This window comes from Mya arenaria, chromosome 2, assembly GCF_026914265.1.
Source record: "Mya arenaria isolate MELC-2E11 chromosome 2, ASM2691426v1".
NCBI classification, from domain to species: Eukaryota; Metazoa; Mollusca; class Bivalvia; order Myida; family Myidae; genus Mya; species Mya arenaria.
In genome coordinates, this window is record NC_069123.1 from 43,238,447 (window position 1) to 43,462,902 (window position 224,456).

The following is a 224,456-nucleotide window of genomic DNA, read 5'->3' on the forward strand; positions in this document are numbered from 1 at the left end:
GTGACGCAACCTGAGGTTTTTAATGATTGACGGAAGATCTTCAGCTTTCATTTTGAGATTCAGTTTTAACTGTTGTTGTTGTTCCTAGTTTTATTAACACTGACCTTGACCATGACCCTAGGGACCCCAAATGCAACCTCCATAAGCACTTTCTACATACCAAGTTTGGTCAACCCTAACTTTAGTGTACCAAACAATAACCTATTATACACTGTCATTTGCAGAATTGTTCATCCGAAACATCGCTATTCCGAAGTAATTTGTTGGGTCCCTACGATTTCGGATTAACGGTGTTCAACTGTATATAGGTGAGTTTGACACCACCTTCAAGCTGACATACATCAGTCTAATAACCAGGTTTCACTTTCACTTAATAAAGAAATAAAAGGAAGTCAATCAAGAGCCATAGTTTGGATTTAGGGTTCATACCGAGTTATGTTACCTAATAGTGTGATTGTATCTCATTGTGATGGCCGTCAACTGTTGTGTGAAGCATTCAGTGAATTGAATGAAGGGTAAAGAAGTAATTTGTGAAAAACTTTCGCCTAAACTTTAACCAGACACAATGGGCCTTAAACTTAAACCTAAGTTCCTAAGTCAATCATGGACAGTTTTTGTATTGAGGATAATATTGAGTTATGAAACATAATTGTCAGATGGTCATCAATAATTGTGGTAAGTTTTAAGTCAACTGAATTTCAATGAAGGGTATTGGTATATTAAGTGAAACTGCCAACTTAATTGCCCCAAAACTTTCTCATGACTCCGAAGATGGGCGAGTGATTAAGCTTCCTTATTCTACGAAAAGTCAAGCTAAAAACAAGATACAGTTATCTTATTTGGATATTTAAGTAGGTTGGATGGTTGATAACCATTGTATAATCTCTCGATGCAAGGCATGAAGTTGTTGCTGAGATAGATGAGTCAAATAATAAAGGCCTATTAGTTGCATTATATTCAAAATGGTGTTATCTAACTTTTCTAATTAAGTTAGTTGGATAGTTGAAAATACATATTTTATGTTTCAATGCAATACATGATGTACTTACTGAGATAATGACTTGAAGGTGCTTACATGTTCATGTGAAACCTAAACCAAAGTGTGACTCCGACAGCAACACCGACGCTATGATGAGTAGTATAGCTCTCCTTATTCTTCAATAGGATTGATAATAACTAAGTTCAAAATCTCAAATAAAATTTAATAGTACCTTAAAATTTTAGCAATTACTTTCTTCTTTTTTTGTGTTTTTATCCCCAAAGGTCTGATTCTCATTTATTAATAAAGCATGTTTTTCAGACTTTACAAGTTTGTCAAAAGATAGTAAGGCATTAAAAAAAGTAAAAAGGGTCTTGGATTTGTTAAACTCAACCTATGTGTTGTACACAGTACTGTTTATATAGTTCGTAAAATAGTTAGCTTCTGCCCCCTGTGCGTTTGTAGAAAGTCGGATACAGAAATTTTATTATAAATCTATGCTTGATAGTTCAGGTAATGGTAAGCCAGATAACAGAGTTGGTAGAAGGGATTTAAGAAAAAAAATTATACATGCCTGTTTGATAGAGTGTCTACATTTTGATGATGGAGTTTCTGGTCAACTTCTTTTAAGTTTTTCTTAGATAGTCATGGCTTGAAGGAATTGCATAAAGGACAACCTAAGGAACATTTCCATGAATCAATTTGAAATCTGGCTAGCGATTTTTGTGGAGAAGATTATGAACCTTTTTTGTATCCTATAGACATATGTGTAATCATGCTTCAAGATTGATGAGCCAGAATTACAATATCATGCTTTTATTAAACTATTGGTCCACCTTCACTTTTGACAAAGTTACACTATCTGGTTGCAATACAGATAAAATTATCCCTTAACGCCTATTAACCAATCCCAAACAACAGCTGCTGCACAAGTTCAGCTTTAAAGAATGACTATGATTCAATAATAATAAAAATAATAATACAACCATTGTGGTAGTCAAGGTAAACAGTTAATTTTGAAGAACAACAGGGCTGGTATTAATTCCTATTATTTTAAAGGGCAAAAATATTCTTATTTGATTGCACGGCCCAAAAAAATATGGCAAGTTAAAAGTGATATTCTTTTACTTAGGAGGTGTTCAGTAAAGTCATGTCTAATATCATTTTTACACTCAAGAATGGTTACTTTTAATCCTCTTTTCTGTGCAAGTAACTACTAAAAATTCATACCAAATGGAAAAAAAACAATTCTGCCTGCAATAAAAATTAATATAATATTAATATAAAATGTTTGAACACTGATTTTTTTTAATAAGGCCAGTGCCGAAAAATGACTAATGCCCCAAATAGGGCCTTGTCAGACATCCATTATTTAAGCACAAGAGATGTATGTAAAACATCTATGCCCCCCTATGGCAGCCAATTAGTAATTCTACATGAATTGTGGATGGTATAATTTTAGGTCATGACCAACCCCTTCACCAAGTTTGAGGAGATCAGTACATGCCTTCCCGCTACATGTATATGGATTTATAAGACTTTTTGTGTTCAAGGTTACTGTTGCCCTGAATTTCCACCTGCTGACCAAAATCAAGAATGGTCATCTGAAGGTCATGACCAAACTACCTATCTAAGTTTCAGGACCGTAGGCCCAAGCATACTCTAATTATTGATCAGACAAGCTTTTTGACTTTAAGTTCACGGGGCCTGTGACCTACTGACTTCAAAATAAATAGGGTCATCATTCTGCTGGTCATAACCAACCTCTCAACTAAGTTTGGGGACCGTAGGACAAAGCATACTCTTGTTATCAATCAGACAAGTTTTTTGTGTCCAATTGACGACTGACCAACTGACTTCAAAATCAATAGGGGTCATCTGCTGGTGATGACCAAGTTTGCTAACAAGTTTGACGACCTTTGACCCAAACTTACTCTGTGTATCAATTTGAAAAGCTTTGGTCTACTACCAACTTAATGGGGGATGAACATGTGCAAATCAATATACCTTCCGTTGCTTGAAAACAGAAACAAAACCCGCTCTTGTCCTGACCAGGAATGTATACACATCAGGAAATGTCAATTAAATAAAATGATCCAAATGGTTTATTTTTTCGGCCTGGTCACTTGTTGAAGGCTGTCTGTGTCAAATTTATCAATTGGAATATTCAGTCATGTGCTAATACTTATTCAAGAAATGAAATCCACTTATTAGTCAATTTGACAGCTGAATGATAACCAGCATTGCGTTAGTTACAAGAGCACCCCCAGCACATCCCAACACTTGTCTGTATGCCTCCAACAAGGGACATTACTTGGCAATTATTTAAACAAGATTTATGAACCTTGCTTCATTTAGGCATACTGTCACTGGTAACATGAATGTGAACAGATTTTCATGTGAATATTTTGAACTGTGTTTTACCTATGGCCCAAGTGCCAGTTTTAAAATCTGTTTAAAAAGCCTACCTTGACATCGGTCATGAGAAAATCAAATGGCAAAAATAGTAGACAAGCTTATTGTTTTCATATTTAATAAGAAAGGCATTTATGGTTGACGTAATCAAGCATTTATAACTGCTTCTATGAAACATTGTTTACAAATAGACATATGGGCTATGCAGGAATTATCGAGTAGACATGCTACAGTTGTAAAATATTATCAGAGAAATACATTCAATGGTATGAAGAAATATTTCAACCAAAACAAACAAAAACAATCTATTTATTTGTTTTAAGCTCACAGCTTTGTTAGTTCTCAAAACTATAATGTAATTCATTTAGAACAAATGTCCTTTTATTTATTGAATTCGTTAGGTTTTATTTAACATAGTAACTATTATGAACACACTTTACAAAACAAAAATGAGGTAAACCATAATAAAATAAGACCTTAGTAAATGTTAAACACTATCCCCTGCAGTTACACTTGATAGAAACTCAATGCCTCAAACAATTTACATCTTTGATCTTCAAAAAGTGAATGAAAAAAATTCTGGAATACCAAGATGAGCCATTTCGTAATAAGTATAAAAGCAACAACTAATAATGAACACTTTTCTTGATACTGTTTCTGAATCATTATGGCAAACAGTGATTAACGCAACAGTAACACAAATGTATAACACTCTACATATATCATGACAACTTTCAAGCTATTTACAATGAGTTATAACGGTGTCTTCGGCACAACCAAATTTCAACTGATCACAGCTTTATTACAATTCAAAGAATAAATACAGCTTACTTTTGTACAAATCTCCGAAACAAGTGTCCAAGTAAAGAATATAACAAAATACTTCAATAATGGTCTTAAAAAATTAGTGCAACTTTTGCTGAATGTCACGACGAGAGATAAATGAAAAAGAAAACGGAAATTCGTGGCTCTGATAAAAGTAAGTCTCACAAAAAATGTGTTAACATGTTCATACGGTTTCCTTCAAGTTAGATATTAATACCATCGGGTCAAGCTGAAAATCAACTTATACCACAAAATTTTAATAGAAGTCGTAAAAAATAAAATAATTCCAAAGATGTCCTACATGTATATTTCTAAAAATGACAAAATAAAGCATCATAGGTTAACCAGTCATTGAAGAGATTTCCAGATCAAGCCCAAAATTTTACATTGCTTATTGCTATTTAAATTGTAACAAGACAAATAGGCACCATTAAACATCCTAGGATAAACAGTTATCCCAATTAGCCTTAAATCAACAAGCCATATATTTTACATTATGGAATTGCTATCGAAATTTTAACTAACCCATGCTTTGTATTTGGAATTCAAATAAGCCTGTCAGAGACTTTACCAGTGTCTGGCTTGCAGGCTAGTGCTTCTTTCCACAACAGGTAAATCTGGACCGCTTTTGTTTGACAGAATGATCTATCACAGTTGTTTATCAAATTAAGATATAGAAACATGATGTACAAAACACTTAACATGTACAATGCTTCCATAATATACATGCCAGCACAAAAAAAAATATATTCCTGCAATAAACCCTGGTTATGTGGTAATTTATTGACACATTTTTTTCACTCAAGAAAAAGTCCAAGCACACAAAATTACATTGCAAAGTAAGGTTGGTTTACACAATGTATACTTTGGAAACAAATTAACAACAGTGTTCAGCGGTAAAAGCAATGTGAATTCTACTTTGTATCTAATGCCCACTTTACATCAAATTACACCAACTAGCATTATGTCAGACTATTGACAAATCACATGTAAATGTATGAATGCCTATACTAAGTCATGTTTTACTGTACATAAATTGTATTTACAAATGAAGTATAGAGCCTACCAGTAATCTTTTTTTTTAATCACAAACTTAACAAACTCAAACTAAGAACCTGTCATTGAAAACAGTACCCATATTCACTATGTTTGACACTCAGACTCAAATCAGCATATTTTATTTTTGGTGAAGAATTGCTCTTACATGAGCAATATTTCTAAATGTTGGTGTGTCTGTTACTAAAACCAGTCCAACAATCAGACACAACTTTTACCAAGAATGCGAGTGAATATTGCCTCAGAGGAAGTGGTTTCTGACTTATTCCTTACTTCTGTATTGTTTTTGAAGGTACAAAAAGAACAGACAATATTCAGTATTTATGACTCTCTTAAACACATGACAAAATGTGTATAACACTATGCTGTACCCAAGTAATTCTTGTAAGTATAAATTTCAATAATCAGTCTTCATTTCCAAAAAATACTTAACATTGTACCTGCCATTTACGAGCCAATGAGCATGGCTTGACTTCTGAAAAGCTCAGCTGCAACCATATAGACACAGACAAGAGGAGTTTCTTTCTCAAGCCTTACTAAGTTTGATCACCTGGTTAACACTTATCTCAAAATAGATATATAAATGTTCACGCAAGATCATCGTATTTCTGTCATTATCTTATTGCAACAACCACAGCATAGTTTCCCTGCAATTACAAACTGTCAACATTATGTGTACACCATAATTCTGTGAATGTACCATTAAGACCACATGCTAGCACATAAGCCACTATGAAGCACTATTTCGGGATTAACGACCTCAAACACAGCAACAGCAGCTTAATTATTCACAATAATTTGCACTAGCTAGTTATGTCTGGGTATTAGTGGAGAAGGATAATGTTGACTCAAGACAGCGAGGGGGGTAAATGTTCAGCCAATCCCGGAGGTACTGCTCTCCAGCTGTTTTAACTTCTTTATCTGAAATTATAAAAAAATGCACTACATTCTAGTTCCAATTTTAAGCAATAGGTCATATATAATTCAAATAAAATTGAACACCACTGACATAAAAATACATAACACCCTTCCAACTATTAATTGATTTAAAATGTGCTTTTACATAAAGCAACCAGATACAAATACCAAAGAAATCACAACAAAAATGTTTATGCCTAAATTATCAGATTAAGGAAAAACATGCTGTACAAGTTAAAACAATTACAGAGTTTCAATATTGGGCCAACCAGAGAATTTGAGTGGAACTGGTTAATTTATAAACTAACGTGTTAATTTCGCAACAACAAAGGCTAAATAATAAAACTTTTGCTTATAAGACACATAATAGTTAAAGGATGTCATTGATAATCTGTGAAAGCAATAAAATTCCGCAATAATTAGCGAGGTGTTGACTGGGCTGTGCCCTAATTATCGGATTTGTTGTCACACCAGCAGATGCACTTGACTTATTACAGTGACAGAATCGATTATCATGCAGGCCTAGTGGGCAATGCTTATGCCATTTGAAGAAACTATTTTTGAAAAATTGTTGTCGCAATAAATTTGCCGAATTTGAAAAGTTGTCACCACTTTTGCGATTTTGTCGCAAATGGCGATTGCCAGCGGGAAACCTAGTTTAAAATATATGCCAAAACAAACAACAAAAAGTCTTGAAAATGAGTTTTCGATGTGGTAAAAGTCTTTTGGGATGTTTTGCAATTGTACAATAAATATACAGTAAATCTAGAATTTAATTTTTTTTGAAAATATGTGTGTTTTTACGAAATGTTACATGCAACTTACCTTGTGTTTTGGACAGAGCAGTGAAAAGTTTTCCTCGTCCAGATAGCAGTCTGAAATATGAGCATAGCATTACTTTAGTTTAAGCCTACCATATTTATATTTTACCACAATTTTTAAACAAATTATTACAACATAACCATGCTTGTTGGCACAATGTTAGGCGATTATGAGGTCTTGTTCTTTTAAGGGGAAATCAAGAGTTCAATGAGACATCTTTCCCAGCTTTGTACCCACCAGCCTAACTTAAGTGTGCTTAGACTGGGACTCAAACCATGAACACTTGAGGAGAAGTTGTGTGCCAACCAGGCAAACATTACATCCGACTGTATTTGTTCAGTATCAGGATTGTTTTTTCAATAGCAATTTTACCTCCTACAAATATGCATGCAATTACCTGCCCTAAGACTTGTTAGCAGTCAGCAGGTAAAATGTATCCAATATTCAAATGTAGCTTTTAAAGCATTCATGATTTTATAACATATAACAATTTAAGTTGCTATTTAATTGAAATAAAGTCAAACCACTGTATCAACTTTGCTCCTTCATTTCTCATATTTGTAGGTACCATACTAGAAATTTTGGGAAAATTAGCAGAAAGTACTATGATTCAAACACTGCAAGAACATGACTTTTACCTGAATCCTGAGCACATGCATGGTGAAATTTCTGCTGGCAGCCTTTGTTAAGGCACCCAATCATGGCACCCTCTTCATTGCACTTCGAACATGGCTAGATATAAAATTAACAAAACATTATTTGGTACCACACACTGGTAAGTCTACATTAGGAAGCTTACAAAAAGAACTAACAAAAATGTCACATTTAACACATGTATACTCATGAACTATGTACCTGAAAGAAACACTTTAAGTCAGAGAACTCAAACGTACAAACACTGTCGTAAGCCACAATAATCACATTTGCCAAAACTCCTAACATCAATTTGCTAACTAACATACATTATGTGATAATTTTATTATTATTAATTTATGTTATGACAATGTTACATTGAGCCCTCAAAATATATTTCCTTGTTATACTTACTTAAAAATAAATAAATCCTTTATCATATTGGAAGTATACTAAACTTCATATTTTTATTTATAATTTTCTACTCACAGTTTGACTTGAAATCCTGACAGCTTCCTGAAGCCCATAAATCTTTGGTCCAATCAGAAAGACACCATCTGAGTACACGGCACAGCTCTCATGGACCCATACCTCCTTCCATTCGCTGGTTTCCCTGGCAACACTGCCTGACCGCCGGCCACTCCGGATGGACTTACTGGTGCTCGCCTGGCTGTCGTCAGATTTGCGTTTCTTCACATTTCCCAAGGTCACCTTTGGACTGAGCTCTAACAGGTCTGTTGACATAGTCTCAACAGTGTAAGGTCCGAATAAGTCCCCGAGGAATTTGTAACTGCTGTGTTTACCACAAAGAGCACACGCCCAATTTTCGCTGTCCAAATTGTCACTGTTGGGAGTGAGTACAGACTTATCAGAGGGCAAGTGCGAGATCTCAATTCTTGTTACATTTTGAGCTACCACCTTAGACCTTTTGGAACCCTTTGAGTCTATCTCATCAAATGGATCATTTATTACAAAACACTTATCAGGAGTTTCTTTACTACCTTCAACAACAATTTTCGGTCCTTTAAAGTTTGCCCATTTGTCTTTTTTCTCTCTTCTTTTTTTTGATTCCACATCATGAGCCTTGATTGACTTAAAATTTTGTTTCTTTGGACCGGTTTCAAAATCAGGATCATCGTCTTCAAATGTGTTTGACTTTTTCTTTGTATATTTTCTTTTCACTTTTGGCTGTTTATTTTTAACACATTTTGCTTTGTTTTCATAATCCTCCGATTTTTTCATCTCAATAACTTTACTGTCTTCCCTAATCTTTTTATCACAATTTTTAGAACTCATTTTAACATCTTCACCTTCAAATTCAAGAATATTTGGATGAAGATCTGTCACACTTTCCTCTACAAGAGTAAATTTAAACTCACAGCTCTCCTGAGTTTCACTTTTGGAATCGTCAGAATCAAGATCAATTACATCTTTTACTGTAATGTCATTAATAGCTACCTTTTTATCAACATTTCCATCACTTGAATCAGAGTCTATTTCAATTACTTCTTCATATTTCATTACCTCTTCTTTCACTAAATTTTTGTCAGCTTTTTTATCATTATCAGAGTCCTCACAAGGCTTGATTACAGCTGGAGACAGACTAGGTCTTACTCCATTTATGTCCTGTGTTTTTGTTTCTCTTGCAGGCTTCGCAGGATGGTTGTGGGCCTTTTCAAGCTCATTTTGTTCCTTTTTGGCCAATTTTCTTGTTTTCACAGAATCTTTCACACAAGCTCTTTTTGTTTCAGGGCTTGATTTACTAGTTTTAACAACTTCAGGTTTAGTTTCTTTATTTTTCTCTTTATCTGAACTATTTTTCTCATCATCAGACACCTCGAGAGACAATTTCTTTTTCTGTTTCTTTAAGTTTGAAACATTATTTGTTTCTTTTGTTAATACTTTAACTGAATCATTTACATGGCTTGACTTAGGTGGGGAAGAATTTCTAGATTTTGCAGGTGAGTTGTTTCTGGACTTTGAAGGGGAATTACTCCTGGAGCTTGATTCCCCACTGTGTTTGCTACTTTGCCTTTTACTGTTTGCCTTTTTCTTACTAGTGCTAGTCTTTAAATGTCCATTTTTCTTCGCATTATGGTTCATATCTGTAGGCAATGTAATATTTTTCACAGCCTTATTTTTTGGTTTTGCAGTTGTCAAATACTCTTCCTCTTCTTCAATGAACACAAAATCTCCCTGAAAGAAAGAAGTATCCTTATACTTGACTGGCATTTTTCTTGGTCTTGAGCGCCCAGAACTGACCATCGTGACTGTTCCATTCCCATTATCCAACCCCACAGGCCCGTCGACCATGTCACCATAAGGGCTTGTGTAACCAAGAGAATCCTGATCTGAATCACACATGCTGTGATCTACTGTAAACCTATTCAAACTTCTTGTTTTTCTACGGTTTGTAAAACACAAGCTTGTCACATTTTCCTTATCTCTGCTGAATGCTCTCCTCCTTCCTTTCGCTGAAAATTTGGACTTTGGCTGCCAGTTTGAGATCACAACAGAGTCAACAATATCTACATTATCATTGTCTGAGATATCTTTACTTTTACCACCATTAACTACACAGTCTTGATCAAGTTCACAGAAACCATCATCAATTGTTTCAACATCATCACAGCCAAGTTGATCATACTCATACTCACTCGTATTTGGACTTTCACTGAGTGATCCTGCACTACCAACTCTTAACCGAACTGAGCTTCTAACTGTATTCATTTTATTGCTTAATGCCCTGTTTGATTCTAAGCCAACAGCCAATTTAGCCTCTGTTTTTTCACAAATGTTTAAAATTGAGATACTGTCATGAGTTTCAGAAAAGGTTTCAGCAGAATTATTAAGTTTGGACTGTACTTCATCACAAGTAACTTCATTGGCCTCACTTTTGCCATAATTAGAAAATGGAACCATATTGTCATTTTCCTTTTCTGTCTGAAACACTTCTTCACCTTCATCTACAAGTTGACTAGGCAAATCAGATTTGTTAACATCAGCATCAGAATTCTGTCCAGTACATTTCGATGTTTCAGTTACAAGTTCGCTGTCTTTGGACACATTTAACTGTGTACAGGCAGAAGTTTCATTCATTTCCATTTCACTGTGACCTTTAAAACTGTCAATCTCCTCACTTTTAGTTCCACAAACAATATCATCAATTCGACCTAAACTTTGATCAGAAGCCTCTTGTTCTGTATCACCTTCAGTAGAGTGCTCATTTTCATAAATCACATTTGTGTCTTTTTCAGATCCATTTTGCTCTTTATCTGTTTGGCAATCGGAAATGTTGTGCTCACTATCTGCTGCAAAGGTGTCATTTCTGGTGTCAGTGTTTGTATTATGTAATGGTATAGAATGATTGTCTACTGCCTGTTCACTGTTACACTCATACCTGGTTTCTGGGTTATGACCTGGATCAGAATTCCACTTTGACTGTTCAAGATCATCTTTAGCTACTCTCATTAAAATCATCTTTTTTGGCTGACAACACATTTCACTATCTTCTAGCTTACGTTTTTTAGATGGACTTGCTTCAACACCTTGACATATAGCAGATTTACTAGATGAGGTAGTTTTCATACTTTCAGGGGTTTCTTTAAATATATTTTCCGGGTTATCCTGTGATGTATTAAAATGATCTAGCGCTTTATTGTCACTTAAAGTATCCATGTTAGATGCTTCATGTTCAGGCATTGTTGTCTGTATGCCAGATGGTTTATCAAATGTCAGATATGCACCAGATGGAGATTTACTAGGACTTGCTTTACCAGCAGTCTGAGTTTTAGATTTCCCAGACTTTTTAGCCTGTTTTACATGTTTTTCAGGCATCTGACAAAACCTTTGTAGTGACTGTAATGGGCCATCAGGGTTGCTGGCTGGTTTAGGGGCAGGCTTTTGTGACAATTCTTGAGTCAACTGTTTGGAAGACATACATGCTGGTTTGTTTGGTGTAGGACTATTGTTTGTACAGTTCTGGTAGGGAATGTTATACACTGGAGAACAATGTTGAGAATATGGTGAAGGATTGCTTCGCTGGCTAGCTGGAGAATGCACTGCACTTGGTGAAAACTGCATGTGAGCTTGAGATTGTGAGCTTGAATACTGTGAACTTGGGTACTGACCATAGCCAACACCAAACTGATTAACAACGTCTCTGCTATAACACTGTACAGGCTGGCTAGGAGATGAGACCGATACTTGAAGCTGGTGGGAGGGAGGAGAAGCAATCATGTTAAGGCCCTGGTGAGCTCTTTGTTGACCCTGGGTGGTAGGGGACGGCACCATGTTATGGCCCTGTTGAGTTCGATGTTGGCCTTGTGTGGTAGGTGAGGGAACCATGTTATGACCCTGGTGAGCTCTATATTGGCCCTGGGTGGGAGGGGAGGGAATAACTTCATGGCGCTGGTGAGCTCTTAGTTGGCCCTGGGTGGGAGGGGATGGCACCATGTCATGTCCCTGTTGAGTTCGATGTTGGCCCTGTGTGGTAGGAGAGGGAACCATGTTATGACCTTGGTGAGCTCTATATTGGCCCTGGGTGGGAGGGGAAGGAACAACGTCATGGCCCTGTTGAGCTCTATGTTGGCCATGGTTTGGTGTGTGGTGCCCAAACATCCCTTGCTGCATGGAGTCCATGGTTTGTTGGTGTGTCTGCATGGACATTCTCCACTGGTCTTGAACCATGTCCGGTATAGGAGACTGAACATTCCCCATCCCTGGGCTGTGCATTGAACATGGGCTTGCACCTTGAATAAACATTAAAAAATGTTACTGTTAAGTTTCCAGAAAATCTCTCCTTTTTTTATAAATGCTGAAGTCAAAAATATTTCTACCAGAGTTTTTTTATATTCAAAAATAAATTGATATGGAATAAAATCTTTCACAACAAGAAATTACTGCATCCCTACCTGTGACACTGTGCGAGCTACGTTGAGAATGTGGACTGTGCATCATTCCTCCTGGAGCAGGGCTCACAGGTGACATGCCAACCTCCCGCTGCATGTGCAAGGACATGCCAAACTCCCGACCCGCCATGTGTGGGGATGTATTGGCGTAAGTGAACTGACCAGAATCACCAGTCATTTGTCTACAGCTATCTTGCTGCTGTTGCTGCATGGAACCGTACTGCGATGAAGGTTGCTGAACGTTATAATGTCCCGACCTTGCCTGGGATAATGGAATTTGCACATTATGGTTTGTTGGATATGATGAGTTTGCCATATGGAGGATATTGTTGGCAACATCCTGAGGATTTTGAACGGAGCTTCTCAGATGAGGATGGGGGTTCCGAACTGAAGAAAGTGACCTTGTTGGTGATCCAGGCACTTGACCAGGGAAGCGGTACTGTGAATTTCCTGTGGCCGCCATTGACCCCATGTTAAACTGTTGACCACCAGGGCCAGGTGTTAGTGCTGAGTAGGAAAAGCCTTGCTGAGGGAAGCCACTGTTGATGTTCTGCTGTTGGCAAAGTCTGTATGGAGACTGTGAACTCATCATAGAAGCCGCTTCATCATGATAGCTGGCATCGGTGTCCGTGTTTCTCTGCAATAAAAGACATAATACAATATTTTTCCCCGAAATATTAAGCAATCAACATCAAAAATTCTATGAAAATATTGTATGTTAATAAAATGCTTTTGTCCTCTATCTGTATCCATTCCATTTTCTAAACATACACATTTTTCATTCCGAAAATGTGTTTAAATTAGGCATGCAAACGAATATTCGATCGCTTGGTATTCGAATGTCAAAATCAGTATTCCAATTTTCGATGTTTTTGTTGAATTAATAAATAAATAAACTTTTTGCCTACTGTGTTCTTCGTCTGTCTTGTTTTTACAATGATTGGCCCCTTATGCCAGAGGTGTGAACTTGATGACACTATACACGCATCATATCGGATATATATCGTCGGGAACTATAAACAGTCCCCGTAATTTTGCATTTACTGGCTGTTAGACAAGAGACATTAATCAAATTCTAATTATTTTGGGTACAATCAAATGACCATGCTAATTAAGGGTTTAAAAGATCGGCCTGTATACCAAAGTGTTGTCTTTACTGCTTATCAAGCTTGGCGATATTGCTCAAATCGCCGTGATGATATGAAGGACATGGGCTAGTTATGTGCTTTAAGCTATTTTCCATGTTTTCGATATAACACTCTTGCCTTGAAAAGTAACTGAATGATTTAGCGTTTAAGAATATAAATTATTTCCTGTATTGTTCTACAATACATAAGTCAAAATCGATGTTAAGCCATGGTGTCGTTTTCTATAAATATATTTCGTAAACATTAATCCCAGAACGAGGCTGCAAGTCCCAGGTTGGCCCATATTGTCCTTTTACCGGTAAAATACGAAATTCCCCGATCTTATTTTGCATTGTTTACAAATATGAACGCACAGGAATTGGAATAATTTGATATTTTTAAAAATGTATCGCTTTTTCTTGGGGCATATTCGGAAATGGGGAAATTCATAGGCTAATTTGTGGAACAATAAGTGTACCGTCGCTTGTACCGGATATGACAAAGAAGGGTAAGCTCCGACCATTACTTCAGTGAATAATATTTTACGACAATTCTAACAGGTTCATTTTGGTATTCGAATATTCGATTGAAAGAATTACCGAATATTCGAATATCAATTTTGCCATTCGTTTGCATCCCTAGTTTAAATGTGTTTAAAGAAATATGACCCACGAATAAGCTAGCTCTCTGATCGCCCTATTAACCATAATGTTAAATTTTGATGCCTGGTGCCGAATACAATTTTAATACTATGTGAAAGTTGTTTGCTTTCTTAATACTTATACATGAAACCAGAGATTTTTGCCCCCTGTTGTCAGGAATATTTGGTGAATTGACTATGAATGGACCAAAATGCCTGCTGATTTCACCTGATGACCTCAAAATTATCTTCTGGTCACACCCACAACCTTCATGACAAGTTTAAGGGCCATGAGTGCTGAAAATGTCATGTTATCACTGGGACAAGCTATTCACGTTCAAGGTTACTGTGACATTGACCTTTGACCTGATGAACTCAAAGAACACTCAGCAACCGTAATGTATGTACCTCTACCTGATGCTGCATGCTTCTGTTAGGATGCTCAATGCCTTGATTTACATGCATCAAGTTGTCACAGGGGCCTTGCTGGTTGTAGGATGATGGCAACTCCTGACATCCACCTGTGTAATGTATAAATATACAGATCATTAAATGGTGCAATGTTTCACAGCACAGGAAAGTATAAACTTATAAATGCATAATCAATTTGGTATTTTTTGTAACATAAGAAAGACCTTACAATTTAATGATACATGTAACAAACAGAGCATTTTTGGAGAAAGTAAAACAAGTCATTCCCCTTTCAAGGCGTTATGACTTTCCTCATTTGTTAAATTTATTAAAACTTTATTTATTTAGACCTGCTGGCACTCAGTTCTCAGGTAATTTACAAACCTCAAATAATATTTGTTTGTCAAAGTGATAGGATTTTCTACAAGTATGCGCACGATATTATTTTAATAATATTTTGAATGGTTTCCGAGTTATGGCCAAGAAACAACAACAATGACCATGAATGACATCTACAACATGAAGACTCTGCTGAAACCATGATTAACTTTTTTTGAACAAGAGACAATCTCATGAAATTACAACTGGTCAATACCAAGAGACTGTCTTAGAAGCTGCACATTGTGAAGAATAACAGGCCAGCTCTTCTGTGGAATGCACATCAACTGGAGGTGATTAGCTTGGAGGTGACAAACCTGAAATGAAAACAAGCCATCAAACTCACCCTGCCTTTAACAGCTTCATGGACAGCAACATTTAACTGGTCATAAGCCGGACATGTTTTCCGCTTGCAAGGATAATATTTGATATACATTAAATTCACTGATGCGCCTTTATACCCACTGAGACAAGCTTTATCAAAACTTTCAACAACATTGCAATTTACAGCTTTGCTGCTCCCATTATAGTTGATTGACAGCCAGAAGGCCTGGGAGTAATATTTCATGACGCATCTTCCAACCACGATCGAGGCTGCAGATCCTAACACCCCCATAATAATCTGACTTTGTAGATGTTAAAACGTTATAATCAGAAACTTCATCTTTCTTATCAATAAAACATGTAAGCAAAAATAGATGAAGCACATAAAGTGATGTATTTGATTGTGTTAGCGCAATCTTTCCAATGTTAACAAATCGGCAGTGACAGTCTGCTTCAAATCAGCAATGTTTAAAATGGCGAGTCTCATCTGTACATTACAATTAACAAGTCTCATCTGTACATTACAATTAACAATCATTGTATAAGGTTTAATAGTGCTTGACAACATTTGCCCCACATCCCTTCGAATTTTCTATCGCATTTTACAAACTTTCGTCATTAAATGAATGTGTTCTCAATGTTGATATTCTGATTGGCTGACATTCAATAGCTCCCCCTCCTGGTGATGTTTCACTATTTGGCACTTCCAAATGATTGGATTAGAAGATGACCGATTATGAATATACAGGTCGTCTGCTCATTACACAAATACACAGTAAGCTGCAATATGGCACAGACAAGGCACTTGGGAAGATGAAAGGGCAGTGCGGCATATTTTAAGCAGTCAATGGGACAGCATGGTGACACCTAGCGGGAACACTTTTATTACAAGTTTTACTTAATTTGTCTCAATTATGACAGCGGATTAAAGGCTGCCAATCTTTCCTGATGATTTCATAAAAAGGGCACTAACGTGATAGTTCATGCTAAAAGAGCATTTGTAAAAAGGGCACATCGCAAAATGGGGGCAGGGTGGGAAAAAAAAGAGGCACAGCCGGAACGCCCTCAAAAAACGGGCTAGTTGGAGCACTGTTTTACAGTAGTTTGTGATCCGTTTTAGATTTTAACAATAAAAACGAAATATTGCAATAATTTATGCTGTAACAGTTGCTAAGCATTATAGAGTATAAACATTGATAACTTCATGAAACATTCCTTAAAAATATCATTACAAAACAATGAAAAGTAAAACAACAGAGAAAAAAATAGCAGATGTGTATGTTGTTTTGTAATACCGATTGAAGTGTTCGAAGTCCGAAATTTCTAAATACGCCTGTAAACTCAGAACACAAAAATGACTCCAGCCATTGTTCGACTTGATCTTGCATTCCTACAGCTTCACAAATTGAGAATAAGGTTATGATTTCTCACAACATTCTACCATAATGGATGTGAGTCACGTGACGTCTAAACTTGTTTTCAACTTAAAAATAATTATTTAATCGATCATAAAATTGACTGTGTAAATCAAGGACTCCGGGATCGGTTTTGTCTTTCCTCACAATCCTTGATAAACACATCTAGTACTATAATGTGCTATATACACACATATACCGGTGTTCAAAGCCGCTAAAAAAATCAATAAAGCCTTTTTGTTCTATGCAATACGCAACTCTCTGACATATTATTTCAATAACACAACATTAGGAACAAAGAGCACAAATCAATACTCAAAGCAAGCTAGGGGTTTGCGCGGGAACATATCAAAGTCTATAACCTCGTTTTATTTTTTTAGGTTGAAAATCACTGTACGTATCATTTTTATCGGTTACAGGGTATTACAGGAATCCAGGGGATTTCAGGTGAAATCAACTGAAAACGTGAAATCCATTTAGAACACATTCATTTTGATTAATAAAGGAAATTGTAACTATATTAAAATAAACCTCATAAAGGGTTTATATTGATTTTTTTATAGAGATTGATAAAAAAAAACGAAGAAGTTAGAGCAATTTTTCGAAAATTGATCCGAAATCGAAGTGAAATCCAGTTTTCGAGAAGTGAAATCCACTCATTACTCCGGCATTCATTTTGTTTAATAAATAAAATTTATTGAAATCATATTGGAGTATGTCTCATAAAAGGTTTATTTTTAAATTAAATGTAATTGGTAAAAAAAACGAAGAAGTTAGAGCAAATCCACTTTTAAGAAATGAAATCCACTCATAACTCATTTATTAAAAAAAAAAATCACTTGTTGTAAATTTAACATGTGTTTTTAAAAAAATAATAATATTGATAACAAATTTGCGCTTGAAATCAAAGACCAAACGGCAACGACAGTAAATATTCGAGTTGTCGCTGTTTTTAGTTTAACACTCATTAAGTTAACACCAAAAGTGAAACAATGTATACCAACATTATATAGATCATTTTCTTTGGCGCGATGTTACTACACAATAGGAGGTCTTGAAATCTGGGGGGAAACTGGGGCAACCAACTTGTCGGACTTTGGTGACCACAAAACAAATTAATCGCACAGGCAGAGAATCGAAATCGGCTCGCCTTCCGGACAACCGGTCGCTGTTGAAACGTAAGTATAAATATTTTTCTTGACATGCGGCGTCATAATTTCGGCTGTAATATTTGCGTTACGACCTTCCTTTTATGTGGGAAGGCCGTCAGAAGGTTTAGTTTAAACATTTTTTTTAACGGTTGTGAAACAAAATATGACAACTTAAATTAATCACTCTTGTTGGCACGATGTTGCGCGAGAGAGTGTGTGATCTTGTGTTGTGGAGGAAAGCGGAGTACCCAGAGAAATCCCACTTGTCCGGCTCGGTGACCACAAACCAGACTCACATGCGCCTTGGTGAGAAGTGAGTGCATTAACCACTGCGTTAACAGGACAACGTTGTGCTTTCTGCAAAAGAGAATCCAATACTTATTGTATAACGTATTGTCCGGCACAAGGCTCACATGAGGTTTTAGATTAAGTATACCTTTAACTTCAGCTTTCATAGCTTGTCACTTTAAAGATGTTCGTCTGTTTCATTTTCCGTGACACATTTAAGTAGAAGTTAAATTGAACGTGTTTTCTCACTTGTATCGCCATTGTACCAATAAGTTAGCAACAGCTGTGTGTACTATTATGATCAGTAATTATATATTAGATGTTAATTTACTTTTCTTTGGATTTCGTTTGTCATACATGTTTTTATAAAATCTGGTTTTAACAATATATGGGATTCACATATGTTTTCCAATCACAAATCGCTGACGTGTAATGTAAAACAGAACGCACAGACTTATTTTTAAATAAATGGTATAGCACCGTTGATACTTCTAGCAAATGTAGTAACTATAGATTGCTTAAGAACGATTTTGGACGTAAGAGTTACTTAAGATATAGCTTCTCTTTACAAATTGTTAAAGATTCGAACTCGAAATCAACGTCTTCCAATCGAGACCGGCAGCTGGACAGGACTAGTATTTTCTAGTGTCCGTTGTATTGTGCAAACTTGCTAACAGAAATATTGGAGACGATAACCATTATCTAATCGGAAGTGCTCATAACAATAGCAGAAAGCGATCAGTTATCTACAATAAATACCATGTAAATCAGCATATACTTGATTTTTAATCCTTAATGTGTTTAGGGAACAACCAACTGTGCAAGTATAGAAAGTTATTTCAGTTTGTAAAGAGATATTAAATGCGTATTAACGCTGCTTAAACATATATACTTACATACGAACACCATATAAGAGTTACTTTAATAAGCAGCGTTGTTAAAAATATGTCGCGCCAATTATCGTTTGCCATGCATATATGTGTATATTGCATTTTCTTTTCCTCTAAAACAGCCTCGTTTCTTTTTGGTCTATCTTTGTCTCATACACTCATGCAGCCCGATATCATGAACTGTCTTTTTTTAAATAAACTTGTAAAAATCTCACTTGACTTGACATCAAACACATGCTCAAGGAACTTATCGCGAAGGCTACTTTAAGCAGCCCACGATTTTATTGCAGTTTATTAATTTAACTCAGTCATATTGTATTGCATTTAATGATTTACATGGATACATACCAAATGAACGACCATGTGAAAATAAAGGCAATAAGGAAATAAATATATTTTAAGATCGATTTTCCGGATTTACATGTACTATATATAGTTAAATACTCAAACGGATAATAACACGCGCACACACATACACACGCACGCACCCACGCAGAGACGCACATAAATAGACACACACACACACACGCACACGCACGCTCACACACACGCACACATACACGCACGCACGCGCGTGCGCACGCGAGCACGCACGCACACACACAAACACACACGCGCGCGCACAAATTATAACTGGGACCAGTAATCCCACTACTAGTCCCAGATTATATGGAACAGTGGTTGAACTTTTATAAAAGAACCTGAATTATTAAAAGTCAAGTAAGAGAAACTTTATTAAAACCCACAACCGATTAAACGGTAATAGCAAGAATACGCTGGACAGTGGTTACCAACGTTAAAGGTACGATGTACGGCCTTGGTTTAAGTACAAATCCTTACCTACCATGACACCCTGACAGATACGCACTTTAAACCAAAACCGGTTTGATCGTTAAAAAGAGTTGGTGAATTAATAAAGCATACCAAAATGCTGGGTATCTTTCAAAAAATAAAGTTGATCGAACTTTTGCTTAATTCATTGTTAATTCTGTAGTGTTTGTCAGATTTTTCATTTCGACAGTTTATTTTATTGTTATATTATATCTTGCACTAAATGCCACTGTACGTGTTGTTGAGTGTGATTAACTAGAATACAGGCTAACGGCTCTGATTTGAAACTGATCAGCTCATCATTTATTTATTAAATTTTAGCCGAAACTTACACTTGTAAAAGTCATCATGGCATTCCTGGATGATAACACATCGTTGGTACGAATGAAAAGGGACTTTGATTCATTTGTATGTGACCACAATGACAGCCGTGGTGTAAAACATTTCCGACTGGACGATGCAGAAAATGACAGTTTGCGTGATCGTTCAGGGGAGCTCGAGGCTCTCTCTGTACAAACACTCCTTGGTAAGGATTATTCTTATGGGATCTTGTGTTATTTATTTAAAGGACAAATTAAAATAAATGAAAACGAAAGAACATTTGTTTCATGTTAATGCAAATTTATTTCTTTGCATTGACATATCAAATTGTAGCCAATATTTAATAATATATATAAAGTAAAATACTTTGATACATAAAACCGTGATGTTTTCGCTCAGGAAGCAAATGGACATTGTGGGTGGCAGAGGTGGTGGGTTTGGAAGGGTGGCTAAGGCCACTACTTTTATATTAATTGGTTTACAAAACCGGCGGGTCTAATTTTCCGAAAAGTACAAAAAAAAATAAAAAATGAATTTCACTTTTTTTTCAAAATTATTTTCCCAACTGTATTGATTTTGGTGCGAAACCAAAGAAAAACGAACAGATAAGAGTACCAATGCAGTAGATCTCGACTGGTTGTTCCGTAGCTGTATTCGCCAATTTATAGTGATAGCATGTGAGCCAGTCAACTGTTATGGCAGCGCTGTTGGCAATGACAGAATTGACGATAGCAGTCATTCTTTGTATGAAATAATTAATTAAAATATGCACGAGTTGTTAAAATAACAATAGCAACAATAGCAAAATACATTAGCAAATTTAACAGCCGACACAAACAACTGTCACGTGATTGTTGTTTTTCCCCGCCAATTTAGGTCATGAAAATATTGTTGTTTATAGATGAAAAATAAAAGTGTCAGCGGCTGCCATCGAATAAGTAGACACCAATATCTGTAAATAATATGTGAGAAAAACGTTTTATAACAGTTTATGGTTAGATATCAAATAACAGTGCACTTAGTGTGAGTGGGGAAATCGAAAGTAACATTTCTAAGTTGACACTGGTGACCTAGTTTCACATGTTCGGTCGGTTGGGTTTATGGATTTTAAACCACAAAATGGTTTTGAAATACTTGTCATTGAGTCAATGTAAAGCTTGTGTTTATTCTAGATTAAATGTTTATTCATGTTTGGGTTAATATTAGAGTAAAAACAATGAAAGAGTTGAACACATGTGTCAATGACATTTACGCATGCCAGGAGTTGTGTGCAAAACATTTAGATAAAACAAACACGGAAAACTATTTTGAATAAATTCATTTTAATTTGTAATGAGCTTGATATTCCACTATAAATGAGATTTGTTGTTGTAACCAAGGAATACTCTTTAAAATGAAATATAAAAAATCATGAAGTATAGATGCCCTGTGAATGCATGATACACAAAATGGCGGAGTTGGGAGAAGATGAAAATATATGATACATAATTATGGATTTCTCTGTTACTATCATTGGTACATAAAGTTAAGTCACATTCTAGATTTATTATTTTTCTATGTGCTTTTTATGTACTGATGTGGTAATTTGCTGCAAGATTTGAATTTGAAATGGATTTGGTGAACATCCCATGGTAAATATCCTGGTCCGAAAATATCCGGACATGGATTGGGTTACACACAACTAAGACCCAGCGTGGAAGAGTTATTTAAACTCAAATCTAGGTCTAGTTTGGTTTTTAGATTTTCAGGAATTGTTTTCACAATATTGAAGCTCAAATGTCTTCATAAAAGGTCCTTCCTTATTTACAAAACTGGAAATTATTTCACTTTATTGACATTTTCCAATATTGAAATAACTGAAACAATGTTTAGAAAATGTAATGTATTGTCTTAATTACAGTGTAATTTTTGTGTATTTTAATGCATAAAATTCGCCTTCCCTTTTTTTTAAATTTAATCATACATGTGATAATTTCTTGGGTCGATTCCGGGACACTCGTCGTAATGTCAACGCACACTAGGGGGGTTCGGGGGCATGCCCCCCCGGAAATTTTTTTAAATGCGGAACGTCTGTGGTGCATTCCATAGCATATCTGGGGCTATTTTAGTCGTTTTTAACGTCGGGAAAATGTACCTATTTTGACTGTCAAGACGTATTTTTTACCTGACATGGTTGTGTTTTTTTTCTGCATTTTCTTGAAAAAATAAAACCAGATATTTTCCCAGGCTTTAAATGAAGTGCTAACCAGGAGGATATGCAGTCTACTTTCGGTTTCATCAAAACAGGAAATAAACAACTATACGGGCACCTGTTTTCCCGCGCTTTTGAGAACATGCGTTACGAAATATTTATTTTTTCATCACATTTAAAACGTTTGCAATTAATGACACACAATATTTTCCAGACGATAAAGAAGATTTTTCAGTCGATGAGCTTTTTTCCGTTTGGAGATGCATATAATTTTGATAGAGACGTGTCAACAATCAGCTGTATAAAGCGATCACGTGACTTACCATGGTCACGTGATTAAAGCACTCTATATAACCGTCTGTAAACCCCATATCGTCAGTTTTATTTCGGCGTAAAAATACACACGATAGTTCGGAAACGGTCAAAACACTAAAATTCCTTGTTTTCCGTGTTTTATTTTTGTTTTTTTACTCATTTTGTCACTTTCTTTGAACTTACCTTCGTGCTCGTTTGTTGGTAAAATGTGTGAAAAATATCAATTCATCAATTAAAAGCTATCATTCATAAGACCAAACAAATCCATATAAAAACAATGAATTAGTATACAAGAACCCTCCCCCACTCGTTAAGCACAACAATAGGCCGATAGATCAATTATCGGGTGATTGACGATGACCTCGACGACACACGTACCAATTAACGGATTAGTGTCAACATGTCCTGTGTTTTACGACCAGTGTCCCGGACAGGCAAAATAGCTGACTTACAATGGTAAAATTAAGATAATCGATTCCGATTCCGAGATTTTTTTTTCGTTTTTTTTTTATGACTTTCCGGGACAAACATGCACCCTCCGTGACTCCGTGACAGAGATACGATTTCCGGGACAATCCCGGACGTCCGGGACGTTATCACATGTATGATTTAATATTGGTCAGTTTTTAAGTGTTCTGCATTCACTTTGCTTTAGTATACCCCTAAAGCTAAACAAATGTCTTGCTGAGTAATATTCAATGTATCTTTGATAAAAAGTGTAGTTTATACATGTAAACATGTTTAATAGTCAATTTCATTGATGTTTTATATGCACAGTATGTAAGATTTAAACTGTGTGTTTAATTAGAACTTTGAAACTTTGAGTGTATTAAAACATGCATGCATTAATAGCAGTTTAAAACTTTAAAATGTCAAGTAAATGATATAAATTTTCAATGTTTTTATGTTGTTCTCTGATTTTAACCATTTAAGAGTATGTTTTGTGACTTTTTTATTTTTATATTTTTTTTTCGACCACCCGGTGGACATTTTTTCCAAAAATTATTGTAAACCAAAAAATAAAAAAGGAGTGGCCTAAGGAAAATTTTGGGGTTACCAATTCAAAAACTGGTCCTTTCTGGTTTAGTATAAAATAATAGACGTGTTATACGGGATTCTTCCAATCCCTAAGGAAGGATTTGCCATATCAAAAATCTAAAAAAAATCTGTCAACGTACAATTATTTGGACTATTTCTGGTTAAGCTCAGAGACCACTAAATAAATTTCCTAAACATTATAAATTATGGTCAATTCACTAATTTGCATGCGAAACAACACTGATTTCTAGTGATTTTTGACCCCAAACTATATATTTGAGAAAACTTACAATTGTGAAATAAACAATCTTATGTAAGTAAATTAAATTGGTTGAACTGTGTATTTGATACAGTCATCAAATCTGGTGTAAGGTACCGGTAGAAACAATGCGTTGAAAATGTTATCAAAGAAGATCCACATGGTTGGCCTGTTTTTGAAGTCACAAATCATTCAGCCTCAAAACCTATAAAGATGGAAAGAAGCAAATGGTCTGAGAGATGGTATTACTTTCATACATGCCATATCCCCCGACAGGGGGAAAAGTCCCCCAGAATTTCAACCCATCCCCTGGTACCCCGCCGGGGGATCCATATCCCCTGGAATTTAATTTTTTTATTTTTTATATTTTTTTAAAAAAAATTGCTTAAAGTTGACAGTGGAAGGCATCCATAATCTTATTAGTGTGAAATTCCATGAAGGACAATGATGACTAAGTCCAAAAATTATTGTAATTAGAGTGTATAAATTTCTGTATTTATTCTTATATTATAAATGCAAATATTGCTCAAAATTTTGCCGCGTAAAAATCCGCTGGTGTAATATCAAAATCCCCTGGAATTCAGACCAAAATCCCCTGGGAAGCCTCTCAGAAATGTGGCATGTATGTACTATGCTTCGATTCACTCTCATGATTGTGAAAATATTAAACATAAATGAAGGAATGTAACAATGGAGTAGGTACTTCCGAATTTGTGTAATTTGCCCTTAATTCTAAGAACAACAAGTCTAAAAAAATTGGCTGAAATGTAACACATTTTATTTACATTGAAAATTCATTGAATTCAGGAACCAACAACATGGTCATTAATGGTATATATATTCATAAAAATCCAAGCATGGGTTAAAAGCTGTACTTATAGTTCAAGTTTTGCTTTAAAAGCTGACACAACCACACTTGTAAACTTAACAAAAACAAAAGTGGATTGGCATGTTTCCTTCCATCCAACAAACCTGTTCTGGATTCTCTCTACTTAAGGATGGCTATGTAAATTTTAAATAGCTTGGTGTAGCCATGTATACATAGTAAACAAATGTGAAAAAGATACTTAAAATCATCTTTCTTCAAAACATAGTGTGCATTTTCATATCTTGAATTTACCTCCTATTATCTATGTCTTTTAAGCAGGTAAATGATTTCCAGTTTGTCAGTACTGGTAATTTGCCAACAATTTATATGTTGGTCGACACCTTCATGTACCGTACCTCAATGCTCCAGCTGGAAATACAAGACCCGATATGACTGTCATAACCAAGGCAACACATCCTTCAATAAGAGGTCAAATCGATGAAGGAAATTGAGTTTAAAAGCGATTTAATGTAATTAATATTATTTCAATAAAAATTCACAACAAAAAACATTAATTTTGCTGATTAATTCTTTGGCTTGCCGCAATATTTAGGCTGCAGCCCCAGCTTCGTTGCCTCTATCAATGCTATTTTTCTTTCAGCGAAAGAGAAGCAGTACAAGTACAAAGAAGCTGAATACATCCATGCTAAGAGTGAGATCATTCGTCTGAAGGCGACCATCTCCAACCTGGAGACAGCCAATCAGAAGGCTCGTATTCTGTTTGAACAGCAGCTAGAAAAGGCCATGGCAGAAAAAATGGTTAGAGATGTTATAAGTAGGGATTGAAAACAAAACCATAATTAATGATTATAAATAATTGCAATGGTTATTAAATTATCAATTTCATAATCACATCTGACATGAACAAGAAGGAGAAGTTGCCCAAAATGTATTCCTAACGGATGTTTATAAAAAATAGTTAGTGCTACTTATTCAATCAGAAATCTTACCTTTGCTCTGAAAGTTACACTTGTCAGTTCCGCCTCAAAGAGCAACAATGGGCTAATATACTTGATTTTCTTAAAAAACAAACTCATGAAATATTATCATGTTTAAGTTTTTGTATAATATGATTTACTCGTAGAGATTATTGTCTTTTAAGAATTTATTTACCCGGTATTCTGAGTATGGGCTTTTTTAAGCAACAATCAATGTCATAGTTTTATGAAGGTGTATTTTCTTTTTTTACCTTATTGTCTTTGATTGATACCTCTGAATTTATATTTGAATTATGTGAATGATGTGGATAAAACTTGAATCTTTATCAAAAGTGTGAGTTCAGTATCAACTGTTGTACACTGTAGGTGGAGGAACTATTTGAAATTTATTTTTCTATGATGCTCTTTGAAATTATCTTATATGACTGAATTGAAGGTATTGGTGCCCAAATCAGCCAATTCTGAGACTACTTATTTTAAAACAGTCAAAACTGACCATCTGTGAGAGTACAGCTTTGAAATCATCCTTATTTTACTGTTTACATGTAAAATCTGTGTCAAATCTTCTTGATTTTGAATGACTTGTATTCTCTTTAGTGTTATTTCTGTCTATTTAAGCGCGAAAATTCACGTGTTGGTGAACTTATGACCCAGCTCAAATATCTGGAACAGAGAGAATCATTGGGACGTGAAAAGTTGTCAGATGCTCAGTCTGCACTGGACAAGCAGCGGAAATCATTCGAAGAGCAAATTCTCACTCTGCAGAAAGAAAGACTGCAGCTCTCAGATAACTTAGAACAGGTCAGGCAATATAAGATATTAGTAAGACTTTATTTTATAAATGCTGTTTTGTCTGAACTATGTGTGGTTAAAGTGATTGCGAGTCAGACGCATCCAAAAAAAATCCTCAAAAATGAAAGAAAATTACATCCTTGATAAAGTTTTCTATCCCTCTTATATTTTGAATATTTACACAGATTTAGTGTTAATTTCATGTTGGCTTCCTTATGCCCGAAGTAATACTTAAGCCCAAAAGCTTAGCCTGACATATGTAATAAAAAGATGCTTTGAAATTTAAGTCCCATTGCTTTTGTTTGTTACAAATACTAATTCATCTCAACTCAACAAAAATTAATATTAGTCTGAAGGTGTTCTTGTGAATGGTCAGTTTTATTTATCTATTCAGACATGCCTGTAATTGATAAGCATGTGTTAATATTTCGGATGTAAAATAAGAGATACAAAATATAGCGAAGGTACAATCTGTGCAACTATTTGAACTGCTCTGCTGCAAAATGAGTGATTCTTTATTGACAGGGAATATCCTTCAATGCCTCTCAGGGGATTATTTCCCTCTGTATTAATTAACTTTGCTGTCTAATTACTTCAAAGAGAAGTGGACAGCGCTTCAACACGCTTTTACTTGCGAATGTCAATAATCGAGTTGTCAGCAGTAACTATCAGCCTATTAAAATAAATAAATTCAAACTTGTGTTCTTCATGTTACTTTTTTCCCCTTCAAATCAGGAAAAGGAGAGTAACTGGGAGAAGATGACAGAGCTCCGGAGTGAGATGCGGAGGAAAGACAGCGAGCTAAGCATTGTAATGCTTGAGCTTGATGAAACTAAAGTTCAGCTCAAACTGCAGCTCAAGTAAGCTTAAACATCCCAATAGATATAAGCTTGCATGTTATTTATTTTTTTAAATATAGCTATAGACTGTTTTGATTTCACTATTTTTATACTCCTGTTTATAGAATGGTATGTATATTATAGTTTTGCCCTTGGCATGAAGGTGGGCAAGCATCAAAAATTATGTTGTTAGACCAATAATATTTAAAAGCATCTGTTCAGTCATCCCCAAATTTGTTCATAATGTGGATGGCCACAAGTTTGAATAATGGGCCCCAATTTCTCGAAACTTCTTAAGTCCCTTATAACAGGATTAAGCTAAGCTCAATATTTTTGGTTTTAAATAAATTGCATAATGTCGACTTCTTTAAGATATTATATACTTAAGATAGGACTTATTTTCATGATAATCAGAATAAACCAGGTTTCATTCATCAAAATTCAATATAAGTATGTAATTTGGCTTATTAAAATAAGCTTAAGCCTGTTAAGCTTAAGAAGTTTCGAGAAAATGGGGTCAGTTGTATGGCTTTAGTCACTTCCTCTAATTTTAGCTATTACCTAAAATCAGTCTTGTCTGATCAATAACATTTAAAGCTTTTGTCTTAACATCATCAAATTTAGAAATATGTTTATGGTGAGATTCAATACCCAACCACATCGTCTTTGTCACTCTAGAGTTATGACCCTTGATATATCAAAAATTGTATTAACAGTCTGTTCTTTAAATTTGGCTGTCCAAAAAATAGGACAGGCAGATTTGGTGACTGTTGGTGCTATTGAAAATTGATCAATGCTAATGTGTAAAATGTAGGGAAATGGTTTCAGTCATTCATATAGAGCAATGTTATGCAGTGTGGATATTGATGACCATGTAAATAGTTAACTGATAGGTGAATGTCAGTATACATTTAAATGTTTATTACAGGCGGTGGTCGGATGTGACTAGCCAAATGCAAGAGGGTGAAGAGGTGAAATTAAAGGCAGCACAGGCAGAGCAGAAGGTCAAGGTGAAGAAATGACCCAAATGTAGAAATCTACATCACAGTTGCATGATAATGATTTTTTTATTCACACTTGTATGAATTGTTTTATATACTATGACAATAAGTATATGTGTGTACATGTCAAACAAGTCCCATCACTCTAGCTAAGATTGGTGTATTAATTGTTTTTAAAAACAGAAGAGAAATGGTCAACGCCTTAGTGACTGCATCATCGGTGTCATTGTTCAAAAACTCTAACCTCTATGACTCAAAAACCTCTCAAGTCATGCAGATTAAACTTAGTACACATGTTGCCAGAGACAATAGGCACATGTACAGCAAGGCCAATAACCTTGTCTTTAATTATTGTAGAGTTATGCTCCTTTTTGATGGACCAAAACAGATGCGCATTGCTCGGCTCCACTTTTGTTTAAGTTATAAAAGGATTGTGGCACTTTAGTTCAAGATATTCAAATAAATATGTTTTAAGGACCTCGAGCAACAGATAGTTAGAATGGAGGAAGACAAGGTGATCTCCACCGCCATGAAGTCACAGTTGGCATCATTCCAGGAGATGGAAAAACAGAACAGGAAACTCTCCGATGACAACACATACCTCAGGTTGGTGTGAGAGTTGAGTAGCTAAATCTGGTTTCTCTAGTAGACACAAGTCTAAGGCTTTGGGCATGCAAAAATTGACCCTTAACTTAAGATTTTTTGTTTTAGAGGTTAAATAGAAACATATTGTCATAGCCATAGTGTTTTGAAACTGACTTTAACCAACATAAGGTTCATGTTGCAAAGGAGTTAATGTTTGCAAAACCAATATGATGAAATACATTTTTCAGTTTTCTATACACATAACAGTGAGATCCAATGTCTCTGACCAAACAATTACAGAAGAAATTTCCCTTGGTGAACATGAAAGCATCAGTGAGATATTGACATACGCTTGAATTAGAAATTGTCGTGATGCTGTTGTCATTGTTGTTGTTGTTCAAACAAACTTTTATACAAACTACCTACCTTGACCATCACTCAAAAACTGTACACAATATAACAGACAAGCGTTGATGTTCACGACAAGTGTTGATGTTAATTCCACAGGGCTCTTCACTCTGCACATAACAAACTTAGTCTATCACTCTGGCTAAAATATTTTACCCCTTGGTGAGCATGAAAAAAATCAGTGATTGATTCACAGTATTCTCTTGAGGTGCCACTGTTCTAGTCTATGTTTCTTTCATATCTAGAGGTATTTACGAGAATAACCTGTTCTAGTCTTTGTTTCTTTTATATCTAGAGGGATTTACAAGCTTACCTGTTCTATTCTTTGTTTCATTCATCTAGAGACATTCAGGAGAAGGGCCTGTTCTTGTCTTTGTTTCTTTTATATCTAGAGGTATTTACAAGAATTACCTGTTCTAGTCTTTCTTTCTTTCATATCTAGAGGTATTCAGGAGAAGGACCTGTTCTAGTCTTTGTTTCTTTCATGTCTAGAGGTATTCAGGAGAAGGACCTGTTCTAGTCTTTGTTTCTTTTATATCTAGAGGTATTCAGGAGAAGGACCTGTTCTAGTCTTTGTTTCTTTTATATCTAGAGGTATTCAGGAGAAGGACCTGTTCTAGTCTTTCTTTCTTTCATATCTAGAGGTATTCAGGAGAAGGACCTGTTCTAGTCTTTGTTTCTTTCATGTCTAGAGGTATTCAGGAGAAGGACCTGTTCTAGTCTTTCTTTCTTTCATATCTAGAGGTATTCAGGAGAAGGACCTGTTCTAGTCTTTGTTTCTTTCATGTCTAGAGGTATTCAGGAGAAGGACCTGTTCTAGTCTTTGTTTCTTTTATATCTAGAGGTATTCAAGAGTTGAGCCTGTTCTATTCTAGGTTTCTTTCATATCAAGAGGTATTCTGGAGAAGGATCCGTTCTAATCTATGTTTCTTTTATATCTAGAGGTATTCAGGAGAACAACTTGCTGTTAAAGGAGCAGCATGATAACATGCAGAACAAGGTGGAGAGACTGGAAAATAAACTGGCCAACTACCATGCTCTGGTGGCGGAAAATGAGGTAAATTATGCAGAAAGGATAGTGGTAATTAACACGCCAATTGTTGCCTTGGTTGCATAAATCCTTGGACCAATAACAATTCTACTCCCAGATAAAGCTTTTGTTGTGAAAAGGATTATTTTAGCTGGAGATAATATTATATTGAAGGAATAAAAAGGGGTTGTTGCAGTTACTGGTTTGTCTTCATATCATTGTGACACATATTTTTTAGCTAACACTCATGAGATGTAAATGTACACTTCAGGGACAAGCCCAATTATAGTCAAATATCTGAAGAAGATCCTGCTAAATAGCATAAGGCTTAGGCCTAGCAGACACTTAACATGAGACACTCAATGTTCAAAACAAAGCAGCCATACCACATATATATGCTTATTTTATACCTTAATTAATGAATTTTGGGGTTACTGGCTTGGAGCATCCTGGGAAAAACTGCTGTTCATTTCAGGAGTTGAAACAGAAGCTTGAACAATGGGAGAAACCTGATCCCACTGGATTAACAGTTAAGTGAGTGATTTTGAACTGCTATAATGAAAAGGTGTGGAGTTTAATTTATTTAAGGATTTTTTATTTCAAAATATGTGTCAGTTTTATTTCTTTAAACTTGAGTAGTTTTTGATGATAATTGATAAACGTGGAGATCAAAAACTTTAAGGAAACAATCTTTTTCATATTCATTCAATATTTACATATTAAATGACATATACACAAAGCAATGGTTAAGGATGATTTACCTCTTGCTTAAGAACCTGCACAATTTTTTTAAACTCACCATGGGGAAAAATATATTACGGATTTTCAACTCACTTACACACTAAAGAATGATGAAGCTTAGACAGTGTATATGACCATGTGGTTCCAGGTCGCCTGCCAACCTGAGCAAGAGAGTGACGGAGCTACAAAGTGGCGAAGCTCTGATGCTGTCAAAGCAAGGGGAACTTCAGACTCAGTAAGTCTTCTTTTTATCTGTCATCTGTCTTCCCTTTTGATGCATACTTTGATGTACTGTGTGTTGAGATTTAAAAAAATAAATGGGGCAATATAAAAAGATTTAAAAAAAAATGGGGCAATATAAAATTGAATTTCAATTTAATACCATGAGAGTGTCAGAAATTAACTAAATCTTTAAATTGAATCTTTTAAATCTTGATAAGCCTTGAGTCATATTATTTTTGAAATCATGATTATATCCAAAAATAAAGGGATTGAATAATCGAGCATACGATACACATGTTGATAGGATAGCCCTAGTGTATAAAATCATACAGTGTTTGTGTATACATTGAAATATGGTTTTCAGCCTGCACCAGAAGGAGATGACGCTGCGTAACCTCCAGGAGCACCAGAGCCAAATGCAACAACAAGTGACCAATGAGAAAACCAAGTCTGCTCAGCAGGCCGACCTCATCAAACGCTTACAGAGGAAACTGCTGCTCGTAACCAAGGTAAGGAAGGGTACTGAGGCGGTATACATAAAGCATCTTGGTGAAAAGTGACTTCTAAATGGAAAATTGTTTCAAGTTGAATTTAATGAAATTTAATGAAAACTTAGTAATACAATGTTTGTACACCAAAAATATGTAAATAAGCAAGGAAATGAATGTAACAATACCCCTGGGTGTTTGCATACGACTTTATTTTTAATGAAAAGAAAAGGGTTTTAAAATAATTGTAAAAATTTTGAAAATTTTACTAGGAGTTTTATGTATATGGCCCCTGGACTGTTCTCCGGCAAAAGTATAAGGGCATGTCACTGGAAATTGTCATCAAGTTTGATACTCGCTTATCTTGTGCTGCAGGCAATTATCAAATAAATTGAATTGGGGTTTTATTATGATAAAAGGTAGGTTTGACACAGATTTATTCATTTGTCTGTACAGTATCATTAATAATAGTGATTACTGGGGGATAAGCCAATTAAAATTTCATTTGGATTGAAACCATATTAAAAAAAATGGTAAAAGCTTGCAAAAAAAGATAATATCTACTGACTATTGAAATAAGTGTTCACAATAAGGTAAGGGAAAATAACAGTTAAATTAGTAAAACATATGGAAACCTTACTCACTGTGATGGTTGTGAACAGATCATAGACGCATATGGCTTTAAAAAGTTTTGGGGATAACTTAATTACATAATTTATTACAGTATATGCAATAAAAACAAATAAGGAGCATATGAAAAATACAATGACAAGTGTATATATATCTTATTGTTAGGAACGTGATGGTTACAAGCGGATCATAGATTCATACGAGAGTGAGGTGACCGTCAGCCTCGACCCGAGCTCCCAGGCATCAATTAATCGTGTGGCCCTGCTCGAGGACAGTGTGCAGGGATACAAGCGACAGACAGAGAATCTGGAGGCCGAGCTTAACAAAGTGGGCGGCGATCTCGCGTCTGCACGCCAGAATATAAGACAGGTTGGTACCAATGTAGGCATTTTTATTGGCGGGTGTTCTGGTTATCGATGCGAGAACATACATGTAGTTTACAATGTTTTTTTGGCTTTTAAGAGGGCAAGTGTTCAGTTGAAACAAATATGTGTATCAATATGGTATATTTGGAAGTATTAATTTAGTAGTTACATTAATTTTTGTCATTAGAAGACACTGTTTTGATTTAGCTGGATTTCATGCTGTGAAGATGAAAGTTACAATTTTAAAGGGTTGATTTTCAGCTTGAGTTGACATTGTCTGACCTGCATCGTAAGGCAAACTACGACGTACATGACTGCAGGTCGGAGGCAGACCAGAAAACAATAAACAGTCTACGGGAGAAAGTTGCCAGTCTGGAGCGTGCCCTGGAAACATGCGAGCAAGAAAAAAATACATTAGAGTGCAGGATTGAACAGAGGCACCTACAGGTAAACAGTGTTCTTTATGGTTATATTTATTTGCTACAAGCTGTTTTAAATGTTCTTATTTTTTCATTCCTGTATTATACCTTTTCAGTATTAGAGTTGCTGTGTCAAGTGTCTAGCTTGATTCCAATAACTTCTTGGCAAAATATTTATACCCCCACAAACGAAGTTTGAGGGGGTATATAGGAGGGAGCTTGTCGGTCGGTCGGTCTGTCGGTTTTCATGGTTTCCGGACGATAACTCATGAAAGGCTAGACAGGTTTGAAAAATTTTTGGTACACAGGTGTAACATCAGAAGATACAGGTCAAGTTCGATATTGGGGCTGGTGGGGCCAAGGTCAAGGTCACTGTTACTAAAAATAGAAAAACGGTTTCCGGACGATAACTCATGAAAGGCTTGACAGATTTGAACAATTTTTGGTACACAGGTGTAACATCAGAAGATACAGGTCAAGTTCGATATTGGGGCTGGTGGGGCCAAGGTCAAGGTCACTGTTACTAAAAATAGAAAAACGGTTTCCAGACGATAACTCATGAAAGGCTTGACAGATTTGAACAATTTTTGGTACACAGGTGTAACATCAGAAGATACAGGTCAAGTTCGATATTGGGGCTGGTGGGGTCAAGGTCACTGTTACTAAAAATAGAAAATCGGTTTCCGGACGATAACTCATGAAAGGCTAGACAGATTTGAACAATTTTTGGTACATAGGTGTAACATCAGAAGATACAGGTCAAGTTCGATATTGGGGCTGGTGGGGCCAAGGTCAAGGTCATTGTTACTAAAAATAGAAAAACGGTTTCCGGACAATAACTCATGAAAGGCTTGACAGATTTGAACAATTTTTGGTACACAGGTGTAACATCAGAAGATACAGGTCAAGTTCGATATTGGGGCTGGTGGGGTCAAGGTCACTGTTACTAAAAATAGAAAAACGGTTTCCGGACGATAACTCATGAAAGGCTAGACAGATTTGAACAATTTTTGGTACACAGGTGTAACATCAGAAGATACAGGTCAAGTTCGATATTGGGGCTGGTGGGTCCAAGGTCAAGGTCACTGTTACTAAAAATTGAAAAACGGTTTCCGGACTATAACTCATGAAAGGCTTGACAGATTTGAACAATTTTTGGTACACAGGTGTAACATCAGAAGATACAGTTTGGTTCACAGGTGTAACATCAGAAGATATAGGTCAAGTTCGATATTGTGGCTGGTGGGGCCAAGGTCAAGGTCACTGTTACTAAAAATAGAAAAACGGTTTCTGGACGATAACTCATGAAAGGCTTGACAGATTTGAACAATTTTTGGTACACAGGTGTAACATCAGAAGATACAGGTCAAGTTCGATATTGGGGCTGGTGGGGCCAAGGTCAAGGTCACTGTTACTAAAAATAGAAAAACGGTTTCCGGACGATAAATCATGAAAGGCTTGACAGATTTGAACAATTTTTGGTACACAGGTGTTACATCAGAAGATACAGGTCAAGTTCGATATTGGGGCTGGTGGGGCCAAGGTCAAGGTCACTGTTACTAAAAATAGAAAAACGGTTTCCGGACGATAACTCATGAAAGGCTAGACAGATTTGAACAATTTTTGGTACACAGGTGTAACATCAGAAGATACAGGTCAAGTTCGATATTGGGGCTGGTGGGGCCAAGGTCAAGGTCACTGTTACTAAAAGTAGAAAAAACGGTTTCCGGACGATAACTCATGAAAGGCTAGTTTTTCTTGTCAGCAGTGTAACTTCTAAATTACTCAACAGATTTAAATAAAACAATACATGCATGATAAAAGAAGATGCAGTGTGCAGTAACCTTGGAGTTATGGCTTCTTTTCAAAGGAATGGTTTGCCATTCCTGTGTCCAGGCGGCATTTGGGGGTATTCATCACTCCTGTGACAGCTCTAGTTTTAATTCAAAGGTTTCACTTTTTTTCTAAATGTTATTCTAGTAAATAAGTGGGCATGTTTTATTTATCATTTCAAGAATATATCTTTTTAAGGATTAAGAAATGAGGACCTTTTAATATTTCAGGGCGACTATGATCCAACAAAACTGAAAGTTCTACACTTCAAAATGAACCCGGTAGACTCAGATATCGATCGCCGTCGGGAAGAGATGACAAAGCTTCGTGAGGAGAATGCGCGGCTGCGGCAGCGTATACAGCTGCTTGAGGAACATGATGGGAAAATTGAGGACCTTACTGTGGCTGTTGAGCAAAAAATCAAGGAACCAGGATCCAGCAAGGATATTGAAGGTTAGGAGAGCTTATATAAGAGAGTGGAAATCTAACATAGGTATTGAAGACTTATATATTGGTATCCCATTTTACTGTTTCAAACATTGAAAATTTCAGTTTGATATTGACACACTTGAAAATTAGCTTTTGGTGCTCACTGAGTGAAAGATATTATATCTTACACACTGAAACAAACAGATATCCTCTATTTGTATTTTTTTTTATTATTATTGTATTTTGGAGGCAGTCTTGTAAGATATATCAAGGTTTACCTTACAGAAAGTATTATTACCTATGATTGAGATAAGGCTGTAAAAAGATGTGTTTTTTTGTCCTCAGAGATGCGTTCCCAGCTTACATTGGCAGAACTGAAGAACAAGCGTCTGATGGAGGCATTTAAAAAGACATCTCAGGAAGTGCGTGAGGTCTGCTACCAGCTGACCGGCTATAAGATCGATATCCCGACCTCTAACCAGTATCGCATCACCAGCATGTATGCCGAGTCACCTACAGACTACCTCCTCTTTCAGGTGCGTGTTAACCTCTTGGTTAAGGGGAGTGTAAGCAGAAGTTTACTCTACATTCTTTGATTTTGTTTTTTGAACATTGAGATGCACTGTAATTGGTCAAATATGTCAAAAATAGAGATTTAAACTGACAAAATATACATACTGGTAAAACTTAAATGTTTGCAATGTGCAAGATGTTAACACAAACTATGTGTATCTTTGTGATCATTTATATTATATTTTCTGTGACTCTGTTCCTTGTATTTTTTGCAGCAAAACTCACGAGGCAATATCGAGATGTTGGGAACAAGTTTTTCCTCTACTCTCCAAGACCTGATGGACATGTACCTCATACAGCGAGACAGCATTCCCGCCTTCCTCAGTAGCGTCACCTTAGATCTCTTCTCACGACAAACCATGAACTTTGGATGAAAGAGTTGCTGTAAACTTCTACTGAATTTGCTTGTGTTGACTGTGTCCAAGTCTTGCAGTACACTAGTTTCATTAGACTACCTTATAGGTACAAGACAAGTGATTCATTACACTTCGCATGCGGAGTCCTATAATTAATGTTTTGCATGAGGACCCATCTTTCTGAAAGATGTAGATCGATGAGTTGTTGTCTTTAAGGATGTTTTGCGTAAAACTATGCTTGGCACTTGGCATTTTTATTATTGTAAGATAGGCTGGTTTGAAAAATTATCACTGAGGTTTTACATCGTCATAAAATAAGATCATGCTTATATCCCCATTACTGACATGAATATTACCATGATCTCTGTTGAAATCCACATCTGTGGACATGGTTATGTAATCATTTTTTCTCTATGTTACCACACTCATTTGAGATCATGTGTTCAACAAACCTGGTGAAAGAATCTGTCTTCAAGAATGCAAGTCATTCTTTTGAACTGGCATGAAGTATTAGAAATATGTCAAGGAAATGAAGGAGAGAGAGACTACATATCCAATCATTGTACTATAATGAAGTAATGTTGAGTGCTCTTGTGTTATTATGTCCTGTTATAGAGGATGTTCAATGCATATATTTCATTTCTGTATTTTGTACACTGTAAAATATATTTATGTACAGCTTAATACAAACTGTTTTATTTTCTAGAGTTTTGAAGTGAAAATGTTTTTATGCTATTTATGGTTGAAGAAATAGTGATTCTTTTGAAAGATAAGTAACAGGTATTCCATGCTATGTACCAGAAATCTAAAACCTCTAAGGTATTTATGAGAACAATTGAGGAATAGCGATCAGAACAGTATGGCTTATCACTGTCATATTAAGCTACAATGAACGATGAGTAATGTAAGTTGATTTAATTTGAGAAGTGAAAAAAACTTTGGTCTCTCGTCAAAAGTGGAAGTTTGTAACTGAGATATGACAATGGGACCTTAGTGGTCCTTTTTGAGATCAACAGCTTAATATTAATCATATGTTTCATTTTGACAAACATTCTGAATATAGAACAAGTTTCATCAAGGTAGGGGCCTTAAATGTGGCACAAAGTTTTACTACTTGACCTAGTAACCATGCTTTCACCCAATATGATCCAAAATGAAACTTAGAGCAATACTAACATTCTGACCAAGTTTCAAGATTGAGACTAAAGTGCTTACAAGAATTAATATTCAAGATGGGTCTTAAATGGATTTAAAAAATGACGGAGAGTGTGTTTTATTAATAACAGATCAAATAACATACGATGTAGTCAAGGTCACTGCACATCGTCTCAATGAGGACAACATTTGTACCAAGTAATATGGTAATCCATCAATGCATAAGTAAGTTATAGGGCGGTCATGAGCATGTGCACTCTGACCTTTAAATGCCTCGGGAGACCTTGACCTTTGAAGTATGGACCCGGGTCAAGGTCACTGCACATTGTCTCAATAAGGACAACATTTTTACCAAGTAATATGGTAATCCAGCCATGCATTAGTAAGTTATAGCCCAGACAGGAAATGTTGAAGCCAGACGGACTGACAGACGGACGAAGTGCATTCCTATAATTCCCTTCCCTCTCCGTGGCGGGGGATTAAAAAGTAGGTCAAAAGAGGTGGGGCCAGCCCAAGGGGCATAATTTCAAATGTTTTGCTAGAAAGTCATCATATGATGCTCCACAACAAATATCAAAGGTATGGGCCTTGTGGTTTGAAACAAGAAAAGTTTGAAAATATTTCGTAAATAAGTCTCTAGGAAACTTGTGACCCCCTGGGCAGTGCCAGTTTTGACCCAAGGGGCATAATTTGAACAAACATGGTAGTGGACCACTTAATTAAGCCTTGTTCAAAATAGCAAGGATCTGCATAGCTGTTTCAGACAAAAAGGTTTTTAACATTTCCCAATTTAAGTATACCAAACCTGTGAACCAGGGGGCGTGGCCAGTAATGACCCCAGGGGCATAATTTGAACAAAAATTCACAAGCAATTGTGACTTTACATGTAAACTTGGCTAAAAATAGACTTCGTTTATGTAGACTTGGCTAAAAATAGACTTAGCTTAAAATAGCATTTTTTTACACTATCAAGGCCTATAATCTAGGCATGCATGGGCGGATCTGGCTGGTTTTCGAAAGGAACCAAGCTCTAATGGATATCTAGATACTGTACAAGTTTCATCGAGATACAATCAAAACTGAAGACTGTAGTGTGTTCACAAGCAATTGTTTACAGACGCACTGATTTTTTATACTTTCAAGGCCCATAACAGGTATGATAACAGAGCCAAGGTGCCAATCCTGAAAATGTCTGCGTGGGGTTCAGGGGGCCGTTCAATGCCCCCGATGGGTCCAGGGCAAAGCCCTGGTGGGAGGGCGAAGCCCCCCGAAGCTTTCTGTATTTCAGGGTTTCTAATACCTTTTTTGCCTTAGAATAGTGTTCAAGGGGTACACCTTTCGGTTTGGTAGATATAATTATGTTCAACACGAGACATCCACAATCAGAACAATTATCAGGAATCTTAGCAGTGAAGTTTAACACCTTTGTCTTTAAACAGTTAAATTTACTCTTTTTACCTGAAGTCACAGGCATTAGACCTGACATTTTGGTTTAGTTGTCCACTTCCCATAAAACTCAACTGGCTATGATCAAATGCATGTGTATTAACAGTCTACACTGTGGGATGTTTGATTTATAATAATGAACAACATATCAATTATCATGCTTGCAATTGTTTATTGTAAAAGTGTTATTTATTCAATTTTTATGTATCATAAGAGTATTTTTTTCCATTTTCTGCACATTTGATGAGAATATAATGTTATTAATTATTATATATATTATTCCAAGTAATATCCAAACGGGACTAAAATGCTTTGGCAGCGTAGCCATTGTGGACTTTGACGTATTCTGGTCCCCAAGCCAGATTGTTTCCCCTCATGGTGTTACATGAGTCCAGTAGCACACAAACTAGATTGTCCCACGGCAGTTCAAGTCTCTCAAACAGGCTTTCAAATTCTATGAAAATTGATTCAGAATCAGCCCTTGTGATTTTTAAGGAGGCCAAATGTCTCAACACTATTTCTTTCTCTATAGCAGAAAAATAGCTGCAACAGTTTTCTCATTGTTTGTGTTTGTTGACTTGTCTAAGTTGAAACAAAACTGAGTTTCACGTAACTCCTCCACATGTTTATCATTGAAATGGCTAGCCACTCCGTAAGTCATCTTGTATGATGCGGTACACCTTTGAAGTTTTAATTTGCTGAGAGCTTTTGTATCTTTGGCAAGTGTCTTAACTTCTCTTAAGTAAGACTCACTACTGTGGTGCCAGGGAGCATGTTCAGCCATAAATCCAAGTATCGTGGCCTCTGCATTGAATTGTCAGTCATTGACAGGAACAACTGGATGCACTGGCTGAGGTGTCTGTTCATCCCTGACTTTTGGAACCATCACCATACCTGGAAATACAAATTACAACTATAGAATTTAAATCTCACTGAAACTGGGTCCTCAAGAAGTTTTGTTTAACTGTCTCAAATGACTGCTCCTACGTAATATATATTACTACTACAAAATATTTATTCATTTTTTTGTTTAATTTGAACCAACCCAATTTTCATTTGAACCTCCCATTATGGTCAACAGCCACTTCTTATTAAGAACAATGCTTAACTGATTTAACTGCCGATCTATTCGAACTTCACAGTTTTATGGAAAATATAACGTCATACTGAGCACTCATATTCAAGTATTTATTAACAAATTAAAAACTAATGAGTGAATAATTAAAAAAAATATGTTTAAATCATGGTCCGTAAATTTCTAAATCTGGTCCGTAAATTTCTAAATCTGGTCCGTAATGTCCCTAAATCTGGTCCGTAATGTCCCTAAATCTGGTCCGTAGTGTCTGGTCCGTAATGTCCATGGTCCGTAGTGTCCGTAATTCATCCGAATCGGGATGTCCGAAATAATGATACATGCGCAAAATTCATTCTCTGTTTGATCATATTCTATTAACTTAAAAAGAAACGTTTCGGGAATTTCTCTTAAAAATAAATGCCAAATATACCCTTAAAATCGACGAATCGATGTTTTTAGAAGTTGGTGGTGGTCGTTTTTTTTTCAATTTTCCAATACTCGTTTTTCGTCTTCGTCGTCTGTCATATCCGGATACCGGATACTGTCTTCTAGTCCCATCGGTAATTTCCGTAATCACCGGATGCTATCTTAACCAATCATATAGCTTGATTGCCAAGACGTAAATAGGTTCGTTAATATCCGGCTTTACACTTCCGGAAAACTCACCTTTTGTACCCATATCGTTCGAACTGAGCTCGAATCGCTCCCTGTACCCCTCCCCCCCTAAAAAAAAACTCAACGGATTTACATTAATCTCAAAATCGATCCGTGAGGCCTTAAATCCGGAATTTTATCATCCCTGCCATAATCTAGGCATGTATGGGCAGATCTGGCTGGTTTTTGAAAGGAACCGAGCTCTAATGGATATCTAAATACTGTACAAGTTTCAACGAGATACAATCAAAACTGAAGACTGTATCGTGTTCACAAGCAATTTTTTACGGACGCACGGACGCACATACTACGTACACATTACCATCACATAAGCTCTTCTAGCCTTTGGCCAGTGGAGGTAAAATTGAATGTTGAACCCTGCATTCCTGTGTTCCAGGCAGCATTCAGAGGTATTTGTAAATCCTGTGACAGCTCTAGTATCCAATTGGTTGACCATTGGTCAAAAGCAACTCAAGTTACAGCATGAACAGCATAAAAATGTATCCTCTTGTGTGTATATAAGGTGAGTCAAACAGCGCCCCCAATTATTGAACAATAGTCTCCAGGAGAGGACATTTTGAAAAAGAACACAACAATGTACTTCCACAGGTCTTTATTCACAAACTGATCGTAACATTTTCGTGATTTCCATATTTTGATGGTAAAAGTTTAAATAAAAATTTGCAACTTGCAAAGGAAAATAAATTGCGTAATTATTATGCTGTTTTAAAATAATTATATTGCACTTAAATTTTGAACAAATAAGAACATTAATGTCACTGAAACTTTATAAGAAGGTTCCTGTCCTTTTTTTCATGATGTATGAAACAATATGAGTTATCTTGAACTTAAAACACAACAGTTCCTAAAAAGCTATTCTGAGGGCATGATCATTTTTTTTTTGTTGAATAGCCTCAACATTCAAACATAGAAGATGATAGATTTCTAAACTTTTCAAAAAAAACACAACCTATTATGTCACTGCTATAGCATTTCAAAAAGAATACGGGAGAATATTTGTACTGTAAATCAAGTAACACACGTCCTGTTTATGAGGATGAACAAATATCGAGGTAATATTAAGTTTACCTTCAAATACCAGACCAAGAGGGTTAGATTTTGAGGTTATGTCTATCAGAGGGATGAAAAATATTAAATGAAATGAAACTTTTAGTTGAGGTTGAGATTTTTGTTTTATTTATTTTCTAACATATTAAGAAAAATGAAAACAAAAATCAGACAGATAGTACTCAAGTCACATTCAAGTTTTTGGCCTTTTTTCCAATGTTTCCATAATTTGTCAAAAAATAAATATGTTGCATGAAGGGTTTCCAAAAAACAAACATTTTTCTATGGCCTGTAAAACTGTATTTGAAGGTTTAAATAGCCATGAATGATGTTGGCACAGGCTGAAAGGGAAGGGAAATGTTCAAGTTTAATGGGGAAGAGGTATGTGATGATTTCAACAAACAATCTACAATACAACATTAATACATAACTATAAGTATGTACCTCAGATTGATTCATTTTCAGTTAATAATCAGTTCAATATAAAGAAAACTTAAACAATATTAAATTGGATTTCTGTAGTTAGATGTATGTAGAAACGAAACTGATTAAACGGCAGTATTTCATTAAAAAAATATAGCATGATGGATTTACCGTATACATCTTTAATCTGATTTCTTATGAAGTATGGTTAGCTGATTAAAATATTGACAATGTTTTATACATGTAACAAAACCAATGCTGAGGTATGTAATTGGTTTAAAACATTTTTTTTCTTCACTTTTTTTTTATAAACATATTTACAACAGGCATCCAACGATGAAACAGATAAAGCAATAATAGACATGGCGACATTCTTTTTCAGTTTTGGTCAATTTATATACTTAGTCTGTCAAAAAGCTTAGTGAATTAAACAGGAACAAATGTTAAAAATTAGGCATTTTACAGAAGAACAAAATCACATTTTTTTTCAAAAAGAATTTTCATACACCACTTAAAGGTATTCTTACAGATATCATAGATTTTTTTAATTGTACAGCAGAGTGAACTACTGTCAGAAGCCTGAGTCTTTGTTGCATATCGGTGGGTAGCTCGTTTGTGATCCTAACAAAGTTTTGATATAAGCCTACAAGAAAATTTACATGACATACAATCATACTGGCATATTGAGAACTGTACTAAATGTATTTTTTAGGTCAATCCTTTCTGAAAGATGCTATACCAGAAAGTACATTCAAAGAATATAATTAAATTAACACCCTAGTGTTCAAATCTGAATTATGGTCGTAATTGCAAACAATTTGGCCCCAATTTCTCAAAAAATCTTAAGCAGAACTCACTTAAGACTTATTAAAGTATCTTATTTCATTATGCAAAATTACTAAGTTAAATATGATTTTGTAAGACAAAAAGTAGTTTATCTTATTTTTTTCAGATTTTTTTTCTTTAAAGGCCCCAAAAGCCTTAACAAAGAGAATATTCCACAATTCATACCAATCAAAAATAATGTGCTGTGATTGATCCTGTTATAAAGGGCTTAAGATTGTGGGAGAAAATGGGGCCCGGTAAACCCATTTCAATTACATTTTGTGCCAATATATCTATTTCAAGTAAAGTAATATGTTCACTGTTAATAATGACCATCTTTGTAGTATATGAATAATAAACATGATCAAAAAGACATTACAAACTATGTTTAAGTATGATCTCTTATGTAAACTTCCATTCACAACCTTTCATCAACAATAACTAATAAATATATAAATTTCTGATCAACAATTAACAAAAATAACAATATATCTAGATGGACAGTCAATCATTTTATCATGCTGGACTTTTTAAAACAATCTATTATGCATGTCATGTTCCTGTACAAAATTTGAACAACTGTTAATCTAGATATATATATAAAAAATATTGCACAAAAGGATAAGTAAACGCCTGAATCTGGTCCCATATATATCTGAACAATACTGCAATAAATCTGCATATAAAACAGAACTGTTAATGGAACATTTGTAAATGTTACCCAATTTTACTGATGGAATGCATATAATTGGAATGATTAACGAAAAATCATATGATTGGATTTTATTGATTTTTGGATTTCAAACTGTAACATTGTAAAAATATTGCAGATACAAATGTAGTGAAGTAAGATGTCAAGAAATAACAAAATAAGAATATTTCTTTGAGATTCTTAATACATGTATGACACTATTTAAGTACATGGACCCAAAAACAAAACAAAACAAAATATTTCCTTTGAATAAATAATTAATATTATGATGATTGAGTACAACTTTGAATATCTGAAAACGACCAGGAAAAATACTTAATAGAGAACGTAGAGAAATAAACCTAAGTTATATAAATGTATTCCAGCGCAAAAACTAAAGATTGCACTACTAAGAAAAGAATTAGTCACTAATAACAATGTCCAAGCTTAAAATAATTTAAATTTCAAAAGTGTTTCAAAACCTTTGGCAAAATAAAGCATTTTCTATTTCATATTTTAAATAATTATTACAACAGACCTATAAGTTTTATCATAACAAGATGAGACCTTTCACACTTTTCAGACCTATCATGTTTTATGTCTGACCGTAATTAATGTAAGTAAGTCCCTTTAAACCAAATCTTAATGTTTCAAATGTGTCATTTAAGTTACATCAAGGATCTTTTTTAATGAAAGTACTTGTTTTACTTTGTTTAGTTTTCAAAGGAAGAGAGTTGATCCGGCGGTTTTAGTACACATTGTATTTGGAGTCATACGTGTTGCGGGGGGCGGCGTAGTTTCGCAGGAACCACATTAGATCATAGTACTGCCTTAGCTGGTCTTCATCGTAACTATCCTGGTACTGAAATAAAGAAACATACAAAGGTGAGGCTTATGAAAGGTTTAAGTTCATAAATCCGCCTAAATTCCATTTCCCACTACTCATGAAATGAGAATGCCTTAAACACATCAGTACTTACTATTAGGGGGGAAAAAATCCCACAAATCTGTGGAAGATTCTCACCCTGATTACTACATCCTACTGCTTTTCCTGTACACAAACCAAGATCTCAAACTGTGACAAAGGAAATGTTCTTGCTATATTATATATAAGGCTTTATATGTTCTCTGTCATGATGAACTGGCATGTCTTTTCAAACACTATGAAAATAACAGACCCAACAGAACATAAGGATTGTCGATCATCGGGATGATCCAACAAAGCCTGGGCAGAACAGATTTAACAATGTGAACCACCTATCAGACATCAACCTACCTCATTTTTACAGGATTCATCAATATATGGCTCATCAAGCTGAGTGAAGTCAAAGTTCACAACCTGAGCAGACTTAGAATACAGCTGGTTATCAACTTGCACACACTTGGACCTGACAATCTTCTGCTCGTTATCATTCCTGTCCATGAAGTGGATGGTAGCATTCACATTGTACAACCCATTCTCAAGAAGTCGGTAATAGTCTCCACTTTCAGCTGAAAACACCCAAAATTTGTAATTGACGTAAAACGTTCTGCATGTTTTGCTCCCACCTTTCTACTGTTTCTGCTTAAAATTAGTCAATTCCACAAACATGAACAGCGGGGGTCAACATTTACTACATTTGCCAGGGATTCTAAAGGGACACCAACAGTTGAAATCTAGTGTCGGACTGTCCCTTTCTTAAGTTGGGTTCTATGTGTAAGAAGGGGTTTTTTAAGCGGTCATTTCTTGTTCCACAAAGAATTTCACATGATGTATGGTGTGAATTAGCTCTGAAATTCTTTGGTTTGATATTTTTTAAGTTTGTATACAGAAATAAAGAAGTTCACAAAGTCCTAATCATATGTATGAAATGCTATGATCTCTGTTTTTGATCGGTTAACATCTAGTGTATGCAGATTGCTATAATCCAAAATACAAATGATTAATTACAAAGGAATAGAATACAATAAATTTTGTCTATGAAAAATTTAAAACCAAACATTGTCTTGCAAGACCAACAATGTGCAATATATTACTACCTATGCCATATAAACTGCAAATAAAATCATTTTTTTATTTGAACTCAAATCTAATTTCTTTTCCTATGTCACTTTCTGTTAAATAAGTATGGTGTCCTGTTGGAACTCTTGATTTTGAGACTCTGGTGTCTCTCCATGAAAATTGGCTGATCAGGATCAGGGACAATATGCACAGCATTCTTAACATGTAGATCTATTATTCTTAGTGGTAAAAAAAATATGCCATAAAAAAATGGCTAAAAGTACATGGACTATTGTATATTTCAGCTACTCACTTGAGAGAATGTCGTGGTCAATGGGTTTTGGTTCTCCGACTTTCTGGACTCGGATTGCGGCAATGGCCGAGCCAGGACGGATACCCTCCGGCAGCTGAATCTCGCCCTTGATGCCAATGTGGGCCTGAAATAAGATTATACTAATATAGTTTCATTTTCTAATACATGTAGTAAACAAAACATAAACAAAGCTAAGTATTTAAACTGATCTTTCTATCTTTCACTTCCAGAATGAAAAAAACAGCAAGATCTTCTAAAGATAAACAATCATCAAAGAACAAATAAATGTCTCATAAACAACTTAAACTCTATATGATTTAATGCATACAATTATATATTGTATATAATATTTAAAACATGATTACCCTTTGTTGTCAGATCTCCCCATACAAGACTTTAGTGGGTGATTTAAAACAATGTGAATTCATTAACTTTAACCATGTCTTACAGAGAGTTTATACATGAAATCATTGCTTAAAATGTTTTGGACAAAACAAATATTTTCAATATGTCTGAAGGCATAGCATGTAAGGACATCATTCATACCTGATACATGAAGCTGAAAAGGGAGTTGATATTTTGCTCCCAGATCTTGGGCAGTTCTGACGCTGGTGGAAATTTGTCACATCCCAACTCCAGTGTGATCTCAAAACAGTTTGTGCTCAGGTAGTTGTAGTCCTGCATACCTATAGGATATTGGAAGGATTGATCACATATTTCCGTGAGATTATGCTGTACCAACACAGGAGGGGACGAGGGCGAATTAGCTGATAATTGTAATATTTTACACCATGAGTTCAATAACCTCACGCTGATTCATACATTTTGCAAAATTGAAATAAACAATGAAGTTAATACTCTATGTGGGTAATACAATATGAACGTCTAGTTTTCTCTACACAAAAAATAGGCGAATGTAAATATATTCATTAATTTTTTTATCTTGAAGGTATTATAAATAAAGTAGGTACTGCAGGCCCTAGCTTGTATAATATTACGCTGGAATGAAGTAATATTCTGTGGGGAAAGCTTTACAACGTTGAGAAAACCTGCTAACAAAGTTTCTGTTCTGCAGGCAATACCTCAATTTACTAACTTAATATGTACTCTAAATTATGATCTAATATCTTTTTCTGGTACACAAAAACATAGTCTAAAGGATGAGGTCGTCTGGTGTGGTATAATGTTATGCTCACGTTCCACACTTAAGGGTTCTTGGTTCAATTGACCAGTGGCCAGACAATCATTTGATCAATAAAATGATTGTATTTTACGATCAAATAATAGCTCATAGTTAAATGCGTTAGCAGAAAAACCTTGCAAAATGTCCTAGACAAGTTCCAATTTTTCTTTTGGTCATTGATCAATTCCTATGCCATTCCAAATTGGACACTCAAGTTTCAATTTACAAACTGTTTTGAACTATGGTTACATGAGCTACTAGCTATGTAAGGTTAACTTGTTTAAGCTACACCCATGGCCTCAGCTCCTGGTACAGAGTAATATGACAAAATAAGCTCAAAGCTAACGTGAAGTTAAAAGTAATTTGCTACACCCATGGCCTCATCTCCCAGTACAGAGTACCATGGCTACATAAGCTACAAGTTAAATGGTATTAGCTACACCCATGGTCTCACCTCCCAGCACAGAGAACCATGGCTACATAAGCTACAAGTTACCGGGGGTAAATGGTATAAGTTACACCCATGGCCTTACCTCCTGGAACAGAGTACCATGCAGCTCCATTAGTTGTTCCCTCAGTCTTGCTGAAGTCATTTGTGTCACAGGGCTTGTGAGGCTTGGCCATGTCGGCATGCTGTAGGGAGTAGGCCTCCGCCATCTCACTTTAAACAAAGATAAGTAATTAAACTCACTATTTTCTGACAAGATCAGGAATATAACTTTTTATAAAATTATATGCATGTTTTATATGAATGTATATTGAAGATCAACTGCTAACAAAACCAAAACACATTTGAAAATCCAGGCATCATTGCTTGCAGTATGTTACATTGGAGTGGACCAATGATATGATGCAATATGTAGAAACAAATGTGAAGAACATGATTTGAAGTGATTCAACCCCACAAATGCAGAGTAACCTGAAGTTCTAGGGTTTAAGCTTAAGAGTTATGGGTGGATGCTGCAACACCTTATATTTTTTGTAGCACCTTTTTTCTTAAACCAGCATGACCTTGTAAACCCTTCTGCCCTCATTAAATGCCTAAGACTGGCAAATAGTTATATTCTTTCCATTATAACTTGAAATACGATAATAAATACATGTACATACAGGGCTTTTTTCTGCCCATTTTGGGAAAAAGACCCTAGACATTTTTGGAAATTTTGTGTCGTGAAAATGCCAAAATTGGGAAATTTTACAGTTAAAAGAAAAAGCTGTCTAGTCTCCTGTGAATTAGGAAATGATTAAATATTAGTTTATTTTCCCTTCAAAAGACCCACAATGGCTGAAATATCAATCCTTGGGGTGTAAATATCTATTGCAATAAATCATGACAGATAATTTTCATATTTCAGATCTCTGAAAGTGATGAAAATCAATGATTTCTGAGTTCCATTACCAAAAAAAACTTCACATAACATAATTTATAAGGATGTTGAAAATGAACCAGTACAGGTTAATAGAATTTCTAAAAAAAACAAAAAAAAAACATTTTTTTTTTTTTTGGATTGGGATTTTTTTCTGAATATTGGGAAAAATATCTTATATTTTGCTTTGGGAATGGGTCCGAAAGTCGGACCTGTGGGTACTATAGCAAAAGGCCTGACATATATATATTACAAACTTTACACACTTGGCAGTGAAAGCTAAGACTATGAAATCGTTTATATTTGTAGGCTGAAATTATGGGCTTTTCAAAATTGGACAGTTTCGTGGGTACTTAAATATGTGGATTGTCATTGTTAAAAAAATCAAAAACTGAAAATGTCATTCAAAATCGTATGCAAATTCACCATGCGCACATCTCGTTCTATCTATCATCTACGCCATGCAGTTAATGACACTACCCAAGAAATCTATGAAAAATAATGTCCAACAATATTTATGACATAATTTAACACAATTTCTTCATTTTCTGTCAATTTCTAACATTCAAATTCTTCACAGCCCGATTCAATGAGCATTCTGTCCATTTTCTGCAATATCCTGTGCTTATTAGAACTTAGCTAAAAACCCTTTATACCGTATAATAAAATAATAAATATCAAGGGGTGCTTACAAGACTGTATCAACTACATAGGACATACAACAGTCTTGCAAGCAACTCTCGACATGAAAAATAACCACACCTTTTCTTCTAAAACCTGATTAAATAATCAGAACTCACAAAAACGTGCTATTATCTGGGCATTTTGCGGGACTGTGAGAGCTGCCGTCCCTTGTCTTGTCAAATGGGTAGTTGGCGACAAGGTCCCCATTGTGCATGTTGGCCGAGGCCACGAACGGTATGGAGTGAAGCCAACTCATGATCATCTTAGTTTCTGGCTCCAGCTAAATCAATAAATCTCATGTTTATGAGCAGTTTGCTAATATTTTGCATAAAATCTCCACATTTTCAAATACAGTACAAACTACAATAATTATCTTAACACTTAAATCAATTATGACAATAGTTAAGATTATGAGTTAGTCCTAAAAAACCGTTGTTAATTATATGTAATTTGTATCGTTCCTAATTTGGCAAATCAGAAGTTATTACATGGCTTAATACAATTCTTTATAGTCTCTAACATATATATGAAATCAACTTTGAATATGCCAAGCAGTAAATAGACTATCAGTAATTAGAATATGTTTTTTTTTAGTTAAAAAAGCCTTAGCAGTAGCTAGTGACAATGAAATAACAAAGAATAACTTAAACAAATATATTGCTAAAGCATTTGCAGTAGATAATGAAAATAACACATTTTACTGCTACATTAATTCCTAGAGTCTTAGCAGTAGGTAGTGAGAATGAAAAATTATCTGAAATAAATGCATTTTCAAAGCATTCGCAATAGTTCGACAAACGGACAACAACAAAGTATACATTGTTGTTGCCTTAGTATTTGTACGCTAAAACTACAAAATTCCTACAACATTAATTTGGTTCTAGCGTACATACCTCACTGGAGAGGTTTTTGAGGACCTGCCTCACTCTGTCGAGGTGGTTGTTCCTATGACCTGGCTTGGCCTCAAGGTTGTAGTAAAGGTTATCCAGGTCAGGAAAGTTTCGATTAAGGTCCTTGCCATTGGCATTCGCACGCCCAACAGTCCACTTGTCAGAGCCCAGGACACCATTTTGATAGTTGTCTACGCTTTCCTGAAATTGATTGTTGATGAGTTAATTTAGTTTTATACACCATTTCTATAGCTCAACCCTCAACATGAAGGCAAGGATGTGTATGTTTCCAATTTTCAACAAAGAGGTTAAGGGTTTGACATTGTGGCCCACCAGGGATACTATCTTATGACTTCGCAAAGCAGACACCTGTACATCTTTCTAACCAAGAAACAGACTCAAGCATGATTTTTATAGACCAGCATATAGCTGTCTTAACACTTTCGCTTCACTGATCATTTTCATACACAAATCTGGCTACATTTTTTTTTTAATATTCACTCTTACGCAAAGTGGTCAAAAAAGGCTTAGGGAGAGCAATATTTGAGAACTTTCTACATTTCGTACCCTGTGCATAGGAGTGTATTCAGGTATAAACAATTGAAAACTGTCACACTTTCTCAGTTTTCAGAGAAATATTACTAACACAGTTTAGTTTACTTGTTGTTACTATTGTGTTATATCATTTCACACATATGGTCAAATCTAATATGAATCATGTTTCAGTCAAGAAAAAAATCATTATTTCTGACAGTTGACTGTTGTAGTCTTTTAGGCTGTCTCGTTATTGGCAGAAACTGAATCTAATTAAATATAACAACACAGACCACAGTATAATAGGCTTAGCAGGGGACGTCGCTATTTCCTAGAACTTCTGAGACAATATCTCGTGGGTGGTTCTTTGGCAATACCGGATTATGTTAAGCCATGAACAATTTTTAATAATTTTCACGGAAAAACAACAATGCATGCACCGTTACAATACAATTTCTATACTTAAATATCCTGCTGTATGGAATTACGGAACAATGTTGTCTTTATACTTGGATTACCTTGCACGCAATTCACAAACCATGTGCCATTTTGTTTGGCTGTTGTTATATAAAAGGGCCTTAACTACGAACAAGCGTGACAGAGTCTTAAAAGCTTACACTAATTAAATTGTAATTGACATAAAAGATAAATAGAGAAAAAGTAAAGTAAATCATGATATTAAATTGAAGTTTGTTGAATTTTTAAAAATGTAAGAGTAGTAAAGATCATGAGACTCTGAAAATAATTTTGTTTTTATATTTTCAAACAACTGTTTTTCCCTACTTTTGTTTGTAGTTCCTTTTAACCATGTTACATGTTGCTTACATTTCACTGAAAGGCCAGCACTATTATTTCGCAAAACAAGAGTTCTTTATAAAACCTTTTTACTTATTACATCAGATTTGAAATGATAAAGGGTTGTGTTTAGTCCTTACTGATTTTTTACATTTTTTTTATCAATTTGCAAGATTTGTGCTTTCATTTTACAAAATTTCTGTTACAATAAGCCTTCAAGTTTTGAAAAACATTTCTTCACCGAGTGTTCATGCATCGTATTATGTACTTTTTCTGTTTTCTATCATCTGCATGTTGAAATAGGTATCGGAAACCTTTGTTTATTTGAGGTATGTGTATTTCATTATCACTATGTATCTCTTTGATAATGGATGGAAGGTTAATTGCTGTTAAATATAGCCTCTTTATGGGAGCATGGCTAGGCCTTGACATTGGTCAAAAGTTATTTGTAGGAGGTGGTCAAAGCTATCCATTTGATTATACAACCATGGGATATGATTATTCTATGATAAATTATAATCTCATTTCTGTACAATGGAATGGTTGAATGAGAGAGGCCTGCGCCACCTTAATTGAATGAACACGCTTTATCAGATAAAAATAACTATCAATTTGTCACGATTTTGAAGAACAAAAAAATGTATTTTTGGAGACATTCATTGAGATGATCACTATTTATGTATACATTGAACATATCAAATTACATGAAATTTAAAAGAGACTTTTAAACAAATACACGATTTTAACTATACTTTTCTTTTCATCTGTACATAACAGATTGTAAATCAAACACAGGAACAAAAAAAATGCATTCAATTGTCTTTGGGACATAAGTTCAAGTGTGAAACCTGAATTACAAATGTAAACATATCAATTCCAAAAAAAAATTGTATTTACATAATGATTATTATTAAAATCTATTATAATAACTACTTTTGACTTGATATTGTTTGGATCACGCTCTTTGTCTTATTGTTGAACGAATTTGCTTTATTAAAAAGAAAAAGCGAAACACTTAGATAATCAGTATCCATCTTTAATGCGTATCTTTTCTGCATAAATATGAATTATTGAAGTCTTCTCCCTCCAGGGAGGTGACTTCTTTTTTTCAGAACAGGGAGAAATCATTTCGCTCTTAAATTTATGGGATAGGATGCGGCCTTTTCATGGAAAGATGAATTCATTTCCATACATATACATCTTATTACCAATAAAACAGAACAGCAATATATATTGTTAAATTTGTGCAATAAAGCTTAAGTTCAATAAACATCTTTTTAGGGTTTCAGCTAAAGAGTTATGGAAGGGTATTGCCCCCTGATTATTTTCGTAGCCTCCTTCTGCTGTCATGGAGACCATCACAGGAATCTTTCTGCCTTCATACATTGAAATACTTCAGACTGTGAAATATATCTTCTGACTTTTGTGTTGATTAAAACATGTATTATGATTATAAATATATACAAACAAAACATATTTGACAGCCGAAACCTTATATTACACAATTCCTAACATTTTCTGCTAGACTCATAAGGTTCAAATTATTCACTGCACTTTACAATGTGCCCTTTTCTCCCTCATCACCAATGTCCCTATTCTTCAGCACTCTGTCCATTTCAAAACCTGGCTCATACCCAAACTGTGAATTATATCTACAAAACAAAGGAAAAAACAATCCTCTACTCTCGTCTTCCTGATTCCCATGGTGATGAACTGAGAACAATATCATGGACGACACATTAACACCTGCCAAGTTTTAATGCGATGCTGCTGATTTTGTTATGGAATTGTCTGGGTTTCTAGGAGAAAAACTCTGTCAAGCACTGGTTGTCAATTACTGGCTGAACGAAAATTACAACCTTTTACAGCCTGGGGTATACGAGAAATCGTTTTCTAGTCTGATTTACTTTAAACAAGAGCTGTCACAGAGTGAGCATGCACCACTATTCCGCTGTTTTGATGTAACATACATGGATCACTGTAGTGTTAAATTAATTGCAAAACTTAACTAGAATTTCTTATTAAAACAATATGTATTGTATGATATATTGACTTAAATGTGGTTACATGAGAAACCTCAACCAGAATTTCTTAGTCAAGTAATAAAAGCCCATAATTTGCAATTCTTTTTCAAAATAGTGTTATCTTATTTCACTCATTAAGTAGATTGGATAGTTGTGAGTTTGATACAATACATGATGTTTTTGCTAAGATAATGTCTTGAAGGTGCTTACATGCAAAACACATTAACCAAGGTGTGACGCCAACTGCGATGCTAGTGTGAGTAGAATACTCTTCTTATTCTTCGAATAGTTGAGCTAATAAAAAAAGTCTTAACATCCTCCATTCCAGACTACAACAACCAAAAATACTTGTATAGAGACTCGGGGCTTTCAATTTTTATTTTTAACAAACTAAAACATGATACTGATTTAAGAGAATTATTGAAATAGGAAACCTTAGTTATGTAGATGCCCTCTTTCTAAGCTGGAGATGAGAAGGGGTGACAGAGGTAAGGCTGCCATGCTTACATTTTTTGTGAATCTGTACACAGGACAAAAAAATAAACATGAAGCTGTTTATTAAAGTAACACTCTTATTCAAACTCACTACATACACATGTATACCAAACAACAATTTTGACTGATAAACCCATAACTACATACTAAATAATGCATTTATTGAAAATATTAATTACTGATAACAAGATTGTAACCATGTATTCAATAGCAGAAAGCGCAAAAATATTAAATGATATGCTTAAAAGATTTACTGTAGTCTTCTAAAGTCTCATAATGTAGACATACCGTATTTTATGCATTTTTCTTTCAAATTCAACTTGGTATCCTTCATAAGAACCATTGCTTTCGAAATTTAATCATCTTTTCGGAATATTATAACAATATTAATAATTGTGGTAAATTTTATTTTGGGAATAAGAGTGCATCTTTAAAAGCCATAGCCTGAAGCCCTAACATGAAAAACTATCTGCAAATTTGTAAACGTTTACTTCCAAAGAATTGCACAACTCTGTCCACACATGTAAATGTTGGGGCTTTAGACAGAATATAACTGGCATATTAATTTCTATTTTCGTTATTATATATATATATATATATATGTGTAAGAGAAGTATAATTAATGGTCTCTTCAGCCCCACTCACACCTACATTGTGATTGCGTTGATAAAATAGAGGTCTCTGAAATACTTCACCAAGGGAGCCTCAAACTTTCACAGCCAATTGCGAAACCAAATCAGTCGCATCAAAACATTGCTGATTCAGATTAGGTGGTCTGGAACATTTTGACAAAAGATATTTATCTTGTTGACAAGACTTCTCCAAAAAAATGCTGTTAAACTTTTTCTCATGTTTTTTTTCAAGAGTTATTTACATTTCCTCTTTTTCATTATCTGAAATGAATTTACTATTCAGACACCAGATTTTTTATTTATGGCCATTTGTAGAGTCTGTGATATTTCACTTTTGTATTGTTCTAATTTGAAAGTGATTAACTTTCTATATCTTCATGTATTTAAAACCATTATCTCTGGAAAAATTAATCTCAGTTTACTGCATTTCTTTATAAAAAAATCTTAGAAATTTTCTATTTTTGACATTGTAATACCCAGAAAACATAAAATAGCATTGAATTATGGAAGCATTAGGACTGTTTGTTATATGCACCATCCATACTGTGAATTTTATAGATGTTTGAGAAAATAAACTCAAATAAAAGAACCAATCAGAAAGCTGTGTGGCGGACATCTCACGCGTCACAGAGTTTCCATCAAGGTTAATGCAACAGCATTGTGACTATCAGAAACAGACGAATTTCAAACTTGAAGCAGGATGAATATTTTAAGAAGTTCTTCTTCAAAACCGCAAAGATTTTTTTTGGATGAACTAGTTGATTCATATGTTATGTATGAATATGTTGATATGGCGTCTTGGACAAGACAACCTATAGTAATGTTTAAACAAGATGGTTATAGTTATCTTGTACCCACAATCTATATAAATTTTCCCTTTGCACAAACTTTTAAATGCTATGTTAAGTGCAAAAAAGTAGTAAAAATCATGATTTTTATATTGTAACTGATCTTTTAGAGTTTTTGACAAAAAAAAGTAGAAAATGTATTTTAAACCTATGCCTCCACTTTTTGTTAATTGTTTCTTAACCAAACACCGGATTATCAAATTTATAATATTACTATCAAAATTTGAAATAGAATGATAGAAATTTATGAGATTTTCAGTGTTTCAGTAGATATTCACAATCCATCATTTTGGCTAGATTTAGAATGAAGCAGTAGCAGTATTTAAGATTTCCTCCATACAATGCTATACATTTTTATGCCATGTTTTATAATTACCAGTATAGTACCCGGTACAAATAAAAACCATGTGTGACATGTTTTAGTGAATTTTTCTCAGGACATGTAAAAATATACATTTGTGACAATTTGAATAATTGAAGTTTGTTCATTTTAGTGCAATGGCTTGATTGTATGATTTACTGGGTTGCCTTACATAAATTATACTTATTATCTATTTGTCACAACTTTCTAGCCATCAGTTTTCCCATACCCAATACCACAGGTAGACATGAACATAACTGACTGAGGAGGACTTACTGATGCAATCTGCCATCCGTCAGGGTTCATAGAGGGGAGGATGTGTATCCGGGTGTTGTCAATGAGATCTTTGATGTGTTTCATATCAAAGTTGCCCTCTATTTCTGTCGTCTCTCCCAGGTAGACATCGCACATGTATGTCATAAGTCGCAACAACAGCTCCTTGCCAGTCACCTCATTACCATGCATGTTGCCAATGTATTTGAACTCCGGAATGCCTGAAAGATCAATGATTTTTTCCATAAAGTTTTTAGAGGAAACAAATGCAGCAGGTTCTATGAGAAAAGTTGAAAATCAATGGAAAAGGTACACTTCTGCTTAAAACCTTAACAAATAACCTGTTTCCAAAACAACCTGATGTTAACCTGATCATTTACATCTTTTTTTAGTTTTTAGATTTATACACAATTATGAATATGAACTATCTGGTGTTCTATTATGTCTGTTTGTAGCTATACTGACACATTATTTTACCAGCTGTGCTTTTATGAAAACAAAATTTGCATTACCAAGATTACATATTAAGCATTGATTAAAGTTGTCTTTTATGAAGCAACCAATGTTTACAGTTTATCAAATTACCAGTGAGGCCAAACTCAAGATCATATGCGTTGAGTTTGAAAGAACAAAGGTCTCAGACTTGACTGGAGTCTTATGAGAGACGATGAGTCTAAGAAGTTTGAACTACAGTATATATAAGCAGATCAAAATTAATGGTCATGGTTTTCATTATTATCAAGCAGTAACCAGCGTTTTCTGGGAGCTCTGCAATATTAAGCAAGCCAATACAAGGTCACTATGTATGAATAAAATAACATTTTACATTTATTTATCTTATTTTAGCTAAAGAATTAATCTTATTTATGTTTCTCTTTCAAAGACAAAGTTTACAACAAATCCCCCAACCATTAGTATGTTCTGTTGGATGTTTTCCAAACACCAGGACCTTTAGTTTTCTTCCGTTAACAGTCGTTGAAGGAATATCCTCAAATGTTCCAGTTGGTAGTTCATACAAGTGTGTTATCTTGTTGCATTTTTCGTGAACATTATTCATGACCGCTTCCATAGCTTCATAATCATGATGTTGTGTAGGGTTAAAACCTGTTGTTGCTAAAATGACTGGCAATAAAAACGTTAAGATAAAGACAGTATCCATTGTGTCCAAACGGTTTGTCAGGAAATGTTTACAACGAACCAAGCAGGCAACTGCTAACACCAGGGTAGCTCCTCAATATGTTTCTAACTTCAGATTCTTAAGAAATTTCCAATAATCATCTAGTTCTTCAACATATCGTATGTGTATGGCGTCATCAATATGTGTGTATTGACATCGGATGTAGGGATGATTTGTTAATGCTTTAAAAAATGTAAACATAATTAAAACAAATTTGAAATGTCCGTATCATCGTAGACGTCACTGTTTGATAAATCTACCATAGAAACTATGTATCACTTGAGCTTATATCCATGTGTGCTTATATTGATATGTTAACAAGCGATATGCTCATATAGTTAGAATAGTTGCTGGTCCCTGTATTATTTAAATCGGTGATCAATACGCCCACGCCAGTCAGCCATTGGCTACACCAGCTGCATGTTTTCGTTGATTGGCTTCGTTCATTTTGCCACCTAATGAATATGCTACGCGCCTTTTCGTTGGAGTACATGTATGTACGGGTGTAAGCTGTACTACGTGTATGATGTTTGGCATCCTCGGCACCCCAGCGTGTCATGAATTATGGTTATTTCGTAGCCTTTCCATTTCATAACCGCTCAATGTTGTTTATTTCGTAACCATTGTGTTAGTCATTTCGTAACCGTCAAGAAATCAATTGGTCATATCGTAACCGTACTGTAGGCTTATAAGCGTTTGCCGAGTTTTACTTTAACACAGTTCTGACCACTCGGCCAAACATCACATACATTATATATAATAACGTTTGTAGTTTAAGAGTGACCCAAGTTTTGTTCACATTCCCCTTGTCTGCAAGACTAACATTCTTTTAAGATACTGGTTTAATTCTCAAGTTGCGGTTTTAAAATATTTAAATTAGAAAATCTATTTTCCAACAATGAATTTTGTTTTAAGTTTTGGGCTGAAACTCAAGCCTATTAGTAATACTGCGATGGAGGCAACGGGTATACTATTGTTCTCAAACCACCAAGTCATCTGTGGAGATCACTCCTACACGCTTATAATTCTGAAACATATACGCCAATACATTATATTTCCTTAATACAACCAGGGTCCTGTATTTGTTAAGTTCACGGGCTGTCGTAATAAACAACGAAAAACTACTGTTACAAAACCAGGAGCCGTGATTTCGAACAGTCTCAGGTCTTTTTGAACCTGGGTCTGAGTTTGTGAGTCGACCACACGGCTGTCTCACAACTGTCATGCAGAAAGACAACTCGACCGATATAACCGGTACCGTCGCTTTCGGTTACCTCCTCGGCCGCGGGTGTGAAACAGACAATTATAAGTGCTTGATACTGTGAGCATTAGAGAGGAATACAGATTCTATCCAGAATCCATATTATTGTCAGATGACATCGAGGAACCCACCGTCGGTTCAGCATCGATGAGGACCAACCCTTTCCCTCCTCTCCTGACGATATTTTGCTGCCTTCCTTTTTGCGACCGGGACCCCACCACATCATTGTTGCCCAGGAACATGGGGTTGGAAATTTAAAGTGTCAAGTGCCACTGGATTTGGTTATTTCATTTGTGATGTACTTATTTACTGGTATGGCTAAACACCGTAAAGCACAAACGAACACCTCGGCCAGTTGTCTATGTTGAAGCTTGCCGGAGATGGCCGAGTTGTTACGATTGAACTCGGCTCTGTCCGGCAAGCTTAGAAATAGTCCTTGATTGATTTTTTTTTCATTTTTTTTATTTCTTTTGACAGGCATAATTTTATATCCTTACCCAGGTTTTCACAAAGGGAAAAGTATTAATATGACTTGCGTCGTTGTGTGGGGAGGCTGGTGGGAGGACAGCATCAGTCACCTTATGTATCAAATTATTTTAGCTAGGTTTGACATATATTGACCAAACTTGGTATATAGGAAGATTTTATGAAGACCTTTCATGGGATTGTGTTTGAGGCCCCTAGGATCAAGGTCAAAGTTACTATTTCAATAAAAATGGTTACTATTGAAGTACTTAGGCAATGGTCGACATATTGCGACCAAACTTAGCGGTATATATGAAGATTTTTCCAGAGACCTTTCATGAGATATCTGGTCACACTATGTCAACCATCAGTACGAACCATTATTCCATTTTTAGCAACAGCGACCTTGAACTTGACCATAACTCTTGGGGCCCAACACATTATCTCATGAAGTATTTACATGTAAAGGGTGATTTATAATTATCTTGAATATAAGTCAACATAACTGCAAGACCTCAAAGATGCACATGCGCCCTCTGACGTCATTCCCTTATGTGCTACATTTTCATCTTTCAGCTAATTAACATTGTATGGCATTTTTAGGAAAATACACAACAATATGAAACTTCGCAAAAATGACCAAGGCATGCTCCTGTATTGATCAAACGCGTGTTTTAGCAGGTGTTCGGGATTTGTGCCCGGAAATGTACCGTCAACCAGTAGTGTTTAAACAGAATTGAAATAAGATACTTCAAAGCTTCTCATAAACCTTTTTCTATTATTACAACTTCTTGAGACAACTTGAAAATAAGCTTCCTAAATCTGAACTTTAAGTATGTCATAATCATTTATTTCCTTATATTATAACAGTTCATAGTGTATTTAAGTATCTATTCAATAATATTTCTCAAACAGATCTTATTACTATTGTTGGGACCTTTACCAAAGTGAGGATCTGTTATTTGAGTTAATACTTATTATCAATAATTTTTTGTTCATTTAAAGAGAAATTCCCAATATTTCAGTCAACATGACGCATTTTTTCCCAATCACCACGAACCCGGTCGAATTCCCAAAAGGCTGATTATGAGCTGATGAGACTGAGGCTCAGCCTCAGGATTCAGACTCTGGGAGTGAGAGTGAGACATCCGGCTCCGAGTATCTGTAAAAACTAAGTAAAAAGTAAATAAAATACTCACGCCAGCGTTCAACTACTAATGTGTTATCTTCGTTTTAACGGTTTCTCTATTGCCGTAGACTGCAGTTGAATTTATTAACTGTCATACATTATACAAAAAAAAAAAACAGCGAAAATAGCCGTTTCAACAAGACCCGGAAGTTATCTAAAACTTGTAATAACCGTGCAAATCCCGTTTTGGTTACGAATTGACTAACATAATGGTTACGAAATATCCAAGATTCAGCGGTTACGAAATGGAAAGGTTACGAAATGACCAGATCCCCGTATCATAACCTATCTGATAATATAGGTTATTTATCATACAGGTTATGATTCGCTGGGTGCCGAGGATCGATATTTGGAAGAATATGAGAAGCTTCAATGACCGTCCCCACGGCAATTTTGTCTCTCTATACATCGGTTAATAAAACGGGACGCCGTGCTATAGTTTCACCTTCGGTTTACGGGCGAGCGGGCGCCGCCCAGAAGCATTTGTCCAAACATCACCAACTTCGGTTAGAATGTGTATGGTCATAATATCTCAGATCAGTTCTTAAAGCAGTTATCTCGACCGAGTTCATCGACAATTATCACCTTTAATTATAGAAATTACTTAAAATCGATCCTATAAATAACTAAAGAAACCTTTGGCCGAATCATCTAAAAAATATTTGATATCAGAAAGTATTAAGTGAGCAACTAGCTGTCGGCATATTTTAGTAATATTTTTCAGAACTTTTTATGTGCTTTTAGAAAGAAACATGGTTGCCAAACTACATTGTTAAGATTCGTTGGGGACTGAAATTTTGCTTTAGAAAGTAATGATCTTCGATCATGGATGAATGAGGACTATGACTTCAGAAACGTTCAAAATTGAAAAATTACTAAAATTACTAAATTACTGCGATAGCTGCCAACCTAGTGTAATATACTACTTAATGATATATCATTATACCTAGTGAGTACTTGGCCTTTTTAGTCTGAACTCTTTTTGTAATAATTGTAATTACACCTTTTACATTATTTTTTTTTTCGTTTTTATTGACATCTTGGTGTGGCACTTATCATTCATGATACTCTTATCTTATTTTATCACCAAATTTGGACAAAATGTGTTTGGGAGCAATATCGTTTGAATCACTCGAGTGTTATCGCCCTTTAACTATATAAATTAGCTAAAATCGGTATTGTACTTTCAACAACTTCAGAGGCCTTCAATCACTGCATTTAGTTAGAATGTGTATGGACAAAATATCTCGAACAATCGATAACCAGCCATATTGTTCGAGGACCTAATGATTATCGCCCTTTATATAAAATGGTTTAAATCGGTTTTGATCCATCAATGACTTTCGAAGTTTGTCCAATCATTACCTTTAGCTGGGACCAATCAACCATAGCATTTAGTCAGAATATGTATAGGCAGAGTATCTCTGCCAGTTTTGATAACCGCCCTTGTCACTCCAGTCACTCAAGAGTTATGACCCTTGAATTGCAAAAGCTGATTTTCCCCTTGCCTTGCACCTAAGTTACTACTTATTTCATCACTGACCTTATTATTGCTTTTAACTCTTGATCTAACATCTATATACATATTGGTTAACAATATCATAAATTTTTCCTCTCAATCCTAGTTTGATAAGCTTGCAAAAAAGTGTTTGCCTTCCAATATAATCAAAGGCTTTTGTAAAATCTATAAAGGCAGCAAACACGTATTTTTTTAACATATGCTGAAAGAGTCCATGGACAACAAAACTATTACCCACAGTACTCATATTCCGTCTAAAGCCAGCCCGTGCTTCAACATATGCATTATATGTATATACCTCTATCTTTGTTTAAGATATATTTGTTTCTTTGTTTTTCTGTTGTTGTTTTTTTCTCCTCATTTAACCTTTTGTCATATTATATAAATGCCATGTATCACTGTGACCGCATTAACTTATTGTTTTATCTATACATGTATATATTTTTGATACCTTGAATGCCGTTTTAGTTTACGACAATATACACTTCTGCCTGTCTGTTATTCGCGATTATCTAAATATACCATCCAGTTGGTAGTTAGGGATTCAGATCATAACGTGTTCTCTAGTCGAGAGGTGCAGTTTGGGATTCAGATCATAACCTGTTCTCTAGTCGAGAAGTGGAGTTTGGGATTCAGATCATGACGCGTTCTCTAGCCGAGAGGTGTAGTTGGGGATTCAAATCATAACGTGTCACGTCTCCAGTCGAGAGGTGTAGTTGGGGATTCAGATTATAACGTGTTCTCTAGTCGAGAGATGGAGCTCGGGATTCAGATCATAACCGGTGTTCTCTAGTCGAGAGGTGCAGTTGGGGGTTCAGATCATAACCGGTGTTCTCTAGTCGAGAGGTGCAGTTGGGGGTTCAGATCATAACCGGTGTACTCTAGTCGAGAGGTGCAGTTGGGGGTTCAGATCATAACCGGTGTTCTCTAGTCGAGAGGTGCAGTTGGGGATTCAGATCATAACGTGTTCTCTAGTCGAGGGGTGCAGTTGAGTATTCAGATCATAACCGGTGTTCTCTAGTCGAGAGGTGCAGTTGGGGAAGAAGATCATAACCGATGTTCTCTAATCGAGAGGTGTAGTTGAGGATTCAGATCATGACATGTTCTTTAATCGAGAGGTGTAGTTGAGGATTCAGATCATAACCGGTGTTCTCTAGTCGATAGGTGTAGTTTGGGATTCAGATCATAACCGGTGTTCTCTAGTCGAGAGGTGTAGTTGAGGATTCAGATCATAACGTGTTCCCTAGTCGAGAGGTGTAGTTGGGGATTCAGATCATAACCGGTGTTCTCTAGTCGAGAGGTGCAGTTGGGGATTCAGATCATAACATGTTCTCTAGTCGAGAGGTGAAGTTGAGGATTCATATCATAACGTGTTCTTTAAACGAGAAGTGTTGTTGAGGATTCAGATCATAACGTGTTCTCTATTCGAGAGGTGTAGTTGGGGATTCAGATCATAACGTGTTCTCTATCAGATCATAACGTGTTCTCTAGTCGAGAGGTGTAGTTGAGGATTCAGATCATAACGTGTTCTCTAGTCGAGAGGTGTAGTTGAGGATTCAGTAGTCGAGAGGTGCAGTTGGGGAATAATATCATAACGTGTCCTCTAGTCGAGAGGTGCAGTTTGGGATTCAGATCATAACCGGTGTTATCTAGTCGAGAGGTGCAGTTAGGGATTCAGATCATGACATGTTCTTTAATCGAGAGGTGTAGTTGAGGATTCATATCATAAAAGGTGTTCAGATCATAACCGGTGTTCTCTAGTCGAGAGGTGTAGTTGAGGATTCAGATCATAACGTGTTCTCTAGTCGAAAGGTGAAGTTGGGGATTCAGATCATAACGTGTTTTCTAGTCGAGAGGTGCAGTTGGGGATTCAGATCATAACGTGTTCTCTAGGCGAGAGGTGTAGTTGGGGATTCAGATCATAACGTGTTCTCTAGTCGAGATGTGTAGTTGGGGATTCAGATCATAACGTGTTCTCTAGTCGAGAGGTGCAGTTGGGGATTCAGATCATAACGTGTTCTCTAGTCGAGAGGTGTAGTTGAGGATTCAGATCATAACGTGTTCTCTAGTCGAGAGGTGCAGTTGGGGATTCAGATCATAACGTGTTATCTAGTCGAGAGGTGCAGTTGGGGATTCAGATCATAACGTGTTATCTAGTCGAGAGGTGCAGTTGGGGATTCAGATCATAACGTGTTCTCTAGTCGAGAGGTGTAGTTAGGGATTCAGATCATAACGTGTTCTCTAGTCGAGATGTGTAGTTGGGGATTCAGATCATAACGTGTTCTCTAGTCGAGAGGTGCAGTTGGGGATTCAGATCATAACGTGTTCTCTAGTCGAGAGGTGTAGTTTAGGATTAAGATCATAACGTGTTTTCATGTCGAGAGGTGTAGTTGAGGATTCAGTAGTCGAGAGGTGCAGTTGGAGAATAATATCATAACGTGTTCTCTAGTCGAGAGATGCAGTTTGGGATTCAGATCATAACGTGTTCTCTAGTCGAGAGGTGTAGTTTGGGATTCAGATCATAACGTGTTCTCTAGTCGAGAGGTGCAGTTGGGGATTCAGATCATAACGTGTTCTCTAGTCGAGAGGTGTAGTTTGGGATTCAGATCATAACGTGTTCTCTAGTCGAGAGGTGCAGTTGGGGATTCAGATCATAACGTGTTCTCTAGTCGAGAGGTGCAGTTGGGGATTCAGATCATCACGTGTTCTCTAGTCGAGAGGTGCAGTTTGGGATTCAGATCATAACGTGTTCTCTAGTCGGAGGTGTAGTTTGGGATTCAGATCATAACGTGTTCTCTAGTCGAGAGGTGTAGTTAGGGATTCAGATCATTGGTTGTTATAGTTCACACAAATGCACTCACACGGACGCACGTATACGCCCACATACTCGTAGATGCACGCACGCCCATACACACGCACACACACTATGATAAAATATATGTTCCAAATGGCTCAAATGATGATCTTAAAGTTAATGTTTTTAGTGCAGTAAGATGTTTAATTTTGTTAATCAATGCATTGTTTGTTTTCATCCATAACGAGTTATTTTGTTTTCCTGACTTTACCACGCAATCAAAGCTTCTCGTGCGTACAAGCAACTTCATGAGACAACTTTCGGCGATGCATTCAATGCCAATGATACAGAAGCCAACATAGCTACCTAATCCCGCATTCAATGTCCCTGCCGTGCGTACAATGGCTGTACGTGCGTGCGTGCGTGTGCGTGTGTGTGTGTATGCGCGCGAGCGTGTGTGCATACATGCCTGCGTGTGATAGCGTACATGTGCGTGAGAGCGTGTGTGTAAGAGCGTGTGTGTGCGTGTGTACGCGTGCTTGAGTGTGGGATGATGTGTGGGGTGCGTTTTTAAAAGTGCTTGCGTACGTGACTTTATTGTACGTTTTGTGCGTGTGTTTGTGTGTAAGCTATAACAACCCTTAACAAAATGAGCTTACAGTAACTATTTAAAAATGCACACTTACTCTCCCATCTCAACTCAACTCAATATCTTAATTTTCCTCATGGCTGGACATATTCATAATATATCCAAACATTGATAGACGTAGAACATAAATAAGATTATATACAATAGTAGTACAGTTTAAAATTATAGCATATTGGTGTCAAAATATTTATATAGGTAGGATATAGCTATATATAAGTATAAATAAAAAGCTTATATTCATCATGCAAATAAAATAAGTATTTTTGACTTCAGTGATAGTAAGGTCGTGTGTGGTCTGACGCTTGGTTGCAGAAAACTGGTCGAAAACAAAGGTTCTTATGAGAAATACCGAGTTGACTTGAAAAAATGAGCATAAAACATGGTAGTTTTTCATTACGAGATTAGAGTAGACACAGTAAATATTTTAGCATTCACCAATAATTTAATGTTTTTGCGCATTCTGTTATTAAACACGCGGTTAAAATCTTGTAACCAGTAATTTATATTTTCAATAAATGCATAATTGAGTAAGAAGTTAAAGTTTTATTAGACAAAATTGATCTTGTTATACATGTTTATGCATGGATTTTGGATAAGCATGTCACTTTAACTATAGTTCAATTATAATCACTGCTTTAATGATTTAATAACGTTAACTATTGGGAATTCAACAGAAGAAAACAATGTTGAATTATCAATTTAACTAAAATCAACAACAACTGTTAAATGTTATTGATCAGTGGTTTATTCGAAATAATAGTTCGATTTACGTCATGCTAAACGTTTTATAACAATACGCAATGAAAAAGAGCATGTATAGGGGTTAGATTATTTGATACTGCGCAAAAACGAACTCGGTGAGGTACCCTTTTTTGATATCAGACGATTTGTAATAAAACATTGAATACATGTTTTTAAAAAAAAAATCAAAAAATAAACGAGCAGTTTTTTCAAGAATTAAAGAAAGGCGCACTTTTTTTCAGCGAAACACGACGCCGTTTTTGTCGCGAAAAATGACGTTAAAGACGAATTTTAAATAAATAACGTAAAACAACAGAACGAAAAATATATGTGCGTGAACGTTTTCACAAAACGCACTTGAGGTTTAAATTTCTTAGCGGTAAACGAAGAATTGGTGAAACTATCGGTTATTGTAGCCTGAACGCAAAAATATGAGAGACGTCTCAAAATTGACGTCAGTGGTATATTTTGAGGAGTCATAGTTTCAAAACTGTTCCGAATATTGAAAATGTAAAAACAGTCCCTAATTGGACATATGCTCTTCTATTCGTATACCAATTTTCAGCCGCCTTACTCCTGATTCTTCGAAAAGTCGCGCTTAAAAGTTTTGTAAATGTCATGTGTCAATGATATGTAAAGAAAAAACTCACCTAACGACGCGAGCCTACTATGTTAATTGATCAATGTCAAATAGAAAAGGTTTATACAACTGTATGTAAGGGAAGTTATTGCGGGATGGGGGAGGCACGTAGGCTTTTCTTCCCTCCCTTTAATCGCTTACCGGCTTCATAAGTATGTTTAAAATCATAAAATTCCATTATGTGGGTTTTATGGCTCTGTCGTCTTGGAAAATATACATAAGAAATTAAACCAAGGTTTCAGAGGCAAAAGGGCTACAGTTGTAATGCATAACATTGCATTACGAGTAGTCACTCTAAAATGCCGTCCAGGTTACCCATCGTTAAAAAAAGCCTGGACGGCATTTTAGAATGACTACATTACGAGTTGATAGTTCTTGAACCTTTTATACTGCGGCGTAATTACATTCAATTGCAAGAGCCATTGAAAAAACTACACATGCATAAACATATGTGACCTTTTAAACCATATAAACAGACATAATTTGGATCCCCAATTGCCGACTGGTTGGTAGTTGAATATTCGCGAATAATCGACTGGAATCGGTCGAAAATCCGACTGGTGAATCACGGTACGAAAAATAGTGATTTAAAACAGTGTGTGTCACAAAGATACATATGTGTACATGAATAAAAACACAACTGTTTGATTTCCTAACATGTGTACCTTTTAACCATAAATAAGTCTAAATCTCCAACATTATTCACTATCATCAGTGTTCGTACATCCGCCGAGTCGGATATTCGACCATTTCCAGTCGATTATTCGCGAATATTCAACTACAAACCAGTTGGTCGCTGGAGATTTAAACTTATTTATGGTTAAAATGTACACATGTTAGGAAATCAAACAGTTCTTGTGTTTTATTCATGTAATAATTGTGTGTGAGAGCGTGTGTGTTCGTGTGTATGGGCGTGCGAATGATCGTTTGTGTATGTGTGTATGTGTGTGCACGCGCGCGCGCGTGCGCGCACGTGTGCGTGCGCGTGTGCGTGCGCGTGTGCGTGTGTGCGTGTGTGTGTGTGAATGTAATTACACCGCAGTATAAAAGGTTCAAGCACTATCAACTTTTATTAATGTGCACATATGTATCTTTGTGTCAAACACTGGTTTTATTCACTGAAAGATACATATGTGTACATAAATAAAAACACAAGAACTGTTTAATTTCCTAACATGTGTACCTTTTAACCATAAAGAAATTTAAAAAAATCTGAATCCCCAACTAACAACTGGTTTGTAGTTGAACATTCGCGAATAACCCACTGGAATGTACGAATTAAGGTGATTTTTACGAAGATACATCTGTGTACATGCATAAAAATGCATTTTGAGTTCGAGTTCTTAAGATATGTACCTTATAACTATAAACAAGACAACATCTGAATCCCCAACTACCAACTGGTTGTTAGTTGGATATTTCGGGCGCGAATAGGCAACTGGAAATAGTCGAGTAGCTTAATATGAACATCAACATTTAACTCTGATTTTTCGATTCCCCAACTGGCAACTAGCAGGTTATTGAAAATTCGAATTTCCAACTGGCAACTAGTAGATAGTTGAATATTGGAATCCCCAACTTATACTCACTACCAACTGCCTTCCAACTTTACTATCATCGATGGGGATTGTCGAATGGATTCTGAATTGACAACTAAGACGGCATTTAAACACTACACGTGACTGCAAGCCAGATGCATGCATCTTTGAGTTTTGTATATCTCAAAATATTTTCCCATTGTTCACTATTCAAGAAACGCAACTCTGGCCCCAATATCGCAATAACACATAACCGCATAGTTTGATTATTGTTCTTATATGTTTTTTAAGCACACTTCAATATATTATAATGGGATAAAATGTTTAGTTAATAGTTTATAGCAATATAGTTCAAGAGCAATAAATGAACTTTTGTACAATTTATTATTTTCTAGCTATTACGCAAGTTGATTTTGTGCTCTAGAAATGATTTCCATTTGAGTATCGAACACGATGTTTATCAACATAATGCCCGAGAGAATGCCCTTGCAAGAGTAAACATCATCATTTTGAATAGTGTCATGGTGGAATTGGAATGTATTTGTAATCTGTTTGTGGCTATGTGGTCAATTGAGTTAGTAAATGTTCGTATAATTGGAGCATGGTCTCTTGGTGCAAAGTTCCGTGGTAAGCAATTTATAGATACAATTGTTAAACGGCTGCAGTTGTTTTTTACTTGTTAATGTGTGAAATTAGAATACGCTTTACCAAAATAAATTTGACAAAATGGTAAAGAACAACAAGGGCCACAACTCTGTGCTCATTGCGTTTAGAATGTCAACCGAAATTCGGCGGAATAGATTATATTATATTTAAATTAATCATTTTATTATATACGTGCTGAACATTTCTTAGGTTGTATATGGAATGCTTTTGAAATTGTGCCACATGATTTGAACTTCGTGAATGCATTTGATTAATCAAGGGCCATAACTCTGATGGAAACATGCAATTTAAAAATGATACCACAGTTACGTCACTACGATATAATACGTATGACGAAAGATGAGTATCATGTAAACGAGTACGTGAAAGGAAACTCTTTATGTCATTATGCAGGCTTTATTTTTTAAAAGGGTTCGTAAACTATGTTGGTAATTAACTCTCCAAAACGGAAACTCATCACACAGTGACGTTAATCAGCGCAGCGGCTAGTCTATGATCTGTAGATCAGAGGGCGGTGCGATGCTTTGATTGGCACTGCCGAAATCACTCCAGGCCAGGAGTAGTAGAATCTGCAACAGACGTGTTGTGTACTTGATAAAGGTGTGTTGTGTGTGGATTTACTTTCTGTTTGAGACCGAATAAACAACCCGGCAAGATGGCCTTAGCTCTAGATAATTCGGGTCTCTACCCCAACATACAGAATGTCAACTGGTTTTACATGACGGACGGACAGTCGCAGAACCCCTCCATGTACACCAGCAGTATGAGTGACCCCTGGTCGTCTACGATAAATGTGAACCAGCAAGTGAATTCTAACGGGATTTCGTCGATGTTCAAGTACCCCAGACAGCCCGACCCTTGGGGCAACAGTGCCGTGAACACTATGGGAACACTGCCGGTAACTTAACAATATTAATCATTCTCAAAACATTTCTGTTTTGAAAGAAGAGTACATGTATAAACAATCTCGAAAAAAAACTGATTGTAAAAACACATCCACTTGTTTTCATGTTCGCCCTCAAATGTTTCGTTTTTGTTTATATCAGTATGTTGTTTGTAAAGGATATAGGATAATTTGTTTTTACTCTTATAACATGTTTCTGTTTGAATTTTGGAATGTTTCTTTGTTAGCACACAGAGCCAATTATATCTTAATAAACTGGCTTGTTATGATGTTAATAGGGTTAATTCTTATATTACTGCTTGCATCAAACTTAAACAGTGCTGGTGCTGAATTCTCTTCCGAAGCCTCTTAGCAATTCCTTGTGATGGTGTTAACCACGTATTTATACATTAAAGTTAACGAAACTTTTAAATGAGGGTTTTAAGAAAATAATTTGTTGGTGTTTTGGGTTAAAATAATGCAACAAAAATTACGTTTAGGGTGGACAAAGTAGGATACTTCAGATTTATATATCAAAAGTTGCTTTGAAAACTACTTGCTTTAAAGAAAAAGAAAATATCGTTTTAGCAAAACAAAAAAAATAAATTATGAACAGAACAGAACAGAACTTTTATTTTTTACTTGAACATATATAGTTCATCGTTATAGCAATAACATAACACATGACGTGGCAATAATTGATAAATACGAGAGTGCATATACATAATATAAATTATCGATGATTTCAACATGCTAAAAGCATTAAAGTTGAGCATTATTATTAAAAGCATCATATCTTAGCTTAAAAGCATGTTTGCAATACAAAGCTAGTTTTCGTAGACATGCAGTATTTTACGAGTTTAATAATTGAATAAATTTAAACATGCATGCTATTAACTTTTAAAAAACGAACATGTACATGTTTGTAAACAGCTCTTAGAAATAACAGCAAACAAAAACACATTAGCCTGATTGCATACACATTACACACAGGGACATGATTCTTAATTGAAACCATTACGGTAGGTGATGCCGAGCTAATTGGTCACAGGGGGTCGGGTTTCTGAAAGATAGCAGTACGATAAAATACCGTGACCCCACGTTCCTCTAAGCGAGACCAGATGTGTCACCACCCCGTCCGCCACCACGGGGAGGATTGTTTCTGCTATGGTTGATGGTTGCTCAAGTCTGATCAAACGAAATTATTAAAATATTATCGAATTTGAGAGTCTGCATTCTAAAATAATTTAAATGGGGGGGGGGGGGGGGATACGTTCATTCAAACTTCCTTAAATGAATTTTTCGCCATCCTTTTTCTTATTAGTGCTTGCGAACTTTCTTCAGATTTGCGTCGATAATCAAACTGTTGTTTGTTAGACATTAACACTGTTGAATGGACATACATATTATTTATATATTGTATATATATTTATGTATGCGAGGTTTGTGCATTCGAAATGAGCTGTGACTGCATCTGTATATCGTGTACATATGAATCAGAGAAAATTGTGCTCTTGAAGATAAAAATAAATTTCAGTCTCGAAATCAGATGGAAAAGAATGTGAAAATCTCATGTCTATTGCACTGTGCGAGTTTACTGATAAGCCCCGTGCGTTGATTATTGTAGGCACATGTGTTTCATATCATGTACGTTTTAGAATAGGTAATTTATCAAGTGCTTGATAAATACACAAGGGAACGATCGTGTTTTTTTCTGGTGTTTAAAATTGTATTTGTCAATGCAGAATTCTAAAAGTTAAGAGCGACATCTTAAACCTTGTCGCAATGAAACTATGTACAGACTAGTATCGGTACTGCACTAAATAACGGCCAGCGTGCACAGCAAATTAATAGCTCATGCCCCTATAATGGCTATATACTATAGGGTCAATGTTAACATGCATGTATAGCATGACCTGTGGGGTGACGCGTGTGTATCTCTTGCGAGCACGTCGGGGCTGGTTGGCCAATTTTAACAATCATATAAAATACGGTTAATATCTAACCTGTGACCCCCTCTTTTACAGAACGTGTTCTCTTGAAGAATGGTAAAGCCAGTTGATCGCAAAACGACCGCAATATGTGTTACGGACCTATAAGTCCTACATGATTTATAGCTCCGTGTCCCTGCATAGTTTGGGTACAATGTTCAGCGGACTGTCTGTCATTACAAAAACAACAACTGGACGTCAAGCATTTTCTTATATAAAATGTAATCCCTCTTTTAAAGACCTTGGAGCATAGCGGAGCTGGCGGACTAGTTCAGCGACCTGTGCCCGTCCTTTATTAATCTTCCTCATAGAAAGTGTGGCCACTCTCGCCTTAGCATGATGGAGCTCCAACGGTGAACTAGTTTTGCGACCTTGGTCTGTCCTTGCTTTGTGAAGCGCACAATAATCATCATATATCATTCATGTCATTAAGTGTGGAACGTCCCTCCTTGGCATTATGAAGCTGGCGACGTTTTGCCTGTCCTAAGTTTGTTCGTTGCGATCAACAATCCTCATATAGTGTGGTACCCTCTCCCCTTACAGACGAGTTTCAAGGGAGCAAGGCGAAGCTGACATGACATGTATCCTTATTTTATAAAATGCTATTAGTATGGCTCATATAAGGTGTTATTTTTCTTTGCTTTAAACAGAGCAGGTTTCCAGTTAGCATGCGGAAGGAGTTTACCAGTGTAACGACCTGTGTTTGTCCTTTCTTTATACAATGTTATAGATACTCCTCATATAATGTGTCACATTCTCTCCTTACAGAAAGGGTAACCGGGGATCATGGTGGAGCTGAAATACCAGTTTATAGATCTAACTTTATAAATATAAAATGATATCACTATTCTCCATATAAGATGTTACCTTTCTTTTCTTACAAAAAAGGACCCAATGAGCATAACGGACCTGAAATACAAGTTTAGCACTGTGTCCTTACTTTATAAAACTGCTATACTTTATTCCTTTAATATATAAAATGTGACATCCTCTCTTCTTACAGAACGGGTTCCCGGGGGGCATGGCTGAGTTGGCGGACCAGTTTAGCGACCTGTGTCTGTCTATGCCCAAGCCGAGCAAGAGACCGCCCTCCACCTATCTGTGCCACCTCTGTTTCACCAAGGGACACTACATCAAGGACTGTCCTCAGGTATAACGTTCAGAACCTTAATGTCCCAGAAAATAGCAGTCTGCCTTGTCTAAGCTGTAACTTGATACATTGTATTACTACGGAACTTGATCAAACGTCACAGTAATATGCTCAGCAGTATAGCATCCTTTTCTAGCCTCAAAGGTAAAGGCCAATTGGCAATCACCCTGACAGTGCCAACTCCTGGACATTTGCTTTTACACCGCTTGTCTACAATTTTTTTATTTATATTTTTTAAGTTGGCGTACATTGACTGAATGTATGCATTTGATCTGGAACTCTGAAGTGGTTTGGCCAGACATACAATCGTTCATTCAGTGCGCAGGACACACGAGCTATGAACATGTTGTTAAAGCAGAACTTTTTTATATAAAGCAAGGTAAATATCGCTTCTCGAAGCGGGGTACCATATCATAGCGTTTGAGGTTTTTCATCAAACATAACCTATGTTGCATACGCATTGTAAACACTGATCGTCTGACGTAGTACTAAGCGCTTGGCCTACTTTTTTTGAAAACACAAGTTGACATTGAACTTTATCTAGATATAATGGAGAACGTTCTTTTTTATCCAAAATGATAAGTGATATTGACCTAGTTTCGACAGAGAAAAGAACGTTCTGGCAACATTTCGTGAAAATTGTGATAAGGTGAGCGAAAACAAAAAACAAGTTCGATTTAATTGACGATATGCCGTTCGGCGCAATTTTTCTTTTTACATTTGATGTTTTATTTCAGGCCCGCCCAAAAGGGGAGGGGCTGACCCCTTATCAGGGGAAGAAGAGGTGTTTCGGGGAGTACAAGTGTCCCAAATGTAAGCGGAAGTGGATGTCGGGAAACAGCTGGGCCAATATGGGTCAGGAATGCATCAAGTGCCACATCAACGTATACCCCCATAAACAGGTAGGGCGACGGAACTGACGTCTTACATACGGCATAGATACACGTCATTTCATTGCATGCGGTTTAAAAGAAACTATTATAATGAGCTAAGTAACATTAGATCACTCGTGATTCTGTGTATAAATTTGTTCAGCGCAATGTGGATTTCGAAAGGCTTTGTTAAGCTAGCACGCATGGGCCTTCCGTAGAGAGATTGGACCCTAATGAGTCCATAGTGATATTAAACGCAATGTTTAATACATATATCATATTATTATTTCAGCGCCCCCTTGAAAAACCTGACGGTCTTGATGTTAGTGACCAGAGCAAAGTTCACCCCCAACACCTTTGTGGAAAGTGCAAAATGTTGGGATATTACTGCCGTCGTATGGATTAAATGAGGGGTCTCGTATTGCCGCCAATTGAAACAATGTCTTGGTGGAAAACAAGGGGCGCAACTACATCGCTTTCGAACTTTCTGGTTACACACAACCATTACACAACACGTCTTGTTGGTTATACAGAAGGCTCTGTAAGTCTTCTATTTAGATGTAGGGCCATGTTTCGATGCATTTTGAAATGGAACTAAACTGTATTGGTGCATTTTGAACTTGCCTTAAACGATTTACCATATACAACGAATACATACAACGCAGTTTCGAGTAAAAAAGTGTACTTTATTAACGCATGTTTATGAAAGTATTGAGCATTTACAAATATTTGTTAAAACTTACTATGAGCAGATACAATTGAAAAACGAAGGTTTAAATGCACATCTGTTGTTTCTATGTGCATGGTATTATCAGGATGGGTTAATAAAAGACATTAGTGTTTGGCTGAGCTTATCAACAGCATTTTTCAATGATTCATGCCAGCAAGGATAACATCTGTACAATTTCTCTTGGCCCAAATGTTAGGTTTTAGAAACTGTCTATAAATTAAGTTGGGCAAGAAAGATTTCTAACATAAACATGTTTTAATGACTTGCATCTTATTGTATGGTTATATGAGTTTACCACCTTGGAACTATAAATTGACTGTAAAAAAGAGATTTAAAGTTTAACACATTCATCCCATTAGAGAAGCAATGGTATCACACTTCTACAGAAATTAGAAGATTTAATATTAAAGGGACTTCATCACATTTGATTGGACAAGGAAAATAATTCCATGTTTAACATGAACAAATTGTTTGTCTAAATGATAAACGCATCAAAGGGTCAAATTAGATTGTTGATATTTTGTCAAAAAGTTACAGAAAACAACCTATTTAGCAGATAATCATTAGAAATACTAATAGAAATTAATTTGATAAGGCTTACAATTTTCTCTTCAAAAAGTACCTGCCAGTTTGTTCATAAAATTCTCCAACTCTAATTCAATTTCAGCAAAGTTATTAAAAAGAACGTTGCCAAAATTAAACCTGTGAACGAGTCCCTTTAACTTGTGTATCCCTTTGAAAAACGAAATTAAAAAAGTAGGACCACAACATTATTATCAGAATTATGTTTCATTAAAAGAAACAGCATATTTAAGCACATCATTATTGCCAGGATTATTATTTTTTATTTTATGTCTTTTTTATTGGTATTATTGTATGGAAAGTTATAATTTGATACAAGTGATTTCATTGGTATTTAATACTGAACATATATTAAGATGGACTATGTCCTAACAAATGTGCTATTTGACCAAAAGTAGACATATGATTTGTAAATATTTGGGTTGTACGTTTGATGGTAAAGACCATGGCTGTAAGAAATCGAAATACTCTCACATTCTGATATCTTTACAATTATAATGTAAAATGAAGAGAAAGAATAGTCCTTTTTTACGAAATCATGAAATGTATATATACGCCTTTAATATGCTAGATGGAAATAATATACAAAGATTCCACTTTATTACTGCTGCATTTTATGACTATTTGTTTGTATATATTTTGCACTGAAGTGGTGTTTTGTTTGTGTAAAGCATTTTTTTTATATAAATTATGTAGTAAAATTTATGTGATGTTAATAAAATGTTGATAAAGCATTTATTACTTTGCAAAGTTTACATGTATATTAATATAATGGCAGTATTTGGAATTTACATTTGAACTTTACTTTTAATTTACTGCTAGCAAATTGTTGTGGCAGATATTTGGCAGATGAAAGATTTGTTTTTGTTAAAAAAGGTCATATGACATTTACAAATCACAATTTTATTCCATTAACCCATTTCAAAGTCTGAGAGTACAAGAATGGTTAAATTAAATTCACATATATTATACATGTCTGTATATATGTTGATTTTGTTTGTAGTATATTGGGTTTTCTTTTATTTAATCTTTGTACTTAACTATTTATTATTTGTTTGTCTTAAGCCAAGCAAGGCTGACAGTTCCCAAAGTTGCCAAATCATAAACCAGCGCTGAGAAATTCACTTGAATTTATTGTTTTATTGCAAAGGAAAGGCTATTATAATTCTGATAAAAAAAAACACAAATAGTAAAAACAGCATATATAAAACTAGTATGCAATTAGCAAACTTCTATTTCATAAGACTTTATTTCTCAATTGTTCCTGTAACATTCTACAAAGAGAGAAAAAAATGGCTTCAGAAATATATCTATACATAATTTATAAAAAATTTTTATATAATAGGTCTTACTTTCCATTATAAAAAAATCTAAATTCACTTGAAAATCCAGTTAGCAGTTTGTTGTAAATTTCTCATCAACTGTAGAGTTGTTTTAATTTTTATTCATTTCATTATTTTTATAATATATAATTTAGTGTTAGCTATTATGTTTTGTTTTTCTTTGCTCTATTTTGTCATGTTTTATACTTTAAGAAAATGTAATTGTTATTGGAATTTAGGAAAACTATTGTTATTGGAGATTAATTTTGTTTTAAGTGTGTTTTTATCTGCCTTTTAATTGAATGCTGATTTGATTGAGACTGAATAATTGAAAATAATAAAGTTAGCTTCGCATCCTAAACTGATCTTGTGTTTTTATATTCAGTGAATCTGTTCAGCTGCATATCAAAAAATAAATGGCCGAACAAGTTCATATTTAACATAGAAATGAACTAAACTATGAATTAAAAGTCTGCACATTTCTTTCCTTCAAGAAGAGCATTAACATGGATGTCTTTGATTCATATGATGGTGACCACAGCTTATTCTTAAAGCGACTGATGTTATACACATCTAAATCATTCTCATTCATCAGAGGTTTGATAATGATAAATCTCTGGTACACATAGCATCATCTCTCTGGTGAACGAGAATGATCACCAATGGTGTCAGTCCAAATTTTTAATTGCATGTGAAGGTGAAAAAAATGCTTGCTTCAAAGATAAAATATTACCACAGTTCAAATTTTAGCTCAATTGTTGATATTATTAAAAAACGTGATAAGGAAATTCTCTACTTTTCCTAAAGCATTGGTAGCGCTTTTGAAAATGGAATAATTTTGGACTTGGTTTTACTAAATTCTGTTAAAATGACTATTTTGCCAGTAGCTGTTTGGTGTTTGTTTATGAAAGTAAGTAAGTATAAAAAGTCAATCCTATAAAACAGAGAAATCTAACATGCATGTAAAATCTGAGTACTTTCAAAGTTGATCAAAACATGATGATAACATTTGACACAAAGATCAATTGTTTTTATAGTCACGGCCAACGTTTAAAAAGTTATCACAAGACGACTATGAAACTGATGACAACAACAAGGCTATGAACTTTCAAAGATTATGTTTTCTTTGATAAGCAATCCAATGACCTCTTTCAGTGCAAAGTAATTATAAGTACATTCTATATTATCCTACGACGCAATAATATGACGTCAACCAAATTCTAGGCTGTCACATGTTTGTGATTATGTCAATGAAAAGGTTGATTTAATATAAAAATAGAAATTATTTTACAATCCAAAGGGCTCGGATGATGCCCCCAGCTGTTGCAATTTTGCAACTTTCGAATCCAAAAGTGCTAAAAGTTGTGCCGATTACGCAGTTGAAAAAACAATCAGCTTTCTCATACAATACAGAAACAAGAACATGTGTTCATAAGTTTTATTGCTTTTTTCTTGCATAATTTTTTGTACTGTATACGTAGTGTTTAGTGTTTGGCACAAACAGAATTGCACTATACTGAAATACTGATGTTTTAAAAAACGTGTCCTTTTTTTCAGACATACAACGATATGTAGACATACAGTGGGGAAACAATTATACAACTTCCAAGTATCCATTGAGCAAAGTGACAAAATTCATGCATAACATAGCAACTGATTATTGTGTACTGTAAAAAAGTGCAATTATTCCCTTCATTATTAAAAAAAAATCATAGGTATATTATCATACTTGTACCATATTGGAGTGTGTCTTTTTGTTGTGATTTAGGAAACAGGATGCATATAAGCCATTGCCTTTAGGAATTAGGCTCCTTATAAGCCTTTGACTTCCTCATCATTTAAATTTAGTATATTTGTAAAAGGTCTGACATCTTTAAAATAAATATCGGTACTGTTTAAACCAACTGTGCAATAACTATTGTGTGGATAAATTACAATGCTATTCACTTATACACATGCCAGTTATTGAACACATGGTACAAAGCACCAACTTCACCTACTTCCCTCATGATTGAAATCATATTATCATGCAGAAGCGCTTTTACAAAGCTCAGGTATAATTTCGATAACAAGGGTTATGTAGTAACTATTACTCATTTAAATTCTGTATTGTTTCAAATGTCATTTTGCAGCATTTATCATGAAAAGTATTGTTTTTACAAAAACCCACATCTACAGCATATAAATAAACTTAGCTACATTTTGAACAATAAACATTAAGGTTGGACAGCCTTTAAACTTAAATGGATGGGTATCATTGACAAAAATGTACAGTTTACAGCAGAATGATACAAAGCAATAAAATAAGAAATTGTCGAGACTGGTGACAAGACTAGCATACATATTCAATGAATACAAATAGTAATAATAATAAATGACACCTTTTAAATGGTTCTCAAATTTTCAATTTTCTCATTCTTACACATTACAGATTTGAATATGAATTTGAGAGAATGAAATAAATACATGTATGACAAATAATGTTAAGTGGGTCAGCAAAATGTTGGTCGACTCAGACGGTTCCTCTTCTAAATGGCAAGCTAACCTTGATTTGGTAAGGATATCTGAAATGGCAAAACATCAGCCATGATAACACCACTATGTACTGTAACAAATGTAATGATTTTTAAACAAACAATAATACATACAAGATTTGCTCACAGACATAATTTATACACTTGCAAAATCAAGTTCCAAATGTTTATTAGATTTGAAGAAATGAGCTTAAAAGTAAACTGCCATGTTTGATGCATACATTTTAATTGAAGTATGATTTCTCCTGCAAATTCTATTGCACATCACATAATGAAACATGTATAAAATACACTCTTTCACTATCCTGAAAGTTTACAATAATACATAATCTACAAAAAAACATGAAACATGGGTACTAAAGTCATTTCTGAGAAACTCAGATGTTTCTAAGCAATTGCATGAATGTGTTTCCATGGTTACTCATGTCTCATTTTCCCACAGCTGTTGATTTGAAGGACAGACAAATGGCTTATCAGATAGACCAGCTACAAGGGCAGGAATTCTGATTGATGTTAGATCTAGATATTTTACATACATATTTCATACAAACATTGAGAACCCTCAAGGGTTCTTTACAATTATACTTCACAGATTTTTTAATCATCAGAAAAAATAATTCACCAAATAAACTAAAATAAAGTCCAGGGAATGAAAAATTGATAACAATTTAAAATACCATTTAAAATTTTGATATTGTGCAATGTTATGTACAATTAACAGATGGAGACATACATTTTAGCTACAAACTATATACACAATTAAAGACAACTTGCTCCCTGATAATCTGATGAAGAGCCCATTAATGTTATCAGCCACATTCTCTGGTCAACTTGCCAGAGATAAACACACCAGATAAACAATCTCTAGTAAGTTTCCCACCCAAATTGTAAATGAAAGAATATTGGGAGGGAAGGCTGCAGCCATCCTGGGCCCAATGGAACTGTATTTGCCACCCTATCCTGTCCTATCTAACATATTTTCAAATATTTTGAAATCATCAGATAGTGTGTATAATATACAATTAATATAGATGGACCATACTCATCATAATGTCAACTTATCAAAACACAAGCATCTTAATACATGAACTCATGTTCGATAATTCTGTAAATGTTTTAGGCCAGTGAGCTCCAAATGTTAAAACAAAAGGACAAGACAACACCAAGCATAAACTATTTAACTTGACCCAGCCATCTGCTTGACCATGGCAGCACCCTAATAATAATTGGTCAGTTATAAGTCCCAGCAGGGTCATAATGGATTCATCCCCTGGCACAGTCCTTATCTTAAGTTCTGTTATTTATTTGGAATGTGTGATGTTATCAGTATAAGGTGTTAACAATCTGCAGGATCCTACGAACTCAATATGTTGCAGGGTCTTTGAAATCAAGACACTGTTACAAATAAGTAAAAAGCATGATGTGGCACAATTGTTTTTTAGTTTATTGCAGTATGATGCACCACAAATGCCAAAAGTGTTTTTTTCCGGCTGTCAGACTTTTCAACCCCAAGACTTTTCAACCCCTTTGTGATTTGTGAAATCAAAGACTTTTCAACCCCTTTGTCATTTCAACCCATAAAGTGCTAAGACTTTTCAACCCCCCTCAAAACAAAGACTTTTCAACCCCTAATAAACAAAGACTTTTCAACGCCTTAAATTCTCACCTTTTTTTATACTACCTACAACAATAAGCAATTTATTTTGATTTTTTTTTTAAAATCAAGAATATAGTTAGAATAAAAATGCAACAATTAGTTCAAAGAAAATACATAACAAATATGAAATACATATAAAATATACATAAGAACACATGCTAATACAATAATTCATAAAATAATACATGGAAATAAATATAAAAAAGAATGACTGTTCATTAAAAGCTGTTTAGTCGCTTAGCAATAAATCTTCTATCTCCCTGAGGAAATCCTCACACATTATATCATGTGCATGGTACTGCTCCCACAATTAATTGAAACAGAATATTTATTTTTTTTCTTTTAGTTTGTCCAAAATACATAGAATTAATAAACATTTTTTAAAGCATATTTTTTCATCAATAAAAAATACACCTAAATGTGTTGAACTTCAAATAAAATTCTTCACAATTTTTCAAAATATCTATATTTAGCAGAAATACAAAAGTATATATTGAGTTTCAAATGCTTTCAAATTACAAATAGAATAACATAGAATAATAATTATATCAAACCTAGATGAAACAGTTTTAAACAGTGAATAAACAACATTATGGCCGAAAGAATAAAAGGGGTTTTATCACTGCTTTTAAAATGTGTTGATAAAATGTTACAAACATATACCAGTGTGCCATAAGATTGTATTAATGTTTTTTTCTCAGATTAAAAAAATCATTCTATTATTAAAGCTGTACTCTCACATATTGAACGTTTTGACAACTAATCTATTTTTTGCCTTGGAACGAGCCAATTTTAGCGAAAATCGATGGCAACTAGTGATACAAGACTGCTGACAAAAAAAAAGATCCAAAATTGATATTTTATGCATTTTTCTTAAACCGTTAGTAACGGCTTATGCCATAAAACATTAATTTTCGAACGGAAATTTGTAAATCTGCGATCTGATCTTTTTTCAGCAATCTTTTATTATTGGTTTGTAGATATTTACGCAAAAATTTGCTCTTTCCAAGACAAAAATTAAAAAAAGTTGTGAAAATGGTATATCTGTGAGAGTGCAGCTTAAATTGGCTTCATATTTTAATATATATATATGTAAAAAAATGCTATAAGCATTGTATTGTTTTATGCAATTAAAGAATTGGATGAAGGTCGCACATCCGTTAATGGGCAGCAAGTGCGACATGGTCATAAATTCTTAAGGGATTAAGGGGCTTCATGACACCTTTTTATTTAGGTTATAGTGACTTGAAAATGACAGTTCAAATTAAGGTTGTAATACCCTGATGGCCATCATTTTAAACTTTGAGCAGCTTGTTAAATTTTATGTATGATTTTCGGATTTAAAAACTGAACAAAAATACTGAACAAAAATAATTTAACTTATTTACCCTACCCCCCAGTGCTCAGAGTTTATTGATTTCATTATCAGCAACTAAAATTGAACTGTACTGAAATAGCAATATGGTACTACAACAAAATGTTTCGACCGCTGACCTTTTTTAAAAGTAATAAAAGTTTAACAAATTTTCAAGTAGGGGTTTTTATGGGTGTTCTACAAGCAAATGGAGATTGCTCCGTAAATCCTTCTTTGCATTTATTTTCTTTTGCAGTTTTTTTTCAATTCTGGTATTTAAATTTATACTCACATCATCATGTGAGGTATTGCAACTAATGGCTAGATGCCAGCTAGAGCACATTTTGAGTAATATATATTCTAGTTAAGCAAATCCACTGTTTAAAAAAATCATATATTTAATCAAAGGTATTATTTGCCTTCATCAAACAAGTGATTAGTAAATCAATGCAACACCTTTGTCTAAATTTTATCCAATACTTTGTAGTAAAAAGTAACAAATAACACTAACAAATCTTTAATTGTATTTCAAAAACAATTTGTGAAATTTGTTAAGTTTCTTGCCAAAAAAAATAAAATAATAAAGACAACACCTGGCTGACAAAAAATAATAGGGGTTGAAAAGTCTTTGATATAGGGGTTGAAAAGTCTTCAATATTGCTATTAAAATATGTCAACTAGGGGTTGAAAAGTCTTTGATATAGGGGTCGAAAAGTCCAAACAGGTAGGGGTTGAAAAGTCTTTGAAATAGGGGTTGAAAAGTCTAAGGGTTGAAAAGTCTTCGTTTTGAGAAGGGGTTGAAAAGTCTTGGGGTTGAAAAGTCCTGCTCCCTTTTTTTCCTTCATTGAACCAACGTTTTTTACATCCATTTAATTTAATTGAAAATTGTACTAGCGAATACCCAAACAATCACTACTTCAAAGGATAATGATTTTGAAAAGTGAAAATAAATTTATACACTCAGTTGACAAAGGGGCATTTCGTACAAGTTTGAAACAAATGGAACAAGAGATACAGTTTTTGAAGCAGACATTTGGCATTTCAAGGGCCGTAAATCTGAGGTGTAAGGAGTGATCATGCTGGTAAGAGGACCTCAACTTCTCTGTTATGCTCACAAACATCATTACTCAGTTTTGTTATCATTGGCTACTGGTTGCCAAGTTAAAGAGTGAAGGTGAAAGCTGTTAATTTGTGGATCATATCTCGTTGGATCATGTATGCTGCAATACGTTTGCTTAATTGAATAAATACAATGCGATACAATAAATATTCTAACCAAGTTTGGTGATCATAGGCTACAGGCTACAGGCTGTTCATGTTAAACTGTCGACAAAGAAATTTAGTTAATTTTTTACAAATAGGGCCGTAACTCCTGAGCGACTCGAGTGATATGGCAAAAACTATAAAGTTATAAACATTGTTATCTTATAAATAACCTGCTTAAGTCAGAAACCTGAAACATCTAAATGGTCAAACAAAAACGAAGCCGACTTACCACAGATTACTTGTCGACTAGTAATGCTTTGCATTCATCTGAATTTTTCGGGCTAAGGAAGTAAGAGAGTCCATCTATATGAGATACACGTCGTAAAGTGGACTTGTATTTTCTGTCAAACTTTGTCGCTTTTTCAAACTTGTTGAAAGTATGCCTATAATAAGAAATAATGTTGTTTTTCATTTGCAACAAATTGGTCACTAGAACTAGTTTCATGACAAATATGGATTTCCAAATTTTAGGAAATATTTTAACAAATCAACAAAATTTCTTCAAAACTAGAGAAATTTGAACAAATTGAAATTGTATAAGATTTAACCTGTTCTTTTAAAACAACTATAAATAGTGACAAGTATCAGTGTGTGTATACCATGTGCTAAATTACGTCATAAAAGCTACATCAGAAGGCAACATTTTGCTTAAAATGAAGACTTAAAACATAAATAACTTTTCTCTTACTACACCATTTAAATGAAACAAAGGGCAGTCTATGCTGCTTAAGGAGCACCACCTTCGTTTAATTAGATGATTAGCTTCATCAAACACCTCGACAAACCTGTTTCCAAAGTTATGTTTTGACAGTGCTCCGTCACATGGCCGTTTTGTGAAAAGGTTTGTTGAAGTGTTTAAACAAACTAAACTATTAATCAAACTCTGGTAAAAGACCGAAGGCGGGTCTCTGTCAGCTGTGTAGACTGCGCTATATTTCATTTAAAATATTGAAGAAATACTGATGTTATCTTTATTTGAAGTCTTCATTCGAAACAAATTGTTGGCCTCCGACGTAGCATTTATGACGCATTTTATCACGTGGTATACATACACTGAGTATGTCAAACTTATTTACTCAATGAATGAAATAGCAAAAAATATATATTTTGGATAATTCTCATTTTTTATAGACTGGTATGAATATATGTATTAATGATAAAAATAAAAACAAAATTTTACTTACTTGAAAGATGTTTTTGGACGTTTCATCTGCATGCACATTTTAAATGGAGTGTTGTAAAAATCGACATCGGTTTCAAAATCGATATATGATTCTCCCTCAGCTGTGAAAACAGCGCCTGCTTGCCCCATCTCTGAGTCCAGCTTCATTGTCCCTTCAATTACCATTGCACCACTGAAAGTTATGCAAACATTTATTTTTTCACTTCTCAAACAACTAAAACTCAAACTACTTACCTAATATTTAAACATTCTGTACTGAACCAGTTTTAAGCATTAAAGGGGCTGTACTCTGTATGATGAAATAGCGAAAAAAAAGAAAATTGTCGATAACTGACATAAGCTTGGTATTGATGTGTACAATGCATTGAATCTTACTAACTGAAGTACCACATAGTTTACAATTAATTTATTTTTCACTGTTTCTTCGTATTTTTCCATTAAAAAATATTACTAGGTATATCTACCTAGTAGAATTCATTCCTAATGCGTGATTGGCTAGTCAATGTTATCACGTGATATAACCAAGTTAGGTATATAGCTTAAATGTTCCAACTGTTTGTGGTAAGCCTTCATAGTGGATATAACACTGTACTGCAATTTTGGCGACACTGGTTCGAACCCTGTCTCCGACTCGATTATTTTTGACATTTTGATATTTTTTTTTACAATTATGATATCAAAGAGTAACACATTTCATTAAATAATTGTCTTGAGATTCGTTACAGAAAAAAACTTTTTTTAGTGCCAATCTGGTGTACAGTCCCTTTAAAGCAAATGTAGTACTAGGCAATTAAATTCTGCACAAAATGTTATCTGAACGACACTATAATAGATATTGATCCTTTTGTAATAGATATTTTATGTCCGAATACAGTTCCAGTTCATGTAATATCAATTTGTAGATTGAAACCAGGCGAGTGTTGGTTTACTTATGTACCTGTTTCTAATTAGAGATTGCGAGTTCCTGTTCCAGAGAGATATTGAAACAGCTCCTGTGAGGTCGATTGATACTGCCCCAAGCACAGTCAGCTCTACAACGAGCCCATTACCCAGGTGGAACCGCTCACTGTGGTCCTGAAGCAGCATCGTCACCTACAACATGTGCAATATCGAACTGATTTATTTAACTATTAACATTTCATGATAGATATGTAACATCTTAATGGGAAAAACACAACTAAAAGTTGAAATATTACAAGCCAAAGCCTTGAGTCTTTACATTAAAGAAAACAACCAATCTACAACAATCCATGAAATATGAGTCTATTTCTTAATCTATAGAGCGCACATCTAAAATTGTTTCAAATAATATCAATATTTGTAAAAATAATCTTCATGGTAAGCCCCTCTCATTTGTTTAGCAAGTATGTTACCTGAAGGGCTGAGACAGGCTCTGTAGGTGCGTTCCACACTGCGGACATGAGGCCCCCAGAGCCCCTGAAAAATTCTACAGGTGGCAACAAGACGTCAAGGATTTTGAGCCCAAGCCCGGCGGTAGCCTCTTCCTCCCCCTCCTCTGGGTCTGGCGTCTCGCCAACCAGAGACTCCAAGCCAGATGCATAGATACCAAACTGTAATGAAACAGTGAAATGTTGAGTCTTAAACTCTTCACTCCATGCATGAAACTGAAGACCACACTTCCAATGAACAATTAAAATTCACCAAAGAATAACAACATTATCTATGAAAAGATTATACTTTAGGTCCCTAGATGTAGGAACTTTTGAATCCAACAAAATGGAGAACTACAACTGAAATTACACATGCATGTAAGTGTGTTCCAAACTATGAACCGGCCTACATGTACACTAACTCTGAAGAAGTTAATTTTGTTGTACAAAATTTTGAAACGCAGAGTTGACACAAATTAGGAAAATGAATATGAGGTACTTACACTAAGAAGTCTCTGAACAGAGTCTTTATTCACAATGTTGACGTCCATGGCACTTTTCTTCATGACCCCAGACCTCGCCATCTCCATGTAAAGCCCGTACGTTGCATTGGCATCAGCTGTCTCTGGAAAGTTTTTAAATATTGTCATCATAATTGGTTATGTAATACAACAAGATTTGTCCATACATGTACTATCTAAACTTATAATCAGGCTAAAAATATCAGGCTAAAAATTAATGAAGTTAAACAAGTGAGGAGGACTCATCATCTTGATTTTTGATAGATGGTGTAAAACCTGTGTTTAAAAGCATGTACAATATTTCTGTACAAACATTAGGACATATAAATCCAAGACAGCAAATAAACAATGACACCCTAGGCTTTTTCGCTTTCAATATTTTATTTGCACTGAACTAGGCTGCTTCCCAATTACCAAACTTTTCCAATTTGCTACATGGAATTTCCCAAACTTTAGCAATTTTGTGACCCAAAAGGTAATAAAATAGCATTAGATTTCAGGATGTAACCATTGCTAAAATTAAAAGATAAATTAAGAACAAAAGGAGATCAGCAATGAAGTTAACAACCCATAACTTTTTCTTCTCTGGTCACTTTCAGTTTTATTGTCAGAACTTTTTCCCCCAACTTTATGATGCAAGTGTTAAAATTTCCCAAAACAGAAAGGCTAGCCCTTTTGCAATTTTTGCTGAAAAAAAAATACCAATAAAACAACTTTTCTTTTTCTCCCCATAATATTAATGCTAAAAATCTAACGTTTAAATGCTCGAAAGATGGGTACCTGTGAGTAAGCTGCTGAATGCGGAAGATTTTCCCCTCTGCGCCCAGATATTGTAGTTGTTTATGGATGGATCATTTAATAAATTTAACAATATATCCCTGAAAATAAACAAAAGGATCATGATAAACCTAATTCATTTGCACCTGGGAACCTTTTTGGGGGTGGGGGTTGGGGGGGATTCTACCTAAGGCCACTCTTAATAATGGATTTTTGCTGAGAATAAATGGAGCAAGAGGGCTATTCCCTTAAAAAAAACAATTTGTTTAAGGACTAGAGTTGCGGAGTTCTATTAAGTAAAGTGAAGTTTTTAGTGAATTATTTTATGCAACAGAAAGGGCTGTTAGACATTTATCATTTTATTGGTGAAAGTTGGAAGTGTGAATCCAAACATAAACTTATTTTACAAGAGTAAATTTCAAACTTTCCATTTTAAACAGACACATTCAATAGATTGCTTGAATTTGCAAATTATGTTTTATATGTTTGATCTATCAATATCAGTGTTGCCATGAAACCATTAATTTGAATAAATATGCATGTAATTGATAGATGAATTGCCTGGCCTACCTTAATTGCTTATCATATCTAGCTAAATCCACAATCTTCCTGAGTATAAAGGTGGATAACTCATGCTGTTTCTGGTCATGCATGGCTGACAGCAGAATGTTGATGACGGTGGACTTTGATGTGTTCTGTCCAAGCAACAGTTCCGCTGCAGACGCGCGGACAGAACTATCATAGGTGCGCTCAGTTTGGTGGAAGATCTTTAATAAAACCTGTTGTTCCTGAAATTATGATCAATGAAACTCAAAAATATGTTATGATCATTATTTTCAGGTCTCCTGATGCAAAAAAAAAAAATAACTGAAGAGATAAGGAGTCAAATCCTGACCCACTAATTTTTTTTAATGAATTAAAATTCAAAATATACAGTTTTGACTAAAGCTTAGTTAAACCATTTACCAATTCTCCAATATATTGGCCAGGAATCCTCCGTAATGCTTGTACAGCAGTAAATCCCATCATTGAGCTCCCCGACTTGTCTCTGATCGCCTCGAATATTGTGTCTGTAAACTGTGGCAGGCCTGAGTTACCCATTGAGCGGATGTACAACAGACGACACTCCTCGCTACTGCAGGCTTTGTACTGCTCCAGAATGAGGCTCTCATATTCTTTTACAACCTGCAGGTGAATTTGTCACACAATTATAACCTTTTATTAGAATTTTTCTAATGGATAGAATTAAAATTACAGTAACCAATACCAATTCAGAGGGGTCAGAAGGTATTTTGTATTGGGGAGGCGAGGAGGGGATAATCCCCCCTCCCCTGTTGTGCGGATTTTTTTTTTAAATCAATGCTAAAAACTGAATAAAATGGTTTTCAGGACTCACATCAATCCTTTCACTCAGCTTTAAAATAATAAAAATCTGCAGCTATACCAATTATTTCAACTAGTTTGAATATAATTATTTTGACAACATCAAAACATACATATACAAACAATTTTAACCATTTCATCGATACGTAAAACAATGTTAACATCAGCGCTTGAATAAATGTTGATATCATGACCTACATACATATAAACAAGAGGCCCAAAAGGGCCTATGCTCTACTGGCATGGCTTTTGTGGTCATATCAATCTACAGCATGTATGTATGGGTAAAAGGCAACAGACATATAGTTTATGTTTTGTGTTTGGGTTACCTGAAAACGTAGCACGTTCAACATCTGAGCCCAGAAAGTATTGTAAGCAGATTAGTTGCATGAACTATTTTAATATGTGCCAAGTAAAAGTCATCTGACAAAAAAAAAATGCTTTCAAAACTGTACTCATAGTAAAAATTTCTGTAGTTTTAAAAGTTAAAAAAAGTTGGTCAAAAGGTCAAAGTCAAGGGCATCCTAGGACAACATTGATCAATTTGAACAAACATTCACAATCAATTGTGCTGAGATGGATGCACGAACACACAAAAAGATTTTCAAACCTTTCCAGATTTATGTTTACCAAAACTGTGAACCCTGGGTGTGGCCAGTAATGACACCAGGTGCATAACTTAAACATTCACAACCAATTTTGTTAAGATGAATGCGCAAACTACAGAACTTAAAGCTAAAAAATAGCCTTTGGGCTTTCAACAAGAACAAGGCAGAGTTATTCACAAAATCAACTGCAGAAGCAAAAAGCAAATTGTCTCTCAAAATCCTAGGCTTGCAAATTGTCTCCCTTAACTCTAGACTTGAATTTACATGTACATGTAAACTTGGCTAAAAATAGAATTCGCTCATGCAGACCTGGCTAAAAATAGAAAGCATTTCTTTAAAACTTTCATGGCCCATAATCTAGGCATTTATGGGCGGATCTGGCTGGTTTTCGAAAGGAACCGAGCTCTAATGGATATCTAGATACTGTACAAGTTTCATCGAGATACAATCAAAAGACTGTATCGTGTTCACAACCAATTGTTTACAGACGCACGAACGCACGACCGCACGGATGCGCATACTACGTACACATTACCATCGCATAAGCTCTTCTGGCCTTTGGCCAGTAGAGCTAAAAAAATGAATATCAGTATTCATACACAAACTCATTTGGTATAACTTGTACATGCTATCACATTTCTATATATTCATTCTCAGTACATTGTTTTTACACTGTATTGTGAATTTGTTACAACAGTCAAAACTTTCCAAAGACTCTACCAGACACAAAACACATGAGCCACTGAAAGCAAGTCGATGAACATGCAAGAGCATCAAATGAATTATTTTAACTTAACCATCAGGAATTTAGTTAAATTCAGTAAATTAACATTTAGTTTGATTTCTATATACACTGTTTATATGTAAATATATTTATTTCTCATCAGTGCAGTCGAGATTGTAATTTGAACCACTGAGCATTGAACGAACTTAACTCAGGGTCCTTTTTTCCACTTTGGAACATTATAACTCTTAAGGTTGATTTTGCTTTGACATGTTTATCAAAAGAAAATATGATAAATAATTGCTTCTGTTGCAACTTATTTTTGTGTAAACAAATTGTTCTTTCTGATCTTATCTTAAAGTGACACTCACATTATTTTTATCATAAAAGTATATGGCAATGAAAAACAACGAGTTTAAGTACTTTCTAGACCCATGTGCAAAGTATTTACAAGTATTTGAGAACACCCCGAATGTAACCCTACCCACCTCATTCTGACACTGTTCCGGTACCCTACAATAGCTGTAGATGACGGCTCCCAGCGCTAGAGCCATACCCTCCTTAATCTCCCTGCTTGGGGGACGATTACGCAACATAGCCTGTTAAAACATGAGAAAATGCAAAAAAAATATAATTTGTTATTAAAACACATGTACAAAATAAAATTGTAACTTGTAGCTAAAACACTTTTACTGAAAAGACAAATTCAAAAATATGAATCATGAAGATGAGAAAGTCTTGGGATAAAGATTATATGTCTGCCTTTCATCAAGATATCAGGGATTTAATTCCACCTTTCTAGGCACATTCTTAATAAAATGTCTTACGTAAAAAAACTGCTTAACTATAATTATATATGCTTTACTGCTTCAAGATTCAAGTGAAGCACAGCACAACAGAATACAAGACCAATGCCTGAACCAGGGTAATAGCCAATAAGTTTTAGGAGGGTGCATCCTGTCCTTTTTTGGTAGAACCCCACTGCCCTAATATAGACCAGCATATATGCAAACTTCTGCTTTCTAAATATTGACTGCTTAAGAAGATCAAATATTTCTTTTGTTTTGTTTTAAAAAACTTATTTTATGATTTTAACACTTAGCACCACTTCTGCAACACCCTTATAAAATATGTGTCCACCTCTCACCCAAGAGATTGTTAGTTCAATCCCCACGGGGGTACTTTCTCACGGCCTCTCAAAATGGACACCAGTTATGGTTTCTACCCAGGAAACATGACAAATCCTTAACTGATTTTCTGCCAAAAAACAACAACAGACGAGGTAATAACATACAAGAAGATCTTTAATGAGGTAATCCCCAGGGTGTGTGGTGTAGGCGGTGGCCAGGAGGTAGCGGAGGGGGTATATGAGATTCTTCTGTTCTTCGAAGTTGAGAAGCTCCATGAGAGCCCGCTGAGCCCCGGGCGTTTGCGTCGCAACACCAACGTCCAGTAGCTGGCTCCTGCACGGGAGAAGGGTGAGAAATGTTTATGTGAATCTGTATCAAAAATCATCAAAAGAGCACAGGACAATGCTGTTTAAATTGTTGAAAAGTTGAAGCATTTTGGCAAGTGCATGTATTATATCTTTGTAGCTTGTTTTGTGCTTCAAAATAAACTGCATACAAAGAAAAAAAGCAAAACAGTAAAATGCAAGTTAATTTATAATTAAAACAGATGAAATAGATATAGAGATCAAAATTCCGAAAAAAAATAATTCTCACTTCTTTAACTTCATATACAAATACAGAAACAATACTTGTATTACATAACATACACAATGTAAGAACTATCATGTGATGTGAGTGTCTCAGAGATTGCCTCCTTGCCAGAGTTCCTGAATGCCTTGAGCATTTTGAGGAAGGCACACGCAGATTCCGCTGATCCAACCTTCTCACTAACTAGGCTTTCCTTCACCTTGCCAACCAGGTCTTGGGGCTACATAAAAACCATTTCATTAGACATGGTTGCACTAGGGCCAAGAACATGTACATTTATAGAAGCTCATTTAGTATCAAACTTAAATAAGGTTTTAAAAAAACAATTTGTTCACTAAGGTTATATAAGTATCACTCATGTGAAAAAATTACAAGATCATGACATAGGCATACAAAACCAATACATAAAACATTTTTAGCTCTGTATTTATAATGCCTGGGGATATGTGTGTTCGATCATCAATTATGAATAATTTAATTGCTTCAATTCTTTGTAATTTAAAATGACTCAGTTGTTACCTTTGTGCATGTGTTTGGGGTGCATGTCTGTACCTCTGGGGCACTTGGTAATAGCATGTCAAGCAGCGGGTAGTTGGAACCTGCATAGAAAAAATAAATCTTGTTTACATACCAAAACTTTTTCAGAAAAAACTACTTCTTTATTTACTTATATACATTCAGAGAGCATTAATAATTCAAAATGAATAATTTAATTTAATAATATCTTTAAAAGCAATTTTTGTTCATACCATCCTTAATAAGTTGAACTGCCGCTTCAAAGTCAGACACTGGGAGCTTTTCGGCATCATTCATTGGCTCGGTACTCAACAGAGTTAACTTCTGCCTGTTATATGGACAAAACAACTTGTGATAATGTACCAGTAATTTATATTTGCATGCATCAAGCTATTCATTCAAAGATAACAGTAAGTAACTGAACACATATGATTTTGTCAGCAAAATGATTAAAAGTAGGCATCAAATATTTTTTCAAGGAAGATAATCATAATGCATGTTTTAATTCTTAAAATAGGGTCTATTCTATTTCTTCAAAATATAAAAGCTTGTCTTATTCTATGAACTGAATTGTATGATTATTCTTCTACAAAAGCATACTTTAAAATGATTATAACTACTATTAAATTTACTTTTTAATCATTTAAATATTTCACATCAAAGAAAACAGCCTGACATCCATGTGGCCATGTGGTAGACATTACTAAAGAAAATGCTTTTTATCTTTCTTTTTTTCAAAGCCGAATATTTTTTCGCCAATGCTCGAAGTTTGGAAACATTTTTTTTATTATGCTTATGAAGTTTGATGTTTAGTAAACAAGAGGCCCATGGAGACCTGAGCTCTACAGGCTAGACTTTTTCATTCATATTGAATCCAGAGCATGTATGGTAATAGACAACATAGTGCAAGTTCACTAGTTTAAGCTACCTGAAAATGCAATTGCTTATGGATGCACAGGCGAACGGACATGGAACTATTGCATAGGCTCTTCTGGCCTTTGGCCAGTTTAGTAAACATCACGTTATAAATGGAGTACTCATCAATATTCAATCAACCCTCCAAGACAAGGGAGAACTGCACTCTCTGAGTACCGGTTGTCTCTCTTAGACTGTAATTTTTCACTAGGCTACAAGAGCAATTTTGATAATTTCAAGAGCCATAATCCAGTCATGCATGGGTGGTTCTTGCTAATTAAGAAAGGAAATGAGCTCTTATAGATATCTAAGTACAGTATAAAATTTGATTAAGATACAATAAAAACTGAAGACTTTATTTCATTCACAAGCAATTGTTTGACGCACAAACAAAACTTAAAAAAAAAAATCATCATACACAGCAAGGACCATGGAGTTCAGTGTACTGCGGATGTTGAGAGCAGCGACATGTCGGTCTGACCCCATCACACTGTGGATGACGCTGTTCTCCAGTTGATATGTCCAAGTTGAACTGCTCCGCGTGCTGATACCAAAAACCTGCAGAAACCAATGATTTTAAAGTTAATTCAACAAGTTAATTTAATAAATATATACTAAAGTCTGCAAAGTTCCAAGTTCCAAATGTTAGTTCATCTGGCCTTAGTATCACAAAACCCCTGAAGTCAAACCTCAATCTAAACCAATTTTACCGCATGACATCAAATGTTATTAAAAACTGTGTATGTTTTTCACATGTTTAAGAAGCACATTCTCTCAAAGATGTTTAAAAACTTCTGCTCTAAATATATTAATACAGTGAGTCCAAAATATATCATATTGTTGAACATAAATTGTAAATAAACTCTTTAATATGATTTGAATGTGTCGTATACCTCATTTTTATTAGAGTGCAGTCCGGCAATCTCCATGTTATCACACTCCAGTTTCTGCTTCACAATGGTAGGACCAGATATTTTGTACATGCTCTTGCACTCTCCTGATATATCCAACTGTAATACATAACACTTATTTCATGTAAAGTAAGTAACCTTTCACAAAACAAAACATTTTTTAAATTTTTAATCTAACCAACTACTTCGTTCAGCCAGTGACTGCACTATCTAATTTGAATGTTTCACTCGAAACGGATAGCGTACTTTTTTTGTATAACATAAAAAATGTAGCACTGCTATTCTACCAGCATATGCATCATACAGCATAAACACAAAGAGTTATTCCATAATTTATCATGTCAGTTCTTAGAAGTTGACATAGTCACAGTCAGATTTTTGCAAACTAATATGTTTTTAAACACACGATTCAGATAAAAACTTAACCCTAAATCATACCTCAGTCCTCTCCCCTGCAGTTGCCTGTAGCTGGAAAAGGGAGACAATCCCCTTCTTGATGTTGGTACAGAAAACAGAGTCACCCTCGATGGCCCAGACGCGCCCGACCTCCCCGTCCTGGTATTCAAAGTAGAGAGGTAGTTTCACCATGTCCAGCAGCTGACCCTCCATACCACCACGGTGCATACTTGTCAAGGTAGCCTGAGACACCTGAAAAAGGTTGCCAAGCAGTATTTACCACTTACCAAATTTACTCTTAGCTTAAACAGCTATTGGAACTTATTGCTTCATACAGAGATTACAAAATGTCATGATGGGTAATGACACTATTTTTTTTCCTAGAAAGAAATGACAAATGCACATGTTCTAAAGTGTATCAATTTTCTTTTGCTTTAATGTAACCCAATATCATAAGTATATATTTTTCCCATCCTAGGACTAAATAGGTGACATATCATACTACATATTTAGCTCAAAAGCCTTAAATTTGACAGTTCTCTTTATTTGTTTTAAGAGGGGCAGTCATCGAAAATTAGATAAGCATACTTTAATGATTGGCTTTCAAATTGGTGAAAAGGTCTGGTCATGTTACGGTAAATTTTAATTTTGAACAAGTCAATCAAGCCTTTACCAGTGCCAAACTTGTGTTAATTTAAAGCACTACTGACTGCATACCTGAAGTCTAACAAGCTGGGAACCATCTCCTTCAAAAAGTGGGGTGAAGTCAAACTCCAGTCTGATCCGCAGCCCCACATCCTGCTGGGCCCGGGACTCCTTCTGCCCAGATTCCTCATTAAAAAGGATTTTTGTATCGTATGTGTACTTGTAAGTCTTGCCAAACTCATAATGTACTGATTCTCCTGTGTAAAACAAGCAAGAGAATGAAACATCCGATCAGTATTAAAAAAAGATGATTTAAGAGTACAATGCCAAAAACAAAGTATCACATAGGTACATCATGGAAACAAAATATCACATTGGTACATCATGAAAACAAAATGTCACATGGGTACAACAATTCGAACATGGAAACAAAATATCACATGGGTTCAACAAGGAAACAAAATATCACATGGGTACAACTGTCAACAAGGAAACAAAATATCACAAATACAATAACTTAAATTGTTGACTACATTTAAATCAGATAACTTTTAGTTTCAATATGGAAACAAAATATCACAAATACAATTCACTCTAATAACCCTCAGACTGGTGGAAATTTCAGACCTGTCCTGTCATAAACATCTGTGAGTCAAAGGATTTACCGGTTTATGATTATCATTTTGTGCTAAATTTTTAAGTATGACATTATCTGTTTAAAAATAAACAACATCCCTGAAGTGTCAGAACTACAGATATGTTTTCACTAAACGTGTATTATTCGCCCCGATGACATTTTATAAAGTGAAATGTACACCTTGGTTTCATTTGATAAAGTGTAATGGACATATTAAAGACTTCAGTGCATTGAAGTGCAAACATGAATATTTTACATATACGATAGAATTGATACCAAAAGCAGAACAAATAATCCCAATAGAATGTGAACCATCATGCTAGGAGGATCTGGGTGTTATGCCCCACACACCCCTTTATATTCCGAGCACTTCATTTCCTGCGTTCTGGGCCATTCTGAACAAACTTCAGAACATATTTATAAGTAAACTTTTGTGTTGAGTATTGACAGTTCAAATGTGCTAGTCAAATCATTCAGATGGTTGCATCTATCTGATTATGGCCTTTTAACTCAAATCAGACCGCCTATATGATTCATGTTTCAAATGGATTTGGTGATTGAAATTAAAACATTATTGCATAAATAAAACTAGTCCTTGACTGCACACTGGGATGCGAAAAGGTACCATAATTAGCGAGAAAAGATGATTTAAAAAAAAAATAAATGCAAATTTGAATAGGCCCTAAAGCCATTTGAACCATCCATTTCTGCCAGACGCTAATTCTAATGAATACCCTGAATCCCTTCAGTGAAGTTGAAGTGGTTCGACACCGCCTAAGCCGTATCTTATGTTCGGTCAAAACGGTTGTCCCGAAACAGTCGCAAATTGAACATAGTAATGGTTCAACCTTATATTAATTTGCCTTCATGCTGATACAAACAGATGCATATATCATAATTTGAGCACTTATCTATACCTCCAAGTGTGCTACATAACGAATTGTAACATTTACAAGGACAAATTTATGAAGATAGGCATGATGATCATAGTAACAAAAACTTAACATTTTGAACAGAAATTCAGAATTTTACAGAAATTCAGAAGTTTATTAAATGCAATGTTTGGGTATTTAGAAATCATGGTTATTCTGTTCCTAAAATCCATTCTGTTAACATTCCGCCATTCACCCATATTAGTTTCATCCCTCACCATATGATGAGAAGTTCCTTTTTTTCTTTTCCTTTGATAAAATTTAATAAATCTCACCTCTATTTATGGGAATACCATGTGCTGTAAATTGTGTAATCTAATTGTGAGGCAGCAAACAAACAAACAAACATTAAGTCTTTTTTCTTTGGGATTAAATATGAAAATTAAAATACCTTGGACCTTTAACCCTACACTGTTTATGTGGAAATACATAAAAGTACATGTATATAAAGGGTAAGTGATGCTTAAAAACATCAAAATGCAAAAATAACCATGTCATATAAACTTCTTTTTTTTTACTTCAAAGCAAACATTATGAAGCATTGCAAAGAAATATTTTTTTTTAATAAATTCAGTACATACCTTGGATTGCTAAAATAGCAACCAAAAAGTAGATGTAAATAATATAGTTATATTCTGCTGCCATGATTCACAATAGTCCACTATGGTGCGAGTGTGTTGGTAAAAACACAATCCACACTGTTAACCACTTGATAACTGACGTTGAAGTTAAAGTCCAATGTTCAGACTCCCACTTGTGAAAATTGCAATGATAGTAAAGTTTGTATGATGTGTCCTTTATCACTGGATACACTCCTAGCAAGTGCAACTGTCAATCTCAAATCTTACATATTTTTGGACACATTTCCCACCAAAACACGTGTACAATGTTTACATGCATGTGATATTTATAGACGCCTGGCATATTTTCTCAGACTCATAGTCAAGCGCATTGCTTTAATTAAATGCATGCTTAAGAAAGATGATGTTTGATATATTATGCATACTTCCTCTATGATGTAAGATTATGGCAATTTCGATTCATGTTATGTAAGATAATATTTATACTGACCATAATCACTTCATTGAGCTGCATTTGACAAGTGGAGGGGAAAAGCGCGTGCTAAGTTTGCAGACGACATCTCGCGAGAGTGTGTGTGAAAACACGGGATTGAATATGTCTGCGCCCATGATCCATGAGTGACAGGTGATTGCGTTGAGAAATTTACAGAGAAACAGAGAAATGTTGGTACCAAATGAAAAGTTTTACGGATTTCTTATTTTTTTGTCCAACACAACGAAATTCGAAGCTGGCAATTATTAAGAAGTTTTTTTAAAATCTTTCTAATAGATTGTGTTCACTTACAAACGGATTACAGATAGTTTCTTTTTCAAAATCGACTATTTTTCTGTTATATTGTAGCATTAGATTTGATTATCAATATAGTATGACTATGTTTGACAAATTGTCATTTTGAAACTGAAATGTGTTGTTTTAGATCATTTGTTAATATTGTGGCCCAAATTTTTCATCAGTTGAATTACAGACTGTAAGTGTAAGCCAGCCTGATGTCTGGCTCGAACCTGCAGTGCTGTAAACTATCTTGGGGTTACTGACAGGTGTCTGGTTCGTCCTCTCTGTGTACCACTTTTTTTAGAAACAATATGATTACCATGACCTTTTCAATCCTGGATGAAACTCTAATCTCACTATAAAATTTCAAGCTCTGGTTGTGTTTGCATATGAGTTCACTTAATCTCCCATCTCAAATTGTTTGTAAGTAACCTTCTAGGTCTTCCCTATGCTAGCTCTGCACTTATGTTTGGCAAAGGGCATCAACAAATTTCAGCTCAAATGCTTACATATGTGCTTGGCATAATGAATTGTCAAAAAGCCCTGCTATATAAAATTCAAAATTTAAGCAAGCCCAAAAAGTATTTTACCAATGCAGGCTTGTGTTAATTTTGACCACTTGGAGCATTTTGTAGAGCCACTGTAGGAGAGCAAGGGACATCTACTAACTGCATATTCATTTATGCTTGCAGTGATTTGACAATAATGGCATCAAACATTGAAGAAGAAAGACAAGAGATGGAAGAAAGAGAAGATGGTTCGCCTGTAAAAGGGGAGGAGAAGGATGTTGAGAAACAATTAACAACAGAGGGTGATCTTCCCGTGACACTTTCAAAATCCCAGTTGAAGAAGATTAAAAAGAAGGAAAAATGGGCACAAGTTAAAGCTTCCAAAAGGTAGAATAATTGGGGAAAATACATATAATCATATTTAACCTCAAATCATTCCTTTGTAAAAATTCATTTTCAGTAGTAAGGTTCTACTTTAGGTACTTTTGTATTTTTTTCCAGTGAAACAATGATAACTTTAACTAAACACAATTATGCTGCAGATTTTTGAGCAGCAACATTTGTGCTGGAATAATAAACCTTTTATATCATGTTCTTGTTCTTCACTAGGCAATGCAGAACCTTAATTCCTGGATTCAGACATAACATTGTTTTCTAAATTATATTTCAGGAAAGCAGAGAAAGAGCGCTGGAAGGCACGGAAACGAGAGTGCCGTGAACGAGGGGAGGAGTTGGGACCTACGAGAAAACAGCTGAAACATAACACTATGGCCAAGTCCAACTGTAAAATACCTGTGGTCATTGACTGTGACTTTGATCAGTATATGGCCGAGAAGGTTAAAAAATAGATAGGCTTATTGAACTTATTCTTTAAATTGTATTAATTAAAGATATGTAGTTTCCTTGACATATATTTACAGAGGTGTAGCATCCTATAGGCTATGTAGGCCACAACCTAATCTGGGGGATGAGAAGGTGGCTGTGAAAATGAATCTTAATTTTAGATTTTTGTTAACTGTAGTTATAAGAGATATTTTTTAAGGTAAAATGATGGTCTGACAGGAGCTTGCTCCCAGGCCCTACAAAAGCTCAGCCTGCACACCATTTTCACTCGAGCTACGCCCCTGATCCATTATGAATTATATATCTTAAAATACATATATGCTTCCAAAATGTTTTCGGTTTAAAGTAACTGTGTTATGATGGTTGAAGTATTTCAATTTAAACATTGCTTGAAAATTAGATTGAATATTATATTGGTTTTAGGATATCAAAATGTTGGTGAAGCAGATCCAGTTTAGCTACTCGGCCAACAGAAGGTCTGATAATCCAATGCAGGTTTGAAGTTTTGTTTTATCAGGTTACCTCCCTTGAGGCGAAATTACTAATTGATTACTAAGACTGTACAATGTTTTGCGCATGCGGTGAATAAGTAATATTACTTATTCGCGCATATGACCAACAATATATTGCTTATTATGAAACATAAGTGACTCAAACCAGCATCAAATTTCATAACGCAACTGAGCTCATTTACTGCACAAATTCCCTTTCTATGTGACAAACAAATGTCAGCAAAATGCAAGACTTCAGCACTTGCTTGGTCTAGTAAGACTACCTCCACCTGCATTCTCATCCCCTTCACCCACACTTCATTCATCTCCACCCCCACTCCAATTCAATTTCCTTTTTCATACATTTTCAGCTGCATTGCTGTGGTGTAAGTGGGAAAACTCAAGAACGACTGCAGAGTCTCGGCGACTACAGAGGCTGGGATGTAAGTACCAAAGAGATTGAGAGAGTGGTTAGTGCATTTACCTGGATGGAGTGGGAGGTCACAAGTTCAAGTATGTTCAAGTTCTGATATGGTAGGTTGCCGACAAGCAGTTAGTTGAATGAAAGGGTACTGAATGCTTTCCTGCCAAGTGCTCTTCATATAGGATAGGATTGGGAGTAAATACGTTCTTCAGTCAAGGTGATTCAGATGTCCCTGGGGCTGGCCTTTAACTGAGAGGGTTGACACTATATTTATAACTTAACAAACTCTTAACTTACTTACTTTATATGTTTATCTTTGTTTCTTTATGAAACAGACTTATTAGCTGGTCTGATTCTTAAAGACTCATCATCATAGCTTGATTTGTTTGTCTGTGTTACTGTGTACATGCAAAAAATCCCAACTTAGCCATGACTCAAAAGTCTCAAGAATTCAAATGAACTTTAATACATCTGAAATTACCCATATGTTTGGTGAGACCAATATCTCTAGATTTAACAATTGTTGAGTGTATGTCCCTTGGTCAACAATTGAACTGAGAAAAGAGTCAGTGTCCACTTGGAGTGTTGATGATTAAACCATGTATCCCATTGCTGCTGCAGGTATATTTCCACACATATATTTCTCTCTTGATCTAATGAGTCATCTTTCAGAGATATTATTTATAAAGTAATACATGTTTAACCACATCCAACAGGTACATTTTCACACAGCTCCATACCGGTCCATGTTTGAGAAGCCATCTCTGGTGTATCTGTCAAGTGAGTCTCCAAATGTTCTTCAGACCCTTGAGGAGGACAAGGTGTACGTTATCGGAGGACTCGTCGACCACAACCATCATAAGGTGACTATCAGCCTTGAATTTCCTTTTTTTGTTTTAGTGATGTCTTATAGTTGGCTTTGTCTTGTTAAAACAGAAAGACAACTGAACAAACTAGATGACTGAACAAATTTTTTCCATGCTATGCTTTGTACTGGGAAACAGACTGTATTCAATTTCTATCACTCTGGTGTGAATAAAAAATAATGTTATTGAGTTATGCCCCTTTCTCAAATTTATGACATGTACCAATGTTAGACTAGATGTTTCAAGTGACAACCAGTCATGGTAGCATTGTTGTTACTAATGTTTTGTTTTGAGAAAAACAGTAAGATACACATTCTGACATCGCTTAAAGATGCATTCTTTCTCTGAAATAAGATGTACAACAATAAAGTGTTTAATTTGAAAGAAATGTGAAGAAAACACCGTATTTCTACCTTATGAGACGAATCCACGATGTTGATCACTTTAAATCTTTTAGGACCCACCATTCATTTAATATTTGTGTGTTTTCAGCTATTCATACAAGGTTACACTTTTGTCATTTGTCTTGTCAATTTTTTCCATAAATGTATTATTTGGTAAGTAGGAAATTGATTTTAAGTATGAGTATCAACATTCATCTTTCATTCTTTGTCCTGACCATGTCAATAACAGATACTGAAACATTGAAAAAATAATGCCTAAGGTGAGAAAGTGTGGTGTAATTAACTTATGTGTGTCCTGCTCATGTCCTCTCAACTGTTTTACTAGGAAACAAATCCGGCATGCTTTTATAGAGCATATATTTGTTTATCAGCTGATGTCACAATCAAGCTAAACGAGTAACTAGCATGTTGTATTATCAGGGTCTATGTCATCGTCTGGCTGAGGAAAAAGGGATAACACATGCTCAGCTGCCTATCTCTGACTACATCGACATGAAGACTAGGAAGGTTCTCACCATCAACCATGGTATGAGTGCATGGTTTAACTACAATTTCAGAAACCTTTAGCATCGAAAAACAGTGTACACAAGGAATTATGTAACCTTAATCTAGCCATGAGTATATTGTATAATTCTAAGCGGGTGATGAACACACCATCAGTCGAATACATATCTGGTGTTTGATATTCTAGTTTTAGCTTTAATATTTTAGTTTGACTGTTTTTTGAAAAAAATTAATTACTGTACACACTAACAGTATTGATGTGAAGCTTCATAAGAGTCTTTACTGATTGCAGACAATCAAGCAACAAAACTTTTTCATTGAAATCAATTTATCACTCCTGTTTAACTAATTTGGTTGAATATGCAGAAATAATTGACTCAATGGCACACTGGTTTTGTTTTAATCTAGAAGAAACTCTCTAATAAATTATATTATTTTTCACACATGTTCATGAAAACTGGGTCAGAAAAGTTGTTTTTCAGTTAACTAATCTACATTTCCATTCCATATCAGTGTTTGAGATCCTGCTACGTTACACAGAAACTAAGGACTGGCAGAAGGCCTTCTACACCGTGCTGCCACCAAGGAAAGGGGCCAAACCAAAGGACAACTTGAATAAGGGAGCACTCACTACCAAGGAGGACTCATCCCCAGAAAATCTAACCCAATCAGCTGATGGACAACGCAACAAGTCAGCTGTGACTCAGGATTTGAAAAGTGACTCTGCAAAACTTTCTGTCTCAAATTCTCTGCTGGCAGATTGTGTGTCTGCAGAAGAGGTTGATCATTCCAAAGACACGTCTGATATGGGTAGTGTTAGCGACAATATTAGCAATGTTTCAGATTGTGTAGAAGACGATAATATAGCAACAGATTCATTGAATGCCGAAAAAGGCTCTAAACATTTGACTTCAGAATCCAATGAAAATGTGGAACCTAGTAATGAAACACATAGGAACAAAGATACATGATGATGATGATGAAGTATGTCTGAAAGGATGATAATGAATCAAGAGCAGTTGAGCTGCAATTGTTGCTTATCTTAATAAATTAAGTCAAACAGAATAAATCTTAGTAGTGATTCTGAGAAGTTAAATGGGTGAAATAAGAACAAGCCCACAAGCCCTGCATTTTTTTTTCTGGGCTTGCTCAAATACCTAGTTTTATATAGCAGACCTGTTGAATAAAAATTGATGGCAAGCACTAGTATAAGGATTCAGGCTTATTCATCCAGAGGTATAATTTCAATGACTGGAAATATTAGTGGTGTTCAACCACTCTTACCATTAATTGCGAAGGACTTTTTCAAGTTTTTGTCTTATAGCTGTATTTACAACAGTAGCTGCACTGAAGTCTGTAAATGTTTGCCAATCCGATTTATATGTCAACTAGAGGTGGCTAACTCATGAAATGTTTGTATTGGAATTACTGATTCCAAACAAGTCATGAATAGGTACTGTTGAGTTTAAAAGTTTAGGTAAACAGTATTGATTTAGAGGGCCCTTTCTTTGATATATTAGTAGTGTATTTGTCAACATTTGCACAGCCATTAAAATGTTTCCTGCCACCTTGTGTTTGTTTAACATTAAATAGAAAGTACTTACATTTAAAAATTAAAGATTTGTGATGTTGATCCAAGTCTGACTTTGATGGGTGAAACATGCACACAGTGTAAGACACTATTTTTTTTTGCTCAGGAATCCATCGCCTACCCTCTTATTCTTAAATACCATGCCAAAGTCAAAGAGTCCAGCGAAAAAAGGTTTTTTTTCAAAGAAAAAAGAAGAGCATTTAAACCTCGTAAGCTTCAAACAGTACTTGTAAGAAAGTTTTAAACTCACTACCAAACTTATTGATCCAGAATAGCATTAATTTTTATGGTCTGGGAAAATTTAGGAATCTTTGGCAAAAATTATTCTCATTCTCCCTTTAGTGTCGAACCCTGAGCGCATTACACTTGTGTTTCCAGTATATGGTACTGTGGCAACTTGTTGCTTCTAAATGTCATGGCAGAGTAGTATTTGAGTAAATACAATTAGGACAAAACAATACATGATAACAATGATGCCAATTCAATATCCAGTTTTTCTTAATTATGAAGAAAGAATATTTCTTTCTAATGAAAATCTTGGTTGTTATGTTCTTGAAAACAAAATAAGAAAAATAACAAGTACATGTATTTGTATAGTTTGCATAACTGAGTTTTTAATTAATGATTTATGTATTCTACTGCCAAGCCATGCTTGAAAGTTTGTAAGAGCGTATGATTTTGAAGTTCATATTACAAATATGACAATTTTTGATAGTTATTAGTAATAATTAGCTGATCACTAAGTAAATAATCTCTTTTTCTTTCCACCTTTTAAAATATTCTTGTTTGTTCAACATAAATTGAAATGGCATTAGTATCAGCTTTTATATTTCAAAATTGACCTAGAAGATTATACTCCGTACATGATCAAAGAAAAAATCAAAGGTCTTAAATTGCATGTTTTATGTTTATTGACAGTTCCATTATGTACGTTAACAGAGACAAACAGAAGATACAAAAGAAAAATCACAAACTTTTATCACAGAACAAAAACACACAAAATTTATCACAATTTTGTAGTACAAATTGACATAGTTTTACATGTGCATCTTATGAGAACAAATGTTTTGAAAACTTGCAAGTGTTTAAGTTTAGAAACCACTTTGAAAATGTATCTGCTTATTTTTTGCACAATTATGAGAAGTATTGATGTAATGTATGTTATGTAATATTATCATACCATTGAAATGATTACTAAAATGTTCGAAAATGAAATACTAGTATTGTGACAATGGCAATGTCGTAACCTAGTGCTAATATAAGCCTGAATAAAATATTTATATGTATATTAACAAGCAAACTATATTAACATACTATGTGAATACTATTTCACAATCAGAAGAAAGTATAATGATTGTTGTTTTTCATATTTTGAAACACATTTTTCAAGATTTAATTCATCAAGAAACATAGCTTCTGTTATGGGCCTAATTCTCATAGATAATTGCTGTATTTAATATAGTATGCGAAGGGCACTCGCTCATTGGTTCAGACATATGAGGATTCTCATCTTTCCGTATTTGAATTCTGCATGTATTAGTAATGGATATTTTATATGTAAAAATTTACCCTTGTATTCATTGACACAAAATCTGAAATATTTTCTAATTTGCAGACAAAAAGAAATAGAAAATAAAACTATAGTTTAGACTTTTTCTGATCAGTGGAAATACATATACCTATAGTCAACACATACCTTGAATTTAAAGGGAATGCATTTATTTACTTCTCGTTGAATGAGACCCTTTTCCCAAGTAATTAAATTTTTTAACTAATACTCCTATAAACAAGAAACAAAACAAAAACATAATAAAAGGTTCACCAAAGCAACTTAACAACTTGTATAAACTAACAAAACAAAAAACTATGGTACAGGTTAATACTGAATTTTGATATTTTTTCACAGGTTCATTCACGTACATACATTGCACGTAAGGAGGCCCATCTTATCAATACCTGTACGAATAAAATATCGCAAAGATCATGAGTTTGATACCATATCAGTGTTATAAATTTGATTTTATGTTTTGCTTGCCAAATCAATTAAAAAAGAATGTTTTATTTGATTAAAACCACTAGTACTTTCAAGATGGATATTATTTCTTAACAAAAATATTGAATAAAAAAACTGATCATTGATAAGATGGGTCCAATATGTATATCCACATATCTCTGGACGCACTCACATAAAACCACTCAACACTCACGCGAGGCAAGATATAAAGTCAATAAAGGCATATCGGAACAAGATATGTATATATATATATATTAGTGCCACTGAAGGCGTTGAAAAGATCGTGTATACTAACACTCTCATACAGACATGATGCTCCCTTCATATACATGAAGTGATTATCCAACCAGCAATGATTAAATGACTCGATGAGTATTTATGACAGTTTAAATCCTAACTACTTATATAACAAGTTTAGAATAATTAAAAGAGGACATGATATGGAGTAATTAAACAGTAAAATAATTGGCTTAAAAAACAATCAACTAATGTTAATCAAAGTTTGACACATCAATAAATACTTGCTCAGATAATGCAGGTAGTGTGAGGGATAAACAATGTTTTAAATATTGAAAATGTGCATCTATACTATATATTGAGTAATCACATTATTTTTGCCCGAAATAATTTATCAGACTATAGTACAAGGGGTTTTAAGTGTTCGTATATTCTTTACAAATAATAAAATATTTGGATCTGCAATACGGACGCTTTTGTAGAGGTTTTATTTAAGCCCAAATTGTTTTATAAATTAAAATAAACAGGAAATACAACTTATAACTTAAACACATAATCCTTGAAAAGTTCCCTCTTTGCATTGCTAACACCCAAGATTTTGTTCAAAATGCAGCTGTCCTTGAATTTTATAAGAATGTACAATTTTTATTAGCCATCAGTCATCAGCCTAAAAATATGCTTATAACTTGATAACAACGTTCATAAATTTCCTATATTTAATCTAGTCTTAAAATGTGTTTTGACTCTGTTCTTCCACTGTTACTGGGGCGACAGGTTCAGGTTGTGCGGGTGTTCTATTTCCATGGGCGGAGCTGGTCATGCGAAGAACAGGCTTATCAGCTGCAAGCTGAGGGGTTTTAGGGGCTGCTTTAGGGGTCGGTGCACGTCCATTCTGCTGACTTCTGGGACGTCCAGTTGGTTTTCTAAATGCATCAGAGGTTGGAGGTCGAATAGCTCCTGTGAATGAATTCAATTGATCAATAAATGTTCTGAGGCTGTAACTGTTTAGGATTTAACAAAATTACAAGAGCAAAATCTGAGTATTATTAGAACGAAATTGAATATGGTCCCAGACTTTGTCAGGATTGATTACTAAAATTTGGAACAACTAGAAGTTGTGTCAGCCAAATACATTGTGTATAGAAAATCATGCCATATCATAAATATCATTGTATTTTCCTAGAACTTGATATCTATCCTATTCAAATTGTTAGAAAAATTTATGTAAGGATTAATATTTATTTTATATTGTGATAAGTATGCTGACAAAACCATACTCGAAAAATGTGTTTGAATTTGGTACAGGCGAATATAAAGCTTGTGCATAGCCACACAGAGCAAAGGACACCCTTGGATTATACAGCACAGGAAAAACACAAAATACATATTCAGAATTAGAATGGCGTAGCCTGCATGGGAAAAACACGGTTGCACATTTATACCAGTTAAAAGTCGGGAAAGCATGTAAAGTCCACTGGGTCTGTAACGTTCAAGGCAAAAATTAAAACCCAGGCCTATACATGATTGATACACTAACAACAGTTAATTGGGAAGGGTATTGACTTTTAACATAAACAAGAAAAATTTTTGTTTTAAAATGAAGTTGTAGTGCTTCTAATAATACACCATTTCTACCATCAAAGAAAATTGTATTGAACTTCATTTGTACCAGCTTTTCAAAACATTTTTTAAAATATTTTTATGTCAAAATTCTGCAAACATCTCAAGCATATAAACATAACCTGTAAACTTTCAAACCGTCATGGCAAAAAATACCCAAGTTGTAAACTTTTAAGCCATCATGGCAAAAAATACCCAAGTTGTAAACTCTCAAGCCATCATGGCAAAAAATACCCAAGTTGTAAACTTTCAAGCCATCATGGCAAAAAATACCCAAGTTGTAAACTTTCAAGCCATCATGGCAAAAAATACCCAAGCCCACTTTTGATGCATACGAAAGTTAATAAAAAAACTGTACTTTTTTGTCAAGGAAAAAGTTAACCCTAGACCTTAATATTAGGGATGTACTGCAAATGAATATATTCTTAATGCTTACTTTTAAAAACAAGATATAATTCCTGAAATTTTCAATACTTATCTATCATGTACAGTAATTTGGACCGGGGTAAACAGTAGACTCTTTTTATGTCGCTGTAACATTAGCCTATATGTAGCCTAATGGGTAATAGATTGATTTAAAATACCCACAACAAATAACCATTGCACCCTGAATAATTTGAACTAAATATATGATATATCAATAACCCATTTTCAAATGGTCAAAAATCTGTGATATAACACAATTTATGAAATGTTTCTTGTCATAGAATCTGTTATCCGCCCCACTGCCCCTCCCCCACTTGTGGTAACCCTATACCTACCATTCTGGTCAGGTGCAGCTGTTGACTGCTGTTGGGACCAAGTGGCGCCAACTGCAGGCTGTTTCCATGACTCCATGTGCTCACTGCCATCCTCTTCCACAGTCAGTCTGGAATGGGGAGACATCAAAAGTTCACATTAAAGTCACAGTCACATCTCTTTTTAAACATAATGCATATAGAATGAGAGGTAGTGTGTTTTTCGGAACATATATATCATGAAAACAAAGATACATTAACAGATAGGGATTGACCCTGGGAAAGGTCAAATGAAAAGACAAGGTCATATTGAGATTCAATTACAGTAGTCTGTTAATTTATTTTCTACTCTGATCCTTATGAAAGGATGATATTTCTTTATAAAAGAAGAGCTATGCACAATTTTACCTGTTGACCATCTTGGGTTTCCCATCATTTGTCTCTCCTATAGGGGGAAGTTTGGTGACATTATTGTCATTATCAATGTACTCGGGTTTGATGTCACGCTGGTAATAATCCTCCTTGGAGCCGATAGCAGTCCTGATCATGTCCATCACCATGGCCTTTTCTGGAGTAAGGGTGAAAATAGTTAGTTTTTGCAACAACTTAAGTAATTTAATGAAAATAAAAGATATTTTCTTACAAAAATTTGGGAACTTCAATAAATCGTAGTGCTGAACTGAGCTAAACCATAAGAATGAGTGTGTGTTACACTGAACCCAAGAAAATGAAGAGTACTTTATGCCAACGCGCTAATACTTAACACTGAGTTAAAGCACTATAGCTCATCACTGAGCCAAATCCCTAAAGCTCTACATTGAGCTCAATATACTAAATATCTACGCCACAGACCTATATACCAGATAGTGCCACTGAATCTTAGCTCTACTCACAGCCCAAACACTTGAGCTCTACACAAAGCCAAAGCAATATCTCCTCAATGCCAATGCACTAGTGCATTACACTGGGTAAAAGGACTAGAGCTTTACACTGAGCCAACAAACCATCATTCCTTGTCAAATTAACTTAAGCTCTATCCTTAGCAAAAACAATTCAGCAAGTCAAAGCAATAAAGCTTTAAACTGAGTCAAAGTACTAGGGATTTACACAGAGTCAACAAACTAATATTTCCCTATCAAAATTGCTTAAGCTCTATTCTTAGCAAAACCGATACACCAATCAACACAATAAAGCTTTACCCTTTACCAAAATATTGAGCTCTACACTCAACCAAAAGTGATCTACATTGAGCCAATATATTAGTGCTGTTCATTGAGCCAAAATACAAGAGCTCTTAAGTGAGTGAAAAAAAATCTGCACTGAGCCAACACAAAATATCTCATACACCAAAACAGCCAAAACACTAGAGCTTAATGATGAGCTAAGACACTACAGCTTTACACTGAACCAAAAACACTAGATTTTAATGATGAGCTAAGACACTACAGCTTTACACTGAACCAAAAACACTAGATTTTAATGATGAGCTAAGACACTACAGCTTTACACTGAAACAAAACACTAGATTTTAATGATGAGCTAAGACACTACAGCTTTACACTGAACCAAAACACTAGATTTTAATGATGAGCTAAGACACTACAGCTTTACACTGAACCAAAACACTAGATTTTAATGATGAGCTAAGACACTACAGCTTTACACTGAACCAAAACATTAGATTTTAATGATGAGCTAAGACACTACAGCTTTACACTGAACCAAAAACACTAGATTTTAATGATGAGCTAAGACACTACAGCTTTACACTGAACCAAAAACACTAGATTTTAACGATGAGCTAAGACACTACAGCTTTACACTGAACCAAAACAACAGAGTTTAACGATGAGCTAAAATGCTAGAGCTTAACGATTAGCTCAAACACTAGAGTTTAACGATGAGCTAAAATACTAGAGCTTAACGATTAGCTCAAACGCTAGAGTTTAACGATGAGCTAAAATGCCAGAGTTTAACGATGAGCTCGAACGCTAGAGTTTAACGATGAGCTCGAACGCCAGTGCTTAACGATGAGTTAAAACGCTAGTGCTTAACGATTAGCTCAAACGCTAGTGCTTAAGGATGAGCTCAAACGCCAGTGCTTAACGATGAGCTCAAACGCTAGAGTTTAACAATGAGCTAAAACGCTAGAGTCTAACGATTAGCTAAAACGCTAGAGTTTAAAGATGAGCTAAAACGCCATTGGGTGCGATTGTGAATCTTTTAACACCGTCTATTGCCCATTATCACATCTTGCTTCAGTAATAAAGTATACACTATCGCCATATGAGTGCGTGTTTAACGATGAGCTAAAACACTAGAATTTAACGATGAGCTCAAACACTAGAGTTTAAGGATGAGCTTAAACACTAGAGTTTAACGATGAGCTCGAACGCCAGTGCTTAACGATTAGCTCAAATGCAAGTGCTTAACAATGAGCTCAAACGCCAGTGCTTAACGATTAGCTCAAACGCAAGTGCTTAACGATGAGTTAAAACACTAGAGTTTAACGATGAGCTAAATTGTTAGAGTTTAACGATGAGCTCAAACGCTAGAGTTTAAGGATGAGCTAAAACACTACAGTTTAACGATGAGCTCGAACGCCAGTGCTTAACGATTAGCTCAAATGCAAGTGCTTAACAATGAGCTCAAACGCCAGTGCTTAACGATGAGCTCAAACGCTAGTGCTTAACGATGAGTTAAAACACTAGAATTTAACGATGAGCTAAATTGCTAGAGTTTAACGATGTGCTCAAACGCTAGAGTTTAACGATGAGCTAAAACGCTAGAGTTTAACGATGAGCTCAACCGCTAGAGTCTAACGATGAGCTCAAACACTAGAGTTTAACGATGAGCTCAAACGCTAGAGTTTAACGATGAGCTAAAATGCTAGAGTTTAACGATGAGCTCAACCGCTAGAGTCTAACGATGAGCTCAACCGCTAGAGTTTAACGATGAGCTCAACCGCTAGAGTCTAACGATGAGCTCAAACGCTAGAGTTTAACAATGAGCTAAAACGCTAGAGTTCAACAATGAGCTCAACTGCTAGAGTCTAACGATGAGCTCAACCGCTAGAGTCTAACGATGAGCTCAAATGCCAGAGTTTAACGATGAGCTCAAACGATAGTGCTTAACGATGAGCTCAAACGCTAGTGCTTAACAATGAGCTCAAATGCTAGAGTTTAACGATGAGCTCAAACGCTAGTGCTTAACGATGAGCTCAAACGTTAGTGCTTAACGATGAGCTCAAACTCTTGTGCTTAACGATGAGCTAAAACGCTAATGCTTAATGATAAGCTCAAATGCCAGAGTTTAATGATGAGCTCAAACGTTAGAGTCAAACGATGAGCTAAAACGCTAGAGTTTAATGATGAGCTCAAACGCTAGAGTCTAACGATGAGCTAAAACGCTAGAGTTTAACGATGAGCTCAAACGCTAGTGCTTAACGATGAGCTCAAACGCTAGTGCTTAATGATGAGCTCAAACGCTAGAGTCTAACGATGAGCTCAAACGCTAGAGTCTAACGATGAGCTAAAACACTAGAGTTTAACGATGAGCTCAAACGCTAGAGTCTAACGATGAGCTCAAACGCTAAAGTTTAACGATGAGCTCAAATGCATCAGCTTTTCACTTAGCCAAAACATTAGAGCTTAACACTAAACCAAAACATTAGAGCTTTATGATGAACATAACCCTGGAGCTCTACATTGATACAATGCGCTAGATCTTTACATTAAGTCAAACCATTCGACCTCCACACTAAATAAGTTTGTTCTTTGGCATTTACGTACCTCTCTCGCCAGAAGAACACAGCCAGGCTTTGACGGCGTTTATATCTTCTGTCTGCAAGATCTGGCACAGCATCACCATCACCTAATGAGAAACAAACCATTCATCAGTAATGTGCTATTATCAGTATACATGCAAGTAATTGTTTATATGTATGGTTAAATGGTGTCATTTCTTCGTAAATTGCATGTACATGTTTGATAAGATGTATGGATTTCGTTGACTGATCAATGAAAACCATTTCGATTAAAAAAAATAATCAACATCTCTTAATCCTCAAATAATTGACCATACGACGACGCCGATGCTCGGGCATTACCTCAACAACCTCTGATTTTATGATATATAACACAACAGTTAAGCAGATTAGCTAATATAATGCATAAATGCATGAAGACAATCACTTCCCTTGAGATTCAATAGTATGTGTTTGCCACCTCCACCCCACCCCGACGGCCTACCAAACACACACCTGAGACTCCATATCCGGGTCCTCCATAATGTGCTCCATGTTACGCTGGAATGGGTCCCTGCCGCCCTGCCGCGACCCCATCCGCGACCCCTGGCGAGACATCCCACGTGACATCGCCCGTGACGGAGGTGGGATTAAGCGCCCCGTCGTCTCCGAATACTGGGTCTTTGGACGCTCGGGCATTTTGGGCTCTTCCATTTGTTGTTCAAATTTTGTCTCCTTGATGGCGTCTGTGAGCGCCTTCAGTTCGTCCCGCCATGATTCAGTAACTGGCACTGTAGTTGCGAATTAAAATATTTATATGTGTGGGCATTTAGTTAACTAATATACCGATAAATCGAAATGTTAACAGTTGTGTTTTCTGCTTGGTATAATTAAAGAAAATATTTCTGCTTCAGACTACAACAGCCAATTGTAATCACGTTGGATACATTTTTCACATGCTATCTTTAGTATAGTATGCACATTTAAATGATATGATTGGTTAGTAATAATTAAGGAGAAAACCATGATTGACCAAATCAATCATTGAAACATCTTGGCTAGCTTTAAACAAACTAAAAGCCACTCAAGAAGTCACCCTTTTGACACTTTTGGGGCGAAATTCATCAAACCTGTACACTATGCATTTCACGTGTAAATCTACTTAAGAAATAACTTACCCATGCCGACTTTCGGAACAGCCCTTTCTCTGAACGGGTAGTTTGTGAGGCCCGTGAAATATTGGAGGCCCGTCACGGTGTTGATGGGATGCATCTGGGAATTGACGTTGATTGCGTTAACGGGAATACGTTGAAGTTTCTTCTGGTTGAAATAATTTGGCGGGAACTGTAGGGAGTAACGCGGGTTGGAGAAATAGCCGTCATCGTTCACGGCGCAGATGGGAACGTCAAGCAGACCTAGAAAACGTAACGTGATAAAGAAACATGAACAAACAACGTAACTTTCAACTGCCGTCTATAGAACCAGAAAATGTATAAAACGTGACGTTAGAAATTATATTATGAGAAATGATCTTACTGCGAAAAACACAACTGAAGGTTGGACACATCAACGTAAAACGTCATTAAATTCGGGACAATACGAAGACCGGTTGCACACGACTGTACACATTCAACTGGATGAACACCTTTGAGAGTATAATTTGTACGACTTTGTTAAATATGAAACGGCTTGAAAACTTAATAGCTTGAAAAAAAGTAATTGATATCCAGTCATTCAGACAGACAAAAGTCCAACTAAATATAACCAAAGAAAATGAAAGGTATCGAAGAAGTCATACAATAGAAATAGCGTCATGTGTTTGGTATAGTTTATGTCGAATTCCTCTAGGTTACTACTAGCGAAGCTGTGATCATACATGAACTGTCTTAACTAATATTTGAACCATACTTTCAAGTTAGGATTAACAAACGAAAAACAAGATTTTTAGATTAAAACAGGCATATTTATGAAAATAACATTTTATTAAAGAGATAATACACTCGAATCCGCCCTAGCTACACGGGAAATCCTTTCCGTGCAAATCGGCGTTCCCAAGTGTTCGAAATCGATTAAACCGCCCTTATTTGATTAAGTTTGTAAAATATGTCCACGGTTTACATATCCTTATCATTTCCGCAGATAAATATTGGCACGTGGGACCATTAAAAATGACAAATGTTGGTATGTTTAATGATTTTGTTTGTCATTTTCGTATACCTTTCAGACTAACATCGACCTTACTTTAGGTAAAAGTTTGCTAAATACAGGTGTTCAGATTCAAGTGATGTTTGCCCAGTTTTAAGAATACAAAAATACTACAATCTATATACCAACAAAAAAGCCACCCGACAATGAACGACGCTGAAATACACGGTATCTTGCTATTGGCGGTAGTCTTACAAGAGAAGTAATATAATATATAACTATACTGTCGTTAGGCAATGAAAAAACAATCTTTATTTTCAAAGGCACATTTTGAAGAAGAAAAGATAGAGCGAGCGTGGAATTTTGTTTTATTTCAACAAATATTTGTATGTAACAACTGAGTTATTTAAGCAATTAAACTATGAAAAGGGACACATATTAAAATGTTGAACTAAATTATAAATAGTGTTTACGTTATTCAACATGTTTGCAATTGAGCTATAAAAAGGAATCATATTTATTCAGTGGTATAAAAAATGCAGCAAATTAAAAATTGAAGCGTCCTTCATTTTTTTTATTTACATCCCTATAAGCTTAAAATAAATGAATGCACTAGGTACCGCGCACCTTTCAGATGTCGTACTCTGACTGGGTGGGGGTTGTGTCTCGTGAAGAATGAGTTCTGGCTGAGCTGACCAAACCTGTAGCCGCCCTGAGTGGAGGGCCGCGACCCTGTGGCGGTTGCCGGCTTCTTGTACGAGTCCACCGGCTGAGGGGCACCCTCGTTGAGCGGGCCCCGTGTAATCAGGGACCCGTTGGAGGGCACGAACACGTCAGTCATCCTGGAAGCAAATGCACGTATACTTTACGAGGGTTAAAAGCCAACAAGTGTTATATGGCATTAACTTAAGGAGCAGGCGGAACCTTTTAACCTTCGCCCCTCGATACTTATAACCGCTTTCTGTATAATTAAAGTTGAGGTTCCTCTATGATTTTTATCGTTTATTCACAATTACGAATATTAACCGTCGGAGCTTGCTTATTTTAAACCATTTAACGGAACCCATTTCTTTTGGAGTGAATGGTCGACCTTTTTGACGGTCCGTTCATACGACTTCACGGAGCTATCATGACCCATAATACCATATAAAGTCAATAACAACGCAAAGCATCATCATTTCCAAAACGACATAATTGAATAATAATCGCAATGAAACTAGAAAACTTTACATATAACATTACTTTAACAATACTATTTGTCAATCTGCCCGGGTCACAAAATCAGTTATAGGTAATAAGACTGGGTTTCATCAGAACTTCATTGTGAATTGATATGCCATTGGGTGCGATTGTGAATCTTTTAACACCGTCTATTGCCAATTATCACATCTTGCTTCAGTAATACCGTATACAATATCGCCATAAGACCGTTTTGAGCCCAAACATGAATACCGGGTATGGATGGATTGATAATAGTATTTACATAGATAAACTAAAGTTAAGTCCGTCTTATGAATCTTAAGGAAAGTCTGGGTGTGTTATTTACATATGTTCTTATACATTCACTGCACTGGTTACGTTGGGTTTAAAAGCAGAAGCAAATTAGCCTCAAATTAATTAAAATTTCATTTAGGTAATGGAGTGCGTGTCAACGTGAAATTGATTAGCGCGACCCTGCAGTGACGTCTTTGTTGAAGTCTGATTCTTCGGAAATGCAAACAACTTGAAACCAACACACTATAAAACTGTAACAATATGGAACCGTGTTTGTATTGTATTCGTGGCATTAATTGTCCGTGTTCTTGCTGGGTTAGAGCTATTTAAGAACCTTCAATATTCACAAGTATTCTGTGCAAACATGAGAAAAAATACATAGTTTGAATTACTTTAGTCTCCTCGTTTATGTTGCAGAATGTTTCGTTGTGGAAGTTTTTTTTCCATTTATACCGTGATTTCGAAATGCGTCATATTTGGTATGAAACCAGAGCAATCCATGTCAATTATAATCGAGTTTTTATATTAGAATTACAGGTATTGATGAATTGCTTTAATGGTCTAAATTCATTTCAGTATCGTTCAATTCGTTGGGGGCATATTCCATCTTTAATATTATGTTCTGAAGACCAACAAATGATATATTTAGTTTCAATACGGTTTACAATTTTAAAATTGCTTTTTAACCTTTAAGCGTGACCTTGACTTTGAGCAAGCATGATTAAATCATATGTAAATCATGAATACATATATAATACGATTCAAATAAGTAAGCCAACATAAAATATGTCAGACAAAATTATCAAACAAAACCCGGTCATATAAAAAGGAATTCTGCACAGAGCAAATATTGACCGTATCTTAACGAGGTTCCTCTGATGTAACTCAATATATAAAATTGGAGGGCGTTTAAACCACATAACCTTGATTTAACCATTTTTTAACATTTTAAATATACCCACACAAAGAAATAATCAAGAATCGATCAGACGTTTAATTACCAAATTAAATTCTACAGCGATCTAAGACGAAAAAATACAATCGTGTTACAACGCTTACGTTGAATCAGGACTAGTTAATATAGCCGAGGAGGTTTTTCCATTTGTATAAAATGGTTTGAACCTGTTTCATATCATCTTTTAGTATTATATTATCATTCGGAAGAGTTTATTTACATGTATTATAGAAAAGTAATGTGCTAAAGTTGTACTGAAACTATTGTAGTACACAGGGTTTTTGCCGGACCTCAAAAATGCAAAATAGTACGATTTCAGTTAAAATAAAAAGCAAAAAATGAAAGTTCAATGACTTTATATACAATGCATTTTCTTTTAAATTTACCAAAATTGTCAATAGTCACCAGACATAAGAAGACCAAAATATAAGTTGCCATATTAATGTGAGATGAACTTTGATTTTGAAGTAAACGGGAATCAAAGAAAATATTTCTGATCAAAGTGAATATCATATTCTAAATGATGAAGTAGATTAACAAAACCTCTACAATACTCCCAAAGAGCGCTACGTCTTTTAAATATTTCAATAGGAAAAGAGTGTGTTTAATCATTAAAATCAAAACAATGTACTCAAAATGAATGGAAGTGCACTTGGAAACCCCAACATTTCATTGATCTAAGTTGAAAACATCAAATTGATTGGATATACATACTTTAAAAAGCACCAGACTCTCATTAAAATGGCAATAATTCAAATCAATAGTAACAAAGCCCGTATCCAATATCTAACAATACACTGACAAAGTGTTTACGTGAGGATTTAATATGGTAATTAAAAACGACATCTGTAATCAATGGCAATAATTATTGATTTTTGAACACATGGGTTCGATGTTCAGCATAAACAAAACCATTATAAGTTGAAATAAGTACTGTTGAAATATTGAAAAAACAACATTGATTAAAGGTAAATGGAAATCGCCCTTCACTTATAGCGTCAAAATACTATACTGGGGGTTCTTGCGAAAACGATTGCATTCGTCGGCCTAATATAATCAGAATCATCAAAGCGTGCATTCGTCGGCATAATGTAATCAATATATACAAAGAGTGCTTTCGTCGGCCTAATGTAATTAATATCAACAAAGCGTGCATTCGTCGGCATAATGTAATCAATATCAAGTTATCAACAAAGAAGGCATTCGTCGGCATACTGTAATCAATGTCAACAAAGAATGCATTCGTTGGCATAATGTAATCAATATCAAGTTATCAACAAAGAATGCATTCGTCGGCATAATGTAATCAATATCAAGTTATCAACAAAGAATGCATTCGTCGGCATAATGTAATCAATATCAACAAAGAGTGCATTCGTCGGCATAATGTAATCAATATCAACAAAGAGTGCATTCGTCGGCATAATGTAATCAATATCAAGTTATCAACAAAGCGTGCATTCGTCGGCATAATGTCATCAATATCAAGTTATCAACAAAGAATGCATTCGTCGGCATAATGTAATCAATATCAACAAAGAGTGCATTCGTCGGCATAATGTAATCAATATCAACAAAGAGTGCATTCGTCGGCATAATGTAATCAATATCAAGTTATCAACAAAGCGTGCATTCGTCGGCATAATGTAATCAATATCAAGTTATCAACAAAGAATGCATTCGTCGGCATAATGTTATCAATATCAACAAAGAGTGCATTTGTCGGCATAATGTAATCAATATCAACAAAGAGTGCATTCGTCGGCATAATGTAATCAATATCAACAAAGAGTGCATTCGTCGGCATAATGTAATCAATATCAAGTTATCAACAAAGAATGCATTCGTCGGCATAATATGATCAGAATCATGATCAACAAAGAGTGCCTTGATTGCCATACTGTAATAAATTATTACTAATAATGATCAACAAAGAGTGCCCTAGTTGACATACTGTAATCAGGATCAACAAAGAGTGCCCTAGTTGACATACTGTAATCAGGATCAACAAAGAGCGCCCTAGTTACCATACTGTATTCAGAATCAAGAAAGAGTGCACTCGTTTTGGCAACTCTAGTACCGTACTGTGGGTCTTCTAATACAAATGGCACATCCATTTCTTGACAACTCTGATAACAATAATTGAAAATAGTGCATCCGATTTGGACACTCTAGTACGATATAGGGACAAAGTGCATTCGTTTTGGCAAGTCCAGTTCCATCTTTGGACAGAGAACATCCGTTTTTGCAAGTCCATTACCATCTTTGGACTTAGTACATCCGTTTTGGCAAGTCCAGTACCATCTTTGGACAGAGTACATCCGTTTTGGCAACTCCAGTACCATCTTTGGACAGAGTACATCCGTTTTGGCAAGTCCAGTACCATCTTTGGACAGAGAACATCCGTTTTGGCAAGTCCAGTACCATCTATGGACGGAGTACATCCGTTTCGGCAAGTCTAGTACAATCTTTGGACAGAGCACATCCGTTTCGGCATCTCCAGTACCATCTTTGGCCAGAGTACATCCGTTTTGGCAAGTCCAGTACCATCTTTGGACAGAGTACATCCGTTTCGGCAACTCCAGTACCATCGTTGGACAGAGTACATTCGTTTTGGCAACTCTATCTTTGGGCAGAGTACATCCGTTTTGGCAAGTCCAGTACCATCTTTGGACAGAGTACATCCGTTTTGGCAACTCTATCTTTGGGCAGAGTACATCCGTTTTGGCAAATCCAGTACCATCTTTGGACAGAGTACATCCGTTTCGGCAAGTCCAGTACTATCTTTGGACAGAGTACATCCGTTTTGGCAACTCTATCATTGGACAGAGTACATCCGTTTTGGCAAGTCCAGTACCATCTATGGGCAGAGTACATCCTTTTCGGCAAGTCTAGTATCATCTTTGGACAGAGCACATCCGTTTCGGCAAGTCTAGTACCATCTTTGGACAGACTACATCCGTTTCGGCAAGTCTAGTACCATCTTTGGACAGACTACATCCGTTTCGGCAAGTCTAGTACCATCTTTGGACAGACTACATCCGTTTCGGCAAGTCTAGTATCATCTTTGGACAGACTACATCCGTTTCGGCAAGTCTAGTACCATCTTTGGACGGACTACATCCGTTTCGGCAAGTCTAGTACCATCTTTGGACAGACTACATCCGTTTCGGCAAGTCTAGTACCATATTTAGAAATACATAAGTAGTGTATTCGTTTTGGCGACTCTAGTACCATACTGAGTGAATATAGTCTAGTACCATACTGAGTGAATATAGTCTAGTACCATACTGAGTGAATATAGTCTAGTACCATACTGAGTGAATATAGCCAGAGAGCGCATTTTGTATGTGTATCCAATGAATTGAACCTTTTTCAAAATATGTTCACCTATTAGGCTCTAGTGTATCATACTTAGAGAGATTCGTGTTGGCAACTCTAATATATGTACACTACTAAGAAAGAGTGCATACCGGCCTGGGCAACAGTAGTCCCTTACTGAGATAGTGTACATCCGAGTCAGCATTTCATATATCATACATGGAGAGTGCACCCGTTTTGGCAACTCTTGTACCATACTGGGAAAGAAAGTGTGCATTGTGACAACCGTAGTACACTCGTGGGAAAGAGTGCATCTGTTATGGCAACTCTAGTACTACACTGGAAAAGAGAGCGTTCGTTTCGCCATCTCTAGTATCCGTTTTGGCAACTCTTGTACCATACTGGGAAAGAAAGTGTGCATTGTGAAAACCGTAGTACACTCGTGGGAAAGAGTGCATCTGTTATGGCAACTCTAGTACTACACTGGAAAAGAGAGCGTTCGTTTCGCCATCTATAGTATCCGTTTTGGCAACTCAGAAAGTGTGCATTGTGACAACCGTAGTACACTCGTGGGAAAGAGTGCATCTGTTATGGCAACTCTAGTACTACACTGGAAAAGAGAGCGTTCGTTTCGCCATCTCTAGTATCCGTTTTGGCAACAGTAGTACCACACTGGGAAAGAAAATGGGCATTGTGGCAACTTTGGTACCATACTCGGAAAGTGTGCATCAATTATGGCAACGCATATATCGGGTTTTTTCATGCTCCAAAGAGTTCATTTAAATTGGCAAATCGGGTTCTATAATTTGTATTTTGATACAGAGAGAGTTTTCGAACAGCACTAGAACAACTATAGAACCATATCGGGATTGTGTGCATTCGCTTTAGTAACTCTTAAACACGTTATCTTGGTCCTAATTGCTACAGTGTATTCAAATAGGCAATTCGAGTAAAATATTTTGGGTTTTGCTGCAAAAAGAGTATTCGTATTTTCAACTCTGGTACTATTATATGTTTTTGCGACAAAAGAGTGCGTTCGGTTTGGTTGTTCTAGTACGATAACGGAGCTCTTATGGCTACAGACAGGGCATTCGTATGGGAAACTATAGATCTAACGTTGGGTTGTTTTTTTTCGCTTCAAAGACCGCATTCGGAAATTCTGGTAGCATACTGAGGGTTATCTTGCTGCAAATCACCTATTTTTTAACTCTTCTTGTAACTAAGAGAGCATTCGTTTTGGCATCTCTAGTACAGAACCGGCGTTCTTCTTGCTATGGTAAGGTGCATTCGTTTCGGCAATTCTGTTACTCAGGTACTATACTGGGTCCTTCTGACTACAAAAAGAAACATTCGTGTTGGCAATTCTGGTACAATACTTGGATTTTTCTTGCTTCAGTGAATTTCGTTGTATCTTGTTACAAAGAGTGAACTCTAGTACCATTCTGGCGTTCGTCTAGTTCGTCTAGTAACCATCATATTTGGTAACTCTGGGTCAATAGACGATTATTATTTCTACAATGAGTGCAATTGTTGCGATTTCAAGAATTATACTAGGAGTTTTCTTGTTTATAGATAGAGTGTGCTCGTTAAGCATCCATTAAAACTGCCAATGTCAAAAAGCTTTGTTTTAGATTTGAAATTAACAATAACTCCATACCGAACCACATCTTTAACTTTGTCTCTATGTTTCAACATGACGAAAAAAGTAGATCCGAGTCAATGTACGGAGTTTGACATATGCCTATGAATGATTGCCCCCCAACAGCTGATTATTTTCTTTCCATATTGAATAACAGTTCATAATTCAAACATTTTCATAAATCATATATATTGATCCTTACTTCATGAAAAACACATTATTCCATGTAAAAGAGTGCCAGTTTTGTTAAGTTTAATGAAAATACAAATATATGATTAAATGTTTGCTACAGTGAATTTGTCGACAGTAAACAGTATTTCAAATATATACAATAATTAATACGCATAGAAACTAAATTTTTATTTACTCTCTAACAAATTGAATCAATATTGAATAATCGAGATATAATCAGTTTCTGAATTACAAATCAACTTTTGTGTGTATTTGAATAGGCACCGCCGAGGTAATAGAAACACATGCCTTTTCCGACTCAAAAAAGTTGACGGCAGCCATTCATCAAATTAGCTTATCTCCAAGCCTTTCAATGAGCTGGGTTTCATTCCAAACGATTTTCATTTAATAAAATATTTCAATACTATGGTTGCATTTTGTCGATTAAAGTGTTTTATGTAACAGCACTAAAGCGTTACTTGTATCTTAAACAGGAGATTAAACATGGAAAGTGGAAATGTCAAACCATTCCAGATGAAAAAAGTTGGATTTGAATTATTTATCGTCGATTAGCGTTTAAGATAAGAATAAACTGATGCTATCACTAAAGTTATTACTACCCCCACGCCCCGCTTTGACAAGTTAGATAGGAATAGTTATAAAATGCACCTAGTTTTATAACTATGAGTGTTCGTATTTATAGAAACGTTTGCACCACGTAAAATCATACACACCTAGCATTGCTAAAAAAGCAGGTTTATGGTACCAACTCTACATTTATGCCAACTACGTCTTAACAGAATACATTCTAGTCACTTACGTCTTGTCAAAACAACGTTATAACCATTCAAACGTAAAAATGATAAGAACACACTATAAATCTGAAACAAACAAAAAAACATTTATCTATATAGTTAGCATCAGTACATTTTAGTATTCATAGCGAAGTCTATTCAAACAAAAAGAGGTATCCTCCGTTTGACCTTTGAACACCAGCATATCATACACACACCAACAGAAAAGAATTCATATTTTGCTTCGATCTGGAAGAAGAATATACACGCGTTTATTTAAGTCGAGTTGATTGCTTGCATCCCCAAAGCTCACAACCCTTAACAAGAGCACAAAAACCGTATACATACTAACGATCGTCCGTTTTCCTCAGTAGATCAAGGATCATTATTCGACAAATATTTTAGCCAGAATGATTTTACTTGCGAATGAATACATCAATCACTTATGAACTGTTGCTTTGTGTACGACAAAAATAACTCAGCAGCAAACGAGGACGACATTAACACAGAGCCTATGGTAATACAAATGTACCTCGAACTTGTTTACTTAAAAGGTTTAAATGGATCTGTGAAAATACATACACAATTACAAAACGGAGAAAAATAATAGACCATTAAACAGTTCGATTTCACTGTTAAGAACAATGAATAATTAAAGCAAAATGTAATCACCCAGACGACATCAATTAAAACCAAGACATGAATGACCATTTACCGGCATGTGGGTCCAGTAGAGGGCTGGATAATGGTGATATATGTACATTATATTTCAATTTCAAAGCCGTGATTGCCTTTTCATGTATAATACGAAACACAAAACATAAGCGGGAAAAAATGTCCATTTAGTCAAATATGAACAGCTAGCCATTATAACAATTGTTTATCAAACACTCCAGGCCTTCTATCTAACATCGATCTCAAACACGCATTTCAATAGCTCTTAAAATCATTAGATTGCTCTGATTTTTTCCTTCAAATGGCTACTTCAAATTGATAGGCGCTTGCATGCCTCTGTAGTAAAGGGAAGGGACGTTAAAGCACATACATCACTCTGGGACAACAATCACAAACTGTCACGCGTACAGCACTGTGGCTAAGATGTGCATTTTGTTTTTTTAATGATCTTGGTATAGAATGGCGTGGCCACGACCTACTATCTCATTCCCACGACTAAGTGTGTCGTTGCTACGACTAAGATATAACCAAGTATATAAACGTGATATTAAGTCGTGGCCGCGACATAATTAAGTCGTTACAGGGAGATAATTGAGTCGTAGGAACGAAACAAGTCGTGGTCAAGAGATAAGGTGAAAAGCAGTCGTGCCACCTGTATGCCACCGTACACACGACCTAACGCAAATAAAGCGTTTAAGTACACACGACCATTACGCCAATGAAACGTTTAAGTACACACGACCATTATGCCAATGAAACGTTTAAGTACACACGACCTAACGCCAATGAAACGTTTAAGTACACACGACCATAACGCCAATGAAACGTTTAAGTACACACGACCTAACGCCAACGAAACGTTTAAGTACACACGACCACTACGCCAATGAAACGTTTAAGTACACCCGACCATTACGCCAATGAAACGTTTAAGTACACACGACCATAACGCCAATGAAACGTTTAAGTACACACGACCATTACGCCAATGAAACGTTTAAGTACACACGACCATTACGCCAATGAAACGTTTAAGTACACACGACCATTACGCCAATGAAACGTTTAAGTACACACGACCATTACGCCAATGAAACGTTTAAGTACACACGACCATAACACCAATGAAACGTTTAAGTACACACGACCATTACGCCAATGAAACGTTTAAGTACACACGACCATTACGCCAATGAAACGTTTAAGTACACACGACCATAACACCAATGAAACGTTTAAGTACACACGACCATTACGCCAATGAAACGTTTAAGTACACACGACCATTACGCCAATGAAACGTTTAAGTACACACGACCATAACGCCAATGAAACGTTTAAGTACACACGACCATTACGCCAATAAAGCGTTTAAGTACACCCGACCATTACGCCAATGAAACGTTTTAACGTTTTCATACAACGTATTTTTTTATTCCAACGTATATCTTCTCTTCTTATAAAATGTAATTCTTACACCCAGAACTGCACTTAAGTGTTCTTGTTCCATGGAAACTTTGAAGTCTTCCAAGATGAAAGAATTACTTGTTCCTCTTTTTACATTTTCGTAAAATAAAAAGAAAATTATTACTAGTTATACGCGCTCCCTCGAGTCTTTTCAGACACATAACAAAAACTGTATATAAGTGTGAGTGTCTGGTTTCAAACATTTCAAAGAGTCAGTAAAACACTTATGATTTATTATGCCCTTGTTACTTTAAATAGAGCATTTTTGTAATATTTGGAGACCAATCTAACCACAAAACACACAGGTGGTGGCATACACAATTTATTAATCAAGTCTGGTATAAAATTCTGACATGAAAAGGAGAACCCCGCAACGATTTATAAAAAATACAGCAAACCTTTATTTAGATAAAATACATGGTTGTGGCAATATATCATAGCTACACGGTGCCTTGGCCCTGCTTGGTATACATATATGCATTTGCGCATAGCTTTTTTACATGATTTGCTCGCAAGGTTTCAGCATTACTGCTTTCATATCCGATTTGTTTTTTCCATTAGTCTCTGAATGGGCTGTTTACCCAACTAATCAAATAAAATAAAAGTTGCTTTACAAAAACATAATCAAGAAAAGGAGGTTAAATATTTACTTAACAAGAAAGAAGCTAAGATCTTAGACTGTGGAATACTTCCGACAGTTGTAAGAAAAGTCATGACAGGCCGCCTTTTAACAACATCTCTAAAACTGTGATCATCAAACTCCAAGAATGACTGAAAGTTTTGCAAACTTATACTTAAACCTTGCAGATTTGCGCTATTGGCGAGCTTCAAATTTGGAGTTATGCGCTAGTTGGTGGTGGCTTATATTTCGCTACAGGTTTAAATCCTATAGTCGATAGTATGTACATTGTAGATATTAAATAGATAATCCAAACTATTGTATCTCCAATACGACAATTGACTATTTTGATAAAATAACGATATGGTCGTATGAATACAGAACAGAAGGAAATGTTATACCCCCCTATTTTGATAAGACATATAACACTCCATTCATTGTATGGTGCATTTTGAATGACTAAAATAAAAATATTCACTACAAAACGATTTTATTTTAGGTATGAAATTATGCCCATTTTTTTTTACTACCAATTTAACAAAATGAAATTATGTCACAGTGTCACCCCGCATTAAATCATGTTTAATTACGTCCAAATATCGCTTAAGACTAAGAAATGAGTATTACATGACCAAGTTTAAAACGTATGTTTAATCGTTTATGATATTCATCTGAATAGAAATGTTTATTTACCTTAAAGAAAAAAATGGCTTAATATCTCAATCTGGATTTAAAGCAGTGTTTGCCTTATTAAATTTAAGTTATTGATATGACAAATGAATTTATCAGTGAATCCATCTACCAACATTTAACAATAAAATCAAACTCATAGATTATGGAATACAAACAAACGAAATAATGGAAAGGTCTTACCTTTAATAAAATCCAAGATTTTGTGGATTTGAACTAAATTTTTCCCGTCACAAACGGATAAAAGACACGAAACAGATAGTTAAAACGAATCCGTTATAAACTAACACAACTTGCTACCCGTTAACGAATCGTTAATACGGCTGGTTACTAGGGACGCTTTTCAAGGTTTTAAGTCTCGAAGACTAGAGCGATTAATTTAACCTGGACCTACCGATATTACTGCTTTGGTGGATTATGCTTTAATCCTACATGCAGTTTGGTAATTCTCCTATTAAAAGGAAATTATATCATGGCCTGAAAGTAAATAGAGAGGTGTTTTATAAAATAAAATAAATAACATGAGACCGCAAGCGGGGGTGCTAACGCTCCTCCGTTTTTTTCCCGTTGGTTTATGCCTGTATATTGTACTAATTAATTTGATGAGGTAATAGACTTACTACATGTATTACCAATCTCATTGTGTGTATATATACCAAGTTTCATGTTACTGTATCAACAGCTTTCCCGGAACATCAGTTTTTGAACGAGGTAAATGACCGCGCCCTCACATTACCCACGAACATGCGCATTTACCAAAAAACTACTATTTGTCTCGAAATTATGTTGTTGAACGAACCTCTAATAACATAGACGCAGGCATCATCGCACGTACCGATGGGCATATAGTAGGTATTTTTTCCTCCATTCCGTATAGGAACTGAATTTGTTATGAAGTTCTTGTTAGGTTAGGGTAAGGTTTTGTATAATGGGGAGTTATGGAAAAATACCCAACAAAGGCCCAATATGACTACACGTGAACTTAGGCCTTCTAACGATATGTGCCACTTTGGACCTTCTAACTTCATATGACGACTTAATTAGTCCTTTAAACTACACGTGACAACGTATGCCTTCTAACAATATGTGACAAATGTTGCCTTCTAACTACATTTGCAACATTTGACCTTCGAACTTCATGTGACAATTAAGGCCTTCAAACTACACTTAAGAACTTATGCCTTCAAACTACACGTGACAACTTATGCCTTCTTACTACACGTGACAACTTATGCCGTCTTACTAAACGTGACATCTTAGGCATTTAAACTACACGTGCCAACTCAGGCCTTCAATCTACACTTGACAACTTAGGCCTTCAAACCACACGTGGCAATTTAGGCCTTTAAACTACACGTGACAACATAGGCCTTCAAAATACCATGACGACTTGGGCCTTTAAACTACACGCGACAACTTAGGCCTTCAAACTACACGTGACAACTTAGGCCTTTAAACTACACGTGACAACTTAGACCTTCAAACTACACGTGACAACTTAGACCTTCAAACTACACGTGGAAACTAAGGCCTTCAAACTACACGTGGAAACTAAGTCCTTCTAACTACACGTGGAAACTAAGGCCTTCAAACTACACGTGGAAACTAAGGCCTTCTAACTACACGTGGAAACTAAGGCCTTCTAACTACACGTGGAAACTAAGGCCTTCAAACTACACGTGGAAACTAAGGCCTTCTAACTACACGTGGAAACTAAGGCCTTCAAACTACACGTGACAACTTAGACCTTCAAACTACACGTGACAACTTAGACCTTCAAACTACACGTGACAACTTAGACCTTCAAACTACACGTGACAACTTAGACCTTCAAACTACACGTGACAACTTAGGCCTTCAAACTACACGTGGAAACTAAGGCCTTCAAACTACACGTGGAAACTAAGGCCTTCTAACTACACGTGGAAACTAAGGCCTTCAAACTACACGTGGAAACTAAGGCCTTCTAACTACACGTGGAAACTAAGGCCTTCTAACTACACGTGGAAACTAAGGCCTTCAAACTACACGTGGAAACTAAGGCCTTCTAACTACACGTGGAAACTAAGGCCTTCAAACTACACGTGGAAACTAAGGCCTTCTAACTACACGTGGAAACTAAGGCCTTCAAACTACACGTGGAAACTAAGGCCTTCAAACTACACGTGGAAACTAAGGCATTCTAACTACACGTGGAAACTAAGGCCTTCAATCTACACGTGGAAACTAAGGCCTTCTAACTCACGTGGAAACTAAGGCCTTCAATCTACACTTGGCAACTTAGGCCGTCTTCTAACTACACGGGGCAACTTAGGCCTTCTTACTACACGTGAGCCCTGACCATGTTGCCATTAGTTTATGGACACAGCATATACAGCTTTTACAGAATAGCCTGACATTCATACATAAATTACAACTATAGAATTTTAATCCGATTTATGATATGAAGCTTTAAAATACAAACAAACAGAAACATTGATATCGACCGGTAATTGAAGACATTTATTGTTGTTGGTATGAATTGATGGTTCCTATAATGAAAATATTTCCCTTTTTACAATACAATGTGGACAATTAAATCTTTTCAGTCTATCACGCTTGGGAACTTTATATGGGGTATTCGATTTGGGCCGCGAAACCATGCAGTATCTAACCGACTGTCTCAACCGGTTCTGGACGTGTTATTTGAACAGTGTTATTAGAACACTCTGGAATAGGAACATGTTCTTAACAATGCTATATTATTTTCGATTGGAAATATTATATAAGATAGCGTTAAATCTGTTTCCATCCCGGGACACAAGCGAACACTTATATGTGATTACAAATCAGTTTATATTGATTTTTATGAACGCAAAACTAATTATGACAAACAAAACATGTAGTGAAATGAAGGCATGTCATAGTTGTGTCTAATCAATGACGTCACTGTGCCACCTATGGATAACGTCTCCCATAATGTCTGTAGTGATTTATAGTATGGTCCAACTATAATATAGTTTTATATATGCTGAATGAGTTCAAAAGATCATTACTCATGATCAGTCTTAGACTCGACTGGAGCCTTATAAACCAGTAAGAATCTTAGACGCTTGGACTACAGGGAATCGTAGCCCCGCTACCGCTGCAGGACGCGGCTAAATCACCACGACCCTTCGCCGCTAAATTAAATCCATGGGAACACAACTCGGTCAGATTTTTGTGGCAAATCACATGTAACATCAAACAATGATTTGAAAAGCGACATAGCATAATTAAAGTAACGCAGTTTGTATGGTTAATGACTGTATAAGTACATGTATACCGTAGCCATTTCGACAAGTGGTTGTAATCCTGACATCTCGGCCACCAGCATCACGTCACCAAAACATCAACACAGCCTACCAGCATCACGGCACGCCAGGTCATTCAGGCATAATGATACAGCGTACAATGATTTTCTGGAAATTATATGCATTTTATGTAACCGATCAGTTTTGAAAGTAAGGGAACATGGATAAGGATCCATATATAAACGATCGGACTAAGCAATGCAGTGGGTGGGGTGTTTTTTTTAAAGAGTAAAATACTATAATTTATTATAAATATTACTTAATATATAGAAAAAAAGACAGGAGAAATAATCGATAAACTGATTTCGGTGGGATAGACAACATTGCCGCCTAACGTTTCGCACGACGAACGTCAAGAGAAAAAAAACCTCACTTAACCCCCGAGTTTCCAAGGCTATAGTTTCTAAGTTCTTGGTCCACAAATGCATTGGATATGTATAGATTTTCAAAAGTCATGCATGTATTTCAGATTTTAGCATGTTTTGATAAGTGTCTATGGAGTATTTCCAAGTATCCCACATATTTGTATAGGATGTCAGGGCATCACGGACCATGGACATTACGGACCATATTTTGGGACCATATAATGATCCCATAGAGTAGAAAAGCGGGGACAATTTCATTGCCGCGTTGATTGGCTTTTTCTTTAAATAGTACTTCCCAAGCAAGTGTTCATTATTATCAACAGTACTATATGCTTTTAACGAGTTGTATTGTGATTAATATCATTTTCATCATCATGACTATCATCACATACCTATTAATTAACTAGTTTGTAGTTTCTTGTTATCATTAATATAAATAATTAAATTATGTTATCTTTATTATTATTCTAACTATTGTTATTCTAATTATTATTAATTATATTATTTTTTATTCTTATTACTATTCTAATTATTATAATTGGTATCATAATTATAATTATTTTAATATTTTTATAGCTGTAAGGCAGACAACTCTTTCAGGCATATCTTGCTATTTTTCGTTTAAAGAATTCTACTTCTGAGTTCAACCAGGATGGATCGTCCTGGAAGAAAAAACAAAATGGCGGTGTGAACGTGGTTATTATCTAAGCAAAAATATCGCACGTATTCCATCGATATGTCATCGAAACTGAAAGCTCGTGCGGGAAGAAAGGGGCCGGTAGATTTAAATTGGGTGTTAAAGTACTTAAAAGATGGCTTGTATCCCCCTGGCCTTAATTTTTCTGAGAAACGTATGGTTCGCAAACGAGCGGAACGATTTTGCTTTTTGAAGGAAAAACTTTATTATGTGGGAACACCAAGTGATCAAAATTTAGGTAAACAAACGAGACTTGTTCTTCTTACTGAGGAAGAAAGATGGAATGCCGTTGCAAACGCCCATGTTGACCCTGAAGGTATATTCTGTACCGGTTTGTTTACAATTTTAATTTGTTGGGAAAGAAAATGACCCCGCACCGAAAGGGCGGTGACCTAGTTAATATTACCCTGACATAAAAAGTAAAATCGGGATCAAAATTTGGTTTCACCACATTCATTGATCATTGTGTATGATCTGATTTTTTAAAAGATAATGAATAATGAATGTAAACAAAATACAATTGTAAGACCTTACCATTGAATTTGATGCTAATAAATATTTAGTGTTGTAACACTAATAGTGTTTATTATTAGACTTATAAATGTCTGTATGAAAGATATCTGATTAAAGTATTATAAGTATAGGCGAAGTCTGGATACATCCTGTCAGACAATACAACCCAGATTCACTGATAAAGAAAATACGGCCAAGATTAAAATAAGCATGCAACCATGCAAACCCAAACTGCTAGACCTACTGCTCATAATGCCCCAGTCAATTGTAACCACGCCCCCCCCCCTCCAGGTCCGGGGAATAGCAGGGACTTTGACTTTCGGTCCAGCCAACCCCGGCTGAAATCCTCGCCTTGCGGGGACAAACAGATGGTAAAATCCCCTCCAAATGCCTCGCACCCCAGGGACCCTAGGTTAGGCCCATCCCCTGCTATATTTAAAGTGAAGACAAAACCACTGCATTCACCCGGCACTGCAGGGCCACCTGAAAGGTAAAAACACGGCCCATTTTCCCGGCTATCCCCGGTATATCCCCAGACGTTGGGGGGGGCATGGTTACAATTGACTAGTGCATAAGTATGATCCTCATGAGTAGACCATACACCTTAGAAATGTAGAGGGTAGTTCGGTCATAAAATCTGGGCCATTTCGTCTGCTTATCTAAGTTGTATCATCTTTCAATCTCAGTCAATCTGTTCTGTTTTGTCTTACTAATTTTGACGTTTAGCCGTATCGCCTTCTATCAAATTAATGTGAATCTGAATGCTATTCAGATGCTTATATGCATCATTAATTGGTTATTTCAGGCACGCATCGTGGTTTGGAGCGCACAGTAGAAGCCATCTCAGCACAATACCACTGGAACGCAATTTACAGTTTCATTAAGGACTACATCCGACAATGCCCTGTGTGTATCGAGCGTCACCCCAACATGCTGGCTCCGAGTGGGCGTACAAGTCAGGAAACAATTACGGGGGAGGTAGACAGCAATGGGATGGTCGAAGAGATTGTTGTACAATATGTGGAGGAGGTCGGATCAAGTGCAGCCAACATCCGGGAGCAAATACCACCTGATCTGGTAATTTTTCTTTAAGGACCCCTATAAGGCCATTATCTTAAAGTGACACTCTTATTCAAAATCAATACATACACATGTATAACAAACATAAATTTTGAGTGATAAGCCTTTAACCACTTACTAAATAATGCTTTATGGAAAATATCAATTACTGATAACAAGATTGTAACCGTTTATTTAATAGCTGAAAACGAAAAAATATTAAATGATTGGTGAATGCTAAAAGATTTACTGTGATCTTCTATCATTTAATAAGGTAGAAATACCATGTTTTCTGCACTTGTGATTCAAATTAAACTCAGTATCCTTCCTAAGAACCATTGTGTCCAACATTTATTCAGCCTTTTTGATATATTAAAACAATTGTTTTAATTGTGTATGTGATAGTATATGAATTATGATTCATTGTGTAAATTTATTTTTGAAACGTAATTTGCACACTGGGTTCAGAGACGCATCTTAAGATAACATTTGGCATTTAACATTTCTGTTTGCCAGAAACAAACTAAACTGTCCTGCAGTACTTCAGGCTTTCTTTTTATATGGAAATAAAACTCACAAAGATTATTTCATATATAATACATAAAATATAGATTATAAATTCCATTACATAATCACACCATGTTTAAAGTCACTTTGTTACAAAAGCATTTCATTTGAGAGATGTCCTTTCTTATCTTATATCTTTCAGGTTGATTTGAGTCTGTTTGGCCCATTTGACCACAGTGGGTCACAGAAGTTTGTTCTTGTAGGGTCCGGGAGCCAGACAGCCTGGCTCGAGGCATTTGTCCTGGAGGAAGTCACAACAGAGGTTCTAATACAACACATACAGGATATGATTGTCAAGTATGCTATTCATATATTTCAAAATGTAGTCTTGTATAACTCATTTTTCCATGGGCTATTAAAAATTAACTTTGAGATACAAGTATTTGATGAAATTAAGTTCGGAGCATGGTTTCAATAGCAACATGACAGGTTTTCTCACTCCTATGCAGGTATGGTGAAATCAAACAGGTGTCAGCTAGTGAAGGGAACAAGACGCTACTGCCCGTGCTGCTGTCTGCATTATGGGCACTGAAGGAAGAATCTGGCTTGGATATCAACCTCATGAAGATAGACCATACAGAATGTGAGTATGCTTTAATGATGCACACTGGAAAAGAGAAGACTACCATGAAATATTGACTCAGAAATCGTCAACTAAACACTTGGAAAATGCTGGTTCAGACCATTTAAAAACTGCTTTTCAGGAGCTTCTGGGGGGCTTGGCCCACCTGGGCCCCAAACACCAGCTAAATTTTCGCTTTTACCCATGCCAATCTAAAAACTTTTAAATCTTGCTGAAAGTTACTTAATTGAGTTTGTCCACCAGGGCCCACCCATTTCCCAAAAGGTGTATGTTTTGATCAACACATGGAAAGATCAGAAAATGATTTGGTACAAGTGTTGAACATAGCTGAACAGTTATATTGCATGAAATCTTTACAGTTCCACTTTAAAGGCCAAAGGTTACAAAAATGCAGTTATTCGTTTTAGACAATCAGGATGAATATTTTGAAACAATTGTTCTGCAAAGTGTTAAACAGTATGTGATCCCTTTAAAGCACTAGCAAAGATTTAAGGGATTTGGCCAGGTTTTATAAAGCACAATGAGCTGCAGGGAGGAAAAGCGCTCGTATAAGACTGTAAAGAACTAGTGCATTAATATGAATTTGACAGAACTGTTAGAAATTGTGTTTAATTAAAGTTATATAAGGTTTCAACTGCCATATCTGCAAAGTTTGTACATGTATGTACCTATTAAAAGTCTTATTGTATATTTTAATAAAAATGAAATACATTTTTGACAGTCTAAAGCATTTCAATCTATGAAGGAAAGACGGTGCACATGCTGGTCTCTATGAGGGCAGAAGTCTGCTACCAAAAAAAACCCAGGGTGCAGCACTTTTCCAAACTCTTTAGCTAAAACCCTACATTGAATCAATATTTTGAAGACTTGAAATTCAATATTTTCCTTTAAGAAGTTTTTTTCTCAATTGTTTTTCAGTCAAAAGTAGAATATTATCTTTATTCACGATTTATATTTTCAGCCAAGTTATTAAATGAAGCAAAGAGTTTTATAGAGGCGTTCATCCGAAAGAATCCAGACTTATGGCCGGACAAAATTGATTTCTGTCTTCTTCCCTTACGACTTGCCCAGCAACATCCAAGGTAGGCAAGTTGTGGTCTTACCAAACTTATTCAAGGTCAGTTCAAATTAATAGACCAAGCCAATGATCTTGATATTCTATGTCACTAAAATGGATGTAAGATTGGAGTTTTATTCCATTTTATTATTTTATTTTATTCCTAATTAGTATTCTCAATTTTTCAAAATTAGATGTTAGATCATTGAGAATGAAGGACTATGTTACTTCAAAACCTGCTTTGTAAAATTCATACTTACAACAAAAGTAGCAAGCTTTTTCAGGTGCTGAGCTTACTGGCTTTTGCTTACAAGTAATTTCAAGCGGTGTAATCTAGGATTTCAGAACACCTAATATTGATACAATTTTTACAATTTCCTGTTCAGCGCCAGCAGTTTGGCCAATAAGAAGACTGAGAGGGAATCTGATGAGGGAAAGGCTGCAGAGGCGCTTATGTCAGTCCGGAGAGCTGCCATGTCTTCTGCTGCAGAGTTGACCCCACCCACCAAGGTCTCCACAGTCACCACTCCAACATACACTGGTTCTGGTAGGTTTTTCTTAGTAGATATAGAAGCCACATAGTTATAGTAAACACATATATCCGTTGGTCTTGATATGGGCTGAACAAAATGTCTTTGACTTCGAAGAAATTGGTAATGCTGATATATGTGCTTTTCAAAACTCAGTCTTTATAGTTTGTTGTCTATTCTCTATGCATAGTTGGCTGTTATCACAATTTTGGAGAGCCATTTTCAAAGTAAATATCACAGTAGTGTTATAAAGAGCTAGAATTTTGGTTTTCAATTTTGGTTCAAACATAATACTGTATCCCCAAAGTTTTATCTGTTTTGATCAGAGAATCATTAGACAGTGATTAGATTAAAATCAAAATGTGTATGTGTTGTCTTTGATGCGCAACTAACTACCTGTACATCTTAATTACTGTTCTAACATTTTGCTACTGGTTTTCAGGAATTATTACCAGAGGTAGGAGGGGCATAACAAAGCCTAAAACTTTGGATCATGACAGTTACGAAACTCCTGCCAAGCGAAGAATGGGAGGTCCCCCAAGCACTGACAACTCTGCAAGAAAACAGGCCAGAGTTGAGGTGGTAACACTTGACTCTACCACTATCAGCCAGGACACACCTAGTAACCAGGCCAGTACTTATGAAGAAGAAAGCAGTGATACAGACACTTCAGCCATGAATGTGCAAATAGAGTCAACTGGAAAAACTGTAAGATTTTGATGCAGTCTTTTGATTACCTTGTTTGTCTTTAGAAGATGGTCTTGTTTTGTAAGAAGGTATCGTCATAGCTTTGGTGTTGTTTTTGGCTTCAATGTGCAACTGCCAGTAAAAAAGAACAGACAAGCACTGGCTTTTGTTGCATCGGCTCTCATTTTAAATGCCAGAACATAAAACATGTACACTGTATTCAAAATAATGTTCAACTCAAGTGTAATATCTATAATTCTCTTTTGGAAAAATACACATATAGAAACTTGTGGTGCGAGCCTCAACTTATAAATTTACATTACCCACGCAAAAATGAATCAATGAAATCACACCAGTAATGACTTTTTAAGGTTGACCTTGACACTTACTATGAAGCCATCAAACTGTACATAGACAGTAACAGTTACCCGAAAGGCTCCTCCCGAAACTTCAAACGACTGATACGAGACCAGGCCAAGAACTACAGCTCACATAATGACAACCTGTATCATAAAATTGGGGGTCGTGGACAACAGAAGAAGATCATTATGAAGAAGGAAGATAGGCATCAGTTACTAAGGGATGCTCATTTAAAAATGGGTATGATTTATTATTGTTTGAAAAATTATACATAAATTTACATAGAATGATTTTAATTTTAAGATATATTGCAAATCAGGTTGGTTTTATTTTAGAACAAATCTTAAGCATAATTGAATAAAAAAACAATAACTTTAATTTAGACTATCAATAGCTAAAAAAGAGCTCATCTTTTTATGGTATGGCTATTGAATTAAAATAGATGTGTTCACTTTATATGTACACTAGTACACTACAGTCTGCACAATGAGACACTGTCATGTGTGTTTCAGGTAAGGCTACAATGGCGTCACAGTTGGAGTCTGTGCATTGGAAGGGTAAGATGTTGGATTGTGAGGCATTCGTGCTCGCCTGTCCCCACTGTGACAAACACCCTGCTAGCATTGTTCGAGATGCCAGTCTAAGGAACCTCCTAGATGCTACGGTTTGTTGTTCAATTATAAATCTTGATGGTGGTTGTCGCAAAATATTTTGTATTACATTATGTAAATGATGTTTTGTTTTCAGAATTTTTGTCAGATGTCTGTTTGATCAATTAGCAATATTAGTATTTTGAGCAATTTACCTCTTCTTTTCATAATGCATTGAAGATATTTTGCCAATTATGGTCACATTTAGAAGCATAAGTCTGGGAGTTAGAATTTTTTTTTAGTATAATGAAAAAAATAAGCAATTAAACACTGCCTAAATAAAGTAGTTTGTCACTGTCACTAAAACTTCTTGCATGAAAAACATTCCATGTTTTTGAAATTATTATTTGTGCTGAAAGTGATTTAACTGTATTTTTTAGTATTATCACACACAGAAGCAGCTGCAGCTGGATCGAGAGGACAACTATACAGAAATCAGCAATCATCTGATATACGAGGTTTTTTCTGACGAGTCGGTCGCTTTGAGGCTTGAACCAATCAAACGACAGCTGAAGAATTTCCGCATTCAAGATGGAGAGCTATGGCACTGTCTGGGGAATAAACTACAGCATGTGCTACAAACGTCAGCAGAGAGAATGAGTGCTATTGCCGAGGCCCATGTTAGGAAAGGTTGGTGGGTTCATGCTTTTGTTTTCTAGGTTTATCAGTATTAAGTAGTCATCTATGAAGAACTGAGCTGCGAAGCTGGAATAAAATGTTTGAGCGTCATTGTGTTATCATTTTCTATTTATAGTGTTTAACACTGTAAAATGTCAGTCATCGGCAATCAATGTGACCATCATTGTGTTAGTGAGGTTGCTTATGGCATCAAAGAAATTCATGGTTGTGTAATTTAATAACATCTTTACATGATGATTTCTACAAAACACAATTTGAACTTTTAAAGATATATAGGGGATACTATTTCATGACTCCTTTCTGACGTCCTTTATCGGGAGAAGGAAATTGATAATGAAATACTGTATCAAATGATGATTGAAAAAAATATACAGATGTTTTGTATAGTCATGCAATAATACAGATGAAAGGTCTGACGACTCCTGGATGTTTAAACAACTTTGCAGGCACTCATTCTGATTTCAACGCCACTTACCACCATCTGTCACACATGTTCTGGTTTGGTATGAAACTGGACGTGAAAGTCTACACGTCCCTCTGCTGTGTGAATGAGAACCGACAGTTGCTGGAGCGATACTTTAACTTCAGGGAATACCACATGAATAATGTAAGTTTTAGCATATATTATATTGTCTTTTAATTTGACGAAAATGGCATAATTATATTTTTCGAGGTCAGAAATAGTCAGCTTAAACTAGAATATACTCTGGTACAGGTAATGGAATAATGTATTTCTATGCTTTCATGAAGTTTTCAATGATTTCCAGGGGAAAGAAATGATTTTTTGTTATCTATAATACATGTTTTGTCATTGACATAATTGTGTAAAAACTTGTTGATCTCATCTTCAAAATAGGTTTGGAGATATTTACTTCTTAGTACAGTAAAAAAACACTTTGTTTAAATGAAATTATTAAGCATACATGTTCTTATCCTCTAAAGCCACCAGAAGATAATGTGGAGCCTCAAGCCCAGGAGGCTTTGTCCTCAAGCGAACAACATGGTAGCTTGGAAAGCACATTGCCAGCCCAACATTCCCCAGGGGATGAACCCAGTATGGAAGAGACAACAGTTGAGGAAGTCTCTGCACAGGAGTTGGTCGATATTGTCGCTGACGGCACACAGGGTGAGATGAGTTTGTTGACTTGTAATTAACAGATTCTCTTAATGCTCTCTAAAGCTATTTGCTGATCATTTCAGAGTTGCAGCCTGGATATCATTGTATGTGTCTTGCATCTATTGATAGACATGTTTATGTCAGGTTTAGTATCTACCATAGCATTGAACTACAGCAAATTTCTATGTACATATTATGAAAATCTGAAACTATTTTGTTTCTTGAGCTCCTTGTTTCTGGTGAAGAAATACTGTAAATTTTAATAATTTATGTTTGGGGTATAATGCAGTTTAAAAAGGACAGGGTGCTGCAGAAAAGGGACAGGGTGCTGCAGAAAAGGGACAGTGTGCTAAGGGAAAAAAGGGCACATCGTCTCGGGCTGTGAGGAACTTGAACATTGTGAATTTGACAGAAAATGTTAGGAATTGTTTTTAATTTTAAGTAATATACGGTTATAACTGCTAAATATGTGAAGTTTGTATGTATGTACATGTGTATAATCATTATGTAAGTTTAAATAAAATCAAACAAAATATTTTACAATCTTGAGCATTTTATTCTATGAAGGGTATCCATGTTGGTCTTCATTAGGGAAAAAGGTTGCTACCAGAAAAGGACAGGATGCACCTTTTCCATTACTATTAAGCTAAAACCCTTATGTATGTTTCTTAGTTAAAATGTGAATTTCCATATAGTTTCAGCTGTGCAAGATAGAATGCAATTCCAAGCTTCTGCAATCAACACCACTGTGGTATCATCTTCAATAGAAATGGACACGGCCACTAGCCAGCAGCTGAACTCCGGCATGGTTTCCATGGAAACAGAGTCAAGTGGAGAGATAATGGGGCCAAACCATGGTGAGACGATGTCAATGACCTCTGTTGTCACGGAGACAGGAGATGCTGGTGGTGGTTACATGGAAACAGGGGAGGCTACTGTAGAAGTGAACACCTCTGAAATGCCAAAGGTAGATATAGTATATCTTTGTAACAGGGCAAAATTTTATATTGTTTGCTGCTGATTAAACTAAAGTTTTTAAAGTTTTAAGCTGGAACATACCATAATTCACACTGTTAGAAATAGAGCTTTAATAAAGAAAACAGTAGTAGTGACCACTTTAATCTTTTGGATGTTTTTAAGCTGCACTCTCAAAGATTTTTTTGTCTTGGAAAGAGCAAATTTTTGCGTAAGTGACTGCAAACCAATGCTAAAAGATTGCTGACACAGGATCACATCGCAGATTTTCATATTTCCGTTTGTTTTTATGGCTTAAATTGTTACTAACAGTTTAAGAAAAATGCATAAAACATCAATTTTTGAACTTAAATATAAAAATCTGCAATCTAGTGTTTTGTCAGCAGTCTTATATAACTGGTTTCCATGGATTTTCGCAAAAATTGGCTTGTTCCAAGACAAAAAATGAAAAAGTTGTAAAATCGTTCAATCTGTGAGAGTGCAGCTTTAAGGAATTTATTGATAATCATAAAATATTTTTGTGCTGAAAAGAAGAATTTAAGAAGAAAGATTCAAATTAGGGACTAGTTGTAATATGAGTTCAAAAAGAGAGGATGAATATAATCTGTATATTGACAGTTGACCCAGAAGCCAAGCTGTGTGGTAGTGCGACTAACACCAGATGGTCACACGGTGATCGTGAACGAGGATGGAACAGAGACAGTGGCTCGCCAGGCGGGACAGATGATAAGCACCAATCCATCCACCTCGAACAGTGACAGTGTCACTCTCGCTGCGGTCAAATCCATACTTCAGGATGCTGGTACGTACATGTGGAATTGGGCTTGAATAATGCAGAACATTTTGCCCAGGGTGGGATTTAAACTTGGTGTAACTGGATCAAAGAATGATGTTGTTAATCGGATTGAATAGTACCAATTATGGACCTATACAGTTTCGAAGTCAATGATTAAACTTTTTAAACTGCTAACCCAGGGCTGAATGTTGAGACTCGCAAAATTGGTCAAAAACATTTTGCTATAAAAAAGATTTGGTTGCGTTTTGCAGTTAATTAAATAAGAATAAAGCTATATTACTTCAGAGATGATTTGTATTATGTTTAACAGGAGCACTGGAAAGTCATGAGTATGTAGTGGACACGTCCACAATATCCATGTCCACTCAAATACCGTCAACTGACCCTCAGGCAGACCACATGGGTATGTACAGTGTTATTATTGCTTTTGAACTTAATTGTGCAGAAATATAGAAATATACAGAATTATGCTCAGTCCCTTTTTTCTGTTACAAACATGAAGTGATGTCTGTTTTGAGATGGGTTTTGAGAGTCTATGAGAAAGTGCCACAAATGGGGCTTGAATCTGCAACCTCTTAGGTAAGTGGCTGACAGCTTTTCCACTAGACCTTTCTTCTGCCCTGTTTCACTGGTTATTCAGTATAACTTTGTAATGTTAAACTGCATGGTTTCGGAGGAAAAAAGTGCCCTGATATTGCCATGGATGAATTTTAGAATATATCGCCACGGGAGCTACACAGACAGAGGACGGTGAGGAAAGTGATGAATGGATTTACGACACAGATGAGGACGAGGAATTGGAGGGGGAAACAGGGTACGAAGATTACAGCGTAACTGGTGGGGCTGAGGATGGAGACAGATCCCCGGAAAAGAAGATCGTCACGCCCAGACAACATTTCAAGTGTAGCCAGTGTAACAAGATCTTCTATGGACCACTCAAGTTTAAAAGTGAGTTGTTGAATAAGCAGAAATATGGCAATGTGTTTAAAACTAAGTAAGTTTCAAACTGAATATCTAAAGGTTCAGTTTTCCTCATGTGTAACTAATGATAAATGAAAAAAAAAATTATTGTCGAAACATTTCAAATTGTATTGCCAGACCCTGTTTAGACTGATTTTGCAAGATAATTTTTAAAAGACAGCTACAAGGAACTGTATTTCACACTTTCTATAAATACCATTTTTTGTGATTTGTTAGATAAAATATTGGCACACAGAGATTTGAAAAGGTTCAGAGTGGATATGTAATACTTCTCTTTGTCCTGTTTTCAGTGCACATGTACAAGCACACAGGCCAGAAACCGTTCCCATGTAACCAGTGTCACAAGAAATATACAAACAAGAAATCTCTTGTCATCCACCAGCGATCACACACTGGGGAACTGCCATACCTGTGAGATGTTTTCTTTATCCTTTGCAATCCTTGTTTGCATTTAATTCTATCCAGTCCTGATAATTTACCAAATTTCCTTTTTATCATATGACATTTCTTGTTTTAAGTGTAGGACAACCATTTCTTATTTTCTTATAGTACACTAGTGTATTATATTGATGTCATGGCGCTGTAATAATTTGTTCCAAAGATACATTACAAATTTAAGTTCAAATAATAAAGAAGAATTGTTGGTCCTTCTTAAGAATTGAGAAAATTATAATTTGAATTTCTACTAAAAGATATTTTTAACAATGAAATAAGCAGAAAAAAGTATTTCTTCATAATTGTGAATGATTGGTTTTATTTTAATTTTCACAAAAATGTAATTATCACAGTTTTTCTCAAAAAGAATGGCTAGGGCTTTCCCAAATACTGTAAAGACTACTGAACCAATATTTACTGATATACTTTATCTTTTCAGGTGTAGTCTGTGTGGTCGTCGCTGCCCGAGCAAGGTAGCCCTGAAATCCCACTTGAAGTGTCATGATGGACAGGGTGGGGGATTCCCAGCCGAGTGTGACATCTGTCACCGTATGTTCTCCCGGAAACACCTCATGGAGCGACATCGTCTACACAAACACCTCAACCAGCAGACAGAGTTCAAGTGTACAGAATGCTCGAAGGTGTTTGGCCATCAAAGTAAGACAGGTTTCTTGTCTTGTCTGATTTTTGATAAAAAGAAGTTGATGTAGTGTTCTTTGCCTTTATTTCATCAACAGCATCATTTTTGCACCAGACTAATTGTTTTTTTAAAAACTCAAGATACATATATTTGCAGGAATATTAGTAACTATGAGAAGAAACAAAGCTATTGTTGTGTAGTAAATTTGATTAACTGAGAAAACAGACAATGTACGACCATGCTTGTATTGTTTGTAATTAATTGACCAGGAACTTGAATTTGTAACTCATGAAATAAATCTCCTTTACAGGAAGTCTCAGACGTCACTTCATGTCAGCCCACCTAAACGTTAAGAACCATGTATGTGGTTTGTGCGGGAAGTCGTTCTATCGTAAGGAGTACCTGACAGGCCACCTTATCCAGCATGGCGGGGCGGTTGCAGAGGGCCTGGCAAATCGGAAGTCACGCACATGTTATAAGCCCCGCCCGTCTGTGTTTAACCAGGACTCTGTGGTGCTCGCACAGAAAGGGGACGGGGATAGCAGTGAGAACCAGGAGGGTCACGGGGATCTCCTCGAACACCAACAGGTAACTCAACTTACACAAATGTACCAACATTCCTGTCAGATACTGACTGATCTTGTTTTAGTGTGGTTTACATGCAAATAAAGCTTGTTAATCAGTGGTTTTAGAAACAAATAAAACTGCGGATGGTTTTGGGGTTGATATGGTTAAACAAAAATTGTTGATGGTTCTAGGTGCAGAGGATCATTCTTCATCAAGATGAAAACGGGCAGTTACGGGTGGTTGACATGGCAACAGAACAGGAAGTGACGAGAATGCTGGATGCTCAGGGAATCCGGGAGGGCAAGGCCGGGGAAACAATGGTTGTCAAGGTACACACAGTCATTGCATTTAGTTTTCCGGCTAGTTTTAAACCATCTGTTGTGGGTTTAGATATGTCAAAGCTTGGTGACCACATTGTTTAATTATTACATACATATGGCAAGTTCAAACACTTTGACCTAAATTATTTCCGAGTTTTTGCCCATAGATCCTCCATTACTTTTACCTCGGTGTTAAAGTGAAATTATCTTACAGTCATTATTTCATTAAGTTGATATTTACTTTGATAATAATTTATAGATCCTTTATTTACAAGAGGCAATGAGCCTGACAGTGGCAGCATTGATGTCACAACATAGTTTTATAGTAAGTTGGGCAGTATGCAAGAAGATGTCTTAATGTCAGTCTATTATATTATCAACGGTGAATTCATTTTGTGTATATAGATTGAGGAACCTCGGGGAGAGCCACAGGTGGTTCATGTACAGAAAGTTGGTGGGGAGCTTATAGAAGTCCCGGTGGAATACCAGCCCATTGACACAGACTCTATCTCTGGACAGAATACAGGTACGCTGGCAGAATACAGGTACGCTGGCAGTATACAGGTACGCTGGCATTGTGTTGGACTCTTAAGATCAGTAATAAAAAAAGTGTTTTATTTGACTTAAAAATTAATTAGCCAAAAGACTGAATGAAACTATTGAGACCTGGCCGTTGAAAAGTAGTACAGAATATAGGTACTGGTTTAAATACCAATAAAAGTATACATATCTTTGAAAAGATGCATATTCTTGGATTTCAATGGTTTCAGTTTTTGTATCTAGAATCTTAAACAGTACATGAATACAAATACAATTTTATTTATTTTGTTTATCAGATGTGAGTGAGCATTACATCTACACGTCCACTCCAAGCGGTGAGCTATCAGTCCACACCAGCATCGGGGACGTCACATCCCTCCCCATGGGGCCCGAGGATCCTGGGGATGGGGGCCAGGAGCTTGTGTATGGTCAGCCTGCTGTCCAGTATGAGGTCGAGTGTGTCGGGGATGTTGGTGATGAGGAAGCCCTGTCGGCAATCAACCTGCTGGCACAAGCATCAGCTCAACAGTATGAGAATGTCATATCACAGATATAGAGCCTAGAAGAACCACTAACTGATGGATTTAAGCTTTGTCTTCTTTAAACTACTGGCACAAATATCAGCACAACAATATGAAAATGGCATCTCACCTGTCTCGAGGACTTGGCCTTACTGTAAATGTTTTGTCTGCTATAAGCCTGCTGGCACAAGTGACTGCAAAACAGTATGAGAATGTCATCTCACAGACATTGATCCTAGAAGAACCACTTTAACAGGGGGATAAAAGCTGTTTGATTTAAGCCTTTACACAATGGTATACGAATGTCAGATCACAGATTAAAAGGAACCAGTTGGCAAACATTAAAAAGAACTCATGTGAACCTACATGTGTCTGATCATTGTGACGTCTAATTGAGAATATCATCTCATAGATTCCATCATCCATCTTGTCAGTATTCTGCAAGTTTATTTTGTTATTCGTAATAGTATACTAGTACTTCAAAGGCAGATGTTTTTATTATATGTCCCTTGTTTGTTTGGACAGACTTGTATCTAATCATGTTATGAAGTCAAGGAATTCATAATGTTAATACATTTGTACTAACATTTTAGTGTACATTTGTTTATTGATAAGCTAGCTTGTATATATTATTATGTTATGATGTTAAAGTTACAAAAAATAAACTGATCATTTAAATGAACATTCAATATGTTTGTTTTCCTTTGTTGTCCAACCCTAAGTATAGATGTCTAGCCATCTAGTGTTATTCAGCCATCTTTGGGTGATCTAAACATACCGGTAGTTCTCAGGCCTTACAGTTTCCCAGGCTGTGTTTTGGGTCATGCATGAATCCAAACTTGGCACATTGGTTCATAATTGGAATAATGTCAAGTCGTTTAAGGTACAGGTTCATAGGGCACTATTACCATTAAATGACTTTCCAGGCTGTAACTTGGTCAAACCTGAAAGTATTTTCAACTCACCTGGGCTATTGTAATTAGAGACTGTCTGACATTAACATTTTTCTTCTAATATCTTCTCCTTAACCACTAGACCAATCACATCCCAATTTCACAGAAATGTTCCTTGTATGATGAATGATTCCATATAAAACTCTAGTACGAGACCAGTAGTAAGATTTTTTTTAAATCTCAAAAACTGCTGGCGCTATTTCAAAATAATTTCACAGAAATGGTCCCAAGGTGGTCCTTTATCAAATTCCTTCAAGTTATGTTGATTCGTTGAAAACTTTTCCAGCAGGGGGCAGAGCTGGTTTTCAATATATAACTTTATTCTAAATGCTGCAGTTTGACTAAGAAATACAACTCTGATATGAAGTCAGTTGATTTATCAGGCAAAATCACCCTTAAAAATCTCTGAAAAACCATGGTGCATACCTGTAATATTTGGTATGTAGCATTATATAGTGGTACTTTCCAAGATTTTTCAAATTGTGGCAATGGGGTCAAAGCTGGCCCCGCCCCAGGTGACTCAGGTTTTCTATATACTTAATCTAAAATCTTTGAACATCTTTTTCTTTGAAATCGCAGTGCACAGACCTTTGATAATGGTATGTGGCCTAATGTAATGGTCCTTATCCTGATTCATTCATATTGTGCCCCGGGGTCAAAGCTTGCCCCACCTCGGAGGTCACAGGTTTTCTTTAGACTTGTATAGTAAAATCCTCATGAAAACTGCAAGGCTCAAACCTTTGTTACATTTGTTATGTAGCCTCATGTAGTGCTTAGTAACTACCTACATCCATAGCAACCAATGACAGCCTAAGCAACCAATTACTTCCTTATCAACTACTTACTGTCGAAGCAAGCAATGATTTTCTCAGCAAACAATGACTTCCTTAGCGACTGCCATTATCCTATGCAACTTCTTTTGTTACAAATGACAACCTTAGCAACTACCTACACACATACATAGCAACCAATGACTTACTAAGCACTATATGACCTCCTTAGTATCCATTGATTTCTTTAGCAACCAAAGACTTTCTTACAAACTGCCTTCACCCAAAACATCCTAGGCCTTCCATAGTAATTGACGACTTCCTAAGCAAAATATGTCTTCTTAGCAACCAATGAATACTTTTGCCATTACCTGCATCCATTGCAACCAATTACCTTTCTTTCACCCAATGATTTTCTTTTATCTTTTAACTTCCCTAGTCACTTTGACTTCCTTAGCAGCCATTGACTTCATGGCAAGAGTCGGCTTCCATCGCCATCACATCGTTTAACGGGAACAACAAGCTGACAATGTCTTGGCTTCCCTAGAAATACTCTTGATTTCCCTTTACAAGGATCAACCATCAAATTACTCGACCACTTACTACCTGGTTGGTCAATTTAATCAAGTGAGTGATATAGAGACATTCTCCATTCTTCAGAAAGGAGTACCGTACTAGTTTCTACTCAGAAGACACACTTGGTGATTTATTTCAGCTAAAATCTGTCTTCACAAAGGAGCTATAATTCCCAATGCAACGTAAGGCTTGGTTCCAATCATTGTGGGTTCATCAAATCTAGCCAGGAATTGTATAGACCCGAGTACATCAAGCACTATGTATACACATGGGCCAAGACTAAGTAGTTGGTATCAGAGGAGTGAAAATGGATTTGAATGTCTATGACAAAGTATCAAATACCACATGTTTTTTTTTCTCATTTTATTTTCCTTTAAATAAAACACTAATCTGCTACAAAATCACAATTGATAAAATTATTGATTAATGACACAAGAAAAACAGTATTCCAATGAGAATATTTTGTGTGGTTCGACCATACATGTAATTAACCAGTCCCAGATACGATTTTTATCTGACAGCTCCTTTTTGCAAATTTTGTTTTTCAATAAATCACTCTGATTTTCTATGGTGTACCATCGTTTATTAATGGATTTTAATTTTATGATACTTTTAAGGGTCAACATACTGTTCACTTGATGCCTGGCGACTGGTCAATTATATAAAACAAATTCATGATATTGCACAATTTGAATATAAAGAATATAACAGTTATGCTACCAAGCACGCACTGTGGTAGTAAAAGTATCAACATTAGCAAACATCCAACAAAAACAAGTCTAAGCGATATAATAATTTGACATGGAAACTTCACTTGTGAAATGCTAATACAGTCAAAACTCGCTATATAGAATTCTGTTATCTCGATGTTCTCGTTAGGTCAAACATTTAGGGAGTTGGACTAAGTTAGACGCTTCTTGAATTTCGTTTAAATGGGATGTTGGTTATCTTATAGTATTACCCATTGTCTCAACAATTCGATATAGCAAGTTTTGACTGTATTTTGTAAAATGTTATTAGTTTGTGAAATGTTATTAGTTTGAAATGTTTTTGTTTGTGAAATGTTATGACAAGAAATAAAAATGACAAAGTAATCAATATAAACACCATTTTGACTGTAAATTCTACAATGTACATGTGCAACTCCTTATTTCACATATAAGTATTCTTCCATATTCTGTTTACATGTCATTATGCCTCCCAAAACACATGCCATTATTCTACCACATACACACAGTCAAACAAAATCATTCTTCCATATATATTTATGTTTGTAATTTTATTCTTCCAAAAACACTTACCATCTTCAACATAACACATGTTAACATTTACCCACATACACATATATAGTTAAAGCATTAATCTGCGTGACCTATACCCCATTTAAAACTTGAGGTTTCCAATACTGGGCAGATCTGGCAGTTTCATGTCCTTGATCTTCTGTGGAATGTTCATGTCCTTCATGGCAGACATGGCCCGGGCTGGCGCTGCTGCAATGCCCGCCTGAAAACACAAGCCCATCATGCTGGATTACTACATGTTATAGAGGTTACGGGTAGGAACAACTTTTTGTAAAAATTAAGACTGTAAGGCTTGTAAAAAAGTATAAGTTTCATCATACCTTTAGGTCTAAGAAACATTTAATATAAAAATGTCACTTACACTCAATTTTATTTTCTTCCATAAAAAATATTCAAAACTAAATAGACATAAAAATATTTAAAAAAAAAACTATGTGGAAAGTTAGTGAAAAACATGACCAAGAATTGTTTTTAGCATTTTCTTTCGACATATCAAATTTGATTACAGGTTACTGCCAAATGCTTCAAATAGTTACATATAATGAAGTAAATGGAACTTGTATACAAAGTACAGCATTATTATATGAATAACATATAATTATCACAGAGTCAGTCAATATGAGGAACTGTAGCTGTCCGATAAAGTGATGCAATACACAAACACCAAAGTAACAAGCAAAGAATGCAAACCAACTGGAAAAAAGAAGCTCAACTCTTTTTGAAATGTGTACATAATCATGTAGCCTAATGGAAAAATAATGAAGTCTTTAGATGTTTAGAAAGAACCTTAATTTCACACCTGAAAACCAAAAATTGTACCGGTACATTATTTAATAACTCTTCAATTTTAAGATACTTTATTTATCATCATACAAAAAGAAATTAATGATCAACATAATAATTTGTCCTATGAGATGGCATTATTAATTTAAATATATTTATTTCAGTAAATCAGTAGTCAGCCATTTTGATTAAAATCAGGTGAGGCAGTAGATATAAAGAGTGGCTTGCCTAATTAGAGGGTAGTTTACAAAATATTATATAGACCACTAAGAAGTTAAAGGTTGTTAGCATGTACGTACACAAAATAAACGGTTAAAGGATCGCATCAAACCATTTATTTATGTTGGTACATACTGACAATCTATCACCATTATTTAGTCTACAACATTATACAATGTTACATTACCAAATCTTTGTTATCATACTATCAGCATTTATTCATCATAAATTGACAAAAACAACGTACTAAAGATTAATATACTTATAAATATTTGAAGATGTTATCAATTAGTGTTTATCCGCACCAAATCAATTGCATTCAGATTACAGGCACAAAAAAGACATTGTTGTTAGGTAATCAATAATCTTGCAGAGTTCGGAATTGAAGGTAGTTACTAGTTAGTACAAGACTAGCTAAGAAAAGCCATTCCGGACATGGCCAATGATTTCTGCACACATTACTTACTACATCTTCTTAATTTTCTCGCTCAAAGTCTTAATTATAGAAAGATCTATCAGCTCCTGAAATAACCATACAAACACATGCAAAGGTAAGTTTGCATAGTAAAGAAAATTTGTACCTCCTCAAACAATGCACCATGAAAAACCAAATGTCACCAAATGTCTTTGGTTGACAATGCACCATGAAAAACCAAATGTCACCAAATGTCTTTGGTTGACAATGCACCATGAAAAACCAAATGTCACCAAATGTCTTTGGTTGACAATGCACCATGAGAAACCAAATGTCACCAAATGTCTTTGGTTGACAATGCACCATGAAAAACCAAATGTCTTTGGTTGACCAACAGAGATCAAGCCTACTGATCTTTGAATAAGATTTAAGTGTTTTAAGCGTTTGATTTCAAATTTTAATAGCCGTTCCTATACAGACATTTGCTTGATAAGATTTTACAATAACCCAACGACAAACATTTTTTTCATGTCTTAGATTTTTAAGCAAGCCTATAATGCAGAATTTTTTCCAATCGGTATCTCAATTTAAAGTACACAAAAGTAAAAAGGAGAATTGTAAATATAGAGTTTAAATGTTAATAAATCTGCAATTATAATATTAGAATGCATTAGATGCAAGCTTGTCGATTTTTGAAACAAATGCTTCCAAATTTTTTATTATACAAGATAAATCATAAACACAAGAACTTCTGAGTCAAACTTAAAAGTATGATAATGGAAGTTCAAGGAGTATTTGTTACAATCAGAACATTTAGATCCAAGGCAGAGTAAATACGGCATTATATTGAAGAACACAGATCAGACGTGTGCTTTTCGAGCCTTCCTACTTACTACATATAATTCCCCTACCAATAAATCACGTTTTTTCTGACAAATAAAGATTAGAAAGCATTTTTTTTAAAACAAATCAGAAGACAGATCTTAGTGCTACATGAACTGCAACTCAACATCTACATATAAAGAGGAAAATAATGAATAATCAACAGTAAAACACATTTTAAACAAGAGATGTTTGTCAAACATTATGCCCCCTGAGCGCCAAGTTGCCAGAAATATTTGGACAATTGAATGAAATATGCATGGACTGAAATGACAGCTGATTTGTCATTGGATGCATATGAGGCAGGTCATCTACTGGTCATACCTAATCTTCATGTCAAGTTTGATGACCATAGGTCCGGGAATTGTTGAGTTATCACTCGGACAAGCTTTGGTCTTCCAACAGACCGACCGACATGTGCAAAGCAATTATATAACCCCTCTGCTTCGAAGGGGGGCATAATTAAACTAGATGTTCACTGAAAACTGATACTTCAACTCATGCATTTAGTGACATATAAATTTCTACTGTCTACTATATAAGAAAATAAAATATGGACAATCAGAAAACCTTTTTTCAGCTTACAGTCACACTGACCTTGACCTTTGACCCACTGACCTCAAAATCAATAGGGTTCATCTGCTGGTCATGACCAATAAGCCTACCTAGTATGAGGTCCCTGGGTCAAAGCGTTCTCAAGTTATTGATCGGAAACCGTTTTTCATGTTAAGGTCACACTGACCTTGACCTTTGACCTCAAAATCAATAGGGTTCATCTGCTGGTCATGACCAATACACCTACCAAGTATGAGGTTCCTGGGTCAAAGCGTTCTCAAGTTATTGATCGGAAACCGTTTTTCATGTAAAGGTCACACTGACCTTGACCTTTGACCCACTGACCTCAAAATCAATAGGGTTCATCTGCTGGTCATGACCAATAAGCCTACCTAGTATGAGGTCCCTGGGTCAAAGCGTTCTCAAGTTATTGATCGGAAACCGTTTTTCATGTTAAGGTCACACTGACCTTGACCTTTGACCCACTGACCTCAAAATCAATAGGGTTCATCTGCTGGTCATGACCAATACACCTACCAAGTATGAGGTTCCTGGGTCAAAGCGTTCTCAAGTTATTGATCGGAAACCGTTTTTCATGTAAAGGTCACACTGACCTTGACCTTTGACCCACTGACCTCAAAATCAATAGGGTTCATCTGCTGGTGATGACCAATACACATACCAAGTATGAGGTCCCTCGGTCAAAGCGTTCTCAAGTTATTGATCGGAAACCATTTGGTATTCCGACCGACCGACCGACAGACAGACAGACCGACCGACCGACCGACATGTGCAAAACAATATACCCCACTTTTTTCAAAAGGGGGCATAAATATAAATGAAGGTCTTTTACCGGGTACTTTACTAAAGGTTGCAGTTACATTTGCTATTTCCTGCGCTGATGCACAACATATGTGTTAATTGTGAGTTTATTTAATCTTTTCTACATGTGCAAATACAGCACAAGATGTTTGCATGTTTATTTCTATTATTCTCTGTTAAATCAATGTTTGGTGACCTTGAGCCTCTAACAATGCCATTTTTCCGTTGTGGCAATTATTCTTATGATTCGCTTAAAACCTGATGACGTCCAAATGTTAATACAATGATGTCCGTACCCAGTACGAATTTAAAGCATATTCTGTTGTATTGAAACCCACGCTCATTTGTGTGTCATAAAATTATCATTAATTATGCGACATTAAAAACAATATTTGCTCCAAAGTTGCAACTGCGCTGCACACTCTCACACATGGATACATAAACATGCACTATTCATTTATTGTTCTTAATTTGTTTTCACATCTCATCAATGCATGTGCCTCTAGTAGATAATGACATTAAGCCACAAAACAGTACTATGGTATTTGATAAATAGGTGGCCATATTGGACAAAGAAGTGATTAATATCCAAATTTCATGTACATGAACATATATCAAAAAGTTGTACTTTTGAGCATACAAGTTCAGTATTAAGGATTTAGTAAGTAAGTCTTTATTTTTTCACCTACTAAGGCACATCCAAAATGAGACTGACCCAAAATAAAAGCAAAATGCCCCAACATGTAAGTCACTCGACAAGCAAAGCTGAAAGTATGTGTGTTTGACACAATGACCAATATACCCGTACAACACGTAACATCTGTGGGTATGACTTACCTCTGACTTCTCCAGTTTGTTCTGTTCCTCTATGCGGGTGATGATCTCCGTCATGTTCGTCTCCAGCACCATTCCCCCCATTACCAGCTCGGCCAAGATGTAGTGAACCTGGAATACACAAATTACATGCAATAAACGCAGCACTGCAGTACAATTCCATACAATTACCTGAAATATGCCAGAGTTTTTATTTTAGCTCGTGCAACTAACAGACATTTTTTCCTGAAATTCATAGTAATTAACAGAAAAAAATTATAGAGACTATTTTATTTTACAGAATTTTGTCCTGAAATTTATTAAAGATCACTCTGGTCCAATAACTGATGTAAATATCCCTGGATATCATTGGATAATTATAATTATGTTTACATGTATATTCACAGGGTGTTTTGTCTGTACTTTTCACATAATACAGTACATTATTTTGACAAATTAATAATTACCTAAATTAACCAATAACCAGAAACATTATACAAAATGTAGGTGGAATATACCTTCAACATTACTTGTTCATTGTTCCACATCAATCAGCCTAAGTCTTCTATTAATATTCCCACATGTCTTACATGTATACCAAAGTACAAAGGCACAAAACAAGACAAACTCACAGGCAAAATACAATCTTCAGAAGCCTAAATTGTCATTCAGGCAAACTTCTTACAAGAAGTTACATTTTGCCTTAAGACGTTGAGTGCTGCAATGTATATTCACATACCTTGTCTACATGGAAGATAAGATCAAGCTCACAAACATTCTCAAAACACTTGTCCAGGGTCTCCACAAACACCTGTAAAGCATAGAAAACAAGAGATGTTAGTGAAACATTTATGCCCCCTTGGGAGCCAAATTGTTAGTAGGATTTGGACACTTAAATAAAATATGGACAATTTTTTCAGCTTACAGTCACACTGACCTTGACCTTTGACCCACTGACCTCAAAATCAATAGGGTTCATCTGCTGGTCATGACCAATAAGCCTACCTAGTATGAGGTCCCTGGGTCAAAGCGTTCTCAAGTTATTGATCGGAAACCGTTTTTCATGTTAAGGTCACACTGACCTTGACCTTTGACCCACTGACCTCAAAATCAATAGGGTTCATCTGCTGGTCATGACCAATACACCTACCAAGTATGAGGTCCCTGGGTCAAAGCGTTCTCAAGTTATTGATCGGAAACCGTTTTTCATGTAAAGGTCACACTGACCTTGACCTTTGACCCACTGACCTCAAAATCAATAGGGTTCATGTGCTGGTCATGACCAATAAGCCTACCTAGTATGAGGTCCCTGGGTCAAAGCGTTCTCAAGTTATTGATCGGAAACCGTTTTTCATGTTAAGGTCACACTGACCTTGACCTTTGACCCACTGACCTCAAAATCAATAGGGTTCATCTGCTGGTCATGACCAATACACCTACCAAGTATGAGGTTTCTGGGTCAAAGCGTTCTCAAGTTATTGATCGGAAACCGTTTTTCATGTAAAGGTCACACTGACCTTGACCTTTGACCCACTGACCTCAAAATCAATAGGGTTCATCTGCTGGTCATGACCAATAAGCCTACCTAGTATGAGGTCCCTGGGTCAAAGCGTTCTCAAGTTATTGATCGGAAACCGTTTTTCATGTTAAGGTCACACTGACCTTGACCTTTGACCCACTGACCTCAAAATCAATAGGGTTCATCTGCTGGTCATGACCAATACACCTACCAAGTATGAGGTCCCTGGGTCAAAGCGTTCTCAAGTTATTGATCGGAAACCGTTTTTCATGTAAAGGTCACACTGACCTTGACCTTTGACCCACTGACCTCAAAATCAATAGGGTTCATCTGCTGGCCATGACCAATACACCTACCAAGTATGAGGTCCCTGGGTCAAAGCGTTCTCAAGTTATTGATCGGAAACCGTTTTTCATGTAAAGGTCACACTGACCTTGACCTTTGACCCACTGACCTCAAAATCAATAGGGTTCATCTGCTGGTCATGACCAATACACCTACCAAGTATGAGGTCCCTAGGTCAAAGCGCTCTCAAGTTATTGATCGGAAACCATTTGGTATTCCGACCGACCGACAGACAGACAGACAGACAGACAGACCGACCGACATGTGCAAAACAATATACCCCACTTTTTTCAAAAGGGGGCATAAATATGGACAATCAGAAAACCTTTTTTCAGCTTACAGTCACACTGACCTTGACCTTTGACCCACTGACCTCAAAATCAATAGGGTTCATCTGCTGGTCATGACCAATAAGCCTACCTAGTATGAGGTCAGTGGGTCAAAGCGTTCTCAAGTTATTGATCGGAAACCGTTTTTCATGTTAAGGTCACACTGACCTTGACCTTTGACCCACTGACCTCAAAATCAATAGGGTTCATCTGCTGGTCATGACCAATAAGCCTACCTAGTATGAGGTCCCTGGGTCAAAGCGTTCTCAAGTTATTGATCGGAAACCGTTTTTCATGTTAAGGTCACACTGACCTTGACCTTTGACCCACTGACCTCAAAATCAATAGGGTTCATCTGCTGGTCATGACCAATACACCTACCAAGTATGAGGTTCCTGGGTCAAAGCGTTCTCAAGTTATTGATCGGAAACCGTTTTTCATGTAAAGGTCACACTGACCTTGACCTTTGACCCACTGACCTCAAAATCAATAGGGTTCATCTGCTGGTGATAACCAATACACATACCAAGTATGAGGTCCCTCGGTCAAAGCGTTCTCAAGTTATTGATCGGAAACCATTTGGTATTCCGACCGACCGACAGACAGACAGACAGACCGACCGACATGTGCAAAACAATATACCCCACTTTTTTCAAAAGGGGGCATAATAATTGTGCACAGCTATACATGTACCAATTTTAACTATTAATTAAATTAATAAATTTAATTAAAGCCATTTTAAATATTCTAAATCATTAATTTCATTTTTATAATTAACTTGCTGAAAGTTTGCAAAAATGCTGTTTTAGCTGATACAACAGCTTTTAAATCAAATATCAATATCAAAATGATCTTTTTTGTTGTTACATGTAGTTATTTCCTACCAATGGATACTCCTACAAGCATTCTAAACCAAAAGGTGGACACATTTCAAGCCTGTCAAATCCTCTTTGCCACTTTTCAAACTACATGTTTGGGTCTCAATCTTATAAAAGTTTTGACTGTTTGAAATGTTTTTGTAGTCTTTTTGTTGTATCTTTTATTTCTTTGCGAAAAGAATATCAGAATATCAAAGAACTATGAAATTTATTCATATTTGTAAATTTTACCAATACTTTGGTAATGAAAAATCCATTTGGAAATGTGAAGGGTCCCATTTTCAGCCACAAATTAAGTATTAAACTAGAAATGTGTCCATAGGACACGGATGCCCCCACTTCGATTTTTTGTCACAGAAAATAAGCCATAATGATTATTCAGGATAATCTGCACAAGGGCAAATCCTTTTCAAAAATTAGATCGGATAAGATATTTTTTAAGTATTGTTGGGAAATAAAGGGCCCTAACTCCTAAATGATTAAAGCGATTTCCATGGCTATCGAACTTGATCAAGGTATTATGGTCACAAACATGTGTTAAAAGTTTGGTGAGGATTGGACAAACAGTTTTCAAGAATTAGATCGGAAACAATCTTCGGGACGTATTTTTCAAGTCTTTTTTTGCAAATAAAGGGCCGTAACTCCTAAATGACAAAAGCGATTTCCATGGCTATCGAACTTGATCAAGATATTATGGTCACAATCATGTATGTAAAGTTTGGTGAGGATTGGACACATACTTTTCAAGAATTAGATTGGAAACATATATTTTTGAAGCATTTTTGGCAAAAAAGGGCCGTAACTCCTAAATGACTAAAGCGATTTCCATGACTATCGAACTTGATCAAGATATTATGGTCACAAACATGTGTTTAAAGTTTGGTGAGGATTGGACAAACGGTTTTCAAGAATTAGATCGGAAACAATCTTCGGGACGTACGTACGTACAGACAGACAGACGTACGTACGGACAAGGGCAACCCTATATGCCGCCACTTTGTGGGGGCATAAAAACACTGAACAATCTTAAACTCTTTAGCTCCAAGTACATGCAGAAAATATGAAGTAATCATTGCCTTATTTATCAGACACTATAACAAGAGTGGCAGACCTGTATGAGGTCCAGGATCCCCAGCTCACTCTCGGAGGAATCCACACAAAACACGAAGTACAGCGTGGCGTAGTGCCTGTAGATGATCTTGAAGTCTGAGCCACCGATCAGCCTGTAACATGGAGTGTATAATGCTAGATAATTTATTTATATAATATTTAACATTCACATTGCCAAACCAGTTGTTTTTGTACAACAAAAAGTTGCAGATAAAAAGAGACTGCATTTTTAACACTTTTGAGTATGACTGGTGCAATATTCAATTAAGTTTTAAAAAGAAATACACAACTAAAACAGTTCATGTTTTTTACAACATAAATATTAACATTTTTTGTTTTTATAGCCGCTGTTTAACTGTCCTCCCAAAGTATATAGTTATCTGAATTTGAATGTAAGGTGGAAATTCCCAATAAATAAATTTAAATTGGCAGTAAGTTGTAGACAATTTTTCGAATTTTTAACCTTTACATGCACAAATATGTAGAGTACTGGTCTTCTTCCCAAAAAAGCAAACACAAAATCCCTACACTGTCATGTTAAGGCTTACAACATCTTAAAAAAACATTTTCGAACATGCCACTCATTTAATTCAAGCTAAATGGATTTAATAGCATGAATGTGAAACGTTTAACATACGTTCCACCCTCCAGGAAATTGCACACATTGTCGTCTCTCTTGGATACTAGGTGGAAAGTTTCACGGACTATCTGCTGCTGCATATCCTCGGGCTGAAAAATTGTGAAAATTTTAATACAAGGTTTAAAAACAGTAGTTGTTTCCATATTGCAAAACAAGCACTTCCCAAATAGGCTAACTAGAACTAAACATGTGGTTCTGTGACAGTGTATCACTAATAGACTAATGGCAATTTGGTTCCAAACTGATGAGTTTTCTGGATTCAGGGTGTAATTGGAGGAAGGCCTAAAGATCCCAAACGTTAAACTCAGACATGCACCTACCATAGTTAATAAAAAGCCCACACTGCTCATTGCAGATTGTAAGAAGAACTCCTGATTCAATTGATGTGCTGTACCACAAACCTCAGTTTATTATCCCATTCACATTGATTACATTTCCTAGATCGAATATTCATAACAAAATAATGTGTCTATTTTGTGTTAGCAATATAAGTTAAATGTCTTAAATCTCCTTTTTAGCAATGTAATATTACTTTTCAGTTACATTGTTTTTTCTCGTAAAAAGCATCTAAAAAACAAAGACACCAATACATTAAAAACAATCAAAATTGTCATGGTACATGTATATTGTAGTCCAAATAATTGGACGTTGACGGATTTTTATTTTATTTTTGATATGGCAAATCCTTCACGTACAAATTGTTTAGTATCAAAAGTGGGTAGTTGTTCCGATCAGGATTCCAGGTTAAAGCATATAGCGTCAATAAAATATCATAAAAACAAGAAATATTACCAGATAATGTTATTTTTATTAGTTCCGTACACAAAAAATAAATATCCAACTTAAAATAATGAGTTTGACGGCTTTTCTTCATTTCATTCTGTCAAAACATAACGATATACACATGAAGGGCACCTGCAAGGCTTCAGGGCACAGTTTTAAATCGCTCCGAACATTTCGACCATGGCCGAGTTGTTACGATTGTAGAACAAGGTCTATCTCGATGCTTTGTCGGAGGCCGCCGAGTTATTACGATTGTATCGAGTTGTTCCCCTTCGCATAATTGTTGTCTGTGTCAGTCAACTTACGTTTTATTGGCAAGGTAAACAACTTGTTTTAATGCATTAAATGCTTGTTTAGTGCAAAATAATATTTCACTTACATGGTGAAATATGAATATAACTCTATATGATCAATTTCAACCATAAAATACTTCACTTTAAACAATTTCATTAAAACACCCCCGTTTTTTGCACATTCCCGTTTAGATGTTAGGGATTGGAAGAATCCCGTATAACACGTCTATTATTTTAGACTAATGTATATTGATGACAAAACTGAAAATCTATGACAAAATAGCATATTCATGAATGGCACTTTATTGCTACATTAGCTAAATCTTAAGAGGTCAATGCCCCTCAAGAAAATAATAATAAAGGGGATTTTATTACTTGGGTAAGGGAAATATATATATATATATATATATATATATATATATATATATATTCAGGCTAAAACGACATTGTCTGCTCATTAAACAAATACACAAGAAGCTGTCAAATGATAATGAAAAGGCTCTGGGGAAGATAAAATGGCAGCACAGCGCTTTTTTGGCAGACAAAAGGTCAGGTGTGCTAAATTAAAAAACAATAATGGGTCTGACCTACATATGATAAACAACTTGACATTAATCCCCGCAATCCAAAAATTTGTACCTGATTCTCAGAAAACAAGTGCTAAGAATTATACTTGGAATAGGTGGAGCTGTCTAACAGTGTTGTCACGGTGCCACATAAGTCGTTACTTTACACATTATTACAGCCTCAGTAATGTATTAAGAAGTTAAAGACTCGAACTCCGGACCCTTTCATTCAAGTCATAGGCACTTGCAAAATAGCAATCGGCTCGGATTACTCATCTGACCTGTGCAAATAAAACAGTTTCGTGACATTAAATATAGCCTATCCGAAAAATACTGTCCGAAGATAACATGCATGTTTTATTTAAAAGAATATACGTACATAATACTGATAGAACCTCGACATTCGTGGCTTTCCATGATTATTGAATACTAAAATTGCCTTAATCATGGTTAATTATTTTGTAGACACTTGATTTATCTAAAAATGGAAAAGAAATGTTATCTTTGTACTCGCCATTTGTTGAAATGTTATAATGTTGTAAAATTAGCGAAATCTACTATAGAACGGTCTCCGGTCTCCAGTTCTTGGTAATAATAGGTTTTCAGTGCCCCGCTAAGGATTTGAAAAGGGCATGGATGAGGCTATTGCAAGGGTCAATGCTTAATTCAAACTGTGCACGTGGTGTAACTACTTTCAAATCTAAAAGTTTGTGATGAATACCTTAGCGTCTAGGCTTTATTTAAGTGACACAATTGTGTATATTTTTATACTTATTTCTGAAAAATGACTTAACGATATGTCTAATAAATATTGAATATACTGCATAATCAACAAAGGCAGCACAAGAAAACAAAAGGGCACAGTGGGGCATAGTTAAAAGGCAGCAAGGTGCTGGGAAAGGTCAACCCTCCGACCCCCGGCCCCCCATCCGACATTGTTATTTAGGCCTAGCTGGAGCACAACCGTTTGGTAGTTTTAATAATTTAAATCGCACACACCCTATATTCTACGCGATATCATGGATCTATAAACCATATAGACCTGGTTTATAGGTCCGTGGCGATATACAATATTACTAAAATGAGAAGCACTATGTACAAAATAAAGCAAGAAATTCATTATCATGTTTTATAACCGGTTAGTCCAAGCTTCTTAGTGACTCCCCTTTATGGAACGCAAAATCCGAACATAAACTAAAATATTGGAAGAAGTTTTCAAATAACTTTATAACTCTGTAAGTTAAAGAGCGCTCCAATCGAATTAATGATAAAACTAGTTGAAAGCTATGCATGAACAAATCATTTCATGAAAAATACACGTTATTTCGATAATTGTATTATTTCATATACCCATGCCAAGAAATACCAGCCATTTTTTCCACTTTTCATTTCTAACAGATGTTAATGAAAATGGTATGCTTAAACAACGTTTTATTTGGAATGTAAATGTAACCTATATAGCAGTATATATGAATCTGGCCGTTTCATAGGTGGAATTATATTTCGGGGTATGCTTAACTAAGCATGTGATTATTGATTTTACAATGTCAGATTTATTGATTCCGCATTTATAACAAATTATTAATTTTTGTTTTTCACTGTAAAAGTATTGAATTCGTAAGTATACACAATGAAAAATACAAACGAAACTTGAAAAAAATACATCATATTGGCGAAACTAAATCTTCGAATGTTGATTTTACTTCAATTTTGGTCACATCATCATGAACACATTCAGAGGCGTTTTAAATGCATTTTCGTATAACAGCTTGCGATTTGTTTTTGCAAATGTTTCAATTAAGAAAATTACTCAGTTTTGTGTTCAGTTGGCATTGTCTTCATTCCGTGAACGGGGAAAGAACATAGTATGCAGCGCCCTTATAGTCCCCCCCCCCCCCAATAATATTATGATGACTCCCCACTATCGTTACTGTAAATATAACCCCACCGAACAGAACCGACTCTGTGATGTTGTTGTTTAAATAAATATATTTATTTATGTCAACATGTTTGGTCAATTAATATATAGTAATGCCGCAGCTATTGCTGTTAATACTGCCACTTCTGCTATTGCTATTGTCACTGTCACTGCAGGCATACAGGGTTTTCCAACAACAACAACAATTACCTTTATTTGTCATGGTAACATTTGTTACAACAGAATAAAAAATTCAATAAAGCATCGGTAATCAAAGATGGTATCGAAGTGAAATTATTACGAAGTATTATAATGTTAACATGTACAACTGAAATAAAGCTCCTTCTTAATCGAAAATTGTATAGGATTTCTTGGCATGAATCGGCCATCTATTTGTGTTCTATGCATATTAAAATTTTCCACTCCGAATGGTCAGTATAATGGTACCAGTTCTTTATTTGCTCACATGTTGTAATAAAATGTATGCTCTTTTTTGTTTTGTTCCAACATGCTCAATTATTTCGCCCAAAACGTGGAGCTATTGTTCTCTTTTAACTGTGTTTTGTAAAACCGAAATTCAACAATGTCACCACTGCATGATAACCGCTATGTCCGTCTCTCTGCCCCGGTTCAGTGTTTCTTCCCTCCTGTCCGCTCAATATAACATTTTCAACCGCTGAGAGGATTGCAAATACCAGTAACTAATTGCCACAACTGTTCCGAACACATTTTCAAATCACAGGGACGAGCATAGTGTTCCAGCCATGTCACAACAACGTCAATGTCAAAATATAAGACACAAATATTCACCCGCGACACCAGGACGACATGCACTGCGCATTACACAGCTATTTTGCTTCGATAACACCCTAGTTACTTTTCAGAGTCAAAGGTCAGCATGATCGCCATTTTTATGAGTCAACTCTGTAACCCTGGGATACTTGGTACTTGAGTTCAATATATCAAGACCACGAAAGAGTGCCGAGAGCTTACGCTTTCTTAAAGCCACGTCCGGTACATACTGCCTTTTTATGTTACATTTATTAGTCATTCTTGTGTCCTTCAACCGATTCGGAAGTAAGTATTTTAAAATAACTTGACACAAATGCTAACCGCATTTTTAAATAATTTGGAAGGCGATCACTCAATTACGAAAGTCTATAAGGACGTCTGAAAAACAACAACAACTAAACTAGTAATAATGCCAAAAAGCGTATTTCTAAAATGTTTTATAATGCTAAATGGTTATTATTTCACTAAAAGGCTTTTTAACGTGTATGACAAGGCTTTATTATGTGAAAAGGCGTTATTACCACTTTAAAAATGCTTTATTACGAGTTTTAAATGACGTTTTTATGCCAATTAAATACAGGCGTTCGTTGTCTGTGTCCGCTTCGGTGGGTTGACTTTAGGGAACTTGGCGCAAATATTCAGCAGATTGAGACTTCAAGGTCTATGTCAAACTTCGAGAAAAAAAGGCCATGTTTCTTGTCTTGTCCAAAACTGTAGGTCATTCGTCAGGACAAAAGATACTTTGAATGGTTACTGAGTATTTTTCAAAATATCCATAGATGCTGGTGCTGCTGCTGGTGCTGCTGCTACTGATGATCATCGTCATGATCATGATGATTTGACCGAGATTTGGGCCAAGAAAAGGCGACCTTACTGAGCTGTTCATGTACGTGAAATGACTACAAGTTCATTCGTTTTAAAAGCATTTCTGTAACGTATTATGAATACTTGTAGCATTTTTTTCATAATCAGCTCGAATGAAATCATTCAGGACTGTGACTGGACATATTGAATATACTATTTACCCGATTTCATAATGAATAAAATACCAGCGGTTATGCATAAATAGAAACTGCATATATATGTATATACATGTACATACTTATATATTACGTTTTTACTTGGTTAAACCGGCGCATTTATTATACAAGTGCACACAAACAAATTTTGTACAGCGAACAGTTTTATTTTTCAAAAGACACACTTATTTATTATTATTAGTTTTAAACGAAAACATTAACAAAAGCATTATCATAAGTATTAGTACAACAAATATAAATTTCCATGGAGATACAGCATAACAATAGTCATTATAAATGAACATGTACAATAAAAACAAAATAGCGTAAAACTTCTAATTTTACACATTTTCTTTTCACAATTCTTTCTCATTTGCTTAATCTGACTGTTTTAATTAATGAATTAATCAAGTATAGCACATTTCTGATACAATAAATCCCCGCTTCTATATATGAGAATCTTTGATATATATTTTTGTAATGCTTTAGCGAGATTCGTTCCGAAACTAGGTTGTTACTGAGCTCTCGCATCAACACATATTATCTTTAGAACACACTATACTTTTTGTCCATTCAAGATGCAAGTTGAAACGTATAGATCATAAATGTATCTTTTTAATTAAATTTCAAATAAACAGATCATAAAAGTAAATATAGAGTCGTTTCATTTGTATTTCTTCTAACAAGTGCGCGGCATGATATTCCCCATGCTCATCCGCTGTGTGGTTTTCGCGCCCACCGTGCTGTCCGCATGATCCCTGATTATCTGCGTGACATTGGAGCCTGCGAGCACCCCGACCCTGCGCTTCCGGCAGCAAAGGAGGTACTTGGTGAACTTTTCTCGAAACTTCTTGTTCATGAATGTGTAGATAACGGGGTTGATACAGCAGCTGGCCATGCCCAGGCATTGGAAGTAGAGTTTCAGGTACACCATGACGGTCTGGTCGAGCTCCGCGCTGTCAAGCATCTTCTCGACAGAGTTGAGCACCATGATGGGACTCCAACAGACTATAAATGCCAGCATGACAATTACCAGCATCTTGATGACGCTCTTCTTCATGTCGGCGTTCCGTAGTGAATTGCGGCGGCTCCCACCTATGGACTTCCGAATCCACAGATGGTAGCCGATCAGCCCGTAGGTGGTAGACATTATGACGAGGGGAATGAAAAACAGCACCACAAGTGTAAGCCACAGTTCCAAAGGAAGTTTGTACACATTATCTGGCCACACGCACATAAATAAGTCCTCTCCTTTTTCCGATTTGCGGCATTCGATTTTTTTCAGTGTATAGAACACGGCGTTAGGGACGCTGCAGATAAATGATACTACCCAAATTAGGACGAGGAATATTGTAGCTGGAGCAGGCTTCTGTAGACACTTTAGTTTGTGCGGATGGACAATCGCGAAGTAGCGATCCAGTGCGATTGAACAAAGAGTCAGTGAACTAAAGGCTACAGAAAATGTCATGAAAAACGGAACCAGCTTACAGGCAAACCCTCCAAATAACCAATGCGAGGCGAATGCAGAGCCAAGGTTGATAGGCACGCACGTTAACGTGACCATAAGATCCGCCACCGCCAGGGACAGTATAAACACGTTAGTGACGGAGCGCATGTGTTTGTCAAACGCGAAGGTGATGATGACGAGGGAATTGCCGACGAGAGACATGATGACGATGATGCTATACAGGATGACGAGGACGCTCTTTGACCCCGTGCTAATGGCGTCCAGTTCGTGCTGGGTCTTCAAGTACAAAGCCGGAAACTTCTTGGCGCAGATGCCTCCAGGGTCCGGATGGGAACAAATGATATTCGCGCAAATCACCTTGTAAAGGCGATCCATATCCAACGATTTTACTGTTGTTGACATCATCAAATTTCGTTTCTGTTGTTGTACACAAATATCGTTTAGACGTTATCGTTAGTACACGTTTAATATTTATTTCAGCTGCTTACGCTACGTCATTGAATCCAATTTTAAATATCCATAATTTGAAAATCTTAATTATTGTCTTTCAGATGAAAGCACAATGTTGTTGTTGTATCTCCTGTATATCAATTTTAGTATTACGAGTTATGAACAGTATGCCAAAAGATTGTTGCTTTCGGTCAACGAAGAATGAACGTTCTCGGAATCGTTTTTCCAAGTGGCCTTTTCAACAAGGAGCATATGATTATCAATTCCATATCAATTTCATATCACACATATCAGTGGCATTTGGAAAACAATTCAACTTTCTGTCAAGTTCATTGACACTGTTCTCAGAGAACACTTGAAATTTCCATATGTGCACGACATAAACCAATGATATTGAATACTTCACTTGACTGAGTATGAGGTCTCTATTTTTAGACCTTTGTTTCTGATGTCTGTTGGGTACCGACTGGTAGCGTGGCTTCCAGTTGTGACGTAGTTTTCCGGCTTTCCGTGGACATGCGCATTGCGTTATTGCGCACGAGCATCACTGGATAGACCTTGCCCTTTTTGCAAGTGACCAGGGTCCGGAAGGCGACTCGGAACTTCTCGTTCATGAAGGCGTACACAAGCGGGTTCCAACAAGTGCTACTAAGGGCCAAACATTGCAGAAATGCTCGAAGAGTGATGTTCGCCTGTGTAAGTTGCAGATGGTTTGTCTCAGAGGCGGCATTGAAGAGCAGAAGGGGACTCTCGCAGACGACAAATATTAACACAACCATTATCAACATTTTTATCACTTTTTGCTTCAGTTTTAATCTTCCGTCGAATGTTTTTCGAGAGGCTCCGATCGGTCTTTGCATCCATAATTGGTAGCAGATTATGGTGTAAATTACTGACATGAACAGGAAAGGGCCGAAAAATAGTACGGGCAGGGTCACCCAAGTGTCCATAACCTTTCTGAACATTTTGAGGTCCGCAGCTTTACAAACAACTTTGCTTTCTTCCCCGAACTCATGACAGGCGGATATGTCGTCCGTCTCGTAAAAGAAAATGTACGGTATGCTTGTAGCGGCGGAAGTCACCCAAACGAAAACCTGCAAAATAGTGGCGCGCTTTGTCGTCTGCCACAGTTTTAATTTTAGCGGATGCACGATGGCGTAATAACGGTCAAACGCAATGCAACATAGCGTTAGAGAGCTACAGGTTACTGAAAACTGGGTGACGCAAGGCATCATCTTGCAACCGAAGTCCCCAAATACCCAGACGACCCGGAGAACGGTGCCCATATTGACGGGGATGCACGTGAAAGTTACCATGAGGTCACTGATGGCAAGCGACAGGATGAACACGTTCGTTACGGAGCGCATGTGCTTATTATAGATGAAAGTAAGCACGACGAGAGAGTTTCCGGACACTGACAGGATCATGACAGCCACAAGTAGGAAAGATAACACCGCCTTGCTTGTTGATGACAGCGTTTGGGAATACGCCCGGTCCAACTCGATCTCGGAGTAAAAGTCCGGAAAGGCGTGTTTGCACGGCAAGTATAGCGGATGGTGTACCCGGTTCTCGCACATGGTGTAATGGCACAGTCGAATCTTCTCCTTGTTGCTAATCGACAAAAGTAATTCCATCCACTTCAGAGTATGTCCCGATGTTGTGTCCAAACTAGCGTTTGTGGAGCATTCGCTCGGCATGCCACTTGAAGTATTTAGGAATGATATCGTAGTATTCATTTTCGCACCGCTTGTTTAACTATATGTTCATTTATTGTAAAAAATGTTTGGCCAAAGAGAGCACCCACTGCAAGTATGTTATCCCGCTTCTGAAGCAGTTGTGATAGCTCAATGTTGCACGATATGTTGTTGAATCTTGAAACTAAGTTATGTCAAGAAACATAATTACAAATTGACAAATGTACTAGAAACATTTTTCAATTTCTCGGTAAACAGAAAAAGCTGAGGTCTTAATCTTGTCATATTAGAAATCAGGTTTGTGCAGGCTTATCTTGATGCTAAAGTCAACAGATCCAGGAATGTCGCTCCTTTCGGAAGCACGGGCCGTATGGCTGCTGTTTACACGTGCGATGGCACTATCTTCCGGTGCTTAGATAACGATCTCCTGTGACGACAACGGGACAGATGGACAGAGGCGGGCCTACTCGCCTGGCAGCCCACAGAAAAGCCGCTATTAGAATGCGATCACGGTAAACAATATAACTTATTAACAGAATCATAGCATATTTGTTGTTTTTCCTTAACGCTTAAGCACACACGTTTCACGCTTCTTTTTAATACTGTGGCGATTCTTAAAGTACTACATATCTTGAAATGACAGTTAAATAATAAAACATAAAGTTTTCGCTTAGCTTGGGAGGGGGGGGGGGTTGAGTTTTGAGACAAATGCACAAATGGACTCTCGGTAAGCCTCTTAGTTTTAAAAGTAGCTCTACGGTAATGTTTAGTTGTCCAGGTCTGTAGAGATAGAATGTTTATTAAGTTATTACACATGAAGTACGAATGCACTAAGTGACCGAAAAAGACCTAATTTAAAACTACAATGCAAGTTTACTCGAACTATCATGTAAGTAAAACACTAAAAAGACACAAAAAATAATGTAAGAAAACACTAAACACTAATAAGATCCCAACTATCATTTAAAATACGCAACTATTATGTTTATGACACCAACTACTATGTAAAATACCCAACTACTATGTAAGACCCCAACTACTATGTAAGATACCCAACTACTATGTAAGATACTCAACTACTATGTAAGATACCCAACTACTGTGTAAGATACTCAACTACTATGTAAAATACCCAACTACTATGTAAGACCCCAACTACTATGTAAGATACCCAACTACTATGTAAGCTACTCAACTACTGTGTAAGATACCAAACTGCTATGTAAACTACCCAACTGCTATGTAAGATACCCAACTACTATGTAAGATACCCAACTTCTGTGTAAGATACTCAACTACTTTGTAAGATACCAAACTGCTATGTAAGTTACCCAACTGCTATGTAAGATACCCAACTACTGTGTAAGATACCCAACTTCTGTGTAAGATACTCAACTACTTTGTAAGAAACCAAACTGCTATGTAAGTTACCCAACTGCTATGTAAGATACCCAACTACTGTGTAAGATACCCAACTACTGTGTAAGATACCCAACTACTGTGTAAGATACCAAACTGCTATGTAAGCTACCCAACTGCTATGTAAACTACCCAACTGCTATGTAAGATACCCAACTACTATGTAAGATACCCAACTACTGTGTAAGATACTCAACTACTGTGTAAGATACCAAACTGCTATGTAAACTACCCAACTGCTATGTAAGATACCCAACTACTGTGTAAGATACCCAACTGCTATGTAAGATACCCAACTACTGTGTAAGATACCCAACTACTGTGTAAGATACTCAACTACTGTGTAAGATACCAAACTGCTATGTAAACTACCCAACTGCTATGTAAGATACCCAACTACTATGTAAGATACCCAACTTCTGTGTAAGATACTCAACTACTATGTAAGATACCCAACTGCTATGTAAGATACCCAACTACTATGTAAGATACCCAACTACTGTGTAAGATACTCAATTACTATGTAAGATACCCAACTACTATGTAAGATACCCAACTACTGTGTAAGATACTCAATTACTATGTAAGATACCAAACTGCTATGTAAACTACCCAACTGCTATGTAAGATACCCAACTATTGTGTAAGATACCCAACTTCTGTGTAAGATACTCAACTACTGTGTAAGATACCAAACTGCTATGTAAACTACCCAACTGCTTTGTAAGATACCCAACTACTATGTAAGATACCCAACTTCTGTGTAAGATACTCAACTACTATGTAACTCAACTACTATGTAAGATACCCAACTTCTATGTAAGATACCCAACTACTATGTAAGATACCCAACTACTGTGTAAGATACCCAACTTCTGTGTAAGATACCAAACTGCTATGTAAACTACCCAACTGCTATGTAAGATACCCAACTACTATGTAAGATACCCAACTACTGTGTAAGATACCAAACTGCTATGTAAACTACCCAACTGCTATGTAAGAAACCAACTACTATGTAAGATACCCAACTTCTGTGTAAGATACTCAACTACTTTGTAAGATACCAAACTGCTATGTAAGTTACCCAACTGCTATGTAAGATACCCAACTACTGTGTAAGATACCCAACTTCTGTGTAAGATACTCAACTACTTTGTAAGATACCAAACTGCTATGTAAGTTACCCAACTGCTATGTAAGATACCCAACTACTGTGTAAGATACCCAACTGCTATGTAAGCTACCCAACTGCTATGTAAGATACTCAATTACTGTGTAAGATACCAAACTGTTATGTAAGCTACACAACTGCTATGTAAGATATCCAACTACTGTGTAAGATACCCAACTATTGTGTAAGATACTCAACTACTGTGTAAGATACCAAACTGCTATGTAAACTACCCAACTGCTATGTAAGATACCCAACTACTATGTAAGATACCCAACTTCTGTGTAAGATACTCAACTACTATGTAAGATACCAAACTGCTATGTAAGATACCCAACTACTATGTAAGATACCCAACTACTGTGTAAGATACTCAATTACTATGTAAGATACCCAACTACTATGTAAGATACCCAACTACTGTGTAAGATACTCAATTACTATGTAAGATACCAAACTGCTATGTAAACTACCCAACTGCTATGTAAGATACCCAACTACTATGTAAGATACCCAACTGCTATGTAAGATACCCAACTACTGTGTAAGATACCAAACTGCTATGTAAGATACCCAACTACTATGTAAGATACCCAACTGCTATGTAAGATACCCAACTACTGTGTAAGATACCAAACTGCTATGTAAACTACCCAACTGCTATGTAAGATACCCAACTACTATGTAAGATACCCAACTTCTGTGTAAGATACTCAACTACTTTGTAAGATACCAAACTGCTATGTAAACTACCCAACTGCTATGTAAGAAACCAACTACTATGTAAGATACCCAACTTCTGTGTAAGATACTCAACTACTTTGTAAGAAACCAAACTGCTATGTAAGTTACCCAACTGCTATGTAAACTACCCAACTGCTATGTAAGATACCCAACTACTATGTAAGATACCAAACTACTGTGTAAGATACCAAACTGCTATGTAAACTACCCAACTGCTATGTAAGAAACCAACTACTATGTAAGATACCCAACTTCTGTGTAAGATACTCAACTACTTTGTAAGATACCAAACTGCTATGTAAGTTACCCAACTGCTATGTAAGATACCCAACTACTGTGTAAGATACCCAACTTCTGTGTAAGATACTCAACTACTTTGTAAGATACCAAACTGCTATGTAAGTTACCCAACTGCTATGTAAGATACCCAACTACTGTGTAAGATACCCAACTGCTATGTAAGCTACCCAACTGCTATGTAAGATACTCAATTACTGTGTAAGATACCAAACTGTTATGTAAGCTACACAACTGCTATGTAAGATATCCAACTACTGTGTAAGATACCCAACTATTGTGTAAGATACTCAACTACTGTGTAAGATACCAAACTGCTATGTAAGCTACCCAACTACTATGTAAAATACCCAACTATAATGTAAGATAACCAATAATTATGTAAGATACCCAATTACTATGTAAGATACCCAACTACTATGTAAGATACCCAACTACTGTGTAAGACCCCAACTACTATGTAAGATACCCAACTACTGTGTAAGACCCCAACTTTAATGTAAGATACCCAACTGCTATGTAAGATACTCAACTACTGTGTAAGATACCAAACTGCTATATAAGCTACCCAACTGCTATGTAAGATACACAACTACTGTGTAAGATACCCAACTTCTGTGTAAGATACTCAACTACTTTGTAAGATACCAAACTGCTATGTAAGCTACCCAACTGCTATGTAAGATACCCAACTACTGTGTAAGATACCCAACTGCTATGTAAGCTACCCAACTACTATGTAAGATAACCAACTACTATGTAAGCTACCCGATATCTATATGTAAGATACCCAATTACTAAGTAAGATACACAATTACTGTGTAAGATACCCAATTACTCTGTAAGATATCCAACTACTATGTAAGATACCCAACTACTATGTAAGACCCCAACTGCTATGTAAGATACCCAACTACTGTGTAAGACCCCAACTATTGTGTAAGATATCCAACTACTATGTAAGACCCCAACTGCTATGTGAGATACCCAACTACCATGTAAGACCCCAACTATTGTGTACGATACCCAACTACTATGTAAGACCCCAACTGATATGTAAGATACCCAACTGCTATGTAAGGCCACAACTATTGTGTAAGATACCCAACTACTATGTAAGCTGCCCAACTGCTATGTAAGATACCAAACTGCTATGTAAGATACCTAACTACTATGTAAGATATCCAACTACTATGTAAGATACTCAACAACTATGTAAGATACTAAACTACTATGTAAGATACCCAACTACTATGTAAGATACTCAACTACTATGTAAGACCCCAACTACTATGTAAGATATCCAACTACTATGTAAGATACTCAACAACTATGTAAGATACTAAACTACTATGTAAGATACTCAACTACTATGTAAGACCCCAACTACTATGTAATACACCCAACTACTATGTAAGACACCCAAATACTATGTAAGATACCCAACTACTATGTAAGATACTCAACTACTATGTAAGATACCCAACTACTATGTAATACACCCAACTGCTATGTAAGATACCAAACTGCTATGTAAGATACCTAACTACTATGTAAGATATCCAACTACTATGTAAGATACTCAACTACTATGTAAGACCCCAACTACTATGTAATACACCCAACTGCTATGTAAGATACCAAACTGCTATGTAAGATACCTAACTACTATGTAAGATATCCAACTACTATGTAAGATACTCAACAACTATGTAAGATACTAAACTACTATGTAAGATACCCAACTACTATGTAAGATACTCAACTACTATGTAAGACCCCAACTACTATGTAAGACACCCAAATACTATGTAAGATACCCAACTACTATGTAAGATACTCAACTACTATGTAAGATACCCAACTACTATGTAAGACCCCAACTACTATGTAAGACACCCAAATACTATGTAAGATACCCCACTACTATGTAAGATACCAAACTACTATGTAAGATACTCAACTACTATGTAAGATACCCAACTACTATGTAAGACACCCAAATACTATGTAAAATACCCAACTACTATGTAAGATACTCAACTACTATGTAAGACCCCAACTACTATGTAAGATACCCAACTACTATGTAAGATAACCAACTACTATGTAAGATACCCAACTACTATATATGGTACCCAACTACTATGTAAGATACTAAACTACTATGTAAGATACCCAACTACTATGTAAGATACTCAACTACTATGTAAGACCCCAACTACTATGTAAGATACTCAACTACTATGTAAAATACCCAACTACTATGTAAGATACTCAACTACTATGTAAGACCCCAACTACTATGTAAGATACCCAACTACTATGTAAGATACTCAACTACTATGTAAGATACCCAACTACTATGTAAGATACTCAACTACTATGTAAGACCCCAACTATAATGTAAGATAACCAACTACTATGTAAAATACCCAACTACTATGTAAGATACTCAACTACTATGTAAGACCCCAACTACTATGTAAGATACTCAACTACTATGTAAGATACCAAACTACTATGTAAGATACTCAACTACTATGTAAGACCCCAACTACTATGTAAGATACCCAACTACTATGTAAGATACTCAACTACTATGTAAGACCCCAACTACTATGTAAGATACTCAACTACTATGTAAGATACCCAACTACTATGTAAGATACTCAACTACTATGTAAGACCCCAACTACTATGTAAGATACCAAACTACTATGTAAACTACCCAACTGCTTTGTAAGATACCCAACTACTATGTAAGATACCCAACTTCTGTGTAAGATACTCAACTACTATGTAAGATACCCAACTTCTATGTAAGATACCCAACTACTATGTAAGATACCCAACTACTGTGTAAGATACTCAATTACTATGTAAGATACCAAACTGCTATGTAAACTACCCAACTGCTATGTAAGATACCCAACTTCTGTGTAAGATACCAAACTGCTATGTAAGATACCCAACTACTATGTAAGATACCAAACTGCTATGTAAGATACCCAACTACTGTGTAAGATACTCAACTACTTTGTAAGATACCAAACTGCTATGTAAGATACCCAACTACTATGTAAGATACCCAACTGCTATGTAAGATACCCAACTACTGTGTAAGATACCAAACTGCTATGTAAACTACCCAACTGCTATGTAAGATACCCAACTACTATGTAAGATACCCAACTTCTGTGTAAGATACCAAACTGCTATGTAAACTACCCAACTGCTATGTAAGATACCCAACTACTATGTAAGATACCCAACTACTGTGTAAGATACCAAACTGCTATGTAAACTACCCAACTGCTATGTAAGAAACCAACTACTATGTAAGATACCCAACTTCTGTGTAAGATACTCAACTACTTTGTAAGATACCAAACTGCTATGTAAGTTACCCAACTGCTATGTAAGATACCCAACTACTGTGTAAGATACCCAACTTCTGTGTAAGATACTCAACTACTTTGTAAGATACCAAACTGCTATGTAAGTTACCCAACTGCTATGTAAGATACCCAACTACTGTGTAAGATACCCAACTGCTATGTAAGCTACCCAACTGCTATGTAAGATACTCAATTACTGTGTAAGATACCAAACTGTTATGTAAGCTACACAACTGCTATGTTAGATATCCAACTACTGTGTAAGATACCCAACTATTGTGTAAGATACTCAACTACTGTGTAAGATACCAAACTGCTATGTAAGCTACCCAACTACTATGTAAAATACCCAACTATAATGTAAGATAACCAATAATTATGTAAGATACCCAATTACTATGTAAGATACCCAACTACTGTGTAAGACCCCAACTACTATGTAAGATACCCAACTACTGTGTAAGACCCCAACTTTAATGTAAGATACCCAACTGCTATGTAAGATACTCAACTACTGTGTAAGATACCAAACTGCTATATAAGCTACCCAACTGCTATGTAAGATACACAGCTACTGTGTAAGATACCCAACTTCTGTGTAAGATACTCAACTACTTTGTAAGATACCAAACTGCTATGTAAGCTACCCAACTGCTATGTAAGATACCCAACTACTGTGTAAGATACCCAACTGCTATGTAAGCTACCCAACTACTATGTAAGATAACCAACTACTATGTAAGCTACCCGATATCTATATGTAAGATACCCAATTACTAAGTAAGATACACAATTACTGTGTAAGATACCCAATTACTCTGTAAGATATCCAACTACTATGTAAGATACCCAACTACTATGTAAGACCCCAACTGCTATGTAAGATACCCAACTACTGTGTAAGACCCCAACTATTGTGTAAGATATCCAACTACTATGTAAGACCCCAACTGCTATGTGAGATACCCAACTACCATGTAAGACCCCAACTATTGTGTACGATACCCAACTACTATGTAAGACCCCAACTGATATGTAAGATACCCAACTGCTATGTAAGGCCACAACTATTGTGTAAGATACCCAACTACTATGTAAGCTGCCCAACTGCTATGTAAGATACCAAACTGCTATGTAAGATACCTAACTACTATGTAAGATATCCAACTACTATGTAAGATACTCAACAACTATGTAAGATACTAAACTACTATGTAAGATACCCAACTACTATGTAAGATACTCAACTACTATGTAAGACCCCAACTACTATGTAAGATATCCAACTACTATGTAAGATACTCAACAACTATGTAAGATACTAAACTACTATGTAAGATACTCAACTACTATGTAAGACCCCAACTACTATGTAAAACACCCAAATACTATGTAAGATACTCAACTACTATGTAAGACCCCAACTACTGTGTAAGATACCCAAATACTATGTAAGATACCCAACTACTATGTAAGATACTCAACTACTATGTAAGATACCCAACTACTATGTAAGACCCCAACTACTATGTAAGATACCCAACTACTATGTAAGATACCCAACTACTATGTAAGACCCCAACTACTATGTAAGATACTCAACAACTATGTAAGACCCCAACTACTATGTAAGATACCAAACTACTATGTAAGACCCCAACTACTATGTAAGATACTCAACTACTATGTAAGATACCCAACTACTATGTAAGATACTCAACTACTATGTAAGACCCCAACTACTATGTAAGATACTCAACTACTATGTAAGATACCCAACTACTATGTAAGACCCCAACTACTATGTAAGATACTCAACTACTATGTAAGATACCCAACTACTATGTAAGACCCCAACTACTATGTAAAATACCCAACTACTATGTAAGATACCAAACTACTATGTAAGACCCCAAATACTATGTAAGATACCCCACTACTATGTAAGATACCAAACTACTATGTAAGATACTCAACTACTATGTAAGATACCAAACTACTATGTAAGATACCCAACTACTATGTAAGATACCCCACTACTATGTAAGATACCAAACTACTATGTAAGATACTCAACTACTATGTAAGATACCCAACTACTATGTACGACCCCAACTACTATGTAAGATACTCAACTACTATGTAAGATATTCAACTACTATGTACGATACTCAACTGCTATGTAAGATACCCAACTACTATGTAAGATACTCAACTACTATGTAAGACCCCAACTACTATGTAAGATACTCAACTACTGTGTAAGATACCCAACTGCTATGTAAGATACTAAACTACTATGTACGATACTCAACTAATATGTAAAATATACAACTTCTATGTAAGATACCCAACTACTATTTAAGATACCCAACTACTGTGTAAGATACCCAACTACTATGAAAGATACCCAACTACTGTGTAAGATACCCAACTACTGTGTAAGATACCCAACTACTGTGTAATACCCCAAATACTACGCAAAATACCCAACAACTATGTAAGACCCCAACCTCTATGTAAGACCCCAACTACTATGCAATATACCCAACTAAAATGTAAGACCCCAACTACTATGCAATATACCCAATTAAAATGTAAGATACCCAACTGCTATGTTATAAACACAACTACTATATAAGACCCAACTACTGTGTAAGATACCCAACTACTTTGTAAGATACCCAACTGATATGTAAGATACCCAACTGCTATGTAAGATACTCAACTACTATGTAAGAACCAACTACTGTGTATAATACCCAACTACTGTGTAAGATACCAAACTGCTATGTAAGATACCCAACTGCTATGTAAGATACCCAACTGCTATGTAAGATACCCAACTACTATGTAAGATACCCAACTGATATGTAAGATACCCAACTGCTATGTAAGATACTCAACTACTATGTAAGAACCAACTACTGTGTATAATACCCAACTACTGTGTAAGATACCAAACTGTTATGTAAGATACTCAACTACTATCTAAGATTCCCAACTGCTGTGTAAGATACCCAACTATTATGTAAGATTCCCAACTGCTATATAAGATACCCAACTGCTATGTAAGATACTCAACTACTATGTAAGACCCAAACTACTTTGTAAGATACCCAACTACTATGTAAGATACCCAACTACTATGTATGGTACCCAACTGCTATGTAAGATACTCAACTACTGTGTAAGATACCCAACTACTATGTAAGATACCCAACTACTATGTATGGTACCCAACTGCTATGTAAGATACTCAACTACTATGTAAGACCCAAACTACTTTGTAAGATACCCAACTACTATGTAAGATACCCAACTACTATGTATGGTACCCAACTACTATGTAAGATACTCAACTAATATGTAAGATACCCAACAACTATGTAAGATACCCAACTGCTATGTAAGATACCCAACTGCTATGTAAGATACCCAACTTCTATGTAAGATACCCACTTTCTATGTAAGATACCCAACTGCTATGTAAGATACCCAACTCTTATGTAAGATACCCGACTTCTATGTAAGATACCCATCTATTATGCAAGATACCTTACTATTATCTAAGAGACCCAACTATTATCTTAGAGACCCAACTGTCATTAAAGATAATTGATATACCAATAGAAGAAAGGATTATTCCAGAAATGTCAGTATATCATATTTAGAAAGATGTTTCAATGCCTGCTTCTAAGAGAGTGGATTACAAGGAACTACTTCTGCAGCCGTTGTACATCTTGGGGATATGTCATGTTTCAAGACTTATTATAGCTATTAGTGTAGAGGAGTCTTTTTTTAATTGCCAAGAGTAGTTACTAACACACTTGTTACATTTGACATTAAAGGTAGCTTACATTGCCGAGAGTAAAATAAAGGTTCTTCCCAACCCGAGCGTAGGGTGTTTTTCGGAAACGAGAATAAACGAGTTTCTGCAGAACACCCCGTGCGAGTTCATGTATCTATCTAACACGAGTAGCCATTGTAGATGCTTTTTCTCCAACCCAACAAAATGTAGTAAAAACATATTTTTTTTTACATACGTGTACTTTTTGCTATCTTTGCCCATAAGCAAGATTATAAGTATCTTCCATGGCCGAGAGTGTACGATAGGTTCATCCCGATCCGAGCGTAGGGTGTTTTGCGGAAACGAGGTTTACCGAGTTTCCGCAAAACACCCTGCGCGAGGGTCGGGATGAACCTATCTTACACGAGCGGCTATGGTAAATGCTTTTTCTCCCACCTCAGTTAAACAAAGTTAAGTAAAAATGTATTTTTTGCTGGAACTCTTTTGTGCTTAATGAAAATAATTGCGCATGGATATGCGATAATTCGTGGTTGTCACGGATATGCGCGCAATGATTCAGATGATGTTTATAGTCAAATCGGTCTTTAAATAGTTCTAAAGGGAGTGAAGCATTATTTCTTGAAAGGTGCGTGAAAACTGTTTTATGGTGACATTTGAAGCAAGAAATAATTAATAAGCGTTCTAAATATTGCCACAAGAAAATGTTTCCATGATGCTACAGACGACAGTCTTTAACAAGGGAGGTAATTACAATGTGGTGACCATTGAAACGAAGTTCCATACGGGCATTTTATCTTTATACGTGGGCAAGATAAGAATTTCTAGCATGGTTAAATTATTGGATCTACTTATCTGAGGTGGGAGAAAAGAATTTCCAGCATGGTCAAACATTTGAATCAACTGATTTGGTGTGGGAAAAAAGGATTTTCCTCAGTGTGAATGTTGACCACTGTATAAAAATTACAAAAATCACGGTTTATTACTGAGTCGATCATTTTCCCTTCTACTAGTATATCATGGTTGCCTAAATGACAGAAATGTAACATCAGCTTGAGCACATCTGTGTACAAAAAATATTCGCATTTAGTCTTCTCTTCAATTTACATTCAATAATACTTTCAATTTTGCAAATGCACGTAGTCAATGACAACCAATACAGCAACTCACATATTATAATGTTCCAGTCTTTGTGTGGGCCATTGACAACTGATGATTGTTGAAATTTTCGGTTCAGTCATTTTACGTAGATCGATTCTGCACCAAAATACACCAAATAAGTTGAGTCCTATTTTGACGAGCGTCAGAAAATAGAGCGAGCTACCACGGCCCGCAGAATAGGACGGGCTACCACGGCCTATGGAATAGAGCGGGCTACCACGGCCTGCGGAATAGAGCGAGCTACCACGGCCTGCGGAATAGAATGGGCTACCACGGCCTGCGGAATAGGACGGGCTACCACGGCTTGCGGAATAGAACGGGCTACCACGGCCTGCGGAATAGAATGGGCTACCATGGCTTGCGGAATAGAATGGGCTACCACGGCCTGCGGGATAGAACGGGCTACCATGGCCTGCGGAATAGGACGGGCTACCACGGCCTGCGGAATAGAACGGGCTACCACGGCCTGCGGAATACAGCGAGCTACCATGGCTTGCGGAATATAACGGGCTACCACGGCCTGCGGAATAGAACGGGCTACCACGGCCTGCGGAATACAGCGAGCTACCATGGCTTGCGGAATAGAACGGGCTACCACGGCCTACGGAATAGGACGGGCTACCACGGCCTGCGGAATAGGACGGGCTACCACGGCCTGTGAAATAGAACGGGATAACACGGCCTGCGGAATAGATCGAGCTACCACGGCCTGCGGAATAGAGCGAGTTACCACGGCCTGCGGATTAGAATGGGCTACCACGGCCTGCAGAATATAACGGGCTACCACGGCCTACGGAATATAACGGGCTACCACGGCCTGCGGAATAGGACGGGCTACCACGGCCTGCGGAATAGTACGGGCTACCACGGCCTGTGAAATAGAACGGGATAACACGATCTGCGGAATAGAACGGGCTACCACGGCCTGCGGAATACAGCGAGCTACCATGGCCTACGGAATATAACGGGCTACCACGGCCTGCGGAATAGGACGGGCTACCACGGCCTGCGGAATAGGACGGGCTACCACGGCCTGTGAAATAGAACGGGATAACACGGCCTGCGGAATAGATCGAGCTACCACGGCCTGCGGAATAGAGCGAGTTACCACGGCCTGCGGATTAGAATGGGCTACCACGGCCTGCAGAATATAACGGGCTACCACGGCCTACGGAATATAACGGGCTACCACGGCCTGCGGAATAGGACGGGCTACAACGGCCTGCGGAATAGTACGGGCTACCACGGCCTGTGAAATAGAACGGGATAACACGATCTGCAGAATATAACGGGTTACCACGGCCTGCGGAATACAGCGAGCAACCACGGCCTGCGGAATAGAACGGGCTTCCACGGCCTGTAGAATATAGCGGGCTACCACGGCCTGCGGCTGGTCGCCAAAATTGAACTCTTAAGTCTGACGGTTTGAGACTAAAAAACTCGAATTTTAAATTAAACAAAGGTAAACTAGACATTTTTTTATTACTAATACTTTGTTGTTCTTATTCTACAAGATATTCACAATATGCAGGGTCTTGAGTCACTTATCTCAAACTTTTGACTCAAGTAAATTATGGGCTCTGAATAAAGAATTTCTCATGTCGTTACTCAGATTTCATGGACTAACTTTGATATGGTAGTCGGTCTTAAATGACGCACAACGCCGTCCTCGTTTATGAGAGCACTTCAACTGTTAAGAAGTATATTAGTAGATAATATATGTTTAGAATAGCTGTATCAACAGTTAGATGACAGGAAGTAAAAGCTTAATGATAAAGAATGGGCATTGGCTGACACATTGTCAACGCAAAATCTGACATAGGGATTGTGCATGGGATGTGAGGCAGTAGGCGGACCTTTAAACACCCGTAGAACTTAAATTTCTAAATGATTAAGCTTAGTGCTTGATGATCTGCAATTTCATTGATTGAAAATGTAGGTTGTATTCTAATTTTATCTAGCATGATTGCACGTAACGATGTTCTTGTCATTGAACGTCCCCAATCCCCAGTGTCTCGTCTAGAACCCTGACATGTACCCGCCATAAAATAACAGAAAAAAACGGAACATCATAGAGCATACTAGAAATATAACATTTTATTTCATTGGAAATTCATACACATTTCATAAGTACAAATCATTAAATGTAGGAGTTGTATAATATAACATGTACAGTACACTGGATTTCTAAACAGTGAGACCTTTGATATAACGTTTATAAACACATTACACATAATAAATGTAGTACATGTAAGTACATTTTGAAATATTGAAAGTAAATATCTAAATTCGTCTTTATACCACCAGGGTAACTACTTAGTGTACAAATGGTAGGTGACTACTTCCTTACATATATGTACCAAGAACCACATCATATAATTCTCTAGGCGAACTAAAGAATGTTTGTTTCTTTGTTTCCCGACCGATACTAAATTTATGCATACGACAATATTTTGAACTGACATCGGACATACTTTTGACTTCTGTTTTGTGTTTCTTTCCCATAGTTCCATGTGACGACATCAGGCGTAAAGTACTGTTTATACATCCTCGGCACCCCAGTTTATACAGCGTCTAGTTGATATGGACTAAACAAAATGGCGGCGGTTTTACAGTGGAAATATCAATAAAACATAGCTGATTTTAAACAAATAATCCCGCCCTATGATTTGGTATTGAAATAGGAAACAAACGTTGTTTAGGCCATAATATTATGATATATATTGAACTGCCTCACAGTGTCATGCGACGGAACGAACAGCCTAACAGCACAAAAAGACTGTAATCGGAACACATTCGGCCATTATCCAAAGAAATACAAATAATCTATCCTCCAAGCTTGCCGGAGATCGCCGAGATGTTGCGAATGAATGAGATTGTGTGTTTCCGAATAATCACAACAGATTGTTTTACTATAATTGTAACTTGCATAATTAAAATATTGTACACACTGTCATCACAAGGAGTACAGGTCTGAGAAAAAACAAATAAAATGGTTTTGTACATAATAATCACACAGTACCCTGTTGTCCGTATGTGTTGTTCAAATACACACAATGAATAACATATCACTTCCGTCCAGAAAATAAATAAAATAGACCAACTCCTACCTAATATATTGCAAACAAAGAGTCAATGATGCTTTTGACGAAGCTCTGAATATAATTTGAAAAAGATGCATCATGAACGATATTCAAGGGGCATTTTATATTTACTTTTAGCAACTTGTCGTCAATGTCGGAAAGTTGCATTGCACAAAATGCTTGGACAAACCTTCAGTTCAAATTACCTAACATTAATGATCATGTTGAACCGGAAGTATGACCTCGTGTTCAATGCCACGTGAGAACATGTCGTTTTGTCCCATGTGCCACTACCCTTTTTCAGTGCCAAGTACTAAGCCGTTGTTTTTGAATAGCGTAATTACTGTTTCTTTTTAATTACTTTCACCTTGAACTTTACTGTATGGTCAATATTTAGAACTCATATTCAGCATGTTGCCTTTTTTAAAATGCAGATGAAGTCTAAAGGGCATTCATTTGTGTCATAATTTAATAGGTTTGTTTCATTGTCTTTAGTGAGTATGACCATACACTTCATGGTCAACCAACCAGCGGCGACATCCACTCGATATAAGCGATTGACTTGGCAATAACACAATGTTCGAGATGGAAATCCCGAATTTATAGAAGTCATCATCTTGGCTGTGTGTAAAATAGACAGTCAAACCGACGGACCACAATTACACCTCAGATATATTATTATTAACTTACTGCAAATCAAAGTTCAGAATTGCTATCTTTGACTAGAAAAAATCATCAATGATGACGTCAGTATATGGGTTATCCTGCATGCAGTCATGTATAGTTGAAAGAACCCGGATAACGCGACGATCAAGTGCCCGTATGTGACTTTCCGTGAGGATTGGCTGGATTGGATCACGTGCCATTGAGGTCCGCATGAGTACACTGAGGGGCTCTGGTCCCAGATATAGTTTTACAAATTTAAGAAAAGTGGAGTATCTGATCATACAACACTGGTACAGCGGGGCCAGGATAGAGATCTCGTCATGGCCGGAGCGCCCGAACCTGAAAACACATATTGGCCTCTTGAAATATTTATCACTTTAATCCACACATATTCTGGATGTGGACAATAGGACCTTATCATCAACAGTGACCATCAAACTGAACTACTTGTGTCAATAATGTGTCGTTAAAGACAATGCCGTTGTTGTTATTATTTTCTTGAATTTCCTTCCTTCTTGAAGGGAAAGCTCATAGCTCGTTTTGGCTTAAACATTCTAAAACCTTAAATCAAGTGATGATATGATACCAAATAATTACAGATTATTAAACACGTATAATTACAGATCATTATCTGTGCAGCACCGCGGGTTTGTAAAGTTTAAACAAGCACTAGTGCATATACTCACGCTCGGCCATTGTCAAGATGAAGAAGGAATGTTTCGTTACCGAAGTCGGTAAAAGTTTCATAGTGGTGTCTGTCCATGTTTCCTGAAATTAAAAAAGAGGTCCGTAGAAGTTTCGTAGTGGTGTATGTCCATGTTGCCATAATTTGACTGAAAAAATCGATACAATTTAATCGATACAATTTAACTGTCCATGTTTCATGGAATTAGAAAAGACGTCCGCACATTTGCAGTAGTGGTGTATGTCCATGTTTTTACTGGAATATGAAAACAGTCGGTAAAAGTTTCTTTTCGGCTTCTGTTCATGTTGCCTGTAATCAGAAAAGTGGTCGGTAAAAGTTTCGTAGTGTTGTCTGTCCCTTTTTCCTGGAATTCGAAAAGTTGGTAAATGTTTCGCAGGGATGTCTGCCCAGTTGCCTTAAATAAAAAAGGAATCCGATATCAGATTCGTAGTCGTGTCTATCAATGTTGCCTGAACCTAGATAAGTAATAATTACATTATTTTGTAAGATTCAAAAGAAGAGAATACCCATCCCCTCCCGCACGTACCTGTGAGGAAATCAAACACGTGCATGTCTATGAGGTCGAGGAGGCGGCGGCCGCTCGTGTACGGCTCCTTTTCCTGCACGCGCCCACACAGGTCATCGAACGACTCCCAGTACGCCTTTCGGTGCTTACTGAAACAACCAGAAACATATGCAGAGACCATCGGACAAAGAACTGTACACATGTGAAAGTGAAAACTAGTTTCTTCAGAAAGGTCAAGGTCGAAAAGCGCTGTATCTTTATCACTGTTAATGGCAGTTTTTGACAATCTAAAAGTAATATTTCATTGTTTTTTTAACCAAATTGTCTTACACTAGCATTAATGCACATTTACTTCGCCCAGTAGTTGGTAGTTGCGGGTCATATAAGCAAACTCTAAATCTTTTTTTTTTAAATACCATAAATCTAGAAGTTTAAACCTCTACATTTCCTGGACACACTTCGCTCGTTTCAATGGAAACTGTAGAAATGATATTGCAATTAAAAGGTGTGTTGCATCCACAATACACTGACCTATAAGAGCGTTTCCATGGATTCCGCCAGGTCTTGCGAGGCGCAATTCTCTCGGGCGGCAGGAAGGTTGCTAGGGACGCCTCTAGCGTTGCTGGGCGACCGCACACCGCGTGACTTGTATCACAGTAGTAAGAGCACGTGCCATGGAAGCAGACGTTGTTTGCTGAAGATGACAACGTTTGATCGTAATTTATATTCAATTAAAATATTCCTGTAATTTGTTCTTCTTTACGCTATTCCAAACCTTGGTGCGTCTACTTATAGTAATGAAACAGTACCACAGAATACGTTTAATTGTATTTTCCAATAAATACAATGTACTGTAACAGTAGCTAATTAAAAATGTGCGAGTACCGCTAACAGATGCCAACTCGAGAACCGTCTAGGTTTTTTTCTCAGTTGATCAAAAGGCATTATTCTCATTTTCAGAGTAATTGGCCATGCTATTCAGACGTGAGTTGTCATTGTAAACAACATGACTAATGCTTTTGAGTATTTAGCTTAACAGTTTCCAAGGGTTAGGGTTAATCTGACACTGCTGACACCAAAAGTGTCAATATCTCAAATATTTCTATGAAAAAAACACAACAGATCTTAAATATTATTGCGGAAACTCAATAGCAGTATTGAAGGGACCAACCTGGTGATATGAAGAATGTCTTTTTAAGGCTTGGCTCAGCCAGCCGCTTGATTTCATGGGTCAGATTCACCTCTCGTCCGACCGTCGGCGGCACACGGTAAAAGCCAAGGATCCTGAAATGGAAATGCCCTCTAAAATGAAATCTTTGCTAGGAGTATTTTAACATATATAGAAGACTGGAAGTTTATAAGAAATATGCCCAAATCTGAACTTTGTGAGATCTTATACAAATTGATGACAGGACATGATCATTTTGACTTTCGACAACCATATTATTTTGAGCTGAGTTAGGTATTCCTACAGGTAGACAAACATTCCTGTGATGAATCATGTAATAATTATGGCTATAGGCTGATTGATATGTGTAAAGCATTTGATATTCATATTGTTAATGGAAGATGCGGTAATAAACTGTACAACGGTTCATTCACGACTTTGGGTATAGCCTTATTGACTTTGTGCTTTGTACACTAGAGTTATAAACATTTGTTCGTTCATTTGTTGCTCCTGGTTCAGATCCAGTGTTGTCAGATAATTATATGTATTAAATGCTGCTAGAAGTATATCGAGTGTCTAGGAATATTTGATTTCTTTCAGTGAAAGTAACAGTGTGTAACCTTCGTTTAATAATGAGTGTAAAATACACGTTTATAGTATAAATGCAACCAAACATAGCGATGAAAGATGTCATTCAAATATAGAGTTTGAGAATGAGGCAAAAGATGAAATATGAAAAACAACAAGAATCAACTTAAAATTTTATACTTGTTATACATATATGAACAATAAATTTCGGAATGTGAGATATTTGATACCGTCAGTCATAATGTTGTTGTTTAAGGTGCATAATTTATGATGCAAAAATACGGCTTTTAATTTTAATGCATTATTATGTTAAACTTATTTGACTTTTATGATCAAAACAAAAAAGGATATGCTTTGTGCACAGGTAAAAATAATATAAGCGATATTTTGGGGTCTTTTAAAAACTGAAGATTTTGTGGCTATTTATTAAAAAGTAATATTATAAAGGCTAATCTGTTTTGAAATGAACAAAGATCATATGTTTTTGTTTTGTTTAAATCATTTAAGCATAATATTGCATTAAATGTAGTAATAAAATCTTCACTTAATTTTGCCATCAACCATTATTTTGTCCCTTCAAATAAATCTTCAGGAATGAAGGGTAAAGCTGCGTCACAATCAGTATTCATACTATTTTTATGAATATGCAAAGACATGTGTTAAAGGGACTGTACACCAGATTGGCACCAAAAAAAGTTTTTTTTCTGTAACGAATCTCAGGACAATATAATGTGTAACGCTTTGATATCATAATTGTAAAAAAGTACCAAAATGTAAAAAATAAAATGTGTCGGAGACCGGGTTTGAACCCGTGTCGCCAAAATTGCAGTCCAGCATTGTATCCACTGTGCTACGAGAGCTTACGAAACGAGTGGTATATTTAAGCTATATACCTAACTTGGTAATATCACGTGATAACATCGACTAGCCAATCACGCATTAGGAATGAATTCTACTAGGTAGACATAACCAGTAAACTTTTTTAATGGAAAAATACGAAATAACTGCTAAACTTCAATAATTTGCAAACTATGTGGTACTTCAATTAGTAAGTTTCAATGCATTGTACACATTGATACCAAGTTTATATCAGTTTTCGGCAATTTTCTTTTTTTCCTTGCAAATTGATCATCTGGTGTACAGTTGCTTTAAAAGTAATACCAAATTGTCTGATTTCTTTCTGGTTGAACTGGTGTTCGTCAAGGAGACAGTGTATCGTCTCTTAAGTTTTCCGGTTTCCATAGTGACTTCGTATTACATAGTATAATTGTCTGAGACCTTTCAAAGCATTTTAATGGTGACACAATTGAAGCTGATCTGGAATTGCTGTTGTATGCCGACGATACAGTTATTTTCTCTGAATCAGCCACTGATTTTAAGTGTGCACTTGTACAATGTATTCTTCTTTTAATCTATGGAAACCACAAGTTATTGCTAATAAAACAAAAAATGTTATATTTTCTTAAGAAAATGAAGGAACCTATCTGATTTTTATTACAATAACAATAAACTAGAGGTTGAAGATAAGTATAGCTACTTGGGAATTAATTTCAATTATAACATTAATCCAAAAATATTGTCTGTGATCAAGATCGCAATGCCATCTACTCGATTTAAAATAAATAAATAATAGTTTCTTTGTGTTATAGATCAACTGTTTCATTTAGTTGATGCTAAAGTATCACCATTTTTAGGCCGATTTTTCAACGGGGCAGGCGAGCTTGGCAAATATCGTTAATACTTTTTCGTTTAAGTTTTATTCTGTGTCATTTATTCAAAAGTTTGTATCTAATTCTTATGAAACTTGACCAGAATACTTGTTTGCATGTTGTCTTAAGCAAATATGAATATGGGTCACCTCAGGTCAACAACTAGGTTACTAGGTAAAATCTTTGAAAAAACGACATAAATAAAATTAAGTTTTTTACCAATTGTTATAAAACTTGGTCAAAATAATTGTATGCACGTTGTCTTGAACAATTATAAATATGGGTTATGTCTTAGGAAAAAGAATTTCCGTCATAAATGCAATATTTTTATCCAGTTCTTATAAAATGGGTCAAAATACTTGTCTGCATGTATTCTTGAACATTTATGAATATGTGTCACCTCAAGTAAAAAAAGTCACTAGGTCAAATCTTATGAAAAAAGTCCCCATCATAAATTCAATCGTTTTAAAACAATAATTATGAAACTTAGTCAAAATACTTGTCTGCATGTTTTCTTGAACAATTATGAACAAAAGTCCCCTCAGATAAAAAAAAAATATGTCACTAGATCAAATCGTAGAGAAAATAATCCCCGTCATCAATTCGACATTTTAAACAATATTTTCATAAAACGTGTCAACAACTAAATCGCTTGCTATTCTTTAAATAGTTCAACAGAAACCCCAATGTTGAATTCATTATTTTCTTTCATAAGTTCAATCTTCCAATCCTTCTCATCATGATTTTTGGTCAGAATATTTGAATCCAAGACATTTTTTTACCTGTACTTCTGCTCCAAACTACAATAAATGGTAGTAAAAGCAAATCTGAATAACTGTCCACTAACTATAAATCCTTTTGAAAAAGAAACAACGCCATTGTCAAGGTAAAGTTCCGGCTACAATGCGGCGTCCGGCTACAATGAGGCGTACCGCACTGCCCCTTGTTTTTATATGGTTCTGAAGTTTGGGGATAAGAGCACAGTTCTACTAATGTTAAATTTCAGCTCCATTTTTGAAGCATATTTTGAATGTTAAGGAACGCCTCTAAATGATTGGGATTGATCAAGCTATATTTTCAACATCAGGACATTCAATAATGCAATGAGTTAATATACACTCTCCAAGTAAATGTATAACCTTTAGAATTTCAAAAGTGAAATCAAGTTTGAAAACAACTTGAAATATATGCCTGGGGATCTAACTTAATATTTTTCATTATAGATGTTGTTATAAATTGAAAAAGGTAGACTTAATGATTCTTGACGATATGATAAAATAGGTCAAATATGTTCTAAACATTTATTAGGTGATGAGTTTCACTATGCATTTAGTATCCGCAGTGAGTACATGTAATGTGTTGTGTTTATGGGTTTTATTAATGATTCAAGTTGATTCAACCGGACTATGTATCCGATTATCATTGAATAACTACTGTATTGTAATAATCATGGTTCTTTGTGTTCATGTTTTTTCCCCGTTTTTTAAGTAAATCTGGTGCCTCTAGGGAACTAGTTTTAGATAAAAAAAAAGAATTGAAAGCTTCCCCGCCCATGGCGGTCGATATTTTTATTTGAACACCTTTGACGGAGTATCAGTCAAACGTTTGGCGGAAAAAAGTGTTTGTTTTCACTAGCCCGACCCTATTTTTTCCCTCAAAGTGTGGACTTTTTCGAAATTTCCTTAAAAACGTGCATTTTAAGTTAACATGCTAAAATTTGACCAATTCGTGCTTAAAATGTCGACAAAAGTGATATACGTGAACCATTATATAGGTCGATTTGGTACAGAATCCCGGTTCTCAAAAAAAAAAAAGTACCTACATACCCTATTTTGGGGCGATGTTAGTGTAAACAAGAGTGTTTTTATCCTTAGCATAAAATAATAACCATAATTAATTCTTTGTCATATGTTACATTATTTATGCTACTGTAAATTGAAATCTTCAGTGGTATTTCGTATTCTCATCGAATTCACATCTTTCGTTTATTTTACAAAGGCTCGAACTCAGCGAAAGAAGCTGCCTCGAAGTCCGGTTTGCTCGAATTTTAACAGTGGATATGCGTGGCGAGGTTGATTCATCGAGATTCGACTTAAATATTTCAAAACGGATGTAGATGGTTATACCTGTCTAGATGAAAGGCGGCAATCTCTGCGTTGTGTCTTTCAAAATCCACGAAGTAGAAGTGGTTGGGCAGTGTTTCCTGGTCCCGGGGGTGCCTGAAGCATGTAGCAGAAAATTGGGCACATGAGAAGAAAAAAAACACATACAAAATACATGTTTGTCGTTTAAAAATTAAAGATATATTCGTAATGGGCGTGTGTTTGGATGTTCCTTCCCCCTTTTTTATTCATCAATTGATACAACAACAACAACAACAACAACTACAACAACAATTATTGTTGTTGTATCAATTGATACAAATGTAAATATGAGATTATATTATTAGCCACTACGAACGAATATGTACATGTTTAACTCGGATTTATCGTCGCTTTAATTGTGGGTTTAACTAGCACGCAGTCGGGGCCTTACAGTAGACTAATCCTGACATCCTTGACCCCGGTCGCGCCTCATTTCACCGTTTCAAACGGTACACTTGACACGCAGAACATCATCAACGATACACGTCTTCATTTTAGAAATCTTAAACCAAGTTAGCAACGAGTAGGGGCTTAGCTTTGAGGTCTTTGGTCGGGACGCTCTATCATAAAAAGTGCATGCGTTATTTGAAACATTGCATCAATATAACTCAACAAAATTTAAGGTTCTTAATTAGATTCATTATTCCCTCGATAACTTAAGCCCTTCTCTTTGAGGCTGCGTTCGATGTTATTTCTGATAGCAGGATTTTAAACGGCGGAGATAAACTGGCTGTAGACTCATAGGGTTGGAAGCAAGTGCCCGCGGCGAATTCAAGAACATGAAAATAAATAGAAAGATAAATAGGAAACCGGAGAACGCTTTGAAGTGAGAATTGAGCTTGGTTTGATATTCAAGAAATGTCTGAGAGCGAACGGCTTTCTGTGGTACCACGAACTGTATGTCTCTATAACTTGTTAACTGGTGATATAAGTGTCGAAATAAAGATAAATTGTAGGTTGCAATTCATGTAACATTTAACAAGCTAATAATTTTGATAAATTTATATTGCAAAACTGTGGTTGTTTTAGTTGTTGTTTTTACTCTAAGACAAATCAGCATTAAATGTTTTGTTAACAAGAAAATATCTTAAACAAGGAACTCTTTTGGAAACAGGTCGTGGCGCTTAGGTTAAACTAGTTTAACATTTATTATTACTTTTGAGATACCAACGAACGCTCCAACAAAATACCTCTTATGCGTGCGGCGTACATCTATACCACTGTCATTTGTCAAAAGGTCTTTAAACCTCGACCGACCCGTTCATTCATACTTTATCTGCACGAGAGAACAAACGGTCAACTACGGTCGCAAACATACGTACCTCATAGGTTTGAAGAGCGCCTGACCCTCGTCCGAAAAGGTGACGATCAGCTTCAACTGGGTACCGCCCTCCTTCTGCTCTGTAATGGTTTCACAAGGAAGATCATATTTACATATCTTGCCAAGTGCACATTTCAGTCTTTAAACGGAGCACCTGATACTTTTACCGAACCATAGTAAGGTAAATCACTACGTTTGACAGACTATGGTCAACACGATCCATTTCAAGCTAGAACGGTCAATATAAGGACAGTACTATTCCAATCAAGATAGCCCGGTCCATGTCTAGACTCGATATGAAGACAGAAAAATCCGTATATAAACAGTCTGATCTATATCAAGTCGATAAGGACCGACTAAATACAATCCGGTCCATATCAAAACTGTAATAAAATATAAGGACAATCCTGTCAATATAAATGTAAATATAAATACAATGGAAAACCCAGAACGGTTCATATAAAGACAATCCTAAATCAAAATAGACCAGTCCATATCAAAATAGACCAGTCCATATCAAAATAGACCTGTCCATATCAAAATAGTCCGGTCCGTATCAAAATAGTCCGGTCCTTCAAGTATATAAGTTTCATATTGCTATTTTGAATATATTATGTAAACTTACTATACCAGATGACATCTGTACCAGTATATTATTATTATTATTATACTTTGTTGTTAATTCTGCTATGCTATGGATCTTGTCAGATTTGTTTGCATAATAAAGTCTTCTTCTTCTATCAAAATAGTTCGGTCCATATTGAAACAGTCCGACCCAAATCAAAACATTCCAGTCCATACCGAAACAGTGTAATCCATTTCAAAACAGTGCAGACAATACGAAAACAGTCAATTCCATGTCAAAACAGTGCAGACCATACCCAAACAGTTCAGTCCAAAGCAAATCAGTGCGGTCCATACTCAAACAGTGCAGACCATACCCAAACAGTCCAGTCCAAAGCAAATCAGTCCAGTCCATACTCAAACAGTCCAGTCCATACCAAAACAGTCCAGTCCATACTCAAACAGTCCAGTCCATACCAAAACAGTCCAGTCCATACTCAAACAGTCCAGTCCATACTCAAACAGTCCAGTCCATACTCAAACAGTCCAGTCCATACCAAAACAGTCCAGTCCAAAGCAAAACAGTGCGGTCCATACTCAAACAGTCCAGTCCAAAGCAAAACAGTGCGGTCCATACTCAAACAGTCCAGTCCAAAGCAAAACAGTGCGGTCCGTACCCAAACAGTCCAGTCCAAAGCAAAACAGTGCGGTCCATACTCAAACAGTCCAGTCCATACCAAAACAGTCCAGTCCAAAGCAAAACAGTGCGGTCCATACTCAAACAGTGCGGTCCGTACCCAAACAGTCCAGTCCAAAGCAAAACAGTGCGGTCCATACTCAAACAGTCCAGTCCAGATGATACCAAAACAGTCCAGTCCATACCAAAACAGTCCAGTCCAAAGCAATACAGCTATATAAAAAAGTACGTTCAATACCAAAACAGAATGTTCCATATAGAAATAGTCCAGTCCATATTGAAATAGTGCAGACAATATCAAACCAGAATAATTCATATAAAACATTACGGTCCGTATAAGATCAGTCCGATCCATATCAAAACATTACGGTCCATATCAAAATAGTCCTCGGTGATGCCTGTATGCATTTACAAGAAGTTTTGGTCAATTTTAAGTCAATACGATTCATATAAATACATACCTATGTCGACGATCTGTTGGTTGGCCATGTCATCCATAATGCCGTTGACGGCTGGATCGTCGCCGTCATAGAGCCCGAACTGGTGGATACCCTTGTGGAAGCGCTCCCAGTTGGCTAACACGGGTCTGTGGTTTGAAAACAAAACAAAACGTCAAGACATTATAACTCTGACAGATAGACACCGTCAATATAAAAACAAAAACGTATTTCAGATTGTATCACCAACAAAAGGAACAGCAATTTATCACTGCATTTTTTTTTCTTTGAAGTCCTTCATGTTATAACTCTCGGGATTAAAGACAAAAAAGTCTACATGCTTTTATCTTAAACGGCAGCTCTAGGCTTTGAGAAATTCGTTTGTTTTTATTCAGGAACCAGGCCTCTCGGACGCATTTTATTACCCAACTATACTGGTAACAAAAAACGGCCAAACATTATAGCTCTGTTTTCAATTGTGTTCAAATCACCTAAACCCCAAAAAGCATTCAAATATTGTCAAATCCTGCTGTACATTATCATGACATTTTATCCAAATGCTATAGAACAGTGGACAAGGTGACTCACTGCAGACTCATTGGCATAGAGTTTGAATCCTGCTTACATCGACCACTTCTTTTTTTATATTATATATAGCGAGACGGGATATTTGTTTATTTCAGTGTAAGATCGTATTTTATTTCACGAGTGGCATAAAACACAACATATTTTCACGAGTGGCGAAGCCAGGACTGAAAAAATATTTTTTTATGATCACCAGTTCATATTATCACTCCTTATTTTGCAGTGAAAGTATTAGATTTATATTTGCACTGTTGTTATTTCACTGATAAAACATTATATTTCATCGTTTGCTGTTATTTCACTGATTAAACTTCATATTTCATCGTTAAGCATAAAAGAAATATATTTATTTCCTTTAAAAATCTTTATAAATCTTTCAACTGTCTTACCTCTAAATGTGGGTGTGTTTTTCAAATTATAAATGATATTTATCACCGGAGGTTTTCATACTTATTCGCCTTAGCCACTCGAACTGCTACGGAGTAAATTGGTCATATCATGTTATATTACAGTGTTAATACATTTATAGCTTATATTATTTCATAATGGCATTCTACATGGCAGAAAGTACACCATAAAAAGTGATGAACTGTGTTCCTCTATACACTTAATTTGATCCAATAAACCACATAGAGAACATGTGTCGCAAAATCAACGCTTGTTGCCATAAACTATTTGCTGCACACCCTCTGTGTATAACTTCAAAAGAATGACACAGACAGAAAACAAAGGTTACTTGCACTTTGCATTTCAGAGCCAGGGGAGCATGACGTTTTCAATGTAGCAAAATATTTCCTATGACTAATAACGACTTTTATCATAGGTGAGTACTTTTAATTGCTTTTGTGGAGCGACTTGATCAATTAGTAATTAATCAGAGCAAAGTTTGCATATACACCAAGAGCTAGGGAACTTGTGCACTGGTTATACATAACTCGTTTATTAATAATACAACCTAATGTTACAACAATATTTTTCTCATTGCCAATGTTTATACTCGGATAATGATACTTATTGTATCGTATATACATGTATACATGTATAGTTCTTAGCTTTACAGCATGACTTTTAGTTTTGGATATTATGAATATCTGTTAAGACACGTGACAAAAATAGTTTTAACAAAATGTCTGTCTGTCCGCCAATCTTTCGGCTAGTTCGCACATTGAAACTACTTTTTTGGTTGAACAGAACAGAACAGTACTGTTCTGTTTATTGGGTAATGGTATGTTTTTGTCCAATCAATAACCAATTAGCTTAACTTTGATGAAAACATGTGAACAACTTTTGAACAATTGGCTGAATTTTTTTTTTAAAGGTTCCCGCCTCTCACTGGAATTGTGGGTTTGAGCCCGGGCTTATCAGGGATGCGCTCTCTTCGTAAAGGACACCAGTACTGGTGTCAACCCGCTAAACAGAATCTGTGGTTCATACAATTACAGCTTTCTTCTAAAACCGGTACGGTTTGTTACATATGGAACATCAGGAAAAAGGTTCCATGTACATGTATAGGAAGATAGTTAACAATTTTTTATGTGGAAAAATGCAATTATGTGTGGAGTGAACATGACTAACAAAATAATAAAGAACATTTTGTAACTCAGAACAAATGGTGAATCGGCTTGCATAAATGATTGAAGACCATGGCTCAGATGTTCAAAGACCTTATCTTTGTGAATGTTCATTAATTAGTTACAATTATTTGCCATTTTCATATTTCATGTACCCAAAGACACCTGCGCTGCACTACTGCGTCTGCGTAGTGTGCAGTTGTTGCCGACAATTTAGGTAGTAACCGCGGGGAACTATTAACATCAAAGTTGTACTTGTCGAATTAACGATCTGTTAGGCAATTAAAGGTATTAATGAGCAATTTTCACAACATTTGTGCTGCAACATATCCATTTTCTTCAAAGAATATTTCGTCTGAAATGAGCAAGATCTAAAGCGTCTGCCAAGTTTTGTAGCTGCTATACATGTGTGATGAAAACATGGAGTTTCTTTTGTTTCACACTGAAAAAGAGCAAAGCGCTGCTAGGTCACAATTTTAACCAAAAAAACCCCAGTCGTTTCACATGGTTTACGATTGACGGAAAATGCTATTTCACATTGGTGAAATGTGTGATCACGTAACTTTTCACAGTTTTGGTGAAATGATCTACTCAAACCTCGGATTTTAACATAAATTTCACAATCGTGAAATTAAATAAATATGTTTCACAAAAAAGTATTGTGTGGTACACTAAAGCTGTACTCATTTTTCACGATGCTATAAACCAGTTATAAATAGGTTATACGAAGTATAATAATACAGTTTGAATGCCTGAACGAATAAATAAATAAATGATTTAATATCACAATTCGCTTGGTACCCTTTATTAAACACTCGCAAAACCCAGCATTCTTGAAATTCTTCCTTGTATGCACTTGGCCTTTTCCAAAAAACTTCTTAGTTTATGACAAGGAATAAAATCGAAGACATGCTTTGATTCTTTAGAACATCACATTTTTTTGAGAAATATACGGAGTTTTTATTGACGATTTTTGCTTTGATTTCCATAAAATTCAACTTCTGATACTGAACTATAAAATAAATTCCAGAAACTTGCATTTACATGATGCAAATGCACTCAAATGCACGCTATATCTTCGTCATTAATATTGTTTATTCAAATTTCGACACGAACGGTTTTTAACATAGCACAGAATAAAAAATAATCCCTTACTTCGCTTCATTGCAATGAATTTCTACTTGTTTTCATCGACGAATGAAAGGCGTATATACACACTGAATTACATTCATACGATGTTTAACTGCCAAATTAGATTTACCACGATTGATAATATTGTTTTAATATTCCAAAAAGTTCAATGGGAAAGAAATAAAACACAGTATTTCTACCTTATGGGACTATTATAGTCCACAGTAAATCTTTTAGCACTCACCAATCATTTAATATTTTTTGCGCCTTCAGCTATCAAATACACGGTTACAATCTTGTTATCAGTAATCAATTTTTTCCATAAACGCATTATTTAGTAAGTAGGTAAAGGTTTATCAATCAAAAATGATGTTTGTTATACATGTGTGTGTATTGATTTTGAATAAGAGTGTAACATTAAACAATTTGATCTTCCTACCACGACTTACACGTGTAAGTGCCCATGTGGCCCAAATAAAACATAAACCCATAAGGAGCCATATGCTTTATTTTGCAAAATTGCCTTAACATAACGATATAACGCTTTGAAAAATAATGCTTAACTTTATTTAGTTTTGACATGTGTGCAACTTTTTGATTTCCATTGATGTTAATTGCACTCTCGCATGTAACAGTTATTGTCATGCCATATGTTTTTTGTTATTGTAACAGCGATAAACTATATAGGTGCAAATTAACAATACAATTTCCTGCTCTGTTCTGTTCTGTTCTGCCCTATTCTGTTCTGGGGCCATGAATACGAACAGTGTCAAGTCCAAGTCTAGACTCAGACTCCTGGGGCCATGATTACGAACAGTGTCAAGTCCAAGTCTAGACTCAGACTCCTGGGGCCATGATTACGAACAGTGTCAAGTCCAAGTCTAGACTCAGACTCTTGGGGCCATGAATACGAACAGTGTCAAGTCCAAGTCTAGACTTAGACTCCTGGGGCCATGATTACGAACAGTGTCAAGTCCAAGTCTAGACTCAGACTCCTGGGGCCATGAATACGAACAGTGTCAAGTCCAAGTCTAGACTCAGACTCCTGGGGCCATGATTACGAACAGTGTCAAGTCCAAGTCTAGACTCAGACTCCTGGGGCCATGATTACGAACAGTGTCAAGTCCAAGTCTAGACTCAGACTCCTGGGGCCATGATTACGAACAGTGTCAAGTCCAAGTCTAGACTCAGACACAGAAAAGCACTTTTATTAAATCACAAAGAATCATATTTATTTCATTCGTTTTTATTTAGGTAATCGTTAAGATAAATTTGAATAATTGTACAATTTCGAATTGTTATATAATCCAGCAAATTTGATCAACAAAACTCGTCTAGAATGAAAGTTACAGTGAAATTAAGGTTTGCAGTTTTGCCAATTGAGTCTGAACTCAGACTTGAGACTGTTTATAATCATGGACCCAGTTCATCAACACATTGAGTCTGAACTCAGACTTGAGACTGTTATTAATCATGGACCCAGTTCATCAACACATTGAGTCTGAACTCAGACTTGAGACTGTTCCTAATCCTGGACCCAGTTCATGAACGCATTGAGTCTGAGATTGAGTCTGAACTCAGACTTGAGACTGTTCCTAATCCTGGACCCAGTTCATGAACGCATTGAGTCTGAGATTGAGTCTGAACTCAGACTTGAGACTGTTATTAATCATGGACCCAGTTCATCAACACATTGAGTCTGAGATTGAGTCTGAACTCAAACTTGAGACTGTTCCTTATCCTTGACCCAGTTTATCAACGCATTGAGTCTGAGATTGGGGCTTAAGACCCGGAACTAATATGTTTAATATCAATGCAAATGGCTATGAGAAGATCAGTGATGGCGGATGGTGAAAAATGTTGAATACTTCACGAACATAACGCTTAACAGCTGTTTACACTTTTTATCAAAACAAATAAATAATTAATTTATATTTCGATACATTAAAGAATCTGCTGAGTCTTTAACTAAGACTTAATGTGTAAATGAATAGAGACTTCTTTTTTACTTAGACCGAGCCATTTTTCTTTCCTTATGTCTGTTACCAAATATTTGTAGATAGAGATAAATCTTGAAGTCGTTAAACTATGCAGAATTATCAAAGACACCGGTACGCTTCTACCCCTATGTGCTGGTGATAATGGACCTTCACTCTCGGGCAACATTCATGGACTCACTGGACCCAATTTCTCAAACTATTTAAAGTATAACAGGTTTAAGAAGCTTATTTCAATAAGTCAAAAATACATACTTAAATATAATTTTAATAAATGAAAAATGGTTTATTGTTATAAGCATTACGATAATCCAATTTAAAGTCGAACATTCCTAAAGAAGTAGATGTCACGCAAATTATAGAAGAACAAAAACAGTGAACTTAGCTAATCCTATTAAAATGGACTTAAGAAGTTTAGATAAATCGGGGTCTAGTGTCAGTTATGTTACATAACCGGTGCCCGTTTCAGTAAAGGATCTTAACTGCTTAAATAATCAAAAATCTGTATAAACAAGAAATATAGCAACAGGCTGATGTTTTCATTTTCTTAAATTAACTGTCTGCGATTCTGGCCCAAACATCTCTTAATTTTAAAAGCTTAACAGGCTTAAGTAGCTTATTTCAGTCAGCCAACATATATACTTAAATTTAATTTTAATACATGAAAACTCATTTATTGTGATTATTTTACAGATAATTCCTATTAAAAGTCTTAAAACTCATATCAGAGTAAATAGTACAAAATTATAGAAAATATAAAAAGTTAGCTTAGTTTAATATCTTAGTACAAAATTATAGAAAACATAAAGAAGTTACATTAGCTTAATCCTGTTATAAGGGAGTTAGGGAAATTAGGGCGCGGATGCAGTTCGATTCACACACATTGGTAGCAAAATAAGAAGATTATGACCGAAAATATCTTTTCAATTTACGACTTCGGTTTGTTATTACTTTTGAACAGAACAGATTTGTATTCACGCAACTACATAGTTTCTTGTGACATATAAGTACATTTAAACAAATCAAACTAAAAGACATAATGTTATAACACATAGGATGGATCTTATAAGGAATATATAAGTTTAAACCATTTCACATTGTAAAGGATATAAAGCATGTTCACTTTACATTATTTGAAAATAGTGTTTAGTTCAAAACAAAGTGAATAGTATAATGAGAAAAGTGGTAAAATCTTAGATACAATATCTCATTGCATTAAATGTACTGAACGTGCCTTTAATGCAATGAGATATTGTATCTTAAGATTGTTACCACTATTCTCGTTACTAAAGACAGGCCCGGATCGGTATGTAAAATATATTTAGAAAACTAGCTTAACTATGCTCACCCTCCATTGTAGTTCTCATAGATTGGAAGGCCCATTCCCCGTCGGCGGATCCGTTTACTTTGCAGCTTCAGAAAGTTTCTATATGGCACATTGCGGGTTTTCTCAAAGTTAAACTTTAACCCGTTTGATGTTTGTAACTTGTTTAACATCCTATCTACAAGTTCGCTTGTTAAATTTAACTGGGAGTTCTTTACATAAGAACCGACTAGATTAGGTCTTTGGTTTCTTAGATTTGTGTCGTTTAAATTATCATTATTAAAGCTGTCGCTCTGATATTTCAAATCCTCGTTTGTGTCATTAGCTTTGACTTCCATGGCGCGTTTAGCCATTTCGGGACTAATGTTATCACTTGAGTAGTTACTTTTGTTAAGTCTCTTCCGGAAAGTGAAAATATGGGCGAATTCACCGGAATCCACAGAAAACGTTCGTTTGACGTCATGTCCGTTTGGAAGGAACGGCCGTCGACGTTCATGGGCGATTGGTAGACGGGAGAACGTAAGACAGATTGCGCAGAATGACAGAGCCCCGCAGACGACAAGGACGCCGCGCAAGCGCAGTTTCATAGTCCCCTCCCACATGTATATATACTCCACATGACTTAATGCACCCCGTGCATCACAATTTCACACTTTCACGTTTTGAAACTTCAAAGGGTGGTCTATTGTATCCATTTCATCAATAAACTAACTTCTTTTTAGTACCAAATGCCTCCATGAAGTGGTGTTTGTAAACGTCTGTTTTCGTCCACTAAATTCTTCCAAATTCATCCACAGTTACCAGAGTGTCCTTCACACACTGAAAATATAAAGAACAGCTCGATTAACAAAACTCTAAACAGCAAAAGTACATGGTAGTTTACTATAAACGTTTCTTTTTACAATAAGTCTGCATTTACATAAGTGTGAATTCATCCGATCAGACACAACACATTAGTCAGCTATGCTTGTATCACTTTCATCATCAATATGCAGTAAAGTGCGCAACCGTCTCGTCATGCGCGGGTAGAAGCAATCTGCCAATGGCGAGAGTGTGCACGTGCATTCATTGGCCCAATCCCGCTGTCCTATAGCACACTGGTAAAGCATATCTGTGCTCGACCAGTAGAAATGTAGCCTACCTTAAACCAAATTCAAGACAATAAAAACATAATTATTAAGTGGCTTATTTAAAAATTATATTTTTTTTATTATTACAAACATATTTTTGTTTCCATTAAAATGAAAAGTGGAAAATGAATAAAAAGTAATTGCAATTTTAGACAATCATTTATAAACAAAAATAAGTAACCATTTTCCCTGAACATATTAAACGTACATCTTATGACCTTTAGGGTTGTAGAACATGTTACAGAACGCAGTTAAATAATTAATTAGGCGACGCGGTACGGAATAAACACGGAATTTAGACTAAAAATGACGCGGGAGCAAGTTGTCATGGCGGGCAGATGTGACAACAGAACAAGCTGTTCTCATGATGTGTCCTTGTTGAACTTGTATTTCATCGACATTGCGGTTAAGTCGAATACATACAATTTCGTATGTTGAGTGTAAATGTTAAAACTCCTGGTCCCAATTGGTCACGAAACTTCTTAAGTTTAACCGAAGCTTAAGCAGCTTTTTCAATTCACCAAATAACACAATACATTTGATTTTGATATATGAAAAAGGGTTTTATTGTGATGATCATTAAGTTAATTCCCATCCAAAGTCTTAAAAAATCTAAGGAAGAAAATATAATGCGAATCATAGAAAAACGATAATGGTGACCGTAGTTTAATCCTGTTGTAAGGGAAAATGGCCCTTGCGACATATAGTTAATATAGTAACGTGCGAGTCAAACAAACACCAACAGATCCCTTCAGGGAAAAGCATGCTCGATCCTGAAGCATGTTGAACTGGTCTTTATATACACTAACTTCTCTATTCTTACAGATCCCGGGCTTTGCTAATTTGCATATTACCAAGTTAACATACGTACTACGAACGTACTTCCGTTTTATACGGAATATTATGATCGCACATCCGCCTACAGCGGACCGTTACAATATTATTAAATCACAATATATATGTTCATTTTTATAATTATTTATTTACTAATAATAAATCTAAAATTGTAAAAAGCGGCTGGCAATGCTGTTAAATGCCGATTGCTCGACTACAAGATTTATTATTTTAAATATACGTAGACTAATATTATTCTCAGTCATTCCTCTCACACACAACTAAATAAAGCATTGAAAGAGCGTCACCGCGAATAACTTATAATGCAGAGAAAGCATTTTAAATCGTCTCAAATAACTTAATAAATCAGGAAAAACGAGCACTCGGATCTTCATACCTTAAGTCATAAAATTCAAAACTTAATTCGCACGTTCAGGCACTACACACGATGAACATTCAATCTATCTCCGACCCCCACCCCGCCTCTCTCTAAGGAATACCCACACCCCTTCACCCATTCATTAATGGGTTAGGGTTACTACGTCTTTGTCTGACTGTGAGGCGAGCGATAATGTCACATGCTTCACATGCAGCAACCTTTTAATATCGAGTTGATATAATTGCAGCGTTTACGATATCAAAGTGTATACACAGCTTTTGTAAATGCGGTTGCAACAATATATTAATTATTAATTGCTGCTGTCTTCTTTTCATCATAAAGCCTTTTTTCGTTCATTATATATAAAGCAATTCATTGCACCGTGTTTTCGTCTGCACATGCCCTGCCATATGGGAACGGGAACAAGAAGAATGGGCGTAACCGTTCTATAACTACCGTTCAGATAAATTAAGACACGGTTTACTTAAACCGCACACAATTTATTGAACAGTTACGTCATCCGCAACCCTCGTGATTGAAATAATACTCTCATGCTAAAGCGTTTGATAACTCGGGTGTATCTTTTAATTAAAGCATTGTTAAATTCAATTTTAGCATGAATTCAACAATGTATGTTCGCGTTGATAGTTTATATAAACAAGAACTCACAATTACAATAACATATAATTGTACTATAAATATACATACATAATATTAACCACAAATATCAACTTTCTTTTATGACACTTTACTTGGTTAATTCTTTTTTAAGCATAACACCTTAATACTTTGGTATTCAAAAATAATTAGTGATGATAAATATGTTTCATTTCTAATAAGCATGCCTTTAATATCACACGTAACCAGCTTCATTTGAGTTCAAATTGTTCCGTTTCCATGCGGGCTTGACCGATGTCAAATATCCAACTAAACGTGGGCGCAAACACGCAGACCAACGTATTCTGAAAAGACCTTAATATACAGCGTATTTACTTAACCGCAGGATATATCTCTTTCTTAAAACGTTTCTATGGGAACGTAAAATAAACTCGAAAAAAAATCATCTGTAGTGAACGAATTTATTTAAATATGAGTATAGTAATACTTCCTACATGGATGAAAGATATATCTTTAAGACGGTCTAAACCTTACTTTCCGAAGAAATACATCCACACATATACACCTGCACTTAGGAGAAGCACTCCCAGACTGGAATTGAAACATCCGAACCTCAGATGTTATTTTCACTGAATTTTCTTAAAAGGGTAATAGTGTTAGAAAGTTGTTTCCATGGTGAAAATTTCCTTTTTATTGATAATATTACAAGAAAGGTTACGCAGCATTTGTTCCACGCACGAACAATGAATCACGCGAGAAGACAGACGAGACAGCTACTTTTTTAATGCTGAAATGCAGATAAATTCACAATTAATGAAACTACGTTATTTGCTGTACAGATCAATGCTTCGGTATAAGATATGAAATAACGACATCCATGTATATAAGCGTAATATTTGATTTTAGATATTTGCTTACATGTATATCTTATGACTTCTTTTTTTTAAAAATGCCATTATGTTCCGTTTGTTTTGACCAAGTTTGTTAGGGGAAGATTTTGTTTCACCCGTATATGTGAATAATATGTAAGACTAATTAACAATTAATCAATTATTTGAAGTCAGTAAATTTTTATTTACTTTGCAAACATGGTGTTTTCTTATCGATTGACTGACACTTTTTTACCTAAAAAACTTGAAATATATGTAAAATTGCACCGTCGGTGAATGAATTACTACAAAAGGGAGGGGATACCCATCCCTGACCCATCCCGTTCAGTCCGACATCCCTTAAAGTGACACTCTTATTCAAAATCAATACATACACATTTTGCATGTATAACAAACATAATTCTTGAGTGATAAACTTTTAACTACTTACTTAATAATGCATTTATGGAAAATGATAATTACTGATTATAATACAAGATTGTATTTATTCAATAGCTGAAAACGAAAAAAAAAATGGTGAGTGCTAAAAGATTTACTGTGTCTATAGTCTCATAGGGAAGAAATACCGTGTTGTCTGCACATTTCTTTCAAATTAAACTCGGTATCCTTCATAAGAACCATTGTTTAAGATGTTTATTCATCCTTTTTGGTAAATTAAAACAATTGTATTAATTGTGGTAAGTCTTATTTTGGAGTAAGAGTGCATATTTAAATAAATATGGTTGTCAATGGTTCGGTGAAATAAATTAATTGTACATCGTAACATTCCAGTAAAGGGGGCGACTCGAGAGTAGTAGTAGTGAAGTAGATTAGACAACACTAAAAGATAAGACAGACATTTCCATTCTGAATTTAAAGAACGTCCCCATCCTCAGGGACAGTTCGCGCCGAAGTGTTATTAACCGTGATTGAGGCGTTCCGGAAATGGAGACAATTCTCTGAAATGGCTACTTGATGAGGTTTCCTGAGGACACCTCCTTGGCCCTAATGTAATCAATTACTTTTTCAATTACATACATACGAAAAATAATACATAATCCTAACGAAATTAGTGGCGGACGGCTCCTAACACAGATTGTCTACAACGAAATCTGTACCTATCTAAAAATGAGTTGTATGTAGCAAAATATTGTGTACGTCAGCGAGTGCCTTTTTTGCTAAACGATTTACGTATTAAGTATAATTCTGAATATTTCTTTTTAATATATTAAATGTGGTTATTGTGTTGATTCTAAAAACAACTCAGAAATCAATTAATTGTTATGAAAAAGAAAAAAAAGAAGTGAATGAATTGAGCCCGTAATTTAATAACGCAAATCTGTTCCTCCCTTACAAGTATTTAAGTGTTTAATAGTAACCTTATTTTTTATTAATTTTGTATCCCTTTAAGATTTTTACCCTGGATTCCTTACGATTCAGAAATACTTGTTCATTTTGATACTAAAACCTGATGAATCTCCGGGCTAGAGACCTTACAAAAAAGGATTCTGGGGAGAGAGAGAGAGAGGGAGTGAAAAAATCTCTCTGTAATTAGAATCCATCAAATATAAATAAATCCTATCGTTTTACAGAGAATTTCTCGGAGTTCAAGCTACGCTAAGCTATGATGGACTTCCGAGACGCTAATTCAAAGGCAATAAAATTACTGAGCCCTTCGGACACATTAACGCTTTTTTATCTCGAAAAAGAGATTTTTTGGTAATAAAACAAATATGAGAACATGGAAAGTAATTTGTTGGAACACGTTTGTACGTACCTCGTTATTTCCAAGGAAACCGCACATTATTCCAAACTATCAATGGAAGTGTTTGAACGAGCAATTGTAAGAGTTTATATATTCTACGAGGCGAGCTCAACTGGAAAATGAATTAGCATATTGCACATCTGTAATATTTTGACAAAATTTCTGTCGTTCACTTTAATCCGTTTTAGCTATGTTATATTCACTATTACACATGGTGAAAGTATTATTCATTTGTTTGAAATAATTGTGAATGTTACTTAAGACGTTTTGTTAACTATGTTACCCTTGTATTCAGGTCAGAACCAGTCAAACTGATTACAAATATATATGCTGTTATTCAATCCCACACCAGCGCATTTAACATCCTCTTATCGCTACTCCGCGGCTCATAATGTAATGTCCATTCCTTATTAACCAAGCATCTGTTCGCCGTGTTTCTGAATTAAAGGGATTTATTCACAGAGTGTATGTTGGCAACGAGTTTTATTCAGCTGGCTGTGTTGAAAATTAGTTATTTTACTTACTTTTATGTGCAAACACCAATAACAGTCGCGATAAGCAGACTCTCGTTGCAATGATTTTAATAAGTCCAAGCCGAAAAAAGTATTATTTTAAAAACGTTATTAACGCTTTTCAGCAAAATAGAGCATTTTCATTATTTCTGATGATGTCTGACCATATTAAACGTGAGCGAGTACCTTTAAATGTGAGGTATGGCATTTTAAGTGGTTTAAAATGCAACAAAATACATACAAAAAGTGTTCACAGGTGTTCCTCGTCAATTCTTCAAGCAAATAAGATACTTGCAATAATAATAATAATCAAGACCGCACAATATAGGTAACCATTTTTACCTCGGCATAAAAAAAAATATTTGTCTAAACAATGGGCGATCAAAACCCGTTTTATTTATGATTGTCAAATATGAAAACAATTAACTTTTACAACAATTAAGATATACGCGTTTGTGTCTATTAATGAATTAATTAATGTCACTGAATAGGAAATATTGTCAAAGTCTGGGTGTCTCCGTGTAACGATTCACGTCAAAACAATTACTGATAACTGTTGTTTCTTATAGTTTACATTCGGTGATAACTTGTCATTCTCGATGATTGTGGTAAATAAATATATAACGATTTCATGGCGTGTGCCTTGACGTTGACGGTAATTGTTTTGGACAGTCGTATACAATTAACAAATGTATCGCTGACAGTTGGGCTTATTTCAAGCAATGACCATGGAGATATATCGAAGGGTAGCATGCGTTTGATATTTGTGACTGTGTGCATGTTTCTTTTTTTCTGAAGGGTTCCTTTGAAACTATCTTTAAAGTGCTGAACAGTGCTAAACTGTGGACGATTTTGAGTTGCCGTACTTCTTTTATATAATTATACATATATTTATATATGTATCATGGCTTTTGGGGTAAATGTGCTTTTTGCATTTCAGCCAGCTAAAATTTACGTACACATAAAGATCTCGTCTAGCTCTAGTACAAAGTGTACACACATTTCTGTGCTGTACTGTGCTGTAATGTTCTGCACCGTTCTTAACTGTACTAAACTGTACTGCACTGTATTGTACTTTCGTGAAGTGTACTGCTTTGTGCTATTTTGTACGATACTACTCTGCACTGTATTGCTCTGTACTGCACTGCTTTGTGCTATTTTGTACGATACTACTCTGCACTGTATTGCTCTGTACTGCACTGCTTTGTGATATTTTGTATTATACGGGTCTGTAGGCTGTACGCTCTGTACTACACTGTATTGGATTTTGAGAATGTACTGCATTGTGTTTTTTTGTATTATACGGGTCTGCAGGCTGTACTGATCTGTACTGCACTGTATTGGATTTTAGTGAACTGTACTGCTTTGTGATATATTGTATTATACGGGTATGTAAGCTGTACTGCTCTGTACTACACTGTATTGGATTTTGAGAATGTACTGCATTGTGCTATTTTGTATTATACGGGTCTGTAGGCTGTACTGCTCTGTACTGCTGCCTGCACTGTATTGGAGTTTAGTGAACTGTACTGCTTTGTGCTATATTGTATTATACGGGTCTGCTGGCTGCACTGCTCTGTACTGCACTGTATTGGATTTAAGTGAGCTGTACTGCTTTGTGCTATATTGTATTATACGGGTCTGCAGGCTGCACTGCTCTGTACTGCACTGTATTGGATTTTAGTGAGCTGTACTGCTTTGAGCTATATTGTATTATACGGGTATGTAAGCTGTACTGCTTTGTACTACACTGTATTGGATTTTGAGAATGTACTGCATTGTGCTATTTTGTATTATACGGGTCTGTAGGCTGTACTGCTCTGTACTGCTACCTGCATTGTATTGGAGTTTAGTGAACTGTACTGTTTTGTGCTACTTTTTACGATACTATTCTGAACTGCAACGCTATGTACTGCACTGCACTTTATATGGTAAATGTTAAAGATTAGTTATGCTGGCAGTCAAACAGAAACGTTTATACATATTAGGCATGTTTGCATGAATTTAATAATGCATTTGAACGTGACTCGGTGTTTCATCTAGAATATGATATGCGGCTTTAAGCTGATGTTTAGAATATGATATGCGGCTTTAAGCTGATGTTTAGAATCAACCCTTCAATTTAACTGCAATTAAACATCATACCGATTGTTATATATAGAATGCACCTCAGATAAAACTTCATACGAGTACTTGAGGTACTTGTATCCTCCAATGAGGGAAAAATCAACAATTAAGATCAAAGAAAGTTGGTGGAACATATGTTTTTATTGTTTTCAGGCGCGTTTTGTCTTCGTATCTCTTCATCATTTCATTACTTTTTATTTTTTATTATTTAACATTAAGTAATAGTTTAATATCATACTTGCACTTTAAACCACAATTCTCCGGGTTGTCAGATCAATTTTTTTTTTAATATATATTCACGCACGCTGATTAGAACAGAAATAACAGTTTGGATTTAAGCGTTTTGAACTGTATTTTATCAAATGTACTTTACAACCTGAAACTGAGCATTGTCAACAAAGATGATATTTATGTTAGAAAACATTTTTTGATATCCCATAAAGAAAAATAACACACACAATTAATCATCCAAAAATTGACAACATTCGTCGATGTCGTCAACTTGAAGTATATTATATATATAAGAAGAATGTACCTTCCCTCAAATCCAGAGGCTGAGAAGAATATTGCACAATGCAAACTGGCCATGATTTATGTGGACTGGATGTCTCAATAAATATCTGTGAAAACAGATATCCAATACTAAATACTCGGTCAATAATCAAGTCCTTTAAAATATAATAAAATGCCACACACATAAAATCCCTTAATATACCACATGTTGATGCGCTTTTCAAACTGCTCTCGTCGGTCGATCGTAATCGCGCAGCCGTGCAATCGAAAATCAAAGGCGTTTTAGGGATCTTTTAGTTTTCCCGGCCCTAAAGCTGTGTTCTTGTATTGATAGCTCGGGTAAATCGGGTGCATCAGCTGTCTCTAAGATACGCTCGACTTCCGCCGGTGAAATAGTAATTATTTCTGCTCATGAAAATAGCTCATTCCCCTACGGCAATTCGCAAAGTATGTTCGCATTACTCTGAATTGCATACATGTTAATAATTATTGCAAGATATCTTCAATCCCATCAAAGACGATTATGCATCGTGTTTTATGACAAGTTCTGTACTTAAGGAAATTAATAAGCAAACGCGTGCGAAAATAATGCATACATGCATTTGAAATATCCACTCATTTTGTAGAACATTTTTTGAAATAGATACCACATTTGAGAAATTATTTTACCACTTGTAACTTGTTTACACTTTTCGTGAGCGCACACCACTGCCATGCCGCAAAAGCTGTTGATCTACGGTGTTCAGTTAGAGCCAGCGTGTCTTCGGCATTTTCGCGAAGGAGCGAAGACACAAACATACGTCGGGGAAGACACGAAAGTACAAACGCGAATGAGTGAATGGACGCAAAGGCAAAGGCACGAAAGCGAAGACACGCAGGCTACTTCGCTCATTCACACTCGTTCTTTCGTGCTTTCGCGCGTTCGCCTTCGTGTCTTCGTGTCTTTGCCGTCGTCCCTTCGCTCATTCGCGTAGGGGCAAAGACAAGATGACCCGCAAAGACAAGATGACCCTAACGGAACTCCGTAGTGGGTTGTACTTGCACGAGGTATAGTATTCAACTGTACAGTCATAAGCAGATACAAGTGTTTTAACCTAGTATATGTTAAAGGCCCATAAGCCGCGGGATTGAGGTAGACACATTTAAAACGTTTTTCGAACAACAAAAATAAAATACATATACTAGCATAGACGTTAGAATAAACTAAATTAAAAAAACACGCTAAAGTAACAACCAAAAATAGGGAGAGTAAATAAAAACAAAACAAAACAATATATTTCGGCAGCAGGATTTGTCCCCAGAACCCCTGGTTTGCATGACGAGGTCATGGCTTATTCGCTTGACCACTAAGGCATCATAACGTGAAAGTTTTTAGGTAACCTCATGACTTTACAGGAGGGTGTCAGCATTGAAGCAATAGTTGTCAACATCTATTTAACTGTCTTGAGTTTATATCTACAGATTATAGTCCGACTTCGTCCCCTAAGCTGTGGCCCTTTGGACGAGTCCACTGTAAATTCCATCAAAGGTAAAGTGTGTTATTTTAGATTTATCTGTTTTGAGTTACTTACCTTATAGAGTATATCTATTCAGCTGCTTAACGCAGAGTAGGTAACGTGAAGGTCTGTAATAAAAAAAATGCGACTTCAAATCCGTAGAGGGTTAACTACAGTTTTATTATTATTTTCTTGGTATTATCTATGCATTTCATTATTTCATGTAATTTCATGAGAAATGTTTTTTATTCAAAATATATATTTAATTTTTATTTGCATTAATTTTTCCATGTACATTTATTTATATTACAATGTAAGTTCGAAAAATTAAAACAACCAATATAACCTAGGATTGTCACATCTTGTCAGCTTTTTGACGCTTTTGTTGGCTTTTCTGGGAAGAGGTCTGGGGTTTTACTTATTCGTAAGAAATAAAGGGAATTCATTTACGATTTTGAAAAAGATTATTAAGCGTCTAGTACTAACCATGCCTGTGTATACGGGGGATAAGGCAGATACACGTTCTATTTGAATAAGAGTCATACATAATTATATTAAAATATTGATACAAGATTGTTACCACTGATAATAGTATTATCAAAACATGATATAACCAAGTTGTGTACTTGCACTATAGGTTGTCGCAATTGAGTATATAATATTAAAAATATGTAGGATTATTTAGGTTTTAGTCACGCCTTTGATAATGTTTTCAATATTGATGTCCATGTCTTCATTGAAGCTTTCAAATGCCAATTATACGATACTTTCAAACAAGATTGGTTCAGAACAGTAGAAAACAGGAGCGTATATAGGGCTCTGTAAGACCCTATTTTTCCAAGATTATATTCTTCCCGCCTGGGAAAAATAGGATCCTATTCTTCACAGCTGGGAAAAATAAGATCTCATTTGTCAAAAATTCCGAACATATATGTCACAGCTTCTGGGAAATTTGTGATCGAAGTCGGTTATTTATGTATCATGAAATCACATTCCTCACAGGTCAAAAATTGCATCATTTTTTTTAACAAAAAAAGAGTAAATTTTACAACTGAGTCACATTTGTCCCAGATTGCTATTTCCAGTATTGCAGATATATTTTGTTGATATACATGTATGCAAACATATTTTAGTCATAAAGAATCGTTGATTATGTTGTTGCCGTTTCTGTTGTTGTTGTTGTTGTTGTTGTTGTTGTTGCTGCTGCTGCTGTAAGTTGGCTGTAGTTGGAGACGCAGTGGCGGTGGTTGTAGAGATAGTTGTTTTATTTTTTTTATTGTTGCTGTACGGGTATTAGTGGTATAAGAAGGAATATGATTGGTTCTTGTTGGCACCGTAATAGTTGGTGTATGCCTAGTAAAGGTAGATGGCATTGTGTTTGTTGAAGTGAGTTGTGTTGGCATAGACATATGTACTGGAAAAAGTATTTCCAACACATTCAACGCCTAAATTTCGGACAAGCAGTGAATACCGCAATGCAAGAAGAGCTTTGGTTTAAAGAACGTTCTGTTTCGAGCTTGCCTGTTATGGTCGAGCATTTACGATTGTGTAACAATTCACCCTCGGGGACACAAACCGACCGAGATAAATATAGAGAAAATTTTAATTTAAGAATTGGTGGTGGTGTTGTTGTTATTGTTGTTGTAAGAATATGTTTTATTGTTTTTGTATAAGGCGTAGTTTTAAGAATATGTGTTGTTCTTGTTGTTTGTTTGTTTCAATGGCGTAGAAGTCGTTATAGTAGGCGTTCGGCGTTGGGGGACATATTATATAAACTTCGGAGCTTGCCAAAAATATAACATATAACAAATCTAAGACTTTCGTTAAGCCAAATAACTCGTTACATTAAGTATGCCCCTTTCAAAGAAGTAGTTTTATATTGTTTTGTACATATCAGTCGGTCGGTAGGTCGTCCCGATTGATAACTAAAGAACGCTTGGGCATATGATGCTTAAACTTGGCATGGTTTGGGGTCACCAGGTGAAAGGTCAATGTCACACCGACCGTATACAGTAAAAGTTTGTATGATGATAACTAGTGAATGCTTGGATCTTGCTATTTTTATTATTATTTTATTTTTATTATTTTTTATTTCTTTTTATTATTACATTTTTAATATCAAATTAATCAAACAGCAATGTCATCGACGAAATCAGTGAAGAATATGATTCTCTTGCTTACCACCATTTCGGTCAATCATATATGTCACAGTTTGAGTGAAGAATACGATACTATTTTTCCCAGACCTGTGAAGAATATGATCTGGGAATAATAAGATCCTACAGGGCTCAAATTTATTGCAAATGCTGTAATGCTTTGGATATCGAAGATGAGTTTCACCTTACATGTATCTGTTCTTATTTGGATGCTCTTAGAAAGATATCTAAAGAAAACAAACAAGTTTGTAAAACCGTCAGTGTTTGAATATGTCCAGTTATTTAATTCAACTAACAGATAAAAATCAAGGTTACTGAATGTCACTACTTGATTACATTTATAAGAACCTGTTTACCTGTTCATTTGTTCATTTATTTTTTTCTACACATGTGTATTGTGTCATATGTATATAATATTGTTTGTTATTATCATTGCTCATACACGTTCGCAAATTGTAATAACTTTATGTATATTGTGTTGTGACTATGTACAATGTGTAAACCAATAAATTGTCTGTCTATCTGCTTGCCATAGTTAAAGCACCAAAGATACAGCTGTTACATTTTATGTTCTTCTCTCTTTTAAGACTTCTTTTAGACACCTAGTGTCACGATTAAATGACTCAACCTACTTTTTAGTGTGTTATTGTGTCTAAGTATACAATGATATATAATGTATTCATATGTGTTGTTTAAAGCAGTTTGCACACTGCGAAATGTTATGTAAAAGTTTTATAGTCTCTTGTAATTCTATAATAGAATGGCATCATATATATCCTGTTTTGTACATACTATGTTTTAACTGATTTGTATATATGTGGATGAGACTTTAATAAATAAATAAATAAATATAGTTTGTCTAGCTTCACCATGATGCGCTATGATAGCATTAAGTTAATTACCCATTATATGGAATTGACCCAAATATCTATAAATATAAAAGTACATTCATGACTTTATGCGTGAGATCCGACTATTTCTTACAACATACATTTGTTTCAAGTTGCTGAATGCAAATATGTTTATAAAGTAAACTGTTGTTGTCATATTAATTGACAAAATTGATCACGTGATATGACAAACATTTCTTAGAAAGGTAAATAAATAAAGAAAATAAAGTATATAAGCGAAGAGAAACAATAATAAAGTATATAAGCGAAGAGAAACAATAATAAAGTATATAAGCGAAGAGAAACAATAATAAAGTATATAAGCGAAGAGAAACAATAATAAAGTATATAAGCGAAGAGAAACAATAATAAAGTATATAATAATCATAAACTGATGCAACATTTTGAACAAAGTTATCTTTGTTTGTTTACTTTTTGCGCCATCAGACAGTTGGTTATTAAAGGAGCGCACGAGTAATTTGATTGTTTGTTACTTCCTCAATATATTAATGAAATGTTATATCCACTCAACAAAGTGCAACAATACATAATGGTCGTTTGATGCATGCTAGATGGATCTAAAGCTAAGAATTTAAATAGAAGAACTAATAGAATTTTATAATGACGAATTAGAGACCCACAAACAAGTACTTGATATCTGATATGACTAATTACAAACGACATGAGTAGATAAACAAATGAAAGTAAACATCCTATGTAGAAAATAAATGAAAACCCTCCGAACATTTTGAGTTTTCATTCATAATATGGAGTAGGATTTATTATTGGTCCCAGTTCACAGATATAAACACATGCACTGACCGAAGCCGAGACAGTGGCAATAGAACCTCAAATTAAAGAGAAATTACAAATGAATTCTTTATTTACGTTAAGTGGTCTTCTGACGCCAGAATGTATTCACTGGAAACAGACAGTAATTGTGTTTCCTTTATTTAATAGAAAGAAAAAGAAAAAAACTAGCCTACCTTCCTTTGAAATATCCACTTATGCAACATGGGTAGGTAAAAGAAACTGTTTTATAAATGATAGAAACAAATTATTCACACGCAAAGAACAGCACTTCTCTTGTTAGAACCAAACCCTTGAACACACAGGCAAACATCTTTTGATTGAGCTTAAGGCTAAACTTCTAAGGAAGTTTTACGAGGGTTGGGGTATTTTTATGGCAGCGCAACTTGTTTGTAATATGCATATCAATTACACAATGATTTTATTCTACATTAAAAGACTGTTGAGGACTAGCGAATCGTAAACGTCTGTGAAAAAAAGAAAAAAAAATCTTTTGAGTTGCTCGCGAAAGATAGAATCTTGAGTAATAAATAACTAGTAATTCATATTTGAACAACTATCGCATGGGCATACCTCAGAAAATGGAGCAATAAAGCACTAGGTCTGTACAGGCAAATTTGTTTCCAGCCCTTTATATTAATCTTTGAGGATATTTTACCGCAGTTATAAGTAACCGTTTCATCTGGGAAATTTCGGTGTACGGGATTGGAATAAATCGTCTGTACCAAAAAGTAATATTTTTTATATATATTATTTGATATTCATATATCGGGTTTAGTTTGTCCATCAGTCGAACAGATGTTTCATTTAGTTTAAACGAGTTGCTTGAACAGCGAATATAAACACATTTTTATCCTTCCTAAGTTCGTTCATATTTATTTAATGGCAAAGTTCCCCACGTAATAAATGACATCAAAGAAGCGTATTGCGGTTTCACCACTTAACTTATTTTGTAATATAATGTTAAATGGCATTAATTCCGATTGATTTATATGAATGCACTTTTATTTTCCCTCTCAGTAGAAGCAGGTTCAAATGCGCGGAAGTCTTACCATTGGTATAAAGAAAGTATACATATTACAGTGTAAATACCGTCATGTAGCTATTATACCATCGCCAAGAGACCAGCGCTCATCTAGAAATGGAAAAGTGTCCCTGGGGTTAGTCACCACGTCATCTCGTTTACACATGTTTTATCAAGAAAATACCACCTATCATGCAATATATTACTTTGGAAACCAGTAGACACTAAATCTTCTAAAGTCTCCAAAAGTAGTATAAGACTTCACTGTCAATTACGCATATTCATACCAAACAAGATTCGACATGAAAGACCTAGGTCGGATACTTCTGCATCAAAGCCACCGATGACACCGTCTCTCAAAAAAGCTTTGACCAGATTAAGCCAGCATATACCAAGGTGAGCCGCGAAGTAAAGGGTTTATACGTGAAGAAAAAGTGATTATGTTAACGTAAACGAACAGTTTAATATCGAGAAAATACCCTGAACGCAACCACCAGCTAAAGAACGACACCTGCTACAAATTCAGACGGATATATAACAGTTACTAGTAAATTTAGGATATGGTGACAATAGACAGAAGTCTAAAGAAAGAGTTCGCCTTTATCAAAGGCAAGCGATGCAATAGAATACTGGAGTGGCAGCACTGATGAGTGTTGGCATCGTTTGCAATGACCCCACTAAGAAAGCATTCAGTTAAAACGACCAGTCCAGCCGAGTCGTTACAGAAGACGAACAACTATTACAGATGACCCACATCTGGACATGAATCATGAGTTTGGTTTGTGGTCACCAAGCCGGACAAGTGGGTTTCCTCCAGGTACCCCATGTTTTCCCCACAAAACAAGACCACACACTCGCGTAACATCGTGTCAACGAGAATGATTAATATCATGTTGTAATAACTTGTTTCACAATCGTTGTAATATTAATAAGTTTAAATTAAACTAATACTTTCTGAAATGCAGCATGGATTCAGGACGAAAAGTTTCATCCGAATTCTAGATAATCCTTGCCCTACAATACCTCACTGCAAGACTCTATCCAAGAAAAAAATGCAATATTTTTTAACTTCATCCAGGTGTTCGCCTAGTCTTGCACGAACTACTTTTCCTGAAATTCATACCTACGTGCTCACATGTACAGTGTTAAGCAGTATTCCAAGCTTTCTAAAAGACAGAACTGATTGAAATATAAGGTCAAGTATCTTCTGCACCCGTAACATGTTAAATCCCTCCCCCTATTGTACCAACGCCCTACCCAATTTTGCTAAATCTCGCATAATCGCAGACGAATGTCTCCCTTACAGATAATTCAAAAATGAAAAGGACACATTGTTGAACAAAGCAAATATCAACAACCTGAAATAGTGGGAGAAAAGACTGGCCGATGAATTTTGAAGAGCGAGGTATTTAACACATCTTTTACCGGATCGGAGAACCCTAGAACTTTATAAAATCTGAAAGATATATTGGTGTAACACGACCTCTTCATGAATAACCAAGTGAGCATTAAGTTTAAAGACAAGAAACAGCTTGGCGTTGATAAGGTCGACCTATTTAGCTGCCAAAACGGGATCATGAAGACGTGGAACAACCTGGGCCGTCCAAACACAGACCAAATAGGGAAATTCATTCAAAATTAAACAGTTATGTTTATTTTTTATTTTTATTTTTTTCTCATTTAAAAGGTCAAGTGGAGTGTTCGACGAATTAGATGCTGAACAGGATTAAGCTTAACCACTTCCCGACTTGAACCATGAAAAAGGCGTAAGATATGCAGCTTAACAATGTAGAAGAGTCAATTTAAGCAGTCTGGCAAGAATAAGTTCACATATTCAACACAATACCTTCTAGTTTATTCAAGGATTACTCTAGAAGAAACGGATCTGATAGACAACACAACGAGATAAAATGACGTGAAAGTTATCATCGTTGAACAAGAAGGATGCAATAAAAATTAGACAGAACACATAGAATACATCGCCAACGTCTTTTATACGCTCATTGTTGAAAAGGTACCAACAGAAGAGATTACACTAATATATTTCCAAAACTGCCACAAGTTTGTTTCATCATATGAAGATTACATTGCCGAGCCCAAAGCTGATGAAGAACTTGACACAACTGTAGATTTAAAGAGAAGAACGACCAAGAACACCTTTTAAAGTATGACACGTGTTAGAATCTTGAGTACCATTTCTGTTAAGGAATACAAAATTAAACAAAAACTATGATGGTATTGATATCAAAAACTTTACAAGGAATGCAAAGGAAAATCATTGCAAGAGAAGTAGAATACATATCTAGAGTATGCTGCACTGCCCCGACATTTGCAAGAACACTGAACGCAATCCAAAACATATATCAAACCGAATCTGAAACAGGCTACCCTTTGAAATATGTCCAAATGAAAGGCAATCCGGCTTACAAAATCTCATTCCAACAGTGCATAACTGTAAAAAGTACTTACCTTCAAACAAATAAAATACCACATGGCAATTCTGGGACTAAAACAAGCCTTTGGCTCTCCTTACAAACATCAACTGCCTGCTTTTCTGGTAAAAGGTAAGCATCGGCACTGCATCATACAACAGTCATTTCTTTAACATTAAAACTGCCGGAAGCGCTTTACAAAGAATGCGTGCAGTCTCCAAACCACTCATTGAGCCGGATACAAATATTGATAACATGCAGTTACCTCCCCTGATGGCTTCGCGGAAGCGGGTTTAGCTGATGCAGCAGTCAACAACGGGCGCCAAGATCCGCGCCTTACATTAGCAAGTATGATGCACAGGTAACATAACATATTATTTCAGATAATATTAGGCTGTTTTAATTTAACTACGTTGTACATGTACAAGTATGTAGTTAATTTACATGCTGCAATGCTATCTCATCTTATTGAACACGCGTATTGTGCATCAAGTATTTTGAAATTTAAGCGTCCTTTCCAGGTGCCGATTTACTGACCGGAGCTTGCCGCCTGTTTATTAAAGCACCAGCCCCTCTAAGATTGGTGACCACCATTGTGCAAGTTGAAACTTGTTTACATTTGGATTTGTGGAGTTGTTGATGTTTTACCTCGTTTTTTTCTTGTAATAATTTTATCTATGGGGCCAACATTGATGGCGGTTTACAAATGTACCGAGATCATGTTATTGCGGCGACATTTTAAAGAACTTAACTTCTGTTGATAACTATAAATTTAAAACGGACTCGGTTCAGTAATTTACAATAAGTATTACATAATTCATGTAATGCTACCAGCTTTCACTTAGTCTAACATGATTATGTTCATTTTAACACTAGATGTATTCACCTAATCTAACAGGCTTGTGTTCATTTTAATGATAGCAGTTTATACTAAGTTAAACAGGATTGTGACCATGCTAATGCTTGCAGGTTTCACTTAGTTTAACGGGAGTGTGTTCATGTGAATGCTAGCATTTTCTCACAGAATTGTATTTATATTAATGATAGCAGTTTTCACTTGTTCTAACAGGAGTGTGTTCATGTAAATGCTAACAGTTTTCACTTGGTCTTATATGAGTATGTTTATGTTCATGCTAGCAGTTTCCACTTAGTATGATAAGAGTGTGTTCGATCATGTTCATGCTAGCAGTTTCCACTTACACTAGCAGGAGCGTGTTCATGTTTATGCTGACAGTTTCCACTTACACTAGCATGAGTATGTTCATGTTCATGTTAGCAGTTTCCACTTAGTCTGGAAGGAGTGTGTTCATGTTCATGCTAACAGTTTCCACTTACACTAACATGGGTGTGTTTATGTTCATGCTAACAGTTTCCACTTACACTAGCATGAGTTTGTTCATGTTCATGCTAGCAGTTTCCATTAACACTAACATGGATGTGTTCATGTTCATGCTAGCAGTTTCCACTTAATGTAGCATGAGTAAGTTCATGTTCATGCTAACAATTTCCGCTTACACTAACATGAGTATGTTCATTTTCATGCTAGCAAATTCCACTTACACTAGCAGGAGTGTGTTCATGTTCATGTTTTCATATGGCCTAACGGGAGTGTGTTAATGATATTGCTAGATGTGTTCACTTGGTTTATTGGTATACCAAGAGTGCTTGTTGTTCTTACTTGGTATAGGAATAGTGGTAATGTTATTGCTTGAAGTCTTCACTCGCTCTAACAAGAGTGTGTTAATGTTATTGCTATAAGTTTTCACTTAGTATAACAAAAGTGTGTTAATGGTATTGCTATTGGTTTTCACTTGGAATAACACGAAGGTGCTTATGCTATTGCTATAAGTTTTTTTACTTGGTATAACAAGAACGTATTCATGTTATTGCTAGAGCTTTTCACTTTGTATAACAAAATTGTGTTCATGTTATTATTATTTATTTTTCACTTGTTATAACAGGAATGTGTTCATGTTATTGCTAGATGTTTTCACCTGGTATAAAAAGAGTGTGTTAATGTTATTGCTAGATGTTTTCACTTGGTATAACAAGAATGTGTAAATGTGTTTGCTAGATGTTTTCACTCGACCTAACAGGAGTGTGTTCATGTTACTGCCAGAGGTTTTCACTTGGTCTAACAAAATTGTGCCCATTGTAATATTTGAAGTTTTCACTTGGTCTAACAGGAGTGTGCCCATGTTAATACTAGAGGTTTTCACTTGGTCTAACAAGAGTGTGCCCATGTTAATACTAGAGGTTTTCACTTGGTCTAACAGGAGTGTGCCCATGTTAATACTAGAGGTTTTCACTTGGTCTAACAAGAGTGTGCCCATGTTAATACTAGAGGTTTTCACTTGTTCTAACAAGAGTGTGCCCATGTTAATACTAGAGGTTTTCACTTGTTCTAACAAGAGTGTGCCCATGTTAATACTAGAGGTTTTCACTTGTTCTAACAAGAGTGTGCCCATGTTAATACTAGAGGTTTTCACTTGGTCTAACAAGAGTGTGCCCATGTTAATACTAGAGGTTTTCACTTGTTCTAACAAGAGTGTGCCCATGTTAATACTAGAGGTTTTCACTTGTTCTAACAAGAGTGTGCCCATGTTAATATTTGAAGTTTTCACTTGGTCTAACAAGAGTTTGCCCATGTTAATGCTAGAGGTTTTCACTTGGTCTAACAAGAGTGTGCCCATGTTAATATTTAAAGTTTTCACTTGGTCTAACAAGAGTGTGCCCATGTTAATATTTGAAGTTTTCACTTGGTCTAACAAGAGTGTGCCCGTGTTAATATTTGAAGTCTTCACTTGGTCTAACAAGAGTGTGCCCATGTTAATATTTAAAGTTTTCACTTGGTCTAACAAGAGTGTGTCCATGTTAATATTTGAAGTTTTCACTTGGTCTAACAAGAGTGTGCCCATGTTAATATTTGAAGTTTGCACTTGGTCTAACAAGAGTGTGCCCATGTTAATATTTGAAGTTTTCACTTGGTCTAACAAGAGTGTGCCCGTGTTAATATTTGAAGTTTTCACTTGGTCTAACAAGAGTGTGCCCATGTTAATATTTAAAGTTTTCACTTGGTCTAACAAGAGTGTGCCCATGTTAATACTAGAGGTTTTCACTTGGTCTAACAAGAGTGTGCCCATGTTAATACTAGAGGTTTTCACTTGTTCTAACAAGAGTGTGCCCATGTTAATACTAGAGGTTTTCACTTGTTCTAACAAGAGTGTGCCCATGTTAATATTTGAAGTTTTCACTTGGTCTAACAAGAGTGTGCCCATGTTAATACTAGAGGTTTTCACTTGGTCTAACAAGAGTGTGCCCATGTTAATACTAGAGGTTTTCACTTGTTCTAACAAGAGTGTGCCCATGTTAATGCTAGAGGTTTTCACTTGGTCTAACAAGAGTGTGCCCATGTTAATATTTGAAGTTTTCACTTGGTCTAACAAGAGTTTGCCCATGTTAATGTTAGAGGTTTTCACTTGGTCTAACAAGAGTGTGTCCATGTTAATATTTAAAGTTTTCACTTGGTCTAACAAGAGTGTGCACATGTTAATATTTGAAGTATTCACTTGGTCTAACAAGAGTGAGCCCATGTTAATATTTGAAGTTTTCACTTGGTCTAACAAGAGTTTGCCCATGTTAATGTTAGAGGTTTTCACTTGGTCTCACAAGAGTGTGCCCATGTTAATATTTGAAGTTTTCACTTGGTCTAACAAGAGTGTGCCCATGTTAATATTTGAAGTTTTCACTTGGTCTAACAAGAGTGTGTCCATGTTAATATTTAAAGTTTTCACTTGGTCTAACAAGAGTGTGCCCATGTTAATATTTGAAGTTTTCACTTGGTCTAACAAGAGTGTGCCCGTGTTAATATTTGAAGTTTTCACTTGGTCTAACAAGAGTGTGCCCATGTTAATATTTAAAGTTTTCACTTGGTCTAACAAGAGTGTGTCCATGTTAATATTTGAAGTTTTCACTTGGTCTAACAAGAGTGTGCCCATGTTAATATTTGAAGTTTTCACTTGGTCTAACAAGAGTGTGCCCGTGTTAATATTTGAAGTTTTCACTTGGTCTAACAAGAGTGTGCCCATGTTAATATTTAAAGTTTTCACTTGGTCTAACAAGAGTGTGTCCATGTTAATATTTGAAGTTTTCACTTGGTCTAACAAGAGTGTGCCCATGTTAATATTTGAAGTTTTCACTTGGTCTAACAAGAGTTCGCACTTGGTCTAACAAGAGTGTGCCCATGTTTATATTGGTCTAACAGGAGTTTTTTTCTTGTTAATGCTAGCAATTTACTAAGTCTAGTCTTTCCGTATCGCTTTCACTATGCTGATGGCGATATGATTGTAATTGTGTTTGCGTTGGCGATGACAAAACACAAATTGTATTGGGTATATGTTCTTTACGAACTTAAGAACATGGTTACCATGCATCCAGTCGATAATCATGATAGTGTCTGACTAATTAATTGAAAAATACTAAGTAAATTGTTCATTTACAGAAAAACAGTGCGTTTGCATGTCAGTGAGTAAAAATGTGCAATGCGAAATAAAACTCAGTTACACAAACACAATAGTGGATAAGTGTTATATATGCATATGCAATAATGAAGTTATACCCTAGATCCAATAGCTGGTTGAAACAATATTTCTTATAAAATTAACATCGATCAAGACACTAACCTTCTTTTGTTGTAGAGTTTCCAAAAATCTATCGCTTCCCCTCGAACTACAGCACATACATCACGTATTGATACATATAACACTCTTGCCCGATCCCCTCGCAGACTCGATCAGCGCCAATAACTCATTTTACGACATCAGTATTGGATGACGGACGTCAAATGCTTGCATAATTATCCCTGACGCCTTATACTTCTGAGAGAGAGGCGAACAGGCTTGATATATTGGGTTGTTATGTGCCCATCAACTGTTTATTGAATTTGGGACGGGACGTCAAATATAGATTTCGGTGATAAGAAATGGGAAACAAATATCTTTCCTCACATGTAGGAATCGTGCCTAACAGCTTCATCTAAAGCTCTATCATCAAATGATTCGCATGTCTTGTTCGGTTTAATGTACAAATGTAAGTTTTAATGACTGTTTCGCTCGCTGCAGATTATTTTTGTCTGGAAGATTCCATATGTGTTTTATTGAAATCGGAGAAAATATGCATCTCTAAAAGGTTTTTAACTGAATTGTCTAAACCCACCACAAAGGTTTAGATGAAATGTCCCTAATTTACTCATGAAATCATGATTGATTAGACTAATCACGTCTCCAGCAGAATAATGCCAAGATCTAAAGAGCAAATTCGAGTGATATGAACACTTTTAAAAATAAGATGTCGTCGAATCAATGCAAACGATGGCTCGAATTAGAGTTACTTTAAATAAATTTGCAGCGCGCTAGTGTGAGCACGTTTTTGATACCAAAGCTTTGGGTACGTGTTTTATATATATACATTTGTTATCAAAACTTCATGTTGAAATAATTAATATATCTCAATTAATAATCAGATTATAATTTATAGGCTCCAAACTCTCGTGAAATAAATCAACCTCCTAGGTGGTATAGTATGTTTTGCAATGCGCCATGTAATTTCACCATCAAATTCTGGTGCACTATCATGATGCGTGACTAATGGGTCCTGCAGGAACGCATTTATAATTACTTTAACATACTAGTGTAAGATTTTTGTGAACATTCTGATTGTAATAGCACGGTAAATCATACTCAAAAATGCCCCATTTGCAGTATTTAGAGTGGTGGTACACGCAACGATATAGCCATTTACAAACAGTGCAGTTTTCATTTAGGCTCAACAAGCCACAGACATTTCTTGGCATGGGTATTTACCGATTCGATTTATTAGCTTCTTTTCGATTGATCTCTTCCGAAGAACAAAACATCCTGATAGATTGAGTAATATTGAAATGCAACGGTAAGCATTAAATGCAATAGATATACAGATACGTCAATTCATTCAAAATGTGTCTTCTTTGTAGACATGGAATGAAATTTCGCCATTGTTAGTTCACGCACACAGTATAGCAAATGCTTGTCTGACCGGGAAAGATAGTCGTTTTGTTGTTTGTTGTTGTTGTCGTTGTTGTCGTTATAATGATGTTGTTTAAGATGCTGATACTGATGCTGCTGACGATGATGATGTTAATGATAATGATGTGGGTGGTGGTGGTGGTGAAAATGCTGCTGCTGCTGCTGCTGCATCTGCTTCTGCTGCTGCTGCTGCTGCTGCTGCTGATGATGATGATAAGGAGGAGGAGGGAGAAGAAGATGATGCTGATGCTTAAAGTTCTGCTGCTGATAGTGCTGCTGCTGCTGATAGTGCTGTTGCTGCTGCTGCTAGTGATGATGATTATTATTATTATTATTATGCTGCTACTGCTGCTGTTGATCCTGACGATGATGATGATAACAACGACGACGACGACGACGATGATGACGACGATGATGATGATGGTGATGATGATGATGATGATGATGATGATCACTAGCATTTATTCATCGAACTTATTTTAACATATAAGAACGACAACTGGTAGCATTTCCAACATAGCTGCATACTGGTTATCCTTCCCTTCGAGGGGAACAGGCGCTTTTTACGACATACTTCAAGTCAAACAGATATGCTGGACACATACGTGCTTATTTAAAACACATCGTGCAAACTTAAATATTACTCAAGCAATGGTAACCACGAGATAGCAGAGGTATACTTCTAAATACAGATATACCCCTCTAGCAGTTGTAACCACGAGATAGCAGAGGTATACATCTAGATATAGATATGTCCCTTTAGCAATTGTATTCAGGAGATAGAGGTGCACCTCTTAGTATAGATATGCCTCTCACGCAATTGCATTCAGGAGATAGAGGTATACCTGTTAGTATAGATATGCCTCTCACGCAATTGTATTCAGGAGATAGAGGTGTACCTCTAAATATAGATATGCCCCTTACGCAGTTGTATTCAGGAGATGGAGGTGTACCTCTAAGTATAGATATGCACCTCACGCAATTGTATTCAGGAGATAGAGGTGTACCTCTTAGTATAGATATGCCTCTCACGCAATTGTATTCAGGAGATAGAGGTGTACCTCTTAGTATAGATATGCCTCTCACTCAATTGTATTCAGGAGATAGAGGTGTACCTCTAAATATAGATATGCCCCTCACGCAATTGCATTCAGGGGATAGAGGTGTACCTCTAAATATAGATATGCCCCTCACGCAATTGTATTCAGGAGATAGAGGTGTACCTCTAAATATAGATATGCCCCTCACGCAATTGTATTCAGGAGGAAGAGGTGTACCTCTTAGTATAGATTTGCCCCTCACGCAATTGTATTCAGGAGAAAGAGGTGTACCTCTAAATATAGATATGCCCCTCACGCAATTGTATTCAGGAGATAGAGGTGTACCTCTTAGTATAGATTTGCCCCTCACGCAATTGTATTCAGGAGATAGAGGTGTACCTCTAAATATAGATATGCCCCTCACGCAATTGTATTCAGGAGATAGAGGTGTACCTCTAAGAGGTGTACTTCTTAGTATAGATATGCCTCTCACGCAATTGTATTCAGGAGAAACAGGTGTACCTCTAAATATAGATATGCCCCTCACGCAATTGTATTCAGGAAATAGAGGTGTACCTCTAAATATAGATATGCCCCTCACGCAATTGTATTCAGAAGAAAGAGATGTACCTCTTAGTATAGATATGCCCCTCACGCAATTGTATTCAGGAGATAGAGGTGTACCTCTAAGTACAGATAAGAGCCTCTAGCATTTGCAATCATGAGATAAAGGTGTATCTCTAAATATAGATTATAAGTATCTTCCATGGCCGAGAGTGTAAGATAGGTTCATTCCGACCCGAGCGTAGGGTGTTCCACAAAACACCCTGCGCGAGGGTCGGGATGAAACTATCTGACACGAGCGGCTATGGTAGATGCTTTTTCTCCCATCTCAGTTCAACAAAATTAATTAAAAATGCATTTTTTTGCTGGAACACTTTTGTGTTTAGTGAAAATAATTGCGTATGGATATGCGATAGCACGTGGTTGTCATGGATACGCGCGCAGTGATCCAGTTAATGTTAATAGTCAAATCGGTCTTTTTAAATAGAAACAAATGTTAATAGTCAAATCGGTCTTTTTAAATAGTTCTAAGGAAAATGAAGCATTATTTCTTGAATGGTGCGTGAAAACTGTTTTATGGTGACATTTGAAGCGAGAAAAAAATTAACTAACGTTCTAAATATTACCATAAGACAAGGTTTCCTTGATGCTACTGACAACAGTCTTCAACATGGGAGGTTATTATAATGTGGTGACCGTTAAAAAGGAGTTTCATACTGGCATTTTATCTTCGCCCGTGGGCAAGATAAGAATATCTAGCATGGTTAAATTATTGGATCTACTTATCTGAGGTGGGAGAAATGCACTTCTAGCAGCTGTAATCATAAGGTGTGCATCTTACTATATCAAAACATTGAGTTTAATATTTATAAAAAAATAACAACAACAACCGTGATTATTTAAACATCTAAATGTTTGACAATTTATTTTTATGAAATAAAAAATGCCTTTATTGGATTTTCTATGTCTATATTATTTACATGAAAGGTTAAAATCAATCATAATTATTCTCTATCTATAAATCAACATTGAAACATCTTCTTTAACTACGCACATCATGCTAAGTTTCGGTGTAAAGACAGCATTAGATATAGACTGCAGAAGCCTATTCTGGTCAGCCCATTGTAGGTCAGCACCTTTATTTTTAGTATTGCCCTTGTCTTACCCTAGTGCACTATGTAGTGCACTCCAAGTGGACTCATAGTGCACTCGAAGTGAACAAACTGTCAAATTTGTCGTAAGAGCGCTGTACAAATGCACCTCAAGCAATCATGAAATCGAGATGAACCTCAAAA

The 224,456-nt window shown here is 35.9% G+C and overlaps 12 protein-coding genes across 28 annotated transcripts; 4 read left to right on the forward strand and 8 right to left on the reverse strand.

The window, feature by feature from the left end:
* Positions 1 to 3,495: 3,495 nt before the first annotated feature.
* On the reverse strand, positions 3,496 to 16,892 carry LOC128208043 (uncharacterized). Of its 2 annotated transcripts, none has more exons than XM_052911362.1 (8): positions 16,734 to 16,892; positions 15,332 to 15,431; positions 14,740 to 14,846; positions 12,562 to 13,195; positions 8,138 to 12,399; positions 7,654 to 7,747; positions 7,019 to 7,068; positions 3,496 to 6,196 (listed from the first exon to the last, which is right to left on the reverse strand). In XM_052911362.1, the coding sequence occupies exons 1-8, from the start codon at positions 16,824 to 16,826 to the stop codon at positions 6,149 to 6,151; spliced, it is 5,388 nt and encodes a 1,795-aa protein (XP_052767322.1). In that variant the 5' UTR covers positions 16,827 to 16,892; the 3' UTR covers positions 3,496 to 6,148. The 2 variants fall into 2 exon arrangements, with proteins under 2 accessions (XP_052767322.1, XP_052767314.1); XM_052911354.1 differs by having other exon boundaries at positions 14,734 to 14,846.
* A 3,200-nt stretch (positions 16,893 to 20,092) lies between these two features.
* On the forward strand, positions 20,093 to 37,356 carry LOC128241898 (mitotic spindle assembly checkpoint protein MAD1-like). The gene is made up of 15 exons (XM_052959022.1): positions 20,093 to 20,539; positions 25,607 to 25,764; positions 26,562 to 26,744; positions 27,471 to 27,595; positions 28,503 to 28,584; positions 29,051 to 29,181; positions 30,511 to 30,625; positions 31,074 to 31,132; positions 31,488 to 31,574; positions 31,926 to 32,070; positions 32,845 to 33,048; positions 33,306 to 33,491; positions 35,527 to 35,749; positions 36,071 to 36,261; positions 36,514 to 37,356. The coding sequence occupies exons 1-15, from the start codon at positions 20,362 to 20,364 to the stop codon at positions 36,670 to 36,672; spliced, it is 2,226 nt and encodes a 741-aa protein (XP_052814982.1). The 5' UTR covers positions 20,093 to 20,361; the 3' UTR covers positions 36,673 to 37,356.
* A 4,224-nt stretch (positions 37,357 to 41,580) lies between these two features.
* Positions 41,581 to 57,689, reverse strand: LOC128220297 (carboxypeptidase E-like). The gene is made up of 9 exons (XM_052928646.1): positions 57,281 to 57,689; positions 56,375 to 56,592; positions 50,413 to 50,610; positions 49,636 to 49,799; positions 48,002 to 48,129; positions 46,832 to 46,971; positions 46,286 to 46,409; positions 45,268 to 45,482; positions 41,581 to 44,853 (listed from the first exon to the last, which is right to left on the reverse strand). Exons 1-9 carry the CDS (start codon positions 57,528 to 57,530, stop codon positions 44,740 to 44,742), a joined length of 1,551 nt encoding a protein of 516 aa, XP_052784606.1. The 5' UTR covers positions 57,531 to 57,689; the 3' UTR covers positions 41,581 to 44,739.
* An 11,819-nt stretch (positions 57,690 to 69,508) lies between these two features.
* LOC128242151 (zinc finger CCHC domain-containing protein 24-like) lies at positions 69,509 to 76,901 on the forward strand. Its single transcript, XM_052959220.1, has 4 exons — positions 69,509 to 69,908; positions 72,888 to 73,034; positions 73,772 to 73,936; positions 74,199 to 76,901. Exons 1-4 carry the CDS (start codon positions 69,666 to 69,668, stop codon positions 74,310 to 74,312), a joined length of 669 nt encoding a protein of 222 aa, XP_052815180.1. The 5' UTR covers positions 69,509 to 69,665; the 3' UTR covers positions 74,313 to 76,901.
* Positions 76,902 to 77,963: 1,062 nt separating this feature from the next.
* Positions 77,964 to 97,487, reverse strand: LOC128242113 (microsomal triglyceride transfer protein large subunit-like). Its single transcript, XM_052959157.1, has 19 exons — positions 97,190 to 97,487; positions 95,112 to 95,296; positions 94,437 to 94,646; positions 93,981 to 94,097; positions 93,506 to 93,645; positions 92,406 to 92,500; positions 92,176 to 92,255; positions 91,716 to 91,876; positions 91,233 to 91,401; positions 90,427 to 90,537; positions 88,190 to 88,408; positions 87,794 to 88,011; positions 87,227 to 87,324; positions 86,429 to 86,550; positions 85,908 to 86,105; positions 85,472 to 85,626; positions 84,536 to 84,706; positions 83,581 to 83,734; positions 77,964 to 79,104 (listed from the first exon to the last, which is right to left on the reverse strand). Exons 1-18 carry the CDS (start codon positions 97,251 to 97,253, stop codon positions 83,587 to 83,589), a joined length of 2,661 nt encoding a protein of 886 aa, XP_052815117.1. The 5' UTR covers positions 97,254 to 97,487; the 3' UTR covers positions 77,964 to 79,104; positions 83,581 to 83,586.
* A 241-nt stretch (positions 97,488 to 97,728) lies between these two features.
* LOC128242135 (tRNA methyltransferase 10 homolog A-like) lies at positions 97,729 to 103,963 on the forward strand. 3 transcript variants are annotated; one of them, XM_052959191.1, is made up of 8 exons: positions 97,729 to 97,814; positions 98,654 to 98,857; positions 99,141 to 99,306; positions 99,737 to 99,808; positions 100,176 to 100,247; positions 100,945 to 101,091; positions 101,919 to 102,024; positions 102,516 to 103,963. In XM_052959191.1, the coding sequence occupies exons 1-8, from the start codon at positions 97,804 to 97,806 to the stop codon at positions 102,971 to 102,973; spliced, it is 1,236 nt and encodes a 411-aa protein (XP_052815151.1). In that variant the 5' UTR covers positions 97,729 to 97,803; the 3' UTR covers positions 102,974 to 103,963. The 3 variants fall into 3 exon arrangements, with proteins under 3 accessions (XP_052815151.1, XP_052815169.1, XP_052815160.1); XM_052959200.1 differs by having other exon boundaries at positions 97,749 to 97,852; XM_052959209.1 differs by lacking the exon at positions 99,737 to 99,808.
* A 549-nt stretch (positions 103,964 to 104,512) lies between these two features.
* LOC128242125 (uncharacterized protein C4orf17 homolog) lies at positions 104,513 to 126,308 on the reverse strand. 2 transcript variants are annotated; one of them, XM_052959167.1, is made up of 8 exons: positions 121,703 to 121,771; positions 114,719 to 114,933; positions 113,125 to 113,361; positions 112,463 to 112,737; positions 111,993 to 112,074; positions 108,610 to 108,769; positions 108,226 to 108,332; positions 104,513 to 106,801 (listed from the first exon to the last, which is right to left on the reverse strand). In XM_052959167.1, exons 1-8 carry the CDS (start codon positions 121,705 to 121,707, stop codon positions 106,572 to 106,574), a joined length of 1,311 nt encoding a protein of 436 aa, XP_052815127.1. In that variant the 5' UTR covers positions 121,708 to 121,771; the 3' UTR covers positions 104,513 to 106,571. The 2 variants fall into 2 exon arrangements, with proteins under 2 accessions (XP_052815127.1, XP_052815139.1); XM_052959179.1 differs by lacking the exon at positions 121,703 to 121,771 and adding an exon at positions 126,100 to 126,308 and having other exon boundaries at positions 104,515 to 106,801.
* A 3,983-nt stretch (positions 126,309 to 130,291) lies between these two features.
* Positions 130,292 to 144,531, forward strand: LOC128224064 (uncharacterized). 3 transcript variants are annotated; one of them, XM_052933704.1, is made up of 22 exons: positions 130,292 to 130,626; positions 131,629 to 131,900; positions 132,592 to 132,746; positions 132,899 to 133,032; positions 133,994 to 134,114; positions 134,476 to 134,636; positions 135,062 to 135,327; positions 135,678 to 135,906; positions 136,179 to 136,330; positions 136,697 to 136,946; positions 137,402 to 137,562; positions 137,898 to 138,081; positions 138,768 to 139,039; positions 139,666 to 139,849; positions 140,154 to 140,246; positions 140,558 to 140,791; positions 141,115 to 141,235; positions 141,699 to 141,916; positions 142,210 to 142,487; positions 142,658 to 142,795; positions 143,192 to 143,312; positions 143,623 to 144,531. In XM_052933704.1, exons 1-22 carry the CDS (start codon positions 130,350 to 130,352, stop codon positions 143,880 to 143,882), a joined length of 4,281 nt encoding a protein of 1,426 aa, XP_052789664.1. In that variant the 5' UTR covers positions 130,292 to 130,349; the 3' UTR covers positions 143,883 to 144,531. The 3 variants fall into 3 exon arrangements, with proteins under 3 accessions (XP_052789664.1, XP_052789672.1, XP_052789681.1); XM_052933712.1 differs by having other exon boundaries at positions 136,712 to 136,946; XM_052933721.1 differs by lacking the exon at positions 130,292 to 130,626 and adding an exon at positions 130,707 to 130,832.
* Positions 144,532 to 146,501: 1,970 nt separating this feature from the next.
* Positions 146,502 to 158,942, reverse strand: LOC128218535 (AP-3 complex subunit sigma-1-like). Of its 3 annotated transcripts, none has more exons than XM_052926224.1 (7): positions 158,779 to 158,942; positions 156,755 to 156,846; positions 156,119 to 156,230; positions 152,676 to 152,747; positions 151,961 to 152,068; positions 149,758 to 149,793; positions 146,502 to 147,649 (listed from the first exon to the last, which is right to left on the reverse strand). In XM_052926224.1, exons 1-7 carry the CDS (start codon positions 158,845 to 158,847, stop codon positions 147,530 to 147,532), a joined length of 609 nt encoding a protein of 202 aa, XP_052782184.1. In that variant the 5' UTR covers positions 158,848 to 158,942; the 3' UTR covers positions 146,502 to 147,529. The 3 variants fall into 3 exon arrangements, with proteins under 3 accessions (XP_052782184.1, XP_052782192.1, XP_052782201.1); XM_052926241.1 differs by lacking the exon at positions 149,758 to 149,793 and adding an exon at positions 148,916 to 148,971 and having other exon boundaries at positions 147,510 to 147,649; XM_052926232.1 differs by lacking the exon at positions 149,758 to 149,793.
* A 3,865-nt stretch (positions 158,943 to 162,807) lies between these two features.
* On the reverse strand, positions 162,808 to 163,971 carry LOC128215041 (gastrin/cholecystokinin type B receptor-like). The gene has a single exon (XM_052921774.1). The coding sequence runs from the start codon at positions 163,969 to 163,971 to the stop codon at positions 162,808 to 162,810; it is 1,164 nt and encodes a 387-aa protein (XP_052777734.1).
* A 506-nt stretch (positions 163,972 to 164,477) lies between these two features.
* LOC128215051 (QRFP-like peptide receptor) lies at positions 164,478 to 165,743 on the reverse strand. Its single transcript, XM_052921783.1, has one exon. It carries the CDS (start codon positions 165,741 to 165,743, stop codon positions 164,478 to 164,480), a length of 1,266 nt encoding a protein of 421 aa, XP_052777743.1.
* A 14,083-nt stretch (positions 165,744 to 179,826) lies between these two features.
* LOC128244457 (extracellular serine/threonine protein CG31145-like) lies at positions 179,827 to 220,268 on the reverse strand. 9 transcript variants are annotated; one of them, XM_052962470.1, is made up of 11 exons: positions 220,178 to 220,231; positions 208,259 to 208,311; positions 197,965 to 198,759; positions 191,357 to 191,481; positions 189,636 to 189,714; positions 188,296 to 188,388; positions 183,876 to 183,988; positions 183,236 to 183,398; positions 182,726 to 182,853; positions 182,180 to 182,261; positions 179,827 to 181,832 (listed from the first exon to the last, which is right to left on the reverse strand). In XM_052962470.1, the coding sequence occupies exons 3-11, from the start codon at positions 198,540 to 198,542 to the stop codon at positions 181,550 to 181,552; spliced, it is 1,644 nt and encodes a 547-aa protein (XP_052818430.1). In that variant the 5' UTR covers positions 198,543 to 198,759; positions 208,259 to 208,311; positions 220,178 to 220,231; the 3' UTR covers positions 179,827 to 181,549. The 9 variants fall into 9 exon arrangements, with proteins under 9 accessions (XP_052818430.1, XP_052818436.1, XP_052818448.1 ...); XM_052962476.1 differs by lacking the exon at positions 220,178 to 220,231 and adding an exon at positions 212,216 to 212,254; XM_052962488.1 differs by lacking the exon at positions 208,259 to 208,311 and having other exon boundaries at positions 220,178 to 220,268.
* Positions 220,269 to 224,456: the final 4,188 nt, after the last annotated feature.

Coding starts and splice junctions, on each gene's coding strand:
- LOC128218535 (XM_052926224.1), bottom strand. CDS start 158,847: ATGATTAAGGCAATTTTAGTATTCAATAATCATGGAAAGCCACGAATG. Junction 156,847..158,778: donor CGAGGTTCTATCAGTATTAT/GTACGTATATTC, acceptor ACAATTTTTCAG/CCCGAGGATATGCAGCAGCA. Junction 149,794..151,960: donor ACAAACTGGAGAAGTCAGAG/GTAAGTCATACC, acceptor TTTATTTGTCAG/AAAAAACGTGATTTATTGGT.
- LOC128242113 (XM_052959157.1), bottom strand. CDS start 97,253: ATGGCAGCAGAATATAACTATATTATTTACATCTACTTTTTGGTTGCT. Junction 91,402..91,715: donor CATGATAGTTCTTACATTGT/GTATGTTATGTA, acceptor TCTCCCGTGCAG/GAGCCAGCTACTGGACGTTG. Junction 87,325..87,793: donor AGATATGATAAGCAATTAAG/GTAGGCCAGGCA, acceptor GTTTATTTTCAG/GGATATATTGTTAAATTTAT.
- LOC128244457 (XM_052962488.1), bottom strand. CDS start 198,542: ATGTGGGAGGGGACTATGAAACTGCGCTTGCGCGGCGTCCTTGTCGTC. Junction 183,399..183,875: donor GACATTCTTCATATCACCAG/GTTGGTCCCTTC, acceptor TGTCATCTTCAG/CAAACAACGTCTGCTTCCAT. Junction 182,854..183,235: donor CCATGGAAACGCTCTTATAG/GTCAGTGTATTG, acceptor TGGTTGTTTCAG/TAAGCACCGAAAGGCGTACT.
- LOC128215041 (XM_052921774.1), bottom strand. CDS start 163,971: ATGGATCGCCTTTACAAGGTGATTTGCGCGAATATCATTTGTTCCCAT.
- LOC128241898 (XM_052959022.1), top strand. CDS start 20,362: ATGGCATTCCTGGATGATAACACATCGTTGGTACGAATGAAAAGGGAC. Junction 31,133..31,487: donor CCCACTGGATTAACAGTTAA/GTGAGTGATTTT, acceptor ATGTGGTTCCAG/GTCGCCTGCCAACCTGAGCA. Junction 31,575..31,925: donor CAAGGGGAACTTCAGACTCA/GTAAGTCTTCTT, acceptor TATGGTTTTCAG/CCTGCACCAGAAGGAGATGA.
- LOC128242151 (XM_052959220.1), top strand. CDS start 69,666: ATGGCCTTAGCTCTAGATAATTCGGGTCTCTACCCCAACATACAGAAT. Junction 73,035..73,771: donor ACATCAAGGACTGTCCTCAG/GTATAACGTTCA, acceptor GTTTTATTTCAG/GCCCGCCCAAAAGGGGAGGG. Junction 73,937..74,198: donor ACGTATACCCCCATAAACAG/GTAGGGCGACGG, acceptor TTATTATTTCAG/CGCCCCCTTGAAAAACCTGA.
- LOC128208043 (XM_052911354.1), bottom strand. CDS start 16,826: ATGCAAGATCAAGTCGAACAATGGCTGGAGTCATTTTTGTGTTCTGAG. Junction 7,748..8,137: donor TCAGGATTTCAAGTCAAACT/GTGAGTAGAAAA, acceptor TTTTATATCTAG/CCATGTTCGAAGTGCAATGA. Junction 6,197..7,018: donor TGCTCTGTCCAAAACACAAG/GTAAGTTGCATG, acceptor TTATAATTTCAG/ATAAAGAAGTTAAAACAGCT.
- LOC128242125 (XM_052959167.1), bottom strand. Junction 112,738..113,124: donor TGTTCCGAAAGTCGGCATGG/GTAAGTTATTTC, acceptor TCGCAACTACAG/TGCCAGTTACTGAATCATGG. Junction 108,333..108,609: donor AAACCCAAGATGGTCAACAG/GTAAAATTGTGC, acceptor TCCCCATTCCAG/ACTGACTGTGGAAGAGGATG.
- LOC128215051 (XM_052921783.1), bottom strand. CDS start 165,743: ATGCCGAGCGAATGCTCCACAAACGCTAGTTTGGACACAACATCGGGA.
- LOC128242135 (XM_052959191.1), top strand. Junction 99,307..99,736: donor ATCAGTATATGGCCGAGAAG/GTTAAAAAATAG, acceptor TATTGGTTTTAG/GATATCAAAATGTTGGTGAA. Junction 100,248..100,944: donor GCGACTACAGAGGCTGGGAT/GTAAGTACCAAA, acceptor CACATCCAACAG/GTACATTTTCACACAGCTCC.
- LOC128220297 (XM_052928646.1), bottom strand. CDS start 57,530: ATGGATACTGTCTTTATCTTAACGTTTTTATTGCCAGTCATTTTAGCA. Junction 46,972..48,001: donor ATGGTACTCTGTTCCAGGAG/GTAAGGCCATGG, acceptor AATATCCTATAG/GTATGCAGGACTACAACTAC. Junction 45,483..46,285: donor TGACCACGACATTCTCTCAA/GTGAGTAGCTGA, acceptor GGGTGTTTTCAG/CTGAAAGTGGAGACTATTAC.
- LOC128224064 (XM_052933704.1), top strand. CDS start 130,350: ATGTCATCGAAACTGAAAGCTCGTGCGGGAAGAAAGGGGCCGGTAGAT. Junction 141,917..142,209: donor GAAGGTGTTTGGCCATCAAA/GTAAGACAGGTT, acceptor TCTCCTTTACAG/GAAGTCTCAGACGTCACTTC. Junction 142,488..142,657: donor ATCTCCTCGAACACCAACAG/GTAACTCAACTT, acceptor TGATGGTTCTAG/GTGCAGAGGATCATTCTTCA.